Genomic DNA, 247,408 nt, shown 5'->3' with positions numbered 1-247,408 from the left:
AGAACATAAATATTATAAATCTAGATAGATACGCTATGCCCTGCAAAACTACGTTTAAAGAGTTATATATTATTTAAAGGTTAGGTTAAAAAGAATGTTAAGAAATTATTGCGTATACGAAATTACTAGGATAATAAATACGTGCAAATGATTATTGCATAATTTATATTAAACACAAATTTACTTCATATTATGTAATTATGATTGATGTCTAATTTATTATTTTAGGTAAAAGATTATATGAAATAAATGATAGGTTTATAGTTACTATAATATTTTAAAACAGATATAATTATATGTGTTATTATATTTGTGTGAAATTATTATAATTTTAAGGGAATTAATGACTTTCATGATATTCAGTGTCGTACTCAGTAGCCGTGGTGTTCGTTCGTAACCCTGCTCATTGTATATCCTGTTAGGACGTATATACTCACCTCTTGGTCAGGGCTGGCTCCACCCTCCAATTAATATCTTACCATGTTTATACTAAAAGAAAACAGGTAAGCTAAGGAATCTTTAGTGTAAGAGCGTCCTGCAAAAATGTATTTCATTTGATAGAGTTAAAGTTATAATAGATTAATGTTTATCTATCGTATTTGATCAGACGTGTCGGATCGGAGTTACGTGGGTTGTCAACAACGAATGTTAACAAATTTTAATAATTTAATCAATTATTCGGTTACTGACCGCTTAGAAACTGGATTTGGATGTCGTATTCTCTAGTTTTCATCCAATCATATATAATTATGTCTGTGTTGTACTCATAGCTGTAAATGCTTATAATTAACAACTGTCCAGTTTTTGAACGTATATTATATTGTATGTAAATGTTCGATGTTCATTTTCTTATAATTATAAATAATCAATTGTAACTATGACGTGAACTATTGACACAATGAATGTGTTAAATTTAATTCCATTTAAATTTTAATATTACTGAATATTTCTTGAGCCGTAGTTACTGAAACTATTTGTACCACATTTATTAATTCTCTGTGTTTCCTAGTCATCCCACGAACGTACTTATATATCTAAAGACCATTCGAAATTTAAATAAGACCTCTAAATAATTAACATCTATATAATGAATTGATAATAAAATTACTTTATTGTCATCACAAAATAACTTACGATTCGTCACATTTTCTCATCAGTTTAGATAAAGATTTGTTCGAGTTATAAAATTATGAAATTTCGGTGTGTAAATGTAGGAGTTTTTCAAAAGAGAGAATGTAATATCATAAATAGACGGTCATGTGTTTTATTCAGCATGAGACGGACCAGAGCATATGCGATGACTTCTTCACAGCGATGGGACCAATTCGCATACACGGATAATATAATCGCCCAATTTGCTCAGTTAACATAAAACGCTTTAAATAGAGTCGGATATCATCTGAAACGTAGCCAGCATAACGCGTTTTATATTAAATTAAATTTATCAAAAGTGAAACATGAAACAAATTCAATAACTCACAAATTAGAATCAAAAGCCCAGGCCGCGGACCGGACTAAGGCCCGCCCCCTCGAACTAATAGCGCGCGTGTTCGATAGCATATTTGTTATTTATGCAATCGTAATGTGAAATTATAGAGACGAAAAATGCTCCTGTAGAAATCAAAGTTGAACGAAATTAATTGGATATCTCAAGCGTTATCTTTCCGCCCCCGGAACCGCCCTTGCGGACTATTGACACACGTGCGCTTGCGGCCTGAACAAATACTTTACGCCGTATTCTTGGTTCGTTAAAGATACTATTCATCTTACGGTCGGTGAATTTAATCTCTATTATGAATAACTGTTTCTTTTGATCACGAATAAGTATGTATAAACATTGTTGTCTATTTTGCATGTAATTATGATAATTTTAGAACATGATTATAATCATGATATCATTACCTTTCATACATATCGACTTATTTATTATAATATTATTTAATTTTCTACTGTTTAAAGATAATTTTACAAGAGTGCGATACCGTCACTTCGAAAGGTTTATGAAATCTAAAATCACTCTAAACGAGTGAGTTGCGAAGTGCTATAATGCTCAACATACCAGTGCTTAATATCTGATATTTTACTTTAGTTCCGGTAGTGTTGTGTGTATCTTCGATTAGTATTGGCGGCTTCATTAAATTTGCTTTTATTAATTTAAAAAACAAGAAAAATAAATTTGATTTTGAATATAGAGGCATGTTTAAATTCGGTGTAGAATTAATTATATCAATTCCTACGGATGGTATAGCACGACGAAATGAGCCGAGACAAGAAAAACTGCTTGTGAAACTATCTTTTAATTTTAATTCTAAATAAAATTGTACATTTAGAGCATATTTATTTTAAGAAAAACATACATATTTATTGTACAATTAAAATAAATATTATATTCGAAAATGATTTTTAACACGAAAAGAATATAAATCATCATTTCATTGTTTACATATTGTCACTCTATAAATGAAATCAATTCTGTAGGTACATCATAATTAATCAAAGACTTTTAGGCAGAATGCCTTCTTTTTATGTAATTTTAAATGTTAAATAAATGTTGAATAACATATCAAAACATTGTTTTACTATTTATTTCCTTATTTTGATTTTTAATATTTTCTTATCAGGTAAATCTTTGGAGGGAAAATAAAAATAAGATATTTGACTAAATCTTTATTAGGTAAATACAATCATTACCCTAACAGCTAACATAGTGTATAAATCGCTATAATTATAATCAAAATCCTACATTTCACTTCATGTGCGTATTTTGTGTTTACAAAGACAAGATAAACGAGGGCCACTCCACAATGTCATCACAGTAATTTTATTTTATCAGTTATTTTGAAAAAACGAGTTAATACTTTATCAAATATATAAAGACCCTTTTTGAAACTGAGCCGTAATACTAAATATTAGACACTGAATAAATTGACCCTTGCTACGCGGACGGATATTAAAGCAATTTTACAAATCTTGCAGCATAATAAAAAAGGTTTACAGTATGTGTTGCCATTACACAAAATATGATAGTCAAATGAAATTCAAATTATACCTTTTTCTTAATGTCTTCATGACGTACATACATATGAAGACATTAAATTAAGTGCTATTTAACGTTATAATTTTATCTTTACTTATTTACTTAAGATACATAAAAACAACAGCTAAAATAACACCGAAAAACAATATCGGTAGTATATCGATTTTATCTGTAATTTAAAATTATTTATTCCTTGATATCTTGTTAAAATACTTTATGTAGATATTAAAAACGGCACACAGAAATTAAAACTACATACATTTAAAATTTTAAATAACTATTTAAAATACTTTAATTAAATTCCTTGCTTAGACAATTAATTTTGTAAAACATAACCCCGAGAAGGGACAATTATGAACGATACCCAAATATAAAGTATATGCTTCATCCCCGTTAAACAAATGAAATTCTTTTTAAGATCGATAAAGTTATAACTCACACTACTATCCACTTCAATTACTCTCACGAATTATATTGTTCTAATTTATTAATACAACCAGTAATGTATAATTTTATAACATAAAATAAAGGCGAATGAAAACCAATATTAAGTTTTACATTAATTTTATACAATTCATAATCACCTAACTCTCCGATAAAAACATTTCTATTTCATTACAGCTAGCAAGCATATTATTACAGTTATTAATTATGGGATATTAATCTTTTTTTCATCCGCTGGAGTTCGATATTTCGACATTATCTACGAATGTCTTGTTCACGTAACTGAAGTTTGCGAAGCGAGTATCGAGTGAACGAAAAATAAATATAAGTAATGACAATGGTAAGGGTGAAAGTGACAATAGTAGTGGTGACCGGTGTTTATGCAGCAAACGTACGAGAAAGAAGGTAGCCCGATACGGACACTTCAAATATTATCAACATCTACCCGCAAACTTCAGTCACGTGAACAAAACCATTCGTAGATAATGTCGAAATATTAAGCTCCAACGGATAAAAATAATAAAAAAAAGGGTAAATATCCCATGATTAATAATTGTAATAATAAAAGTAACCATGTTAATTTAAAATCTTATATAGCAAGTAAATTGTTAAATATTTAAGAAAATCAAGATATAAAATTATAAAAGATTGAGAAGTTCCCAAACCTGTCATTTAAACTACTCATACAAAAACGGCAATGAATAAAAAGAAAAAAAAAACAAGACATAGAAAGAGACATTTATTATTTTTGAAAAGTATCCAAGTTAAATCAAAACAAATAAAAATATATAAAAAAAATAACATTACAAAATAAATGATCAAAAAATAATATTTCATAAAAAAAAAACATCTTTAAAATCGAAATGTTCTAAAATATACTTCGCAGATAATATTAATAGTGTTTTTATGCAATTAATATAGCTAGCTAATATGTATTATAATCCTACGAATGAGAGAATCATTTTCCTTTTTATACTAGTATTATAATTGATCTCCTAACTAAATTCATATTATATTCATTCTGCAATGCTCAAGAGTAAGCGCAAACACAGGTGCAATCTCTATACGCTTCATCTCGTAACTTAAAATGAAGGCAATGCAATTCAAACTCGAAAGAGTTCAGAAGACAACTGGCACTGTCAACTTAGGACGGCTGCTTTGGCCTTAACCAACCGAGGTGCTAGTGCCTTGCTAATCATACAATACAACCAAAAAAATACAAAATATATATTAAAATATACTTATCATCTTTTACATCGTTTAAATTTCTATTGGACAATAAAAGTGATTAATAAAATAAAATTCTATACGAAAATAATCGATATATAAAAAAAAAATCTTTACCTAATTACTAATTAACTTATTCTAATCAATATGTCTTATTACGAAACGTGTTACAAAAATAATTTCATTTCCATTGAGTACAAATTATATAAACAAAATAAAAAAATATTGCTGTTTAAATTTAATCATCACGATAACATTTTGCTTGTAATAATAATAAGGTAATAATAAAAATATAATAATAATGTGTTTATATAAAAAAAGTAAACATAAGTCGGAACAGAAATAATTTCAGTACAAATTAAAGAGCCCTCATTATCTCTCGTGACAGACGACTTCGCTAAACGTGCGCCTTAAATACTTGAGACATAACATTCTACGTTTTAATGAGAGAAACGAATTCATCCGTATGTAACATATGGCACTGTCTTGATGACACAATAAAAACATATTATAAAATGTTTCTTATAATTGATACATCCACCAAATTGTATAGAAGGTGAAAATATTTTTACGAAGTTACATGTTTAAAAAGAAAAGAAAAACTCTTAGCAATAATTTTTTGTTACGAAAAGAGATTATTTATATAAAAAGATTGTATTTCCTTACCTTGCACTTTTCGAATTTCGGTAAATGTTATTGCTGATAAAAAAGGTGTGCATGAGTGTGCTTATTTTTTCTTCCTAATAATCATAAGAAAATTAAAATATATATAATTGTGTTACTTCCCTTTGTTAAATATGCTTCCGTGTACATTAAATCTGATGTATATATATATACCATAGAACAAAATAGGAACCGCAAATTCGAGATAGTGTTGTATATTTTTACAATTTTTGTCGTTACGCGATTATAACCTTTAATTCGTTTAGAATCTGTATTTGTTTTAAATCAGCGATTCATTGGAAACCAATATCATATATGTAGAAACTTTAGTCGCTTTATTGTAAATAATTTAAATATAAAAACATCGATTCCGCGACTACTGACAAGACATTAAATCGAGAGGACGGCTTTCAATACTTAGCAATAAAAATGCTAATAAAAAATTTAATTTTAAAATTAGAACAAGGAACTATTTTTACTTTTAAAAATGTCTTTTATATGCCATACTTATGAGGTAAGTAATTGGGAAAAACACTTTAACGATATATATACGAAATAATCGTATTAAAATATATATAATGTGGAACATGGTCTTCTGCTTTATCTTTGTCTTTTTTCAAATAAGTTTTTTTCAATTAATGCTTAATCAAAAAATAAGTTTTTTTCAATTAATGCTTAATCAAAATGTAACTATATCTAAGGTATATATGTATATTTTACTGTACATATGATTTGAAAACTAGAAATCTAGGTAAGAAGTTCACAAGTCATATGTATGTACAGTACGACTCAACTTAGATGTAGCATCGGCAAATTCAATAAAACCGATTGCTCCCGATTTATACAACCAATAGAAATAGCTCCCTATCGCGTCATTCGACGCTATTCCTCGCTATAGATTAATTACAAGTGCATGTAAATCGACGTGTCAAATTGACGAAAACATTATGTCACATGATAATACAAGTTATTACGTTTACGTAAAGGTCATATTCACATAAAAATAATTTGGGATACCGTACTTAATTCGCATGTGATCGGTTTTACGAATTATGTAGATGCTACATCTAAGTTGTGTCGTACTATATTTATTTTATAATAACTATCAATACTAATATAGCTTACGATCTTTATATCTCACTTTGGGAACCAATACATTTTGATTCCAATAAAGCTTTATTACAAGATATTTACGCAATAAAAAAAGAAGTGTAAAATAGCTGCAGTTTCATAACTCATATTACTATTTGAGTTTTAGTAAAACAATATCTTTCTCATATGGTTGCAATTTAACTGATAAACCTTAGGTGACTTAAACTTAGTAACTACTAAAAAAATAATGTTATGATTAAACGATTACTTAAAATAGTTACTTAAACTATAACAAAGTATTTCAAAAATTGTATCTCAATGCAGTATAATTGATACCTTATTTAATATATTACGTATTATTATAACATTACCTATTTAGCAAATGAGATTTCTTTAAGATTTTTATTAGAATAATTAGATCAATAACCTTAGACATATCTTATTACTAGCATTAGAATTATAATAAAAAAATATAACAAATAGTACATAAAATCCTTACACTAAACTGTATAAAAATCCTGACCAGAAGATTTTTAATATATTTCACCTTTTTAGTCTTATTTGAATGTTCTGTAACGGACATCAATCACAAATGCCTTATAACTTTAAAGCCTAACGAATAAACTTTAAAAAAGAGCTTAATATATCACTAAGACAAGTACAACATTTTACAGCAAGATTTGTATGTAAATTTCACTAATATTACTCCTTAAAGCAAATCAAACCATATTCCCTAGGTTATAGAGGTGAATATCTTTTGTACTTGTCACTTGTTTGTTACTCAAAACAGATTATATAAAATCAACAAGTTGATATTCTAGCTCCATGTTCCTCGTTTCGAAGGAAATTTACAAAATCACAGATAATTAATGAAACTTAGAATGGAATATATTTTTATCGAAATGGAAAACTTATAGAACGGTCTGATATTGAAAAACAATTTTTTTTTTAAACGTCTGTAAGTTAATAAATTGTAAGTGTTTCGAATATAGTAGATGATATGTTTTTCATTGCCTCTCCTCCTGTTTATGTTCTGACGAAGTCCCATTGATTCGTCAGCTGATTGTCGCAGATCACCAACAGAATGGGTTCGTTGCGATACGGGCGTTCCACACCAAGACACATCCCAGCCGCTGTATTGTAAATAGGACTCCCAGCCTGTAAATAATAACATTACATTTAAAGAAGATACTATTATCTATAAATAAAATAAAATTGGAGTGTCTGTTTGTAATATTAAAATATCCGATTTTTGCTAAATGCATATGTATACATACAAGGTACATATACAAAAATAACATTTTTAAAATTGTTGTCTGTCTGTCTGTTTGTTCCGGCTAATCCCTGGAACGGCTAGATCAATTTTGAGGAGACTTTCACTGGACAATAGCTGATGTAGTAAGGGCTAACTTAGGCTACTTTTATTTTAGAATCAATATTAATTTTATAAATGTGAAAATATCTCTCTGTCTGTCTGTTTGTCGTTCTTTCACGACCAAACCGCTAAACAGAATAAAAGATTATTTATCAATCGTAAAAAATAGTATTCTATAATAAATACGTTTGTTTTATTATGCAAAATCGCTTACCGTTCCCTTATGTTTCCATTCCTGTGAACCTCCAAGTTCATGACATTTACCAATAACGGGCGAAACATTGCTTACTGCGTCAAGACACAAAATGCGTCCGAGGATCAACTCGCTGCGATCTGTCTCGAACCAAATCTGTAAAAACACATAAAGTCAAGTAACAACCCTAATATTTATTAGAGTGACAACCCTACCAAATATTAGGGTTGCCACTCTGATTTCATTTTTATTTATTTTGTTATTTTTTTATAGATGTTTTGATGAAAAAACGTTATAAAGTTGTGTTGGTGTTTTTGAATATAAAATTATAACCTGGTTTAGAGTCCTTATACATTTAGCAAGTAATAATCCACTGCCTCTGCTTTTGATGTCCTTAGAGCTCTGTATGCACAGAGAAGTATTCTTTAGACGAATTTGAAAAGAGTCCGTATAATTACGTTTCCTGAAATGAAAAAACAAATGCAAAATACAATAGAATATTTGAAAATGCGAAAAATAAATTGTAAATTATTGTAATCAGTTTATATTATGAGTTTAAAAATGGTCATTTATTAACGAAAGTTGAAAATAATATTTAATTTATTCAAAAAACCCTAAATAAAAATGCAAATTTTCAGACGTTTGTCACGTGACACAAAGCGCTCCTGATTGGCCGGGCGTATGATGAAGTCACTTTCTTGTAAACTTTTCCTTTCTACTATATGTACCACAGATAAAAATACAGGAAAGTGAAGTCACCGACCCCATTGCAACGCCATACTGTCCAAGTAGCGTTTTTGAGGGGTATTAAATATGGAATTTTTAATATGATATTTTTCGGCAAATATGTACTAGAAATAAGAAACAAAACTTTTACTGGGTTCCTTAACTTCTACTAAATAATATAAAATGGATTTTAAAAACCAGTCAAATAGCCTATTCGACAAACAAGCAAGCAATTAATTTTCTGATTTATAATTATGTTGATCTTATTTTAATATTTATTACTACTTGTCGATATTGGCCTTGATGCAGATATCAATTGCAAATAAGGTCAATAAACGTAGCAATATTAATAAATTTACTGATTAAATATTATTATTTTTGAAAAGGGCGTTTATACAGAAATTCCTTTGTTGTTTGTAAATAATGATTACATTATTGCATGTGTCTAATTTCATAGAAATTCCGACACATGTGTATTCCACCAACCGGCACTGAAACAGCGTGGTGGAATATGTTTCAAAACCTTCTCCTCAAAAGTAGAGGAGGCCTTTGTTGTTGTTGTTGATGTACGTATGTATAGTACGACACAAATTAGATGTAACCTCGGAATGAAAATAAAACCGATTACTGCCGGTTTACACAACCAATAGAAATAGCTCCCTATCGCGCCATTCGACGCTATTCGTCGCTATAGATTCACGCGTCAGAGAAAGCAAGTGCATGTAAATCGACGCGTCAAATTGACAAATATATTAGGTCATATGATACTACAAGTTATTACGTTTGTACAAAGATCATATTAGCATGAGAAATAAATATTGATAATTGGGGATAGCGTACTCAATTCGGATGTGATCGGTTTTACGAATTTTGCCGATGCGACATCTAAGTTGTGTCGTACTATAGCTAGATTAATATGTTCTTAATATTTACCTAGAATGCCAGGGTTGGAATTTATTCTTCTCCGGGTCATTCAATGCGGCTATCTTCTTTCTAGAGGCTGTGTTTTCGCCGATCTCAAGTTCCGGATACACGTTGTCGAGATACCATTTGAAGGATTTGCAGCCGAGTTTCTTACGCAATGCAATCCGTTCGGATATATCGCCCACGGACACCTGGGCGGCTAGGGAATTCTGCTCAATTACTTTATTCTGAAAAGTAAAGTTATTATAAGTATTGTATTACTGTGTCCCCCGCGAAACTCCGCTTTTATTCAAAATACATATGACAGGTTTTGTTTTGATTTAATTTAGTTGTGAATTAAAAATCACTTATCTAAATTTGGTGCCAAAATTATGAGAGTTTTTTGAAAATTGATTACCAATTTTATTATTTTTAGTTCAGTTATAACTGAGTTTGTTGACGACAATTTACTCTTATTTTGTTTACGTTTTTCATTTTTTTTTCTATTACTACTATAGTACCCCTAGCTAGTAAGAACCCCTTTCCTCTCTCTAAAATCTTTTTAGTAAATTTCAATCAAGAAACTCACTGGGACAAAAATCGGTTTACGCTATTAATGTACAAAATACTGCAATATATAATTTGTACCAAATAAATCATATTTGGTAAAACATGGATGATCAGTCGTTGCGTCGGTGTCGACGAACAGCACCGACATTTAGTTTCAGTTCGAAACAGAAGACAATCTCAAAAGATATCACCCTGTATATTACGCAGTCCGGTACTAAAGGGCATATTTTTTAATATGAGACAACATCACATACATTACTCTGATCCCATAAGTAGCTGAAGCACTTGTGTTATGGAAATCAGAAGTAACGACGGTACCACAAACACCCAGACCCAAGACAACATAGAAAACTAATGGTAATCTACATCGAGTCGGCCGGGAATCGAACCCGGGACCTCAGAGTGGCGTACCCATGAAAACCGGTGTACACACCACTCGACCATGAAGGTCGTCAATTGTCATATTTAATTCCATAAATGCGTGCAAAGACACAAAAGCACGCTTACTATCTCCCATTATATGATGGGACAGATCGACCCTACCGGAAATGATTCAATAACTCACCACATAGTCATCCATCCAAACCCGAGCCATACGCATCGAGTTATACAGCATGAAGTCTTCCTTTTCGCTGTAGCTGTAAGGTCTCCGTTTGCGGAACACGTGGCCGACCCGACTACACGGTATTAATTCTAAGATACCACCGCACATCCATATCTAAAATCAAATTCAATCAATGAAAATATTACGGTATGTTTTGTTTTAAACGAAATAAGATATTAAAAACCTAATGAGTCTATAATCGGAGTCGAGATGACCCAGTGGTTAGAACGCGTGCATCTTAACCGATTGCGGGTTCAAACCCAGACAAGCACTGCTGATTCATGTGCTTAATTTGTCTTTATAATTCATCTCGTGTTTGCCGGTGAAGGAAAACATCATGAGGAAACCAAACGTGACAAATTTCATAGAAGGTCTGCCACATGTGTATTCCACCAACCCGCATTGGAACAGCGTGGTGGAATATGTCCTCAAAAGGAGAGGAGGCCTTTAGCCCAGCAGTGGGAATTTACAGGCTGTTGTTGAGTCTATAATATTATACGGATTATACTAATGAATAGTTTTTATCGGCTGTTTCATCCTCGTGTTAATTTTAGATTAGGTCGTAAGTTTTTGGTATAAAAAAAGTCTTTGTCCTTACTCATACGGTGGTACAGAATAAACATTGTCTTACTTACAGACAGTCGAACAAAGTTACTTTTATATTTATAACATTAATAAAGATTATTTGTAATGAAACTTCTCGATGTACAGAGATTGATAAAATGTCTAGTTCAACAATACAAGGACTTACATTATTTATTGCATTCAAAGTCGTTTAAGACTACAATCAACATATCAAACTGACCACAAATTGCGACCTCTTAAGCAATCAGCCACTGACCCCTATGTTGTTAGCAAAGAGTTTGTATATAAATAAGAAAATATACCTTAATACGTTACTACATACATTGCTCGAATATATAGTTTGAAAATAGAATCTGTTCCAAATAATGATATTCTATTTTCAAATGTTAACGTATTGCAAGACTATATATAACAGAATAAAGATATACATACACGAAAAGATATCTCTAAGTTTTCGCCTCCCCATATGTTCATGCCTGGGTCATATTTGCCGATGTAATTAAAATACTCTCTGTATATCGCGAACAGACCTCCTGCCATCGTTGGAGAACGTATTGGCTTCAAAAAGTCATCTTCATCTGAAAGGAAACGAATTCATATTTATAAAAATGTGACACTATTTTTATTATGGTATAGGTTGGCGGACGAGCATATGGACCACCTGATGGTAAGTGGTCACCATCGTCCATAGACAATGACTCTGTAAGAAATATTAACTATTCCTTACACCGTCAATGTGCCACCAACCTTGGGAACTAAGATGTTACGTCCCTTGTGCCTGTAGTTACACTGGCTCACTCACCCTTCAAACCGGAACACTACAATACTGAGTACTGTTATTTGGTGGTAGAATGACTGATGAATGGGTGGTACCTACCCAGACGGGCTTGTACAAAGCCCTACCACCAAGTAAATACTAGCTTGCATAATTATAAAAAACATACTCATGTTCTTGATATATCAACTTGTTTACATAATTATATTAATTTACAATATTTTTTTATGTATAATTATATATTGAGTTATTAAAAGTAATTAGTAATTGTCAATATCTCGTTCCTACAGCATTATTAATAATAAAAAATATCTTGAAGTACTTTATGTAATAAGGTTAAAACATTATGTTTGGTTTTTATCAAACATATGTACATATATAATAAAATTGTAGTGTCTTTTGTAATATTAAAATAGTCCTTTCTTATTCAATGCTTATGTTTGTATACACGGTACATACGCCAAAATAACATTTTTTACAATTTTTGTCGGTCTGTCTGTTTGTTCCGGCTAATGTCTGGAATGATTGGGCCGATTTTGGTAGGACTTTCACTGGCAGATAACTTATATAATAAGGAGTAACTTAGGCTACAATCATATTTTTTTTGTTAAATTCAAACACGTACCAGGTCGCGGGCACAGCTAGTTGTAAATTTGAGTAAATTATGTTTTGCATTATGTACTTAAATTTATAAGTATCAAATCAAATTATGTACACTTTTAATCATTCAAAAATTAATAAAATTGCATTTTACTATTCAAATTAAGGACTACTATCGATTCGGAAAAGAGTACACCAAACCAGAGAAAGACCAGCAAAAAACCTAAGATTTTTTTTGTTTGTGTAAATGAATTCAATAATTATTTAGTTCCTATGTTTGCGCGTATACCCTTTTTCTGCAACACAAATATCGTACAAATACTGGCTAGTCCAATGCGTATTACTAAAAAATAATATTATTACCGTGGGGTAATATATGGATATTAACATATTATTACCATAACATATTATACTATTAGTGTAACTGCAATAATCGCAGTACACTAAGCTTGCCGTATCAACATTGATAAATAGTCTTATTTTATTTAACCATAAATGTCACGTAGCTTGGTATACTCGCCAATCTTTTTTCATTACAATGTAACACCAACAGTAAGGTGAAGATCTATCAATAATTCAAATTATTCCTTCAATAAAGTCTTTTACATATTTCAATCAAATAAAAAATTGATTCTAATTTTATCATTAACTTAAGATAAATAAGATTGTTATCATTACTCATTAAATAATATATTTGAATATGATACTTACTCTTTAAAGTTCCTTTGGGTAAGTTATCCCATTTGAAATGCAGTCCCCAATTGAAACCTCCTCGGACTAAAGGACTCGAGGTGTATTCAAATGTTTCAGCGTTTATAATATCAATGACTGGGGTAACGGCCCGCGGTGAGTATCTTACATTAATACCATCAACCCCCTCCGATAACCTTGTTAGAAGCGGAGGTAGCCAGTCCACATTCACTTCTATATGTGAATCCAAGAATACTAAAACCTACAAACACATAAACACATTAATAACACACTCATAAATATTCTCATTGAATTCACACTAACCCAACTTTAAATTTGTTTAACAAAACACAATGATGTTCTAGTAAACAGATATGTCATTAAAGCGCAAAAACTGAAGACTAGAAAACGTCCTAATTGGGACGTTTGCCTTCAGTCGTTTTCATCATAATTATGCCAGTAATACGTTACAATACATCATAATTATGTAGTAATACGTTTTGCGTTCTTAAAACATCTAGTTATCTCTTTTACTTATTGTTTTTATCAAGCTATCCTTTTTTCTTGTAACAAAATGTAAAATACACAGTCCCCGGTGTGGCACACTCTTTTCTGTTGTTTAGTATGGGTATAACATATCTGTTTATTAGAATATCATTGACAAAACAATTTTAACTGATAAAGATTACCACATTTTTATTTTCTGTTAAATAGTACTTATATTGAAATTATATCTACATATATACTAACTTGCTTGAAGTCAATATAAATATTTTAATCATTAAATAAATTATTTAAGCATTATGTGATGAATCAGTTTTAATTAATATTTTGTTTGTTTAAAAATAGACTAAATAAATAATTTCAAATATATGTCGTAATCTTTTACAATTTTAATATAAATATAACATCCTATTATTTTGACACTAACAGATATTTAGTTAAGCCATTTTATAACATATATCCACAAAATATATCATCAAATACTTACATCCCCAATACTATTATCAGCACCATACAGTCTAGCTCGGATAAGACCTTCTCTTTTACTTGTTTTTAGTAATCTTATATTCAAGCCTTTTAACTTCTTATTTGAGTCTGTAGTTTTCTTCATATCCAATATATTATTATTATCATCATTGATATAATCCATAATGTTGTCTCCATCAAGGTTATTTGTATCCAACATTTCCTCTTCTTTCTTTACCTTACTATTTAGCTCATCTACTGCCTTTTTGACCTGTTCATGCAGACCAGTTATATTACTATAATCATTAACCAATATTATTTCCTTGAGGAGCTTTTGATCAGTGCGATCTAAGATGGAGTGGACTGATCTCAAAAGTGTTTCAAAATGTTCATTATGAAAGCATATAATTATAGATGCTTTAGGTAATTTTGGAGGAAATTTTTGCAGTCGGCATCTAAAAGAATAAGTAAAGTATTAGCATTCTTGACAATATTAATTTGTAAAAAATAAAGTGAACAATAAAATCTTACAATTTATTTCTCGTATCTGGTAATCCCCTATGATTTCCAATTCTTTGTGAGACGAGAGTGTTGAACGCATGCAAATTGTATCCTTGATCACGAATTTTAACATCCTCTGCATTATGTATCAAACCAAATTGATTTTCTAAAACAAAAAACAATATTGTTCAAATATCTGTGGTGATACATCACATTTAAGACATTTACATTAATCTATATAACAGTTGTATAACATAATGGAACAAAAGTTACAAGAACAGAGGTCAAGCCTTTATCAAACAATGACTAATGTCCTTACAACAGTGTACATTTTTTTGTAGACTATCCAATAAGTTTTATACATAGCTAGACTGTGTAAAATTATGTCAGAAACCTTGTAAAAAGTTCCAATACAACTATAGTACAAATTTTTATTGTCTGTCTGCAAATTATAACTTTTTGAATTGAAATTGAAATTAATTGAAAATTAGGGATGAAACTTGAACCTCGAAGAAGGTTTTTAGCTACTTTTTTAAAAATAGCACTGGGCAATAAGTAGTTACATTATATTTCAGATTTTCCTTTGTAAATGATTACATTCCACACAAATATTTTTACAAAGCAACAATTAACTCCATATAACATAAGATTTCTAATACTATTTACTCACGCAGGCAATTACAAACTATGTTGTATTAGCGATGCTATGTTTAGATAGTTTCAAGTTTAAATTTGAATTAACCTACACACACTGCCCTCCTATTTAAGATTACCGTAACTAACATTTTTATGAAAAATTAGTTAATAATGGATTCGGAATCAGCGTGTTGAAATCTACAATCTCTTCTTTGTGATGTTTTTGATAAAATTTACACAAACTGAGATAATGTAAGCGCTGTAATTACATATTTTTAAGTTTGCTGCTAAATTGTTAAAATAGCTACATATGTGCTCAGCCGTCGGTGTATCGCCTTAGATTTCGTAGGTTGTGCGTGCGTTATTTGAATGTGTGAGGCACAAGAAAACATAAGTTAATATTTAGTATCTAGTTTAATTTAGTTCTATGAATATTCAGCAGAGATTTTTTTTTGATTATTTTGTTGTATATTAAATGTAAATGCTTAATATGACTTATAAAATATTTTAGATCGCATGAAAGGTAAATAGGCATAGCCAAATTTGATTTGAAGTAGTGTGATAATAAGAATATAAGTACCTATTTTAAAGGAAGTCTTATATAAAATCCTCTATGTTTTGGTGTTATGCATATTATTAACATTTGTTACAAATGTCTAACTATTATAAAAATATTATATGTTTGCTGTTGTCAAATGGCCAAGACCGACAAACAAATTTTAGTGTAGAAAATATTTCCTCATTATGTTAACCTGATTTTAAAAGCAATGTTTAAAGTTCATGTTAAAATCATATTCACTTACATAATAAGGGCCCCCCTTGGAATATGAAATTTCCTACATTATAACATATTCCTAAAGCAGATGAAACAAGTAGTTCACATGATGAAAATAACAAGCTAAGAGATCAACATCATACATGAACGAAAAACATTAAGGAATTGTAGAACGAAGCAATGACAAAGACAAGAAAAACCGAAAATAATCCAGGAGACCAGGAAACATACAATAATAAAGATATTCAAAATGAAGATCATGGGACTAAATTGAGTAAACACAAAATCAAGACAAAGACGCTAGAATTGGAGAGGCACAGAATAAAAATCGTAATAGGTACCAAAAGTTAAAAGACAAATACAGATATAAAGGATCAAGTAATAGAGACTATGAAAGAAGAAACCAAAAATATGAGACTAACACCACCTTAAGAACTAAAATTTATGTTTATGTTTAGTTCTTTTTCCTTATAAAGAAAACTTGTGAAAGTTTTTTTTTACTACTGATTGGTAATTAAGAGTAAAATTACCGCTTATCAAAATTATTTGCTAATTAAAAAAAACAAATGATTATATCTCATTAAAATTAATACTACTTTAAAAGGGAATGGTCATTTCTATCCAATGAAATAAAAAAATATTGTTTTTTTCTTAAACTTTGGTAGTGAATCCAAATATTCGGTAAAAATCTTTAAGCGCCATTATCTTGAAATCATATTATGTGCAGTTACGGTTGTCTCAAATTCCTATTTGTCAGAATACAGGAGGGCCTGTGGCCAAGAATGGAATACTTACAATAGTGCTATTACTGTTATGGCATAAGTATTCAAATATTTATTTGTGGAACAAATCAAATTAAAGCAAAAATACATAAATCAGTATTATGGACCTATGCCGTAGCCTAATACATATTTATCGACTGCAACATTTATATATTTATAGGTTTACTTTGAGTATTCATTTTTAAAAATTCACCTATAATTACACAAACATGTATGTGCGTAATACATAATAACTTACCTAAGCTTTTATCCGGTAATGCCATATTTTTTATTCCAAGTTGTTTAGTGAACTTATCTCTCAACATTACCTTCCTTTTATAGTAATCAGACATTCCCTTCTGTTTCCACTTTTTATCCATATAATTGGCAACATTCTCTTTAGGGCTGTCGTATAATAGATTCTTGCCCTCTAAAGCTGCAATAGATTTATCATTGTTTTTTATACGATCCTTCTCTTCTCTGTTTACAAGTTGGTAGTGAAACATGTCCTTTTTAAGATTAACAACATTTTCACCTAAAACCATTAGGGATAGTAGAGATTAATCTTAATCTCAAATTGTGAGTTGTTTAATGTTTTAATATCAAATTTAATGTGATGCAAGTCAAGTAAAATATTAGTTGCTTTAGTAATTAGAAAATTAAGTACACATATTATTAATTAGATTTTTAATTTTATTTAATCTATTTATTATTAAATAAATAATTTTATAAATTCTTCACTGTTGTCATAAGATTTAAATACAGCGTAATTTATAACAAAATTACTTACCGCTTAAATTAAGCAACCAATATAAATATAAGGATACGCTCCATGTTGCTGATGCAAAAATGATCCCCCATAGAAACGAATTATTCAATTTACCCATTTTTTGCTGATTTATTTTCCTTGTATAAGTTATAAATTATGTTTTTACATAAAACTCAATACGAAAAATAGTTTATATCTATTCAATGTTACATTTTAGTGAATAAATCTTATTTATTTTTCTGAATTTTTGTGTACATATTGCACGTTATTATATTGTAATTACTGGACAAAACAACCAACAAGTGTTTCTTGTAGTGGTTTGGTTGTTGGCAAGCCGTTTTGCCTCTTTTGATATAATATGACAATTTGATTTTTGACTCTGACTTAATGACAGATGACGTTATAACTTTGTAAAATTTATAATCTATTTTAGTCGCACTATCAATAATTTTAAAATATAGTTAAAATTATTTAAATTAAATTAATGATAATTCAGTACAAATAATATTTTTAGAAATTTATATATGATATCTATACGCTTACACGTACACATGTAAAGCCGCAATATGTGTAATATGAGCGAATCGAATGGTTGACAATACGCTTTATGGTTTATTTATGATCAATTAATTAAGTACAGTCAGCGTCGTAATATTTAAAGTAACAGTTAAGATTATCAAAAACAGAAATATATGTAAGCCTACCTATTTATATATATAAAATAGATATATATTTTTAAAGGATCATTAGGTAAATTGTGTATAATATAAGCTAAATATTAAGTCATAATTATCTAATTATAGAGTGTTATTGTGTAAAATAACACTTATTATTAATTTAACTAATAAATATATTTAAAATAGCAACACTAGACAAATATACGAATTAATAAAAAGCAGATGATGGAATGTGGGTAGAAGCATCCAGAATGTTCTCGAAAAGTTATACGGACGCGTCGAAATTGTAGAGAGAGAAAATAAAATTGTAAAAGTGTAAACCAGTGTGTTTCAATTATTAAAAGTTCTAGCTAAACTGGAAAAGTGACTTCAACTTCATAAGTGGGATCGAAGGAAGATAATATCATTTTCCTTTCCACGCCACCGTGAAACTGTAAGTAACGTGGAGGTACATATAGTACATTATTTTTATTTTTTTAGAACTTTGTGTAGGTTTATAATTTTATAATTATTTTGATAATTGTTTTTCCTTTTCATCCAAAGAAACGTACTTTAAAGCTAAACTATAAGTCACTTACTGACCGTTAATATTTTAAATTTGATATCTAATTGCATAAAGATTTTTTTTTTTTCTCTTCTTCTACCTACATCTGAGTGTGATTAAAAATTAAAATTTATTTTATTATAAATAGAAGTAAGAAGTAATAATACTAAATCGATAAAATTATTGTGATTTATAATAACGAAGGCATAACTTAACACATTAGATTGAATAAAAGTAATAAATACAAATATTATGCGACAAAAGTGTACTACTAATTTTGTGTCGTAATGATTTTTCTTTCATTGACTAGTGATATATATACATATATTTTTTTTTTTATTTAATTATGATCACCTAATCGTTTTATTATTATAAAACGCTTAATCTTAGCATAATGACAAAGTGATGTGTTTTATGTTGACTAAGAAATAATACACGTGAACTTACAAACCTAGACTGGTTTCATAATATTAAAACAGGTTATTATGAAAGAGAATATTAATTGTTATCTAAAACTGAGATTTGTCAGTTTCAGCTTTTTGCTATGGATCAAGGCAATGATCGACGAAAAAGAGCAGCCTATGATAGGACTAGTGCAGACCCAGGTGTACCCAGGTTCGAGGGTCAGGGTCAGGACGCACTAGACCTAAGGCAACATACTAGTCGTGCAAGCTGGCCAGGAGAACCCAGGTATGAGGGTCAGGTCAGGAGAGCTGGACATTATAATTCCGAGCAACCCAGGGTATCGCGGGAGCGTGATACCGAGGGTGAGAGTATTCGCCGGCCTGACGGAGAGCGTCAGCAACTAAATGATTTTCGGGAGCAAAGAAATATGGAAAGATCTCTTCGCACGCCCTCAGTCGCACGGGATCGATCGCCTGGTGCCGGTTCTTCGAGACGTGTTATGCGAGAAAGAAGCAGGACTAGAATCGAAAGAGCGCACGATGATGATATAAATTCCTCATTCAGAGCCGGAAGTAAGAGGAATAGAAGTCCAAGTGATCCAGGTGAGCAACCATGTACCTCTAGGCGACGCCGACGTCGAGATAGTTCTAATGAGGATAATATAATAGATAAATTTTTGTCAATATTGCAGTCAGCCAAGAGTTCAGATAAGTCAAAGTTAACTTTTAATACTAACATTATCCCTGAGTTCGACCCTATGTCTAAAGAGCAAACAATTTTAACGTGGCTTACAAAAGTGGAAGAGTGTTCTGAAATATACGGTTGGGATGATAAGGAAATCATTCATTATGCCCTTCCAAAACTAACTGGTGTAGCCAAGTCGTGGTATCAAAGCTTACCTAGTATGAAATTTACATGGGTCGAGTGGAAAAATAAACTTATTGAATCATTTCCCGTTCGTGAAGATTACGCTGAACTCTTAACTGAAATGCTAGCTAAGCGCGTAAAATATGGAGAGTCTCTTGAGCAATATTATTACGCTAAAATTAATTTGTTAAATAGATGTAAGATATATGGACGCCAGGCTGTAGATTGTCTACTGTACGGGGTAGAAGATAGGGCCGTAAAAGTCGGTGCGCAAGCTGCGCAGTTCTCAGAACCGGAAAAGGTCTTAAAATATTTTAGGACTGTTAAAGTCGGACCAAGCCGCGAAAACCATGAATCGTATTCTAAATTTCGGAATGAGCGTAGAAATGCCGGAAATGAAAAATCAACTTCTAGATCAGGTGGTTCAAAACCTGATACAAAAATGGTTTGCTACAATTGTGATGAAGTAGGCCACCCAAGTTTTAGATGTAACAAACCTCATGCAAAATGTTCTACTTGCGAAAAATTAGGCCACCTGTCCATTCATTGTTTTAAAAATAAATTTAACAAAGATCGTGAGAAAGACTCTAATACTACCAACGATAAAACTGAAAAACGCGTAGCTTAATTAAGTCATACAGATGATCCAACTGCCAAATATATAATTACTATTAAAATAAACAATAACTTTGTTGATTGTCATTTAGATTTAGGAAGTCAATGCTCCCTTATTAGGCTTACTAAAGCTAAGGAACTTAATTTGGAAATAGTTGTACCAGATGATTTGCCTGTACTCAGGGGTATTGGTGCTAACCTTATCGCACCAGTAGGTATGACGATTGTCACCGTTGAAGTACAAAATATCAAAAAGGTCATAAATATGTATATTGTCGATGATTACGTAATAACCCAATCAACCTTACTAGGTCATTCTTTTACCGAGCAACCAGATATTATTATTACAAAGACTCCTACTGAAATTATATTCCAACAGACCCCCACTGTTAAGACGCGTTTAGTGGCAAGTAAAGATACGGAAATATTTCCCAATACGTTATGTGCTGTTCAGATCACAGCTGAACCAAGTCTTTGTAGTCAAGTTTTCGTGAATGGATCTATCAGGGGTCCAGAAGGTAAAGAATATTTTCTCCTTCCAGGTGAATATGAGGTTAGGAATGGTCAAGGCGCCCTATTAATATACAATGTTTCTACAGATACTTTTACAATAAAAAAGGGTTCACTTTTGTCACGTGTGACTCCTAAAGAGTCGAAATTATCAAACAACGTTTTAGATTCGTGTAATGTTACATTTTCAGAAAGTCAGAAAACCGAAAATTTAAACTGTAGTGATAAATTAAATAAGGACGAACAACATAAATTACAAAAATTAATACAAAGATATGGCAATTGTTTCTCAACCGGACTTCATGATTTAGGTTTCACAAACTTGACGGAAATGACGATCGAACTTGATGATGCAGAGCCAGTCGTCTATCGACCTTATCGAATGTCCTATGCTGATCGTACTTTAGTTAGAAATATGATTCAAGAAATGGTCGATCATGGCATTATTAGGGAATCAAACTCACCATATGCTAGTCCGATTTTACTAGTCCAAAAGAAAACTGGTGATAAGCGTCTATGCGTCGATTACCGAGCGTTAAATCGGAAAACTAAAAAAGAACATTACCCACTCCCTCGTATCGAGGATCAACTCGATCAATTAGCCGGCAACAAGGTTTTCACATCCCTAGACCTGGCCTCGGGTTACTATCAAATATCGATAGCGGAAGAGTCACGACACAAAACGGCTTTTGTGACGCCCGATGGCCAGTATGAATACAATCGGATGCCCTTTGGCTTGGTAAACGCACCCTCGGTTTTTCAACGTACCATAAATAAAATATTGCTCGAGGCAAAAATCAAGTACGCTATCGTCTATATGGACGATATTCTCATTCCTTCTAAAGACATAGAAGAAGGCCTTAAGCGATTAGAAGAGGTTCTGGTGTTACTCAAAAGGGGTGGTCTAACCTTAAAACTAAGTAAATGCCATTTCTTCCTTGAGACCATCGATTTCCTTGGTTATGAAGTGAAATCCGATGGAATTCGGCCAGGGCTGCGTAAAATTGAGGCTGTAGCTAATTTCCCTAAACCTGGAAATCAGCATGAGTTGAGACAGTTTTTGGGGCTGTCGGGATATTTTAGGAGATTTATTAGAAATTATGCGTCGTTGGGTGCTCCACTAACTGATCTTTTAAAAAAGATGTTAAATGGTGTTGGACCGGTAATCAAGATGAGGCATTCAATAAAATAAAAGATATGTTGGTAGACAGACCTTTACTAGCGCTTTATAATCCGAAAGCCGAAACTCAAGTTCATACGGATGCTAGTAAGGAAGGTTTAGCTGGTATCTTACTCCAGGCTAATTGTGACGGGGTTTTCCAGCCTGTTTCGTATTTTAGCAGAAAAACCAACCCAGAGGAGCGGAAACTACATTCGTATGATCTTGAGACATTGGCAGTGGTTGCATCCTTAAATCGGTTTAGAATCTATCTTATCGGTATCTCGTTTAAAATCTTTACAGACTGCAATGCATTGCGCGCAACTCTGGTTAAACGAGATTTAATACCACGAATTGCCCGATGGTGGATTCAACTTCAGGAATTTGATTGCACCATCGAATACAGGCCAGGATCACGTATGGCTCACGTGGACGCATTAAGCCGAAATCCAGTTGGAATTGCTGAGACAGAAACCCCAATTTTTCTCGACACATTCATGATCACTGAAAAGTCTGAAGAAGATTGGATCGCAACTGTACAATCTGGTGATGAGGAGATAAAAAAGATAAAAGAAATTCTGTCCACTTCTGATACAGAACAGATATTGGACATTCATAAGAATTATAAATTAAAGAATAACCGCGTATACAGAGTCGTAGGAGAGGAAATAAAGTGGCTTGTGCCAAAAGGAGTGCGTTGGCAAATACTTAAAATGAACCACGACGATGTTGGTCATTGCGGTTTCGACAAAACGTTGCAACGCATCCGTAAAAATTATTGGTTTTCAAAGATGCGGAAGTTTGTAAAAAAATACGTCTCCTCTTGCCTTGAATGCTTGCATCATAAGACACCAGGAGGAAAGCGTGAAGGAGAGCTTCATCCCATAGATAAACCCAGCGTGCCTTTTCATACGATTCACGTGGATCATCTTGGCCCCTTTGTAAAAAGCAAGAAAGGCAACTGTTACCTTTTAGTTCTGATTGATGGATTTACAAAATTTGCCAGTATAAGACCCGTTAAAGACACAAAGTCTGCAACTACGATTAGGGTTCTTAAAGATCATATCAGTAATTTTGGTGTTTCTACTCGTCTAATCACAGATAGAGGTACAAGCTTTACAAGCAGCGTCTTTAAGGACTTTACAAACAAATTTAGCATCAAACATATCATTAATGCAGTGGCAACTCCGCGAGCCAATGGTCAAGTGGAGAGGTTCAACAGAACCATTCTAAATGCCCTCTCCACTTTAAATCACGGCAAAGACGAAAGGTCGTGGGATGAGAATATTCTAGACATTCAGTTAGGACTAAATACTACAACACATAAAACGACTCAAAAAACACCATCGGAGTTACTTTTTGGTTTCAACATTAAATGTAGAAGCGAAGAGATACTAAGCGCTGTTTTAAATGACACTATTAATGTATCTTCTGAGGAGGAATTGGTACGAAATAGGGAGGAAGCAAGAGAAAAGATAATAGAAAAGCAAAGCAAGGACAAAGAAAAATATGATAGCCATAGAAAAGCTCCAAAACAATATTCCGAAGGTGATCTAGTTAGAGTAGAGCGACAGGTACCTCATGATGGCCAGTCGCAAAAATTGGTTGTTAAGTACCAAGGTCCGTACCGTATCATAAAAGTTCTTCCTAACGATAGGTATGTCATTGAGGACACTCCGTTATCGCGTAAAAATAATCGCCGCTATGAAGCGGTAATTTCAGTAGACAAAATACAGCCGTGGCTACATTTTACTAGAGATTTAGATAGTAGTTCCGACGAAAATGATTCTGATAATAATGAATAATTAAAATGATATAATTATAATAATTGTAAATAATAATAAAGATTGAAATAATAATAATTACCTTATAAAGTACTTTTAATAGACACTTATTTTACATGATTATTGATTGATGTTTTATTTATGGTAATAAGTATTATATAAAAATATTAATAGTACAATTTAATACATGTAATGTAATTTTTTTTTACATAATTCTAAGTATACGCATAAATAAATAGTTATTCAAATTTAATTTAAGTTCATAAGTTAATAATTTTAGTTAATAATTGGATAGTTGTAAAATAGTTAAATAATATAATATAATATTGTTATACGTTAATTGTAATTAATTGTAATATTAAGTTAATTCATTGTAATGAAATTAATTGATATATTCGTAAAAAGATAAAATGTAGTAAAACGAATATTTACATGTTAAAATAACTACATATTAGTACATTTTATGTAACAAAACGGAACAAAAAAAAAAAAAAAAAAAAAAAAAAAACATAATTTACCCCTCAACGCGAAGGGGCTCGCTAAGAACAGGAAGGCCGAGCTGTAAGCCTACCTATTTATATATATAAAATAGATATATATTTTTAAAGGATCATTAGGTAAATTGTGTATAATATAAGCTAAATATTAAGTCATAATTATCTAATTATAGAGTGTTATTGTGTAAAATAACACTTATTATTAATTTAACTAATAAATATATTTAAAATAGCAACACTAGACAAATATACGAATTAATAAAAAGCAGATGATGGAATGTGGGTAGAAGCATCCAGAATGTTCTCGAAAAGTTATACGGACGCGTCGAAATTGTAGAGAGAGAAAATAAAATTGTAAAAGTGTAAACCAGTGTGTTTCAATTATTAAAAGTTCTAGCTAAACTGGAAAAGTGACTTCATATATTATATCATTTGGTGCTTCACAAAGGGATGTTACATAAAAATAATAATGGCAGTTTTGTGAGAATAACTCATTTCCAAATCATACTACGATAAAAAATGTTATTTATTAAAATTCCTACAATTTATATAGTAACCTTTTTTTAATCTATAAAATTACCAATTTTCTAAACTCTCAGAAGACTTTCCAGTTAACAAGTAACCAAAAAACTAAACTAATGTTGATCAATAATATTCCTACATGTTAAAAATAATTAAAAAGCGACAGATGATAAGGTACGTTTTCATAGCGTGTTTCATAATTTTGGATACTTGTTTTCATTTTAAAGAGAATTTGAATGTATATGCATATATATCGACGATGGATTTTTTCAAGAAACATATGTATGTATAAATATTATTTACTTAAGATATTTCTGATTTTAGTAATCTGAACAGTTTCTTCATATATGAAGCTGACATTACCATTTAATACGAGTCTATACAAAAACATAACAATATGTAATAGTACAAGTTACGCGTTAAATTGCACCTAATTAAGCCTTTGATTGGCTCAATTCCTGCGCAAATTAAATCCAAGTTCAGGAATTTCAAGTTTAGGCGATCTTATTACCAAGAAAGGTGTGACAGGGCGATATTGTCGATGTTATATGTCCGAATTTGTTCACAAATAAATTTAGGAAAACTTCTTCAAAAGGCTAGACTGGATTTAGAGTCTATTTAAGCGGTAAATACGACTCACGTCTTCGATTTGCCAATGATATCATTAACTTTGCAGAGTCGCTTGTAGCGTGGTGCTGATTAAAATCAATATCGTCAGCAAATATGTGTGGTCCTGGTTTCAGTTGGGTCAAGTTATATAACTCAGTGGAAACAATTTTGAGAAGAAACTAGGTCTCAAAGCGATTCTAAATACGCCTATACAGCAGTAGGTGACGATTGATTACGACAACGCGTGTAAAATGACTAAGTTTCGGAACTTTTGAAATAAAATATAAGTACACTTATTTATTAACTTTAATGTTTATCGTACTTTCTACTAGGTCTACTTTTATGTTTTGTGTGTGTATATGCAATAATTAACTATAATTATAATATATTTATAAAGATGTTTTTCTACAATAATATCATGAGTAAAATAATAATAAATAATCACAAAATAAATAAATATTTCCAACCTAAAGATATGAACTTCCTGGACTTTTTATTAATTTCATATTTAACTATTATTTTTTAACTTAGCAACTACATAATTATGCCTTATATTGTTACTAACTGTTGCTACGTATTTTTCATAAAATTAAAAAATATATATATTCATACGCTTATATAATCATCTAACATCTCAATAATGAAGAATGTCATACCATAAAGACTATGGGACTGCTTGGTAGTAGTTCTACTAGTTTTTTTACCCTTAGTACTACGGACAGTAACTGGTAGTATAATTTCGTCATCATTATTTTTGTTACAAGCAACAAATGGACGTAGGATGACCAAATTATTTAATGCTGGTTAAATGCTGGATAAGTATATTCTATAGAATCGATAGAACATATTGGAATTAAAATTAATTTAAACGTAAATAACATTGGTGTAGTTCTTTTAGTTGGCTATGCTTTTAGTAAAACACATTGTGTGATTTTTCTCGAATTAAAATGCCATTTTTTAATGTGAACCGAAGTTAATATAAAAACTGTAATTCTAAAATAACAAAATGATTTTTTTAAGATAAATCATAAATACAAATTTAACTCTGGCATATAAGCATTTTATATATTTTTTCAAACTTAGTTTAAGTAACTAAGGCGATACAGGCCATTTGATACAAAAGTTTACATTGTGATTATTGATAAAATAACTAACCTACCAACACAACAGTTTCAGAAAGAAACTTATAAGGTGGCACTTCTAAATTAAGAGGAGCCGGCCCTTTTCGCGCTCTTCCAACGTTATCGTAATGGCTTCCATGGCAAGGACAATAAAATCCACCAGCCCAATCACCCGAATTAGGTACGGGAACGCAGCCCAAATGTGTACAAATTCCGATAACTATCAACCATTCAGGCTTAATGGTACGCTGTTCAGGAGTCTCTGGATCTTTTAATGCTGAAAAAGGTGTGTTCGCTTCTGCTGATATTTCACTCTCCGTTCTGTGCTTAACAAAAAGAGGTTTCCCGCGCCATTTATAGGAAGAACACATACCCGGAGCGATATTTTTAATGTCTAATTCTATTGTGGCCAACGCCAAGACATCGGCTGGTGCTGACATGCTTGCTAAAAAGTGTACTAATTCCGACTTTAATCCATACATTCCACAAAGTAATCCAAAAAAACCAGCAACGTAGGTGTATCCATGTTTTTCGTCACCAGAATGCCATGTTGTCTTGCTCAGATCCTTAAACTCTTCTTTTCTATATGCATCGAAACTGGGATACTGAATATCACGATGCAGTTTAGGGCAATCTTTTTGAAATCGAATTTGATTCCGAAACATTAAACTTGTAGGAAAATTCAACAAATATAATTGAAAATCTGTCCTTTGTAGAATTGGAGATGAGCATTTTAAAGTTCCTTGCTTTTTATAAGCAACAGTATTAAAGAAATACAAATGTTTGGATTGAGAGTCACCATTACGCAAATATTTCCAAGAAACTCTTCCATTTTTTGCTATGTGCAGCATACTGTTCAGAAAGTTCATTTTTTTCTGTGAACTGTATGCGTTATTATACTTAGTGTGTTATATTTAATTGAAATGCAATAGAGTTTAATTGTCATAACAAAACAATTCTTATCAATTCATTAATGTCACATTTTTTCCAAACTTCATTGTTATTGTATAATTGAAATAGGTTTCACTTAGTGACAGTAATCTTTTAAAAATCTTCTATGTACTATTTAAGTGTACCTAACTGAAATTTAAAAATAATTTATTATACTTATCATAAGTTTATAGTATCGTCAAATAAATATTTACATCGGAATTTTGATCTAACAGTGCTTGAATCTTGTAATAGGTAGAATAAGAATTTTATTTATTTATTCGTTTTTTGTTAACTCGATTGCAGCACAACCTAACAAACGAGAGCTGTTATCCATTCAACCATACACAAAAAAAATCATCAAAATCGGTACAGTCGTTTAAGAATTGACAAGTGACACACTCTTAGAGAAAGATTAGTATTTTTGTGTTTTTGGTGCTATTAAAATAATTTCAATAATATTCTACAAAATATATTATTTTAAAATAAATAATATTTAAAACTAGAATATGACACTTAGCTCAATCTAAATTAAATCTAAGTCGTTGGTCTAGACTCTAGAGTTTAAGACTGAATATTCCAAGTTACTGTATTAAAATTAAAGGTACTATATAATAATTAATAAATATACTGGCCATTTCGACGTCGTACAGGAAAAATCCATTCTTGAAATTTAAATTGACAAAAATCCTAAACTAAAAAAAACGTAGCTACTCAAGTATCTAATAGTTTCTTCAAGTAGGTATATAGGTTCTTTGATGTTTATTCAATACAGAAAAAAAAGCTATTTTAAATTAATTCACGATCTTGTACTTTATAATAATAAATAAAAAGGATAAATAATATATAAATCAGTTACAATAATTATGTTGTAGATTACGTTTAACAATAAGACATGTGAATGAATTTTTAACTAAATAGTTTCGTAACTAAGTTTAAGCCTATGTGCGACCCGACACACACTGCATTCGGCGGTGCCAAGGTTCTCTGACGTAACTCGTGAAAGTAGATGTCTTAACGGAGCTCGTCGTGTTTGTAGTAAGTGTCCTACAAGCAGCGGCAAGCAAGTGAGTGCTGAGCTATTATTTAATAACTGCACGTGCGATTTGTTTTGTATTTATTTTTCTCACTTATATATAATATATAATCTATTTTTAAAAAAAACCTTTTTTTATAAAATTGTGTATATGATGTGTAAATGATTAACAGTTTTAATTTAATTAAATTAATTAAAAGCGCGATTTATGTTACTGATTTTTCCAACGGTAATGTAATAAAAATAGTTCATATAAATGCAGAAAATACATATTAAATTCCCATGTCTGTTATTGAATATTTCGTGTATGTACTATAATTGTTTCAAATTAAATATATTTTTTTATAATATTTATAATGCAATTAAAAAAATATTAATAAGTGATATTTAAATCTGACCTTATTGCGTAGGTACAATTTTGTTGTTATCTAAATTGGAATAATCATTATTAATATATTTGTGCACTATGTATAAAATTACCAATATTTTAAAATAAAAATACTCGTATTTACCCGTGTTGCAATGCTGGTGACAAATTTCACAATCTTTGACTTTCGAAATTATCAGCAGTGATTTTAATTATCCTTTATAATATTTGTTTTCATACCTTGTAAAAATAATAAGATGTATTAAACGTGTACCGTTTTGCAAAAATCGTGTAAGTTAAGTCAGTTTGTCTGTTACACTTTCATGGATAAACCTCTGTACCGATTTTGAGTAAATTTAGTACAGGCTTTCTTATTTTAATAATATTATTGGATAGATTTGCAAGAGTGGTAAAAAGATATAAAATATAAAGATCTCTGCTAGATATCTAGTAAATTATATTCACTACAATAATAATAGGGGTTAATGGTTGTTAATAGGGCTGCGTATGGTTGGCTGTAGCTATTATGATAATAAACAAATGTACGGGTAAGCTCCTTTATATATAATAATCAAATGAATACAAAATAATCATGTAAATATTTTTTATTAGTAATACATTTCTTTGTATGTGTTACGCATAGACACTTCTGTGAATTTACATTATATAATATACATTCAAGAGATGACTGCATAAAATTGAAAGCACTTTATAGTTGTAATAAATAGTTATGGGCGACAACCAAAAAGTAAAGCCATATCTCGATAAATACAGTCAAAATAAGAGAACAAAAAACCATGGTAGCCGTTGATATTTTCTTTACTAGACATGCGGTTTTATAGAAGAAACATGATATAGGAGCGCTCATTGCCCCAAATAAAAGCATTAAACACATCGCTAATAAAGTATAGACTCCCACAGACAGAGCACCTCGGGACTGTGTAGTAGCACCCAGAAATAAAAGTGCATTCCCAACCGTCAATAGCAAAGATGACAAGCCAATCGTTAATAATACAGCCTTTTTTAAACTCTCATCCACGTTTGGTCCACGCCGTCCCAGTATGTACACTAATAATGCATTTTCGATAATACCGTAGAGTATTATTCCTGTTAAACCGACTCCTCCAGATCCTAGGCCAAATACGGCGATCAGATAAGTCGCATATTTTGGTGGAAAGGTACCGAAACATTTAGTCACTTCGGGCATATCCATGTTCGTCTGATTTCTATAAAAAATATATGTATAAAAAAATAATTTCAGGTTTAGGTTTCTTTAATATATTTTGACAGACGGGTAATTAAAAGACTAGCGTTTTTTTATAATAAATATTATTCCCACATATATTAACTGCTTGGATATTATAAATATTTTATTAAGGTACAACGGATTTTTTTATCTCTTATTATTTATAGGAAATTATATTATAACCGAATAATTATTAAAACATCGCCTAATGTCTAAAGTTTAATCAGATCAACTCACTGTAAATAATTGATCCTATAGGTATTATATATTACAATGTATGAGAACAAATTATATATTAAATTAAAATTTTATTAATTAAATGATGTTGCTTTAATTTTAGAATGACGAGAAGTCTGCTTTTTATACTCGGCCTAGCAGGGGTTATGTCGATTCCTGTAGATGAACCAATTCGAATCGACTTACCAGTTTACGATCAACCACAATCAGCTTCAAATATTCCATTAGCAGAACCTTTGGAACCAGAAAACCACCCACTTTTGAGTTCAAATAATGACAAATCATCCGCGGGAAATGCAAAGGGACCGGTGTTTAACATATTGGGTAACAAAATAAGCCCAGAGTATCCTGCCGTAAGTATTTACCTACTATTTATTGACCGAAATTTTTACTCCTATATTCAATGTGAACGCAATATTATAATTTATTTGGTGTTGCAATACCATAAATATTCATTACTTTTATTGTAATAACGATTTAATCCTATGAATGAGTTTCTAGCCTAAATATAATAAATAACATAATATTTATTTTTATTCTAGCACAAGAACATTTAAAAATAATTTATTTTTAAATGTGTATTTGATTTTAGTCTGGCGCTGTAAATGACGGGGGCTTTTTCTCTCCTCCTTATACAAAGCTGGAAGGCGCCTTGTTAGAAACGGAAGGTTATGGAAGCAAAACGTTATCAATTAAAGAAAATGCACAGAATATTGTAGCCGGCATTCTTCAGGTTTCTTTAAAAAATATATAATAGCGTGTATTATTACTGTAGAATATCTACCAAGCTAATTTATATTTATTTACAGCCTAAGCCCATAGTGGATACGATCAGAGAAGAAGACAAGTACGGGAACGATGGCGATAAATTTCGCAATGCCGGCCGAGCAATCGTTGGAGGCGCTGAAGGCATTTCGAATTTCCTCAATTCTATTCTGGAGGTAAGTTTACTTCAATATTTTTTGTTAACTTTAAAAGTACGATTTAAAATAAATAATTAATGCATAAAATTAATATTGCGTTATCTTCGTCTGCAGGTTCCTAGTAAAATAATAAAGAGCATCACACGAGCTGCTTCGGAGAAGTTAAACAATATAGGTGGTAAATTGATAGGTTTATAGGATAAGTGTTTAAGTTTTAGTACAAAGTGCACCTCGTTTTTTTATATGCCTATTATAATTCGAAATATATTAGCAAAATCCATATATATCTCATCGGCGTGAAGATCTAATACTTGAACTACTATTTCAAATATCTAATCAATGCCAATCAGCTGTATTTAATATGACGTTATTTTTTCCGAAAATTATAAGCAAGTAACAAGCAAACTAAGTTGATTATACTATAATCGAATATTAATGTAAGGGACCTGAATCATTACAATTTGTAATTTGTCATAAAAATGTATATGTTAATTTAATAAAATGTTATTTTTTTATAAATTACTTTTTTTTCTGAACTTACCTTATACTACTGGTAATAAGAAGTAGGTACATCATTGTGGTAAAAAATAAGCTTACTTTTTTATTTATTTGCTGTTCGTTCCCATAGACTATCAGTCAAGTCGTTTCACGCTCACCAATATATCTTTTAAGCACGAGCGTCACTAATTTTGTTTCATAAATATTAATTATAAGTTTCATGAATGATTTATACAATACCACATCCGTTCTCGAATCTTTCTTCTGTTTTATCTTCACGAGAAGTAATCTGATTGGCCCTACAGGGACCCCTCATTATTATACTAATTTTGAAAAAAAACCCTTGTAAAATTTATTTTGCACCCAATTATTAATTTTAAACCCATAATGAAAGGAATCTTAACGACCAAGTACTTTTACGACCAAACGCCTAAACTGAATATGATGACATTTTATATAAAGTAAGCTTGAACGGCAAAGAAAGGACATGTTCCACTATATACCTGACACCCTTAAATCACGTGCAAATCTGAGGGCGAAAACTAGTATTTCTGTCACCGAATGTGCGAGAGTTACCGAGAGGCGAGAGTTAATTATTATATTTTCCAAATGATTAGTAATTCATAAAAGATGCGCTTTACCGAAGAAACAATCCGCTAAGTTATATCGCTCCGTTTCGAAGCAATTACTAATGTCTAAGCCGACAAAAGTTTATGAATTGGGAAGCGGAGTACAAGGAGGACATAAAAATATTTACAAATATGTATGCTTTCAGGGATAATTTTATTTATTCACGATAAAACATATTTTAGTAACATTAAGAGTAACACAGAGATTTATTATCTAATTAAATTTAACTCTAAATAATATCGTAACCCTTTTTATACTAGAATTAATTATTAAATACGTAGATTTACAGTAAACATAAGGAAATTATATCGTTGTTATTATATATATATTTATAAATATTTTATATATAAATTTATACAAAAAATAAAAGTTATCTGGTTCGTGAAAATTAATAGCTTTGAACATTTTTTTTCAATTATCAATACAGAGTCTGTACTTACCCGTATTTTGTCTGTAAATTAAAGAATTTTAAAGTAAGTAGACACAGCATTGAAAAATAAAATGTAAATAAAAAAGATACTTTTATCTTTTTACATAAACATCAATGGATACACAACCTGTGTACATTATTCATTCCCCAAATAAATCAAATATTGAATAAGTAACTTGAGTGAATACAAGTAGAATGTATAGTATTTTATAATATCAAAATATATTATAATATATACAAGAAAAATACACACCTAATCAAAGGATGATGAGAAAATACATATTTAACATTATATAACTTTAAGCTGCCAATATATATATATACATATTATATCATTCGACCACTTACATTATTATATATATTTTATTATATATGTATATATAAATATGTGTATAGTAGTAACTTTATAGTCATTATATCAAGGCGCTTAATTAAATTATTATAAACAAAATTCACAAGACTATGAAATTATCTTAGTTATAAAGTGTCAAAAGTTCTCATAACTTGTAAACAATGTAAATTTGCACCATGTTTTATTTAAAGACGCCTTATCGAGGTCAAGATGACTTCTTTAATGTATGTGAAAAACATACATCATATTAATAATAATAATCATCGAATACAAATACAATACATATATGTTATAATAAATTAGTTTAAAATAACAGTGATTAAAATGCACATTAAACATTAGTTTACTTTAAAACTTGAAGTTACATGTTATATACATTAAATATGTACTTAACTTTCTATAAGCTGTTATAACATATAGAATAACTTATACTATCGTTATTTATACCTACTTTTACATTTTATATGAGAAAATGATAAAAATCGAATTTGTCAATTTCAATATTGTCGAAAATATATTATGATATTATTGGTAAATTATGAATCGGCTGACATTTATCTATAACTTAAAAATAAACGATAATCCATCAAAGTTTAAAACAGTAACACATCACACGTGTCATTAATGTAAAGGATTAAACATTCTAAGTCAATTAAAAATCGCCATTGTCTATTTCATTAACTTCTATTCTAAGGATACATACCTTATATCATAACATGAAGTGTCGCTGAAGAATAGATGATTATAATTTTGATTATTTCAATCAATAATTTAGAATGATTAAATGTAGAAGAGGCGACATATAGATCTGTTATATTAAGTTCTGATCGAATTTAAAAATTGTTAACCCACACATATTAACATCCTTATGGTATCGATATTACCATTTGTTTTTAATTAAAGCTATAAAGAAAAAAGACAATCCAAAACGTTTTATTTTGAATGTACAAAGTATAAATAATTTATACAGTGATTATTATATATTGAAAAAATTAAACTGCTCACAGTTCATGGGTAAATAACAGTGTATATATAATAATATATATAAATATACAGCCCTTGTCTGTAATTTTATTAAGTTGTGTGTTATAATAAATATTTACATATTTACAGATCTCATCTCATTGATGAATACATATCAAAATACAAGAAATCCTTTCTGTGAATAAAAAATTTTACAGTCAAAGATCGAATTTAAAATATTATATATCTATGGGTTTTCAAGATGGCTACTTATTGTAGAAATTTGTATCGACCATACATTTATATGTTTATGTATGTTAGCGCTTACAGAAATAAGGTAGATAATTTATGAATGTAATAATGAATTAAGTCTGTTATGAAAAAATAAATCAATGCAAAATATTTAGTTGACAAAACTTATTCCACGTTGAAGAAATAAAATATACTTCTGCTTGGGAATCGAAACTTAAAAACGCAGTTACTTCAATGAATTTAAAAGATTCAATGCAATAGTCGAAAACGAGATAGTCAACATTGTTAAAATATTACATATTAAGTAATAGTGCATAATTATGACACATGAATAAACATTACCTATTTAAGTTAATTTACAAATGTGAATATTCATATTTATTGTTGAAATATTTTTTTTAAACTCGTGTCATAATAACTGATTTTTAAATACATAAGCCATACTGCAGCTCATGCTGGATCTGAAGAGTTATCTCTCGTGGAAAGGAAACGAGTTCAATTTGTAGTAAGTGTAGATCAACAAAATTCATCGTCATTTCATAAAGTAATTCATTGTATCTTTTAATAAATACTCTATCGTAGTTAATTCCAGAATCAAAGTCAATCATAAAATATAATAAATCTTGAATGATTCGTAAGACATTGTCACAGTAACAGTACCAGCTTTGTAAATAATGTGCAAGCTAAATACTAAGCTTGTTGATATAAATAACAAAAAAATAATAATAACAGTAAATATATTTTAACTAAACTATATAGCATAGCTTTGATATTTTACGCAAAGTAATACGTCTAGTTAGTCTAAAGACCTTCGTCTTTATTCAGATTCTACATAGTCCAACACCGAGAAATCGATGAATTTGTCGGATCTTAACCGTCATGGACGCGTCAGACGGATCTTGCGCACAGTATCAACGTAGTGCTTGTTGTGCGCCATTACCAATTCCTGAAGTTTAGGCGGCAACTCTTCCAGCGAGGGAGCGGTACCCTCCTCGATATCAGTGCGCCTATAAAACAGTATGTAAGGCGTGCTCGATCGGTTAAGACCGTTCAAATGGGCCTCGTCAGCGAACGTCACTTCGTCGTCGTTGTACTTGTGCCACTGATCGTTATCCTTGGCGAGAGTGTAGTAATGACCGGAGTCGAGGGTTGTTCCTGCGTGGATCACGGCGGCGAATAAGTTGTATACGGAATGTACCGCCTGCGAACGTACCGTCGGCAGTGTTACCGAATGGTTATGATACATCGTATGCATCAGTTTCGTCTGCACTTGCAGCTTTGAATCGAACCTGTGGATTTATAAATATATAACACTGGAGTCGTTATCGAATAACGTCACGCTTGAAATACTAAGAAATAACTTACTTGAAGTTCTTGAGAACCAGAATGAGATATTTCGGCGTTGTCTCGATGAGAACGCTCCTCTCCGCGTCTTGGAGACCACCGCAATCGCGACATTCGTACTTGTTTTCGCCGGATAGACTTTCCTTGGAGCAATAGTACTCCAAAAGACTCTGGACGCTGTGTTGCCAGCCCTCTGGTTTTTCGGGGAAAGCCAGTTGGAGGTCTCGGAAAACGTCACGCGACAGAGACGACGCGTGACACACGGTACACTCGACTCGAGTCAGCAACACGCCTCCGAACATGCTGTCAATGAATGAGTCGCGGCGTAGAAACGTTGCATCGCTCATACGAAAACGTTTCTTCGGTGGAACCAACGTCTCTTGCTCGCCGGAGCTGCGCTTGTGGCCACTAGAACTAGATCCTGAGAACAAAGAAACATTACTGTATCCAAATTCATTCCCTCGAAACCGATATAACTGAATTATATTATTGCACTGGTAAAGGTAAATTAAACGGAAAAAAATATTTCCTTCAAATACATATGAACATACCAGCAGCGCTACTGCCGGGCCTCGGCGATACAGAACGTCGACTATGGCTCGATTCAGCAGGATCATCACTGAAATTAATAAAGTAATCTTCAATTCAGTACTCAGTTGAACCGAGATGGCGCAGTGATTAGAACGCGTGAACTTAACCGATGATTATTTAAACCTCCGCAAGCAACACTGAATATTCACTCAGTTGTCAGTACAATAAATTGTGATCTTTTTAATAAACCTTGACGAATATTTTTGAACAAACATAGGAGGTATAAATTAATGTTAAAGGTAAGTTTGTAAATAATTACTTTGATACATTTACCAAATCGGAGTTTTAACATTATAAAACCCTTAAAGGATATTCTAGTATCATTCGTATAATAATTAATTACTTCTCTTTATTATTCGCTGAAAACTAAATATCGCTATTATTCTTTTTTTAAATTTGTAAACGCAATAAAAATACCGTAAAATAATCTTACCTACTAAACCTAAGCCCATGTTTGAAACCATATCCGTGTAAACTTTTCTCTTGTAAACAGGCACGTTGCTTTGTAAAAACAATAGGCTTGCAAAACATTTATAACCTACCTTTATTTCAAACTTTAGAATTACAGTTAACTAACTTGAATCTTAAGATATAAATTTAGCTGACAATTAAAAAAAAATCGAAAAAGATTGTTTAATTTATTAATAATGTTTGATCCTTAACATTTTTTGTGGTTCTGACAGTCTCCTTTCCTCGGCAAGCTAACTTCATAATCGAATAAGAATCAAAAACTTTATTCTCTTTCTCTATTCTGTTTGTGTACAATCCGAAAATTGGAAATAATATAAACTAATCAATATGAATAGTGTATAGGCCTCTTGATTTTCTTTTATTCTATGTCGTAATATATTATCTATGTTCTTAAAAAAAATTGATCCCGCTGATTTCTTTCGCCGCTTCTTCTCAGGTCTAGGGTGTTAAATTCCGAACCAGTGGTAGATTTTTTTGACTATCAATAAGAAAATGTAATCAGTTCTATTTTGAATAAAGGATTTTGACTTTGAATTTGTTCATATCCTTTCGTGTGTCAACTGCTACAATGTGCCGACTTGGATTGCCAAATAAATCGCTGTTTACTTATTTAATCCTTACTTATTGTCGCCTAATCCTATTCCAACATTCCCTATGAATTTGTGAAAAAAGCCTGGACATAATACAATCAGAATACCCTTTATTATACACCAATAAATAAATTATTTAAACACGATTGAGAAAGATGCACAAGAGACAGCAACAAGGACAACAACAACAACAGCCTGTAAATTCCCACTGCTGGGCTAAAGGCCTTCTCTTCCTTTGAGGAGAAGGTGTGGAACATATTCCACCACGCTGTTCCAATGCGGGTTGGTGGAATACACATGTGGCAGAATTTCTATGAAATTTGTCACATGCAGGTTTCCTCGCGATGTTTTCCTTCACCGTTGAGCACGAGATGAATTATAAAGACCAATCAAGCACATGAATCAGCGGTGCTTGCCTAGGTTTGAACCCGCAATCATCGGTTAAGATGCACGCGTTCTAAACACTGGGCCATCTCGACTCTTATCGCTAAAATAGCGTAGTCTTCCACGCAACCTTAAGGTAGAGGAGAGAAACAGATATGGAAAGAGTATGGGGTGTACAATACAGATATAATCGTACTATCTAAAGGATATTTTTAATAGAATATTTACCCAGCGTGTGGGGATTGTTGCTGAACATGAGGATGAATCATGCGCAGGCGGCTGGCGCCGTTGAGCACGGGCGGACGGGTGTAGTCGAAGTTTCGATCCGAACAATGCTCGTAGGACTGTAGCAACTCGAACAGATATCTGTAAAGAAGATAAAGCTTATTTTTATATTTGTTTTTTTTTTTATTACATATTATTACTGAGTATATATATTCAGTATTTTTTATGAAAGTTAAGCAGCCGGTGTTTACGTAGCAAACGTACAAGAAAGGAGGTAGTTCGATACGGACACCTCTAACATTATCAGCATCTACCCGCACACTTCAGTCTCGTGAACAAGACATTCGTAAACAATGTCGAAATATCGAGCTCCACCGAACAAAAATAAAAAACATGGTAAATATCCCGAAATTAATAACTTTAACAATTAAGCAGAATTGTATACCATTAGAAACAATAATCCTCAAAACCTGAACATGTGGTATGTTATTTGTAATGTGGTAGATTTTTTTTTATGGAATTGGTTGGCGGACGTCATATGGGCCACCTGACGGTAAGTAGTCCCCATCACGCAAAGACAATGACGCTGTAAGAAATATTAACTATTCCTTACATCGTCAATGCACCACCAATCTTGGAAACCTAGATGCTATGTCCCTTGTGCCTGCAGTTACACTGGCTCACTCACCCTACTAACCGGAACACAAGAATACTGCGTATTGTTGTTTAGCGGTAAAATATCTCATGAGTGGGTAGAACCCACCCAGGCAGGCGCTTGCACAAAGCCCTAACACCAAGTTAAAAAATAACAAATAAATACAACATACGAAGTCTGCATTCTAGGCTATTTTAGTGTTAATCTCATCATCACATCTCATCATCATTCATCATCACTTGTTACCTAAAAACGATTCAAAAAGGCATGCGATATAAAGTTTCAGCTGTCGTGCTAGTAAATTTTGTTGAGGAGCAAAGCATATTATAGTATTGTTTATTGTTGAATCGATTTACTGAGCCCCGCACATAAATGTATATCGAATGTACGGCGAATGTAAAATAATGAAAATATGTTTTAGTAGATGTTAAAAACAATAATGGCCAATTATCACTCGTCGTGTTAAACGTTTATATGATAACGAAAGGTTTAATTATTACCATATTAAAATACGGAAAATAGTATAAAAGAAATATAGAAAATGAAGAGGCAGATGAAGCTGTAGAAAAGGTTGAAAATTAAATGAAATTACGAAGATCACCGGATAACTTTTAATTGCCATAAAAAAAGTAAAAAAATTCAACATGCAATCATTCAGAAGTTGCAACGGAAATAAAATAAATCAATAGCGACCTTTACGTAACGCAGTAAAGGTCGTTTATAATATGGGAATAATATATCGAAAATTACTTAAAATTTAATAAGGGCACGTAATAGACCTTTAGAATAGACACATTGGACAAAAACAATTCAATAAACAACGGCCGAAAGTCCCTTTGGAACACGAACATTTATTATGAGAGTTTAATGCTTGGGTATTAAAGTCTTTTTTCTGTACGTGTTTCCTACAAGTTTATTAAAAATTGCGAGTAGGCGGATAGTAAAACAAAAATATGACGTAAGTGAGTGTTAAAACGTCTGCATCTCGTTTTTCGAAACTATAGTGGCGGTTAACTAACGAACAATCCGCAAAATATGATTGAGGAGTTTATATGGATATAAGCTCATTTTAGAACATTGACATTGAGCCCGCAACACCAGGTGGAAAGAACCAAATCTTAATATTTGAAACACTTGTATCCAACCAATGACATTGATTCAAAAGGGTTCCAGTATATGTAGTTAGATAATATATATCCTAGTCGATGATACCATCCTAACTGTGCAACTTTTTATAATTAACTACGCAGTACATATTAAAGTGCATAAGTATGTTCCCTCTAACGCGGTGCACTCTATGATATTCTCGCTTTCATAATCAGATCAGACCCCAGTTTAAAACACAACGACTTTACTTGCATTTCGATTAATTGGAGATGAGATCGGATCGGATCGGATCGGATCGGATCGGATCGGATCGAATCGGATCGGGATTGTAAACACTTCCAACTTCTAGCCTCCAAATTGTTACTGGCAATTTATCGACAGAAATACCTAATTTTTCTTTATCGGCCTGACCTGGGACAGAATCAACCAAGTACCTCAAGATCTGCCTGTTTTTAGCCGTATATCTGCTTTAATAGTGCATTAACTCATTAATAAACATCTCAATGTTTTAATGTAGTATTTAGCAAATTATAAAATGGGATATTCGTATTTCTTTTAACCATTAATTAAATTACATCAAATTAAACAAACAATGCGTGACAACAAGAGTTAAAAATAAAAAGGTATTTTAATTCTTTTTTTTTTGGGAAATAAGATGTTTGCGAAACAAAAAGTTTTGCAATGAAAACATAAAAAAAAACATTCAAAATTATAAAGAATGGCCTGTATTTAAAGCAAATGAGATAATTTTGAAATGTGACTTATGTAAATGCTTAAAGTAATCTGTTTAATATTTTCCGGATAAACTTCGAAATTTTGACTAGTTTCAATATCAATTCATTTATAATTCAAATTCTATTATTTTTTTAAACAAAATTAACACCGTTTATTTTTCTTAATATTGCTGTATCTGTGACCGTGCTCGTCAAATATAGCAAACTATAGCACAATCATATATGAGTAAATGAAGATACAATGCCTATTTGGTTAATCATTTTCATTCTATACATTTTGTTCTTACTAATACCTATTGCGAGTGAGTTTTAAGTTATTTTGGAAGCACAATATACCAATATAAGGCTATAAAAATGTGATTTTCCAATGAAATACCTTTACAATACTAAAAGTGAATCGGAAATAATAAAATTAATAAAACATCGATTTATGATTGGAAAATCTATCAACGTTTGAATTTAGTGAACCTATTAAATATACGATATCTTTGACGCATTGTAATTCCAGATCAGATATTTTTTAGTGTAGGTGAATGGTCGAATTACTACTGCCCATAGACATTGGCGCGGTAAATTTTTTTTAACCATTCCTTACACCATAAAGGCCCTACCGACCTTGAGAACTTGAGAAGTCTTTTGTCCCTTGTACCCTTACGCTGGTTCACTCGTCCTTCTAAATGCAACACTGATTATTGCTGCTTAGGCGCAATATATGATGAGCGGATGGTACCTACCTAGGCGAGCTTGCTCTGAGTAATCATTCTACTATAGTTAAGAATAATTCAGCATTTCAATCCAATTAAGTCATCAACAGGTAGCTTAAGGGACTTTAAGTGAAACATGATGTATTAAAACTATGTCTTGTGTCTTACTTAAAAAAAGTGTTCAGACTATACCAAGAAAAGCCTAGCTCTACCCGGGCTTGACACCCGCGCATGTGCTATGATGCAATTATGCATTATCGATCGAGTATTGCCTCAGTGTTTTGAAGTCTATCATTTACTAATAAAACATTCATTAATTGAAAGGGCATAACGCAATTAGAGGGTCTTTTAAAGTACGAAAATTAATCTACAGTACGCGACCATGCGAGCGCAACCGATTATTAGTAGCATGATCGATTCACCTTCTGACTCATTCGCGCAATAGAAGAACAGAATAAAAAGTATTCTTCTCTTTTTTATACTTCACTTGGAACTTATACGAAAAATATTTTAAAATAAAAAAAAATAAAAACAAAAACTTTTCTACTTTTTTATTTCAATAGATATTATTAAATTCAAACCACCTGTGAAATGTAAGGATTCAAATTCACCATAAAATAAACCGCGCATTAAAACGATGAAATACGTTTTCTTTAGAAAATAAATTGTAGCATTTATCGCTCTTTGGTAATTCCATGATTAGTGGCTAACTTTAAATCGGCTTAGTAGTAGCATGTATGAATACAATTGTTCGTACACAAAACCCTTCGGTACATCAGACCATAGCCGGCATAGCGTAATTAGGTTATGTTCTAATTATTATTAAATTTACGAAATAAACTCGATTTAAATTAATATTTTATGAGCCATAAATTGGACGATTATGTAAAAGGAATCTGCTGCTAGCAGATGACTACGAATCATACAATGAGATGAAAACGACATTAAAATTGAGTATTATTTATATCGAAGAGCGGCACAAAGAAGTGATAGAGGGCAGGAAAGTAATTCTAAGAGCAAGGAGTTCCCAGAAACTTAGTGATTACTATCTAGACAAAGATGGTCGGAACAAAATGTACTTAATGGTATATATAGATAATATCATGTCAATAATAGTAAAATTTAGTTTGATATATTATTAAGTTCTTAATATTACTTATTAAAAAATCAATCGGTCTAACAGACCTTCCACGGGCATATCTTGTACATTATTTGAAGTGGCCATAGAAATGTTAATTAGCGTTTCACATGTCAAATCTAAGTGGCTATTAATGAATTATAAAAATTACGACAAAACCAATACGAAAAATTAGATTTTAGATGCATTTCTTTTAATATGCCTTATAAAATTATCAAATTCGCTCTATATGTTGGCTTATGAGATATATATAGTTATACATAGTATAGTCGGGGTAAGAAAAAGTTCGTCACCTTAAGATCTATTTTCTTGTACTCAGGATGAGCGATAATCTGCTTTACCGATCGAGAATGAAATATTGCGTTGAAATGATTTGATGTTTAGATTCAAAAGGTACTAAGAGTTTAAGACTTGATAAAGTAATTAATTTGAAAAATGAAGGTGTTCTTACTCCGAACATCTCTGTACATTTAACTAGCATTGACATTATAAACTGAAGCTGAAGACGAACACGATGTTCAATTTTTATTCATAAACGACTTTCTTATCAGGATATATTTGAACAGATCTAATAAGACGTCTAGGTGTATTTCTGCACAATATTATTTCGCATTATTTGTATTATGCTATTTCGCGAATGACAAAAATATTTCAATTTAAAACTGAAAAGCCTGAAAACGTTTAAAAGAATGTAACGTGTGAAACAACCAAGAGAAATATTTTCATTATATAAAGCGATATTAACATTTTTATACTCTACAATTTCCTAAACCAACTTTTAAATTAATAAACATTAAAAAAAAGAATGAATGGTACTTTCTGTCGCGTCCTTTATCATTCATCCGATTGAGTTGAATCTTTGTACAATTGTTGTTGATACTTGCGTAAAGGCTCTGTAGATCAACAGGTGGAGCGACCGCCTTAGCGGTATCAACAAAAAGGAATCAAAGAGGTATTGCAATGCAGTCTGTTTATAAATAAGTATATTATACTAATATTATAATTTATAATAAAAAAGCAATGACACGCTTATTGATAAAATGTATTGTAGATTTGAATTTTGAGAAATTTCGCATTTCTTAGAGTGAAAGATTAGTTTTTCCTAGTCATTAAATTGTTGTTTGTCTGCTTTCTTTAAAATCATTTAATAGACTTCATTGATAAAGCCGGCCTATGAAGCTCACACCGCGCGTGCTTTAATTTCATATTAAAAAAAAATAATAAATATTATTAAATAAATAAAAAAATAAAAGATACCGATAAACTAGATAATTTAGAACACACAAAGGGCATGGAGGGCGAGTAACATCGGCGAACGACGACAGATTTATTATGAACGCTGGTCTAAGAAATCGTACTTTTCCTTGCTTTCTAAGTAAGTTCTTACTTACTTAGGAAGTCTGCTTCAACGAGTTCGAAAAGTGACAATAAGAACAAAACACAAAGATAATGCGGCTGCTTGCCTATCCAGCATGCTCCAGCTAGAAAACGAATAGTTCAAAAGAGACTACGGGTAGTTGATTTGTAAAATAGTCACCGTAACTTTACACTTGTGAAAGAAGGATTTGTCTTGCAAATGCAAGACACCTGTCGCCTTTGAGGGGTTGTTTCAACCTCGCTTACATAGAAAAGGTATAGTACTTCAGATCATAGTAGTATCATCTTTTAATGTCGACTATCGTTGCAGCTAATTCTAAGCACATTGTGTCTTCCTTCGAGTTAGACTCAAAATGATGGATCAACAAAGTCACACTGCAAAGTATGGGTAGGATTTTTTTCAGACCGCTTAAAGGAGTGAGTAGTTTCGCTGTTACTTTTGATACAGTCTGATCATTTTCGGTACAGTACGACACTTACAAGGCGTCCGTGGCGCTGGTCTTCCTCAAATGCATGTCTCGAAAATTGTTTCAACCATGCTATTTGTTAATCATAATCTAATTAGGACAATGACATTCATGACAGACTTCCATTTCAATCATTATGTTAATTTTTCTACATTATTGCTTTTACAAATTGTCGAATCGATCGATATATTTGTTGAATGATTACTTGCAATCGAATGACGTTTCGTGGTTAAAACATGATCTTGACAGGATATCAAACGTATTCAAAAACCAAATTAAATCTGTCTATTCCTTAAAACAGACCTGCCCTCGTAAACTCGGAAGTCAAGTTAAACAAAGAAATCTACTTCCAGCGATATAAGAGACCTTAATATTGCGTAGAAGAATAGAAGCTCATGCTTCAAAGTTTTATTGATGACTAAATAAAAAGTATGCCCTAGTATGACAAGAATGCTGGCAATTTTCAAGTTAAAGAAGGAAGCTATGCGTTAGGGAAACTTTTACCTGCAGGAAAAATTTCAAATTTTATCTACTAAATGAAAACATGATAAGATTACTAAAAAGCAACGATTTATGTCACTCTTTTCAACACCAAATAGTAAGCTGTGAAATTGAATGGTATTTCGCGTCAGATACAATATCGGGTAACAGTTACATTTTCGAAAACATCAATCAGCTGTTATGGCATGTAGCTTTTACGTTTCACGTTAAAACCGTGGGTGGATATTGTATTGGAATGGAAACTTTCAGCATCTGTCATTTAAAAAAATGAATATCTGATATCGTGAAATTCAAATTTGAATAATTATCCGGTCTTTAAAATGAGAGGATTTTTTAAATAAATGTCGTCATATAATTTAACAGTATTTAATGCATGTTCTCTTTTTAATTACGTACTTAAAATGTTTCGGAAAATGTCTATGGTTTCAAGTGATTGCGAATAATTAGTATAAGTATAGTTATTTTGTTTGTAATACTTGTTGTCAGTTGGAACACAGTTCGTATTATTTTGTTTCTGTAAGCATCTTCGATATTTCAACATACATTTTCATACAATATTTTGTGTAAACTAGAATGTGACCGCCTGAAATGATCTGGTTCAATGAATTATTGTATTTCTAAGTATCAATTGTCTGGGTTATTTTAAAAACTATGGCCTGTCAATACTTCCATGGGAGCGTCACGTCTTCTCGTCCTATGGTCATGGTTTGATATAAATATATGTCGGTTTATCAAGACAATGCATCAATTGCATTTATGTAGGTATTGATTCTTAATTATTTATTTTTGTTGTAAAATTTAAACTCAATATAAGTCTGCGTTATAAATTACTACCTACCCGTTCTTGCTTCACACGGGTACAAAAATATACCAAGAATTTTTCCTACGTAGTATAGTTGAATTTTTCACCAATTTTCTACTACAATATGCATGTATTATAGAGTACATATACATATATTTCCTCAACACTTAGTTTAATGACGAAAATCGCATTAAAATCCGTTGCATAGGTCAAAAAAACTGGTCGCAGAGGTGTATCGGTGTCGGGCGGAGTAACGGCGAGCCGAGCTTCATTAACGCTATGCTCGGTAACGGTCTGAAATGCGCTCTTTCTGCGAAAACGTCATGTCGCAGAAGGAGGCAGCGCAATGGGCAGCGAAAGCGAAACTGGCGACCGCTGTAAAGTCGGAGTGGACACCGCTGGTTTTTAGTGAGTATTAGGGTGTACTAGGGCGCAGTCTTGGGCACCGGCGTTTCTACATACAACCCTCTCTCCTCCTCACGTGGGGAAACGCGTATTGCGTTTTTCCAGGGAGAGAAAATGTAAAAAAAAGACTTGTTTTATATTATGTACAGACATTATTTTACATTACTTTTGTTAACGTCAAAATATTCATATCGAGCGTATTGTAAATAGAACGATTTGATAAAGACACATGTATACGACAAGAAAGATATGATAAATTACCATGCTCCCCGGAACAGAGAATCTGTTATTAACGTTCAATTATTGAATATGTGAATACAAGAATTTTTTTCTAAAAATAATTAACCTACTTATTGTGAAAAAAAATGTATTAATAAAAAATTTATTTGAGTTATTCACTCGAATAATATTTCACAAATTTGTTATTGTTACGTTTTGCACCCTTAGAACTAGCGCGCACTGGTAACTTTTGTCACGGTGACTGTTTCGTCACTCTTGTCGAGTCCGTGAATATACAGACACAAATGTCATGTACAGATGCAGACACAAATGTCACGTCGTAACGTGCGTGCACCTCCAATATATACAAAAACCTTCCTCTCGAATCTCTCTATCTATTAAAACCCCGAGAAACACATAGTCTACTTTTTTGTCTAACTCATGAAAACCAATACCCACAAACAAGGGCAAAGCCGCGGGCGGCTACTAGTCTGAAATATGTTCGAAACTATTTTATCACATTTCTATTGCCTTCATTAGTGGTAGTCAAAACGCGAACCTCCTTTGGTCGTTCGCATGCCATTCTATAGTAATACGAGCCAGGCATCAACTATGAGAAATAAGGATAACGACATGAACAAAGTCCCAAAGGGAAAAATCTTTTAAGGATTACTGAGAAGCATGTCTGCTGCATATCATCGGAAAATAAGGCATCGGAACTAATGAGCAAAAAGACGAACACGTTTACTCGTGGTATTTCTGTAGCCCGTATACTTGAAGATGAAAAGCTTTACCCTTCTAATTGGTCCGTGCATTTTTCTCAATTTCTTTAACGCAGGGTTGTCAACTCAAGTAAAATTTCATTTAATTCTATAATACTAAATTTTGAAATGAATTACGAATTTAAACATTTTATTATATTAGTTTAACAATATTAACTTTCAAACTTACTTACTAAATAAACTTTACTCCTGTTCGTCACCCCTGCTCACGAACGCGCATTTAACGTTATGATTTGATGATACTTTTACATAGCGTACCTTTAAATTCGTTTCCTCTTTACAGCAATTATTCATTAATATGGAATACAAATCTTATCCATGATTTTATTAATTACTTACCAAATTATTTTGTAATATTTATAAATTAAAAAAAATTGAATATAGCCTCTTCAGCATCTTTCATCATTTATTGCGGTCACTTCCTATTTGATTGTGGTCGGCTGTATAACATTTCAGATAAACAATATGAGGGCACGCCATCTGCCCGAAGTCATACTGCTAAAAATCTTTGATGATATTGTGGTCTTTCTTTATACAAAATATGCCTCAGTCAGCTCTAACGATATTTTTAATAGAAACAGGATGACTCAATTCTATTATTCACGAAAGCAGACGTTATTCCTTCACTGGCCACCAACAGAAACGGCTATATTTTATTAAAAAAAAAATTCTTTTCCTTCAAATTTTGTAGCAATATAACAAATGCTTACCCTAAGAACTCCGAGCTGTCGTGTTGATTGTCCCTGGTGAAGAATGGTGGTTTCACGACACTGAAGAATTCAGACGGATTCAGCTTAGTCGATATGGAGTGCATCATCTCAGCAAAGAGAACGCTCATCTTCGCCCAGTATGGCACCGCCGTCATCTTTAGCACAACATGTGTACTAAACCTGATTGGAAAATGCATTCAATTACATTTGAGTTTAATTCATTTAGGTATTTGATGATCCACAATGCTGAAAAACATTTCAAGGCGTAATATTGGTTTCAGTTTACACATATGACGATGAGCAAATTCAATTGAAAAATTTCCATTCGCACTAAAATATATTTAAAGTAAATTCAAAGTAAATGGTGCAGATAAAGGACGAAACACAATTACAATCTTGTTTTTCGATCGCGAAGCGGTATACAAGTTTACATTCAGCCCACTTCCGCTATTCCTCGCGTTATTTACTCAAAATACTTTTGTTACGTCGAAGGCAGGCAATGTTTATATGTTCGTCGCCCACTACTCAACACACTGTTAAGCAGCTGGGTTGACTGTAAGACTTGTATGACAATTACATTAATATATTCAAAAGAAAGTAAATGATTGCAACGAACAATTATAAAATTAATCACACCTTCTATTGAGAAATAACATTATTAAATTTTTCAAACACTTATCGCTTGTAAAACGACATGAATAAAAAATAATTCAATTCAAACAGCAATTATAAAGAGAAAACGAACGTGTTAAGTGATCTGTAAGATTCGGGATTAAGTCCCAAGCATTTTAATTTGCGATTAATCTAGCGCTCGAGCCATCTGCAATGTACCTAATATTGAGACGAAACTACTTCGCAAGTAATTCTGAGATATATAAAATCTGCCAATACGCAGTGAAGCAGCGTAGTGAATAAGCCCCGACTAGTTTATGACAGGTGTCTCTGCCCAATGAAATATTTACGGGCTGTCTCTTTATAAATGTTATAATAATCATTTATGTCATTTTTTATGTCACTTAATTCCAAATTCAAAAACACACATAAAATAAAACTTCGCTAATTTAAAATGCATCTTAAATAAATAAATGAAAATCGCAGCGCAAAATACACTTATAGCGTTATAACATCACGAAGCAACATAGAATAGGTAACTGGCATAAAATAAATCGCATGCACGCACAAAATCCAAAAAAAAAAGAAAATAATAATTCGGGTGTCACTTTTAGTTTCACGGATGAAATAGGCCATAGAACAAGTCGCAAAGCAACTTTAGCAATTCATTCATCAGAAAGCATGCGAGTTCTACTCAGCGATCCTTTGAATGGCTTCGGAATATAATAAAATCGAGTGCTGTTGAGATAAAAATTTAAATGGGCATTTGAATAGATTACAGCTGTAGTTTGTGGACCGTAATATGTCAGATGACGTCATTTTAATTACAAATATATAGCTGTCTAATTATTGAAAATCATTTGAAGCAATTTTACAAAAATAGTAGATCATAGAATAAAATATGCGAATTCACTAATGAGATCACAAATTAAATAGCAGTTCGCTTTTGTATGCACAACAATTTCAGTAACAAGGTAACAATTTCGTTTATTATGACTGCACTAGTATTGATCCATCGGTCGATATATGTAACAGTGTATTTATTATTAAGACTATAGACGCTGTGCTCCAATTATATACATGCAATATAATTTCTGAATAAAAACAAAACGTTGCCTGCATTTTGACATAATAATTACGGAAATTCCACGTTTATTATTAATCTATATTAATATTATAAGTGAAAGTAACTCTGTCTGTCTGTCGTTCTTTTACGAGCAAACCGCTGAACCGATTTTGATTAAATTTGGTATGAAGTAAACATAAACCCTAAGAAAGGACATAGGCTAGTTTTGTTGCCTGACACATGACACCCAACACTATAAAACGCGAACAGCGCTACGAGCAACTAAAAGTACTAATATACACATATACGAAACTACTAATATGCTAAAGTTACTGTCTGTCACATTTTCACGGATGAACAAAAGCATCGAATTTGATAAAATTTTGTAATAAACGACTCTTGATCCCCCAAAAAAAGCCGTAGACTACATTACCACTTTTCCATAATATATATTATAGTATATATAATGACAATAATAAACAAAATTCTTGAAAGTTGCATCATTCAAAGGATATCGAGGAATATGCCTTGAGTACGCGGAATATGTCGTCGTTCAGTTTCCTGTAGCTACAAACATCTTTGTTATGTTATTTATAGAAATAGAACAATATTATATATAGAATTTCTATTTAATAATAACACAAATTTCGTGTTTTAAACACTAAATTTTTTTAAACTATTAGTGGTGGCGTTTATCCTACCGTTATCCTTGATATGGTGATGTGTAATGTAGCCGACATTTTATCGATATATTTATTATAAACCTGTCATCAATCAAAGATGGAATACAGAAAATGTTTCAAACAAACTATCGGTTTACGTATTCATTTCAATTTGCTAATACATCAGTTATGTTGAATACAACTAACATTTTTAATTAATATATTTTTATTTATAATAGAATAAATAATTTTCGCATATTCAGGATAAATATCATAAGTTAGCCCACGACCAATGACATCGCGTCAATTCGGTTTCAAATGTTCTTTACTTGGCCTCTTGTGGTTGGTATGGCGTAGCATTGATGACGTCATGAAGTGGTGATATTTCATGGAATATTTCAGTGTATATCTACTACATCATGGTGAGCCTCGGTCAATGAATGGAAGTAACTTTTCAGTATGGACTTTTAAGACTTTTAAGTATATTGGATAAAATAAGAAGACCTAGATGGAAGATAAGATACAGTGGAACTTAAGCCAAAACGTATAACGTATGTGGTAATTCTCTGTTTATGAATTTAATGATCCGATCATAAATGGTCACCACCGCCCATAGACATTGGTATATAATATGATTCCTCGTACTACCATTGTGATACTAACCTTGGGAACCGTGACGATATGTCCCTAGTGCTAGTTACACTGAATAAATACTAAATATTACTGTTTGGCGCTAAAATGTACAATAAGCATGTAACTGCTAAGACGGTCTTCCATAAAACTCTACCAGCAAGTTAAAGATTTATAGATTTCGAATATCTTTGTTTGTATGAGACATTTGAATTAAATGTGTTGAAATATAAAATCATTTCTGAAAGTGTCCATATTAGAAATTTCTCACGAGGCCTTCCCTATCTTGAATAGCCGCAAATGCGCTGTCATTTCGCACCGCAGTCGTACTTAAAATTTAAAATGTTTCATCGTATATGATCACCCTATGTACAATTCGACAATGTATTAAATTTAGGGTTTACTTGTAAATAGAGTTTAAATAAGAGTATATACATAAATCAAACTGTATCTTCTAGAATATAGCTGGTTAACACTCGGTTGCGAGGTTTCCTAAGACACAGTCTATGATCAAACAATCTACCAGTATAATACTGGAGCTTTGAAGCTTAATAAGTTACGCAGCGAATTTCCGAGAAACTAGATCGACGAGATACCCTCTTAGATGTTTTATATTTATTTTTCCCATTAATGATATAAATAAAGTATTTGTTTCATTAAAATGTTTTATAAAACCTCTCATAAGTATTATTCGCAATAAATGAAACAAACAATATAATAGAAGATAAGTTCTATTTGTATTGTTCATACTATATACTTTATAAATATAAACATATTTCTTTCGATAAAATGTTTTATGAATACGACCTATCAAACTTAATAAACACTATTTAACGAGTGGTCGAAATACGACCGACAACACACCAGAACGTTATAAATACGACCGAATACATTGTTAACAAAAATAAAATATAAAATGATTCAAAAGATAATACACCGATATACCGATACCTCGTCATTATTACAATTTAAATAAAAAAAAAAACAAGTTTATATAAAAAGTGTCATTATTTTTTTAACTTTGTCATGACGTTTGTGGTCTTTGGTTGGTAACGTAAACATACAATGTGATATTTAATTTATGTATAAAAAATATACAATTACATGAGTGTGTTAAACTTATAGTAGTGTGTGTAATATTTTATTTCATTGATTTAATATGTTTCAAAAGTAGACCAAATATAAAAAGGAATTACTCCTTCTCCATATGATCTTTAAATGGGCATTTCTTTTATCATCCGCGTATATTACTTTAAAAGACAACGCTTTTGCTTCACATATTAATATATAGATACGTACTATTTACATGTACTTTGTCTGATGACTGCCAAAATCAAACCAATCAATTAAATCACACGATACAATATGATAGTACATAAATGCTGGAATACATTCACCCGCGCTAGTTACTGAGCAAAATACTTTATATAATGGAACTAATTTTCATTCTAGCTCCAGGAGAGTTGTTAGTAGAGATGCACGCTGTATTGACATATCACAAAGGGCAATTGCAATTTCATTCATATTAATGAAACATTTATTTTATACGTGAATTAACAGATGAACACAGCAGAGCCTCAGGCATTTACGTCGAAAACATCCGAACGAAACATTGATTAAATTGATCACTAAAGCGTTTACACTGTTTTATTCGCTAAATCCGCTTGCACCTCAGAACGTCAAGCAATAATCACGTTATAATTTCGATGAAATAACTTTACCTCTATTTAACAAATATCAGAGAGAGAGAGAGAGAAAATAATATTGTAAAAAATTAAAATACAGTACCTACTGAATCGTGGATGCGGTTAAGTTTCTGACGGGCTTTTAATATCTTAGATAATTACCGTAGCTTTAAGCGAACAGAATTTCATAATGTAACAATATAAAATGTTATTGCGCTATTTTTAAAAGGCTTTAATCTGGCTTGGAAATAAATTGTCATCAACTTAATGTATTCGACAATCCCAAGATATTGTGATTTAATAAAAAAATATTATTGATGAAGAAGTAAAGAGAAATCAACTTGGCATAAAGTTAGCAAAAGTAATGGAAAATTCTTTTGTCGTGAGAATCATGGTATAATACGACACAACTTAGATGTAACATCAGCAAATTCAATAAAACCGATTACTGGCGATTTATGCAACCAATAAAAATAGCTCTCTATCGCGCCATTCGAGTCTATTCGTCGCTATAGATTCTTACGTCAGTTCAACCTGAGAAAGCAAGTGCATGGAAATTGACGTGTCAAATTGACGAATATATCGTATCTAATTTTTGAAGGTAAAAAGAACATTTAAATTGTATCATATACGTCAAATGTTTTGTATAAAGAACAATATGTTAGTGTTCTTGTTAAGAACACCTACATACACACACTGTATGAACACGAACCTGTGTCTATAGAGGAAAGATTTTATCAACGGACGCCGCTCCGGTGTAATCTCACTCGCAGAGAATTCGCATCTCCGATGCACTCTTAGTTCACAATCATGAATAAGTTGGAATTTAAATTTCTATTATAAGTTTAACTTAATTTTATATACGTATATACATCATATACCAAATTTAATTTAATTTTTCATTATTGTTATATCTTGTTTATTGGTAACTCAATTGATAACATGGCGTTGTGTTTGTAAATCAAGGAAGGAAATTTATACCTATAGAACATAAACCGTCACACCCAATTTTACCCTACCCTGTGACCTAGCGCGGGGCTCAAACTATCTCCACGGCTAGTTCAATCTAAAACGGTTTAGGGGTTTAAGCATGACGAGGTAAAAGACAGAATTACTAACGCATTTGTAGTATTAGTATAGATTTCATAAAACATTTTGAAAACAAAGTTTTTTCGGTAGTACTTCTGTACTTCCCGAAATAACACATTGTGACATAATTAACATATTTTATTAAATGTTCATATTTTAAAACGAGCACAAATAAATTTCGTTATGAAATTATCATGGAATTTACATAATTATTATATTAAGATAAAAATTTGCATCAATTGTTCCATTGTATTCTACATTATAATACATACATATATAAGACTATATATTGCTATTTAAGGCTAGGCTATACACACAACTAAAATCAAAATCAGAAGAAAACTGCACGGAAGCTTGAACAACTCTATCGTGTTATGTAAATAAGATTTTAAGGTAGATAAATATTTTACTTACTGCCTAGCAACAAGGAGAGCTTGCATCACGCTGTTCATGTAGCATGTGTTCCCAAGGTTCAGTAGACCAACCTTCCTCATCGGTACGTGAGGGTTTACAGCCGGGAGGCACACGTTACGAGTGCGCCATGGCGGTAGTTGCAAAAAGCCGCTCGCTCGAGACGCCATATGACGTTCCAAGCATAGAATCTACGGAAAACCAACCTGTTAATACCGCGAAACCTAGTTATTAAACAAAAAATTTCCACCATAGACTGAAAGCTAAGAACCGACCGGCATCGTCGACAAAAAACAAAACACGGATTATCAATTCGTCCGAATGCACGGCAATCACGTGATGGATTTAATGAAGATCGCTTTATTCTTACTCGATAATTAGATAAATCATCTCCATATCCGAAGCAACGATTGGAAATCGATTTAATCTTCTAAATGTATCGTTCGATGTAAATTTCATTGGAGAGCGCAATAAATGTATAGACATTGAGAACGGCTGATACTCGGCATGAGTGACAATGGAAGCACTAAAATGTCATCCGCTGTGAGAGTAATTACTCCCGATTTAATAAGCCCTCCGTCCACAAGCGAACCGGACCGTAGGAAACGTAGATCACTAACAGTGACGACGGCATCATTTAATTATATTAGTGCCTAATGCATTGGATTTTTAACGTGTGTTTCATCCGAAGGTCGCCTAAAGGATTCTTTTTCTCCGATAACATTTACAACAACACCACGAGTCCATCAACATGTTGTAGTTCGCGATTTTTCCAAGAGTATTTTATTTTTACCAAATTGGAAATTTCAAAATAAGAAAGAAAGAGAAACACTATTTTTATAATATACGTATCATACGAAGTTTCATTAAAAGATATTTTCATAGAGAATCAATTATTATGAGAATAATAACGAAGCTACGACGAAAATCCTCTTAGGAACAGCTTGACCTAATTTCCAAACCACCAGCTTGAAAATATTATTTTTATAATACGACTTAACCATACAAAGTTCGTAGTATTATTAATTCATTAGTTACCCGCATCGATAGCGCTCAGGTATTTAGGTTTATCTCAAAAAGGGTATTATTTTAATCGCTTATTTTATTTGACAAATAATAGCTAAAAAGGTTTATTGATCACTTGACCCAGCCATCCTACCTATAGCTGAATACACGCAATTTTTTTAAATCAATTACTTATTTTTTTCCTCTTGAGAAACGACTGCTTTTCATTAAAAAATGAATTAAAAAGTGAATAGCAATTTTGCACTAAAGATTTGCTTCCCTACGTTGAAATTATAAAAATATATATTTAATTTTTTTCATAATTCAATTCGAAAGCCTATCAATGCAATTACTTTAAAGAGTCTGTGCACATACATTTAATTCATTTTTAATAAAATAAATTTAAAAATAGTATAATTAAATTTATCATTTTTTGCTGTTTTTTTCGTTTAAGTCGTCTCATGCACACTATGACACCGTGTAAAAAAGTTCTTCACTATGAACGCCGATAATAGTTTTGCATAGAAGGGCGCGTCTTCGTGAATGACTAGATCACACTTATCATACTGATAATACCTATTTGAACCAGTAATAGGTAATAGGGAAAACACAAATATAGATAATTCAACCTTTGCATATTAGTAATGCTATATAATTCCGATTTCTACAAAATTTGTATGCAAGGTAAACAAGAATTTTTAAATTATAGGTTTTTTTAATTCAATATAGCTTTCGAACTATTAGAATGGGTACAATACAGTCACGATTAATGGTTATTTTAAATATAATATTTGACAAAACATACTCTCAATCTGTCAAGAAAAGGAGTAGAAGACTTTTGATACTGTACTACAAATTCCGTTTTGACAATACATACAAATCCTAGTTTTTTTTACGCTTACAAGACTAAATTGGGTATGCAGTGTATATGTCGTAAACTTTTTGAGACACTTCACTATACCATCGTAGTCGGAGGGAAAATTGAATCGTTCAGCTTTCGAAGAGAATGCTGCTCATACTATGACCTAATCACGAAAACTGTAAGACGATGTCAGTTATCATTTACATGTTAAAAATAGAGAAAAAATAACGACTACTTTAGTAAAATTAAAGTGCCACGTAATACAAATCTTTATCAATATAAATAATTTACAAAACAGTTTCATATGAATAAGTAATATCTTGCCTATTATATTGATCTTTCAAATTTTGTATTTGTAATCTTAGTAAATTAGTTTAAAATTTCTCACAAGAGTATTAAATGAACGCGGAGCAATGTTGTACAGTGTGTAAGCATCGTAAAGGCAAATAGAGGTTTTCTGTAAGAAAAAAAATCATCGTGATGATTTCGAGTGTCTGAGGTTCACAGAACATGAGCGTGAAATGTCAAATATATGTATCAAAATCGCGTACGTAAGTCGGCATGAGTGAGATATGGAGCAAATACTAACTGAATCGCACTGCGGTTGACGTAACTTTATATCTATTCGGCTGTGAAATAGCACGGGAAAATATTTCTTTTTTTTTTTGCGCTTGCTGAGTCGGTACGGGTAGCTTATATAATATAAATTTGAAACAAAATACAATAAAAATAAACTTACCACATCGGCGTACTTGTCGCGAAACAAATCCTGTGCATCACCCTTGAGAGATTCCAATATACCGTCGACCATAGCGGTCAGTATGTCGACCAAGTTTTGAAGGAGCTGTCGACTCCACTGACCGCTGTCCGCAGCGAGGTTAACGAGAACATCACCGACATGTGATGAAATCTATTGAGTAAAATGTAATGAAAATATTAATAATAATCTATAGCGATAGACACAATAGGTGGGTTGGTCGACGAGCAAGAAACTCTGGAGTGGTTAAACGCCCACATCTGTTATTCCAACTTCAAACATCGATACTTTGTATTGACGATCGCTTTAATAGTACTGTGAGGAATAGTTCATATGTTCCATTGGCAATGCCTACAGGCAGAGGTCGTCGCTTAGCATGAGGTCAGCCGTTTCCCTGCCCTCTTTCACTCAAGTTCGAGTTATCTATACCGTTTGTTCAGTTTAAGACCTAAGACGTATGAAATGTATTTATATCGCAGACAGAAATCTTTTCTAAAGCTCTCCGTGCCCGAGGTTTACGCAGATTGAGAACGGAACTACAGTACGCCGTAATCGTTTAAATCTTTTCCTTTCAATGCGTGTTACCAAACAGCTGTCCATAACAGCTTTGACATTCATTATTCTTGTATTTCAATAAATACAAGAGTTAAAGAATTTCATTTTATAATTTTGATAGTTTACATTTGATCAAACAAATACATTTTCCTTTAATATTCGAATTTCGTAGGAAAATACATTATTTTAAATAGCATAGACTCATATCAACAAAACGATAGGATTTTTTTTCTCGTTTTCTATTCAATTAAAAAAGTCTATGCATCATCCATCACGTGGAAGGTATATCACAAAACATAATATGTATAGCTCCGAATGTATCACACGCCAAGCTCAGTGTTTTCGTTCGCATTTGACCGAACATTGTTTAAGGTCCAATGTATACACTATTCGACAGATATAAGAGAACCAAGACCATAATGTCTATATAAGACACCTTCAATCCAATCTCAAGTCTTTTGCAGTACACTATGCATTAGCTTTGAATAGCCATTAAAGAATATATCATAGCGAGAAGCTATATGATAAGGGTTAAAACCGCTAATGATCTCTTCGACTATTCCGTTAATCTAATTCAGCTGTGAAAGAAAACGTGTCTCCACCGACACGTACTGACTGATTAGTGCAATAAACTATGATGACTGATTAGCATATTTATCAAAATGAAACAGTAACACAACTAATCATATAGTCCTTATAAAATACTGAGATCTATCGTCGAATATATAGAAAGAACTAAAAGCTCGGTTGGGTGCAAACAAAAGTAAAATGCTCTTCATATGCGCTTGCTTCATTAATTTCTTCAGTACCATACACACACAAAGGAATTAACCCTGTGAGTTTCTATGACCTTAAATGTAAAATGTCTGCTTGTTATTTATGTAACGTGTAGTGATGCGACTTAATTAAGACTTACCCTATCAAAAGCCTCCGTTGATTCGCGTAATGAAGCGAGGACGTGAAAAATAGCGTCTGCCGCCTTCTGCTGTAGTGGTGCAGGGTTCGCCATAGATGAAAACAGTTTAGCGACATTATCTACGCTCGTCTCTATGAGAACGTCGAATCGTTCATTCTCCTAAATAGGAAGATAAAATATTATAACATTAGTTCCCTTTGAAATATCTATGAATTGCACGTCTTAAACTCAACAGCATTTAAAATTATTAACAAAGAATTTTAATTTTTTTATTATTTTACGTTTGCATTATTAAAATACTCGGTATAAGAATCTCGAGTGCTTTACAAAGGAAAAATAATATTTGAACAATTTCAATGTCATGGAATAGTTGAAGCACTTTCTGCGAGAAGAAGCGTACAGCAACAAGGAGAAAAAACACATCGTTATAGCGAAGCAAACTAATACCTCCTACATATTTATCATTTTTTAAAGAAAATCTCGATACATAATATCAAATACTTATCAAACAAAATATCAAGATCAGTTACTCGTTATATAATTCGAGGCGATTCTAGCTAGGCTAATTCAATAACCTATTATATCTATAATAATCATTCCTCGCCATACTATTATATATTTGTATACGATACGAAAAAACCTAAATTTTTTTTTTTCTACTTAATTGTTAAGGGTTATTTATCCATCTGGCATGTCAAACCCATCATAACTTAAGCTATATACACATCAACTTATATTTAAGTTATTAATTTCCAGAATAAAATTATTGATGAATAGACAACATCTTGCATATTGCTCTAGCCACGTCAGACGTGTAAAATTCTAATTTTAAATTTAAATTTTGATTGTGATTCTATTATACACACATACCTCTAGGGCTTTAATGTAAGCGATCAGCCAATTTCCCAGAGCGGGTGTTCCATGCCATTCATATAGCCAACGATAGAGGCAAGATAATGCGGCCCGGAGACCGGCTCCAGCTGGACCATTCTCACGTTGCTGAACCAACCAACGAGCGGCGGACAGAGCTGATTCCTCATCAGACTCATCAATAACAATCAGAACAGCTGCAGTGGCTGGGCAAGCGTCCGATTCTAGGAGAAGAAAATCGTAGATATTATAATATTACAGCATGACACATACTTAACTATAAATTAAAGGAAGCTTGTTTTAAAAAAAAAAATTAAAGGAAAATTAAAGGAAGCTTGTTTTATAGGATTAATAACAATAATACAAATTGATGAATGCATGCACGATAGATCAGTTTGTAAAAATATACTATTTAAAGTCAGTTTTGTAGAAATATAATTAATGAAAAACTGTTTTTATTAAAATAATTTTATGTAAAAATACTTTTCGGTTCAAAGAAATTTTAATTTTATAACAACTAAGCCTTCTAGATATAACAGAATTTCATGATGGTAAACTATTAAATATAAAACACGACTACAACATTTCACCGGTTCTTCTTAGGTTTGAGTATTTCTTTTCCACGCCAATGATATACTCTTTAATTTGACTATCAATAAGTAAGAGTAATGCTTCCCCAAAAAAGGAAATGGAGTTTGACATTCTATGAGAGATTGTTATACATTTGAATTTAACGTTAGAAGCCAAACAAATACTCTCGTTTATACTTTGCGCTATCTAACTTAGCCGAGGAGGTATTAGTCTTGAGTTATAGATTCGTCTAAACTATTTTAATTCAAGTTGTAGTTGCCGAGCAAAAATTATTATGTCAGTATTAAATTAATTTGTCGATTTAAGATCACTGGGGATACTATCGATGAAACAAATTTATTATTTACAATTTATTATTTACAATTTATTATTTACAATCTAATTTATACGATCACTTTTAAAATAGCAAAGATATAAGAAATGCTTACTTAAAAAAAACGTCAAAAAGATAAGGAATAGGTTTCATAGAACATGAAATAGAATTATTTTCGGAATATTATAAAATTCATACACTGTATTTCACGGAACACCGGTTTAAAAGTTTTTACATATTCACTATACAAAATTTTAAAATAACAAGCGCATTCGTAAGAGGAAATGCTATCCGCGGTGGCTCGTTAATATTAGTACAAAATGATATAGTAGTTTTTAAATATCGAAAAGATGAAGAAGGTTCTCGCTATGGAACGTATCTTTGAACTATCCTGTGTGGAATTTCAGCAATGCATTACAGCATCCGAGTACCGAACGCCATTGAGAGATTTTTAGTTATTTGAGACGACTGCATATTTTTACAAATATACGTAATAGTAATAAATATATAATAATATTGTATGAATTTAATGTAAATAAAGAATATGAAGTTGAGTGTTCCGTTGGTCCCGTCAGTAAGTCATTTAATTTAACGTACATGTGAGTGAGTGGAGTTATTCGATTCGAATAACTAATGATACTTCTATTTGAATTCACTGTCTTTTTTTGTTGTGAAATACATAACCATCAATTTTAAAGAATTGAACTTCTCAACACTGTGGTCAAAAATTTCCCTTGGAAAAAAATATGCCTAGGTAACGACGGCTTAAATATATTGCGGCGCATAAATTATTTTATTTATTCTTATTAAGATGTCGTTACACAGTGTCTAGACAAACTTTGTAACTATTTTAATTTGAACGAAATATTAATTTCCGATGGTAAAATCAGTACAAGAGACGTTATTCATAGTTGTAATGAAAAGCTATACATGTAATCAGAATAAGAAGTTGGAAATTTAATTGATTCTAATATAATATCCCGCGAAAATAATGTTTTGAATTCAGTTTTTTTATAAAAAATAATTTTACTTTTCTTTGCATTGCAAACAAAATATTCTTAAAGCGCTGCTTAAATAAGACAAACAATTTTTAAACTTAGTAGACGCAGTTATTTTCTTAAACATATACTTAACTATTAAACATATACTTAAACATATACTTAATTACTTACTTAATAGATCGATTCAAATCAATAAAGAGTTATGTTTGGATAATATAAATGACGAAATAAAATTTACATATATGGGTCCGACTGAAAAAAAAACATATGTCGTTTGATAAACTAAGGACGAGTAACAAATCCATTAGATTTATAACCCTATTCCATTGCAAGGAGTAGTTCCATTGTAGAATAAAGGAGAATGCTCTTTAATACGCAGAAGATACGAAAATATGTGTAACATAGTAAAGGTAGACAGATCGCTTCGCTCGTTACCTAATTAATTAAAAAATGTTGTTTAAATTTATTTATTTATTGCTTTATTTTCCCCGTTTACACTTCGAACCGGTAACTTGTTTTTTTAATAACAGTAGTCCGAACAATATCGATTTTACGTAGTAATATTCCACCACTTGAATGTTCAAATAAAGAATACTTGAAATCAACGTTATCAATATTAATTTGATCCCGAAGCACCAATCTGTTTCGGAACTACAGATCCCCGGGTTTCTACTTTCAATAGGAGCGTTGTAATATCATACTGAAATTTACTATCTGGAAACGTAGGTCGTGTGAAATAAGAACGAGAAACGAAATTATAACTAACATATGACACAAAGTCGTACACTGGGTGACACACCGTACGAAATTATGGCAAAGTATTGTGGAATAGTGAAAGGCTATGTAAACTATTTACTAACCCCCTGACCAAATCTGATATAAAAGCGATGTTTTATGGGGAAATTATTGTTAAGGTAATGGTGTACCACGTAAATAATTTAGAAGGTGAAATCTTTTGTAGAGTCAAATCGGAATAAAATAATTATGAAAGTAAAATACATAAAAGCTTTAATTTAAATATTCTGAAAATGAGAAACCGAAGAATATCAAGCTGAAAATATAAATTCACATGATTGTGAAGTGTCGAAACATTGTGAACAGTACCATACAACTATACTTATAATTTAACGTATTATTTTCGTAGATTATAATCTCAGCTAAATTATAAAAAGTCTAATCTAACCTGACAGAAATATTATAAACTATCGCAATTGAATATGTTTCCTCATTAAGTTGAATACGCGTAAATGTATCTACCCTGTCTATACATACATATATGCATATATGTATGTCTCTACACGTCAATACATGTTATCTAATGAGAAAACGTCAATTGTCTGGTTTTTGATCATGAAGAAACTTCCGCTCATAGAGCTACACCTACCACAGATTATGCTATCATTAAGGTGTTAGAGCATCCTTCCTCATTTTGTAAACTGCAAATGAAAGACGCAGGCGAGGAAGCAATAGACATATTTACTTCCTTACATGAATTGATTTGTAAACAAAAGTAGAAGGAAGGATCATAAAAGACATATTGCTTATCTGTGGGATATCAACTGGGTTCCAGTTTGTTAATTGGTTAAATAGAAGCCGTTTGACATTTCTAATTAATTTTTTTTTTCATAGTATACGATATCTTTTTTAACGAGACATTTATTTTTGCGCACAAATGAAAACACTAAATGACAAGTTCAAATGCAGAGTGTAAACACTAATATTTATTTATTCCAAGGTGGGGTGAATTTATGTCATATAGTTAGGCTGGCTAACAAAACGCCATATATAGTAGTAATGGTGATGATAAGTGGTCACCGCAACCCACATTGGTACACACATTGGCGGATCTTATGAATTCCTTAGGTTACCAATGTCTGTGTTCTCAAGCATGGTTGTCCCTTAACAAATGAGATGCCCTTGTGCCTGTAAGTCTACAGGCAGAATCCCCACACAACGAGCACACAGCAATACTATTTCTGTTTAGGAGAGGGACTAGCGCAAATCTAATAATCAAAGTAATTTAACATTACACTATACAACAACAACAACAGCAATTAATAAGACAAATTAAACACATGAAACAGCGGTGCTTGCCTGGGTTTGAACCCGAAATCATCGGTTAAGATGCACGCGTTCTAACCACTGGGCCATCTCGACTCATATATACACTCTACAAGTAATAAGTTTTAGTTCATAAATTATACTTGAACATAACTTTGAAAATTGTGTAATTGTTATCATATTACGTTATTATACTGTACTTATTTTTTTAAATAGCTATAACATATTCTATTTTCATAACGTGATCAAAATCAAATTAAAAGTTTTATATTGCACCAAATATAAACAGAATGTACTCCGATAATTGAAAGTGGAAGGGCTCGCTTTCGTGAGCGAACAGATTAATACGCTGTGAGACATCACAGCTAAATAAAAAACTAATAACTTCTGAATCTGGTTATCATAAAAAAAGATCGTACTTTATTTGTCAGATAAAATTTCGTGTAATTATTATTTTCATGTTCTTAGGTTTGATATAATACATTATGTGTATTCATTATATGTATGTTTCGTAGCCGACTACTTTAATTAGTATTTTAATCAGAAGCCTCGATATTTATTTAGTGGTTAGAACATAAATATTAGGTTATAGAAAATGTTGTATATTGAAATTATATTTTTAGTACTCATATGTCTATTTTCAGGAAAGTCTAATGCATATTCTATGGTTGGAAGATGTATTCACTGAAAGTCATTCGGGTAGCTGATTGAACGTTCCCAACATCCCACGGACATTAAGCACAGTACGATATATTACTATTCCTTAGTCCATGACTAAATACGTCCATATGGGAGAAAAAATCCGCTTTCTTTAGTGTTTATAAATAAATAAATAAATATTGGACAACATAACATACATTACTCTGATCCCAACGTAAGTAGTTAAAGCACTTGTGTTATGGAAAATCAGGAGAACCGAAGGTACCACGAACACCCAGACCCAAGACAACAGAGAAAACTAATGAAATTTTTCTACATCGACTCGGCCGGGAATCGAACCCGGGACTTCGGAGTGACCCATGAAAACCTGGTACCCAATGTTCCACCACGGAGGTCGTCAACTAATTTTTATGTTTAACTCAATAAAAAACACAATAATACAAACAGTTGCTTATTGTGCATTAAAAGAACGTAGTGTACATTAAAACCTATATTTGGGACGCAAATATTCTACCTACGTCATCGGTCATCGCCTGTTATTTCATTTTTTCTATAGAGGCGAAATCTGATAGGTTATCATACATATGTGTCCAATTATGAAACTGAATAATTACTGCAAATATTACCATATTGTTTTTATTTTCCTTTTATGAAATGCGTCTCTTTTATTCATTTGGTACATTTAAAGCAGTATTAGTTATATTTGTGTGAGCTATTGTGTCGATGTTGTAATATTTATTTAAAACGTAATCAAAGCGTAAACATTCGGATTCAATTTCAAAATTCCTGTTGAATACTAATAAAATAGCTAGTTCAGGTATAAAATTATTACGTTACTTTTTATTAATAAATTGCTGTGTATTGATCGCACCCATGTTATATTCATGATAATGTACAGTTAACTTTTTTTTAAATATTTCCAATTAATTAATCTCTAGTTTTTGGTAGGTAAATACTAAATGTTTTTGTAGAAACAATATTTCTCCCTGAGAGCCAGTGATCGACGGACGTCGATCGAAGAGTCGAGATGGTCCAGTGGTTAGAAAGCGTGCATCTTAACCGATGATTGCGGGTTCAAACTCAGGCAAGCACCGCTGATTCATGTGCTTAATTTGACTTTATAATTCATCTCGTGCTCAGCGGTGAAGGAAAACATCGTGAGGAAACCTGCATGTGACAAATTTCATAGAAATTCTTCCACATGTGTGTTCCACCAACCCGCATTGGAACAACGTGGTGGAATATGTTCCAAACCTTCTCCTCAGAGGGAGAGGAGGCCTTTAAATTTACGGGCTGTTGTTATTGTTGTTTGTTGTTGTTGATCGATAGACTCACGTTACAGTAGCAAGTACCATATAACTGTCAGGTATACTGCTTCACCTGCTGTTGGTGAAATGGAGGTTCACTATTCCCAACGAGGGTTCCTTTGAGCGTGCCATGGACTCAAAAAGCATAGAAATCGACTTTCAAAACAGCATCAAGCAGTGATCGCAGCAAGTTTGCCCTTTTGATTACTCCAGTTCCTTCTTTACCTTCCATCTCTATACAGGGTTATTGGAAATTGGACGTATATCCGCTAGGAGGTTAATAATAATTCGAATCTATTTCTGTGTTTTTGGATATTTTATCCCTAAAGGGTTGAATGAGGATTGAAAGTTTGTATGAAAGTCCATCATTTTTAAAGTTAGAAACATGAAATATTATTTTTGGGATACTTATTAAAAATAATTCGATATCTATTTCTGTATTGTTGGATATTCTATCCCTAAAAGGGTAAAATATGAGTTTAAAGTTTGTAGGGTTGTCAGACACTTTTTTAAGTTAGGGACATGAAATTTTAGTTTTGGTTTACTGATAAAACATAAGTCGATACCTATTTCAGCGTTTTTGGATGTTCTATCCCTAAAGGGGTGAAATAAGGAGGAGAAGACTTCCGTTCTAACTTTCTACCCTTATTTCTCCTTCTTAGAGGTAGAATATTGCGTGGGACTCCCGGATAAACTGGATGCCGGGTGTGCCCAGGTACTCCGGAAAACCCTGTAACCTCACCGTCTTTTCAGTGGGCCCCACAGGATCGCTTTCGCATGCCACCGTGACGAGGGGAAACGCGTCTATGTTTATGAAAATGTATTAACTACTGCATATTATACGAGGTTTCTGGAAATAAAATTCTTATCTTAGGAAATAAGGAGTATTTTTTAGTAACTATGATTTCAGTTTCGTGTCAAAGCGAGTTTTATTTTGTTTTTTAGAAAATGATAAAGAAACCCTTCGTGCGCGAATCCTACTAGCATTTGTTCGTCTGTTTTTAATAATTAGTCAAAAAAGAATCATGATTGCCGATTTTGATCAAGGCGGCCAATCAAATAAGAACCACCCAACTACGCTAGACAGTGCACCGAAATGCACAAACACAGGTGTATTCTCAAAATCAATCCAACACGAACGGAAAGAGTTCAGGCAACAGGACCGTGCTCTCCGAGATTTTAGGTTGTCACTTAGAATTTTTCGACGGATCTGTAGCTTTATATCCACTAGACCAACGAATCAGTCAACAGTCAATCAGTAGTTCTATGTATTTAATTAAATAACCAACAAAATAGACATTAATACATGAACTCTGTATATATTGCGTGACAAGACTTTGTAGAGTCTAAGTGGTATCTAAATAAAAGGTTAATTAACTTATACAGAATAAGGTTATCCAGCTCAAATGTTCGCAGTACAATGGTTTTTCATTTCGAAGTGAGCTAGCCCATCATTATAACTTTAATTTACTTTATTAGACATATTTTAACCTAAACATGCCCATAAATTGTTTCTTGATGATCTCTAATTCTAAGATGTACATATAAGTCATAGATTCTATACATAGCTCCAAATCGTTTTGATCGAAATGATGACATAAGACCATAGTGGTTGAGGGATCTTTAAAATGCCTTGTTATGCCAGCCTACAGATATTATCAATATAGCAATGAAAGGTAAACACCTACGTCATCAAATTCAAAGCTTCTTCTAGAGCAATTTTTTTAATGAATTTAACGAGTCTGATTTTCATCTAGAAAACACCTACACAAAGTAAAAAGTGTCGATAATTAGGCGTGTGTCGTTTGTACCACACAGTACACACACGTGACAAGCCGATCACAATCGCTTTAAATCAAGTCTATATTGGTTTGAGCGCAACGAAATTTAAAATTAAACAAACAATAAGTGCCAATTTTGGTTTTGGAGTGCCCTTGTATAAACCTTAAATGAAAGAGACTCATAGTCTTTGACGAGCTTTTCTAGCGTTAAAGTAAATTTATCAGTACAATAACCGACCATAGATATATTGCTGAAATATTTATTTAGAAGTATTATGAAGCACTTTGTCAAATACCGTGGTAAAGTCAGTACAAATGACGACGACTTGTTATCGAGAGTCCACTGCAGAAGAAATTTTAGCAATAAAAATTAATAGATTCCTTGATGTAGATCATCCTGTTTTTCTGAAGGGCCGATTTAAAATTTAGTTACATACTTTTTATAATAAATGGTTATTTCGAATGTGGAATGTTTTAGGCTATTTGAAAATGTCAAAACCAATCTTTACCAAACCGATACTCTAATGAAATTTTTATACTAAATTATCGCATACGGGTATATGCGTAAAGCTACTTACACTATATACCACATGCGGACATCTATCTTGTTTTTAATATGAGAAATACTTCTCTCGTATTTGGCCAAAAAGTAAACATACAAACCAATAGTTTTGTATGAATTATATTCATATCTTTCTTTAGACTATTCAGCATCTAATACATGAAAATAAATAGTTTTTGTTGTTTAAGTATATTGATTTAATTAACTTAATTTAATTAATTTACTTGATAGTAGGGATTTGTGCAAGCCCGTCTGGGTAGGTACCACCCACTCATCACTTATTCTACCGCCACATAACAGTACTCAGTATTGTTGTGTTCCGGTTTGAAGGGTGAGTGAGCCAGTGTAACTACAGGCACAAGGGACATAACATTTTAGTTCCCAAGGTTTCTGGCACATTGACGATGTAAGGAATAGTTAATATTTCTTACAGCTTCATTGTCTGTGGGTGATGGTTACCACTAACCATCATGTGGCCCATTTGCTCGTCCGGCTACCTATAACATAAAAAAAAATAAACTACAGGAAAATAATACTCACGTGGATCAGAAATGTAGGAGTAAAATTTGTCAAGAATTGCGGTGAATATCTCATGACGAACATCACCATGCACCGTCGTCACTACTCGGAGTAAGAACTGCTCTACTGGTTGAAGCATTTGCCACAGTTGTTCCACAGTGCCCGTAGTGCGCGCTATTTGAAATATTATAATACATTAATCACCTAACTACACATCAAGATTTAGAACAACTATTATATAGAACAAAATTTTAAACCAGAGATTTATGTGTTGTATCATGGAATAACTGTATTCATGCAGCCCTGTGTAAACTATAATACCATGCTTAGCTGTTTGATTTATAGGTGAATTAGGGGTTATTTTGTATATAAATAATAATTACATTTCTGTAGCTTTGTAAAACAAAACATTATCATTTAGTTCGAAATCAATATAATCAATAACTTTGTTTGTCCTTAAAAGAAATATGCTTAACAATACTAATACTAAAAATATTCTACAAAAGTATACATTATATAAAACAACCAACATCTTCTCTGTGTTACCACTAATATTGGCCCTGTCAACAAAACCCACTCATGTAAACTCTTTATAAATAATGATTTTTTTTAATAATTAGAAACATTAAGTTATTTAAAACAAAATCTTTTTTGAAATGGTAACAAATTTTGTTACCATAATTAAAATATACCATCAATATGCCATCAGGTGAATTGCTGAATGAAATAAGCATAAATACCAATTAAATACAATAATTTGATTGCAGTTTCACAAAGAATGGTCATGAAAATTGTATAATAACTATTCTGAGCTTTTTATAGAAGATTGAATGATAATATAATCGCTTCAGTTTAGAAAAAAACAATTTCATCTTTTATAAAAATAAAGAAAACATAAATAGTTCTATCTCACTCTATCAATAATTAGCAAATGTGACTTTAGTTATTTATTATACTTTCACTACTTTACCATTTATCATGAAATTATGCATACAGATTATGATTATGAGCTACGGAAATGGTCATATGGTTACAAACACATGCAACTTGCTCTGATACAGTTAAATCAAAGTAGTAAAATATTTTAAACGAATTGCAGTCATTTTTCCAAAATAATCGAATGAAAAATAGATATTTCATGTGCAGCAATTTCAATTACTTTGTCTTATAATGATACTTTGTGAGTTCCCTAGATTAAAAAAAATACATATTATTGCAAGGCATATATCTATAATTATATTTATCTATAATTATAATATAAAAAAGAAATATACTTACACAGACATTTTACAATATCTTGACAATGTTTTACAAGTTCTTGCGGTGGAGGCAAATAATTGGGTTGATCATTCATCATTTGGAAGTATTGCGCCAGTGCGGCCAAGTCCGGTTGGTTTCGGTTGTCGGCAACCAACTCATGTTTTTTGACTGCCATTTTTTTTCTGTACAGAAATTTCAACCAATATAATAATAAAATTAAATATGGATGTACAGTTTCTCCTGATATAGTATCATGTAATGTTACATATTCCATAACTTTTATGAAATCAAGACATTTGTAAGCAGCTTTACTGTTCCTATTTAAAAAATTTAATATATCTACTAAACACTAAGATGTCTGCTAATAGTCAATATTTCGCATAATACTGTCAGACTAACTGGAAGCTATGTCATTAGTAAATTTATAAAAATGAACATTATAAAAAAAACCATAACTTCGAAAGAAATCTAATTTCAAAACTTCAGTTTTAATTACATGTATTTATATACAAAATGCAATTATATACAATAAAATATTGGGCATCTAAACATTTTAACCTAAAAATCTTAATAATAATGCATATTCAGATTTCATAAAAACAAACATATAGAAACTACTTATGTTAATATTATTTAAATAAATATGAATTCCACTTGTTTAATGAAAATAATAAGTGCACTTTCAGTTTATTTCAAATGAAATAATATTGTGTTGTAAACATACTTAACTTCACTAAGTAAAATCTACCTGTAACCTGCTCCTGATTTTGTATTTTTGTAGCGATGGTAGTGTAAAAAATTTGAAAAGAAATATACAATTTACTTCTATTTCTTATCTAGTACCATAAATATTCGAAGTTTTTAATAGTATTACACATATTATTAATAAAAATTAGAATGAAAATATGATTGTGACTACATCACAAATATTGTATGTTAAGAACATACTTGAAAGTTTAAAACATAACAATGTAATAAAAAATGCTTGAATAATATTGTTTTTGTTATGTAAAATACAATTACTCTTGGAATTAATATGACAATTTAATTATTAGACATCAGACAATTAGATTTCATTCACAAATATCAGAGTGTTCGTGAAAATAGTGCAATGATATTATACAAAAACTAAGATCAACTTTCTTAAGTGAAAACTGGATTCGGTCACTAATTTTACTTATAAATGGATGTAAATAGCATAAAGACAATTAAGTTCTACGAGATTAACATGAAATTCTTCACCAGCAACTGGTAGCGCAAAGTTAAAAAAAAATTACTACAAATAAGTAAGCAAACCTCCAGAAGTGAAAAATATTGTCATATAGTACAAATCATAGCACTTATTCTTTTCTGAAAAGATGGGAAAAACAAGTTATTGGAAATAGAACATTTTTTAAGACCATTTTTACTTATTCAAATGTAAAAATTTCATCAAATGTATTTAATAGTGATATTGAGGAACTCAATCTTTCTTAAAAAAATGTGCAGAGCTAAATAAAACTTTGAAACTACTTAAAAACTTACTTTAAGCGCTTTGCCCACACCATCTTACACTTTATTGTTAACAGATGTTATTAAATAACAAAAACTTTTAAACTAAACGAAACATTTTAATTTAACAATATTCCTTCATATCAAAAACTATCATTTAAAATAAGTAAACAAATAAGTCAAAATACAAACAGTCCTGCAGAGGAACAGAAAAGTAATGTGTACGCGATCGCATACAGGTAGCGACTGCACCGGGTCTTCATAACATGCGCATTTGCCATCTAGGTCGTTACTATTTATAACTATGTATATAATTCCAGATTCCATTACAGGACATAAAATGGCTACCTCAGAACATACACCTCGTAAAAACTATTAAATATTACAAAATATTGGTAAATACTCACCTTTTAGTGAACACTTCACAAGGAAAAAATAAAACAACTACGCACGTATCACATTCCAGTCAAAATAGAAAAAAAGTATTTCACTGTCTTTTTTCACCACTATCTTTTATATCTATGTCCCAAGGATAACATTTTACACTTATTTGAAGTAACCGACATGAATTAACCACTAAGTTACTTTTACAAAAACAAAACCTTCTATTTCGACAACAAAAGATCCGACTACTAACCACTTAATGACTTCGTTGTACTATATGTATAACAATGTAGATTAGTTACATATTATATGCGATTAAGAAGACAGATCAAGATTTTTATGTGAAAATAAGCTAGGTAATATTAACAACTTTAACTCTGAACTATGTAACACACGAGAGAAAATATATTTCAACGAAAAAAGTATCTTTAAAGAAAGTCTTAAAATCTTTCTTGGAAATAAGTGTCATAACTTCGTCTGACTTCGCACATAATTACACTTCGCTCTTTTGTTGTCTCTGGCACTTATTCCTTATTGGCTATGGTCAAGTATAAAAGGCAATATGAGAAAAAACTAACAGAACCCGATATTAGTTTTAATATAATTAAACATATTATAATACCAGTAACTCTTCAGATTATCTGTTTATTTTATACTTTTAGTTACAATTCAGTCTTTTTTAATTAAAATTACTAATATTTTATATAAATTACTCTGTACCCATTTTTTTTAATATTTTTTTAAATTGTATAATTAATATTATATTCGTGTCTAAAACCCTTCCGATGCACTAAAATGTTTTTGGTAGCTGTTGAATTCAAATTTTAATGAACAGATAATTGTCAATCCGAACCGATGGCTCTTAATGGAGTTCCTCTCGAAGTTGTTGTTGGTCAAAAGAACTTCAAGGATGAAGGTGCGTGGTACGAAGGCTGGCCATCATTTAGAAAACTTCGTCAAATCTTTTTATTATAAGTATCACAAAACTTAACAACAAAACGACACTTCTATGAGTGGGTCCTACCAGTTATGAACTATGGTGCCGATACATGGATATTGTGTTCGGATTTAAATTATCTCACTGAAATCTGGAGAGAGTTATGCTTCGAATTTCTCTAAAGGAATCTAAAATGTGCAGATTCAACAATGAACCAAATTTATTGTCATGACACACAAGATTAATAAACTGTATTGGTAGTGTGCTGGTCACATATACCATCAACCGCTGGAACAAATGTGTTCTGGAGTGCAGACTGTATGGCGTAACCACTATAATTCGTAGAGAGTAGAAATCGAGAGTTCACGATCAAGTTCATTGATGTGAAATTCGATAGACTTATTTCCAGCAGTAGACTGGAACGGGGTGATGAACAAACTTTAATTTCAGTGCTCTTATCATGTTTAGGATAACAGTTTTATAACATATACCTTATCAGGCTAATAGGAAAACACTGATAGATGAATAAAATTTTACTAAAGCAAACATTTTTAACATCAAACCATTTTTAGTAAGGTTGTGTAAAAACAATATCCTAAATTAATAAATATTACGGTTTAGTAAAGAGGTACTTAAATATAAAACCTTTTTTTAATATGAGTAAATATTGCCACAGCTTAAAATATACGAAAATAATACACTATGATAGTGTTTTTTAAGCTATGTTTATTAAGACAGCAGACGTAGACAATATAGATTAATGCAATAGAAAATAAAAACCTGACAGCAAAAAATTGAAAAATTATAGTATGGATCGAAACAATTTATTTAAAAAAAAATTAAAAGTTTTTTAAATACCGTGCCAATGTTAATTCCGTCTAAACTAGAAATTAACATGGTTAGATGTTCAAAAATATCAAGTTAATAGATAATGGATGATTCCGCATCCAAAAGAAGTAATGTCGATAAATTGTTTGATCTTTATTTAAAAATTGAAAGTCTTGCATTTCCTGTAACTCACAAAAATCAGAAAAAATCAGTTATTAAATACACCAGACTACCAGACGCCGCCAAAACTACTAACGGTAAGATTATTTGTAAATAATATTGTTTATGTTCTATTATAATAGAAAGCTCCAGAGGTTTCATATTAAAGATAGCTTATTGAAATGTAACACCTGTTTGACGTTAAACATGTTATTTTCTTCAATATTACATATAACAATGAACCCTACACACATTAAATTGTATATTGATCTTTATAAAAGGAAGTGAAATTTTTACATATACTTTACACTCAATTTCAAAACAAAGGAACTGACATATCATTTTAATTTGCTTAAACTTAATTTATAGCAAATTCAATGTCTTATTGCAGTATATTGATGATTAAATATGATACTTGGTGGTAGGGCTTTGTGCTAGCCCGCCTGATTAGGTACCACCCACTCATCAGTTATTCTTCCGCCAAATAAGTACTCAGTATTGTTGTGTTCCGGTTTGAAATGTGAGTGAGCCAGTGTAACTACAGGCACAAGGGACATAACATCTTAGTTCCCAAGGTTGGGGGCACATTGACGATGTAGAGAATAGTTAATATTTCTTACAGAGTCACCGTCTATGGGTGAGGGTGACCACTTACCATCAGGTGGCCCATATGCTCGTCTGCAAACCTATAACAAAAAAAAAAGAATAAATAAATAAATCCTAGGCATTTAAATATAAAGAATTATTAATGTAGAGTTAACAGCATTATTTTGCCTGTGTTATTAGTTTAAATAGGTGAGGTTTAATTTAAAGAAAAAAGATTTCAATGTAAACATTTGCTTTGCGAGGCTTTATTTTAGTGTTTCAAAATTTCTAATTGCTATTGACTGTTTTATTTAGGTTCATATGTGTTAAATATTGCTGTGCTATCTCTGTGATGTTGTGATGTTAGGTAGTCTGCAAGTGAGATCTCACATACAAATATTGTTTTTTCAGAATAACACAAGTCCCATATTAGTTCCCTCATTAGCTTGTTCAAACAAATAACCTATTCAGCTTTCCTTATAAATATATAGTAACTAATAGTTATCTCTAGACCTAACTAACTAGTTAGGTCTAGAGATAACTATTATTTATTATTGCCTTAATTTTCTTATTCATTTCATATTGGTTAAATATGTCTCTTACTCATGAGTTTGATTTGCTGGAGCTTATTTTTATGAACCAGTCCTAGCTCAGAAAAGGTTTAAGTACTCAAAACATCATTATTTATTATTCTACAATGTAAATGTATATTACTAATATATATATTATTGCAAAATGCTTTAGACCCTGAAACAAATGTTTTAATCTTTATCATGATTAACCATTTTTATTATGAAAATTCTCATATTTAGTCAAAATAGGTTATAAAATCAATTTTAAGGATAAAAATACAGACGAATTGATAACCTCCTCCTTTTGGAAGTCGGTTGAAAACATGTGAATTTTTAAAAAGAGTATACTGAATGCAATATTTTATAAGTAGTGCAACAATTTTTAAAACATGCATTTTAGGATAAAAATCTATCAAAACATGCCAAGGGGAGTAGAGTAGCTCCATTATTTACAGAAATCAGTTAAATAAAGTTACATTGAACTATAACTTAGGATACAATCTACACATTTACTCTAGGCATGTACCAGTTGTAATTTGATTGCAGAAGTAATGTTCTACCAATAAATCTGTATCACGTAAAGCAGGCAAAGTTGAAGAATGATCTTCAAGTCATAGTAGAGATCCCTGTATACTATTATGGTTGAATAATTGGGTAGAATAACAAAATGTAGTTGCTGAATCTTAATATATGATATGTTTGAGTCTGGAAAACATAATTTACACCAAAAGTTAATATTTTAAAACATATAATGCTGCTGCTGCTTATTTCATTTTTATTAAAAATATATAATATATTATAAAATATATTGGGGGTCACTGGCCTCAAAAATATCGGCACATGATTCTAATTTTGATAATATTGTCTTTACTTATGTTGTGAGACAAAGATAAGTTTTTACTAATATAAATTCGTCCATAATACTGCTATTAAAAGCATGCAGGTACCTGAAATCTGATGTATCACAAAAATGATATGAAAAGCAGTCATATAATAAACAAACTATTGTTATATTTTGTATGTATGTAGGTATACCATACCTAAAACCTTGAAAATAATGTCTTCATGCTGAAAGTAATAATATTGTTTGCAATGACCTATGTAAAAGCCCAGTTATGCGATACACCTGTTAAACTTGATTGCTTCAAATATTCATTAAATGCTACTCTGCTTTCCTATGCTCATGCGAAATTTCAGACTTTATATTTTTATGCATATGCACTCTATATACAAATCATACAATCATACAATCATATCCTTGGCTCACATGGATTCCCACATTATGAAATTAATTCAATGCTTATTAAAAGTATCAAAAACTGCTTGCCTTGAACTGACAAACAAACATGTATGTTATGACCAATCCTAAACTTTATGTTATTGACACTAAACTCTTGTGCGTAAATTTTTAGTTATTACATTCTACTTAATTAGAATTAATAACATAATTTCAAGGAAGATTATAACCTATACTGTTACCTGTTACTAATAAAAAAAACTTTTGTACTATTAATTATGCCTACAATCTGTATAGTAGGTAAATCTTTCTTTTGACTTATATGCCATTATTGGTATTTGAGATATTATGCATAAACACATTTAGTATACAGTCAGGTAATATTTTAAAAGCAATAACTATTTTTTTAAAATTGAAGTTTAGATTTGGATTAGAAGTCATACAGCAAGTGTTTATATTTGGATGGATTCAACATACTAATTATTTGAATAAAGAGCCTAAAATGTGTTATTTAATTTGATGGTGACCATATATTTCTATTTAGTAACATCCTCAAACAATAAACACTATTTGTAATGAGGTACAATAGTGTATGATGTAGATGTGTTGCAAAGCGAATGAATGTATATATATGACTTACCTGCTGCATTTCATCAACTGCTCATAATATTTAATATTTTTTATGTGCTCAACATATTTTTAAATTAACTTAGTTTAAATGAAAGATTAATTTTTGTAGTATCATGTTATCCGACACGTTACAATTCGGAACCGAGGTTTCGACGTATTATTACAATTGAGGAACCAAGGGTGGATACAAGGAGATCTTTAAGATCAGAAGTTGCTGTTGTTCCAAAGATGATGACATCTGATATGTGCAAACGAAAAATAATCACCATAGCAGAAGATGATGAAAATAGCCTTCACCCTAAATTTAGTATGTACTCTAAAATACAATATCTTATTTTTTTTGTAACTGTTTTTTCATGATTCTATATCTTTGCAGCTCAAGAATTAAGAAAATCTTTTAAAAACTATATACATAGAGCTGTTGAAACAGATGTTAAGGAAGAGAAACAGCTATCTCAGAGAAAAGTGTCAAGATTAACTCCAAGTACTAAAAGTATGAAAATAACTTTAGGTGCTGCTTAATTGCATTTGCGATATTGTTTCAAAGCTTAATATAACAAATGATAAAATAAAAGTATTTTATACATTCAACTTTTTTCCAGATCCTAAAGATAATAAATCTACAATGAAAAACAATATAGTGATCAATAAAAAAGGAACAGTGGACTCTAAATTGGGAAACAAATATAAATACTCAAAAGGAGATAGTGAAATACAAGATTATGTTAAGAATAAAAGTTATAATGGTAAAGTTGGAATTGTATTTTTTCATATTAATTATACATATAACAAGCATAAATTATATGTTCAGACATTATTTATTTTAAGAAAAATATGTTGTCCTATTGTAGACAGCTTTATAAAGCATATTAATTATTATATTAAAATAATTATATACACAATTTTTGTATATTACACAATGTGGTATCTATGACTCTTATTGATCAAAAAACTATTTATACACTTGTTCTCAGAATTGTGAATAACATGCTATCGGCATTATAAAAATTGTTTACATGATTTATGTCGCATTACTTTTTTATCTTAAATATTTATTTAAAACAATGCACCTTCACTACGTGTTGTATATAAGGTGTATTCACATAAATTATATTTATATTTACAGAAACGACACGAAATAACAAAAATGCCATTTTATCACCCAAATTAAGTTTAAGTAAAAAAATGGTAACCTCACACGAAAGCGAAAAGGAAGTGTCTGTTATGAAGAACAAATATAAAGATGATAATGTACACAAAGTACCGCCAAAAAAATCGGTTTCAGAAAGAACTAAATCAAGCAGATCCTCAACTAAATTATATCACAATAGGATTACAGTTTTAAATGATAAAAAAGGAAAAAATAAACCAGTCACAATAATTCAAGTGCCACTTGATGATGATACAATAATGAGGCGAGATGTCGCTTCTGAAATATCTCAAGACACGCTTACTAATACTGAAAAAACATTGAATCACGTAAATTGTGCTATTCAAGCACTAAACAATACTACATTCAAAGATATGGGCGTCGGAACCGATCTAGTGTCTAATAAGATAGACCGAGTCACTGAAACATATGAAGATTATTTAAACGAATGTTTCAATGAAAATAAAGCATTTGATAGTCTTGACATACCAAATGTTAATTTAACTTATAATAAAAACGATATACCCAAAAAAGAAATATATGACATGATTAATACAAATGCGTCTGAGGTATCCTTTATTAATGCGAATACGCATAAAAGTGAACAAAAAATTACAGATTCTTGCTTTCACAAAAGTACCTCATATATCATCAGTCGAGCAACTTTAACTTGTACAACAAGACAGAAAATAGATTTTCACGTCGTTGGGAATAATTCAGTATTACAATCACATCTGACTTCTAGTCCTTTTCCTCTGAATGTAGTCTCGGTATATAAAAACGAAATGAAAAACAAGGACCGAAGCGATAACTGCGAGGAACTTGGTCACAGCAGGACAGAGAATAAATCACGCGATGACGTAGAATATTCAAACGATATGACCTCAATTAATAGTTCATACATCTTTGACAACGATAAATTAGTGAAACCGTCCGACTTAATTAGTACAATAAAAGTTAATGATAGTTTATTACAAAGTGACTTTATTTGTGAACAGTTCCAACGGGAGCTCAATTTCATCGATTCATTTTTTGAGTCTTTACAGTATTTGGAGAGTTGTTCCCTTTCCGATAAATGCATTACCGACAAGGAAGTCGAAAATTGGATAAACACTAGCCATGAATTAAAAAACTTAGAGTATGGATCATTTCTAACAGAGTTTGAAAATGACGTTGACGATACCGAAACAATGGCATCAAGGAGTCTTTGTTTGGTAAGTGTTACTCTTTTTATCTGTAAACATTTATGGAATGACTATCATTTGTTATCAGCTAATGAGAATAATATTGTCTTACTTTCGAGACGAGTCAGTTTCTAGTTCTTGCTTAGTAACTGTTGTAGTGTAATTTAATAACTATTAACTAATTGTTACATTTTATTGTCGTAATTGATAAAAAATATTTATTTAAATTAAAAATATTTATATATTACAGCTCAATTTACTCATTCGGGATGAGCAAAGGCGAGCCAAAAATCTCTTGTCCGTTTTAAAGAAGCGAGAAGACGCTTTAAAAGACTTTACGAAATCTCAAATTATATGGTTGGAAAATAAGAAGAAGCACGATAATATAGATATATCGACATTGAAGAAGAAACAACGTGGTGCTCTACTAAAGTTGCAACATGAGTGTGGTGAAATGCAACGCATGCGCAAAGCTCTGCTGACACTATCAGAGAAACGCAAACTGGCACTTATGAAGACTAAAAAGAATATTAAGCTAAAATTGAGGAACAGTGTCGAAGTGGAACAAATAATATTGGGCAAGAGGAAATTAAAACGAAGCACCTCTGCCGATCGTAACCTAGCTCCGCTGAAATGTTTCGAGCTATCTAGCAGTGGATGTGACGACAGCACAACTTCTCGAACGAAGTCATATACACCAGTGATACTGTCGAACATGGCCACAAACACCACGAGCGTCGAGAAATGCGTCCAAACAGGGGAAATGGTACCATCACTGCTCCAAGTCGACCAGTCGGTTGACGCGGCAGATGAAAATTTTGTAATAGTCGATGGTAGCTACCTCAATATTCTCTTCCGTGATTTGCTCCCACAAATCTTCAGTAGCGGCAAACAGTACGAAGTTAATAAGGAAGCGTTAAAGAATGTGATACACACTAACAACATACCTCATCTCAATCTAAACGACGACAGCGTAATGGGTGATCTTATCGAGCAAATTAAAAATCACGATTTGGATAGGCCGTACACGCCTTCAACGGCTCGAAGTCTTGTAGAGGAATTCGATCAGATATATAAAGATCTCGCAGAGGACGACAGGTCGTTAGAAAACTGCTTGGATTGCAATTTCATTAGCGCTATTGAGGAGAACAAAGATGCGGTTGTAGAGACCAATTTATCTAAAACGGAGGAGAGCGAATCTGATGAGAAACCGAACCAATATCAAAGCGATGAAGTATTGGACACGTCGAGTAAAATCTCTTTGGTGGACGAGTCGTGCACATGCGAGCCTGTTATGGTGTCTGTTGGGACACAATCACCGAAGGAACGAGAGGAAGAAGTTAGTGTGAGTGTCTCAGGACCCTTGCCCGTACCAGCTGGAGCCGCCGATGTCAGCGATGACGTCACCCCTGAAGTTTCAACCTGGGTATCACAGAAGTCCTCGATGACGGCTACTATTTGTAATGGTATGTACCATTTCTTATGCTCAGTAGAATATTTTTACAAATATAGTATGTCATTTTTTAAATACCCTTTGAATACTACATAATATGTAGGGTTGCCTGTAAGAGATCGCTTTTAGTGATAAGGCCGCCCTTGCCTTCAATTCTCTGTAATTAACCATTTTATATGTACTGTTATTTCATAAGATTTGGAGTGCAATAAAGTTTTTATATATCTATCTATCTAATATGTATTACTTTTAAAGATGAGAGCAGTTTAAGCAGCCATTCTTTGAGTCCGACCATCTCTTCTCTCAATTCTCCCGTTCTATATGAAGCTGAAGAATTACGTCGGCAACAGTTGGCTATTGAAAGAGAGGTAATACCAATTAAATATTATAATAACATTTATAGTACGCGAGCATGTGTCGGTGACCTGAGTTAGTTAGTTATTTGTTAAGTCAAGTAGTGTTCCTTCAAAAAGGCACATTAGCGCGGGAAAGTAACATTCAGGACATTTGTGAAGATATATTAACACATATAATTTTTATAGAAACTCTTGTTGATTTGTCATATTTTTTGACGACGTTTTCAGCTTTGACGATTTAGTTTACTTATAAACTTGCACTCTAATGTTGTGAAAATGGCTTGTTTTTCCGAAATCTGCATCTCCAATTTTCTTTATTTTCTTCTACACATACTTCCATAAATGTTACATCCATGAAGTCAGAATTATTTCAAAAAACTTGTCTGTGATATGACGTTAGTTTTATATGTAACTCAGACAGGTGTATAATTATGTGATATCGTATAAAATAAAAAGTTAGGCTAATATTTACATAGACTGTATGTATAAACAAGAATGGTTAAATTCACCGTATTGAAATATATTGATAAGTTTATAAATGTGAGCCGGATTTGCTCAATAGTGAGGAGGTGAGGAAAAATATTACATCGGAACCTGGTTGGATCCAAATTGTAGTAAAATAAGCTCCTATCTTTTTTCTAAACTAATAAAGAGGTTTTAACCCAGATGTAATTTAGATTTTCAGAGTTTTATTTTCAAGGCCTATATTGTAAATTTGTAAAGGAAATTTATTAATGAATATTTATTTTTAGATAAAGGCGTTAGAACAACAACAATGCCAATTGCTCGCAGTGCGCGAGATACCCGACAAACCTCCCCCCCCGTACACGCCACCTACGGAACCCCGAGCACCGAAACACCCACGAAGGTTCGTCTTCGACGAGGAGACTGAGCATAAAGTAACCGAACTGGTAACAAATACCGAAAGCACAACGTTCGACTCGGATCCATATGATATATTTTTAAGAGACTACTGCCAAGAGTCAGTACAGCAACAGAAATTGGAAAAAAATGAAAAATATTGGGACACTACTAACTTTCTGTCTTCAAAACCTCAACCCGATACAGAGAAATTGGCTCAAAAGACAGCTCTGGATCTTAAAGAAGTGTTATCAAGTGTGGCACCGACTGTTGTATCAGGTAAATACTATGTACATTATTGTAGAAGTAAAACATATTTAAATGTCTCCTTAATATCAGATAATTGTGCCTCTTTATATGTTTCTGTATTATATATAAATATTATAACAGTTAGGTAAATGAAAAGTGAAGGATAATTCTAGTATATCTAATATTTAGTACTTTTTATATTTTGTTAAATTCTTAAACCTTGCTGTGATATTTGAATACTATTATAAATTCGAAAGCCTAAGCTATGAAATGCTAGGTTTCAATTCAATGATCAATGCCAGAAAGGTATAATAATAAACCTTGTCTCTCCTTTATGTATATGTTTAGATCATTTTGATGTTTTTTTATTCATAAAAGTCTTCAACAAGTGGTCAAAATTAATAATCGTTATTTAAAATAAGAAAAATAAGTACATGCCAGTTACAAATATTTTGTTTCATATTCTTATTTTAAATAGTTGTATTTTAATCAAATTTTTATTACCTACTGATCAAACTAAATATAATATGTTGACGGAAAACAAAGAATACCGAAATGTTTTGTCTTTTCCTTTATTTGTAGACAGATTATAAATCATTTCTGACTGTTTAAGAACTAGTTTTTTCTTTTAAATGTTACTAGAGCTTAGAGTGATTTCATACTTCATATGCTTGACTTAGGAGAATCTTCGACAACCTGCTTACCTGATTACAATGAAATATTTTGTATCATGCAATAAATAGTATTAATTAAATCAGAAGTATAATTAGTATTCTCATAAATGTGTTTTCTATAGAATAAATATAATTTTATAATATATTTTATTTTTTTGTAATTAGTTATGAATCTTATTTGAACAAAGTTATTTATAAAGGATTTCGTTATATTGAGGTTCATAAAAATATCAGTTTTGATTCGTGCTCTCAGATTTATCACAAAATAAACTGTTTAATTAAGAATTAGGTTTTTAATTCATTTAATCGTACATAAAGATTAAATTTTTACCGGCAGATATCAGCGAGTGTTTCATGTATAATTCTATAATTATCTGTAATTTTCTTTACCATATTTTACATGACATAAGTGAAGTTAATTTTTATTTTATTTACAGGTGTAGGTGCAAGGCGCTCGGATCATATCGATGATATACTATTCGCGGAGTGGAGGCGATGTGAGCCCGAGTGGACTTCGCTACACAACGACGAAGTAATCGTCAAGAATCAGGTGTTTGAAAGCATCTTCCAGAGAATCCTCACGGAAACGATCGACGAATACAAGAAGAACATAATTATAGCCAATACGGCCTCGAAATGAGAAACATTGTAAATTTATTCATCCGAAATATGATTGTTAACCAATCGCTGTGCTTTTTATAATAAGACAATAATACATCAGAAACAGCAGTCATCAATCAGACGATAAAACGACACATCAAAATACTAAATATTTATTTAGCAATAGTAATAGAAATGAAAAATATCACATAGCTCTTACATTTTATACTGACTAAATGTTTTATAAATATTAAACTTAATACAGCTCCTCATAACGAGGAATTTAATATTAAAGTTAGTCATACATTTAAATACATATAAGACAATATTATATTCGTTGTTGAATCTTCCAAATTTAGCATTAAAAATATATCGAAATATCGTAACACACAATGTCGAAATTTAAAATAGACACGTTAATAATAAAACAGTGTAACCAAATTCGATGCGATAAATTAATTATATATAATACCAAGTATTGAATGATAACGCTAATTACACAATTTAAAAGTAAAGCGCCCTAAAAGCACATCACTGCAGTGAAAGCAGAGCCAACATTAACATAATCACCTCTTGGAACAATACGAGTTGCAAGACTAATGAGACTAACATAGAATTGTATAATAAATTAATTTAATATTCATTTTAAAGTTCAGTCACTGACCAGGTTCCTTGATTTTCTGCACAAACTTTATATGCACTTCACTGGGTTTGTCGATAGCACAGACACACCCCGCGTTTGACAGTTACGCGAACTGAGAAACGCGATCAGAAAGAAACGAAGAGATATTCTTTTGTAGATATTCTTCTATCTAGTCGTCCGCTTTGAGAATCGATTCTAAAGGATTCGGTCCTTTCCTCCTCGGATTCGAAGGAACTTTCGTGGCTTCAGCTGAAAAACAAAAACAATATTTATTGCTATAGCTAATTCGTTGTTGTGCTATATTAAGTGTGTTTAATTTTAAGAGCTTCTGGTCTCAATAGGACTTGTATATATTACCAAACTGCTTACTCGTATGTCCGTGCGACACTTGATTAACTTCCAAACAGGCCATCCATTCGGTAATACTGATTTTCGAGTCGTGGTTCACGTCGCAGTATCGTGGTAGTTTCCGGCCGCACCTCCTCAGAGGTTCCACGTTCGATATGAGCTGATGGAACGCCTTCCACTCTCGCCTTTCCAACGCCTTGTTTTTGTCCTTATCTAACATGACGTAGGTCCATGTTGCCGCTTGTTCCTCTTTCGAAGCGCCCCACTTAACCATTTCTCTGTTAAAAATGAAACTTCAATATTTGAAACTGTCAAATATACACATATATACAGTAGGATTATGATGTATAGTACGACACAATTTAGATGTAGCATCGGAAAATGCAATGGAATGAAAATAAAACCGATTACTGCCGATTTACACAACCAATAGAAATAGCTCCCTCTCGCGCCATTCGACGCTATTCCTCGCTATAGATTCGCGCGTCAGACAAAGCAAGTGCATGTAAATCGACGCATCAAATTGACGGATAAATTAGGTCATATATAGATATTCGCATGAGAAAATAATTTTGATAATTTGGGATAGCGTACTTAATTCGGATGTGATCGGTTTCACGAATTTTGCCGATGCGACATCTAAGTTGTGTCGTACTATACTTTGTTATTAAAATTAATATTGATATGGTTTTTTTATATAACAAGCATTTATAGCATATTGTGTATTGGAAAATGACGTTGGATGTTGTGCAATATTTACTTAATGTTTTAGATACTAGGTAGTTAAATGTATTACTGGTATTTTTTTAATCTGTGACGGTATTGCATACTGCATATTCGTTATTCGAACACAACTCACCCCGGTCCAGTGCCGTTGATCGAAGTCGTCATTTTCGATGTGAAGAAACCCAGTAAGTCACGCAGGAAATTGGTTTTCATTGGTTCAGGACAACCTAAAACGACATATTTAATAAAATATATACAAATGTTGTACGTTGAATGTGAACAGTTGTTTATTTGTAGCTATAGAGATGTTGCAATTAGTAAATTATAGTAACATGTTTAATCGATACGTTTTAGGAAATTTGCCTTTTTTGTTTTGTACCGTTCGAACTGAATGAGGGAATATTTCAAAGCAATAAATAAAACAGGTTAATGATGATGATTTTCTAAGGTTTCCATTGCTTTAACAGCCATATTTCAGTACTTTACTTCTCAATAGGGAAATATAATAAATAAAAGTCTGATTTTATACAATATACTAGATAGTACATTTTTTATAGTGTAATTTGTTTCTTTAGTTAATCGTACATTTTGTATTTAGAAGTATTTATTATTCATTAGTATGATAAGCTAGATTCCTTTCATTGTAATAGTTTAAGTAGCTTTTGATGTTAGATAAAATCATTTAAACGTTAATAGTTGTCACGCTATGTAATCCTTTGTAGTTGGTATTTACGCGAATTTATCCATCAATTATGTAATTCGCGGTCTCAAGCGTTGATTGGCGGGTTTTTAGTTAAACATTGATTTAAAATTGTAACAAGAAACCATTGTTTTCTTATCACCCCTAATCAACATTTATTAAGAAGGCCGACATTGTTTTGAGAAAGAAAATGTTATCGCTTTAAATATATTGTAGATTAGTGCTAAACTTTGATTGGAATTCATAAAAAAATTGTTTTTTTTTTCTTTAGTATTAGTTTCATTTCACTCATCAGCACCTCTTTCCCAACACGGATTATTGGAGATTTGTTATGCTTGGCAGACCACAGCCAAATTAAAAACTTAAAAAAGATTTTTTACTTGTTACTTGCCAACCACCTGAGTTTTTGAGGAGAGAATGTTATCATCGCAATAAAAATACAATAAACATCTATTACATCACATATAATGGGTTTTACATACCTGAAATTGAGGTTGTCAAAAAACCTTCGTATCTGGAAGGAGGATAAGTCGTTACAAAGTTATATAAGTTATCATGGCGAACCTCTCATAGGACTGGCGTGTTGCGGGGCTGCATCGCAGTCGGGTTTCTTGTCCTTAACCGAGGAGCCCGGTATGGGCTTGCCGGTATCCTGATGCACGCACCAGCAGTAGCCGGTAGAGCGGTAGCATTGCGCCCTGGCATACCGTCCGTCGCCCATGCACTCCGGTACATAGAGCACCGCACTACCCGCTTTCTATACGAAATAAACACCAACTATGAACTGTCTGAGAGTTAACCTACAAAAAACACGATTATATGTTATCATTTATCATTAAAGTTTGATATCGATTCGCAACCATATTTTTTTTCAGATTTTGAATAACATTGCTGACATATCACAAGCTGTGCATCATTAAAGATGTACGTAAATTGGAGACAGTTTCAAATAAATATAATGAAATAGAACTAATAAAATACAAAGTGCTAGGAAAAAATGTGGAATCATAACATGTATTTATAAGGCGATGCAATTATCCGTATGTCAATATTAATAAAAAGCCGCGGCCACACATGTGACCGACTTATAAATGTATATTTAGAAAATCATAAAGTATAAGCAGCACAAGCCAGATTAAACATCGCTTTGGCTCATAAAATTATAATCGCAATTGCTTCAATAAATTATCGCTTAGCATTAAATTGTAATAATATAGTTCTGCAAATATGAGTGTCTTGCAATCTGCAACCTGTTAAAAACAAAAGTTATAAAAGAGTTCGTTCATTGATGAGGTTCGTTGCTTACCTGTTCATCTAGCACAGCCTGTCGGTCTGTGAGGCAGTCGTTCGCTTCGTCCTCTCTGGCGGCTGAGCCGTCCGGTGCAAACGAGTTCCTCATGATACCAGGTAACACTGTCGACATACCGGAAAGTATTTACGTGCATTGCTTCATTTAAAAACTGGTTTTTAGATCATCTTAGACGAAATGGCTGAGTCATTATGAAAGATGATCAAGAATCGCAAGATCAAATTCAGATACAGATTTTTCATAAGCTGTTCTTATATTTCTAACACTTGTATCATCAAACCCAAATGGCGTGGTGTTATAAATATAAGTTATTGGAGTTTATTAAGTGGCAAACAAAAGAAACGGTGACCGATTTTTACTCTACGATATAGTGCAAATCCTTTAAGCTTTATTAGTTGGACTGACTCATAATTCCAATGAAATCCATTTATGAGTAATATGTCTAAGAATTTTAATCATTGCTTTGTAAATTCAGTTCTCAACCTCATCGAATCGTCTTTTCAAGTGTTTATTTTATATAAATAATTATTCATGAAATGCGTGTTGCGTTTTTTCTTTATTTGTATATGTAGGTCGGCAAATCGATTTAAACTGCCGATCGCTTGATGTACCTAGTGTACTTCTACAAAATAGCTGGTTGAGATTACGGTAAAGGGGGCCGTTTATTAGATCTATTATACCAGTTTTATATTAATTTAATTTTTAGATCAATTTTTTTATCGGTTAAAAGTCACAATTACCAGAGCTCGGGTCCGGCGGCGGCTCCTCTTCGTTATAGTCTGGCTCCGGCTCTGGTCCGCTATCGTCGTCTGCATTCAACGACATGAAGAAACGGAGAGAGACTATATATTATTATTATGTTTGCGCACATATTCGCACGTATTCATGTAAACAAGGCATGTACAAAAAAATGGGCACACTGATAAAGCCAAAAATACTACTTACTAGCATTTTTAAATGAAATAAGTTGAATAAAGTTAATTTTCCTGGTTGATATATATGTGATGATAGTAGTCCATTGTCGGTTCATGGTTTCGTGTAAAGGAACTTACAGTCCGGTGCGGGTGGCTCGGGGTTGGCCAGCAGGCAGGCGGTCCACTCTGAGCGCGCTATCTCGCTGTCACCGTCCGCGTCACAGCCGCGAGTCCACGCACGAGCGCATCTTTTCGGCTTAACCACCTTACAATCAGAAGCAAATACATTACAATAGCCATCCACAGTACCTAGGACATCAAATAAATGTTAATTATTTCTCTACATATTCAATTCACGTATACACCCTTAATCATGAAGCCGGTTATGTTTAAAACCTAGACTCTTGTGCACACACAAAGATTTGATTAGATGCCATCGAAACCATGTATATTTCGAACATTGGTACCAAAACGATAAACAATAGCAAAATAACAATCCTTCATATTACCTTGCAGCAGTGGAGTTGCTAGAATGGCCAAGTATTAGAATAGAAGCTTCAAGACAACAGTATAACTCCTGTATCTCTGAGTTTACTATTCGCTTTCCATATTACATTTGTTTGGGATCGATGCAGTGCATCTGCCTGTCATTCTTTGTTTTTCGTTATTATACGGGTACTAAACATTCAAATACCTTTAAGAGACTCTATCAACAAAAAAATCCCTTATTTTTATCTTTAAAAACCTCTAGGTTAAGTATTTCACTCAGTTGTACCGCAGGGGCTTGGCAATATATTTCTAAATATATTAGGTATATTGATTAGACTAAAAACTCGGCAGTTACATTCATTACAATATTTAAATAAGTACTCGGTTTGATTGGTTTGGTAATATTTTAGTTCTCGTAGCTAGACAAGTTTATAACGTGTCTACCCTTCTAACAATGATTACAATTTTTATATCTTTATATTATTTTTTTGTATCTGTTTGTTTCCCAAATATTAAATAAATAAATAATAAGTAGGTATACTTAAATATATGTACGTTGCTAGAAATTGACTGATTTCACAAACACAACATATATTATCGATTTAATAAAACTGCCGTCGTGTATGTTAGACCTAAATATAATATTCGTATCTGCATTATAAATATAGCCCCACTCTTTTTCTCGTAACAAGTGTGCAATGAGTTTTGAACATAGAAATAGTTCGATGTTCAAAATTATATTAAGAACTTCAATGTGACCGTTTTCAATTACCCAAGTAAAATAAACAATATAAAAAAATGAGCAACTCTATCCCGTTCACTCAACTTCCCGCATCCTGCACTTTCCCCTCAAAGAAAATAGAGGGGGGCATCTATATGAATTGAACTAATTAATTATAAGAGGTAGGTGTTAATAAACAGCGCATACAATATTGTCTTGGACGAGTTTTTATCTCGAATCATTCATACGGTGGCGTGCTCTATTTAAGCATCGTTAATACAGTAGAGCACTTAAAACGTAATTACTAGACAGAAACAGTTTTCTTTATGAAACAACAAACAATAGAGGTCCTTGTTAACATCATTGCTTACACGCCTTTGTGATTATGCATATTAGCATCTGTTATTTCAATATATTTAGGCTAATTTCATCCATCAATGCATTGGTGCTCCTTCATGCGTATAGTACGAATTCTTTAGAAGAAATTATGATATACTTATCAATGGTTTTTGCATCAATTTAGGTGTCTAGTTACTTACTAAAACGTCGTAACGGTCGAAAATATATAATTTAGTGTTTATGAAAAAATCCAAAAAAGTAAATCGATCTGTCGAGTTGGAAGCTCATATTTAAAGAACGTGCGGACCGACTTCTTTCGTGTTGATTTTGGACGTCGAGACGTCGCTAAAATTTGGGTAAATATTTATTATGACAAGGATAATGCAATTCAGACTTAAAAGCCGTCTCTATTAGTTTTATTGAACAGACCGAAAGACCATCAATATACATACTTAAAAACTATTTCTTTCATTCTTATTAAAAGTTGTAAGTAGGTACCAAAGTTTAAGATTATCATGACATAATATAACATGACATAGATGCATATATGTGTATTTTAATATTTACCTTTTTAATGAGTCGTCGTAGCCCCCGATATTCGGACTTCTGTAGTGTGCCACCTCTATCCCGATCGAGTTCCTTGAATTTCCAGTCCGCAACAGTTCGGGGATCCGCGGCGGGCCCTTGATCAGACCGCGCCCGATCATATTCTCCACTGAATATTTTTATTAGATTCCCATTGAACTGAGCACGGTCAATTCTGGTGCAACCTAAAATACGTTTTTAATTTTAAGCGACTTAATCAAAAAAACTATCAAATAGTTAAATCATTATAAATCTAGCAATTTAGTTTGCCTTAATGTAAATTATAAAACTATGTAGATATGAATCTAAATATTATACACATTTTATTATTTATGTGATGTTTAGCCTCAAATGAACGTGAATAAAATCTTCCAAACGTTCAATAAAAAGAGAGATTAATTAACAATCAATCCTCTATCTTCGATAAAATAGGACCGGAAATAAAAATAATACTAAGAATCGACGAATGAGTAAAATTCTTTAGGTGTGAATTAAGGTTTTCAGAACATTAACGGTATCTACATATAAAATAACCATCTGCGCATTCTTGGCTACAGAAAACACTTCTCACTATACAATGTCTATTGTGCAATTGTTACTTTATTAAATACATATATAAGTATCTTAGTAGGAAGGTGATGTGGACCAAGCACGGTCCTGGCGTCGCTGGAGCATGACAAATAGAAGTACATTGCGTGCTCATCGTGCCATCGATATTTATAATATATGTGCATTTATAGCGGGATTCCTAAAAATGCGATGAAAGTAAATGCTAATTCTGCATTTCAAGATTCAACGTAATTTTTTGATGTTTAGAGATTTATTGTTACCTTCAATTATCTTTTTTAAATTATACAATATTATGATTTAGTCGTCATTCAAAACAAAAATGCAAGCAAACATTTTCCTTATATAAATGAGATGACAAAGACATATTCTATTGTGCTTATAATAGAACACGTTTACGCCCTAAATTTATCTAAGTGTGTTGGTAGCGCGTATGAACTTACTTCTTTTGTTACGTTGCCCCCGAACTGATGACCTTCGCTTTGTTTGAGATTTTCCTGTAAGAAAAAACATATTTATACCTAGTTACTGGTTATGACATTTACTTATGACGAGACTCGCAGACTTGACATTAGGTTTTAATGAGTGTCTCGGTAAAACATAGTAGGTAATTAATTGACATACAATTAAATACAATATTAACTTTTTCACTGTACAGTTAGCTTATTCTAGTTTGATTGTGATCGGATCAGTGGGTTAGTCGCGATGAAGTAACAAATAGATGGACAAAATTACTTATTTTTAATGTTTATCAGATTTTCAATCATTGCTAATGTGTTATCAACCACGTGATCGCTATCTCCCTCGTGCCTATAATTTCCCTTCCTCTTCAGCCCTTCGCATCGGAAAAAAATAACAATTGGTTTAACGGTAGAATAACTGTTGAGTAGGTGGTCTCCACCGCTCTTATCTCTACCGCTGTACATTATTCCCAATAGAAAGTTAGAATTAGTAGTAATCTCCTGTCTATTGTTCGCGACTGCGTTGATTTGATTCAATTCATCAACGTAGACGTAAAATAACTTGACAATCCAGAATTTAAAAGCCAAATAGGATGAGAGGAAATTTATATACATAATAACTTTTTTATTATTTAGTCGAATTTACAACGAGTAAATAAATTAAAATAACAAAAAAGCAATACCCAATTACTCGCAAAGGTTTCTCATTAATGTAAAAATATTAGCGTCAAAACTTTAAAAAGGATGCGAGTGTCGCACTACGTGACCTAAAATTGTCTTAAAATTGCCTCAAGATTAATCTTCGTTAGTGGGTGGCCCTTTTAAATTTTAAATTATTCCATCCTTATGGTGCAATTGAACCGACTTGGAACGCGCGAGTCGTAGCTACAGGAATTGGATAGTTGCTACTTTAGTTACTCAATTTATCGGAGACATTATTTTTTAAAATAACATTCAAGATTAGGCATGAGTAATTATTTACAAATCTATTTAAAAATCAGTATTTTAAATGAAAAAGACATAGTTAGTACGAGTGATGATGCCGTAAAAAGGCATTCGTTGTGGGAACTTTGATTTCGTGACTGACCGAAAATGGCGTGCATCAGCATCTAGCAACATGTGGCTCGCGTGTGGTATAGACTCTGTACCGATACTTGACGCAAGTGTGCGGTGTCCTGCAAGGGGCGGCGGGGGAACACCGTCTACACAACCGGTCCAAATGGCAGTGATGTACAGCATTAGTCAATACGAAAACCGGTAACGAACGAGCTCCCTGCGAATGCCTATGCTGTCTCCATAAATTTTTAATTGAACGATGGCCAAATAGCTTTATTTGTGTGTGCTTGCTGTAATTTTTGAATTAATAAAAGATAAGTAATATTTTTAAAGTCGCAACTTGTCTGTGTGTGGTATATTTTCTTTATGCGTTTAATCATCCTTATTGTTAGTTTTAGGTATATGTGTATAAATACATATATTATTGTCTAGTTCAACTACGTACATACACATACACATTGTTGAACTAGATAATGCTTTTAACGTGGTTGTAAAGTGTACGTTATTTCCTGTGATCTAAACACTTTAAGAGATCTCGTTAGTTCGTCGTTCGATCGTTTATTTGAACAGATTATAATTATATTAAAAATATTGCATTCTTATGCCGTCGATTAACAATTTTTGTAACAGTAAAAAAACGATGATTTAGATAATTATTGTTATTATTAATGAAAATATCTATATTTTATAACTAAATGTTAAAAGCAAATTGCAACTTAAAAGTGTCAAAAATATTGTGTTTTTTATTAAACTTTCTACTATCATTGAAAAAATTTTTTAACTTATCTGTTGAATCAACAAAAGGGATTGTGTTTAAATGTGAGCCGTGAGGTAAAAACTCCGAATAGTGTAATTCAGCTAACGGCCAGACATCCCGGCGGCATTGGGATTCCTTAATGCAAGTCAAAGGGAGCTTGCTCGAAACCCTTGTAATAAATATCTATTCTCTTCAAATATATTATTATTATCGATTACCTAAGCAAAGTTATTAATACATCTTTGAATTAAGATAATCATTCGGTTCCTAAAATTGTTGCCTTTCCTATACAAATATATATTTTTGTCGGGTACTATGCAACAGATATTATTACATAAAGCTAAAATGACATTTATTACTTACTACTTACATACAACATATACTGTAGTAATATGTTTACGTGTATTAAAACATAATTATTGCCACGGTCACAAAGTTATAAACATCTATTATCACGAGCTACGTTATGCGCTATCTGAATTAGTTAACGAAGGGCAGGTAGGTGACTTAGCTAAATATAAAACATCAAAGAAGCGCAAGATGACCGAACAAACCTATTAAACGATGTCTGGGTAGGTTTTTTCTTTAACCTTATGGAAGAGACACTTTGCCTTTACGGGAGCAAAAAACATGACTCCATTGTGATACGGCGTCGAGCTGTCTGACTCGAACCATCGTTTCTAAGAAACCTGCTCTCACACAGACGGACGTATAATGTATGTGTCAAATAGAATTTGAATCCCTATCTGGTTATGATATTAAGCCAAGTTTTATTCACTCCGTTGACTTGTGATTACATTTTAATTGGTTCTTGTGGATTTTAAAATGGACATGTTATTAATATGAGCTTTGTACAAAGGGGTTCGTAACAAAACGCATATAGATCGTTCGAAATATAAAGACTCTTTTTGTATTGAACATTATATACACATAGGTATATTATTTCTGGAAGGCACTGAAGCACATTAAATATACTTATTTATAATAATGTACTTTCTTCTTTCTGAATGGCTAGATCGCAGTTAAATAAGATTTTTTAAATGAAACTTTAGGGATGACTTTAATTATGATAACTTTCAATTCCATCGGAACAAGAAATATATTAGAATAATAAAACGAACGAAATAGCCATACACAAAATTATTAACTAAAAAAAAAAATAATACCTATCGTCTTTTATTTCTGAGTTTGATCTATTTTTATTTTTCGCCTTCATTAATTTAAAGAATACACATATCTACAAATCACTGACAATATTTCAAAAATACTTAGTATTTTAAATGTTGATGGCGTGTAAGGTTATCATCATTCATCAAATACAGCAAGCGTCTCTATAGAGCTGGATTTAACGAACATTTTTATATTACCAATTATATTATACTGGATCGTATATGAGACTCAAAGGATAAGGACGCGAGATTTATTGTGAAAACTGCAAACAGAACTAATACAAAAATATCTTACGAGGCACGACTGTAATCGAGGGGTTACCGAAACTTGCCGATGGTTATCAAGAACATCGATCTTATACATTGCGCACCCATTGTAACTGAGAATCATTTAATATTTCTTTAATCCACAAAAAACATATTTATGAACAATTGCTAGGTTGATCTGGGACAATATAGATCTCAGTGTATAATAACATAGACACACAATATATAAGGTACTGGTTATCCTATCTAGACTAATTCAATAACCTGTGTTAAGGAATATACTGACAACTCATAAGTCAGAGTATGGTATTACTTGGAAAAAATAGACCAGGAGGAGGAGGATTATTATAATGGATCCTTAAGGTAAAAGATGTGTAATAGTATGGGGAGGCATTTGCATAAGAGAACTGTCTAAATATCATAGAAAATAGATGATTACTCACAGTAACTAAAGATAGAACAGATTTTGATCTCTTGTCTTGTAAAAGAAAGCTTTCGTTTGCACGATAATGTTCCCAAAAAGCAACGATAGATTAGGAATACCTGCATATAGAGATGTTGAAATCGACATTTGGGAGTGGCCAGCGCGCGCCAAACCTTAAGCCGATAGCGCATATTTGCGACAACTCGGAAGACAAATTAAACATATAAATCTATGGAAGGTACTTTATAGGTTATTAGCTCAATTATGGTTATATTGATGACTTAATTAAAAGTATGTTCCGGTCGCTAAAGATAGTTTTCGCGGAAAGGCGATTAAACAAAATAGGATAAACCAAACGACAAAGTATATTCTCAAATTTTAAAAATATTGATATTTTTTCTTTAAAATATATATGCTCCCTACGGAAACGGTATTCAGACTTTTTTATCTCAAAGTTTTTTCTATGTTTGGTATTTACCAAAATTTATTAGATACATTTTTTTACACAATTCCTCATTGAGTGCGAAAAGTCTTCTGTTTTAGTGTATGTGGACCTTTTCTTCCCTCGATCCAAACGAGCATTGAAATCTGCCATAAAACTTATTTTTTAATATTATTTTTAAAGGTATAATATTCAAAATCTCATACCGCTGGAAAATAACTGTATAAATATACAATTTACTGACGTATCCATCCGATATAAATATTCACTTTATCGCCGTATAGAATGCTTTTATTTATAGAAAGGCTAAACTTCTAAAATCAGAATCTGCACATTCCGGTCGAATAAGTGCTAATCAACGTGTAATTGCTTATGTGAACAAGCGTCTGGCTCTAATGCGACTGGCCAGTAGGTATTAGAATGGGCGGCAAACGCGCCGACATATAACTGGTTCAAAAGTAAAATATAATTGTATATCGAAATACGACATACAATTATAAATATATTAATAATTTATATCCACTTTATATTCATATATAATGGTTATTTATTAGAAATAAACTTTATGAGTGTTGAAACAGACAGACATCAAGTAAATTGGTAATGCCTACCTATCACGATGTGATTAGCAAAAACTTTTTACGAAATCGCAGACTGAGACGTATAAGATTTAGTGCAGTTAATATTTATATGGAAAATTAAATTAATCCATACATTTAATAAAATTGCAGTGTCTGTTTGTAATATTAAAATAGGCCTTTTTTACTCAATGCGTGTCAATGTATGTATGCACTTAAAATAACATTTTTACAGTTTTTGTTTGTCTGTCTGTTTGTTCCGACTAATCTCTGGAACGGCTGGACCGATTTTGACGGGACTTTCACTGGCAGATAACTAATATAACTGATATAATAAGGAGTAACTCAGCCTACGTTAATATTTATTTTTGTTAAATTCAAACGCGTACAAGGTCGCAAGCACAGATAGTATAAAATAAAAACACACACACAAATGCAACATTAAGTGTCGTACTGTCAATGACAATATGCGTCATGCCAAAATTTAAAAATCAGTAACGCTTTTTAACTTTGCATTTTTTATCGTAGTAATGACAAGGTGTATTGCTGAACCTTAATTTTCTAATCTTATATTTTTGTTTGAATTAAATCACTGTCTAATTTAGATAAACGATCATTAGTATGTATATATTATACTATATAATATGAAGTAGGTAAATAAGCACAAACATTCATATTATGAAAGATTATATATAAGGACCGTCATAGACTATACAGATAATATAGAATGTTTGTGTGATGTAGATTTCGAATAGAAGAGCAAATTGTAGCGCATATTGCGTAAGCGACTGTTGCCAATCATAACAGATATACGAAGACTTTATGTATAAGATTTGTATATTTCCTCGATTTATAGAAGTCCATAAATCCATAACGATATACGTCTATCCTATATAGATAAAATAGAAAACATTTAATCTAAAGCTATATACGTAAAACCTACACGTACTAATGGGGACAGATCTTTTCGAAGTTCATTGGTACATAAACATTATAGTATAAACCTCTTCTGTTTATTAAAACCGTGTCATATCGGGATGTATTAACAAATGATAAGAGCAGAACCCTCGATTGAAGGTTAAAAGTGATTAATAAATAGATATTAGTTACTAAAAGGCAATCTAAAATTCAAGCCCCTTAATTTAATCAAAACAAAACTAGCACCTACCGGTATCATTTTTAATAAATTCTTTATTTGAATATATTTTTTCTGTACGATTTTCGTGTAACGGTTTTGCATCGTTAAATATCCAAAGTGTTTATATTTACACGAATTGCATTATGTAAATTAATCACATTTTATTGTTTCCTGTATAAATTAATTGTATACAAATTGGATATATTATATTACTTCATAAATATAAAAGAACTAGTTTCGTTATAATAAAATTTAAACGTTTCGATCGAAAATATAACTAATACAAAGCCTTAAACGGATCTTATGGAATAAAAATATTTATATACTAGCTGTGCACGCAAATTCGTGCGCGTTTGAATTGAAAACAAAACATATTTTTAACGCTTAAGTCACTTCTTATTACATCAGCTATCTGCCAGTTAAAGTCCCATCCAAATCAGTCTAGCCATTCCAGAGCTTAACCGGAATAAACAGACAGACCGGAATAAAAAGACGGACAAAACTTTGTAAAAATATCTCTAGGTTCAAATCGTCGTTTGACTTATTCTTGTGTTTAAGGGTTGTTTATGGATGCATCCTCTGAAGGACCGCCCAAAAAATATTATTCAAACAATTGTCAAAATTACGTGGTGGCTGTAAATAAAATTATTGTTATATTGCGACGTTAACAACGTTGAATCGCCCACCAATCAAAACAAGGTGTAACATCGATGCTCAGTGGATTATTATTAAGGTACCCGAAACTCGAAATAACATCGTGTGAAATATGCAACATGATTAATTGTAAAATTTAAAGGACATTTCAAAACAGTTTTCGATACTTAAGCATACGAGTGAGATGCGATGAGGTCTTAGGAAAGCACTGCTGTGATACAATTATTCTAATGACGAGTCCAATAAGGAGTAAGATTATTTTATTTACTTTAGCTAGTATTAGTGAAAAATGATCGTCTTCACCGAATACAATCAATACTTCACTTCACTTCACTATATATGATGAAAGCTTGACGAGCATTGATAGCATATTAAATAAATTCTTGCGAAAAACATTGTCCATAAAAGGAGTAACTACGAAATAGATAAGCTAGAAAAAAATATTAATATATAGTAAAGAAATACTAAATATTAATAAAAACCTAACCCTGAAGAGTGGGGACATACAGAAGTTCTGACTGTACTCACGTTATGAAAGCGATAAATTGTTCTATCTCGAATAGTAGTCCATAATAGAAAGAGTTTTGTTACACGATTTTAATTATAGGGATAACGAGTTTCAATTTACGGTTCGAAGTAGTTCAGATGGATAACAGGCTGACCTAAAAGCTAACATGGAACGTTATCCTTATTTGAAAACACTTTTCGTAACATACATCTAGTTCAAATAAAAGTTTTGTACTTAAGTTTTTTATAGACTCTAAGTATAGCTTTCAAATTCAAGATAAAACATAAAGAGAAAAAAAATTGATTGTCAGGTATAAAATTTAAAGTTTTTGAATTTTCATTACGATAATATGCTTGTCTCAAACTAGGTAAGTACTACGTGATTAGCTTCTTTTTTAAAGTTAAAAGACGAGCGTTTGCAATTTCTCTGTTTGGAATTGATTAATATTAAAAAAGGAAAAGATTAAGATTGTCCTTCCATCTAAAGCTTGGTCTATAAATGTATGTAAAGTAATCTTTTATTCGAAAATCGTAAATGACAATATCACGTAGCTACTGTTAAACTAGTATAAATTTAATATCGAGTACTCAGGCCAAATTGAAGATTAATTGAGAGAATAATTATTAACATCGCGAAAACTTATTTTATGCAAGCTTGATCTGCCTTACTAGTCATAGATTATTTCCAATTTTCTAATTTGTCTTATTGTTTCAGCTGTGCTTCATTAAGCCAGTCAGTCAAATCAATTCTATCAAAGCTTAACTCTATCTTAACTTTTCATTTGGCATTAAATTAATTTTGTTTAAAACTATCTGACCTCATTTAGATAACAAACTAAAAACAATCGTCTATCTTATAACGCTTATAAACGTACACTCTTATTGAGACGTATTTGTTTACTTGTAGGCAATTGCATGATCTAAATCGAAAACATATATAATACATGATATCTATCGATGCTTTGCTGTATTTATTTATCAAGTTGTTTCATATTCCTCGCTGTCAAGCTATTTATTACGGATGCGCTTCGATACCATCGCCCTCGTGCCGAGAATGCCAAACAACATAATGCTATTTAGTTATTTCTTGAGTGAGTTCAAACAATTTGTCAAGAATATGAGTAATAATATCGTGGTTTATTGAACTGATAGAAATATCACTATTGTTACACATGTAAGTATTTAATGTCGAATAAAAGAAATGTGCGGCACTACAATCTATATATTTTTTTTAATTATGAAGAAAGTTACATATAAATGTTTTTAGTGACGTGTATTTGGGCGAGACATTATGACATTTGATGGATTTATAAAGAGAAGATCAAGAATTTGTTAAAACCTCAATTTTAACATTTGGAGACAGTTTTCCCTTACATTGGGAAGATAAGAGGTTTTCTAATACAAGTTGTAAGTTGCAATCATTTTATAAGTTATAATCTCATTTAAGGCGAGTAAAATATAATATACATTTTTTTATCGTTTCCAGTTTTGATTAATTAAAACGAATTAAAATATAAATATAACAAACGGTTATTAACATTATAATATATAGATTAAAAACATTTTTTTTTTCAATATATGTACACAATACTACGTGCACAAGTGAGGGGAAAATAGGAAAAAAATATTTTATACCAAACTTGGCATTTCATCTTAGTGTCATAAAAAGAAGAATGAAAAAAATGTAATACAAGCTATCCATAGATAATTTTATTAAGGATAAAACATTCAAACGTATGAATTTCTCTAGTAGGCTTACTTATACGGACAAGTTGTAGATAAATATAAATTTACAATAAAAGTTGTTTCTCTTTTCTATAAGAAGACGCTTATTTACGAGATAATTTATTGCTTTTTTATGTCTCTATCAAAAGCAATAACATGATCACTTATCAGGACGTACACACAACATAAATATATTAAGGATACGGCCTACACAGGGCGTCGCGTCTTCTTCGGATCACCGTCCTAATCGCCAGCTTCCTCATACCCGCACCTTTTATTATGATCCGGTCAATTCGCACAATTTAAATTAAATAGTTCCAAGTTATTGTTTCCGTCTTTATAGATAACACATTCCGTGAATACGTTAGGATATTGTACAATAAAATGTCCGCTTAAAAGGCAATATAAATCTGAGGTTATCTTTTTAATGGTACATCCAAAAAGCTTAATTATTATTTAACACAAACTAACATTCCGTATTTCAAGATAAAAATCGTCGGAACTTCGCATAAAGTGATTCGAGTCTCATTTTATTTAACGTAGAGTATGAAAAAAAAACATTGTTTGTTATAAAAATAAACTCAGGTAAAAACTGGCGTGGGTCAATAAGTTGAGACCTGCGGCGATTTAAATTTGCACTCAATTCTATCAGAGAATTTTGATTAAGGATTATTCTTTTTGTACCGATAAATAATATCGTTTACAGAATTATTTGAGATTGACCATTTTGAAGAAGCCTCATTCCGTTGTTGCTTTGATCTTTATACGGCTACTTTTAACAAATATTTATAAAATATCATATTATTTTATTTAGTCTAAATGTTTTTTTTGAAGAATTAATTTATTGAAGGGCTTTTTACCGATTATTTATTATTAAAAACTAAAAAAAATCAGCTCGATGACATTATCTACCTGCCATGTTAAATTATATCTTATTGTCCCAAAACGATACTTAAATTGATAAGAAATGACGCATAAGTTTATTAACATTATTTATTTTACGCCTATTCATTATAAACTATATATCTTTTATTCACAATACATCAACTGTTGTAGTCACAACACAAGACGGTATTATTAAAATTATAAGAATATCATTGTTTAACAATCATAAAAATAATCAATTTGAGAACAACGCATGAGTTCTTTTCTATTTAGATTTATTGTGAACTCAAAGGGAACCGGTGCTATCGAAGTACTTAATTCAAGAGTTTTCTTATTTTATTAACATTGACAAGTGAGCTAGAAGATTGAATAATAGGCATTCATTCGATATGAGGCGACATCGTCGTTTGACTCGATAGTCGTTACATCGTTCTAGAACATCTCGCAAAAGTATCAATACTATTTAATCATAGGTCTAATGAGTTGGTTTCCATGACAAACAACAGTATTTACCCAGTTTTTTTTTTATATTGGCTAGAATCGCGAAGTCTTATCAAAACATATGAATCCATTATGCAATGATTTATCTGTTGTATGATGGTAATTCTGATAAATGATGATAGATAGTTTAAAATAATAGCAATTGACTTTAATACATAATGTACACGTGTTGGTGGCACCCACTCATCAATTATTCTACCGCCAAACATAAGTCCTGTGTATTGCTACGTTCCGGTTTGAAGGGAGAGTGGAGTCAATTAATTAAAGGGACATCGTGTAAAATCTTAAACCAAGCATGGGATGGTTGGTCGTGCATTGATTGTCTTAGAAATAGCTTATATTCTTTGCAGAACCGAAGGTCCAGTCTCTATGAGTAAAGGTGAATCTTCATCATGTGACAGTTTTGCTCATATCATATAAAAATAATACAAAATACGCCGTATAAGTTATTTTAAGAAATCGGAACATATGTATGTAAATTATAAAGGCAAAATAATTAGGTTTAAATATTTTTAATATTGATCAAGAACGAGATTTGTATACAGATGCTCTATTAAGAATATCAACTTATTATTTTTTATAACCTTAGTCCTTTATTCTGAAGATATATGTTGTTATATATATTCGAACATGAATCAGGTTAATGATGTATAAAATAATATAATTTAATGTTTATTGTATTTATTTGCTTTTAAAATGCGGCAGAAATAGAGGATGAAGGGATATCTAGTTCCATAAATTGATTTATTAAACGTATATAAAAATACAAAGCAATTACTTGATTACATTTTCCTCCTTTATTTATTTACATAACGAATGATTTGTAATACAAATTTTATATTTCGAAATATTAGTATAAATATATTTCAAGAATGAGGTTTAATTTCGACCACTGAGCGAACTAGTTATATATAATTGTATCAACTTAATAATATCGAACAAGATTATACGAGTATACAAATAAATGTGTGAATAATTTACCTATACGTTTTGCGAGTATGGAATTAATGCATTTGTGAATTAACGAGCTATTTCTAGATAATGTACATCAGAAATACGATCTGTTTCGTTTCAAATAGGATAAACAGGTAATACTTTTCAGTGGAAAGATACTAAGCAGAATTTTGGCGCTCTCGTCTATGAATGTTCGATAATAAACTAGAAGCAAACGAACGCATCACTAGATTATTTATTGGGTTAACGTCGTACATAATGCACATACATAATATATATAATTTTTTAAAACTTTATTGTTGCGTATAAAAACAAATATATCATATCATTAATAAGAGACGCACTGAACATTTTCGATTTTAGACGTTCAAAGGAAATGTTCTTTATAAAATAAACAATTGGCTTTCATCTGGAAAAATGTTTATAAACAATCTTGAGAACATTATTTATAATTTGTATTGAAGAGAACAGATGTTTTCAAACTTGGGAGGCATGATAGATTTTAGTTGCGTGGATAGGACTGATTTCTCGCCTTTTTACAAAAACAAGTAAGGATATTATTTTACATTACGAAACAAGCCTTATTGTATCAAATGATTGGTTATCTTTATTGTTTTGATTTTGAAAGTCACTCGTTGTTCCAGACTAGGTTTATATCTCGAGCTTTCTAACTTTGCAGATCTATTATACAAGAGTATTATACTACCAAGTTAAGAAGTTCACAGTGTAACATTCCAATACTTTAAAAGGCATGTAAAAACTGCCTGCGCCTCGACTCTCTCATATCGTGATGATTGGCGTCCCGTCGGAATACAAGAGTTATGTTAGTAATGAAGAGTGTCTTGTGCACAAGTGTGTTACACACTCATGTAAAACATTGCGCAGTTGGGTGGACACTAGACGTAGAAATCAATATAATTATTCACGTTACCTGATTAAATAGAATGTAAATTCAAGATAATGTAGATGTATACTTCTAAGAAGCATCAGAAAAAAACTCGGTAATAAATTGTTTTCATGAATTAAATTATATGCATGTACACGGAATAATCGATGAATATTAACTTTAATATATGCCTTATATTATAACAACAAAATTCTTATCGCTAAATTTAGGATAAGAAAATAAGTCTTGTAATATTGATATTGCTTTCTGTATTTACTATTGACTGTTATGAAATAGGTAGTGAAGTTTCAGGCAAACTATTTTTATTGACGTAAAGATTTGATCGAATCGAATTAATTCATACTTATTACGTATATATTATTCATATATATTTGTTGTTATGTATATGATGTCCTAATTTACCCTCTACTGCTATTTATTTTACAATCTGTTATAGAAAGTTTGATAAGCATTAGCCAGAAAAGCGCACAGGCTGGTGATTGTATTTCCTTTTACTTAATCGCGATCAACTATTTATTTCATTACTTACATATAAAATAACAACATATAAAATATTCTTTATTACAAACTAGCTTCACATAGGCACACTAAGGATCTACTTAAACATTTTTGATGTAAGGAATCCTTGTTTTCTTCTAAGGAATGATTAAATTCTCGGCTTCTACTATTATGGCAAGTCAAATAATTAAAGTTTCATCTTAAATCAGTGTGTTTTTTGATGATAACCGCATTAAAATCCTTTGCATAGTTTAAAAGATCGTACAGATGGAAGGAAGCGACGTTAATTTACAATATGTAGAGTAGCATATATTTTTGTATACCTACTATTTTCATTTTATACTTAAAAGTACCTAATACGACAATTTTGAATTGATAAAAAAATTTTGTCGAATACTTTTGAATTTTACTTATAACGATTATTCAAGCTTGTAACAATCGAAATAATCGGACGTATCAACGATTTACTTTAATTTATCCATTAAACCGTTTCATTTTATAACCAAAGCTTATCTTAACCTAAAAATAAAATAGCAGCTTATTCAATTAAAAGCAATAAAATAAATCATATGTCAATAATGACCGTAATTCCGAGAAAACTATTGTGTCCATAAGACGTTTTCCTAAAATTTCTCGGTATGAATTATTCTAAACTGAGCACTTAAAAAACAGTTCATATGCAAATATCCATTGTATTTGTCAGCGTATAGCAGAGACTTTTATTTAAGCTCACGGTTCTGGCAACGGTCGGAGTTTATCACGATAATACAATCAACGTCAATATATTCCGATACTTATTCCTGAACACCGAACAATTGAATCATTCGGATATCTTTATTCGCATTCAATCGTCATCAGTTAAGTCACCTAATCGCATCAAACAGGCGGGGTCTATTCTAAAGTACACGCGAGTAGCAATCACCCCTCGATCACGATTACTGCGGATGAGGTTACATTTATATGACGAATAAACGACTACAAATGTCGGCAGATTTACTGTTAAAGTGAATAAACATTAAAGTTTATGCGTATTATTAATAAGCATAGACTATTCGAACATGTCTGGAACGGTAGTAAATCGAAACTATTTTATATGACGTTTATAAGCGATTCCGTTTGGGTGAAAGTTTTAAGACTTATGTTTTTGTCTATTTGCTATTCATATTCGCTTCTTCGATTTTAATTAAAATTCATCCAGCGGTATATACCTATTCAATAAACGGTGTTTTGGTCTGCCGAAAAAAGTAATTTTTAAAAATGATTTCGTTTCTTTGTTTCCTTGGTCTATACAGTGTAGGCATATATTGGAGTAATATTATTGTTATATTATCTGGAACGTAAGGAGTTCTTTCGCTATCTGGTTCTGTAAACATTTTGAAATGAACTTACCAGTCCTGGTGCAATCCGGCCTGCCGTTTCTGACGGAGGTGTCCGGTAAGGGTTTGCCATCGGGAGTGACGCACCAGCAGCCGGCAGCGGCGCCGGCGGCAGCGCACTGCACCGCCGCGTACGTGCCGTCGGCGCGGCACCGCGGCACGAACGCCGCCCGACGTCCTCCTTGGGCGTTTAACGCGTACCGTAACACCGTTAAACACGAAGATTGTCCCTCTGCCAAGAAAACACTATATATTATTATTATAAACACAAAACATTTAAGTAATATAAAATGCCAATTCTTCTAGGTACAAACTACATTACGAAAAGCGTTACTTTTAATTTAAAATTGTATAAAACAATGACAAGCCTACTTATGTAGGTATGTTTTTATTACATTTTTTTAGCAAATGATGAGTAACATTTTCGGATAAGGTTAAAGCTGTTTACTTTTATATTAAACAGGAAACTCTTGCTTCTAGAATTTACTGTTTCGAAGTAGTCATGTTCCCGATATTTCCCTTGTCACTTGACATTTTTATTGTACACTGTAATTTGTGCTAACAATATGATAAATAAGTGTTATGCTACCGTCCATTCGGAGACGTCATCGACCTTTTCCTTGGTTTATTATTTAATTATTTGATTGAATAGGTCACACATAAGGTAAATTTATTAAATATGATACCAATTATTTTTTCTTCAACATCAGTCGAAGTTTCGAAACTTAAACAACCCATAATGAAGTCGTGTAGATAGAATGATATCTCATTTCTGGAACATACGTAATGAGGTGTTATTTATCACTTACCTGAACAAGGTCCTCTATGTGCTATTGTTACCGTGTCTCCATTACATTGAGCTTTCATAAGGTGACATTTAGAGGGGTAATTTCGGCCGTCCGTTCCACAGACGGGCCGATTATTGCCGGTGTTCGCTTCACATGCAGCAACTCTATGATAACAAGCTTCGCTGCTCTGGGTAATTGTCTATAAAATACATATTGCGTTACTTAACCTATATAAGATACATATTCGAATATTACATTGAATTCGATGCACATATCATTGTCATTCAGAAACCTATAGTCATTGGCTACAAAAAGTTTTTATAATAATAGGCCGTCGGACAGGTATTGTTCAAAGTGGTTTACAGTTACCAGGTAAGCGGGAGTTAGATAAAAACAATACTCGTGAAAGTGTTGCTCTAAATAGAACATTCGATAAGTGTAAAAATAAACAAGTAACGTTAACGTTCTAAAGATGTAAGTGATTTAATTATGTCTTGTTTTGCCTTTGAACGTTTGTGCAATGAAACATTTGTTTATTTATTTTTTTTCAAATTTAGGTAGGCTTAGGCCTATAATGTGGGAGTAAATCGTTAACTTTGATGAAACGTCTATAAAGTGGTAGATTATTTATTATTAAATGTGCTTTTAGCCTACTTTATTGATAATCTTACGAATGTAATTCGTCTTTAATCGGTCTCCAATAAAAGCACTTACTTTGCGTTGAAAAAGAAATATCTTCGCAATAGAGAAGCTTATTAATATGAGGATTATTGAATAGGTGATTATTTATTTTTCCTCTTAAATAAATAGCGGTTGTATTAAATGAACATTTATATTCAGTTCGCAACAAAAGCCCCTGAGTGAATGTATTCGCTAGCTGCCAATTTTGCCTGGCCGGTAATCGGATAAATTTTTATTGGAAATATTATATTCAATATCTAAGTTTTGTTCCTTACAAAGTTTTAAATTAATTGTCTTTTTTTTAAAAGCGTTATGTATATTTGAAAAAAAAAAAACACTTTAACTTTACTTTTAGATAGTTAAATAAGAATATAAAAACAAATATTTTAAATTAAGACGTAATACATAAATTTTACATTGATTCGCTTAAATCAAATCGCTGGTGGCGATACACATAGGTACTTGGCTATTTATCAAAGATTACTATTAATTTCAGTTATCATATAGTGTATTTTTTCGTTATTATAAAAAAATTATTGCAGAAGCAATGGCACTATTTGTAATTGTAAGTGTGTGAAACAAGAAGTATCTATTAAGTATTGAACCAGTATACAGTATTTATTCCTCGATTCTTCATTAGGAATTCAGCAAGCATTTATTTTATTGTAAGATATTTCCTAAGCGCCTGTATTGATTTTGTATTTCAGATTTTCAATTATTTATAGGTGTTTAAGCGAAGATTTATTAAAAACTTTTTTTAAGGCAAAATCTTTTTGAGACCAATTTCGAAGAAACATGATGAATGAACGATCTAATTCATAACTTCATGATTCTACATAATGTTTCTTAACCGAAATAAAACATTTTTACTTTCATTTTGAAACGTTTAGCAAATGTAACTCTAGGGAACATAACTCCAGTAATAAAAAAGAGATTTACACTTACGATTCGCGTTGAGTTTAATTATAATTTCTAGAACTTTAATTGTGCTGCCTAATTCGACCTATGTGTTTTCTGATCTGACCTTTACTAGTGCCACTTTTAGATTTATATAATAAAATATTAAATGTCAATTTTTTGAAGAGCCAATAAATTATGTTACACATATATTTATGCTGTAATTTATTATTTATATTACAACAATATTTTTGAATAATGAAAATAAAAACATTCTATCAATGTGCTTTTACACAACAGCGAAACCCAAATAGGATCAATATGTGAAGTGTACTAATTCATTTAAAAAAAAGTTATAGCATTTTATTTTTGAAATAGTCCGATGCAGTTTTGCCCTCTTACGTAACAGTTCTTATAAAAGATAGAACTACCGATTCAGTACAACATTGGTAGCTCATTCATATTTTATCAATTAAAATAATATGAATGATTAAATATATTCGTATACCTACGAATAAGTAGGTACAATAATTGTAGAGCAACCTGTCACATCAATCAATTGCACGTAGAGCAAGATCCAGCAGTTAAGTTTAAATTAACAATAATAAAGATAATGGTTCGTTGATTGTTTATGTTACACACTGCATGTCTTAAGTTTATTATAATTATATTTTATTATACCCAGTTATAATTTTATTTTATTTTAATGATATAAAAAATATTACCTTCTCCTCCGTGCCAGCGCCGGTAACATAATAAATATAATTAATACAAATTATATAAACAACTAAATCATTGATAATCATAATGCCAATTTAGTGATAAAATTATTAAATAGTTTTAAGTTATGGTCTTGCTTTAATGTTTATATACAGCACTCATTCACTAAACAATATTAAACTTTCAGTAATGAAATAAACTCTTAAAATCCTTTTTATTTTCATCTTGGCATAGTATTTTAATAAAACTACAAATATCTTACACCAAATGCTTAGGTAAAAAACTATCGCACAGGCGTTAGGTGAAAGAGAGAGTTACGAACGGAATAAAGTACAATAAGGATAAATCCCGGTGCCGGGTCGCTTAACCATGAGCAAAAAGCGCACACGCACCCCACCCAGCGTATATCTGAACAGTTTCGTTTACAAATTATCCTTTCGACTTAAATATTAACATTATGTTTAAAGTATATTTTTACATTAATATTTTTACAGATATCAAATATTGCTATTATCTTACAATGTCTTTCAAAAATAATGTACACTTTTATTTCACCTCTTAAATAAGATACGGACGTCAAAACAATAATTCTAAACGTTAAAAATTGACACTGTCAATGTCAAACTCATGAAGTAACTAGTTCTACTATATAGTTCTAGTATCTATACGATATAGATTTTTAACCTATCATATCAGTATTAATTAATACATGAGACTACTAAATGTGTTTTATTTTTACTTACTAGGTACTTAAATACCAAGCAGAGGTTAGTTTTAGCGATAAATGGAATGAACTCTAGTATATTTGGTTATACTTAAGTATTTATATACTGTTACAAAATAAAGTTATGAATGGTTTTCGATACTTAAAATAGTTAACACCTAAAAAATCCCCAGTTACATTTTTATTATTAATAAAACATTTATAGTTTGCAATAAAAATATGTAATGCATTCGTACCATAGTTACAAAGCTTAAGTTTTTTTATTTGAATATTTTATTTAATCATGACATGTAGAGAACATTTAAAGTTATTTGTTTTAGTTATCATTATTTATATACTACTAATCACATACATAAAATGTCATAGAAAGCCAAAACGTTATAAGTTCCTTACAACACAAAATCCAAATGAAAAAAAAATTTGCTTAAAATATGATCAAACTATAAAAGGTTAAATCAAGATGTCTTTATTTTTATTGCAGAAATACAAAGCATAACTTAAAATATAATGTTTTCTAGCTCGTCACAAAACATGTTTTCTTCGTCCTGATACAGGGCCTTGTAGAGCTGATATTCTGCAATGGTATTATGATGTACGTCAAGCAAAATGTTACCGTTTCTTTTGGGGGGGCTGTCAAGGTAACGGTAACAGATTTGACACCAAACTAGATTGTGAAAATTATTGCCATTTGAATAAAACAAATTCTCATGGTAAGTATTTCTAATTATTTGAAAAGTAATTGTACTATAAAGTGCGTTTAAGATTTTGAAAATTTTAAACAATTATATGATTTGTATGTTTCGATATTTTAGGTGAAATTCCACAATTTTGTTCATTAGCATTTGATTATGGAAGCTGTTTTGGATACTTTAATCGATGGGCTTGGGATTCCTTGACTAAGTAAGTCTGGACTTTGTATCAAGTACATATTACATCTAATCATATTAAAAATTACCAATACATCTCAATTTACTACAGTTAAATAATATTGTGAATAGATATTTTTGTAAATATTTACTAGAATTTAATGCATACATGTGGATAGTTAATAGTAATTCAACTGAATAGTTGAATTTATACCGTTTCAATCTTTAAAGATTGACATTTCTAAGAATGCATATGTTTATGCATACAAACATACATAAAACATACATACAACTACTGTACACAGAAATAGTACATGCTGGTTGCATAACATAGCAGAAACAACTGTATAATTACACTCATGGTTGTACTGTGTAATTAGCATATCAGAGTGTTCCTTGCAGGACTGTTGTAATTATCCTGTGAACGACACTACTACTGCTAACTTTCTAGGATTATAAACAATATTTTCATTTCATATATCTTCGCCCTTGGCTTCGGACAGTATGATGTTTTACCATAACCGGAGACATCATTTTACCATAGACAATTAATTTCTAAATTAATATATAAATTTGTTATATATTTTTGTAATTTATTTTTAAAGTATTTAAATGTCAGCCTTATGAAAGTAAAGAGATCATTTTAAAATTAATGTAATTATATGTGTATGTATTACTAAAATTAATTGTTATTTTTATGTATCACATACAGTGTATGATATATTATTTGCCTTTCTCTAGCAGTTGGCTTATAAAAATAGGAAATACTGGATCCCTTGATCCTAGCTTAAAATGCTGTATAGAACCAAAACAGTTATTACGTTTTACTGACAGAGAAATTTGTACCAACACTGGCAGTCAGTGGTGGTTCTTTTTAATATGGATGGAGTGGATCTTAAATATTTGTTATTGTTTTATTTGTCCCTCACAGAAATGTTGATTGTACCTTTCGTGCATCTTATCATTAATATGTACTTTTTGATTTAATTTTATTGTTACTGCATGTTTTTATTACCAGCCAGCATTGGAATTTAAGTTTAGGAATTAGTTGTTTCTTGTTCGCTATTTGGTTTTTTTTATGCAAAATAAAATAAGTGTTTGTCAAAGGCAGTAGTACATAAGAAGTTTTTATCATTCCATACATCTTAATGGTTCCTGAATATGTCTTGAAAGTTGTATTCTTTGTTTTTGTTCGTTTCGAACAATCTGTTAATTATCGGGCAATTTTTACCATTTTACGTCATTTTTGACACTTTCTTAGAGGAGGGTGGTTCGCTTACCGTCAGCGTCATTGGGCCTTGGCGAGGATGGAGTATTCCGGCTAACCATGACCAAATTACCAAACAGGTCTTCGGTTGTGTGTTATGATAGGATTGTTTCCTGTGGAGAGAAATATGATTCTTCCTAATTGACTTGTTTTATCACCGTTCGAGGTTATGATACCTTCACTGGTACTAAAGCTTACCATAAGTCTTTTCTGGTCTCTTTAATGACTGGGTGTCTTCCAATTCTTACCTTAGAAGCTCTAATTGTTGTATAGTATAAGAATTAAGGATGTTGCTACAAAGGAAAATGTTGTGGATTTGTAGTTTGAAATATTTCACATATTTTCGACAAAGGCGTTTGCTATGAGATCTATTGTTCTTGCTATATTTTTAAAACTTGATACCGAGCCTTGTCCCGTGTTTGCTTTGGTTCTCTTAGTTGTGTTTATTTGATAGCGCTTTCGCCATTCGGAAAGCAAGTATTTGGTGCTGCGACTAAACTCTCTCCGATTGTTTTGGTTCGCGATCCCATCGAATTATTGGATAGAAAATTGGCAAAGTGTATGTAATTTATCATGACGATCGGTTCAATAATTAAAACGTCAAAGGATAAGAAAAAAAGTAATGTCGCATTTATAATATTAGTTAAACAAAGTATGGGATGTCGATTGACTTTATTAAAATGGTTACAATGTTTTACAGAACCTGTAGAAGACGGATGTATTCAGGATGCGGAGGAAACCAAAACAACTTCCAGACTCGACTTGAATGTATTTCTACTTGTTTAAATCCTCCTAACAATACCTTCGGAAGAAGTCATATATTTACAACTTGTATTCCCATAGTTATTGATGAACTTCATTAAAAAATACAGTATTCGTTTATGGTAATAAAACGATAAAGAAGTGATTTCAAAATTTATTTTATTACATATTGGTTTGTGTCATATTCTTGCAGCAAGTGTTAAGTGTTTAGAGTTTAAAATTGAAAGATAATATAATTAGTACGCTTAGATTGCGATCTTCAAAGGATGTCATCTTTCGCAAATGTGCGTAACATTATAAAATAAGACAGCGATGTTCTTATTATCTGTGAAAATACAATTTAATTATATTTGACATAAACAGATTAATATTTAAGAATTGCATATACAAATTAAAAAGGAGCTATTTCATCTATTAAAGATAGACTTAAATAAAGAATTTTGTTTAATTTTTTGCTTTTTATTTTATGAATAGAATAAATATTATATTTAATAAGATTACGTACCAACGCCATAGTCTGTACTCCTACATCCACCATATCTACCGCTTTAATTGCAAGTGATCTTTGACTTTTTATAAGAATTATATAAACTTTCTGTCTATTCGGTTTGTCCATACACTCCCAAGGTACGGAGTACACCGCATCAATTAACTTGTCACTCTAAAATTATAATAGTGAACTCATTATGTCGAAAATTATATTAAGTTACTAAATAATAGCTGCCTCGTTTGTCTTATAGCTATTTTATAATAACAATAAATACTGTAATCCCGGTTTGGTCCAAAAAATTGGTATTAGGATTACGTGCTAAGAAGTTTTCGGCAGGAGCGCGGATTTAGAAATCGGCTGACTTTGCTCGGCTTATTGCCGTACGCCTCAAATACGTCCAATCGTGACGTAATACTGTCACCTCGGGTTTAGATAGTGATTCAATAGAGAATGAACTTGTGTTTGCGCCAATAATTGTGCATATTCCCTACTGCCTTTGATATTATGAGGCACCATCACCAAATTCGATCTAGAGGACATTATTATCCATTTACTTGTTTGTGTCTTAACATTTAGTTATAGCGCAGGAACCTTTGCTCCCAAAATAGGCTCTATCAAATTATTCCACAGATATTTTAATTTCTTGTTAGTATGAAGATTTTTACTAAGTACGACAAAATCATCATGTTTCACTTTGGTAAAAAATTATTTACGGTACTGATTTTTAAAATATTTCTTTGAACGTTTCGGAGTGTAAGGTACATTCTAAAAAAATTGTAAATAACTAAAGAAATGAATTCCTCACCGATATTCCAAGTAACTCAAATACAATTGAAATTTGTATTAATTGTTGAAATACCACGAATGTTAGTGTGCCATAACGAGCCAAAGCTTCCGCACTCTGAAAATAATATTCGTATATTATCACAATTTCATAATTTAATACGTGGTAAATAAACCACTGTGTAACTTACCATTTGAGAACATTCCAAGAGTAGTACACATCCATTTATAATATGAAACATATAGTAAAGGTATAATACGGGACCAAAAGTTTGGGACATTCTGTCTATAAATCTAAAAAAATAATTAATAATAATAAAGAAAATAGTCATATTTATAGTTTTTTTTTACATTAATACAATTGTTATATTTAAAAGCTTATAATTCAAATATCCTGAGATGGCATTAATATATTGAAGTATTTAGTCAAGAAATTCTCAGTAAAAACCCCTAGCTAAGTTCGTATGTAATGTATATAAGGTGCGAAGATCCTGTGCTTGGTCTCTTTCGGTAGTGGCAGATTGCCATCCCATCCCATGTAAATAAATAAATGATAAAATATGTCATTAAGTATTATTTCTTTGAAAGTCGAAATAGATCAACGCTTCATCATTCTTTTGTTACAAATAGTCTTTAGGCATTGTTTAGGGCATACCTACTCTTAAAATATATAACCGTTTCAACAACAGCACATACTTACTCTACTATCAGATTGTGATGTAAAATAATGTTTCGCAGATCACGGGAAACGAGTTTCATTTCTTCGTCCGAATACCATTCATATTCTATATTGTCAACCATGATCTTCATCGAAGGTCTCCGAAATTTTTTGAGGTTGTCAATCAGTATCAACAAATGTCCACAGATATGGAAAATCATTAGCGACATTAAAAGATCAAAGTTAGAAAAACAAGAGGAGCAAACAAATGACATGTACCAATCGAAAAAGAATATAACCAAGTAACCTTTAATATTATGCTTATAATCAAAAGGCAGCTCAAAGTATACAGAGTGTTCGAATGTCACATTTCCTGTTTTGTAATTACTAAATGCACCAGACGATATGTTTTTATAAATCGGCGTAGCGTTGAATAAGATAATACCAATGAATACCATAGTATTTAAGTACATTGTAAAAAAATGGGATACCTTGTGGACTTTGATGTAAGTCTGAAAAAAAGGGAGTTGAGTGGTATACAAATCCAAGTTAAAAATAGTTCCTGTAACACGTTATCTAAACTTACCGACATTGCGTATTCGGAAAGGTGTTTGTGGTTAAACAAGTGAATTTTTTTTATGAAATCACCCACGAGATTTTTGTAGCTTTTCATGAATATCAATAAAAGCCGTATCTTAAAAATAAATACAATTTCGTTCAATTATATCGAATGGAACAACAAATTAATCAGCTTGTATATTTATTATTACAATAAAGGTACAGACGGATAACTTACCAATGATGTTATATTAATAAAAACAGTTACATAAGTATGACCCAATTCAAGAAAGTCGATTACTCCAAAATACTTTTTTATGTAAAGCACGCCAGGAGGTAAACAAATAAGGTTAATTAAAAATATATAAATTTTCCCAATATAATTATACTTAGATTCACTTTCGCCCACTTCTTTACCAGGCCAGGCACTCAGAGTTTGTAGACAACGTCGTAATATTTGGATGTACCTTATGTCCAGGACACTTCGAACTCCGCTGAAATATGGATAATTCATATGAAGAGTATATGAACATACACCATGTACGAATAATTTTTATTCTATACATTGTGTTTTACTTTAATATATTTGGTCAGATTACAGCGTACGTAATGGAACCACTGGCTTTTAAGGTGGCTGTCAAATTTATGTAATTAAGCTTTATATACATAGGTAATGTATCAAAATGATGCTACATACTACATAGGACACGTCGCACGCATATAAAACTATTCTTGAATATGGTTATATTTCGAAAAGGAATAATGTTGGAAATAATGGAAATTTTTCCAAAAATATTTTAAATAATGGCGTCAGCCACATTGATGAAAAGTCAACATTACATTTTTTGTTATTAATGTGTCTTTTGGAAAAAAAATCATTATAAATAGTAAGTATTTTAATTCTATAGACTATAAGTATATTAAATATATGTGCTTTTCAAATAAGAGAATTAAGTTATCTTTATGTAAAATGAAAAGTGTTAAATATTTAACCAATAATAAGTAACTGCTTTAGAAGTTAATAACTTACATAAGATCTTTCTCATCGCTAAAATAAAATCCCATTTTAATAACTGCTGAGCCTGCCTGCCTTTAAAATGCCTTTTAAATCTACCGTGTCTGATTAAATAAGTTTGCTTCTTTAGATTTGGAGTGTTCACTGGTCGGTTCTCAGACAGCTTTTAACCCAACAGCCATATATATCCCTGTATATGAATAAATCGCAATAAATATGAGAAAGTAACTAGAAACAAAAGACTGTTCATAAATCATAAATGCAGTAGAATATTATAGTTTGTACTATAAAAGTTCTATTCTTGAACACATTATATACGACATATAACTTAATTAAACGGCTACATATTATATGGTGACTTTTAAAACTAGCAATAATAATTTATCTTATTTATTATTTTATTTTATAAAAAAATGTAAGCAGAGTCTTAAAGTAAAGATACTCTACCTACTTACCGTAAATATATAGTACAAGAGACGTTTTTATGTAATTATATTCAAAATTACTTTAGTTTATATTCTTTTGATAGAGTAATAACGGTAAATGGATATAAAGTATGTTATTTATATGACATGTGAAGTAACGTCGACTAAATTGCATTCGTGTGTCCTTAACTATCGTTAAGCTTTTAAATTATATTTCCTAAGGATTTACAAACTAAATTTATAATTTTTAACATTCAATTTAAATATCAAACATTAAAGTTTTATGTAAATTTGTCGTCAAACTAAATTTTGTTTTCGTAATCTACTACAGTAGGTTTTGGTACTGGAAAATAAATTTTTCAACAATTATACCAAAAAATGTTTTTTATTACATATTGACGGGACGATCAAATGGACCACCCGATGGTACCTAAGTGGTCACCAATGTCCACAGTCAAGAACGTGATAACTAAGACATTATGGCCCTTGTGCCTCAAGTTACACTGCCTCACAACCTTCAAACTAGAATACAACAATACAGAGAACTGCTGTTTCGCGGTAGAATATCCGATGGGTGGTACCCACCAGACGGATTTGCAAAAAGCCCTACTACGAAGTAAATTTTATTTTATTTGTAATAGTTGTAGGTATGTAGACAATAATATATGGTATATTTATCATTGATTGATTTCATTATCTTTGTTATTATTACATTGTTTTTTTTTTTTTTAAATAAGACGATTTTTGAGTTTTGAAGTCATGTGTTTTTTAAGATATATGACGAAGTTCCGTATTATATATAAGTATCTATATATATTTACAATTTATTAAAACTTGTTTATTATTTAATCAAAACATAATATCATTCAATTTTCGTTGATCAATTACGAAACTTATAAATTGTCGATAGCCCTGACAGTACAAAGGAAAACATTTTTCAATTATGCCATACGGATAAACATTTTTGCATATTCTATGTTAATCGTGTGAACTGTTTATAATAAACAGATGGATCATAAACGTACATATGTTTTTTTTTTCTTCTAAAAACATAGATAAGCAAGTAAAACTTAAACATGAGATTAACTATTAGATATTCATTTATTGAAATTAGTGTTAGTCGTTCAACTTCTATAACATCTATTGCCCTGTAGGAATAAAAAGAAATTCCTGAATAAATTATCAGTATACTCAAGCTTTAACGTGTATACTTGAAGCATTAATTAGTTGTAACTTTTTTAAATGATTCATTATAGAAGCGTTCCTTTTAATAACTAAGACACAATAATATACTTATACATCGTGCACGCTAAGTATTTTAATAACCCATACCAAATGAGTAATGTCCTCAAAATTCTTAATTATTATTGTTACGCAGTTATTCGTTTTATTCACGGTAGCATGGGTAAGCGATTCCGTGGTGTCCGCCGAAAGACGGAGAGGGTACCGCTGGTTTTTAGTGGGTAAACCCGGTGTGCTTAGGCGCACTCGGTGTTCAGGGCTCCGGGGAGTCCCACACCCCACCCCCCACTTTCATCACGTGGGGGAAACGCGTAATGCGTTTTTCCAGCGAGAAAAAAAGTTATTTGTTTTATACTTATGACGAATATAATATAAATCATATTCATATAGAATACTACTTTTAAGGTTTCATTTACATAGGTACACTTTAATATTTCTCCTCCAACTTTAATTTAAGCTAAACAAATTTAATTTCTTATATAAGGCATAATATGAGCTTTTCTTATGCGGTGATAGAATATAATCGATACTTTTATCGATTTTACTTTAGGGAGGGTTTTGATATTGTAAAAAAGTAATCGTTTTTTGCATATTTATTCTTTTTCAAGCTTCGTAGTCGTTCTTTATATAGAATAAATTATACGTTCCAGGATAAAGGATCTTGTGAATTATTTGCACTTCCTAATACATTATACGAGCCCTCGCAAGAAATCAGTACGCTATTTGTATCACAAAGCTAAACGATTGCTCAATCTTATTGAACAATGGTATATTTTATTACCAATGCAAAACATATTATTTGATATTTTATTACCAATAAAATAAAGCAGAAAACTTCGTGTGTAATATTTCAGCTTAAATTATTTTCATATTAGTTTTCAGTCCAGAATGCAGATATTTGGTCTATATTACTGGGGTCTTATCTTTTTAATATTTTGTTTCACCAATGCTGTAAGTATCAATCTTGAGATTAAATGTTCAAATATTTACAAATATTCACCTTTTTAAACATAATACGAATTCTTTCTTCATAGACTACATGCAAAGAAAATACACATTTTAAAAGTCAACATTCGAAAAAGATTGAGCCAGACATTTTAAAACAATTGAATGAGTTTAGGAAACTTTTTAAAGAATCACTTGACATATTTAAGAATGTAAACGAAAGAAAATGAAATATGTTTAAATGGAAAGCTAGTCGACGACTGTCTCTTCGTCGAAACTTATGTGATAGCGCATTCATTAACATACAGATTAGTTTAACTCTCCATTTCCTCGTTTTTGTAAACGAGACTTTTATGTCTATATTGAAAAAAAAAAAACATTGTTTACAGTGCTCTATATGCAATGCACGTGATATCGGAGAAGATGGTACAGGAAAATATGTTAAAGTTCCCATTCCTAGAAGAAAATATATCGTTCGACTTGTAAACAGCACATCCCCTTATTAATATTACTAAACAACATTGAAAATATTTCAATCCATGTAGTATTTAATTTTTGATAACATGTTCTTACTGATTGGGCGTCATTTTGAGTTTTTATCTAACAGGCTTATCGCAAGTTTTCACAAAATAAAATATCTGGAAAAGTTCAAAAGACATTACATATACAAAAGACGTCATTGGCCCCTCAGATAGAAGAAATCTTCCACCAAATCAACGACAGCCCAACTTATAACGAGGCTTACCGCGAAACAATTCTGCAACAATTAAAGCTGATCTTCCACACTTCTTCGACGCCCCGGTCTCATCGTTGCAGTAAAAATAAATACTAGTTCCTGAGAATAAATTTTATTAATTAATTATAAATAATCTTTAATTAATTTGAAGTGATGAATCCTGATTTCTGAGACGGTAAAATTTCAAGGTCATTTGGATGCAACTCCATATATAATAGCTATTTACTTTTTTTGCTCATGATTTATTTTGAGAGTTTTCACTCCACTGTAAGACAACAACTTTTACAACTGTTAAACATATTATTTGATAATTATTAAAATTGTTTTTTAAAAAAACATTCCACGAATATGGATTAAGTGAAACTTTTTGCGCCAAAAACGTTTACGTTAAAGTGTTTCGCTTCCGTCACGTGGACTAAGCATTCACGCGCTTTATTATAATGAAATAAATACTCTTATAATATAAAGTACATGAAAGGGAGGCATTGTTTTGAAATCAGGCTGAGAAAGAAGTGACACAACTTAGTACAATGAATTATAAAATAAAAAACAATTAAAAAAACAAATTTCTTAGTGAGAAAATTTTCATTTATAAAACTTTCTCATTGTTTTGTTTTGTTTACAAAAGCTAAATAATTAAAAGGGATCTTTATGATGTTTCTTTTGAATGAAGCTTAAGTATTTAATTTCATATTTTATTTAAGTGCCATAATTTATTTGCGTTGTCGTTTTCAATTTCAGTATAATAATTATTCGTATTCTATATATAAGTAGTCTTTGGTTTAGTACTTTATAAGTTCCTATATGTTATTTTGTAATTAGAGAGAATTTAGTATGCATTAAAGTTCTGTTATAGAATACTGTATTCAATAAAAGAACAAATAAACCCTTTGTAACACTAACATTTATTAATTTGAAATTAATATAATTATCAGTATTAAGTTACAACTTAAACAAGCATAATTAAATGTATGTAACATCATAGAATGTTTCAATTTTTAAGATGTAAATACAACCTCTTTTCTTTCAAAATATATGTTTCAAAAAGAAAAAAGTAGGTAAACTCATGATAATAATCATCATTTATGTCAGGTAATAAAATTTCAAATATATAGATATTAATGAAAAAAATTAAAAAAATCATAAATAATCCTCACAAACATGTATTCAAACGACTTTCGTCCTTATTACATTCTTATTAGGAAAGAAGAAGAAAAGGGAGACAGATTTGCTCGAATTAATATGGAAGTGAAACATCAAGCAATATCAGAGACGATTAATCCATTTACGAAGAAAACTGTTTACACTCAAACATATCCAACAAAGCTAATACCGGCCGCACCTAGAAGAGCCTGTTGTTACTATTGTACTTAATAATAGTTCCGGAATATCATGCAAAATCGCTCAGAAGATTCTCCGTCGAGAAAAACTAGACCGTTGGTACACTTACTTAGTACAATGCTTGCCAGATCCTTAGGAAATGTTCTAGGATCATCGATAAAATTAATGTTTTGCCACAAGATGTCTTCAAATTTGTACATTTTTTTATTACAAACTCTTATACATTTAACGGAATATCTAACGTATGGTTTTTCGGACCTAACAACTTTTATAATTCTACATAAGGATTCGAAAACATCTTTGGATCACACATCGGAGTATTGTAACTGAATAAACATGGATCGCATTTCGTTAGTTCTTTTATACAAGTAGATACAATATTGGTCGCAATTTACAACTGAATTTTTAGCGAGTTCTTTGCAACTGATTGAGTTGTAAATGTGTGCACATTTGTTTCTATTAGTACTCGAATCAATCTGAATGTACTAAATTTTATTCGTTTTTGTACATAGAATGTATTTAAATAAAAAATCTTAATTTATTATTTTTAATATTAAATTTTTTTTACTTAATTAAATAAATAAAAATATGTTATTACAAATCATCAGCAAGTTTTATTTTATAATTGCATTTTAAATAAAACGCGTCTAGTTCAAATAGTACTGAGTTTTATTGATATAAAAATACTAAAATATATCATTTCTATCTGTCTGAAAAACTAATTAAATAAGTACATTTTATTTCAAGAATTAAAAGTACTTAATTTTAAAAAATCAGAACTAGTTTCAAGGCTTCGAGTTATGGTGTTGCTAGTGTTATTATTATTTCTAATAAAAGGATTCGATAACATCAGATTTTCAACCCACAAGTAGATACCGATTCCTAATCAATAAATCATAAAATATCACTGTAAACAATCTGTGAAATTGTATAATACACTACTGGAAATTTTATGCCGTCCTGATAAGATTAATAAACAAAATGGAACATAGAAGATAGTACAATACGTTAACTAGTTTCAGTTCGAATTAAGAAGAAATTGCAAATGAATAATTTGCTCGCGTCACAAATTATAATTTAATAAAATCGCTGCAGGTTAAGTTTATTGATTAACGACGCAATTCGAACTTCGCATGGCAATGAAAACTGAATGACTTTAAGTGAACAACGCACTAGGTACTTATAATTTATTATTAGTTGCAGCTCTGAATAGACATACCTACGTGCTATTTTGCTTGAAAGAATTATTACGTTCCAGGCTATGTACACGAGAGGCGATATACTAATAGAGTTATCGTTAAAATTACGTCTTTATCTAACCTTACGCTAACTCATTGCAACACTTACTATGTCCTGATTTTAAAAGTGGTTTTCATTAACAGTTAATATGGAGTGTGATGATATCCTTCAATCACCTGAGTGCAGTCTGCTGAAACATGGAAAGAGAAAAAATGTATGTACCTATGGTTTTTATACATTTGCATTTTGTTAACACGTGTTCATGATGAAATTATAATTTTCTTACGAAGGAATTTTATGGAAACTGTTATACATATTGATATAATACTCAATCTGACACGTTTTGCATTTAAAGCATGAGTACGTCATAATAACCTCAAACACTTGAGCGCCATTTTTTTCATAAAATAAGCGTAAAATATACAAGAGTATAGTTTTTTACGATAGTAATGAAATATTTTTATACTTAACGATAAGTTTTATATACTAGCAGGTTTACCATTTTTACTTTTAATACAAACTTTTTTTTACTTTGAATTATTATTTTTTTATTTAAATTCAGTGAAATATCCTAAACGTTAAGTTTCAGTAACATTTCATTTAAAAAACTGGCTAGTCACATTTTCTTGGTAGATAACTCGACTACAGCTGTACTCTGGTTCATCTGTCTGTATGTTTATTCGTGTATCTCAGAACTGCCGAGACGATTTTAATTTTCTCTTTAAAATAGAATGAAAGTCCTCGAGAATCATGGTCAGGGCCGCGAGTAAAGATAGCAACTCGCTAGAACTACGCAAACAGTAAAGAGCGTATTTTCATCCGGAAACTGTATTGTATGGTGTGAAAGTTCTTTGGGTATTTGATTAGCAGTTTGTGTGCTATTTAAACCTCCAAATGAAAACACTTTCATTCACATATAGGTACGCTATTAGGTCAACTAGTTACTAACACGTTGAACATCTAATCGTAATCATATCAATCAACATTGTCAAATTGTTTACATTAAATTACTGTATCATACTATTTCAATAGTTTAATCACAATAATCCAAAACTAAACAATCTCGTGACGTTAAGAATACCTATCTATATATGAATACATTTAAATGGTTTATAACGAAGTCGCTTCCTTTCTGCTCCTGTCTTTACTTTTTTTATGTATTATTTATTAGATAGATCGAGCATAATCCACATAGCCAAAACTATTTTAATGTAGTTTAAAAGTTTGTTAGCGTGATAAAAAATCTTGATTGGAAAAACTTATTCTTATTATGTGCCTCACCTTGAGAAACTTACACCAAAATAGTTTTTACTCAAATTGTAACATTCAAATTAAAACTTAAAAGATGTAGATAATCATTTCCAAATTATGTACAATGAAAAAAAAGTTCGTTGCATAATGCGTGGGTAACTGGCAAAATTTGACCTATATTTTATACTAAAATGACTCTTCAAAACAATATTTAAAATATTCATATTTTTCATTTGTGACCTACAAAAAAGCTAGTAAGTAAACACGAAACGAATATTTAAATGCCTTAATAAATATTTATATTATTTAAAACAAACGAATGTTACAGTTTTTTTAACATTATTTTTGTCGTCTAATAAATTACAATCTATTATATAACAGAGGAATCGGTTCCGTATACATATAATGAAGAGGCAGTCTCTTGCACGCACACATATAAACTATCAACTTCTATGTATGTAAACCTTTTTGTTTAGGAACGAAATAAAAACGCTTATAATTTATTTTTAATTCAAAAACGAAGTCTGAACGCTGATTTATAAATATATTTCATCAATTTAAATACGTTTTTTTTTCAATAGATACAGTAATCAAAGTGGAAGGTTTATGTGTATAAATCAGGTAAAATATAGAAGATAAACATTGATAACTAAACCATCAACGACAGGTTATAAATGTATAAAATCTAAATTGTAGAGCGTGAATTAAGCAACAAAAAAGTTTCTTATCATAATTCTATAACAACGCTCAGCCTAGTTATTGCAAAAACGAAAATCAACCCCTCTTCAAAGATGGCGGCAAACACAGGAAAACGAGGTTGACAATTTCAAGTAAAGCTTTTCTAAGCTTTTCCTAAGACATATCCAAAAATCTGTTTTTTAGTTTTAATCTGATTTTTGTATAAAATGACCGGACTATTGTAGTTATTCATCTTTTGACGCGTTATGAAATAATATGACCGTGATTTTTTACATCATAAATTCACTAAGCCGCCAATTAAGAATCAAGTCGCTCGAAATAGATATCAGGTTTTAATGATTTTTTTATTACTGATTGAATCGATTTTCTTAATGACGATGAAGTGCATATTGTCACCTGCATTGCTTAGACATGTTGTCTTCGTTAAAATCTACAATGTAAACTGTCTTCTGTAACGTTTTAAATATTCTGTTTACCGCGTGTACCATATATTTAAACAGAAAAAGTGACCATTAATACCACATAACTTCATTATAAGTTCAAAAACAAGCTGAGATGGATGTAGATTATAAGTTAGATACATGTAAACGGTCGAAAATTAATTGAATTAATTTGGAAAACGCATTACGTGATTTGTAAATATTTCGTAATACCATATGATGTCGCCGACTATTTCCTTTTCAAAATATAACCAACTATAATATAATTATTGTTCTTATGTCAAATTTACAAGTAATAAAAACAGGCATGATCAGTTGGGTGAAAAGTGATATCTAAACAAGTTATGTTAGTTGTCACTTTTCATTATAAATAAAATATTACGCTTGTAAAATCGAATTTTCGGGCGTGGCAAAGTTGTAATAGTTTTCGGCATTGTTCTTAATACACTGTGTTTAATGCTGTATTTATTTTCGTACAACGTTTTAAACATATTTTATAAAAAAAAAAGGTCTTTACATCTTATGCGTTACGATGAAACGATTATGTGCAATTTAAAATTAAAAAAAAAACTGATAATATGATTAAAATATCTTTTAAATAATATGTCGGTACTTAATAAAGCGAAAATAAATACATAAATATATTACACTAGATTATATATAATTACATCATATTTTAGATATGTTATGAAAAGAAGTTGATCATGTAAAGGCCTGCTTACGAGTGCGTAATTAACGATTGATCAATTAGTTATAAAATCATCACCATCTGCATCATTATATTACGATTGTTTTCACTCTTAGAAAGGTACGTGATGGCGTTACATCTGTGCCTTAACTGTTTACGTTAATATAGGATTGCCAGCCCTTTTAAATTTGAGACTTATAGGATAATTATTGATTCACATTTAAGTAAAAAATGAAGATTATTTTTTACTCGGATGTAATTGCGTCAAAACATCCAATTGGGGAAACCCCAACATTATGATGTAATAAGAACAGCGCTGGATTGCTCGATTGTAAAATCCTTGGTCAAAATATGAGTATATCTTCCGACGCTATTAAAGAAAATCATGAATCATAATACGTAAGCCATCTTTTTCAAATGACCAACTTCAATGCGGAGTGCGATTGACACGCGATAATGATTATGGTAACCTGTCAGTTAGTTGTGTTCGCGACTACTATTCGCGCGCTCGTCTGCGCAGTCGCAGACGTTACGTTAAATAATATTTCGCGCCTGACAAACCGACATTAAAATTAAACGGTGAAAGGTTTTTTATTCCTATGAAATTTATTATAAGAAATAATGGCTGAGAAAACATCCGGGGTTGGTATATAATTTTATTAACTTTCGTTTTGTATACTCCATTGTAATGTTACGGTTGTAATAGAACATTAATGCATTTTCGAATGTTTGTATACTTATTATTTTTATGCATCGCAAACACAATTATGAAAATTCGTTGATTTATTAAATTAAGTTCTTAACTTGACTTTATTTTCGTTAATTACTGCTGTTCGAAAAAGTTAAATTGAAACAAAAATTAAACTATTAAGATGATAGCCAAAATTTTCAAATACTACATACTTTAATTTATTTGCACTGGCACTTGTAACTATTATTTGATGAAAATATATCACCATATCTTATTAAAAAGAAATATATGTCAGGTACAATTGATTTTGTAAAATAATAACGATATTTTTTATTATAACTCACGTTGAAATGTCAAACAACTTAAACATTTACTTAACGAAATTTGATAAACCAAGCTCAGGCGAAAGTATTTAATTACGTCCTTGTACGAATTTAATATTGCGTATGTCATTTATCTCTTAGGTACGAATAAACATAAATATCAAGTGTTTTTTAAAAATAAGTTCGTGAAAAAACTAATTATTTGTCATACAATTGTTATAAAACATAATTGATAGCTATTAATTTGTCTATGGTACGTGCTACTTATTTTTTTGATTTTATTGGTGCATGAAAATTTTTCTAGGTCAATCACTTCAGAATTCATTGCTTTGCGAAAAGTTTAAGCATTATGCGAAATACGTAAGCTTCAATTGACATTAACATTTAACATATTATTAATAAGTAATCGAATACTGGCACACGTATTTAATAATACGAATTAATGAATATAAATTTACCTATATTTGTAATACGTATATATTCATAAAATACCATTTGGAATCCAACATATAAATATGATAAGTAAAAACAATTTATAAGGAATACCTGGATTAAGATTTTTATTAAAGCCTAATAGCTCTCGTAATTTATTCCCGATTTCTGAAGTTAAGTTATGTAATAATTATTATATTAATATATAAATATAATATACTACTAAGCAGAAAAAAATACAATATTAATATTACTAGATTTTAGTCAACAACGACATCGTAACGTTTATTTTTCTGTACCACCCTTTAATATGTATTTTATATTTAATGTACTTAATAAAATAAATTTTTCTTATTAATAAATAAATAGATAATAAAGTTATGCGAGTAGTGTGTAGTGTTCTTCTTTAATTTGACACAATATTTTTAAGGCTAAGCTTTATAAAAAAATAAATAATGTTATGTATTCCTTACGTAACGTAATTTGGTCTAGATTTGAAGTGAATGTGACAATCAGTGCGCTCTCTCTTACCGTCACTTCAGCATTCAGAAATATTAAAAGTACATTTCTTAGATAATGCTAAACAAACTCAATACCTCAACTTGGTACGTGGAAATGGATCTTCTCTAGTTTGATTATTTATAAGTACTTAAATGAATTACCAATATCGATTTTGCGAAATAGCAACACAAAATGTCTAATGACAAATTATACTGACACTGGCATAGCGCAACATCCTATGTAAAGTATATAAATGCATAACAGTGTAAGAATCGTATCTGACCACAATCTATTTTTTTCTTTACAATTGATCATATTTCAGACAGAGAGACGTAAATGATAGATAATCTTAGCAAATCACAGACAAGTAAAAAGACCAACTTATAACGAATTATAGGTAGTTCTTGTTTTATAAGATATAACTCAATATTCTACAACTCGAAACAAAAAAAATCATCAGACACAAAAAATTCGTCACTCCTAAAGATTTCTTGGTAAACGATGAAATTATAAGATACATATATTTATTTATTATTTACTTGTTTTATATTCAAAATTGCACTCAGTAACATCCACTCAGAGCAAATTATGTAAAATTATCTATCACCATACATTACTCGTTATCGAAAACAAAATAAAAACTGTTAAATTTAAGGAAATTTATTAACAGACTGAAAACACAATAATGCGATGCACTTATCGCCGCGATGCAAGTAACGGTAAGATCAAAAATCAAGTTTCCTTTTATAAAAAGTTTGGATTTGTTTATATATTCATATAATAATTTCGTAAAAAAAATATACACACTGTTTATGCAAAAAAAAACTTAAAAGTCCAACAAATATAAATCAAATACATTTATTAAATACTTTATTTGTTTTTTTTCCGATTCACGTTGAAAATACATATCCGATTACTATTGAAGTTTTATATTCATTATGTATGTAGTTTCATATCATATTTCGGCCCTGTAATTAGAATACAAACAAACAAATATTTTTTAAAATACAGCTTAAAATGCTGACGTACTCGAAGAGAAAATCCAAGCACTTTCGAAGCGAACGGTAAAATAACACATACACAAATTTGTCATATGAAAGATTTGTTTGTCTCCAAAATGACGGAAAATTCAGAGAAAGCATATCTATATACGTATTTTCCATAAATACAGGGAAGTCTTTCTATGTTTAAAAAAGGTATATTATTTTCTTAATTTTTGTTTAAATAATAATGTTACTTTATAAATACCTAATAGTTCTACATTGTTGTAGGACAAACGGTTTTTTGAAATATAAACACGTTACAGTCTTTTGAAATAAAATATAAAGTTGTGTTAAAAAATATATACGTATTTAACAAGTACGACGTCGGAATGGGCTACTTTTAAATAGATTTTATCCATATAGTAAAAACAGAACATTTTTCAAAATATTACTTTTTTTTAAATATGTGCGAATCATAGCCGGAAATCACCGACACGTTTCCAAAATCAAATTTCCTTCAAATTAAAAATCGACGAGGCTATCGACATTTGGCTCCGAGCAACAAATTACTAGGCGGCCATTGGACCTTTCGTCAATTATATTATCTTACTGTATTGTAGTTTTTTGTATTAAGGTGTTCCTCCTAGTCGATCAACCTCGATCGTCATGTTCGATGTGGTTGTTGAGGCAAATCGATCGGATTGTTTAATGTAACAAAAAATACGTATCGATCACGACCGAGTTGCTATACAAAATATACTAGACGAGAAAGTACCATACATATCAACGTTTTACGTCATAATTACATGTATCTTAGGTTTAACCATAAAAATCTCTTCTGAAACTGAGGAAACAAACAAGTTATCGTCTACTCGTATTTGTTTATATTAAATTATTTATTAAAATTTATTTAAAATAATGCAATACTATTTATTAATGAATATTTTTTAAGTGACACGTATATTTCAGTAAAGACACGAAGGTATAAATACATAAATCCTACAAAATAAAATACATTGTCAAAGATTCTATGATAAGAAGAATTATCGTACTTATATCTACATCTTTCACTCCTAAGTATTACAAAATACTCTTATATCTTTATCTTTTTGTCTTTATCTGAGATAATGACAATCACAAGCAGTCAAATACTTTGTCATGTGTCATTAAAGTTAACAAAACTTCATTCCATATCAGAAAAAAATTGAGTATCTAACTCTTTAAAAATACAGGCTTGACAGAAATGATTTATTACGATAGGATGCCTTATGAAGAGCCCTGAAATAAATTATTGTAATCACTAATTACCATTAATGTAGACGATGCTTAATTACATGACTGTATATTATACCACAACTTAGATTATAAGTTCGTACAAACGCCGTCTTTGTAGTGGAGTTGATAACAAACTGCGAACTCCGTAATATCCTAAGACGTGGTTATAGATAATTGTTATAGACATGGTGATCTTAAATTATAAAAATGAATAACTGCTTTTGTTCATTTTTTATTGGTATACGTCGTTCATCCGATTGACTTGACACTTAAGGTAAGGTTTCCGGAATAAAACCATTAATTATCAAAACATATATTGCATTTGAGTCTTATGTAAAATTATTTAAAAAACAAATAAAGAAGCATTAGATCATATTTGTCACATTATATACCTACTGTCTTTTTTAATTTAATTACAAAATATTATAGTAGAATCTTTTAAATACCTCTGCAATTGAAATCTACTAAATACGAGTACTTACAAGATTGTGTAAAGATATCATAAATGTACTACGAATAGTACCTCTTAATTGGATTAAAGTTGTAGGTAATACTGGACTTCTTAAATTATGAATAATGAATAATTATTTAGCAACATAGAATTAAATATCATGATTTGTGAGGTAATTTCCTGCCAATGTTAGCCGATACGATTAAGACTTGTACTTGGTACTTTTAAACACGATTTGACTGCGATTTTTGAGCACTAAATGTGGTCAATTCTTGTATTATTACTTCTTGTTTTATAAAAATAGTCTCGTATTACTAATCTGTAGTAGCAATTTGGTTATATAAACTCTTACCTTTAAGGGGTAACAAACGAAAACGTCTTTTGGATTAATATTCTTTATTATAATCACGTAACATTTCCATAGGAATAATAAAAACAATATAAGTATGTTTTATTACGTTCCGTATTTAATACAGTGCGTTCTACAAGGTTCACGGTCTTATAGCAATAGTCTCCTCACAGTGCGGTCGTTAAAATTGACCATCATTCATTAAGTGTGTCCGCCCTAAGTGTGCGTCTTTAGTGACGGCGCACTGAGCACGCGAATCCGCCAGCATAATCCAATTGATCGTGTGCGGACAGGTTCAAACATTTCGAGCATTTGATACGTGCGCCGCGGATTCCGCGTGACTCGTTACCGACACTCAAGAGGCGACGCGTTTACCCAATAACATTTACTGACTGTTATTGATTATTACGATTTACGTATTACAATACTTATGTAATAAATACTCCTAAACGACTATTATAATCATAGAAAACCGTACAAATACTCCTTATTAGTAACTAATTTATCATCACCATTTCACAGGTAGTACCTGCGTCCTGCATGTGTTATAGATATAGAATATAGCCCTATCGTTGCGTCGATACGTGATATACTTATTCAAAGACTATCAACGGATTTTTGTACGATTTTTATTCATGGACGGATTGATTTATGAATACGTCTCAGTTGTATAATCAATTAAGATTTTGTGTAAATTTTCTGAAAAATCATGAGAATTATTCTCGTTGTACATTATGATATAAACAATATTTTTCTATTGATACAAAGCCGGTAGCCCAAGTTAAATATAAAATACAAACAAGGAAAATGTACAATAGTCAGCCTTGTCGCTAAGACAGCGATCTTTTCCAGGCAACCTTTAAGCAAAGCGAGGAAAATTATAAAAGGAGGGGTCTAATAATTTATATAGTACCTTATCACAATTAATTTAAAAATAATTAAACATTAAATACTTTAGAGATCTTTAGAGATATAGTCTATACTAGTAGAAATCTCGTATATTGATAAGGGCATAAGTGTTTAGTTGTCCAGTAGATATATTTTTGTACACTTTGTCTTGAAATTATGGGTAGAAACATGGAAGGTGAATATGTGTCCGTTATTGAAGTATAGCATACAGGAATTTTCGAGATACTTCATAGTAAATGTATATAAATAATTTTTAGAAAAGCGTTGATAATGTGATCTGTAGTGTCGTGTTTAAACATCAGTGAGATCTTAAATTAATAATACTTACTTTTATCTTAATTATAGATTTTTAAGACTGCTGTTCAAATGACTTAATTGGGCCTTTTTGAAGAAATTATGCTTTTTAATTAAAATACTTTCAGATATTTATAATTTCACAATTCTATTTGTTTATTGTACGATACTAAGAAAACACTAATGAATCGCAACGATCGTTACCCTGTTAAAGTAATTATAATTAAATTACACGTAATTGCTCTAAATTGATTGATTGTAAAATTAAATAACTCTGTACGAAATATAGAAATGAGGGCAATCTTTTACAAGAGGTTTCCGAAAAATCCTTCGGCTCGAGGCCAAGAGTACAATGACAGCTCTTGAAATGTTGTGATAATAATCGAGTTGCTATGTTTATCTCGAGTGTTCAACATTCAAAATATCAATAAAAGTAGATAGATATGAAGTAAAAATATTGTACTTATATTTAATATTATTTTTAATACTTTTATAGTAATTCATTATACATTACTTATTCCTTTTTAAATATAATTTAATAATTAATTATCTATACATAATGAACACGATCTTTTTACTTCTTTCTTTAACTAAAATATTTTGTAATTTTGAACGATAGCGTATACGATATATATCAAGATGTACCATTCGGATTTAAAGTAATACTGCTTGGGTACTAAAGTTAATTAAGATTTTAAGGAATATAGAATATATAATAACTTTCACACGACTAAATGTTAATATTTAAATGTTATGTTTTTGATCTTAATATTAGAATTCAAATTCCTACGATCACGTTTGTCGGATGCTCTCACCAGCCTATCGATTTTTCAACAGTGCGCCACAGATGGAATGCCATATTAAAGCAAAAGCAAAGCGAATACAAAATTGAAACACAGCACATTTTTCGTATCAACAAAAAGTCGTGCCGGTTATCACTCTCATGAGGTATAAAACTTACTTTAATTACAAGTAAACGTTTTAAATGAATATGTCATTCGATAAAGAATAATATATTGTGTCAAATAATATGAGTAACAGTAAAAAAAAGTAAAGTAAACGAAAGATGTGCGTTAATGAAAGCTGCATTTTCAATATACTTATGAAACTACTGAATCGATTTTACGATAAAAACATGTTTTGGCTCAAATCTCTAAAACCGTCACATTAAAATCGGCTGTCACGATATTGAAAAATAAAACAAAGTCCATGACCAGCGTACATTGATCACAGTCTAATAAACATGATTTATCCCAACTTTCTGTTTCTAAAACGGTAGATGTCTGTCATAGAAAACGTTATGGAACCACCAAAGGTTTTTGACTAATCGGTACAATTAATAAATGTATCATACGTATAATTTTGTTTTTGTAGTTGGCTAAAAATTTTAATTCAAGGAATTTTGATGAGTTATATAAGAGGTTTTTTAATGTGTATTATGAATACAATTAACTAAAAAAAACGTTCAGAGCTATGATTTTGCATATTTTTAATATTATTTCATACATTCATAAAACGCAAAAAATATTTTAATAGTCTGTTCTAGAAGTAAGTAGTAATTTGGTTTATAAATTTTAACTATGTATTCTATTTCTTGGTATGTACGTAAAATTTCCACTGAACAGTCGCTGCATACTATACAGATTTTTATCTGAGAATTAGATTAAAATATTTACCATAATTTTATATACATAAACATACATATATTTTAACATTTGAAAATGCTACTAGTATTGAATTAAGTGTTGAATTTAAAGTGAATATTTTATACAGCAACATTAAAATAATGCAACACCAACGCGGCTGTCATGCATAGCAAGCTGTATGTCTAACAGTGATCGCTCATTGCTGTGATTACCTTCATAGAATCTCATTTTGTACGAAACAGTTCGCCTTGACATACCTAGTCGGTCGAGACAGTGAAAACGACTTGATCGAATGGAACGTCATGAATGTTTTCCTTCTAACAGACGAAGCAGATCTGCATGCAGACTTGCCGAGGTTACAAGTTAGATTTTTGTTTTAGATTCATTGTAACAAAACGTATGTATGTACATGTGACGCTATCACAAGTGGTACAATAAATAACTCATTTATTAACATAAGATTTAAAAACATTAAATGCTTAAATATATACAAATATGAACTAAAACTAGTTACTGTATAAATTAGATCTTATTAAAAAACTGGTAAATACAAATAGTGATTACTGTTTACTACTTTACACATTATTTTATTGAAATAAACAAGTGTTCATTTTAATAAAAATGTCGTTATTTTACGCATTAGGAGTAATAAAAACATAAACATAATTTTAATGAAGTATGAATGTTGATAAGTAACTAAGTAAATATATTTCTTCTCAAATACTTAGATGTCGACATGATTCATATTTTATTTAAAAATTAATGGTACATATAATTTAAATTTGGTTTAATATTTTTGTTCTTCAAAACAGATGTAATAAAAACTACCCGCATATTATTTACCGAATAAGATTTTATAAAATATTCGTAATTAAAATTGACGCTAATAAATAACAAAACACAATAAAAATAAGATAATAAAAGAAAAAATAATACAGCTGAATAATTTTTGCATCATTAGCTTTATTACGAATGTTAAAAGGGTAAATATTTCGACATAGAAATAAAAATGCTAATTTACAAACGTATCAGCGCCAAGTTTGCACATTCAAGATGATAATATGACGAAACTGTCATTCAATTATTTAGAAATTGTAAGATTTTGGTAAAAGAACCATTTAAGGATAAGTTGTGCAATGGTCGATGTATCTGGGTCGAACATACAAAAACAACGTATTGCCACACTTACTATAAAAAAGTAGATATCGTATCATTAGCTATCGCTTTTTTCCGATGAGTTCAGTATTTAATTTTCCTTTTTTAGTTTCATATAAATACCATGTATAGCGATATTTAAAACGTCACAATACATAATAATGCTTTAATGATTTTCTGAAGTTAACAGAATGTCTTATTGTATATAAATATAATACGCATTCAATTTTCTGCGTAATTAATAGCGATAAGTGATATTACTTTAAGCTGTACTAATTCAGTTCAAGATATATTAAATGTTTTACCGCGTTGATTATTTAAATATTATCAAATCAACTTGAACATGAATTATGTATGAGGACCTCCTTCGAGTTGTTGTTGTTGATGTTATGTAATGTTTTTGGTAATATATGGTTACAACACATATATTTTAGCAATACCATGCTATTTTATAAGAAGATAAGGTTTTTGCATAAACATATTTGAACGTGAAGTATATTATGCTTAGGATTACTTTGTCTTTTTCCAAGTCACGTAGAACATGCTATTTACTAGATATCGGGGCATGACATTACATAATGTAATGCCAAATGATGATGCATTTTGTGATCTTCTTTTGTTTATATATATGTAGAAAAATACATATAATTTTCAGCTTGTATCTTCTTATTTTATTCAACCATAGTCGACGTGGAGTCGTGGACAGAATTTACGGACTTAACGCTTTCGGAGATAACGCTGCAATATACAAAGAATAATCATCGCCCAAAAAGAGTCCGTACCGATACTTTACTCTTGTAGTAGTCCGTTGCCATAAAATATGTATCTCACATAACATAGATAAATAGTAATAAGGCAATAACTTAGTGACAAGATATTTAAGTCGGAAATAAAGCAAACATTTTTAATCTGTGTTCAGATTTAATACAATATTAAGGAACGCCAAGACACGGCAATCAATGGCAGATGTATTAAATGACGTGTGACGTAACCGAAGATTCAAAGAATCCAGACCGAATTCGGTCACGTGAATCGATTAAAATCTTTCAATCGATCTCTATTGTGACCGAATTGTGTTGCGATTCAGACTTTTTTATTTAATCCTATTCCATACACGTTAATTTAAATCGCTTCTGATACCCACACTGTATGTTGATAAAAAAAATTATTAGTAAATTTTCTCACACTTACAAATAAACTTTAATGATATTTTAGTGAAATAGTACATTTCAATAAAATAAAAAAATAATTAAATAATATTTCGTATACCTATGTATTTTTTTAACATTTTACTAAAGTGCAACGCTTATTTTAGTGCTTAGATATAAATGGTCGCACATGCCAAGGCCCTACTTTTTTGAGGCCCTTTTTGAGGAGAGTGCATCTGTGTTTGCACACTATTACTTGTATGCTCTTCTCTCTTGAGATGGGCAGTCATGACCGAAGTCGGTCAGTGGGTCATCATCAACTTCAGAATAATTTTTAATTTTTATAATAAACTTGTCATTGGACACAAAACAAGTAGGTAGGTAATGATAAATTTATTTCGCAATGAACAAAATTGGTATGGTCTAAATCGAGATGATTAATCACAGTGAGATAAAAATAACTTATATCGAATACATGGCACATGGGACATATACTATGATCCAGTTCGAAGCGGTTAAAGACGTCGCTTGCATTAGTTAAGGAATTTGAGGCTTGGCCTATATATAACTCAATCATTGAAGTACTTACTTTAAATTGAACGTTATTATTTTGTCGTTAACGGCGGCTCCACAATTTTAAGGGTTCCTTAGCCGATTACGGAACTCGTTAAATTACGGTTCTACGTTATCCTTCTGTCACATACTGTTTTATATTAAAATAACACTTGCGAACAAATTAATTACCGGTAAAAGTAAACATGTAACATATTTACTTATTTTGGACGCTTGGAACATTGATATTGGAAGAATGTGACCGATAAAAGACAACTAGGAGTGAAATTTGTAGGCAAGTCTTCCTCAAGACAATGTAAATGGAATAATTTTTAATCTGAATTTTATAACAAGCAGCTAGCAAAACACGCGATTTTCAAATAACACCAAACACTTTTTCCGAGAGGTTGTAATTATTGCTAAACCAACGTAATATTTCATATGTCATTACATGTGACTTCTGTAAGGCTCATTCATTTCTTTTTTATTTATTTATTTTATTGCACACGTAGACGGAATGATAAATGGTGGGCCTGATGTTAAGTGGTTATGTTCTCGTAACCATTTGTGTGGTAATTTTAACCATTCCTTATATAGCCAAAACACAACCAACCTTGGGAACTGATGTGTCACGTGCCTTGTACACGGGCTCAATCATCCTTTAGATCAGGACATAATACTTAGTATTGGTCCTTGGCGGTAGAATATGTTATGAGTGGATGGTACTTTCCCAGACGGGCTAACACAAAGCCCTGTGAATTTTAAAAATGTCTTTGTAGTCTCCACCGATGCGTTGTCCGTGCGTAGTGTAAGTTTTATTTTGTTCGTTTTTTTTATATCCTAGTAATCAAAGTTTTAAGATTGTAGCTTATTTTGTTGCGTATATTACGATTTTAATTATCAAGTTTTTTTTTTAAATAATTGTTAATTGTATTCATTCATTATCTGAAAACTATTCAAAAAAGCAATGAGAATTGGGTTTTATAGGAGGGTGATACTACTTTTGTATCATCCTCATGTAAACATTTGGGATTTGGCCGAAAATGATTGCTATTTGGTTGAACGCCAAATAAAAATGCCCGAATAGGTTGAGTACCGAATAGGGACCTGAACGATTTATTTTATTGTTTTTAAATATATTATTTTATCTCTGAATTAGCTTAAATCGCTATGTAAATAATTGTTTTACTGGTGACTTCATCTCCATTGTCATAATGACTAATCATTGATACCCTTGATTGTTTGTTTGACTTGTTAGATTAAAATAAACTCATCTTGCTAAATACAACGATAAATCATAATGCGACGCGTTACGTATTGTTAGAAGTAAAATACTATTTTTATTATTTTTATGTCTGAACATATATTTGAAAATATACATATGTTGTTACTTACATAAAATTTGGTTGGTATAGTTGAATATTTTTTTTTTGTAAAATTTCATACTTCTATAATAGACATCGCTAAGCTTAGGTCGTAAAGAAAATGTAGGTATACTATTTATTTATTAAACCTATTTTAAAGTTTTAATTTTAGGTGAACATGTGAAGGTTTTTTTTATTAACCGTTTTATGTTTTAATAATAATAAGCGTTATAAATATCGATATAAAAAGTTAGGGGCATTTTAAAATTGTATACAACTTAACATTTACAGGTGCTTTATAAGTAATAACCTATTACTACAGCTGAAGAAGAATAGGTAATATATAATAAGAGGATAATAAATTGATATCTTACATTGACACACACTTGCATCGAACAGATAAAACTTAGCTTTTTAAAACGAACGGACGATCCGTTCTGTTTGCATCAACAAAATTGTTCAAAAATCTGGTAAAACAACTTGCAATTTAAATGCAACCAGTTTTTTTGTAGCCACAGCACTGTTATAAAAACGAAGAACCTTTCCGTGACATATAACTTATATATGTGTTCCCTGCGATTTTGCCAAATTAAAATCACGTAATTTATTTAGCTAACTAGCTTTTTGTCCTTTTGTCCATACTAAATGGACAACAAGGATTTTGTGGTTAGTTATATCTTTCTTGATATATATTTTATTGTAGCTCCCACTTTATTAAAATACCGTGTTACTGACAGCCAATAAACCTAAGGTAACCTAAACGATCGAGACTGATTATAATACCATTAAATAAATACATATGATTATAAAACAAAACAACCTGTAATTTTGTCCATATTTCCCTTAAGAATGGCTTAATATTTTTACACAAATTTACTCATTTTAATAAAATTCTTCGAAATTTAAAGTACATAATACAAAATATATCTATAATAGGCAAATAAATTAATGTATGTACTTTTTTCAATAGGCTTAATTACTTTGCTTAGATAATCAATTATGGTCTTATGGATTGCTTAATACGACTAAATTGATCAGAAGCATCGTATTAAGAGTTTCGACATCGCAGAGATATGGCAGATGTCATACGAGCAGTCTTAATTTCTCCTATATGTGTCAATTTATAATTAAAATTCTATGGATGAATTGATTAAAGAACTCGAACATGCGGCCGTGGGTAAAACGCAATGGAAAACTATATGTTATTTGAGAGCTTGAAGGGTTGATATCATAAGGCATAAGACATACTGTCGGTATACATATACGTAGTCGGTCATTAACACCCATTGTTGGTTCAAGTGTATGAAAAATATCGTTACAAGATACTAGGTTTATCCCTCAATATTGTAAATATAAAAGACATTTATTTGTTGACCAGACATTTAGTCCCCTGACAGCTAGAGTACACTTTTAATGGAACATTGGTATAATGTACATATATTGTACAGAGTTTGTGAAATCTAAACTTTTTAAAAGTAAATGTTGATCTTAATTTAAAAAAAAACCGACCAGTGCAAATCGGACTCACGTACGAAATCATCATAATATGTAGCCTATGCGTAAATCTGATGTATAACCCACATCGCTGTAAAATTTCATCCAAAGCCGTTAAGTAGTTTTTTCATTAAAGAGTTTCATGGTCATAAGAGATTATTGAATTTTATTGATGCAACATATAATAAGGTTACAAATGTTCTTATTTAAAATATTTAATTTATTACATAAATTAAAAACGCTTTAAAATATATATGGAAATTGTTACGTTGTGTGTTTATACGTTTTTTTTTTCAGAAACTTCCCTATCCCAAGGCTGTGGGGTTCATCGTTACAAATGAGTTTTGCGAGCGATTTTCTTACTATGGAATGCGAAGTAAGCAACTTTGTAATATAATTTTAAAAAGTATCGACATCAGAAATAATTATTTTTATTATAAATTCAAATTTAAAGTCTAAAATTATTCATATTTTAAATAGACTAATTCTAAAATTGATAAAAGAACTACTACTACCAACTAACTAGACTTTCCAAAACTTATTGTCATTTATAAGAAAAGATTAATTTTATGCCTATTTAAGCTGTGTTCCAGAGAGTTATAATTGTTCATAAATATGATCGAAGTTAATGGGAATGTTTTGCGAATTTAAAAGTAAGAAGTCTTATAAGATTTGTTCGTGGTTGTTATCGGTATAAATAACTTTCTTACAAAGGTAGTACGTGTTAGTAGACAATTAAATTGTTATCGTCTACACAAAAGCGTTGACAATGTTTGCTAAGCCATTCATCTACCATCTATATTGTAGACTGTATAAATACCTATATTTGTATTAAATTAAAAAATAATACTGAACAGGCTCTTAACAATACGCGATATAAAATATAATTAATATCACTATTATTTTTATTACGATATATAATTTATTGAGAACCTAAGCAACAAATTTTCATTCAGTAAAAGTAATATAATACTAAAAATAAACAGACGCATAATCTACATTATATAATGTTAAGTGAACAAACAACGAAAGAGGTTGGTACTTATTACGTTAAATTAAAGAAATAAACAAATATTGTTTTATTAAGAAGACAAAAAAGTGTTCTTTAAGACATGCTGTCTGTTTATACACATACGTAGTCGGTCAGTCACGTACGTTATTAGTTCAAGTGCAAATGAAATATCGTTACAAGATACTAGGTTAATTTATTCATTATCAAAGACATATTTTTAACTAGAAGACCCTCGCGTCTTCAATCGCATTTTAGCTTGTTGGTTGTCATGTGTTACACAAAAAAAAAATAGCCTATGTTCTTTCTTAGTGTTCAAATTTGTTTCATAACAAATTTCATCAAATTCTGTTCAGTGGTTTGGTCCTGAAAGAGCGACAAACAGACAGACATACAGACAAATTTACTTTCACATTTATTATATTAATATAGATTTGAGATAATGCGATCATTGTCGGGGATAGACAATATTACATAACATTTAATATAATAAGATAATTAAAATTCTTTGCTTTGAAATTTTTTTCATTTTAATCGGAACACACAGTAAGTATAACAACAAAGGTGATACTTAAACAATTTACAAGTATCTTTAAGAATACAATGAAATACATAATCATTCACTAAGACACATGCCACTCATTAAATAAACTACGTCTCATGCACTTCGTCCATAATCAAAGAAAATTGAAACGATGACGTTAACTCATTCTAATATTAATCTAAATACGTCCTTCTAATATTAATCTATAATTATTTGTTAATGAATCTTTAATCAAATTTCGAATTCGAATCCAATCAATCCCATTATGGTGGGGGTCATTGCCTGTTGCTTATCTTCTTTTTAAATAATTAAGATGAAATAAGTATGAAATATAGTTATTGATTCTAGTCTGTTTAAAAACTTATGACCCAAGGTTTATAAGACGATTGAACGAACTATGAACGCAATTTTACAGTAGTGACTAATTGACACTTTCCGGGTTTTTAAGATAACTATATGAAGCATACACAAAAACATTTTTTTTGTCATAGAACGACTGTACTCGGTAATCGTTGAGATAATATAACCACACACACATACATAAAAAACACACACAAAGACGTATTAAAATTACAGTGACGATGGTAAAACATGACTATTGCATTTTTAATTGACTACCATTTAATTTTACATCTTAATATTATAAATTTAAAATAAAGTAACTGCATTGTGATTCCGAAAAAATCAACTCGTATCTCACTCGTGAAATTTTGACAGCCCATATGTGTACGTCGATAGCTCATTTCGATACGTGTATCATTAAAAGTAATATTATATATTCATATTCTGACATTTCGTGCTCGTGTTCTACGGTAAGTATCGAGTTTATTCTTATAGAATAGCTCTGATGCTTATTAAAATACCACGTGAAATTGGTACAAACGAATGTGTTTATACGTTTGTTCTACACGTGGAGTAATAATATACCTACTCGTATACTCGTATGTTACCTGATAACTGCCTTGCCATCTATTTGTATTCTCAAATTCGAAATAGAATACAAAGCATTACTTTATCATTTTTTTGTCCTTGCACTTAACCTCATTGCGACGACTAGATCTTTTTAATCTGTGTTAAATAAAAACGAATATTCGAAATGAGGTCAAAGTGTACTCTTTCAAAAAATTACCAAATAAACTAACAATATATTATTTTTGCAGCAATTTTGTCCCTATACCTGCGTGACAAACTCGGATATGGAGATGACAGCGCTACGGTCATATACCATGTATTTACGATGTTTGCGTACTTTTTTCCTCTCATCGGTGCCATGATTGCTGACGGCTGGTTGGGAAGATTCAGGTAAGACATTAACTATGCTTTGAGGATTTCAATTTGTACTTATAGAGGCTATGTACGAATTGAGATCAAGATTAGCAACTGTACAAAACATGATCACGGTAAATACAGTCTTGTATAAACAAGCTAGCAAAGAGCAGCCTCTATTAAACAGCCTCTACTATTCTAGTGGTCAGAGATAATTAGGCAGGTTTTATGTTTATCTTCAATATAATATTTAATAGTTTAACTTGAAAACTTATTACGATGATATCGAATTGAGAAAGAAACTAGGTATGTCATTATTTTTGCTATTATCAGTTTTAAATATTTATGTGTATGTATAAATGTCGTTTATCTTGAATATGTTAATAGCCAGTTACAGTGTTGGTACAAGGCCCTGTTAAATTGCCAACAAACTTGTAATAACTAGGTTCATGTTTGACATTCTAAATATACCAATATCTTAATAACGAAATTCGATTATCTGTGAATTCATTTACAGAAATTAAATAACACGTCTGGCGTCTTCACCTGTAATACAAGTATTATTTTTTTTTAGGACAATATTATATCTATCTTTGGTATACGCGACGGGGAGCGTCCTTATATCAGTTGCAGCGATGCCGCCAGTAAATTTGCCGCAATTGTGAGTTATCCAGCACTGAAATTCGATCTATTTTAAATGGGAAAGAATAATTATAATACAAAAATTTAATCCTTTTAGGGAATTCACAATTGTAGCTCTTTTACTAATAGCCTTTGGCACGGGTGGTATCAAGCCTTGTGTATCGGCCTTCGGCGGAGATCAATTCAAACTGCCGGAACAAGAGAGATACTTGGGATATTTCTTCTCGCTATTCTACTTCTCTATCAATGCGGGAAGTTTGATATCCACCTTCCTCACACCGATACTAAGAGCAGATGTACACTGCTTCGGTGATAACGACTGTTATTCGTTGGCGTTCGGTGTTCCCGGTATTCTCATGATCATTTCTATAAGTAAGTGTATATATTTTAAGAATAATAATAAACATGTCATTATAAGTAATATAATAAACTTCACACACAACAACAACAACAGCCTATAAATTCCCACTGCTGGGCTTAAGGCCTCCTCTCCCTTGGAGAAGGTTTGGAACATATTCCACCACGCTGTTCCAATGCGGGTTGGTAGAATACACATGTGGCAGAATTTCTATGAAATTTTGGCACATGCAGGTTTCCTCACGCTGTTTTCTTTCACCGCCGAGTACGAGATGAATTATAAAGACAAATTAAGCACATGAATCAGCAGTGCTTGCCTGTGTTTGAACCAGCAATCATCGGTTAAGATGCACGCGTTCTAACCACTGGGCCATCTCAACTCTTGATATCTCATAATAAACTTAATATAACATTAATTATAAAATTGTAGGATTATATATAAAGAGACAGTATATTACGACGAGTAAATTGCGACAAGCGATAGAAAACAGCTAAGAAATCCTCTAAATATAATATAAGGCCTAATTCAAAGTTTTATTCTGAAAGACGTCTGTTTATCGTTTATAAACATTGAATCGCAACGATTTCATTGACACCATAAGGAAAAATTTGCTTTGGCAGCCTCTACAAAAATATGATTTATTGGTAAAATGCCAAATAAAACTCATATATGATTATCATTCAAGAGTATTCAATATATAGATTTATTTCATAATATTATTACAAAAAAAATGTTTTATATTTGTCTAATATTATATTATGTAGTTTGTATCTGTAGTATGCTCCGTTGATCACACTTTGTTTTAATTTTTGGGCTATTGTTTCGTTTAGAACGTTTGTGCCTGATTAGCAGTTTTCATAAGATCACTAAAGAAATATTAACCATCGTAAGGTATACAGTTATAATGAGTCTATTTTAATATTTTACATATATCTAATTAAAATTTATATTGTACAGGCGAAATTTTAATTAGAAGTAGTAAACTTAAGTTTGGAGTAGGATTAGCCAAGATTTTCACGTGTACCTAATACTTATAGAATAGGTACTTATTTAAAGCTTTATTATCCTTATCTTATGCTGTACAATTAGAAGAAGACGATTTATTCGAAACCAAAAACATGTTTCTTATTGAATTCATTCTTTATCAAAAATGCATGTTATAAAATAATGTTACGTTTGACCTATACATATTAATAAAATTTTTCAGTATTTTTCGTGGCCGGTAAAAGATTGTACATCATGAAAACTCCTACCGGAAACGTGTTTGCGAAGGTCTCGTCCTGCATCGGGGTAATAATTTGGAAAATTTTGTATTCTATATAAAATATATAAAACCTCTTTTATATACAATTAATCGTGCTAGATTCAATGACTCATGTCTTTATATTACTTATTTTTTATCTAAACATATCATAAGTAAATATTTATTTGTTAATTTTGCATGCAGATTTGTGTATCATTATAACGTTGTTGCTCTAGCATGCCGTGATAAAGTCCTACAAGAGCAAAGAGAAGCGGGAACACTGGCTGGACCACGCCGACGACAAATATGAATCAAGCCTCATCGAAGATATCAAATCACTTCTCCGAGTACTTGTGTTGTTTATTCCACTACCAGTATTTTGGGCTCTATTTGATCAACAAGTAAGCTGAAAAATTTTTATACAACGAAACAAAAGTATTAGATACGAGTTTATAATAATTGCATTAAAATAATCATGTCTTTTGTTATGTTTAAATCAATATGTACTTTTACATATTCCAATCTCATTGGTTACCCCAATGTCAGAGATAATAAGTGGCGCTGTCAGTAACATTCTTCTGCTGTTGTTACCATTAACCGCGCTCGACGTGAATATTCATTTTACAAAAACATCGAAAACAATTAAGCGCTTTATGAGACATATGTCAACGTTTCATACCGTATTAAACGTTTTGATTATCGAATTATGACATTAATTAACTTTCACCGAAATTAAGTACGATAATACGTTTGAATAATTAACTTTATTTTAATGAAGCGTAGCGAAGCAGCGTATGAAACTATAAGCTATAATTTGTGCAATATAAATAGTCGTAATATAGTACCGAACCTTTTATCTTTATGGCACTACGTGTTTAGGTCGGCGAATGTTACAAACAATCTGCATTTGACACTCTCAAAATTACTCTCAAATATTTACAGTCCACGGGGTGCTTTATCCATACAACCATATATATATACATACCACATCTAGTTTTAAAATGTGAACACATTATCATACCGTTTTAATTCGTATTCAGAATAATTTTATATCACATATCATGTTATCTTAATGAATAGACAGTGCTCGCAGCATTTAAAAAACTTTTGGAGTTGTCAACGTACACATATTCTATTAGAAGTACAAGTAGGTACAACATAGGTATTATGTCAGATTCGATACATTAAATCATAATTAAAATTTTTGCGGCTAATTGCAATCAAATTGTTATTGACACATGTGTAAAAAAAAAAGTTAGTCATGAAAGTAAAAATATTTTTGACTTTAGAATTTTTAAAAACTTTTTGTGTAATTTAGGGTTCGAGGTGGACTTTCCAAGCTGATAGAATGGAACAGGATATAGCCGGATGGACTTTGAAGGCTGATCAAATGCAAGTACTTAATCCTCTGCTGATCTTAATCTTCATCCCGCTTTTCGAAGTAGTAAGTATACTCTTTCATTGATCAACTAAACTTAATGTAATATTTAAACTTCAACACTGAATAATATTATTTAATAATTATTTGTTAATAATACAAATTGAGAAAAAAGATAAACATGTTTGTTAATTTTTAGGCAATATATCCCTTTTTAACGTGGTGTAAATTAGTGAGAAAACCATTACACAAGATGATTTGGGGAGGTGTTCTAGCTGCTTGTGCTTTCATTATATCTGGTGTTGTCGAGCTCAATCTACTGGTGAGTAAACGTTTATTTGTTTATGAAGTTCAATTATTGTGCACAGCTAAATTTCCACGCACAATTTATTATTTTTTCTAGCCTACTTATGGTACGCCGGTCTCAGAGGGTTTCGCACAACTAAGAGTATACAACGGATATAACTGTGAATTCGCATTAAACGTGACTGATGGCAATACATCGTACAATACTTCAATTGGACCTTTAGGATTGTATGAAAAATTAGACTTTGAAGCCGAAGGAATTATTCAACTTCCCTACACTCTCCGAGGAATGCCCTACAGTGAATGTGAAAATATATCATACAGTGAAACATTTTCTTTGAAGGAGAAAACGGCCAATTCCTTCTTTATAACTGATGAACTATACAACTTCACTGATAACAATAACAAAGCCATAGATGGTGTGAGTATAAGGTAAGGCATGAAATAAATTATTTAAAAAAAAAGAATTCATAACTATAATCAATATTAATAGGAATAAACTAACAGAATAATCTTACAGTTCATCTTTAAATGATTTGCATTTGTCTGATGCATAGTATTTGTCAAAAAGTTCATTCCAAAATTTATACATTTTTTGTTCCGGCTTAGAATCTGTTAGTCTGTTCACTTTTCCAAAGAGAAAAACATTATCGTCTTTCAACGACATCGGCAGCCACGTGTAATTAGAAAAACTGTTTAAAGGCGTTGGATCCCCTGTTTTTGCGAAATTTGCCCACATTTTAGAAATCTGTTTTATAAATTCTCTATTTCTATCAAAGCTGTCATTCTTCAGTTTGACATATGATTCCCACTGTGGGTCACACTTTAGGATGTAACAAATCTCATCTCCTTGCGCTGAACCTTTTATTTTAATGTTCGCTCCTGATAACGCAGTTGCCTTGGCGAGATTAAATTTTCCAACATAGTTGAATTTATAAACGTAAATCTTACTCCCGAAGTTTAATCTTGATTTTATAAATTTATATATCGGATATTTGTGGAGGTCGGACGAAAATTTTAAAAAGTCTTCAATAGAGTTTTCTGAAATGCCACGCCTGAAGTATTGATTTTTTATTGCGTTAGAAATTTCTCTGTACATTTTTGTCGAGTATTCGTACTTGCAACCAGTTGAAAATGGAACCATGTACTTAAAAAACGATTTAAATGATTTTAAATAATATGGATTTTGTATGAATGGTATCAATTCTGTCATACTTTCCTGACTCGTAAATCCAATAAGAATTGGGATTTTTAAATCTATATTTTCAATAGTTTTGTATAGTTCATTAGCATTATTAATTAGTAATGCTCTATTCGATTCTTTCTCTTTTGTAGGCAAAAAGGGAATAAGAGGCCTTTGATAATTTATTAATTCATTACTGCTATATATTCTTCTATAAGCTTGAATCATATTATTCGTTGGAACAGATTTTAAATTCTTAAACCCACCTTTCTTTATTTCTTTTTCTAATCGACTTCTTTCTAAAACCTGATTATTTTTGTATAAAGAAGGAGAGAATATTGAACCACTTTGTAAAATCATTTTAGAAAATAAGTTCCTGTATTTCGTTGTCAGCAATAACGACAGAAATGTACTCGCAGACCCACTTCCCATTACCGTTATATTCTTACTATTGCCACCGAATTGTTCAACATTTCTCTTGATCCATTTAAGTCCTATAACAATATCTTTAAGCCCCATGTTCGCATTAGAATCCGTTTCATTAATTTTCAAAAATCCGAATGCACCAATTCTGTGCGTTAAAGTAATGACCAATACGTCGTTTTCAATTAAGAAATCTGGTCCATGTAGGTGACTGAAACTAGAGGTGAATGCGTACCCATGGATCCAAACGATGACTGCCTTTAAAGGTTCCTTTTTATGTTTAGGTAAATTTGGTGTGTAAATATTCAGACGTAAACAATTCTCAAATCCGTACTGGCCTTTTGTATGTACGATGTGAGGTTGTGCACATGCTCCGCGATATTCTGTCGATGCGTCTAATGGTTTTGTCCATTTCTTAACTGGTTTTGGATCAACAAATCTTAATTTTCCAACTGGAGCTTGAGCGTAAGGCACACCATAGAACGCATAATAAAACTTTTCACCAAAAACAGTTATTTCCCTATTTCCTATTAAAGTGCCTTGCTTAACCTTTACTTTTATATTGAAAGTTCTTATTTCTATTAATAAAATTAAAAAAAAGAAACCCGTCAGCATTTTAATTAATTATAGTTTTAATTGAAAATCTTATCGCTTAGTAAATATAATGAAAAGCGATGTAAACATTTTTTGTTTATGAAATGCATCGCTCAAGCAGGAAATTTATCGCCGCAAGATTAATTGGAACACAAATTATTCTTTACAGATTTTTGTCAAACGTTAATTCACCCGTAACTATTAACGTTCAAAATAATAAGAAGAATAGAACATCATTACTTATAAATAGTGAAGACAGAACACAAAAATCGATAGAGAAAGGAACTTACGACGTTAGTGTAGATGGAGTTTCGGTGTTGCCAGACTTCAAATTTAAAGCAGGAGCTGTATACACGATTATTGTATATGAAGCACGAAATGGGTCTTATGTGAGTATTAAAGTTATAGAAAAAAGATATTCAATAAAAATTATATTGAATACATAATAAAATTTGCGTTATTAACAAAAAAAGTATCATTTTTTTAACTCTCTTAACTCTCTTTTATATTCAGGCAATATTAGTAGCTACTAAAACGCTTAAAGATAGATCATAACGCCCTCCTGACAGAATAATGACTATCATGATCATTTCCAAAACTGTGTTAATACATAATACATACTATATAAATAATATCTCCAGCTAGTCTTCGAGTGTGGGTTTAGATACACAAAATATACATATTTTATAAATAGCTTTAATGTCCACTTATATGCTAAAACATTGTTTTTGGACGAGTAACATACTTTTCTTAAAATACATATCAATTAAAATTATAAAATTTCATAGATTTGTCAGCTTGATTAGGTATATCGAACTCTTAATATTTAATATTACATAATAACTATAATATAAGGCTCAATGTTTATATTCCTATCTGAATCTTATAAGAAAATAAAAACAAAAGTAATTTAATTTAATTATTATTCACAGATGGCTGAAGCGGTATTGATCACTCCTCCGAATAGCGTACACATACTGTGGCTAGTTCCGCAGTACGTGGTTATGACGATGGGCGAGGTAATGTTCTCCGTGACCGGACTCCAGTTCTCCTTCACTCAAGCTCCAGCTAGTATGAAGTCCGTGCTACAGTCAGTCTGGCTACTTACGGTTGCCTTCGGTAATCTTATTGTAGTCCTCATCGTTGAAGGGAACTTTTTAAACGCACAGGTAAACATCTAAAACATTTAGTAATTTAATAAATTGAATGTATTGATTTTAATGATTATTTCCATATACATCTATTGTTTATTTTTCAGTGGAAGGAATTTTTCCTATTTGCGGGTCTCATGTTGCTTGATATGTTAATATTTATGACAATGGCATTCAAATACAAATACGTGGAATTGAAGTCAAGTACTGAAGACTTAGCCGTCGAAGAAATCAGACTACCCGACAAAACGATCAAAGAAAACTAGATGTAATATATTGTTAAATAAAAATTGTTTTAATTATGTAACTTATTAATATAATAAAATGAACAAACCATGTTTTTAAATAGATAAATTTACATTAAGATTCAATTATTTAATTCTAGAAGATTTGTTTTAATTTGTTTTTATTTTTATTTTAATAACATCAACTACGTACCTACACTTACCTACCTATAAATTACAAATTGTGAAGCTCAATCTGACTAAGAATGGAAAAATAAATTACTGGAAACTCGTAAGATTGATATGAGCGGCTCTTATGACCTAATTTAAACGACGACAAATAAACGGAACTCTAATTAAAAATACATTCAATTCAGACAAATTGGATTCTCGGACTTGTCAATGACATTTATAAACACGGAAGGGTTATAACTATTGCTTAAAGTAATTAATCTGTTTTAATTTCACATTTTCTCATATTTATGGGACTAGATAGGGTATGCGTGTTCACTTGCCGAATACATTTATAACATTAGACATTTAAATCAGTACATTCAGTTGCTTTGTATGATATCAGTTGCTCATAATACATTGTAGTATTATCTAAATATTCAAAATTATATTTATTAATTGTCTTTCTGGTATCATATCCACGTTAGCAGACCGTAAAATATTCTCCCAATGTTATGCCAAAAAGAGGTAACGCTTTCAATGATATTAAATAGTATCGAATTTGATTAGAAATTACGTAATACAGCAATAGATATCTAGAACAACTGTAACTGTAAATAATAAATAATAATGTAAAACCAACAACAACTAACTTTCAAATTATTTAAAAAGTAGTAGGGTAGTAACGTCAAAAGTAATTTCGTGCATACTGAATATCTATTTATGTATGTGCGCTTTGTAATGAGTTTGCTATTAGGGTCGCAGAATTGTCATTTCGATTTCGATAGGCAAATAATGAGCTATGTAACTGACTACACGACTAATTCACCGAGTGTTCGTGACAAGATCTCACAGTAAACAATGTCTATTATAGGCTAATCACATACATATATAATAATTACATAGTATTAAACAAAATCGCGCACCGCCTTCTGACCCTATGTATTCTTAGACCTTTAAAATTACAAAACGGATTTTTATGAGATATTTTTTAATAGATAGAGGAAGCTTTATATGTATGATACGTGGACAATATAATAGAGAAACCCTGATAATTTTAGAGGTTTCTAATGTGACGTCGCGTCATATCAAAATCAAAATAAACTTTATTCCAGTGGGCTTTTACAAGCACTTTTGAATCGTCATTTAACAAATAAGTGAAGCTACCACCGGTTCGGAAAGTAGATTCTACAGAGAAGAACCGGCAAGAATCTCAGTTACCAGGGTGGGTCGCTAGTATAATACGTACCCAATATTGTTTCCAATTAACTCAAGTTTTACTTATTTACGTAACTTATCAAAATTATACGTGCTTGTTTACGTTCACGAAAGTTAATCGTTCTATTGTTTCAGTAAGTATTTTCAACTCATATTCAATTTTATCTGTTTCGAAAATTAATATCAAGTGCTCATCAAGTTAATATAATTATTATAAACTTTTAAATCGATACTAAATAAACAATCTGTCATTGCCCATAATGTCCAATCTGTTTAGTTAAATGGCGTGAACATATTACACAATTAGTTTTGGATAATTTGTGTGTTATTCCCATAGGATCGCGTAGTAGGAGCTCTGTGGGGATGAGCCGTGTGACGTCGGTTAACCCTCCATGTTCCGCTTTATTTTCAATTGGACGCGAGCGCTTCCCAAACTTTACCAAATATATTTTTATTTGATTTTAGAGTTATTCAATTTTACTTAAATTTGCGATTATTAATGTATTTACATTATTTATACAGGTACACATATATTTCGTAAATAGTTTTATTATAAAACAAAATATATTGTACTATTTGTTTTGTCTTATAGTCATAATTTCATGATCTAGTAGGTATATTTTTAAATGGATAATGTGTGATTTCGCGTATTTAAAAAAAATAAGAATAAAGTTTTGGAAGCACTGGCCAGTGCCATCGTAGCGCACGAGTCTGCAGACGACTTGTTAATAATTGCGTATAATAAATGCTTAAATACAACAAACAGACAGACAAATACGGGTTGGGGTGTTTAAATAAAGGGGACTATTTGGTTTATGGGCTATTGACAATAATGGTTTTAAAGAACTAAACATATCGGGATCCGCAATCTGACAAAAACATCAAAAAGTGGAATCCTTTTTCTTAACAGTGATTGTTTATAAAAAAGATTATTTATATGTCTTAAACATAATTACGACAATATTTTTTATTTTTTAAGGAGTAATCCGCAATGCGCAAGGGATTGTAACGATGTTGATCTACTATTACATCGTTTCTACCTTTTAATTAAATATAATTTTCATTCTAAATATCTTGCTCACAGCTTTGCTCGTGCGGAAATCGATATACTCTTGAAATAGGATAAGATTACAGATATAACGATTTCCCAAATACAATGTAGGTATTTTCAAGAAGCGTGAATCTAATAAAAAATTTTAATCAGTTTTAATCTCGGTATTTTCTTATCATCGCAGTTAAAAAACTAAAGAGTCATAAATTTAATTTACAACTTCGACGCGAACCACACATATGTATAACACACATACACATCTATTAATCGACATTTCTGAATATGACATTCACAAACTTGTTGTGGAAATACTCGACACGGATTAATTAAGTGGAGCTTGGAACATTGTGGAGGAAGGCGTCAGTACATGTTCCGAGCACTTGGAGCGGCACGCGCGAGGTCGCGTGGCCTGGCCGTGCGCTGGGCGAGGCACAAAGCACAGCTGTACCACGTGCACGCACTCCCCGGATGATCTCCGCGAAGCGTACGCGGCCAAATAAATAAATTAACTGGAGCCGATATCCAAAGACGCATGACGCATTCCTTTTTAATCGTTGGATTAAAATTAATAGTCATGAGAAAATTAGATTTCTGGTTAAGCTCCGGATATAGCTATTCATTGGATTTATGGAGTCTATGGAGGTAAATCCCACTCAGGAGGCATTTTAATTATGACTTAGGTACATGTCTTCTACTATAATAATCTACTAACAGAAAAAGAAACTAACTGACAGTATTTCAGTATTCAATTAAGAAATAATACCTATTGATAGTGGTCGTATGTAAAAAATGCCTGATGTCCTTACATCTTATTAGTTAAAGTTTTTGTTATCATATTCATACTTTGCTATATGAATATAGAGGAGGTATTGCATTCACGTTACATTTTTCCACTTATTTAAGCACAAAGTTTTATTATAAAAGTAATACGAACAAATCACTCCTTCAATTATCTATGAATAAAAAATATTAAATTATTGAAGTTTCGAGTCCGACCCAAATTAAGCATATTCTAAGGTCTAAGTTAAAATCGATGGTCAATGGAAATTAGATAATATATGAGACTTCAATAGATTGATAAATATCCGATATTACAATATATAACCGAAAAAACTGAAAGCAATGGATATAGTCTATCTCTTCAGCGGTATTATTACTTGTATTTATGTAACTCATAAGACATTTAAGCACCTTTATTTAAACTCTGGATTACAAAAATTAGATATTGTACAAACTTTGATTTTAATTTTATATACTTTAACAATCTTATTCGTAAAATAGCTACTATTTTCTTATATTAATCATTTAAAAAGCATGTTTGCCTGCGTACACTCAATTAAAATTCTATACCAACTTGATTAAAACCTAGTGAGAAGCGAAAACAATAACAACTCGAAGTAGACGATATATTTTACGACCCGTTAAAATGAATGTTTCGGTTAGCTTAATAACAAAAGTTATGGAAGCTAGAGTCTGGAGGGTCGCGACGCTTCACGGATTGCGTTGGGCGTGGTCGGGTCGCATGGCGGTCGCGTGTCGCGCCACTGGCAGATCCAAAGCATCTACCCTCGCCGCGACAAATCAATTACAGGGTCGACTAGGGCACAACTTCCGAACGGGAATTAGCACCAAATTATAGTCGTTGTAAAAATTACTTGTTTGTACTCGAGGGATGCTAATTTATATATTCGAATGTTAACTGCTCGCCATGGGAACTCTTTTTTTGATATATTTTTAGATATGATTATAATAATTAAGATTGTTAATCTGTAAATCATTTTTTTATTTGTACAAAATAATTATATTCCGTATATATTTGAACATTTACTCTAATTCTAACACTAACTAAAACACTAATTAAAACACTAAGTATAACACGAATAATGAGATTAAAAAAAAACATATTTTACACAAAAAATGTTTAATTCTTATTTTTAATGCTCTTTTAAAATTAGAGTAAATGACTTTAATGAGTACAGATAATTCGAATTAATGTTCAACGTACGCCAGCAGCTCATCTTTTCACACTCTCGACGGCAATAGGTACCGATTTTCCTCTGTGAAATGCAGCTATTTTCACGAATAGCTTGCTCATTATTGAGAACAACAATTGAAAACTAGTGGATATTCTAAATTTGATCACAGATTGTTTTCTAGTGCCAGTCTTTAAAATACTAAAGTCATTTTTATGTTAAAAATTCCAGCTCAGAAGAGTAAAACAAGGTCGGCAGCTCACCTGCAAGCCTTTCGTTCTTGGAAGTGTCCCGGGGCGTAGGTACCTACTGTACGTCTATCACCTATACCATAATAGTGATAAATAGTAATATTATCACTATCATTTTTGATGTTTTTGAAGTCTCACTTTGATTTACCACCAAACTGTGTGATATAGTTGTTTTAAAAATTGTTAAATTGATTAAATACCTGATTGTTTATTATTTTATTTACATACTAAATGACTAATTTTACGTAAGCTTCCTAAAAATTTTCATTAAATAATTAAGAAAACGTTACTGACACATTTAGTTTTATTTATTTTAGTTTATTTTCCTTATTATAGGTAAATCTAAAAATTACTAAACATGTTTGGCGTGATATATATATGCTATAGAATAATATTCTAAGCACCAAGTACTCAACGAGAACCTATTCAATGTTGGGTTGGCGTTTTATGGTTTCTGTCAAGCACACTCTCCCTTCTCAGCCAATGAGAGAGATTGTGAAGGATCGACCCGTTCAGCTCCCAGCCGCGACTGTACGATAAAATAAAATAAGTAAAACACTCTCAAGTACTAAAGATGACTTCAATTTAATTTTTTTATAATTAATTTGGTATTTTAATACTTAAAATGTTTAGGGATTATGTCATCATACAAATTACTTATATAAATAAATAAAATATATGTACCGACCACAATAATTATAGAATTTAATCGCTTAAAATATGTACTGAAAAAAATCTTCAGGTAAAGGACTTTCATACAATTTAATTAAAAATAAAAATATTATAAGATAATATAAACACTTCACCCTCTTTTCCAAACTGCCGACAAGGACCAACCCCCTACCGCCCTAATACTCAAAAGCTCCGCCCCGTCGACAAAATTCTGTATCTGCAGAACACACATTTAAACCATAAAATGGACCTTATTCTCTCGTCTTTAGGGGTTGACATTTTGCGCGGACACACAACCCCGTCACACAAATACAGTTTTCGCAAAATGGCCACCCCTCGTAGTATAAAATTATGCGTCTTGCCCAGTATACGTTTAGTCTTCATTATAAGCGGATAAGGAAAAGTACAAAATAGAAAAACAAATTTTGCAAATCAACAAAAAAATATGTCAGGAACAAGAACTCAGGTTGCCGATTCTTCGACTTCACCGCCTTTAAGGTTACTTTTAGCTATTTTAGTATAAGCAATGAAAACAAATGTATTAAACATATTTCAAATGTTAATAAGATCGAGTCAGTTAAAAAATAATTTTGTTTTTAATATTGTAGTGAAAATAGGCGGTTGGGTTACTCGGGTCTTAAGTTCGCGTATGCCGACGGCTCCGATGACGAAGGTCCTTCTATAACCACGGAACTACCCTCGTGTGTGTATGCAGCTGCGAGGACTAGGCTGCAACTGCCTCTTGCTGCCTATGTCCATCAACATTCCAGGCAATTACATTCAGGTAAACTATTTCTTACATGATCATTGTTATTTAAAATATTTTATTAAGCTATTGTTGCCTTATGATGCTTTTTTTCAAATACCATTTGAAATTTTAGTAGATATATCAATAATAAAATTGCAGTCCATTTTGATGAGCTGTAAATTTATCTGTAGTTGACAGAATTAAGTGTATTTTTCTAGAAAGAATGATTAAATTGATGGTAATCGCGAATGTATTATTTTTAGCTGAACTGATTCAGATACATAAATGAATATTCTATGTTTTATGTATGGCGAAATAAGTACATGCTCTTTTAGCTAAAATTGTACACGAAAACTGTGCGAACTTCATTGCGATGTGTAGGTATTTGTGTAAAAAAAAAATAGATATTTATGGTGATTGTTTTGATTAGATGCGCTTTTGGAGTCATCGGTTGAGACGGACTACCAATGCGGTGGGTCCCCATACCGCGTGCAGCGAGCTGCCGCTAACGTTCGGGAGAGACGACGGATGCTGAGGTCCGGACCCAATGGGTACCACTTTCATTTGCATCTGTGTATAGAAAGTCTATTGGCACAGGATTAACTAGTAGAGGACCTAGATGAGCATTAACTAAATCAAAATTCTTGTGTAATTTTTTATTGTGTGAATCTTTTTTTTTTCAAATACAAACTAATTACATAACTCCTAAGATTCAACATTTTCTCTGCTCTTGTGAATATGTTTTAAGAATCATGCTCATCTACCTTCTACAGTTAAGCCTGTGCTAGGAACTTTTTTTTATACTTACGAGTAATTATTTTTAAGTAGATTAAAGCTTTATAATTATTTTAAGTAGGTAGTTATATTTTGCGTTCTTATTGAGTAATATATTTACTTTAACATATATTTATCATTATTTTTTAATTTTTCTTTTCTATTGAGCTATAGGGTCACGCTAGATTCTATTGAGCGAAGTGAAATTTTCGTCAAAGAATTACTAAGTTTGAATACAATATATCTTCAAATATTTAACTTAAGTATTTACATTTTCGTTATGCGAGGCGACTGTTATTTCTGATTACGTAGCAGTAACGAATGTTTTATATTACATCCATAGACATTGCATAACTATTTATCTGAATATATATTTAATAAAATTCTATTTACTCGCTATTAATTCATTAATTTTTAACGCCTATCGAACGATCCGATATTTTAATAATTATTTTTGTGTTTTTCTATTTACGGGTTCTATACAGCAGTAATAAGGTTCCGTCGCAATATTATTGGTTTTATATTAAGTTTTTATATGACGCGTCTATTCTTGCACAAAACGTTTCCAGTAAAATTATAAATTAATATAGATCATATATTCCATATCCTAGATGATTTTCTCTTCCAATCTCTAAGAAATAATAATGACTTTATAGTAATAAGTAACAAACAAGTAGCCGTAACAACTCTATTGGATTAAAGACTTAAAAATAACTTTATTGGAACTATTCGACTTAAAACGTAGTTTGCTTTAACTGTATAATCCTGTTTTTACGTTTACAAAATCGTTATAAATCCTACAAAGTTTAGTGATAGCTAAAACTACTCATTGCATTATCCTTATCATTATCATTATCATTTAACTTTGTATTAAGTACGCTAAAAAATACTTTAAAAATGTCTACAACATCATAATTTGTGTTTTTAGTATTCTAATAATTCATCGTAAAATATAGAAAATTAAAAAAAAAGCTATTCGCGAAATGACGGCTTAACTTCAATATATGTATGTTTTCGTAGTCACCCTTAACAACAGTGTAATTTTATAACAGATTTAACAACAATACATTTAGATACGTGTATACAGCATTACAATTAATTACTATAATTATTGGTGTCGATCTTGTTCTGTGACTTCAGAGTTTTTTCTTATAGAACGGCTGTTGCTATAGAACTATTAGAACACTATACTTATATTTTTTTAATAAAATTATATATTACAGCATAGTATCTAATATGAAAATTATGTTTATGCCATAAATTATATAGTAGACGAACTCTGATAACAAGTAAGGATTATAAGCAATTATAAACAAACTAACTTGTAACAACCGTGATCAAATATTTTCCGTGGAAATCAAAATAATAAGTTAATAATACAATGCAGATCTATAGTTAATAAAAGTTACCTAATTGTTTTAAGGATATTATAAGATCTACAATAATTAAATTAGAATTAAAGAATCAGAATTCAAATAAACTTTACATATCTTTCTTTAAATTAATACAAAATGAATTTCAAAATATATTTAAAATTAAAACATACCTATTATAAATATTTAAAATTGAAGTTAAAGATTCAGCTACTATTGGCATTCATCAATTATTAGAGGCAGTAGAATCTTGAATACCCACCATCAAAGTTATTAGGGTAATTTTTAAAATGCACTTTATATTATGAAGTTGATTGAGGTTAAGGAACCTAGTAAAAGTTGATTTTTTAAATTCTAGTATATATTTGCTGAAAAACATCTAATTAAAAATGCAATACTTAAATAAAAATATGGCGTTGCAATGGGTTCAGTGACGTCACTTGCCTATATTATAATATGTGGCACATATAATCCACATACAGTAGGCAAACGAAGTTAAGTGACGTCATCATAAGCCCGACAAAGTCCGATTACAATAATTTACACTTTATTTTTCGCATTGTCAAATAGCCTATTGTACAATGCCATGCGTTTTTCGAAATTTCTTTTTGAAAATCCTAGACTCAGATGATAAAATCAAAGCTATTTCGGATATAATTCACTGTGTAAACCTACGAAGAATGTTTTGCACATAGATTTAATCTTTTAATAAATATAATTTATCAGCTTCTGGTTCATTTTGGTAAAAACATATTTTATCGTTAATGTTCACTAACAATTTGGATTTAGCAGGGGTTGCTTAACAACTTGGGCACTACTTAGACATACACAGGGTTATTGGAAATTCGACGTATTCCCGTTAGGAGGTGATAGGGGTGACTATTTGTAATAATTTTTAACCCCATATGTATAGTGCAAAAATTAACCATTTTTGAGTTATCACATTTTTTAACTTTTTTCAAAATTTGACAAAAATGCAACTTCAAAAATGTATTAAAAAAAAAGTATCAATTAAAATATTTTTTTTCTTCTGGGTTATGAAAACAATTAAACACTGCTTATTTGTCAATGCTCAAATAATAATTATCTGTCCAAATTTAAGAATGCGAGACAAAAACGAATTTATTTAATTTTTTTTTTATTTTGTTTCCTTTAAACTGCCCTAAGAACAAACAAAATCAGTAACGAACTTGGTCTGAAGATTATTTTAAAAACATGTGAGTTTTCTAGGCTTTCTTTTCTTAAAATAACTAGACGTTGGTGGAAATTCGTATTCGAACATGAACGAATTCATACTAAAAGTAGCTCTTAAAATTTTCCACAAAATTAACTAAAAATAGTATCCAATGAAAAAACCTTACTTACTTAACTGTCTTAATTTATACAAATTTTAAATAGAATTTATAAACAGAAACAGTTCAATAGATAAGATATAACTAAGACATTTTGTAATATAGGCTAAATAAAGTACCTACTAATAAGAGAACCCGAGAAACTCTCTATAACGGAGCAGAGCACACACAGCATGTTCTACGATGAATGTTGTAGGATTCTATCCTTATCATTATCGTCACGAACAGGTCCCTAGATGATAACTCATTATGACGATGTAAATAATGCATTAACACTGATGTACAGATGGTTTGTTAAAAAGGATTATATTCTAAATAAACTAATAAAACAAGACGCATACTGTCTTACCGAATGTAAGAAGGAAAATTAATATCAATTAACTTTTAAACAATAGTAATTTGAATGTATATATAAAGGAATCACTTCGGACTCAAAACTTCAATAGAACCAGTGGCGGATTTACCAATAGGATAAATAGAAAGTAGGCTCGAGCCTAGGGCGGCAGATTTAGAGGTGCGACAAATTTAGCCCAAATTTGTTATTATCATAAATTAATATAAAAAAAAAACTTATAATTATATGTAAACACATTACGTCAGTATTCCGTATACTCGTCACTACATAGCGGGTTGGAAAAATAATCTAGTAACTGACAGAAATATCACCTGGTTTGAGTAGAACCTCATATATTGTCGCGGTTAGAAAAGAAGAAATTTAGACTAGTAACTGATGTTGATACTTTGATTACTTTCGCAGTATTGTCTTATGGCATTTTGCTTTGGGGTAACGCTACAGGTATTGAAATTGTTTTGATACTGCAATAGTACTGTCCGGTTCTATTTATAATCTTGGAGCTCATGGCTCACTTCGGATGTTTTTAATAAATTGGGGTATACTTACAGTTGCTTCACAATAATTATCTTTACAGTATATTTACAATACCTAATAAGAAAAGTGACAATAATTGCGACATACGAGGAGTAGAGATAACGTTCTCTTTCCGAATTTAATGCATGTTTACATGAATGAACTGAATTTACTCATATAAAATCAAATCATAGATTAGGTATTTTACGTTTTATCCGCTTTCAAAATTATGAACTTACAATTGGGAAAGAATACAACCAGTAACTAATTTCAATCTCTTTTTTTAATTTCCCATTTAACAACAACGAGTTGATCGTTTATCATTAGGTACACATTTCATATATACTGAAATTCAGAGCGTAAAAATACAACTGTATGGTAAATCATTATGCCGTATATTAATAATTGAAGCTGATTCCTACTACCCGACTAACCGACATTTCAAAAATAATTGTGCCCATCACGATCGCATTTAACTCCAAAATTACGCAAACGCAAATCTGTTGCAAACCGACTCGCATGATTTTTTAAATTTCTTTTATTCTTGGTACTTCAAGTTTTACAAGAAAGACCTACTACTCAATATAAGTATATAAAAACAATCTCATTACAAATACCATTTTTTCAACAACTAATATAAAGCAAAAATAGGTAGCTACAATTTGGATCTACAACTTTAACCGGTAGTAACTTTAAATTTAATAGTGAATTAGTCGTGGGAGTCGAGATGGCCCAGTGGTTAAAACACGTGCATCTTAACCGATGATTGCGGGTTCAAACCCAGGCAAGCACCGCTGTTTCATGTGCTTAATTAGTCTTTATAATTCATCTCAAAGAAGCAATAAAGTCATTATGTTTGTAGGAACTTACTATATTTGACGACATTACTAAAATGTGTGTGTGTTGTTCTGACTTTAGCAGTATAAACTCGGCGTTCGACGAATTGCGAGTGCACGTGCCGACTTTTCCTTATGAGAAACGTCTCAGCAAGATTGATACTCTCCGCCTTGCCATTGCCTACATAGCGCTCTTGAGAGAGGTAAGTGTTACAAGCCTACAGCTATTAATTGGTAAAACACATATTGTTAACGCTTAAGTTAAACTGTACGATGTGCAATTATTTAGACTTTTATTAAAGAGGCAAATATTGTGTTACTCCTCTTTGAAACGTATAACTATGCAAATAATTATAAGTATATTAACAATAGCTTAAAAGCTACATACCATGTCGTTTATTGTTAATAACTTTTGTATAAATATAAATATTCTAATTTCTATATTTGTTTATTGTTTACAAAAAACTTTTCATACATTTGGTCCTCACTTATACACAAATAAAAATTAAGAATAGTATCCTCTTATTGTCTTCACTGGCCCAGAGGAGTGGAAATGTAATATCGTATGATGCTACAAGCATTCTTGCCGCCATTCGACGCGTTCATGATTTACACAGTAACTAAACACGTATATTGTATATAGGTATGCAATATAATATAAGACTAACTCGCTTTAGTACAATGACTGTAATCTGATTGGGTGTATTGTATTTTCGTAACTATTCTTTTTCTTATATATTTTTCTCGAATCGAAATCGAACCGTCTTTTGGACAGCCCTCTCCAAAATGATCTCGATTAATTTGTTTTACTCAATAACTACTTAATTGTATAGATGATTATCACTAAATAAATAATATATAAGTAGGTCGTTTTATTACACTTAACTGCCTAACGTATATTTTAGTTTCCTGAGTGTATAATTTTAAAATCTTTATTTTACTACTCATTAGGTTTTGGACGCTGATTATGATCCATTGACATATGTTGAAAAATGTCTTCGCGGCGAAATCAAAGCAGATCGAGCCCACTGGAATACTAGTGGTAAGTTTACAACATCAATTAACCATTTAATATTCGATGTTCATTATTTATCTTTTCAAAATATTATACTTATAAGGATTATTTAATCTAAATTGACGTAATTATCACGATCAAAGAGATATTCTTTTGTTTGAATTTAATTTAAAGTGATATCAGTTGGTAATTTATAAGTTTTTTTGTACAGATTTAACAGCTAGACTATCGTGGATCAACTGGGAGAATCTCGGTGTAAATCCACAGCGGAGAAGCGTCCTAACTTCACTAGCGCTCAGTTCTGACAATCTTCAATATCCTCACAATTAAAGAACATTCACTCCCTTCCCTTTATACTTCAGGTATATTAAGATTACTTATAAAAGTGAAGCATTCGTACATTGTTATATTTTAATTATTAATATTCAAAAAAATATTCTAAAGTACTAATATTTATTAAACTAGTTTAGCTAGAACTTATAGTGAAATTGTATATCTCCATATTTATAATGATGTTTTATGAAACGAGATTAATAGTTTCGTTCCTTCTGGCCTCTTAAAGTTATAATATGTAATTTTGTAGCAATTAGAAATTACTAGTACGTATAGTACCTTACAATAGGTATAATTTTAAATATTATCAAATTTCAACAAAATATCTAATCGTTTTTGAAGTTATTCATAGAGTTTTAAAGCCTACTTAACAGAAAGTAAAAAATTCAATATGGTAGAAAAAAATATTATTCGAGGAAAGAAAATGAAATATTGCAAAACGAAAAGTCTTAATATTGATTAATCGGTTGGAATATACCTATATGACAGCCGAATTTCATTGATGACATTTTTTATCAGATGAGCGCTATCCGCCGTTTTGAAATTGCTTTTTTTGCCAAATGGTAAGTCGAACGATGAAGTAAAAGCATGGTAAACGGTGATTACCCATTTTTTCCTATTGCGACATTGGCCACCAATCAATGACCCTCCAGATTAAGGCCAATTAGATAATTTGGCGATCAGATCATCAATTAAGTGTTACACCTAACATATTCCAATTGAAAAAAAAAAAAAAACGAATTGATAACCTCCTCCTTTTTGAAGTCGGTTGAAAAGACTCTGTACCGCATTTTTGGTGCCTACTTTCCTCGGCTAAATATTTAAATTTCATAAATAATATTTACGTAGGTTTGAATACAACATAAACAAATTTAATGTTAGGCTCTTTCGCCTTATTAACATTTTAAAACGATAACATATTGGTTGAATATAGCGTATCAAATTTTGTTATTGTTTATTAAGTTTGTTACATAGATTCATACATTTAAAAATATATTTTTACAACACAATTAAGGTAGGTACTAACGGCCCTCGCGGTCTTATTTATACGGAATAAATAATCATTTAATATTCAGTACTCATTGTAGTAACTTTTACTGAAAAGCAATCAACAAAATGAAGTTCATGATTTTAGTGTGTAGGTACATATTTATTTCAAAACACTTTTGATATACTACCTGCCTACACTCAAGGAACAATATAAAATAACACGATCGATACGACGACTACAAGATTCTTTCACATTAATCATGAAGAAATAACAATTTATATAAGAATATATTTTTAAATACCTTAGTGAAGTAGTTATATTTTTTGTATTTTAAATATTGCAATGAAATAAATTGCTTTTTTTAAATATTTGTTTAAAATTTTGAAGCTCAGTATGTGTGTGTCGTTATTTATATTCACACATTAGTCTATGTCAAAAAAACAACCTAAAATATACCTGATCTGTAACAATATATAGGTAGGTACTTATCGTCTTTGATAAATGAATGTTGAAAATATTTAAGCTGCATATATATATATATATATATATATATATATATAATTAATACATAATAATATAGTCATAGCAACAATATCCAAGTGCCAACGTAAACTGAACAATAGATATCGTTATAAAACGTATTAATACAAAGTAGGTTAATTCACATCGCGTAGTTTTTTTATATAGTCAAAAGGTGCAATATAGTATTTAAGTGATGTAATACAAATTAGACAACAGCTAGAAAATTAGGTAAAATGTGTTTTTAATACCAATATATTATGTGATCATAATTATTATTGAATAAAAGCCACTCTATAATTTTTATTATGTGTTTTATTTCTATATTTCCTTTTAGTTGAAGACTAGTAAAAGTTATACCTATATTAGTTTTTAAAACATCATAAAAACTTTAATCTCCGAAACATACAGTAAGTCATGGGTACAACATGTTATCTACTGAAATATATATAATGTGAAAGAAGCAGGGCGTTCATCACATCTATTGATCGCCGCAACGCCCTGCGCATGTCCGGTTAGAAATCATTCTTGTGGCACTTATGACCGCCGCAAAACATTAGGATCGAGCATACCAACACGCTCGAGGCAAGTAGAAGCGATTGCGTTGCGGAATTACGTGTGAAATTGATACTTCACAATTGTTAGCAGGTCGAATCAATATAAAAATACGGGCTTTTGATTAAAAGTGAATCAATTGATTTATTGCAAAAAAAACTCATAAAGACTCGGTATTGCAGCATATCTAAAATATTTATTAAATACCTCTTGATATTAGTAAATCTCAAACAATTGAAGAAACGTCGCTGTTATTTAAGGTGTCTCCCGGTTTGTTTGTCGAAGTCAAAAGATGTAAGACGAATTAATTCCGACTCCAAGCTTAAAGAAAAAATATGTATGGTTATAGGGCATTCGTAAGCGGTATGAAAAATAGGTCTCCAGATAGTACGTGGTCACCAAAGCCTATAGAAATGAGTGCCAAAAAAATTAACCTCCTTTACAAGCGATACCATCCTTGAGAAATAAAAATGTATGTCCCCATTTAAACTGTAGTGTATGTAATTACACTGACACACTTACCCTTTAAACTGTAACACAAAAATATGAAATATAGCCTTTTGAAGGTAGAATATATTATGAGTAGGTGGCCAACTACCTAGACGGTCTGGCACAAAACCCTACCACCAAGTAAATATGTCATCATGGTCCTAAATTTATAATACATAAATATATAGTAACCACTAGACGGACGAACAGTAATAGTAATTAATTTAGGATCAACAATAACAAATGTTAGCCCTTAGCCCATTGGTTAGCCCATTGGTTAGCCCACTGGGCTAAGGTCTCCTCTCCTCTTGAGAAGGTTTGGAACATATTCCACCACGCTATTCCAATGCGGATTGAAATACACATGTGGGAGAATTTCTATGAAATTAAACACATGCAGGTTACCCCACGATATTTTCCTTCATCGCCGAGTTCGAGATGAATTACAAACAAATTAAGGACATGAAAATTCAGTGGTGCTTGCCTTGGTTTGAACCTGTAATCATCAGTTAAGCTGCACGCGTTTTAATCACTTGGCCATCTCGGCTTTTTAGGATCAATTGGGGATCGTTATAACATATTTAGTTGGTTGTAGGGTTTTTGTTGACTGATTAGTCACCATACCTTTTGACTAATTTTCTAAAATTATTCACTAATTTCAGCAACGTAACACGGTCACTGTAATTACCTGTAGAATTCACAAAGGTATTACAAAAGCAATTACTACCTTTAATTGCTAAAATAACAGTAAAATGAAGGTAGATTTATTCGTTGGGTAAAAACTTAATAAAAAACAGGTTATTTCATCACTTTTATTTGAGACTAGATGTTAGTGTTTATAGAATTAATATGCCGATTAGCTTATAATGAAAATAAATACATATATTATCTTATAGTATTTACGTATCTATGACAATAATAAATCTATATTATGAGTCAATAGTCTGAGAGACGACGTCTATTTCATACAGCTATATCATTAACAGCACGTAGATGAAGAAAACTCCATGGAATTGTCCCGTGGGTCTCGGAGTCAAGGTTTGAGGTGATGACGTGATTCAAAGAAAGCCGATACAGCTTCCTCATGTTTTCATATTCTGCAATTAATGGTATAATGCATCTAAATCTGAAATACCTATTTAATCTTCGATAACAGGGCTTTTGTAAATACACACAATATTTAGCTACATATGCTAACACTTATTATTCGACTGATCAAAAAACGTGTTCAAGAATGCATTCGTTTTGCATTATTTTACCCTAACTACTAATGCCTGATTAAACATCAACATTCACAACCACAACACTGGTTAAAATTAACTATTTAAAATGGTTGATTTCTTTTAATAACTTATATACAACATATTTCATATAAAACGCTAGAAATAGAACAAAATAATACATACAAATATTTATATTGTTGGAATGATATTGACACATCAAAGTAATTAAAATAGGTACTTTGACATAATAGGGTAAAAAAAGATTTACAAAAATAGCACAAACATATTTTTTATGGTAACTATACTTATATATATTTATTGCCAATTAACTTAGTTACATTAAACAAATTTTACCGACATAAATACAAAAAAAAACAAACATAATATGAGCGCACAAAATCTTAGTGTAAGTCTCGTTTTTTTTTTTAATCTTAATTATAAATATCATTCCTTTCAATCTCAAGTACACACAAAGTACTAAGTTGTCACAACAAGTAGTAGTAATGTGTCGATAATTATAACTATTATAAATATTTACGGCCAATCTTCAATTGCGTTGTGAATCGTGTGCCATGTGAGTCCATTGCCCGATGGAGGGTGTCGCGATGGGAACAAAACATTCCTGAAGAATGTCCTTCCCTGGGTCAAACCGAGGAATAATTTCCAATTTTTCTTCCTACCAAAGTTATATGGATTCCTAAATTGGTTTTTATCAATTTTTCTGAGTGACGCATTAATATGAGCCTCCACACTTGTTTCACCCCTGCTGATATTCTTCCCATGCATTACGATTAATGTTCCGAGAGCGAATAGTACTGATAGACATGTAACTGCCATGAAAACAACAGCTTTCCTTTTCCACGGATGAGCAGTTATTCGCTGCGCCTCAGTTATGACAGGTGTAGGGAGATTATGCTCTCGAGGTGAATTCTCCGAATCATACTCTGCGATAACTTGAACTGGTACAAGGACACCACTTTGGTTCATGCGAACCGGATGCCCTATAAGATCTGGATCATGTTCCTGTGTTAACCCACCTGAAATTTACAAAGGAGATTTTTATTAGGTTAACTTTTCCTTACATTATTTATATTCAGACAATAAAAAATAATATTAAAATATAATTACCTGTGTCATTAACCCAAAGGACTTGATAGCCCAAATCCAACCCAGCGATTATAACAAAAGCGACTCCAGCCACCATGTAAGCCATGTAGAGGTAAAAATAGCGGACATTGAAATAACCCACGCAGTTGTTTAACCAGGGACAATGATGGTCCATCGCAAGTACACATCTATCACATACAGAGCAATGGTGAGTGCGAGGTGGCTTTGGAGAAATACATTTCTTGCAAATACTTGCAGCTTCTGATATCATCGAACCCTGGAAATCAAAAGAAGATATCAGATTTTCAAGTGATTTCTAATAAAATGCACTCTGCATTGCCATTTACAATAATATTTGGTGCTAATAGTTATGATTATGGACCAAGTCTCTACATTGAAAGTTATTGCTCAATAGAAATTATTCTTGAAAATTTAGTTCTGAATTGGAGGATGGTTAATAAAATCAAATATCTTACGTGAGGTGGGTATCCTGGAGGAGTTGAAACACCCATGTAGTAATGAAATACAATATTCAGTAGAAGCCAGTTGCCAAAAACAACCAAAAATACTGTAATATACTGATTTTTTTGCCACCAATATGGCAATCCAACCCAGTAAGCGATAGTTACTACAGCTGTTGTTAAAACAGTTACACAGAACACAAACACCTAAAATAAATAATAAAATTTATTATCTATGCATGAAGAGTGAAGTAAATGTAAGACAAATAAACAACTATGACTTCAAATTCTTGTGAACCTCGAATAATACAGGACAGTTTAAATAAATAAGATCTTCAGTATGCAAGTAGTAAAAATGTAACCTATTTAATTATGTACATGCAAAGATACAAAGTTGCCTTGTAATTTTTAACATAACCTTACCCTTACAAGCCAAAAACATAACAATGTGATTTATTAATAGCTAACTATAGGAACTAATTCATTTTGATTTGTTTTATTTCCCTATAACTTTATTTGCAAATGTTTTATCTTTTTTTGAACTTTTATTCTTATTTTATCTAAAATACTATTGATTGAGAGAGGTCATATATAAATTCATTGAAAATACTTATATATTAACCATTTTGAAACTTAGTTCAAAATTAGTCAGTCGCTTGCAGACTAAAATTTGTCAATTTTACTAGTAAGATCATAATTTAATTGTTAAAGTCAGTCATCTGACCATCTGTTTAGATCATTGATTTTTTTGTTGCTCATAATTTGGTATTTGTGATAACAGTATTTATTAAAAATAAATCATGATGTAAATGATTATTTAAATTTATCACATTTTCAAGCTTACTAACATTTTTATCGGAGCAAATATTGAACTAGGAAAAATGGCTGCAACATAACCTATATTTTCACTCTATAAAAGATAAAGATAGTTATGAATGCACCTTATTAAATGATAGATATATTATCTCATGGGAGTTTCTGTAGGCTTTTTAATACCTACAATTTTATAACATTAACAATCTAAGTATAACAAAAGAGTATTTTAGATAATACATTCACAATAGTTCAACCATGACATAGACAATATTTACAAATGCTACAAACGATAAATATGAATTGAACTTGTTCAACTGCTCTTTCTATTAGTAATTACAATGCATTAAAATTCATTGAATTATCAAGAAGTTAGCCAGATGTCAGAGTCAACATTTTTTGAAATCTTTTACAATTAATTTTTATATACTATATTTACTATAGTTGAAGCACAGTTTAGTCTTCTATTTAAATAGTATTATTATTTTGAAGAATTCAGATGTAAACCACACAAGAAGTTTAATTTTATTAAATGGTTTTATCATATAACATGACACAAGCGACCAGGCCCGACACCGCATGGGTGCTATGCTATGACCTCCCAATGGAAACTTCTATAATTATCAGTGTTTCTTTACTAAATTTTGCATGTATTATATACAAAAATCTTCCTCTTTACACTCTATCTGATGAAAGAAACGCAAAACAAAATCTGTTGCGTAATTTCATAGATGCAAGCATACATAGGGACAGACAGTAATAAGCGACTTTGTTTTATACTATGTAATGATAATGATTAGATGCCCTATTGTTATTAAAATAAAACTATGTTGATTAATATATATCTCACTTACCAGATAGTATTACATCTTTGTATAAAGCAAAAGAATAAACTTGTTAATTTCAAATTATAAATAGTTAGGAATATATATACCTTTCCTAAGTTACCAGCAAAGTTATCGACAAACCAAAAAATTGGTTCTAAGAGGCAGTCAATTATATAACTCTGGTCCATGTGTGTGTTGAACGTAAGAGTGTAAAAAGTCAACACAACTTGGGAAATTTTCCATGTTATATATTCCCTAAAATAAAATGACAGTATATTTTTTTATTTACAAATTTGAATAATAAATAATGATCATTAAACTGGATTTATTTTGCGGTGTTTTATTCATACCTTTTTAACTATAACAAAATTAAATGTGATATTTATATCCATGAATTTCAAAATAAAAAGACAGATAAACTATACCAAAAATAAAAAAGATGGTATTTCAAAATAATAATAAATTTTCATTGAAATCTACAATAATTACAACAGACTATTTTAATAGTCCTATAATTCCTCCGGTGTTAAATTACGGTTGGATTTGATTCTAGGTTCTCTCGTAATTAAACAATGGATAATTATGATACAATTTTATCTTAGTCTATAATATGATTAATTAAAATGTATGAAAACAATGCCGCCTTACATCAATAAGATCAAGAATAATCAAAATCTACGCAAGATTCAAAACAACTCAACTATTACTTACTTTATTCTACCGTAGAGTCCTCTCCATTGAAACCGCCATTGAAATACTACCATTTTAATATATTATTTATATCTGACTACACATTTCTTATAAAATCTAGGTAAAACACATATCGTTTCCGACAAAATATGAAACTCATGCACTTATTAAACAAACATAATAATTATTTTGATTTATTTATTTATAAAATATGTATCCATGACATTGACGTTGACAAATGCGTCAAAAGCCTATAGACATAGAGTATTGACTACAGTATCGAATACAGACAGATTAGATCAGAAAATTAATTGACTATTTCAAAAATTAATTCGATGCAATACGAGTACCCCAAGTAAGAAAAACAAAAGTATGAGCCTTTTTATAAAATATGTAGATTCTCTCTCATATCCTTATCGCGTTGCCAACCTGTGGAACTACGATGCAATGTTCCATTGTGCCTATTATAGTTACATTCATCCTTTAAACCGAAACAGAGCCACACTAAGTATTGCTAAATAAATATTTTCAAATAAAAAATTAACTTAATTCATGGATTTTTTTTAAAAAGACTCTTGACAAATAATCTTATGAACATCAAATCTTTTTAATAATCTATCACACACTATCTAACGATTAAGATAGAAAAATACATTAATAGATAATGCGAGGCCAAATGAGTGGAATTCATATGTTTGAATAAGATAAAAATTAGTTTGTGACTCTGTGAACTCATGTCAAAGAAGTCAAAGAACCGTATTATTTGACAAATGTAAATTTTTTGGACCTCTGAAACATAAATACTATGTATTTAGTCTTCAACAAACATAAATGATATTGACAATCGTGCAATTTATGAAAAATAAAACGAATACTTCATGTTTTGTTAAATGTAGTCAAAAATTAAACCCGTGATTTTGTAATGCCATAAAATGGCTACAATGATTTTATCAAACAAAACTTAATTTTAAATATAATGTGATCAATTCTGTCAAGAAACATGGGTTTGACCCGCTTTGTTTGTTTGATTTTAATTGGTTATTCCAACTATGTGTTCGTATTAAGTCTCGATAGTGATACTAAGTGTAATGCAACATCTACAACAGGTGTACAATATGAGTTTACTACTGATATAGTTAACAGTGAACATATAATAACATTTAGAGGCTATTATTTCAAATACACAAGAGAAAATTACGTGAAATCTGCTTTAAAAAATGCTGGTGTAAGTATTACTTTCATAATTATTTAAGATCTGAATTAAATAAACCAGCCTTGTGTCATCATGATAAAAAAAAAATTATGTCTTTTCATCTATCTATTATTGTAAAATTTTTAGGTTCATTTGACAATTCCTAATTTATGCAAGAGGGTAAACATAAAACACGCAGAGTACTTAACATAAAACTACAACATATAAAAATATTAGAAGGTTCCTATAGGAAAGTCCATCGCATGTAGTACCATTATATGAATAAGAATTGAATGTATACATTCGATGTTCTTTTTTTTTATTGAGATAATAGTTTATATAAGGCAAGCTGTTATCTTAATGAAGCTTTTGAATCAGTAATATTTTAATTCATATCTTTGACTATATCTGTGGCATCAAAATTAGCATTCAACTATTGTGTAAAATTTCCAATAATTTATTATGACTAATGAAAATAAAAATTAATATTATTGTCCCTATATGATAAAACTGTTTTTTAAGTAAACTTTGTATGGGATATATTATTTTATAAATATACAGGGTTACAGGTTAAGTCGACCGAAATCCTTTAAGAGAGGATAGATTTCATCATTCCTAACCGATTTGACTATGGAACCCCATATCCTAAACCTAACCCTTCTCAAGTTATTGGCCTTTGAATTTATTTTATAAAAATGACAGATTTTTTGACGACTGCCTCTTTATTTTTGTTTTGTGTCCCAATTTTGTATTCTTTTTGCTATTTTTGAGTAGAAGATTAGTTGCTTTATTATTTTAAGCTACAAAACTGCCAGTAACTATACCAAATGAGTCGTAGTAGACAGTCAATTGTTAAAAAAAATAATTACATTTAAAAAATATATTTTTTATTTCTAAGATATCTTTAAAAAAGTCTATGTCAGATGTACTGCAGATATGCTAAAAAATATCTACGGCTCTTCAGCTTTCCGATATGGTATAATAACATAGAGTATTATTAGAATCCTTGGAAAAAATCTTTAAACAAAGACGCCCGAGTAACAAACGTTAAGCCGCTCGCAGCGCCTGTTGTCCTGCAATGAGTGCGAGCGGGACATTTTTCAATGTAAATAGGTACGAGAGGCATAGGTAAAAACTATTTTGTTGTTATTGTGTGTGCTTTTTGGTAATTCCTTAATTCCTTATTCAGTCTGCTTACGCGATTCGTCCGTGGTAGATGCGATACATAGTGCTCTTGGTTTTTTACTCGATTTGGCTTGTTTTCTGGACTGTTTCTTCCTATTCGTGACTGTGCTTGTTAATTGGACTTTGATTTGTATTTCTGATTTGGACCTGTTGAAAATGACGACCTTTACAAATGAAGAATATGCTGATATTCTGATTTGTTATGGGTACTGCAACTGTGTATCTTCACGAGCACGTGAAGAATGCATAGTACGTTATCCTGGCCGCCGTATACCGGATATTAGTGTCTTTGACGGAGTTTATCGGCAAATTAGAGAGACTGGCTCTGTTTCAAGATGACGAACAGACGTAGGCAGACCACGAATTCATGACGACGACGAAGAGCAAGATAATGAGATAATTCGACGATTTCGACAGGATCCCACTACGTCAACTAATGTTGTTGCTCGAGGACTTGGACTCTCACAGTGGAAAATGTGGTTTACAGTGCATACTGCTGGTCTCTACCCCTACCACTTCACGCCAGTACATATCATCGAAGAAGGAGATCCTGCGAGGAGACTAGACTTCTGTAGATTTATGCTCAACGCAGATTTAGAAGATCCGTTGTTATTTAGAAGAATCTTGTGGACTGATGAGTCAAAATTCGACCAAGACAGGATAACTAATTATCATAACACACAAGTTAACAAACGTCACGAATAGGAAGAAACAGTCCAGAAAATAAGCCAAATCGAGTAAAAAACCAAGAGCACTATGTATCGCATCTACCACGGACGAATCGCGTAAGCAGACTGAATAAGGAATTAAGGAATTACCAAAAAGCACACACAATAACAACAAAATAGTTTTTACCTATGCCTCTCGTACCTATTTACATTGAAAAATGTCCCGCTCGCACTCATTGCAGGACAACAGGCGCTGCGAGCGGCTTAACGTTTGTTACTCGGGCGTCTTTGTTTAAAGATTTTTTCCAAGGATTCTAATAATACTCTATGTTATTATACCATATCGGAAAGCTGAAGAGCCGTAGATATTTTTTAGCATATCTGCAGTACATCTGACATAGACTTTTTTAAAGATATCTTAGAAATAAAAAATATATTTTTTAAATGTAATTATTTTTTTTAACAATTGACTGTCTACTACGACTCATTTGGTATAGTTACTGGCAGTTTTGTAGCTTAAAATAATAAAGCAACTAATCTTCTACTCAAAAATAGCAAAAAGAATACAAAATTGGGACACAAAACAAAAATAAAGAGGCAGTCGTCAAAAAATCTGTCATTTTTATAAAATAAATTCAAAGGCCAATAACTTGAGAAGGGTTAGGTTTAGGATATGGGGTTCCATAGTCAAATCGGTTAGGAATGATGAAATCTATCCTCTCTTAAAGGATTTCGGTCGACTTAACCTGTAATCCTGTATATAGCATAAGTATTATGTCCACATAAATAAGATCTATTAATAAATTACTAAGGAGTAGATCATTATAATGTATATAACTTTGAACTAAGCCCTGAGTATTTGTATAAAAGTTTATTTTTTCTTATGAGTGTGTGAGGATAGCTTATTTAAACATAATAATAATTACTCTTTCTGCTCTCATAACAACTTACATAACAGATTTACTTTTTTACATGTATTTGCATCACTGAGACAATGAACAATGAGAGTGTGACAAAGTTACAATAGAGTTTTTGCTCCTCTTATACTGAGAACTGATGCAATATATGTAATATATAATTCTAATGCTTGTTTATACACCCAGTTGCTTATGGTGACCCATATTTGAATATAAGAAAGACCTACGCATGGCAGTTAACCAGTTGCAGACTGATTGTGATTTAATCTTAACATTATTTTCTTACAATATATTGTTAATTAGAATTTTAACCAAGGTCAGCAATGTAAATTTATAATTTAGTGGGATGGAAACAATCCTTGGAGTGTTAAGGGTATATAATATGATATTGCTACTTCATTTGTTGACTAAATGAAAAAAAATAGGTATTTGAGATATCTGTCCAATGTCCAATGTTGGATCTGATTACAGCCTCTTGCATTGTGATTAGGCCCAATGTTGGACACTATTTGTCTTCACCAAACTTAAAGATTCAGAAATTAATTTATCTTCATTAGTGATTGTTGTAACCTCGGATTATTCTGATATCTCTAATAAAAATAATTATTTAAAGCTTTGCAAGCTAATCAGTATAGTACTAATAGTGCAATGGGGTTGCTGTCTTGTGACTACAACATTATTGACAAACTAAAATGTTGCTCTCAGATTTCAAATTGGACAATACTTCAGCGGAATAATGCAGCTAAGGAATACCCAAGCGACTTCGACGTGATTGCCTTTGGAGATGACATGAAGGATGGCATTGAGGCTCTCCGGGATCATCCCGCGGTCCGTCGCGTCACAGCGCAGCGTCAAGTCCTACGAACTATTAAATTTGTGAAAGAGGTCCGACAAATTTGTATTTCATAAGACATGCCAGCCATTTTTTTTTTTAATTATGTATCTTTATAATCTGTGTCTGATAATAAGTACGTCATTAACATAATAAAGTTATATACAGGACGATTGCGGACCTGCCGGATGTCTCTATTCTGGATGGAGGAATCATAAACGTCGATCTCGTGCTCTACACTCGCTCAAAAAGCTCCGAGAGGTAGAGTTATTTTTATTCATTGCTTTCTATGTGACAGTTACTAATGGTTAAAATTAAATTTAAAATGTATGTTAATTTTTTCGTTTGTATGGCTAACCCTAAAACAAATTTGCTAACCTCAGTAAAATCTGTTAATATTTTATAATATCATCATAATCCTAATCCTCATCATCCTCCTGCCCTTATCCTAAGTTTATTTGGGGCCGGCGCATCATGTCTTCGCCTTCCATTCTTCTCTGTCGAAGCTCATCTCACAAGTAGGGCCGTATTTAGGGGAGCCCTTCCCTAAATACGGCCCTGGGGCAATAAACCGGGGCAACTGCCCTGGGGCCTCCACATTAGTGGGGCCACAGTTTTCAGCAAGTTAACAAATACCGAGATATAGTCAAATTATAATAATGTTATTATTTAATATTTTAAAAGTTATCGATACAAGAAAATAAATCATAGCTTACTGATTGAAATAAAAAAAGTAATTAATTCATGATAATATAATTATAAGGTTGTTCAAGGTTCTGTTTGTCTAGGGCCCCCACTGCTTTGTGACCCGGGGGCCTCCAGACCTTTAAATCCGGCTCTGCTCACAAGTAACATTCTTTCTAGCCATATCTTTTTTCACACAATCCATCCATCGTTTCTTTGGTCGTTATCTAGTTCTAGATCCATCCACATCCGTGCTCAAGACTATATAATATAGAATTCTATAGTATATAAATATAATCCATATAATTTAAAATTTTTGTAATAAAATATATGTTTCTTAAATATAAAGATTTTAAAGTCGTAAGAACATATACGTATTTATATAAATAAATATAGTACACCGTATGGGAAAATAACAATTCAATATGTATGTTACTAATATTTTGGGTCAATGTCTAAGCAGATTTGGTACGTGTTTGTTTACAGAACGATGGCTACTCGTCTAGGAAGTTACTAAGGACGGTTCCGCGGCAGATAACATCGGTTCTAAAGGCAGACCTGTTGTGGTCGCTGGGGGTAACGGGTCAGTTCTATCGTTGTAGTATGGATGCTTTGCTTTGCTATTTTTCCAAAGCCATTTATCATTTGTTACATCACTAATATTTAATTGTATACATACTATTTGCGTGACTATTCACTTAATTCATTGCTATTTTTTCAATATAATATGGATTCCGAACGTACGGTATAATTAGTTATATGGCGTGTTAAAATGGTTGTACGAGCCTTCATATTCCAATAATATTTTGATTGATTTCGATAAGAGATGAACTATATTGAACTATATATATCTATCTATATATCTAAGTAAATATTAAGAATCGTTTAAAATAAATATAGATATATTGTGAACTGTCGATAAATTGCAAACTCAGTAAGCAATCAAGAATACAAAGTCCTTATAAATCTTTTAACATATGTAATTAAACTCAGTACGTAATTTTCTGGTTGCAACGTACGTTAAATCTAAACGTATCTAAAAGTAGATACTGATCCTTTAACTTCTAAATAACGTTATTATATTTATACATAATTACGTTTAATGACAGTTATTAATACTGAGATTACACCTGAGATATTAAGGTGGAATCAGACGGTTCTTTTTGCGTCTAATTTTGCTCGTGTGAAAGCGCCAGATATCATCTTTAGATGTTATCGAATGAGAAATGTTTTTTGAGGAAGCAGTAAAATTATCAGAATACGAGTATCGTCATCTATATAATTCAACACCAAATATAATTTAGTTATCATCATTGTCATGTGACAATGTTTATTTAGTATTGATGATAAGCGTTTTAATTATACTGATTATTTAAGATGTCTTATTAACATGAAATGGAATGCTATTGTCTAACAGCTTTTTTATTTTGAATGTATATATTAACGATTTGTATTACACTAGCGACCCATTCGCTTCGCACGAGTGCAATAATGATGCTAAATTTACTACAGAATTTGTTTATTTACGACATCATATAAGAAATTCCTAAAATTGACAGTAATTCTTTACTATATTGTCCAAGTATATAACAAAAACCTTACTCTCGAATCACTCTATCTATTACAAAAAAAAAAACGCATCAAAATCCGTTGCGTAATATAAAAGATCTAAGTACACATAGACAGTTAGCGGAAAGCGACTTTGTGTTATACTATGTAGGGGTTGTAATGAATTAAACTTTTAATGTTAGGCGAGGGAATTAAAGTAGCGGTGTTCGATACGGGCCTGTCGCGTCACCATCCGCATTTCGGTCGGGTCCGGGAACGAACGGACTGGACCGGCGAGAACACCCTGGACGACGCTCTGGGCCATGGGACATTCGTGGCCGGAGTCATCGCCTCCAGGGCCGACTGTCTCGGCTTCGCGCCGGACGCAGATCTACACATATTCCGTGTGTTCACCGACAACCAGGTACGTGAAATATATGTATAAAACGTTACAATGTGTTATACTTTTCTTGAGTCGAGATGGCCCAATGGTTGGAACGCGTGAATCTTAACCGATGATAGCGGGTTCAAACCCAGGCTAGCACTGCTGTTTCATGTGCTTAATTTGTCTTTATAATTCATCTCCTTCTCAGCGGTGAAGGAAAACATCATGAGGAAACCTGCATGTATCAAATTTCATAGAAATTCTGCCACATGTGTATTCCACCAACCCGCATTGGAACAGCGTTGTGGAATATGTTCCAAACCTTCTCCTCAAAAGGAAGAGGAGGCCTTAAGCCCTATTTATAGGCTGTTGTTGTTGTTGTATACTTTTCTTTCCCATTAAAAATGATATTATTTGCGTAATTTGCTATCTTATCATATCATATAGTATACGAGCGGAATATGTGGCTTTACCCGCGAGACGTATAAAAAAAACAAACTTCCAACCTGCATTTAACTTCCTTGAAACTCACAAAGTTTCGTAAAACACTTATCAGATGTCTACACACTATAAGGTACCTACACGCTAAATAACGAGTGTCGGTGTTATAGATTCTGAGATTTCGTGATTAATCAGTCAATCGTATTTCGATTTTATATAATCGATTTTGGTGTTATGTATGAATTAATATTCTAGTTATCGGGCATACGTTATATTCATAAACCATACGCACATTATATTCACAGATTTTATTTTAATGATCTGTGACAAAAAGTGGATAGCTAAGCTTCCAAATTCAATTTCCCGACTTTATCATGTAACAAGTCCTTATACTTTCTGCTGAACGACAGCCAAAATTTGTCAAGCATTGTAATATTCAAAATAATATGTTTTTTCATATTTTAATGTTTCGATATAAATCGTAAGATATGGAACAAACCTCTGTTCTAAAAGGTCTAAAAAAATGTTTATTTTAATCAATATTCGCGATTAAAAATATTTAAAAATCTTTAGTAGCAAGCAATACGGTACCCTTAGTTAGTTCCAGCGATTTACTATAAGAGTTAGTCTAAAACATCCTTACAATTGTATTGCAGGTATCCTATACGTCTTGGTTCCTCGACGCCTTCAATTACGCAATACTGAAAAAAATTGATGTCCTCAACCTGAGTATCGGCGGACCAGACTTCATGGATCACCCATTCGTCGATAAAGTATGGGAGCTGAGTGCTAATAAGGTTAGTATTGAAATACGAGGCTTCCTTGCTACTCCAGAATCATTATTATAGAATAAGGCTCTACATAAATATTTTATACTAAAAAAATCAAAAGATATGTTTTCTTTTTGTTAATAATCATTTGCGTATCTACATCTCGCCAAAGTGTTATCACAAACAAATTAATTGTTAAAGAACAATCATCATTATTTTATTTATTTATGTAACTACAGGCACAAGGGACATAATATCTTAGTTCCCAAGGTTGGTGGCGCATTGACGATTTAAGGAATACTTAATATTTCTTACACCGTCATTGTCTATGGGTAATGGTGACCACTTACCATCAGGTGGCCCATATGCTCGTCCGTCAACCTATACCATAAAAAAAAATATATGTATTTCTCTTATTTATCTCATACGTCATTCTAAACCTCTTAATCTTGAGGAATAACCCTGTACAAACACTAGCCACAAGTGACACGTGTCCCACGGAATATGGAAATAGTCGTTCGTGAAACAAAGATTTTTTTATATTTTTACACAGATAAAGTCGTGAACAAAAAAAAGACGTAAATAGACCTAGTCTCCTCAGAAATAGGAAAGGAGATGGGAGGATAAAGAAGTCTCCATTGAATGTTATTAGACAGAACACTTGACATAATAACGATATCCTATTTATGATAAATCTTCATCCATCACTTGCGTAATATATAAATATAGAGATATCATTAAGGCATATTTTAATATCAACAGGTAATCATGGTATCAGCGATAGGCAACGACGGGCCGCTGTACGGAACCCTGAACAACCCAGCGGACCAAATGGACGTCATCGGCGTCGGTGGTATCGGGTTCGATGATCGCATCGCGAAGTTTTCCTCGAGAGGGATGACGACGTGGGAACTACCGGATGTGAGTCATAATTACAGCATAATTTTACCCTATTCCAACCCCAATAAGACGAAAGCCAATTGAACTACATTTGACATCGTAATGACGCCATACTGTTCGAGAAATTGGATATTATATTCATTGCAAAGAAATGGCGATTGAACTTTGACGACACTTTCTACTTTTAACCGTTTAAGCCATTTTAATCGGTAGTTACACCAATCTGTAGATAAATTTCTGGTTAAAAACAGTAGAGAAAATACAATATTCCGAAATCAAGCCAATAAAGATTCGTTCCTAGAAAAAAGTTAAATTTTTTTTTTTTTTTTTAATAATTATATAGTGATATTCATAATTATCATCATATTGACAGTGAAATTATTCACTTCATTATATTCCTTAAATTTAATTCTTTTAAATACCTGTTATATTTGCGACTTAAAAAATTTTATATACTGTAACATAATTTCAACGCTACGCTCATACCTTCGATAGCTCAGTTGGTAGAGCGGTGGACTGTAGTGTAACTGATGTAGTGATCCATAGGTCGCTGGTTCAAATCCGGCTCGAAGGAGTTCTTTTATATTGTAAAAGGATATTTTCTGAATATATATTATTATTATTCCTTTTATTTATAATTTATTTATTTAATAATAATCAATATTTTAATATTAGAGGCTCGTTTGATACTAAAGTGAAGCTAACGTATTATTTTAGTACTAAATGGTTTAAATTAAAAAAAAAAAAGAATAGAGATTAATATTTTTAATAACTGAGCATATGTTTTATAATATCAACACATTCTGAAATATACATACTTATCAATTGATTATATATAATATCTAATTATCGACATCTGAAACAATTCAGTCAGAAAACTGTTTACTTATAAATAATAAATATCGTTAAAAAAATTTTAATTAGCCGATGTCAAACATAAACTTTAATTATGAAACACTTGTTATAAGATTAAAAAGTAGTAAACTTTATTTGTGTGTCTGTGTTGTTTTAATTTATCAAGTTTCACGGAACAAATTTGATTCAATCGATCTGGAAACAACAATTATTATTATTTATAGTTTCAAAGTGGAAAAAAGCTTTCAATTACTAATTAACATGTTTTATGATATAAAGCTTAATGTAATACTCGAAAAGAAATTCGTCAGTCCAGGTCTCAGATACTAAAGCAATTGAACCACCAATTGGAAGAAGGGATTAAACGCCACTTTTCGAGATATTTACTTTTATACAGTCTTACATACTTTAGACGTAGGGCTAAATATTATACATTTAAGGCAGGTCTGTGGGTAAATAAATCAGGATTGATATTTTCTTAATAATCATTGATGTCCTATAAATTTATAAGTTATGAATCTTTTTTATTATCTCCGTTCCTATTTTTTGGATTTATTTCCTTCTTCCAATTGGTGGTTCAATTCTAGGCTCTGGTAATTACATTATTGTGGTACTTTCTGAACCAGTAGTAAGCGTAATAATGATCTCAGATTTTTTTTCTCATAGGGATATGGTCGTATGAAACCTGACATTGTGACATATGGAAGCGGCGTGCGGGGCTCGAGTGTGAATGGTGGTTGTAAATCGCTCAGTGGTTCGTATATATTAAATATAAAACTAGCTGCCGTTCCTGGCTTTGTCCGAGTGAAATTAAAAAAAAAAGTTCCCGATAGCAGTTAACTTCCGGAGTCCAATCCAAACCAAACAAAAAGCTTTCAATATATACACGTTCAAAAAATTTTTTTTTATGGTATAGTTTGGCGGACGTGCATATGGGCCACCTGATGGTAAGTGGTCACCATCGCCCATAAAAGGAATAGTTAATATTTCTTACATCGCCCATAGACAATGACGCTGTAAGAAATATCAACTATTCCTTACATAGTCAATGCGCCACCAACCTTGGGAACTAAGATGTTATGTCCCTTGTGCCTGTAGTTACACTGTCTCACTCACCCTTCAGACCGGAACACAACAATACTGAGTACTGTTATTTGGCGGTAAAATAACTGATGAGTGGTTGGTACCTACCCAGACGGGCTTGCACAGAGTCCTACCACCAAGTAAATTCATTGGTCGTAACGAAACAGTACGATGTTTACATTTCATATCATATTGTTTTACAAAATCAACAATTAACAATTGAATCGTATATGTGTTATGACAAGTCAATTTTATTATGCTATCCATATGTCAATATCGTATCTCATAATGAATCTAACAATATTCAATTATAAAATCCAGGCTGTTTCAAATAACAAGAATATGTTTATTATTGTATATTGTAAATTGACATAAAAAAGAAAAAAAAAATAGATCCCGCTGAGTTTCTTTCGCCGGTTCTTCTCAGGTCTGAGGTATTAAATTCCGTACCGGTGGTAGATTTTCGACAGTCAATAAGAAAGTGTAAACACTTCCATTTTGAATAAAGGTTTTTGACTTTGACTTTGAAATCTGTTCATGATGAAGCAAAGAAAAAAAAATAGTAATTTCCATAGTTAATAGATGAAAATTTATGAAAGCTAATTATTAAAAAGTTATTTTATTTTACAGGAACATCAGTAGCGTCTCCAGTGGTCGCTGGAGCGATAGCTTTGCTCGCGAGCGGCGTGCCCCGTCAGAACCTCTCGCCAGCCTCAGTGAAACAGGCGCTTTGTATAACTGCCAGGAGACTGCCCGGGCCAAACATGTTCGAACAGGGTCATGGGAAACTCGATCTCATAAGTGCTTATCAGGTATTTACTTTCTCACTTTGGTTATGGCTTTTAATTTTAAGGGTCCAATCCGGGTTGAGTCATATAACATGGTTTTCTTTACCACGAGATAAATTATGACGATTCAAGAGTTAAATTACGTGTCTCTCACATAATGAAATTTGAGTATCTGTGAGATTAAAATAATCGCTTTTTAGTAAATACTTATTCATATATACGCTAAACATATATCAAAATATCAACAACAACAAAACAACAACAACAGCCTGTAAATTCCCACTGCTGGGCTAAAGGCCTCCTCTCCCTTTGAGGAGAAGGTTTTGGAACATATTCCACCACGCTGTTCCAATGCGGGTTGGTGGAATACACATGTGGCAGAATTTCTATGAAATTTGTCACATGCAGGTTTCCTCACGATGTTTTCCTTCACCGCCGAGCACGAGATGAATTATAAAGACAAATTAAGCACATGAATCAGCGGTGCTTGCCTGGGTTTGAACCCGCATTCATCGGTTAAGATGCAAGCGTTCTAACCAATGGGCCATCTCTGCCCATAAAAATATCTATTTTTACTATTTTTGTCTCTCTTTCTGTCTGTTTGTTCCGGCTAATCACATCGAATTAATCATTTATAGTATAAGCTGCGAATTGCACAATAACTTTTTTGTAAAATTTAAACATTTTGCACAACTATTTTAGAATAATAATATTATAAAAGTACCGATTTCATTTCTTACATAATGCATAAATATTGTTTTAGTTCCTCCGCGAATACGAACCCCAAGCCAGCCTGAGTCCCCCGTACATAGATCTGACGGAGTGCCAGTACATGTGGCCGTACTGCACCCAGCCGCTGTATTACAGCGCCCAACCCACGATAGCGAATGTCACCGTCATCAACGGACTCGGCGTGGCGGGCAAAGTGGTGAGTTACCCATCAATCACATATCTGTTAATTAATATGTTTGGTTTTATGAGATGTTCTACAATTGCTATGTGATTTAGTTATATATCTATATGTAACTGTATTACTATAATATCTTTTGATGTTATCATGATTGTACTTGTGCGTCAGCCGATGCGATTGTTTTAAAATTTCTTTATGTATGATTAAATTTGTACCCTGTATGAGAATGTGTTATCAAAGAATCTTCGCTAGCGTATTGTGTAAAATATGATTTTTTATCTGGTTTGCGTGCTTTGGGACATGACCTTTTGAAATTTTGGTATGCTATTTTGATTATGTCTAGTTTTATTCTTAGCAATTGTGGAAATATGCATACAAAAATAACGTGTCGTTTATGGAACAATTTCCTTTTAAATATTTAAAATTATAAAGATCGTTTATCGTATTTACTTAAAAACTGTGAAATGTCATTAAAATAAAGTTTACTCTTGCCGGGTTGTAACACTCATTATGGACAAAATGCAAAGACATTCATATCTCCATAAAATTGTACTTATCTTACAATTCAATTCCAAAAGGTTATATCCTAATAAAACTTTGATCGAATAATAGACGTTTTATTTTTGTTATAGACAAAAGTAGGTTGGCATCCCCATCTACCGCATGGAGTAATATTGTCAGTGTCGGTGGATTTCATCGACATACTCTGGCCGTGGTCTGGTTGGTTAGCTATTAGCTTCTCGGTCCTCGAGAGTGGTGCTAACTTTGACGGCATCGTTGAAGTAAGTTGAATCGAAACTACTACTAACTAAATCGATTGTTACTACACAAAAAGATAACCTTGTCCAATCCAATGGAAGGACTATAAACAAAACTTAGATTTAAATACATTGTTATTCTCAAGTAATAATTATTGATTAGTAACAGCCTGTAAAATTCCACTGCTGAGAAAATAGTAATAGGCCTCTTCTTCCATTAAGGAGAGGGTTCGGAACGTAATCCACCACGCTGTTCCAATGCGGGTTAGTGGAATGCACATGTGGCAGAATTACGATGAAATTAGACACATGCAGGTTTCCTCACGATGTTTAAACACAATTAAGCACATACATATAGTGGTGCTTGCCTGGGTTTGAACCCGTAATCATCGGTTAAGATGTACGCGTTCACCACTGGCCTAGCCAGATTATTGACTAATAAGTCTTTATTTATAATATATAAGCCCAATCCTAATTATAATACAAATCATGGTCTCTTTAATTTTCCGACCGATGGTATCGCGTCAATTATATATCCAAGTTTATTTTTCTTTACTTGTATTATTCTTGAAAAAAACTATTCATACTAATTATATTTTTTGTTAATAACAGGGTCACGTTAACATCACTATCGAGAGCTTTGATGTGGTCTACGATTTCGTCATGAAAAATACGACACTAATGTTACCTATTCGGTAAATATATTTTGTACAACAGTTATTATTAATTAACTACGTGTATATTATTAAGAAAAATGATTTTCTTTTATAAACAACGTGTCATATTTAGAAACAGGTTATAATCGAAGTCAGCGTTCTAGAAAAGAACATTGTCATAAACAAGCAAGACACTTTTTGTTTTGGTCATTTTCATAACGAATCCTTTTGCCAAGATGATCATTATTTTCTAGCAAAGCTCAGACGACCCGTTTTTATTTTTTAGCCGAGAATGCTCCTATGTAATTTTAATAACCAGTTGAAACAACGCAACCGTTTTTAAACAACCAAATATAAAATAACCTGCCTAAATTATTGTATATTGTTTTTCTTTTCTTATAATATTAGTCAGATATATTTTAAATAGAAAAAATATACAAACTAGCTCAATGATCTATATGATGATATTTGACAGCGCCCGTGTCATTCCCGTCCCGGTCCGCGGCCGTCGTCTCCTCTGGGACCAGTTCCACAGCCTCCGGTATCCGGGGGGCTACTTCCCTCGCGACGACTTGCGTGCCAAACACGACCCGCTCGACTGGCACGCCGATCACGTTCACACAAACTTCCGCGACATGTACCGCCGACTACGAGAACATGGGTTCTATTTGGAAGTCATGGGTAAGATTCACATAACTGTCAGCTGTTAATTGCAAATTACAAATTAAGTTTTGAAATGGGTCACTATTGCAATCGCCTTTAAACTACATTGCCAAGCCGTTGCCAACAATGGCAAATAATTTGTTACATATTTTGTGCCACGTTCGCCCTTTGGAATTAATTAAAGATGTTTTTTTAATGATATTATAAATGCTTCAAATTATCACTGCTGCAATCGCCTATAAACTACTTTGCCAAACCGCTGCCAATAATGGCAAATAATTTGTTACAGATTTTGTGCCATGTTAGCCCTTTGGCAATAATTAATAATGTTTTTTTAATGAAACTATAAATGCCCCAAATTATCATGCTGCAATCGCCTATAAATACATTGCCAAACCGTTGCCAATAATGGCAAATAATGTGTTACATATTTTGTGCCATGTTCGCCTATCGAAATTAATTAATGACGTATTTTTATTCTTTTTAAAGAATACTAGCAATGCCCCAAGATTATTAAGACTTTACAAATACTCCCATTTACCCCTCTTTTTAAGCTTATCACGTGTTGTTAGGAGTGGCTTTTACATCGCTAGGCGACCCGTAAAATGCAATGGGCATTATTGACGCGTTAATATTTGACGACCTCCATGGTCGAGTGGTGTGTACACCGGTTTTCATGGGTACGCCACTCTGAGGTCCCGGGTTCGATTCCCGGCCGAGTCGATGTAGATTACCATTAGTTTTCTATGTTGTCTTGGGTCTGGGTGTTTGTGGTACCGTCGTTACTTCTGATTTCCATAACACAAGTGCTTCAGCTACTTACATTGGGATCAGAGTAATGTATGTGATGTTGTCTCATAAAAAAAAAAAAAATATATGTGTTCCAGGAAGTCCATTAACCTGTATCGACACCTCGCTGTACGGCGCCCTCCTCCTCGTGGATCCAGAGGACGAATATTTCCCCGAAGAAATGGCGGCCCTCAAAAAAGCCGTGGACTCTGGCCTCTCGCTCATTGTGTTCGCTGATTGGTACAACGCATCATTACTGCGTCACGTTAAATTCTACGACGAAAATACGAGACAGTGGTAATGTTATCTATTTATTTAATCTGTGATTTAAATGTACCTATGTATAAATACTAGCGACGAACCCTAGCTTCTTATGGGTACTTGATGTGTATCCCTATATTATGAGAAAATTACTTAAAATCATTATAAATTGTTAATCTATGTGGTATTGTGATCAGTGGCGTAGCTAGGTGAGGAAGGGCCCTAGGGCATAGAAAAAGCATCGGGCCCTCATCCCCTCTTTTTCATCCCTCTTTAACTAATAATTACCCTTTAAAATTATAGATACCAAATAAGAAATCTTGTGCGCAGGGTCGTGATTTTCTAGCTACAGAAGCTTAAGGATTAGTTTAGAGGGCCCCCTGAACTCCGGGGCCCTGGTGCACTGCACCTCCTGGCCCTACGATAGCTACGCCACTGATTGTGATATATATCCTATATTACTGTATCAACAATACAACTGTAACAAACAAACATACATACATACATCGATCCTCAAAATCTTTTGCAATTATAACATTAGTAGGATATTAGGATTTTTTAACATTTTTGTCGTATGTAGGTGGATACCGGAAACGGGCGGCGCTAATGTACCGGCATTGAACGATCTCCTCAGCATGTTCCAGGTATTTCACCTTTGATTTTGTAGTGGAGTTTAACTGTAGGCTTATTTGACTGGTTTTTAAAATCCATTTTATATTATTTAGTAGAGTATAGGAACCCAGTAAAAGTTTAAATAAAACTAGTTTTAACGGATTTTTATCGCGTATATTAATTATTTTGTACATCCCGACGTTTCGAGCACTTTACAGCGTTCGTGGTCACGGGTAGAAAATAATTAATATACGCGATAAAAATCCGTTATAACTAGTTTTATTTAAATGTGTAATAATCGCGAAAATTTAAGACAACACCAGTAAAAGTTGTTTTTTTTTTATTTCTAGTACATATTTGCCGAAAAATATTAAATAAAAATTCTATATTTAAATAACGCGCGAAAACGCTGCAATGGGGTCGGTTACGTCACTTGCCTGTATTGTAATCTGTCGTACATATAATCCACATACAGTATGCAAACGAGGTTAACAAGCAAGTGACGTTACCATAAACCTGACCAATCAGGAGCGTTATGTGTCACGTGTCATGTTTTATGGTTTTTTTTTTAAATAATTTTTCTTTTCAACTTTCGTTAATAAATAACCATTTTTAAACTCATAGATTACAATAACTGATACTTAAATAGTTTCAGCAGTGCTCAAAGTTCGTTTGTGATCTATAGGTGGCTCTAGGCGATCGAGTGTTCGAAGGCGCGTACAAGCTAGCCGGTCACCCCATGTACTACGCAAGCGGGACACACATACACAGCTTCCCCGAACACGGTGTCTTAGTAACGGCCAAACTGTCGGATCAAGGTCAACAAGTAAGAATAATTCTCCTTTTAATTAATTAATTTGAGAGTCGAGATGGCCCAGTGGTTAGAACGCGTGCATCTTAACCGATGATTGCGGGTTCAAACCCAGGCAGGCACCGCTGATTCATGTGCTTAATTTGTCTTTATAATTTATCTCGTGCTCAGCGCTCAAGGAAAACATCGTGAGGAAACCTGCATGTGACAAATTTCATAAAAATTCTGCCATATGTGTATTTCACCAACCCGCATTGGAACAGCGTGGTGGAATATATTCCAAACCTTCGCCTCAAATGGAGAGGAGGCCTGTAGCCCAGCAGTGGGAATTTACAGGCTGTTTTTGTTGTAATTAATTTGTTTCCTATTGCTAGAAATATTTCGTTATGTAGATATATTTATATTATAATTATTAATTATATATATAATGACCACATATTGTTAGTGAATCTGATTTAATAAAAGTGTAATCGATTTTAGAAAGTCATTCGTTTGTTTTCTTTTAAAAAAATAATATAAGATGATTTCCCGCGCATACGAATTATTAAAAAAAAAAAACAAAAGAGAATCGCGCGGGGAACGAAAATAATATTTTATAAAAATAAAACAAATAAATATTCTGTATACCGTTGTATTCATTACTATTTAACGGGAATTTCAAAAATATATTAATAATACAGATTTTTATATAAGTTTACGTCACAGTCGTTTGTTTTTACAGATTATGTCAGGAGAAAAGGCTAATGGGGCGGGCGACTCGTCTGGAGGCGGGAAAAAGATTGACGTCCCGATACTGGGGCTGTTGCAGACGGAGAGCGAGTCACGTGACTACACCAACGACACCAATACCAAGTTACCTAAGGTATGGTTTAATGTCATTAATAGGCTCACATATATTATGTATAGTACGACACAAATTGGAATGAAAATAAAACCGATTACTGCCGATTTACACAACCAATAGAAATAGCTCCCTATCGCGCCGTTCGACGCTATTCGTCACTATAGATTCACGCGTCAGAGAAAGCAAGTGCACGTCAAATTGACGAATATATTAGGTCGTACGATATTACAAGTCGTTACGTTTGTGCAAAGATCATATTCGCATGAGAAATAAATATTGATAATTTGGGATAGCGTACTCAATTCGGATGTGATCGGTTTTACGAATTTTGCCGATGCGACATCTAAGTTGTGTCGTACTATACGTAAGGTACCCAATATATTTTGTATAGAATTAATATCTCTATAAAAAATAAATAAATAAATACAAATACAATTTTCTATCTATTCATATAATAAAATTGCAGTGTCTGTTTGTAATATTAAAATAACTACTTTTTAAAAAAAGCTTTTGTATATATTATAAATGGTACATAAACCAATTAATTTTTTTATAATTTTTGTTTGTCTGTTCGTTCCGGCTAATCTTTGAAATGACTGGACTGATTTTGACGGGACTTTCACTGGCAGATAGCTGATGAAATAATGAGTAAATTAGTTTACTCTTATTTAAGAATTATATAAATAATGAAAAAGTCACATTGCAATGTCCAAATACTGTCAAGTACCGCACGCAGCCCTTGCGCATATAACCACTCCGCCACAATAAAATCTACAAATCATTTTTTTTTTAATTGAAAAATGAAATATTTTTACGAAAGCACCGGTTTACAAACAATAGGAATACATGAATAGGAATATTTAAGTAAATTAAAATTCTCCCCTCCAGGCTGGCAGGCTAGTGGTCTACGGGGACTCGTCGTGCTTGGAGGGTGGAGCAGTTCGGCCGTGCCATTGGCTCCTGCTAGCTGCTTTACAGTACGCGTTAGTGGGTCACGTGCCCACCTCTCTCAGAGAAGCAGCCGCTACCAGCCATCACCGCGATGTACATATCATACCATCGGGTAAGAACAGTAAAAAGTAGTAAAGTAACAGCCTGTAAATTCCCACTGCTGGGCTAAAGGCCTCCTCTCCCTTTGAAGGTTTGGAACATATTCCACTACGCTGTTCCAATGCGGGTTGGTGGAATACACATGTGGCAGAATTTCTATGAAAATTGTCACATGCAGGTTTCCTCACGATGTTTTCCTTCATCGCTGAGCACGAGATGAATTATAAAGACAAATTAAGCACATGAATCAGCGGTGCTTGCCTGGGTTTGAACCTGCAATCATCGGTTAAGATGCACGCGTTCTAACCACTTGGCCATCTCGATTCACTGTAAGAACAGTGAATATAATTATTTTACAAAATTGAAAAGAGTTTTTAAGTACCATTTGTATGAATTCTTTAAGCGGACACAAAATTGTTACCAATTATTATAATTGATTTTTAGTATTCGAATTACGTCATCTTGTAAAAAAAATTACCTGTTGCCTGTAAAGTCGGTATACGGGCGAAAGTTTTACGTGACAACGACTTTGAGTGGTAAAATAATTCTAATTGTCTGTCTCTCTCGCTCTCAGGCGGGCTAACCATGCCCGAGTGGAAGGCACGCGTGCCTCTCACTCGCTCTCGTTGTGAGCGCATAACGTGAGCGGAGCGTAACGCAGTTTCTTGAAGTGTCACCCGGCAAACCAATTTATAAGACGTTGTCACGTCAAAATAATATGAACGATTCCAAATATTAAAATGAAGATTATATTTATATCCAAACGCCTCCTTAGAAGTAAGTTATACTTTATTTTCATATAGAACTACCGAAACGTGCGGAGGGTGGTCGGTTGCACGCATATTCAAGAGTCCTGTCACCCGACGGCAGTGGGCCTCGGCCCGTGCCCGATTGCGTTTCTCTTCCACTGATGGACCCTCAGCCTGTCCATGCACCACCTTCATCTAGGACATTGGCGCCCAGGCATCAACCCACTGATCCAAAGAGCATAGGTATTTATACATATAAGCTTTCTTGTTTCTGATTTGTTTAATTGCGTTAAAAAGTAACTTGACAGGCTTATTAAGTAACTATATCTCGTGGAATGAAACGTTTACCATTTTGACGTGAGTTAGTTATATTATGTATCTGTATTTAATATATGAACTTATCTCGTCAACAACATTTATTACCACTTAAAGTTTACTAGTTAAATGCCTCGTTTGCTTTATATAGACCACAGATCGCTTTATATAGAACCCAGAACACTTCAAAACCCAGGTCGCACCGATAAAAAATATTAGGTTATCTCTTCCAAAAAATTATCACTTACAGGGCGTAAGCATGGAAGTTGAGAGTATTCCTCTAAAACACGTTAAGCCTTGTGTCCTGCGCCTGAACTCTTACCGTACCTCCCGGATTTGCCGTTCCATCAGATTATGAGCGGGAAATGATAGACAGTGTAATAGTTTTTGGTAATTATTTATACCCAAAAATGTTTCCTGCGCTGTCTCATCTGATCATCCACGAGATAAGCCGTTCCATATATGATTTCAGCAATAGTGACTTAACGAGAAACCGTTGACTTTCTCAGGCGCTCCAGACATGGAAGGCACGGAAGCAGCGCCTCGGGCTTGGCGCGGAGCTGGAGCGGCTCCATCGCGCTCCCACGCCGACGAAATCGACGACGTCCACTCAATCTTCGCCGGGCGAATGTTAACACTTTGCTCCATAGTCGTCATCGTATACTGTCTACATGCCTTCTGGAAACGATGCGGACGAAAAATTCGACGGCGGAAACTGATATCGCTGGCCACCTAGCATAAGGCCTCCCCCAAGCCAAGGCGCGATTTCACGGACTCGCTCCGAGATGTGAAACGCGGATAGAGAAGGCGAAACGCTCGAATAGGCGTAACGCGTAACTAGACGCGAATAGACTAGACTAGATTAGACTAGACTCTAAATACGCGTCACGCCTACAAAGGCGTGTTATATGCAGATACGACGGTGAACAAGTATCGCCTGATTTGTGGGCACAACAAAGACTGAACGCTTTACGGCATTATCATTACAATACTGTTAAAGTGATGTAACTTACACACACATAAAACATTTCATGCAGTGCATATATCAACGATTTTATGTAATTATGCTATGTATGTATTGTAAATGATTTGTGGGTAATGTTGTTTTTAAATTTAAGTTATATGTAATTAAAAACAGTGGTTATCTATTGAATTCGACTAAATTTATATTTATCAAATGTATAGTAGTATAAGTAGTAAATGTTATATTATTTTATTAAAGTTTAAAAATATCTTATTTGTCTTATTAATTATAATTTTAATAGCGTTATATGTCATAAAACACAAAAAAGTCAATTCTATTCGGAGTCCTATGACTGTGTCAATAAATTGTGACAGAAGAAGACTAATCCTAAAATTGAGGACTTCAATACATAAAAGGAAAACTATTACGATAATAATCGTTAAAAGATCGTGTCGCTCAAGGTCTGAGAACATAAAATGTATGAACAGTTTTTCAATTTTCATCCTTTAAATTAGACTATTGATGTGACAAAGGTGTATTTAATGATCATTACTTTGGTTTTAACTGATTCGGATACTCGGACAGTTATTTAGTAATTTTTCTGTTCCTTAAACAAACATCGCTAACCAAGCAATAATAAATTAAAATGGCATAATATTTGTAATTATTTTATGTATTATATAATGTTTATACATTGTTGTGTAATTGTTAGTTTATGAAGAGTAGTAAGCAATTGCATAAGCGGATACAGCCAACGATTTCAGGTTAGCAACGTAATCATTGTTATATTATTTTATTCGCTATTATATTTTAAATGTTAGAGATAATTTCTTGCTTAATTGACAGCCAAAGTCTCAAAAACCTAATAGGAGAAAATATTAGGATATCTGTTACGAAATTCTCGGTAGCAGCTTAGAATTATCGTATGAAAAAAAAATCTAAAGCGATACTAATGAAGTAACTGAAAAGTACTTTTCTTGGAGTGTGAGGTCGCTTCTTTTTTAAGAGACATTAATAAGCTCGGATTCGAGTGCTTACAAAATCAAAATACAGCTCTTAATAAGGATATTATAATAAACAAACTACTAGTTTTAAGGTAACGTGTTCCAATAGTTCACGAAATGGTTACTCAAAATTAATAACTATTCTAATTTATTTTAAATGCAAATTGTGAATATTCAATTCTAGACCAAGGGTAAATACCGACAATCTTAAATACTACTGATAATAATTGATTTATTTTCACAGAATCCTCATTAGCTTGCTTTGAACCCAGGACTTCGGGATTTGAATCAACAGCCACAAAACGATCATCGAGATAATTATTTATATATGAATAAAATGTTATTGTAATAAAACACTGCTTGTTTTCAAGCGCATTTTATTCCCTCATAACAATTACCTTCTATTTAACGTTATCTCTATTCTATAGATGTATTAAAATATATTTCACGTACGGAATAGTGCTGCACATCTCTCTGTGTAATTCCTATTAATATAATTATTAAACATGATCATATATTATTATGGCACCATTATATAAATAAATTACTTAGATTTAATACATATGAAGATGCGATTACTTTATTTTTTTAAATAAAATATAATTTTAGCACCTACTCTTAGACTCGGTATGTGCATAAAATACTATTGTATTTGGATTTATATCAGTCTCTTTACATAGTTGTCTAATTCCTATTAATATTTTAAATATATGAATTTATATACACTTTTTCAAGTCAATTGTACAATAATGTGGTTAATTATAATAATTAGACGTACTTTCAAATTCATGCAAGACTTGCACGTGTCTTTCACGCATGCGTCACTAATACATAATACTATAGATCGCGGTTTTTGCACAAGTACTGAGTACTGACAGTGAGATCTGTCAAAACTAAAACGTCAAGTTAGCTACACCGTTCCCTTTACTAGTCAGTAACCGCGCGGACAGCGTCTTGGTAAGACAAGTACAATTTACTGCGCGACTTTTTAGCGCAATCTGCTAATATGTCGCGCGTTTACCGACCATCTGACTATGTTGTCGAAAAATCGCGTTTGCCCACTTTCGAGAAGTACAAAGAGATGCACAAAAAATCTATAGAAGACCCAGAAGGATTTTGGACCGAAATAGCTAATGAATTCCATTGGCAGACCCCTTTTCAGCCCGGAAATTTCCTTTCGTACAACTTCGATCTCAGCAAAGGGGACATTTTTGTTAAATGGTTGGAAGGGGCTGTAACCAATGTTTGCTTTAACCTTTTAGATCGAAACGTAAGGAATGGTCATGGGGACAAGATCGCTTATTACTGGTAAGTATTTCTGCAATTGCCATTGAATAATCAATAGTCAGCTGAGCGAATGCATCGCACTGAGACGGCGCGCGAACGTATTGATTTTTCTTTTTTGGTACGATTTTCCTATTTGTTTTATTTGCGACCATTACGTAATATTATTATTTTATACATTATTCCCTATTATTTAAGAGTAATTAGTTTGCGCTTACGTTTATTTTAATAGAAATTTTAGCGAAATTGTTGACGATTTATTTTATTGTTTTAATTCTCGTTATAAAACCTATTGTTACATTACATTATACACCAGTATGAACCGTTTAAAATATATATTTAAACAATATTTAAGACATTCATTAATTTAGTAACATATAATATGTTGATTCATTTTATTATGTGTTTCATCGATTGATACAAATATATGATTCCATTTCGAAATGTTTTATCGATTAAGACTTCTTTATAAATAGCTTTTTTTCTTTTAGTTTCTGTTTTATATATGTATAATATATACCTACTTATTTAGGTACTATTCGGTAATTATGTCATACGAAATTACTAAGCAGCATGTGGCCCAATTAGCATTATTTTATTTTATAAGTACGTATTTTATATAGGATACTTGAATTTTATAATTTACGAAAATCACAATTATTGGTTATTAGAAAGGAATCATAAGGAACCGAAAAAGGTCGGAAATGAAGTCTAGAACCTGTAAGATTGTTTCAGATAACATAACGCTGCGCAATCTACAGACTTTGAGAACATCTCGAGGGTCTAGATTCCGCATTGCAGTTGATTCTTTAACGACTAATTTTAAGTATGAAATAATTATGCAATCATTTTTCAATTAAGGATTTAACTCATATAATTTTCTATTTTATTATATAAATTAATACTTTTTTTATATTTCAGTATTAAAAAAAGAATCAGACAAATAAAAATCCAAAAATTTTTTGCCACGAAGTGTACAACTTAAAGAATCCAGACATATTTAATTTAACGAAGTTTTACTCGCTTGAGTCTCTAGTTATTGTTTCGATGATTTTTATATTAATTATCTCGATATACATATATTTTTAAAAAAATATTTGCCCAAATACTAAGAATGCATGTTAAAGTGTTCTTGATTGAGTATGAAACCATCATATATACATACATATACATATCAAATAATAACCATTATGTGTTAAACGATGACAAAGATGGCGCGAGAGTGCATCACAAAGGGCAGATTCTTGTCAGAATTATCTCCATTTTTATGCTGCAGCAAAGCTCGACGATCGAAAGATAACCTAAATAGGCTAAAACATATTTTTACATATACTATATATTTTAAATATATTATTGAACTCCCTTGATTAATAATAACCCTTATACATAACAAATACTACATGAAAAACGAAAAATAATTTTACAAATTTTATAGAACAAGATTTTTCCGTAGCTGAGGGAAACACCTCAATTTTATAATATCACAAGAGGTCAGGTTAGGGTCACATGAGTGCTAGCACTGCATATATGCATTTAATTATATAAGTTGCAATAGACTTTACAAAATGCAGATGACTATTGATAACAATAGTTATATGAGATATAAAGATAACATACGATTGTTAGAGTTGATTACGTCATACTGAAACTAATTAAAATGATTGATTTGCAAACACCTAAGTACTGATACGACTGAAATATCTTCTAATTCTTATACATATATTAATAGTACTAAACTTGTTACAATTGTACCACTAGAAAAGAAAAAAGTGTGCACAACAATCAAATAATTAGGATAGCCGTGTGAACGTATTGTTCCTTTTTTATGGTATAGGTTGGCAGACGAGCTGATGGGCCACCCTGATGGTAAGTGGTCACCATCACCCATTGACAATGACGCTGTAAGAAATATTAACTATTCCTTACATCGTCAATGTGCCACCAACCTTGGGAACTAAGATGTTATGTCCTTTGTGCCTGTAGTTACACTGGTTTACTCACCCTTTAAACCGGAACACAACAATACTGAGTACTGTTATTTGGCTGTAGAATAACTGATGAGTGGGTGGTAGCTACCCAGACGGGCTTGCACAAAGCCCTACCACCAAGTAATGTGCCTTTAAAAATAAAAATGCTTCAATTATTGCCAATATCTTCTTAATCCAAGATAATCGACATTTGATTTTTACCTTCTACTGATGCTGCATGTTGTACTACAAACGACTTAAGTTAATTATAACTGAATACTCACGTAACAAATACATTAAGTACATACACGTCAATGTATTTACGGTAATTTCAATATCCTTGCATAGCCTCCTTTACATTGACCTACTTAATGATGATTATCTTAGAAAGACAATTCGTAAATTAAATTTAATGTTATTTGTATGTATTTTATGAGCTCTTTATAACATAATTGTATTTTTCCTTTATTGCTTTTTACTCAATTTTTTTTAACATCGATCTCGCGAAATCTATTACAATGTATGTACTCTATCGTCTCTACTCAAGTAATCTTATTAGAAGCACTTTTGAATGCTTAAGAAAGTTAATGACTTTCGTAACTGACATCTTATAATTATGTACTTATTATAAGAAAATTAGTAGGTAATAAAAACTTAACAACACTATCAAAATTTTGTCACAGATTAAAAAAAGATTTCGTATTATGTAACTAATTAAAAAGATTAACTGGATAAATCTCTAGAGCCAGTTGCTGATATTATGTACTAAAATTACAGCAAATATTCTTTCTAGACTTAGCGAGATTGATGAACTGATGAACATGTGAATAATAGGGGGAAGATTCAAACCCAGACTAGCCCCCTGTATTTCATGTGCCTAATGTCACGTTTCTTACTTGCCTTTAACTATCTCTATAACATTCGTATGTTTTATTAAAAGCGTATTAGTTAGTCTCATTAATCCCTCCTAAACAACAAAGTCAATAAAGGCGTTCGTTTCTATAATCTCTATTCATCTTCTAGGGAAGGAAATCACCCCGACGACTACAGCCGCATTACGTACAAAAAACTGATGGACCTAGTTTGTCAGTTTGCAAATGCTTTGCGGGAAAACGGTATAAGAAAGGGCGACAGGATTTCGATATACATGCCCATGATCTTGGAGACTGTTGTATGCATGTTGGCTTGCGCCAGGATCGGCGCTATACATTCCGTAGTGGTAAGGCAATCATTATTATATAGCATAAATATATTTTTTAATTACCTTATTTGTTGGATTACAAATCTGCCTATCCGTAGCTCTATTATCATCATCATGTGGAGGTAGATCTCGAGGTTCCAAACCCGATTATATTCTGTCAGGGAATGCTCAGTGGCAACTCGAAGTTATGTAATTCGCAGCGTTAATACTCCCGTGTCAAGAAACCACGTACATCCGTAAAGTTTATTCGGCGCCTGAAATCTCTCCGATCGTCTCATGTTGCGAACCTATCGTAGGGTCCTACAGTTGACTTTATTTTTCGCAATAGTCGAGTACTATAATTCTTCCAGCGTCGAACGCTACTCTCCGTCGAGAATGACCGCCGTCACCTAATTCTGATAGAAAGTCGTCATTGTTTAGGCTATTTAACTCGCTCATATTTAAATATGATATATTTTGAGTTTTGAAATTTTTATTAGATATTTAAATCACATAAGTAAATGCTATTTCCTTACTGTTATTTCAAATAATGATCTCTTTAATAGTTTGCCGGTTTCTCGCCGGACTCTCTGGCGGAGCGTATGTCCGATTGCAAGGCTAAGATGCTTGTGACAACGGATGGCGCATGGCGAGGAGAAAAGCTATTGGTCCTGAAGAAGACATGTGACGAAGCATTGGAAAAGGCCAAGAAGAAATTCAACCATACAGTGAACAAGTGCATCGTTGTATCTCATTTAAATAGAGTGACGCCTTGTGGAAAAATGCCTGACTCAAAATCCTTGGTAAGTTAATTTATTTTAATATCGCGTTAGTGTATATGTAATTGTAATTGAATTATATTCAAGTAAACTCCAAAGTCCCAACAAAGTTAGGGTTTTTATAACAGTAGTTGATATTTACAGTATGATTGGAACGACGACGTCGATGTCTGGTGGCATGATCTAATGGAGGGTCAGTCGACCATCTGCCCTCCAGAATGGATGGACGCTGAGGACCCCCTATTCATGCTGTATACGAGGTACGTTACACCTCAATTCTAAAAAATATTGTCAACGCAACTATTTCAAAACATTCTGCGCTTACGAAAAATTCTATCAATTCATTCAGGTGTTTAAATATTTATGAGTTTTTTGTATATCTGTTTTACAAATGAATTATGTACAAATTCATTTGAAAAAAGAACAAATTCTATGACGTTGTATCGAAATTAGGTAATATGTATTATTAAGACCAATTTTACAGGTTATTAATATTTAAAATAAATTTTATTTTATTTACTAATTGTGAAACTCTATTTTAAAAACAAAAGAAATAGATCATTTACAGACTTAAAAATGTTTTTATGCTGAAAAGAAAATGCACCTTAATTTCTTATCGTTTGCTTAGTTTAGGCTGAATTTATTTGCGCCGTTAAACCTGAGATCCACCATAACGTAGTAATTACATTGAGCAAGTGTTGTTACGTTTTCGATTGCAATATAATAACCTTTTATTGTTATCTAAATAGGCCTATGTAGGGATATAGTTTGAAAAAAAATAAATGACATAAGGAACCTCTGAGTTCTACCTAGGTGAGGTGATATCTAAATTTTATCTAACCTAAATTTTTATAATAACAAACTTATTTCATTAAAGCTACTTATTTAGAAAAGACTTATTGGTTTACAATTCCTATATTTTCCATATAATGTAGAGCGCAATCGTCTTCTCCAGAACCTAGTTTACGAATGACTCTTACTCAGATTAAATAAAAATTTCTGTCAGTCTCTATCCGACTGTGTGTCCGACTGAAGGTCCATTTTCGAAGCGGAATCGGTTTACACTAAGAAATTCAGTTCAAGTTTGTTTAAAAGTTAATATTCGTTTTATAGTATTTGGTAGACATATAAACAACTTAAAAGAAGATTAAAGTCATAGTACAACTTGTCAAAAATAAAATCAAAAACTACCAAACCCTTTGTCCACTGTGGTGGAAGCCGAATATTCGATCCTAATCAAAACACACCCACCAAGGATATACTTCTGGATCATAAAAACCTCTTTAAACAAGTATAAAATGATCTAAAGCAGATAATTAGACAACAATTGGGTGTTGTAATATTTCTTAAAATTTCGTATAGGTACGTATATTTGAAGTTAATTATTTGCTGAATTTTTAAGCCGTGTTTAGGTTTAGAATTGTTCGGGAAATTCTTTAACAACTCATCCAAATATGTCAATGCCTATATACTAAAAAATTTCGAGGTAAAAATATTTTCCACACTAATACAAATATTATAGATACTATTCAACTTAAGTGAAATGTCAATAGAATTTTTAACTAGAAGTAACAAGCAGTATTACAAAGTCAATACGAACAAGGTCTCGAGTCATATTAATAGCTCTATGTCATTCTGACTTAATGCCATGAACTTCGATATTGCAACCTTATAATCGGAATTATGACCCAGCTTTACAATTAGAGGTTGAATATTTTTTTAACAAACAAGTACTCGAAATTGACGGCGAAATTACGAACTTTTATTCTATCCCTTTGAACATTAAGTGGATGGGAAGATAGTCTAGGGTCAGAATCTTATCGGCGAAGATCTATAGTTATAATTAAAATTAATTATTGGAGTCGAGATGGCCCAGTGGTTAGAACACGTGCATCTTAACCGATGATTTCGGGTTCAAACCCAGGCAAGAACCACTATATATATGTGCTTAATTTGTGTTTATAATTCATCTCGTTCTCGGCGGTGAAGGAAAACATCGTGAGGAAACCTGTATTTGTCTAATTTCATTGAAATTCTGCCACATGTGCATTTCACCAACCTATAAGTGGAATATGTTCCAAGCACTCTCCTTAATGTGTGAGGAGGCCATTAGCCCAGCAGTGGAAAATTTACAGGCTCTTACATTACATTTTTTTTGGGGTATGTTCCAATAGCGGGTCTACGGGTAAGCCGAAGGGCGTCTTGCATACGACAGCTGGCTACATGCTGTACGCCACAGCGACCTTCCGCTACGTTTTCGACTACCGCGAGAAGGACATTTACTGGTGTACCGCTGACGTCGGCTGGATTACCGGACATACGTATGTCGTGTACGCGCCACTAGCCAACGCCGCCACTTCCGTCATGGTAAGACCTATATGTTATAAGACGATTTTATCTTATTAAAGCTATGTGTTTGCCTCTAGATTTTGTTGGTTTTTAGTACTATTAATTCACTTAAAGTGTTATTCTGTAAGAAATCAATTCGCCTGACGGTCATAGGTTATTTTGAAGTGTATCGTTTTCATGTTTTAATACAATAGTTGATGTATCAGATCGTTCTGAAATTTTACGATCGTGCGATGAGTTTCAAGATTATTTTTACACAAAAGCCCTAAACACCTAACATAAATACCTCAGACATGTGATTTGAAATTAAGTTCGAAAATTTTATGCAACACAATTCATAATTTAGCAGAGCGAAGTGAGCCCTTTCGAAATGAAACTACTCTTGAAGTTTCAGCTTCATATGAATCATTAAAACAGAAACGGTATACTGTAGATTATCAGGTAGGATATGCATACCAATATTGTAAATGTCTTAATAAATCTTAATAAAAATAACAAATTCTATTCAATTACACATTACGCAACACTAGGATATGTAAATTACGTGAATAAAAGTGAACTACGTATTCAGGTCATAAACATTATACTATAAGTTACAACTGATTATATTATGTAAATTATTACATTCTTACGTTAATATAAAACTTTAATATCGTGAATGAAGTTTGTTTCGTCGATGTTAAGAAGACAAAATTGGCACTTGTGAGTATTAAAAACTCACGCGTAATGCCCACTTGAACTGCATAGACGTTATGAAATTAACACAAAACTGTGGGCCTGTTATAAGAGTACGGAAACGTAATTATTACTCAAATAAACCCGCGATACAGTTTTACAGCAGCGTCGCCGAGTGTACAAAGCCTTACAAGTGCTCAATGACTCGGCTATTTCAACTTTATTAATAGTACTTTGTTTACATAATAATTGTAACTTTTTACATACGAATTTGTAACAATTTTTAATAATATTTGTAACATAACCTTACCTGATACATAACAACACCTTTAATGACGTCATGTTGAAAGTTTTGTTTTATTTTGTCATTTCGTAATAGCTTCAGGATTTTTTTTTTAAACCCAAAAACAAAATAAAATTTCGTCCCATTTAGAAAAAGCGTCATTATGATATTAAACATAAACTGTCTAGTAGTGACTTAACTTTCGCATTATTTATCATTAAGTAATTGAAACAAACCTGTGTTTATCAGTTTGCAAGCTAATTATCAAATCATAGAAAGAGGTTAGCAGGCATTTCTTATCTTTCAAGTTCAACCGATTTTATCAGAAGCAGCATCCAAATGATAATATATACCGTTAAGATAAAATACAATTACTACAAATTATTATAACGATATATCATTATTATTTTATAATTACAGAACCATTTCACTTTCATATTGGTATACGCTAATAATATCAGTCTTACCTTATGTAATAAAATAAAAATAATTATAATGATAATCAAACCTAACCTAAGTCTATATTTCTTTAGAACATACAGAGTGATCAATTTTGTAAATATGAAAGCGGTCTTTCTCTACGTATTTAGTACGTACTTAGTTTTTTTTTAATTGCTACTATTTTTATCATATCTATTTATTTTATTCATCGCAGCGGTATTGAGTTAGAATGTTATAACTTTCGTAAATAATCAACGGGAAATTGTTATTGTTATTCCGACTTCTTAACGATGAATTTCAATAATAATTCTTCTAGTCTTTCTATTTTCCTCTGCTATCTCTATCTCTCTTAAAGTTGATACTCAGCGTAACACTAAATAAATTAATAACAGATTAAAATTCTAGGTTAAAATTAATGTACATTGTACAAAATGTAATTGATGATATTTATCGAATTAATTGAATACGATTGGATTGTTATTCAACTACCATTGACTTTTTTGCTAATTAATTATTGAGCGGGCCATGAACTAATTGCCTCACGAGATACGTATAATTGTCGAATTGCTTAGCAACGTAACATACATTGTATATTAAGTTAACGAAATCGACTACGATGATCGTATGCGACTTATCAAACAATAAATGAATGTAGACATTGTTATGACTAAAATTAAATGATTACTTATTTCCAGTTAATCAGCAGCCGTCAACAATTCGCGATAAATACAATACAATTCTTAGAAGTCAAAATTGAGTAATATTATAAGGTGTATCTCGAGAAACAGAGAATATTTAAGAAAGTTGTGCGTAACTGTAACATGGCATGATTCATGAAATAATGAAAAAATAAGTCTCGAATTAAATTAATCATACCGTTACAAAATTAATTTTAAGAACAAAAATAGCTCATGTGAAAGTATATAACATAATATCTTCTATTACAGATTAGATGAATCATTATTATATAATCGCCGTCATTCCACATAATATATGAAACGTTTTCTTACAACATTGAATAAATAAGCCAAAATTGTAATGCAGTTTCTTACTTTCTTTTTCAGTTTGAGGGCACTCCATTTTATCCGGACAACGACCGCTACTGGTCCCTGGTTGAGAAGTACAAAGTGTCACAATTCTACACCGCGCCCACCGCTATAAGGTCGCTCATGAAATTTGGCGACGAAATTGTCAGACAGTAAGTGCTAAATACATTTATTAAGTGTAAAGATAACGACTCCATCTCTACCTCGACTCGGTTTTAATTATACTTGAACGTGTTATCAAGAAAACTATATTAACAATATGTTCAAACTAGTTTAGTAGTACAGTCAGTATAGTCCTTATAGATTAGCGATGGGAACTGAATTAGCAATGTATAATATAATGATAAGAGATTTTAAAAACCGTGTTAAAACAATTAATTTAAAAAAGTATATTGTTTATAGTACGTCTATTGCAGTACATCGTTTGATTTGGTTAGTGACTTCCGTTAGGCACGAGTCGGAGACGCTATGGCATGATATGAATTGCAATTCAATAAAAAACTTACAACGTCCGATATTCGACGTCACACCGCCTAAATATATGATACAGCTAAAATTAAATATGAATTGCACAAACAATGAACATGAAAGGCGAACTAAGAAACGCTTATAACATTGACTTTCTCCAAATTGAAGCGGAGTCACCAGAGCGGCAACGGTACCGCTCAACTCAAGGTGTAACCGAGCTTAGACATGGCATTGACATCGAGGAAGTGTTTTCTGTGTTGCTCGGTAAGCGTTCGACATGGCCGCTAGTCGCTTGTCACTACGGGCTCGCTTACATGAGCGAGGACAATCGGACATACTGATAAAAGCATTGGTCACTTAAGATTTATTGTCATCAGTATTATTACTCGATATTAATTCCTTTGCTCACAACCGAATCTCAAACTAGTTCAAACTAATGTTTTGTTAACGTGAGTCGATCGAAATTTTGTTCACATTCAAAGTCTCATTTTTTTTTTAATAGAATGAGGTGGTAGGAAACTTCAAGTGGTTCGAACGCGTGCATCTTAAGCGATGATTGCGGGTTCAAACTTAGGGAAGCACCACTGCATATTCATGTGCTTAATTTGTGTTTATAATTCATCTCGTGCTCGACGGTGGAGAAAACATCCCGAGGAAACCAGCTTGTGTCTAATTTCATAGAAATTCTGCCACATGTGTCATCCACCATCCCGCATTGGAACAGCGTAGTGCAATATGTTCCGAGCCTTCTCCTCAAAGGGAGAGAAGGACTCAGCCCAAAAGTGGGAAATTAACAGGCTGTTGTTGTTGTAGGAAAATTGAAAACTTAGTTAAAAAGTTGCATGGTCCAATCGTTCTTGCGTGTTAGCTTAACACACACACTTTCGCTTTTTATAATTAATATCAGCAAGTAAAAAGTTAACTTACGTAATTAAGATTAATATTTCTTAGGCGTATTACAAACATAAAATAAACTGAAAATTGTTAAAATTACACATGAAAAATCTTCCCCTATAATCTATTTCTTTTAGAAGTATTATAATATTCCGAGAAAAAACTCTATCGACCAACAATATAATAAGAATGTTGGATTTATTTCTCAATATATCCACGTTACAAGTAATTATTATCATCAAGTATCATCCTTAAAAGCTAACGTTTAAAACAATATTTAGTGATGTTGTTTTGTGATTATTATTTGCCAATGCTACTATAGGCTGACGGCTTGTGTCTATAACATCTTAAACCCAAGGTTGGTGGCGTATTGACGATCGTCTGTCAACACCAATGTCCGCACAGTTACCGTCATGTAACTCACTTGATATACTGCTTACGTATTTAAAAATAAATACAATTTTAGAGATCATCATTATCATCATTACATAGTATAAAACTAAGACGCTTTCCGCTGTCTGTCCCTTTATATGCTTAGATCTTTAAAATTACGCAAGGGATTTTGATGCTGCTTTTTTAATAGATAGATAGATTCGAGAGGAAATTTTTTGTATATAATATATAGATAATATGGTAAAGAAAAATTGATGATTTTTAAGTTTCTAATGTGATAAATAAACAAATTCTGTAGTAAATATACTATCAGTATTGCATCAGTGCGAAGCCGGGGCGGGTCGCTAGTAATTTACAAACAACAGATTATATTAGGCCATTTGAATTCAACATTGCTTGTGAAAAGTATTAGATTTTTACATTTTAAAGACTTAAATGACTAATCAACCACACCATAAAACCTTGTTGATCTTAAGCACTCCACTTGGTATACTTGTAACTACGCTGATAACATGCAGGTTCAATTCTAAGAAGGTATTAATCGATGATGATTATATTATAGTTGTGGTATTATATTATATGATTTATTTCAAAGTAGTATGTTGAAATATAAAATTTACACCATTTTATTTGAGAGAATAAATGTCTTTAGTAGAGTTTTTTTAATTGAATTGGCCGATCAATTGTATGTTAAACTATAAGCAAAAAACCTTTATTGACATTGAGTCCATAAATATATATTCAAATATGAATTAAAAAATAGTTACTGTACCTATAAATTATGTCTGTGTGGTGGCAGCATTTTCCAGTTGAATCGCAATTACGAACCTCGGCATAGAACGAACCAGCCCTCCTTTCACCGGTGATGGCAATTAAGCGAGGTTTTAGCATAAAACCTCTCTGCACCAAGTCCAAAACCCAAGTTTTTCAACAGCAAATAGTACAATAAATATTATTAAACAAATTCTATAGTAAACAAACTCGACGTAAAACTTGATCAGAAAATATTAAGCGCGATATTTTAACAGTCTGTATATATCCCACTGATGGAATACCTATGGATTCCTTCATTTATCCATACCTTACAATACTCTGAACATTTTCTTAAGTCGGATTGGAGAATACATGTGGCAGAACTTCATTCTAAACAATGGGCCATCTCGACATTATACGATTGCAATATATAATAATCGAAATGTAAAGAGCAAACGCATAATATTAACGTATTAGATTAATTCGCATTTAGTTTAAGCATTTACTTTTAATAAAATATCTTGGTGCTAGTTTTATTAAAGTCAGGAATTTATTTTATTGATAGCGACGTGATCTTGGTGTTCAGTGGAAAAATTAAACGACTCTTCAAATGAATATTGATTATTGGTCTTTATTGGTACTTCTCTCCATAGTATAAAACAAATTCTTTCTGACGTCTGTACGCTTAGATCTTATGAACAACGTAACAGATTTAGTCAAGAAGAAGTAAATATCTATGTATAATTGATGCATATTATAGTAGAGAAAATGCGAAAAATCATCTTACCTAGAAAAAAGTATTTTTCTTTTTAGAACCTTATAGTACCCGTGTAATGCTGGGTCGGATAGTTAGTATAGTTATTATAATATAATAATGCTTCATAGACAATATTGTAAACAATTTACAATAAATTTTAAACGATAACTTTATTTCTCTTTCATCAACTATTTGATTAATTATTTAAATGAGATTACATATTACATAATCATATTGAATCATTGTTAATCACTGGCCTTTCCCCTTTTCTAATACATGATATCGATTTTAATAATATTTAATAAGCAAATCACTGATATTATAATGTTTTAGTAAACATATCTACTTATTATGCAATCCCTTCAATGGAGGTCAACAAGAAATTAACGTCATATTTTCAGCGTTCAAGAGTAAACGACAAACAACGACCTGCCTTATTTTGAAAAACAATAAATTTCGCCTTGTACCTCAAAATATGTTTATGTACAATGCATGAATGGGAAACTAAATTAAATTGGTGTTATTATTTTTTGCAATTTGAATTGTTCTTATTTTATTACGAGTTGTTAGCTACCCATTCCTAATGAAATTAAACGGCGACCATTTCTCAAAATAATGGTCACTTAAAAATAATACCACTTAAAAAACAAAAATCATGTTATTGCTATTAAGAATTATTATAATATGACATGAAGCAAAGATGAATTACCTGATTATCAAAGCAATTAAGGGCGTCGTGTTTAATACAGAAGTGCAAAAGTGAAGTGGTTCTATGGCCTACAAAGGCATAAATTTGGGTAATTGACATAGTTTGAAAGCTTTCAAGATTGGGAAACCGGAAATGAACACAAAATGGTTTATCAGAACAACAATGTAGATACATAAAATTCTGAAAACGAAGCTTTTTAAATAAATCAATTGTTAGTTAAAATAATTAATATCTGTCGCTACCTTGGAAATCGTTTGCTTCTTCGAAATAAGAATTGCGTGACTCGATCCATTTTTGGCAATTTCCACACAACTCTCGCTGTTTCCTAGTAATGTATACATATTTACTAACAGATTATTATTATTAGATTATGATATAAACGCTAAATAGCACATTTCCTAGAGTGTAAAATAAGTGTAGGACTATTTTATACTATCGGTCTTATGAACCTACAAAAAATAAATTTCAGATCGTCGTTATATTATTCTTTATTGATTATAAATTAACTTATACAAGAGTTATACAAACTCTTTGCTTCCGTCAAAATGTAGTTAACTCTTAGAATAAAAAAAATTCTAATACATGACACAATTCTTAAAAATAAATTAACTATTTTTTTAATGATAATGTGTTTGTACATTTCTTACTTTGCTTTTATGCGAACGGCCGTACTTGACCTTGCGTTCGATTGTGTTAGGTACGATGATATAATACGTACTTACTTAGTTTAAGTATACTAAATTGCGTTTGCGCATAACTAGTCCCTTATTCTGTAATGTAGTTACGAAGTAATTCTTATACAATTTCAAAAGTACAATAATATATTTTGTATACTCTACTAAAAAATTGATATTCCACAGGGATTGTTTTAGGTCAGCATCTATTTTTGTCATAATAAAGGAGATGCCATTTTATGTATGTTAATAGTATGTATTATATTATATTATTCTATTACGTTATTCTACTTTATGTTGACAGGAAAAACACTATTAAGAACGACGTAAACAACATCATTATCACTGACTCATAATTAGTTTTTTCAGCATATACAAAAAACATTTTCGTCGTCTATGCCTAAAAAATAAATATATTTACTCTGCCTGAAGTAAAGTAATGATCTATGGGATTGACATATTTTGTATAAATAAATATTCCTAACTTAAATAAAGAAAAAAAGTATTAGACACAAGATTTCCATGTATAAATTACTTATAACTTGAGAATTTTGAAGAATTACTTCAGAATCAAATTTAACGTAAATTATCATATAGGTCGGCTCAGCTGAGCGGTATCAACATTCATGAAAGTTAAATAACTAACAGTGTCACTGCTTGATGAATATAATTTAATTATTTTTATGGCGTCATATCTTACGGTTTTATTACTTTGGATAACGCTTCAGGCAAAGAGATAATTACTTTTTCCTTTAAATATAATACGAATGTGTTTTTTTTTTTATCATTTGACACTGTTAAGATTTATTGATGTTAGCCGTTTTGACTGCTTGTATTCCCGAGAATACTTCCATAATAGATAAAACGAGCTCTAATCTAGTCTAGGTGCGAACCTTACTGAGGTAGTCTCTACAAGATATATATGACAAACCAAAGGTACTTTCGTAAGTGTCACAATAAATTTACAACAATATCGTTCTTGACGACGGAATTAGTGATTTTTCAATTTTAATTTGAGCAGTTATTATGTAATTCTTTTAATTTACTTCTTAATTTGTCCCTAATCTTAGTAACAACGTAAGGTTATTAGATTATTATATTAATATCAGTATATAGATAATATCTAGAAATAGAAAACATTAAAGAAATGTTTGTATTTGATACCATGCAAATATAATGTGTATAAAAAGTAAACAAATTATTGTTTTTGTTTTAGACACAACTTGTCATCACTTCGAGTTTTGGGAAGCGTAGGAGAACCTATCAACCCTGAAGCTTGGCTTTGGTATTACAACGTGATCGGCAGCGGCAGATGTTCCATCGTTGATACTTTCTGGCAGACTGAAACTGGCGGTCACGTCCTCACCAGCCTCCCTGGCGCTACTCCGATGAAACCTGGGGCTGCTGTAAGATATCATCTTTATCATTTATGAATAGCAATATAGTATTATCGTATTCAATCTTACATTTATTGTAGACTAAGTCGATTTTACCATCGAATATTTTTTAATTATTTTTATTGAATTCGTATCAATAGTACTTTGATTGTAAATTTTATACGTATAATTAAAGGGTTTCCCATTCTTCGGAGTCGAGCCAAGTCTCATCGATGAGAACGGAAAATTGATTGAGGGCGTCGGTGAGGGATATCTGGTCTTCTCCAAGCCTTGGCCTGGGACCATGAGGACCTTATTTGGAGACCATGGGCGATACGAAAAGGTCTATTTCTCCAAATTCAATGGATATTATTGCACTGGAGACGGTTTGTATATTTGTTATTTATTGAGCTTTAACATAATGTTTTTATAGGCATTAAATATAATAAATTCCAATAATAATCGGTTTCTAATTTAAAGTGTTTCTAATATAAATATAGGAATAAAAAATAATGTTATTGAGTTATTTTTATTACGTAGATACTTTTGCAAGTTTTGCTATTTTGTATTCTTTTAAACATACTATTAGTACCTAATCGTTTGACACAAAAAAAAGAAAAAAAAGGCCCCATGTAATTTTGCGTTTCTTTTGAAATAGGCGCCAGGCGTGACGAAGACGGCTTCTTATGGGTGACCGGACGTATTGACGACATGCTTAACGTATCCGGACACTTGATGTCGACGGCGGAAGTAGAAGGCGTGCTTACCGAAGAGCCCCAAGTCTCTGAAGCGGCTGTAGTATCCAAACCTCACCCTGTGAAAGGAGAGTCACTGTACTGCTTCGTCATACTCAACGAGGGCGCTAAATTCGACGCTGACTTAGTCACTGCTTTAAAGAAACGCGTTAGGAATAGAATCGGTGCGTTCGCAGCCCCAGACGTCATCCAGTACGCGCCCGGGCTGCCTAAGACGAGATCCGGTAAAATTATGAGGAGGATACTCAGGAAGATTGCTCTCGGGGATAAAGATGTGGGCGATACTTCGACGCTGGCCGATCCTTCAATCGTCGAAGAACTGATGAACAACAGGCCCCAAGTTTAGATAGAACTGGCTTCTCTTTGCGTTCCTATATAATTTTCTAGATCCCCTTGTCGTCATCGACGTACGCCGCATAGATTATATTGATAGTTGAATGTTGATTAAAATGCACAATATTTGTTACAACGCGTTTGAGCATGGCCTCGTTGTTTGTTTGAAAATAATTACAAAAATCTATATCGATATATTGTTATTGTAATATTAATAAGAAACTTTTATTAAAATAATAAGTCATATAATTAGTACTGCTTTGTTTCCGCGGGTTGTTTCGCTGAGAAATATTTTGAACCGTGACTTTACAAAGGATCACAAACAGGTTTACAGTTATATCGTTACAAAACATACAATTGGTATAAAAGTTACGATATTGAGCATTTTAAATTAAGTCCGAATTAAAATCATTCCATAGAATCCACCCGTAGTAATTAGTAGACATAAAAGCTTACAATATTTCATAAAGTAACTGTTCAAAAATTTATTTAATACTATAAAATATATTTCGTGAAATCATAATATCTATGAAGGTACATGTACCTTTTGTCCGAGCCGTATAATATAACATCTCAGTCAAAACGCTACGCGTATAATCTATCACCGAATATTAAAGTACGATGTTGCATGATTATATTTGTAATTTAAGAGTATATGCAATATTTTTAATAATTAAAATCAATTTTGAAATATCTACCAATATACCAAACAGGTGTTGGGAAAACTGCACTTTTAGCAATATTGTGTGCCTAGCCTTTAAATTAATGTGTTAGTTTTAGATAACTTACTGTGAATCTGTAACTATCATATTAGTTATATTTATTTATTATTCGTAAATATAATTATAATTTAGGATGCTATTAAGAGTTTGTTTTAAATGGTTACAACGTAATGTCACAAATAATTATGATTTTAACAGGGATTTCTTTAGCATAACAATAAATTGTATATTTAGTTAGGGATTCTATTCAATTGTACTAATTCTGTTAATTATTTAACGGTTGAAATTGTCCAAACATATCTAACTCCGTTGCCATTTGAAAACGAATATTAACATCATTTTATATATTTAATACGAAATTGTATACAATGAGTTTATTTTAAAGTAAAGTTCCTATTGTTTTGATATTGCAGGCGATATTAGCTGTAAGGAACTTTAGCGATGTTTATGTAATTTAAATGTTTAGTTCTATATACCTTGGAATATTTACGCACACGGATTGATATTTATATAATTGTGGCCACGTATTAGAATAATTAGGTTCATGTAATCTATGTGTAGATGTAATTACAGTCGACAGATCCGACTGCACCTATTTGTGAAGCACAATTTGTTTATGCGTAAGGTAGGAGATATTTGTGAATTTATTATTATTGTAAGTAGTATAGGAAGGCCATGTTATAGCTTAATCGCTTTCTAACTTACGATCTATTGTTCGCGAATTTACTTACTTTTTTTTTATTTTATTGTAATAAATTTATCTTCGGTAATCTCAAAGCGCAATTATTTTCAACACAAAACGTTATCTTCGACAGTGACAAATTCAAATACCTAAGTATTTACACTGAACATCCCTTAGCTCATTGATTTATTAATTATTATGTAAAGATATTAAAAATGTTTACAATTATTTATATTTTTCAGAATGTATTATGGAGGTAATATAAATTTTATGGCAACACCTTATTAGTTATTGTATAAGATGTGCTTCGCAACGATTTTGTTATACGTATGTTATACGATTTATTTAATATATTTTTAAAAAAGCTATTAAAGCAAGTATGTTGAACACAGCGTGTTTAAATTTAAAAAAAATACACTTTAATGTTTCAAAATTTCATTATGCCATTGTGAATTATTAAAAAAAAAAAGTTATACAAAACTCATGACCATTATATGTATTGGCAAAGGCCGTACTGTCAGATTCCATTAAAATGTTATAAAAATAGAGTACGCGAATAATAGATTTATATTCACTTTATTGATTAGTAAAGCTGGTGTTGTAGATTTGATGGGTATTAAATATTATCAGTAGATTGAAGACATAAATTTTGTCCCAAAAAAATTTAAATAGGTGTGTAATCTAATAAAATTAGATTTAAGAATGGAATTGTGATTGTATGTCGAAACAAACATATCATTAAAAGTGATATATTACTCCAATTGGTTGTCAATTATTTATACATTCAAGATCAGTGTCTATCAGTTCTTGTACACAAACTTCCAAGACCAACTACACTTAGTACCTATTCTATTACTTACATACAATCACATTACTTTCACATTTCAAGCTAAAATAACCTTAAACTAATAATCCTTTTATCGAAATATCTAAAATATACAGAATTTTAAACAAGTATTTAACTATTTATATATAAGAATATAATGCGAATGACAGAGGAAAAGGTTTTTTTTTAATTTGTTATCTCATTTCAATTAAGTTTAAGAACGCAGAATGTTTTTATCGATACAAACACCCTGCCAAGTTTATATAAACAGGAAATAATTAATATTTTTTATGGTATAGGCAGGCGGTTACCACCTTATAGTTTGGTCACCACTGACCATAGATATTGGCGCTTTATGACAAAATAACCATTACTCACTACGCCAATGCATCACCAACCTTGGGAATTAAGATGTTATGTACCTAGTGTCTATTTTTACTGGCTCACTCACTCTGCAAACCGGAACATAACATTATGAATTGTTAAGCGGTAGAATGTTTGATAATTATAATACGGGACAGAGAACTATGTATTCTTAATGTATATACATATGTGTATTTACAGCTTTTTTACGTTCAACGAGCAGGAGGCTGATGGAAAGTGATTACCACCGCCAATTTATACTTGCAACACCGTGGGACTTACAGTTGCGTTGCCGGCTTTTATGTATAAGGATAACTTCACGCCAACATTCCCCCTTTTTTAACTTTTACGACAATTAAAATAAAATGATCTTAGTAAAAGTAGTAAAAATTTTCTATAATTATGCTTTACGTTTACCTATGATCATCCAAAACTTTAATTGGCTTTTTCTCATTACATCAGTTTCGCTACTTAGCTGATTTTCCCAGAATAGGTACCTTCGATCTTTATAATATTAATGAAGATATTTTTTTATTTAATCAATCCCCTTTTTAACCAAATAATAAAATACTTTCTACGTATGAATCTTCTCTGGCTTGTATGCAAACATGTTTGTTAAATGTTGTGGCAACTTCATTCGCAAAAATAATCACTTAAAACTGAATTTCTTATCAGAATATCATTTCACATCGGCGGTAGCCTACCGCTGGGCTAATTGAACCTTTATTAGTCGCATAGACAAATCGTTAACAATTTCAAAACTGGCTATATTTTTATGACTAGTTCATAATAGCATTGCTTTACGTCAGCTGTTTGGCAGCCTAAAGGATGGGTTGGCTTCTTTAACCCCAGTACTATTACTATCTTAAAGTAATATTTCGTTCGTGAAACATTGGCAAAGTCACTCGCATTTTAGGGTGTTGTTTGTTAGGTAAAAAAATAGCTTATGTCTTTTGTTGGATTGCAAATTAGCTTCATACCAAATTTCATCAAATTTGGTTCAGCGGTTTGGTCGTGAAAGAGCGACAGATGGACAGTTACTTTCTTAATTATAATATTAATATAAATTATACAGATTGTGTTGTATACCGATAATTTCAAAACTGAACGCCGTTCGGAGGTTTCTTAGACTGCAAGTGTAAAATACGATTTGGAGAGCTGTAGGAGTTAATTTCATTGCATTATTGATATTTTTGATGGGAAGCATATTTATTTAATAGAAAATTATATGAGTTTACTCATACACTTATCAACGTAACACGAATGAAAACACGTAAAACCAAAAATTACTTCGCAAATAATTACTCCGAAATATCTTCAAATCTAACAAAAAACAGCTTCATATAAAAAAATATGTTAAAAAGGGCTTGGAAGTTTATAACATCTGGGCTGTATAAAATAATATTTTTTTTGTATTAAGTTCTACGTCACAATTTACAAGAAAAAAAAAGACGTCTTACGATTCAACGAGATTTATTATTGCATTATTTAAAAAAATATATTATACATATTTTATTTCGAGTAAATAAAATATAAAATCAATAACAGTATTCTGTTAACAGAATAAAATAAAACAACACATAAATAAAGTGATAAATAGAATGAAGTGATAATTATCTGTACTTTTCCCTATTTTGTTTTCATTTTTTTAGACGCAGGCGTGGCTGTCGTTTGTGTTGTCTTGAAATAAATCGCGTAAAACACACCCGACGCCATTATGAGTATAGTTGACAGCACAGTTATATATTCAACTCGGTTTCTGGAAAGAAAATAATAATGTTACTAAATTTGAATACTAGTTATTAAATATTGTTTTGTTAATTACATTTAGAAAAAGGTTACAGCTTGTATCATACTAATGGCACCCTCTTTTGTTTATAAGGGTAGGAACTAATTTCGTTCTAAGGTTAAGGAACATGAAAACACAGAACTACTTGCCTAGGCCACATGCGTAAGTTCTAACTACTAAGACATCTCGGCTGATAAGTTTTGATAACATATAAAATATATAGTATATAAAAACTGTTACAAAATGCACTAGTACCTATTAGAATTTTATTGGTCAGACTGAAGTTTAAGACATTACCATAATCATTCACAGACATAATTATGGAGATTTCGATTGTGTACCTATATTCTGTGATTTTTTTATTCGAAGACTTTATTTTACATCATCTCAAATAAAGTAATATTGCTCTGAGTTAAGTAAATACAAGATACTTACAATCAATGGTAATTAATAACATACTACAAATTATATACATTCAATATATATACTCACTCAAATGGTGTACCACAGATGGTGTACCAGGTGGCGCCATTTGGTGGTAGTTTACCGCCAAGACAATGGAAGTCAAAATAATCCTCATTATAATCTTGAATACAGAAATATTTCCGCTTGTACAGAGTCTGTAATGAAAGGTAGCATTCATCACGTTATTATAAAGTAAAGTAAAGCTAGAAAATAAAGTTTAAACAAAGCAGAATCATCAGCAGCTTATAAATTACATTAAATTTAAAATCCTCGAAATTATTATGCGTAGCATAAGCAAAAAAATAAAGTAAAAATATCAATGATATTCTAATAAACAGATATGTTATATCCATACTAAATAGCAGAAAAAAGTGTGCTGCGCGGGGACCGTTTATTTTACATTTCGTTACAAGTAAAAAGGATAGCTTGATAAAAACAATAAGTAAAAGGGATAACTAGATGTTTTAATTACGCAAAACGTATTACTACGTAAAACGACTAAAGGCAAACGTCCCAATTGGGACGTTTTCTAGTCTTCACTTTTTGCGCGTTAATAACATATCTGTTTACTAAAATATCATTGACAAATATTTACTTTTTTCTAATAATTAATCAAATCTACCTGTCCAAAAGGCGACGTTAAAGAAGCCACTTCATTACAAGGGCCGATTTGCTCGTGTAAGCCCGTAGACCATTCCCGCTCAGGGTTGAAAAACACCACGAACACCCAATAAGTCAAATAGTGAATGGCAAGTTGTAATATCAACACGTAATCGATCTTTGTGAGTCTGAAAATATATGTAGGTGTATAATGATAGTATACCTAGAGAACAAAGTAAAAAAAAGGTTGAATCCAGTAATCAAGAACCAATCACATGTATAAAATCAAACAACCAGTAAATTTTCTCAAAATAGTTGATATCAGAACGACAGGCATAAATGGGCCGAATACTATCTTAAACAAAAGAGGTTTCTTATTCAGAACAAAAAATGATGCCGGATGTGACTGGCTAGTATTTTTATGTTGGTAATTAGTATTGCTGATAGTATTAACGTCAAGCATCTCTAAAACATTAATATTGAAATCTTATAATATAACCATTCAAACAACACGATTTTTTAAAAAGCCATATCTATGTTAAAGCTTTATTTGGTATTACTCTCCGTTATGTTTTTAGCCGTTCGAAAAATAATTTAGGTTTATAATCATCTACACGGTCCTAGATAAATTTATAATAGCATATTTATCACATGCATTCTAATAAATAGTTCTCATAATTTCAGCTAACCCTTTTATCTTAACATATTTTGTGAAAAGTAATAATTAAAAATGTAATCCATTAGTTCATACATTCAGATTATGTCAAAAATATCGTGTATTGTTTGATCAGGTTCGGTTAGGTTCACGGTTTGAACAGCTGAGGCAATTCGAAAATAACTATTGAATTGTTTTAATGTCACCTACTTTATAAACACGTAATTATATATTTGGGGAACAATCTGTTATATCAGGATTATAATTATATCTGTGTAGTATGGTACTTACTTGTCTTTATTCTTCTCACGGTCACTAAGGAGGCCTAACAAAACGATGACGAAATAAATAGAAAACAGCAGAAAGAAAGTAACTTCAGAGTGTAATTTGTAAACGTCATGGAGTGGATGATAAATGGGAACGAACAATAGAACACCACCGGGCATGCCCAATAGTGTCGCTATCAGCAAAGACTTCCATTCGACTCCTTTCCTGTAATTCATAAACATCAAAAATAAATTTAAAGATCCATTGAAATAATGGTTAGACGCATACATTTTGTTTAGGCCGTAATCACTTACGTAGCGGATGACCATTGCGCCACGCGAGGCGCCAGCCACCTTCTACTAAAGTCGAAGAAGAAGTAGAAACTAGATGCAAACGTGCAATGGAAATAATACGAGTTCCAAGGCACCCAGTAGTGACGATCGTAGATATTCGGGTCCGTATCATGCCACGTCCAATGCACGAATTTAACAGCAACTATGTCATAGGGAATGTCGATTAACACTGTTATCAGACCCACAGCGAACGGTTGCGCATACCTTGGCAAATTCAATTTATGCACCGCATATGCAGCATGATAAATGAATGCTGGATCTGTAAAAAAAATTACCGATGTTGATTTGATAACAATTTTTTAATAATTTTACGTAAATGTTAGATAAAAAAATATATTACATAATAGAATGATGTGTAAGGGCAGACGTGCTCCGAGGAACACGACAGGCGTCTGCGAATGCCAGAAGTTGTCATATTCGGGGAGAACAAAATGCCAGAAATTATCCGCATAAATTCCATGCAGTACGGTTCCCAGCCAAAAGTAAGGCCACCGCCCACCTTTTCGGAAAGCTGAAATACGAAAAAAATATGAAGCAAAGTATATCTACACATCGCGTTCTTAATTTTATTTTAAATAATTGTAAACCGACAAATATTATTATAAAGAATATTAACATGTGTGGTTATTTCATCTTATGGAAAAATAACCTAAAACGATGTATAGCTCAAGTAATTTACCATGTATTAAAGTGATTACACCCGCAAGGACGTAAACCGCCTGTGAGATCAAGTAAGTCGGTTGAGCTGCCCATAATTGTTTCACATCATTCGTAGTTACAAGCCATTGCAACCACTGGAACAATAAATAAGTATATTCAATAATTTCCTTTAAACTGATCATGTACTGTACCATATGTAATTTTTATAATAAATATAATATATATTTATTTTTCAAAAATAAATTAACTTAATTTTTTTGTGGACGTGGCGGTAAAAAATTCGATAAGATGTTAGATATTTGTATGACATACTCAAATTGATTGAGAATATTAATAGCCCTATAATAATTAATGTATTTTCTTAGATTGTCCATGCAAGACTAATTCCTCATTGAAATAATTGGTCGGCTTTTGATTGATCATTTTGACATTTTTATAATTAATCAGTGCGTCGTAAAAGTAGTAAGTAAGCTCGGCTTAAATTAGAGTATATTATATAAAATTGAACATCTAATTTATGTAACAATTAAATTTACTTAAATTACATTAAAAACCTTTACATACAAGTGAAAAGTAAAAATACTTTCTGTGTACTGCAATAATGGCACAGATGTTAGCATTTCCCCTTTGAAACTAATCCCCTTAGCAATTGAGAAAAAAGTAGTGATTTCATATGTAGGTTAGAAAGCACGAGGTTCGCAAATTGCTACTGCAGTTCTTTCAACATGCAAAATATAATATATAATAATGCCATTTAGTTTTTGGTAGATTAGTGCTGGCTGAAGTTGTATCTTATAAAACTTAATGTGATGTGTTAGTATTAATAACTCTTCTTTTTTTAATACTGACAAATAAACGACCAAACAATATATAATGCGTTCCATTTACGTCCATAAAGTATACAAATATTAATTTCAATGAACGTAAAACTTTTTAAACGACATTATCTTTGGAATTAAGGAAATACAAAACTTTCCTTCATTAAACTTGAAACGCGAATAGGTTAGCTAAGCGGATTAACTCATCTTAAATTTTCGATTAAACATTTACACGTAGTCAAAGGTCGCGCCAATGGAACCTATAGTTAGGCCCGAACATACCTTATTTTCAAATTTTTAATCAAACTACGGCGACCAAATTTATTGGCTGTAAATAATTATAACACGTCAGCTCGAAAAATAAATAAGAAAGATTCATTTTTTTATAAACTGAATCTGATGTGACTTTTATAGATGTGTGTAACCTTTTCTAATTTTCTTCCAAATAAATGTTTGAACTGATTTAGTTCCAGATTAAAAAGTAATCTACTCAATCCGTAAAAGTGGTTAGTCGAAGAATTATTCAACGTTACGTACGTACTATAATTATCATGGAATTTGGAATCTTCAGATATTAGTACTACGTGTTAGTTTTTGTACTGGAATCAAATCAGATTTAATTATAGAATTAACATACAGCGCCAGCGAACAAAACTTCAACCAACAATATGTTGATCGAAGTTCTCGAGCGAAAAAGAAAAATCGACTTTTGAAAATATAATATTATGAACTTGCCAATAAAGACAGCTTACAAAGGTCTTAAAATAAATGAAATGCAATATTTATGATTATAATTTACAATAGTCTAATCATTTACATTTAATTAGTAATTTATTTGCTTTATCCAAAGACACACATGTATTCAAAATTAAATATCCTCGTTTAATTTTAAATTCAACTTCATACACACTTTCATAAATTATAATAAACTCATTTACAATAAAAATAAAAAAAATGTAACTAAAATAAGCCAAAAAAAATTTATTATCAGTAAATCCAGCAATAATTAACCTTTGGTGCCGATAACTATCTAACATTATTTAATAATAAATTAAAACGATACGTTTTATTCCAATTAACATATTTAAATAAACTACTAACATTATTAAAATTAAAGAATGACTTTATTAAAAGAAAAACTAATTTAATATAAAAAATAAAATACTCACAGTCGGATTAGGACTAACCGCCATTGTTGCATGTATCGATATGACAAAAAATACTGTTGAATGGATATCTTATCTTTAAAACTGGCAGTGTTCATCGAAAAATCAAATATTGATACACTTCTCACTTAACGTAACACATTTCATTAAACGAAATATAAACACGTAATATAGATACTACTTACCTACATATGAAAAAAATGAAGAGGTAGACTGTTAATACGTTTTTATCTATTAGCTTTAAAATAATACTCTTTAATTTTTATGCATAGTGCTATGTAATTTTAACTTGCTATAATGATATTAATAATGTTTCTTTTTGTGCCTAACACTTAATTATTATTTTCAATCGACTTCAAAAAGGAGGAGGTTATCAATTCGTCTGTATTTTTATCTAACGATACATTATATAGAAACCGAACAATTGTTCCCGAGCCGTAGCCTTAATTTTATATAAGTAGCTCTAAGGGTGTAAATAGGAATAAAACATTCATTCGCTATAATAATAAATAACACAAAATAAAGGTCGACTAAAAGCAAGGACATTATATAAGTTAACTTGTAGAGATATAAATATAGCAATAAAAAATGTCGTGATTAACTTACACTAGTCACTTTACCAATTTCGACTATACAGGTGAAAAATATTTCGAATTATGCGTTTATTTAACCCTATAGTTCTAAAGAGTAAAAGAACCATTTTTTCTGTAATCAACAATACAATTAAGAGTATCTTGATTCTGAATTTAGTCTTCAATATATTACTTGGTAATCAATACAATATATTAGTTGGTAATCAAAAAATTTACAAAGTTTACACGTTATTTAAAAAATGATCTTTCTCTTATCTGTTGTTCCCGCAGTATACTATTTTATTTTTAAATATATATGTTGACTACGATTTAATTAAATACTAAAAAGTTTTAGAGAGACTTTTTATCTCGTAAGTTTATCGCTTACTCAAAATCTATACTTCCGCTACCGCCTACCACGAGTACACCTAAAGTTGGTGACGCACACGCGACATATATTATTTATTCAAATAAATAATAACAGCAATAACTATGATGTTAAGTATAAATCTAATACTTTTTTAAAAGTAGCATAGTTTTGTGTCTATTTAAATAAATGAATTATTCAAAGAACATGTCTTTTAAATATCAATGCGGACATTTGTTTAAAACAAAAAAAATATGAAAATGATGAGTACAGAATAGAAATAAATGGTCGGACGTACATCTTTTTTTGTTTATAATACATGGCCTTTAATCAATAAGGCTGATGTAAGCTTACGTAATGTTACTTAGTGCCAACTGTATGCCAACACTGCAGTTTAGTCTATAATGTAAAACTTAATACTTCAGTAAAAAATATATTATTACTATTTTGACTAAATTATTATTTTCATTAATCGGATAAATGTGCAGTTGCCGTAGTTAGTCAAAATACTAAAGACAACACTAATTATAAGTGTAGTGAGCCAAATTTACTTATTAACAATTTAGTTTATTCTAAATAATCTAGTATACAAAAAATAATTTAAGAATAACGATGTTTTATCTGTTACAACCAATTGAACATTTTACTGTATAGACCTATATGTCATCTGTGACTCCATCTAGTGTCACCTGTGATTGACATTTCGTTACAAAACGGATATTAGCTGAACTCTGAAACTGAAATAAAGATTTGTGAATTCACAGAAGAGGTATCAATTTTTTAAAATGTCAATATTAAGAGGTATACCTAGAATATGTAAACTATATAGTCTTTTAGACCATAACAGTTCTAAAAATGTTGTCATAAATATTATAAGAACCAACAAAACCTTTGCACATTCAATTCGAGTGAAAAAACCAAAAACTCAGGATCCAGGAGAATTAATAAAATGGGTATTATTGGTAAGGATATGTTTCCTTTTATGCATGCATTTTAAAAACTTTATTATTAGTCATTCATAATTGTTTTGAACAATGTTCATACCATTTGGTTGTTGTTTTTTTTATATGTCAGATGGTTTTGTAATGTAAGGCTGGGAAGAATCTTATACATATATAGTAAAATTAAACATTATTGTATTACACGATAATAACAAACCCATTATCCACACAATTATTTTAAAATTATAATTACATATGATGAGACTTAAAAATCAAATTTCTGTGTTAAAGATGATACCTGTAACCTCATTTGGCTTGGGCTGTTGGCAAGTGTATAGACTACAGTGGAAGCTGGAGCTAATAGATATGCTCCATGCAAAATCGAATTCAACACCAGTTGCCATGCCGCATGAGTATGATATTCATTTTCCTATAATCATTTTTTGTTCATTATAAAGAATAATTATATGTCACTGAACGAACCCTGGGTGATAATAGCATTTCATTAGTTTGATTATTTTAATATAAAAAAATGTACCAGCTCTATTACCTTGCTTTGCGAATGTTACCAAAATACACAAGGATATTCTTATCAATAAAACTAATACTGTTAAGAAAGTCTTCTGTTCAATGCTAAAAGTACAGTGTTGGATTGTTATATTGAAAAACAATAATTATTTACAATAATATGTGCTTCAGAAGTTTTAACAATATTGTGGGCAATTTTAATAAAAAGAACTACATCATTTTTTTAAATATTATTTATGTTTTAGTTTCGAAGAACTTGAAAAGATGGAATACAGACCTGTGAAAGTAAAGGGAGAGTTTCTTCATGACAAGGAAATTCTCATAGGACCTCGTGCTCTCATTGAAAATGATGTTATTATGCAAAGAGCTGGATCCCTTATATCAGATCCTAAAAAGAATCAAGGATGGCTACTTATCACTCCATTTAAACTATCGGACAGTGGGTAAGACTTGTAAATGAATTAAAGTATTTGATAAACAACAATCATGACTAATATGTACTCTGTCTCTTTATATATGGATATGATTAGGATAATAGCAGACTTCATTTTTAAACCAACTTTAAAATAAAACAAGATAAACATTTGTTGATCCACCTGAACTCAAACCTCACTTCTTCACTTTTTGCTAATTGTATAACAGTAGATTTGGGGCTGCAAATGGTATATTATTTGTATATTATGGTATATGTGATCGATCGATAGATCTGTTCTGTTGCAATCTTTTCTGCAGTCACATTGGTCATTAATAAATGTATCATGCAAACATCCTGTATGTTACAGCTTTGATAGATTTGTCTTAAAAAAATCAACTGTTTGTTAGCTCATTAATTTTTATGGCTTTCAGAGAAGTTATCTTAATTAATCGTGGTTGGATACCTCAAAGTTTACGCCCTAAAGAAAAACGACAGGCGTCTATGGTAAAGGGTGAAGTGGAACTTACTGGAGTAGTAAGACTTACTGAAAATCGAAGTCCTTTCATGCCCAAAAATAATCCCGAAAAAAATTCATGGCTATACAGGTAAAAATATATCATTTCATAAAAATCTAATGAAGTAATAAATACTTGTATTTTCATATTAATATATAAAAAGTATACAGCCATCTGAATAAAATTATTTCATTAAAACCAATTTATAATAAAGTTACACCTTTATTCACGATTTGTGAGTTTTAATTATGTTCTTTTTTTTCAGGGACTTATCCCAAATGAGTGCTTACTTTAATTGCGCTCCTGTTTGGCTAGACGCCAAGGGTATCCCAGATCCGCCAGAAGGTTGGCCTCTTCCGAATCAAACCAGAATAACCATGAGGAATGAGCATTTCTCGTATCTCGTGACATGGTATATGCTGTCAGCGTTTACAGCAGTAATGTGGCATCGTTACTTTATAAGGAAACTTCCGTTATTATAAAATAATAGTTTTATGTATATAAGAATCAATAGCTAAAAAATAAAGTATATTTAATCAGTATTCTCGATTTTTAATTTCATACACATATTTATTCTTAAGCATTTAGTTTGATAAATGTGTATTAATACATATGTATTATATTCTACTAGAAATGATATGTGCAGAATATTTACAATTTTTTTCAATGGTACAAAAACCAAAATAAGGGGTAATATGAAAAGTAGGTACCAAAATTTTATCTAAGTCGATTTAGCAGATTAAGCTTGGAGAGGTAACAGCTCCTTAATGACTTTAACATTTATAATATTAATATTGATGAGGAGGTAAGGACGAATGTAAAAAAAAAATCTATTAAGATCAAATAAAAACGCATTAGAAGGGTACTTTGAGATCTATAATTTCATTTCATAAATAAATTATACAATACGCAAATTTATTTAGAAGATAGTAAAATTATCGTAATAAAAATATAAAACTAATGATAAAACATGATGTCATATAAGGAAATGATCACAAAACATTCATTGTATAACTAACCTAAGAAATACAATCAACACGTGATTATAAAATTCAGGTAATTATTAAAATAATCCTTTAAATATAGTCATTAAAAATTACAATTAAATATAAACTGTACCATTTTTTTTAATCCATAATTTGAAGTTTTTATTAAAACAATTATCATTAGAGCCATAAATCTAAATTATTTAAAATAAGAATAAAAAACGACTTTATATACACATTTGAAATTAAAAGTTTAAAATAAATTGTACCTTTATACCTAATCTAATTAAAATCAATTATAAATGTGTTTATCACATTAGAAAATGGCTAGTGCGCCAAAAATTACCTGATGCTTTATCAGATGCGTAATGGGAAATTATAAGTAAATTATATCCGAATTCCGGTAGCGATTGATTCTGCTTTGATTCTTAATATTTAGTAGATGGTATTATTTATTCTTAAGTCCAGAATCAGCCTACACCGGAAATCGGGGCGCAGGAGAATCCTTAGAAAGGGTCGACGACGGTCGAAAAATTTAGAAACGTTATAATCCAATTTCGTAGCTCCGCTTGAGTCGTATTACCAATCGATGTTATAAAAGTGTTAAGAGATCGTTAGAATGACAAAACTTAGAGTTATGCCGGCACAATAATTGTGCTAGCCTTACATAAACACAGGCAATATGAACTTAAAATTCAAGCGGGCAAGTCAAAATTTGACACGTGAATTTGTGGTACATGCGTGGGGTCGATTTTAGGCGTTGTTTTGTAATCGCACAGACCATGTTCTTTCAACTTCCATTCCCATCCCATCATTTGTACCGCATGCAATGTTTCTGCTTCAGTGTGTTGACGTCGAAGCATTCCTTCCTGTAATCAAACAAAACTAAATTTGTAAACGATACTGATAATGCCTTTAAATTTTTGTACCAAACTTTAACATTAAATATATTTAATTTTCTACGAAAGGATGTTAGGACGAAGACATTTCACATTTTTATTTGAAGGAGTCATCACCTTGATCTTCTCCCACTTATCATCGACCTCCTGCAGCCACGAGTTGATCTGCCGTCCATTACAACGGGAGCGCTGCGCGTTGCGTTTCTCTTCCTGATCCGGCGCCAAAATGTTGTAAACTTCTTTGTCGCGCAGTATTGTGCACACCGAAAAAGGAAGAGCCTGCAAATTTGAAACAATTAGCAAACATATCAAACAAAAATATTCTTACAATCTACATAAGACAAATATATATAGTATGACACAAATTAGATGTAGCATCGGAAAATGCAATGGAATGAAAATAAAACCGATTACTGCCGATTTACACAACCAATAGAAATAGCTCCCTATCGCGCCATTCGACGCTATTCGTCGCTATAGATTCTCGCGTCAGAGAAAGCAAGTGCATGTAAATCTACGTGTCAAATTGACGAATATATTAAGTCTTATGATATTACAAGTTATTACGTTTGTGCAAAGATCATATTCGCATGAGAAATAAATATTGATAATTTGGGATAGCGTACTCAATTCGGATGTGATCGGTTTTACGAATTTTGCCGATGCGACATCTAAGTTGTGTCGTACTATACGTATTTTAAGTCTCATAAAATATTAAGGTAATATATATTACTTGATTAGCCACAGCGCGTTCGGCGCGCCCGTGAACTCTCAGTATCTCTTGTTCGACGGCCAGAACAAGTTTTTCTTTCTCAACTAAATGCTGAATACGCAAACGTGTCCTGTGTTAAAAAAAAAAGTATTATATTATTATTAAAAATATACTATTTATTTCATGTTATTTCACAATTGCTAGAATTTTTTTTTCTGTATATTACCTCTCTTTTTCCTGAGCCAAAAATTCGTTTACCATTTGCGAAGGTAAATTGATTGGTATTTCGACTTGTGGCTCAGGATTTACGTTGTTCTGTAGGGTGTATGTGCAGCGATTCATTAGATATTTGTTGAAATCTTTGGGTGGTTTTGGTTTTACTGGAAACAAGCCTTTCTGACGCCGCTCAATCTAAAAAATAAATTTGAAATTATTTATATTGAACATATTGAGCAAACTTATTTTCATTTATAATTCAGTTGTTTTTTAAATTACCTGTTTACGTATGTGTATGTACATCTGGTACGGGTTCGAATGGGTAATGTTGTGAGTGAGGGTAGTGCTGTCAGGCACCTGTTCGTTCTTCGACTCCCGTGAGTGGCTGTCCTTAGAAGACTTGATCTTACGCTTCCTCGGATGCAACTCCACAGAAGGCCCTGGAGCTATTAGAGACACATGATTAGTTTATGATCTTGCTTATCTTCATTATTTTCATCCTCTTACCATTTCGCTCCAATTTTACAGAGACAGCATGCAGAAAAATCAAGGATTTGTAATGTATTATCATAATTAATCAAATAAATTTATTATTTCATGAGCATTAACAAAGTTATATGAAAGTCAATATCATATTTATAACATACGACGTTATGAAATTATGGATTTAGTAATAAGTTTAGGTTTTTTTTTGTATATTGTCACTTCACCTGATTCAGATCTCCCACCCGAACCAGATGAAGTAGACGTTGCGTGCTCACCGTCATGTCCCTGCAATAAAACAACGAAATTAAAACGTAAGGCAATCGCAGAGTGTAAAACACCGAGACAGATATTATCTAAAACATCTAAGGTCTCTACCGTGATTATGGCAAGAGTACTTACAGAGGGCGGCGGACTTTTGTTGGAATTCAAAGCCTGACTGTGTCCTGAGCGATTGTCCGACCCTGTCGGAGAACTCCTCCCCTTATCTTTATCACCGTCATTCGTTCTGTGGGAGCGAAGTACTCTTTGCCCTGCCTATAAGACAAGTATTTAATATTTTTTGGATCTAGTTACTTCTACTTGTAATGTCTTATTAATTAAAGACATACTTCTAGATCATTTTTTGTCGGTGCTAGGCCGTGATTTACAATATCGACAACGAGTAATCTTCGCGATCATTGCTTTATAATAACACACTCTCAAAGGCGGACATAGCTGACGTCGTTGAAGACCACTTAACAATTTGTATACTGTCAGGCAAATACTTAATATATTCATCATACGACGAACGCTTTAAGCAATACATTTAAAACACAAGTTAACGGTCTAGTTTATTTTCATTGTTTTGCATAACACGGTTCCGAATAGCAATGAATGATCTTCAGTTGTTTCTGAGTATTTAGTAATTTGTCAAACACAGTAATCCCATAGCAGTTCCTCATTGTGCTGACTGGGTTATGTTCTATCATCGATCCAAACGTCTAAGCTAAAATGTGACAACTAACAATACACAAATAATGTTGCTTTCCTCGCTTTCCCTTTAACGGAAACTCGTACATCGTGAGCCGCTCTAATTTACGTGTAATCTCTGAAACTGTCAAATCGGTATTTTTTAGGCAAGTCATACTTCAAACAATCCCTTTTAATTTGACGAGACGTTTTAAATAAAAAACGAAAATTATCGCATTGCATGGTACATGTTATCCTAAAACATTTGTGCCGAAATAATATTATACACTTACTTAAATATGTTTTCAGTAACTTTGAACATAACTTTAGCTAAAAAAGTGTACAACTGTCGAGTAACTGTCATAATCAAATCTTAAAAAAAGACAAAATTATCCTTTATAAAACATATAGTGTACAGCGCTACAATACTCCCCAAACAAAAAATCCAGAAAAGAGTAAAACACCACTGAAAAAAAGCAATAAGAACCTGTCACCTCAGTCAGACTTTAACTTCATAGATCAGTTCTGTACAAATTCTTGGTGAACTAGAACTTGCCTACGAGTGCTAATTTTGTTTCACAACTCGTTTTAAAAAAGTGTAATTTTTTAATAAATAGACAAATTATAACATTGAATAAAGGAATAATAGCAAAAAAATGTAAGTAAAACACTATAATCTTACAGGTAGATGGCTAGAGACCTTGTGATTAACGGGAATATTTATGGTGATAAAATAAAATACCAAGAAATAAATTTGGGCCGAGTATTACTTCTAAGGCTGTATAAATAATTACCCTTATCATCCTGAACAGACCACGCCTCCTCGATTGCAATAGTTTAAAAAAATCTTAAACTTGTACTCTGTCACAAACTTATAATCTCAAAATAAAAAAAAATGACGTAGATATTACTTACCTTGCTGCTTTCTCCGGTTCTCTTCTCTTCACAGACGCCATCAGAGCTGTCAGATGTCTGGCCTGTGTCAGTACTAGTGCACGGTATCACATAGGGCAGCGTTGAAGCACCGCCCCTACCCTTACCGCTGCCTCTCTGACCAGTACCACCTGTTTAATAAAACAAGCAAAATATAACAAGCATTATACATTTATTATACCGTACTAGACATATTAGAAGTGTATAATTTCCGACGATACCTTCTCCCTCTTGCTCGTTACGGCTACCAGATCCACTTGCTCCACCAGGTATAACTATTTTGAGAGGTGGAACTTTTGGTGCAGAAGACTCCTGACTCTTTGTCTCTTCATTATCACAGTCATTATCTTTACCCTGATTCGGCTTTGGACTTGCTACTGGACTTTTTCTATCTTGTTTGCTTGCTTGTGAACTTGACGCTCCTTTCGCTGCTGATTTACCCTGATATTTCAAAGTGACCAAATTAAACTAGGAAGAAACTGTTTTATCTTTTTCTCTTATTAAAGGTATAGCTAGTCTAGTTTAAAAATCTTGAACAATGTTAATCAAATCACTTCTGTAGTTTTTTGAAACTTAGTCTCATTACTTAAAACAAACAGATCTGGTGTTTGTTGTTCATTCCTTATGAACATAATTCAATAAACATGATGATTAATTCATTAAATTGTTTTTATGTGTATAAACAATGTCGTTCTATACACAAAAGCACGCTAATATAACTTATGAAAAAATATTGACTAACAGCCTTTTTAATATTAATCAATATTACAGTAGTATTCAAATATTACCTGATGTGTACTTTGCGCATTAGCTTTCGTAGTGCCGCCTCCCTTGCCCTGCGCCTGCGCACCTTTCCCCGTAGAACCACCGGCTCCTTTATTCTGTGCTGCTCCACCTTTGCCCAATGGCACCGCTCCAGTTTTACTTGCGGGTCCCGGTGGTTTGCTACCAGTTAGTATTCTGTTAAATCATTTTCAAAACCACCTTATAAGTAATTTTATTTTTGAAACATCCCTTTTCCATCACCTTTGAAGATAATATTTAATACACAAAATTTATGAATTATATAAATAAAAATTTGTTGTTTACCGTCCAGTGCCACCTCTTGCTACAGGAGCCGGTTTCGCCATTGGTTCCTTTTCTTCATTATCTTTTCGTTTTTTCCGTTTCGATATCTCATCTTCAGTTGCTTCTGCCTCTTGACCTTCTTCTGCATATGACCTTTTCAAACCTGAACCAACTTCGTCTTGTGTTGATGATACTACTCCACTACTCAGCTGTGCTCCATCTAGAATAACCATAGGTATGTGAAACCGAAAAAAACTCTATCATTAAAATAATGGCAGCATTAGAGAAAAGCAGTTTATATTGTAGTTTCTAATAACAGAAACATGTTTAAGTCACAATCTTTTTATTATGTTTCACATCTTAAACTGTTACAAAACAAGAATGTTATAAAGTTAACTATTCTTTATAACTTCAAATGCCTCCAGTCTGATCATTAAAGGAGTATGTTTTACCATCTTTATTTTCAACATTATTGCCTTTTTCTTGAGAGGTGGCTTCCTTGCTCTCAAAATTTTCGCCCTGCGCTAGGCTCTCCATGTTGCTTCGCTTGTTAGAGTGGCTGTTTGAACTTGCATTGCAACCTTTTTTGTTGCTGTCATCCCTTGATCGACCAGTGTGTGCAGCTCTCGCGTTATCTGTATTTAAAAATTATTGTTTTAATATTGAAAGAATAAAAACAATAACAATATTAGAGAACTTTTTTAATCAAGTTAATATGACATGTTATGTGGTTACACTCATTACATGACTTCATAGAAACCCTAAATAGTCTAGAATAGATATTTTAAGATGAGTGTTAATTACTGTCTCAATTAATATAATAAAAAATATAGCATCTAGAATTACAACAAAATGGGAAACCTTAAAAAAATATTATTTTATTTATTTTTACTTTATAAAATTATGCAATTCACGATTAAACTCAAATCATAGTAACTCTAAAGTCTATGATATTAGTCATATGAAACAAATAATCTATATTGCAATGCAAACAATATTTTTTTTAACTTCATCCTTATTATATTGATTGTGAAGAATATCTTTTCCCAATGGACATTCACTAAGTGCACATTTACATTTTTACCAAACAACTTTTCCATTCCCCATATGATATGGCTTTATACTAATTTGTATATTACCGTAAAAGTATTAAATGAGAATCTACCGACCACAATTTCTCATGTTTATTCATTTGATTTACATAGCTTCCAAGTGTATAGGTATATGTTACTTTGTTAAAGGTTATATAAATTTAAGTTACAATGTACAAATTAATGTTCGCAGATAGCGGTTAATACAAGATCATCTTACAATATAAATACGTAAATGTGACATCAATAGCTTTTAAAAATGTGCATAATTAAAATACTGAACGCAATTACCCAGTACTTGTTTCCAATGTTAGTGAAGCTACTAACACGATATATTGTCATAATACGTTGAAAATTTACCTAAAACGAATAATTTCGGTGTCTAAACTAATTAGCTAGTCACGTCAGAGAGGTCATTAAGTGTTTCACAAAAGGGTCACAGCATCTTATCGTGATTTAAATACAGCGTGCAATATACACTACGCGAATATGAAAAGCAAATCGAACAATATCAACTCCCCTTTGTTCTGCGCGAGCGCTCTTCTTTGCATTTCACGATGCCCGACAAGTTAGAATATTATCAGTCCCCGTGAAAAAGGTTTCTTTTTTAAACGAAACTATAAATTTTACTTCGAAAATTCAACATCACGACGTTGACGTTACGAAGCGGCCATCGCGATGTTTTAAGCAACACGCCCCTACACGTTCCTTTACACGCATGTGTGCTTATAAATATAATATAAAGTGATATATTTATAAATTGTCTCAAATCACATTAAATCTATTTTTTTCGAGACGTAATCATATTAATAGTAATAAATAATACACATTAAGTAAAACGTTAACAGCGTATCCTATTTTATCATAGACAAATAACATACGCGCTACACTTGTATTATTATAACTCTTAAAATTGTTTGAAAAAAAGTTACCACTTAACTTTTTTTGTTAAGATAATTATAGTTTATCTTTGGGCCACAAAGTAAGAATGGCCATTGGCCATGTCAATTAAATTTGTTTATTTCGGGAGCGTCGATTATTAAATGGCAACACTGTTTTTTAAGTACCGTAAACTATTTTACGCCGAATAAAAAGTGATCGACATTTATAAAAAAAGAAAGTTTAGAGTTTACTATACTTCTTTAACGCGGTTTTGTGGATAGCTCGTAATATACATATTTAAAATAGTAGGTATTCAACTTGTTTTAAAAAAAATGGGTTACGTAATTAATGTTGCTAAAAAACTTATACTTTGTTAGAAGATTCCACTAAGTGATTACGCATTCAGTACACGTTATGACGTAACTTTAAAAATATTCAATAGAAAGTATATTAAAGTCACAGTAAGATTTTTACAACCGGTTATTTTGATAGAATTATTTTTCTTGTTTATATCCTTATTTTGAATGAAGTGATTTGAATCCAAAATAAAATACATAGTCAAAAATCAGGAATATCAAAAAACTGAAACACATTGTAAACATAAAATTGTTTCTTAAAGTATTCTTCTAAACTTAAATGTTTATTTTTATCTAAGCTCACTAAATGTATGTTTTTGTGCTAAACAGTAGTTTAATAACATATTTAAATATTTCGTACGAGGGAATTGTAAAACTGTAATGTGGCAGCACTTATGTGTTGTCATACTTAGATAGCAAAGTTGCTTTAAACTTGGCTAACCTAAACTGAAATACATAACGTTAACCAACACTAAGGCTGGTTTTCTGTTTTGACTTCTTATTACAAAACGTATGAAGTATAATATACTGATAATGCTTATGAGCCCTTATTTCTTTTCCTAGTCGATTTCGGCAGTAGCGATCATTCTAATGAGAGATTAATGTGCACTTCCTATTCCTTTACTCCCATATTTTGAACAGCCAACCCGAAGGAGGTCGGATGCGCTCTCAATTCCCAGATACCGGTAATATAACGATAGAAAATCTATTTTATCGACAACGACATTTTATTGACCCGACAATATAGAGAGAATATAATAGGTCATAAATATATCCAAAAATAATAATAAATGAGTAGCATTTTCGACATAAATATGATGGGTATCTTAAACCCATTTAAAAGTGTTCATATGACAATTTTATAAATTACTTTTGGTACACTAGTATTTATACAACAAACAAATGTTTATATATATTCATGATTTAGCGTGCACGCAGTTTTCCTTAAAAATCATGTCTTAATTAAAAGTAGCATTAGTGGTGTGACGTCACAAATCGTAAAAGTTAAAAGGGAAAGGCAGGTGTTAGAGAGAATCCGATTTGATAGACCTCATTTCCTTCGTCACGAATTGGGAGACCACTATAGGGGACACTTCTTCTTCCTTATAGTCAGTCAGGGGACAGTATTGTCCCCATTAATTTATCTTACAGCTGAGGTTACCAAGGCCCCTGCTGTTCCTCAAAGAAGCTTAATAGACAATCTATGTGTCTACCTTTTAATACACGAAAGAAGTTTCGATGTCGTTGAATTTTAGTTTACTGACGACAAATCGAATACTAAAAGTAAACTTTATTTTAAATGGAATTCTACCCCCGAATAAATAAATAAACAAATAGACATCTTTATATTCATACAATTGACGAATTGAGTGTTATTCTATTTAACAATCGAAGTTATAAAAATATACATAATAAATTTTACTTGGTGGTAAGATTTTGTGAAAGCCTGTCTAACTAGGTACTACCCACTCAACGTATATTTTACTCTGAAGCATGTGGCGCGTTAGTGATTCAAGAAATATAAAGTGTTTCTTAAAGCACTAATGCTTAGTGGCAGGAGTGGTTAGTTACCATCAGGTGACCTATTTGCCTGTCGTCAAAGTATATCCTAAGCAATACTTTTTGAGGTCATGCTGCATTGTAAAATGTCATAAAATGACTTTAGTTCGTTTATACTACGTAAATATAGTCATTTAAGTTTACTGATTTCAAAATGATGCACAAATTCAAAGTTTAATTTTGACACCATTTATGCAAGGATATATAAATTACATAGATTGGTTTTCAGCTATTAAGAATAAAAAAGTAGTCTATGTCTTTTCTTGTATTTCAAGCTTTCTTCAAACCAAATTTCATCACATTAAGTTTAGCGGTTTGGCTGTGAAAGAGCAACTTACAGACAATGAGACACAGTTGCTTTTTATTTTTATGTTAGTATTTTTAGCCTTCAATTTAATTGTAGTTTAGTTTATTTCATTGGTAGTTGTGGCTTTGTTTATTTTAAACAACAAAAATATTGATAATTTTAATTATGTAGTGCAATAATGCATACAGCAAAGGTTTTTTTTAAATACTCCTTTTGCATATACAGTGTAAACTCTTTATAACATTATCCTTTATAACGATAAACTCTTTATAAAGTAGAAGTGAGCAAGACTTGGTTGGTTTGCGTTAAAACTCACATATTGATACACTCTTTATAACGATACAGCCATCCTGTATTTTGAAGAAATGTGTTCATAATTTTAGATAGTAATTATTTATTATCCTGCTCACCCAATCATATCTGCCAATACAAACAGTATTTTTTTAATTAAGATGAAGAAGATGATCAAGTGGACGAAACCATATCAACACCGATTGTTGCTAAGTTGGAAGATTTTTTTTATTGTTTATTCAAGACGATTCCACCACATATCTGGATATGAATAGAATACATAAAAAGTTCTGGTATAGCAAAAAACGACACACAAAGTTATCGGACTATATGTGAAAACAATAATTTCACGTATAATCCGATCAATTTGGTTGTTTTTTTTTTTTGTTCACTCCATATAATGATAACTGTCTATAACGACAATAAATGATCAGTCCCTTGAGTTTCGTTATAACAAGTTTACACTGTAGATCCTTTCTATCAATTATTATAAATTTAATTTATTTATTATAAATAGTGGGATAGTTGTATCTGTTTACTAAATTTAGTGTTTAATACAATTGGAGAATAATTATTATTATATAAATATATACTATAAATGTATGTTCTAATTTAATAACCAAGTTTAAAATAATTAATAAATGGTATTCCTGAATACTCTTAAAACAATATTCAAATTGGTTACCACTAAAGCTCTAATATTATTACTTATCACCTCAATCTACCAGTATCTTTACAATACTTAAATGACTGGGTAGTTATAATAATGTTTCTTACCTTTTAATGTTTGTAGATATTCAAATATATGTGGAGCTGCATAGTCAGATGGCATTTTGCCTTTTGCATTCTTAACAAATGGATCAGCTCCCTGTTCAATAAGAAATTTCACCATTTTTAGATTGCCTGAAGTGGTGGCATCATGAAGTGGCGTATCATCATCCAAGCCTTTTGCGTTGACGTTAGCACCACCATCAACTAGCACCGTTACTACATCCAGCCAACCATAGCTACATGCTTCATGAAGTGCTGTCCAACCTGTTAATATAAATTAAATTTAAGAAAAAAAAAAACAAACGCAAATATTAATTCCTACAATATTCTATAATGATGCAGAAACCTAAAAAAGAAAATAATAACTTGTTATTCTAGCATAAACTAAGCTTTGTCTACAAAATAAATAGTAATCAAACATAATTTTGCTGTTAAATTTGGGAAGTGTCATGAATTTACAATTCAACTAGGAACTTATATATTAGTAAAGGAGATTATTATTAGAAAATTTATCTATCCTTATATATAGCATATTATAAGTATGCAAAAATGAATACAGAAAATTGCAAAGGACAAATTAAATGTAAAGTTTACACTTGTTTTGTTTAGAAAATTTGTTTACACTATAATAATAATTTAAACACTTGTCACAAATTTTCACATTTATAACAATATCTTTATATAATTTACTTACACAAGCAGCTGTTCTAACTTATATTACCATAATATCAATTTACCTAGTCTCAGAGTTCAGAAAACATTTTTTAATATAAAGTTTACTACTTTATTGCATACTTTGTTTCAATAAGTTTGGCTCTATATACAACTAATCAATTTTCTATTGCACTAATACTTATCTAAGTGCTGGGTGCCTAAGGGATTCTTAAGTAAATGTTTGAAGCAAACATAAAAAGTATTAATTCTCCTTTTTATACACAGAACATTTTACTGATTTCTTTACAGATACAAGCTTTTATCAAAAGCTTTACTAAACTTTATTGAACAACAAAGGAGCCGCTATATGTATAATATATTTCATAGTTACAAGCAAATGCCTTGATAAATAGCCATATGATTCGAAATTGTTAATAATGAGTATGTTAATAAGGAGAGTAGACGATAAATTATAATTAAGGAATTCTCAAATTACTAATTATATATACTACAAATACTAACGAACAAAGATATAGTTCAAATTTAATAATGATATATAGTATGATCAATTTTGTACAGCAATGAAGCAATTGATTGCAATTCCAAAAAAATAAAAATAGAATAAAATATATAAATTACTTTATAAAATACACATAAATATAAAGAATTTACTTACCCCATACATAACAAAATGGTATCCAATATAAATTGGTTAGTTTTATGATTGCATTATGGTACCGCACTTATATACATGCCTAAATTTAATGCTTATTGCACCATTTTTTACCTCAATACAGTAAAGTCATAGATTGGAAATGGATAGTTTATTTATTATGACACTATTATGTTGTAGCATTGGAGCAATGACAAAACAGAAAAATAAATTGGGTTACAGTAAATGATTAAAAAATTATTTAGATTATAATTCATAATAAAAGCCACTGTTCATACTTAGAAAATAATCTTGGTATTAGTAAGTTCATATATACAGTATTATTAAGCCACTTACATAAAATATGCTTTTACAAGCAAATTAACATTTGAGCCCAGCAAGATATTTTTCTATAAATATTTTTAAATATATAAATATATATTAATAAACATATATATTATTTTAAGAAGCTTATATTGTTAATTAATTTAAACATCTGCTATAGCGAGTAATATTACTGTGTAAATTTTAGAAAATACCACAATTTCTGAAATAATAAACAACAACTTCCGAACAAATAGTTCAACAAAAAGTAATGGAATTTTGTAGTCACCCTAATTAATGAAACTTCATTTTAAAGTTCAAGATGAAATAGTTAAAGTATATTATTGCAATACCTGCAAAATCAGGTACGTCTGGATCTTGACCCTGTCCGAGGAGCTTTTTAACAAGTTCATGGTCTCCTCTGATGGATGCTACATGTAAAGGGGTTTCTCCTCGTTCATTCCGTTGTTGCCTGGATCGTTTTCTTTCTTCAGCTGGTGTCGGAGCGGCTGAATATAAAAATGGCGGGAAGTTACATTTGACCTACATATTCCAAACTGTTTCAGCTGACACTATTATTGTTTACCTGGAGGGGCATCCTGGGATGAAATTTGCATCACCAGAGCCAACTGCTGCCGCTCCGACATGGGCGCTAAGACTTGAATCCGTGGCGCGCCGTCAGGCCCGCGCCCTGAGCCCCGCGACCGCGACGTCGAAGGCATGCTTCGAGCATAACCACGCTTCTACACATATAATAAACCCATTGCACAGTGTGAAATAAAAGTACTTTAAAAGTCTGGATTATTAACGCGCCAACAGCTAAAACACAACGCGAGTCAATTGTTTTTGCAGTACCCACCTTTCTTTTTACCCCAACCAGAATTACGCTTTATTAATACAATATATTCAAAATTACGACATTAATTTAAAAAAAAAACAAAACCAAAATTAAACATCTTCAGATTAACTTTAATGTTTCAATCAGACATCGCGACGGACGACCATAGATAATACAAGTTTTAGATTTAGTGAGTAAGAGACAAAAGGGATAACCATAAACATTAAACACAAAATACGATGTTTCGAATTGAAATCGAGTTTCAGTTTATTTTATAAGTTATAAATGCCTGTCAATACTATCGCAGTAAAAAGGATTGCATCGTCTAAAATTGACAAATATTATATTTTTTTTTAAATATAATATGCAATTGCAATTATTCAAATAATTCTTCATTAACAAAGTATTTATATCAAAATAACTCTATTGGTCCATTTTTGTACATAATTATGCTTTTATAAATGTGAAATAATTTGTAGAAATCTTATATACGTTCTTAAATATGTTTCTATGTTTACATTGCAATATTTTTTTATGGTCTGAATTCCCACGAGCTCTAAAGCGCAATATTTAAATATATGTTGTTGAACGTAAATAATAAGGGAGCTTTCCAGTGTGAAATTTTCAAAAAATCGATTTTTTTTTTTTTGCTTTATCGGATAGTATACACTCTTCCGAGTATTCCCTAAAATTTTCATGCCGAAATTCAGATTATTCCGGTTACTGTACAGCATTTCTTGGAAGCAGGCAACGGAGCGCGTCGAACAGCTGGCGCGTCGGGCGTCGGCCCGTGCGACCGTTGTTTCTATTGTCTCGTTTCTACCTGCTCGTGTCCCTTCCAACGTGTTCCAACGTGAGTCCGGTTAGTCACTCAGTTTAGTTTCGACATTCAAAATGGATAGACCAACGAAAAAGCAATGTGCGTGGCAGGATAGAAAAGGCTCGAGGAGCGGACATCCGCGAAATGAAAGAAAAAGATCCGCGGGCTTCAAGGGAACAAATCGACATGATATCGAAACAGATATAACGTTTGCGAGCACTTCGGCAGCAAAAATCTCGAAAAAGAGTCCAGAGTTTGAAGTCCGAATCGATCAAACGTTTAGCTACGTGATTTTGGAGTTCTTTTTGGTTTTTGGCGCTCTTCAGGAACTGTTGAAGTGCAAAAAGTGTAATAGCGACGTGAAGTTTTTTAAAAAATCGATTCGCGGATTGGGTTTTAAAATTTGTGTTCAGTGTTCGTGTCCAGATCCGGCCGAGATAAATTCTTGTCCTTTGATAAAAAACGCGTATGAAATCAATCGTCGTTTCTGCTTTGTCATGCGAATGGTCGGCATCGGCATAAATGGCATTAGAAATTTTATCGCCTTGATGGATTTAACTGCAAACTTCAACAATAACACCTATTATGGAATCGTGAAAATCCTGCAGATTGCAGTAAAATCAATATACGAGGCCGTCGTGAAAAAAGCAGGTACCGAAGAGAAGGAAAAAACTTTGGAAGCAGAAAATCGGGGCGATATTCTGACGGTGTCCGGTGATGGATCGTGGTCGAAACGCGGTTTCACGTCGCGCATGGGTATCGTGTCCGTGATTGGAAAATATACCAACAAAGTTTTGGATATTGCTGTCAAATCAAGCTTCTGCAAGGCTTGTGCATTCTGGAAAGGACAAGAGGGAACACCCGAGTACGATGCGTGGTTCGAGACGCATGAATCCGATTGCAACGTCAATCACGAAGGCAGCGCGGGAAAAATGGAAGTCGACGGTATAATCGAAATATTCAAGAGATCAGAAGAATTGCACAACGCGAAATACGGTTTCTATATAGGAGACGGCGATACAAAAACATTCAAGATGTTATTAGAAGCCAAGCCGTACGGTGACGATTTGACGGTAAAAAAAAAGGAATGCGTTTTGCACGTGAAAAAGCGCGTATATAAAAGGGGAAACGAAGCAAGAAAAAGGTTAGTTCAACTAAAAAAAGCCAAAAAACAAATCGAAGACAAAGCAATGGAGAGTGAACCGAAAAAAAAAGGATCTCGTTCGAGTACTCCGAAAACTACAAAAAATCAAACAAAAAAAACTGCTGTTGAACCGAAAAGAGCGCAATTGACGTTAAAATTATTGACAAATCTCTCCGAATATTATGGCTTGGCAGTTCGTCGAAACTCCAATTCCGTGGAAAATATGAGGAAAGCCATATGGGCTACATTTTATCACAAAAGCTCTACTGACGAAAATCCTCAGCATGAGTATTGCCCTCCGGGAGAAGATTCGTGGTGCGAATGGCGCAAGGCCGAGGCCAGAGGAGAGGAGTACATCCATCCACCAGCACTCGACGAAGATGTGCAGCAAGTTTTGAAGCCGATTTACGACGATCTAACATCAGACGATCTCTTAGAACGATGTACGGGCGCGAACACACAAAACAATAACGAGAGTTTTAATCACTGTGTGTGGCAACTAGCCCCGAAGCACGTATTCTGCGGCAAGCAGGTCGTAGAAATCGCTGCACAGTGTGCTGTGTGCACCTTCAATGAAGGTTACGATACCATTTTAAAAATTTTGGAGACGATGGGATGCACGATAGGGCCGAGCGCCGCAGATTTCGCCGCGAAGTACAAAGATGCGCGGATCACGCAAGCGAACCGCCGGGCGTCCTTGGATAGTAAAGAAGCGAGGACAGCTCGTCGCAGTGAACAATCAATGCAGCACGATCTTTTCGAAGAAGCAGAAGGGATACTTTATGGACCTGGCATCGCTGATTGACCGTAAGTAAACAATTTACCTAAAATTTTCTCAATTCAAACTTTAAACGCGTTTTTCTCGAAACAGCATTTTTCAAAACGGTGTCCAACTTGGAGGGCAGAGTTTTAAAGCTATCGAGTTGAATTTTTCACACAATATTCTTAACGTCATTGTTTATCGTGCTATGGAAGCTTTTTTTTTTTTTTTGACATCTTCCTATTTTTTTGTAAAAAAAACTGCCCAAAAAAAATGCTAAAATCGATACTTTTTGTTCAAACCGGCGCCATTTTTGCAAAAAAAAAACAAAAAAAAAAAGCCTCCATAGCACGAAAGCCAATTATATACCGATCAATAATCTTTTTGTTTTTTTTGTTTCAGACCAAAATTGTGACCCCCATCGTGGACACCGCATCGAAGTGCATTTTCTGCAACAATTTTTCCATAATTTTTATAGATATTAATAAATAATTAAATCGATCTTTAAAAAATTGTTTTGTGTTCTTTAATAACCAATTAATATACAAAAAAAAAACCAGACCGATTAGATTATTTTTTCTTTAAAAAAAAAAATCGCGAAAAACAGCGATTTTTCGGGCCGTCACACTGGAAAGCTCCCATAAATATTCTAATCTTTCGCGCAAGCGTTTAACATAATGTAGATAAAAACTATTCTGTTCAAATGGTATCTGCGTATTTTTTAGATAATAGACAATTCTTTATTATATTACGGTGTTTGGTTATTAACATAAATTTAAATAAAAATAAGATAAAATCAAGGTGATTCTTATTTTTGAACTTTAGCTTACAATTGTCTTCGTTGCGCTGCATTTTATAATAAAATATTGCGTCTTTTCGAACATAATCTTTAAGTATTACTCAGTGGGTTCCTCATGCTGTTACAATAATATAGTGTAAGGTATATTTTCGCGTAATAAGAAAGAACTAGCCTGTTTTTCGTCTAAAAGTCATAGACTCTTGGAAATTAAATGACTTATTGTCCTCAGGATAATATTAAAACCGAGGTTGGTAACGAAAGAAAAACTTTTAAGATCTATGATTATAAAAGTGCAATCTTTTCACCAGATGATAACGGTTGCTATCAAGCGTATTTTTAAGGGAAAAAAAGATACTACAAATAACTGCAACTCGAGGTTGCCTAATTATTATTATGATTTCGAAGTATCTACCTATCTTTGTTTGCAATTTACAATTTTATATATTTTACATTGTATCATGAGAGTACATTATCAAATTCTATCAACACTATTAAATGTCAAAACTCAAAATTGAATATTGAGAAGTGTCAATACTGTCAAGTGTAATTTTAATAAATTATATTAAAAATCAGCTTTTAATGCATATGAAATAATACTAAAATGTGGCGACCTACAATCTTACGCAGAGTTGTGTTATCTTCTATTAAAGAAAATATTGCATTATCTAAATTTCTGTACTCTACTAAGAGCCGAACTCCCCGGTCGACCGCTAAGCTAACCCTCATTAGTGCTAGTGTCGGTATTTTAGTAGGAGCTGGGTATGGTGGTTATACACATTATAAAATAAACACAAAGAAATTGTCTGGATCATCAGATGAAGAGTTTGCTTTTTTGAAAGACGCACCAGAATATAAGTCTCACTATAAAGTAAGATTTTCATAAACAATACAATTATGTAAGGCTTATGTGTTATATACAATCTAGAATCCATGTGTTTTTAAAATATTTTTTAACAATATATTATATTATAATAATTATGATATTCATATAATTATAATTATATTGATTATCATTCTATAGATCAATAATATACTTGACAACTGAGATTACATATTTGCTGGCAACTATTGCATTTGCTGTTATAGTTATGAGTAATAAAAAAAACGGGATTGCATTAGAAATTCGCATCCCGAATTTAAGGTTGGGGAAGGGGTGGGGGGTAAGGGGGGGTGGTGTAGTACCTACACCACCACTCCCCCCGCGCGGAAATCATTAGTTTTTTTTTTTTCAATTTTTAAATTTCAATACTAAAATCATCAAAATTCGTACTGTTAGTTAAATTTTGGAAGGGGAGAGATATAAAATTCCAATTATTGGTATACAATGTGATTTCTGGCGCTGCGCCGGCCGCTACCGCGGCACGCTCGCCTCGCTCGCTCGGCTTGCGCAGCGTTTGGTCATAAAATCTAACCTAACCTAACCTATCCTTAGCTACTATAACTATATACTATTTTTGTTGCCGGAGTGGCTTCGCCACTCCTGTGCCCCTCACAGCTGTTAATTTTGGGTGAAAAATAGAAACAACAATAGGTATATTTTAGAAATTTATAAGAACCATTTATCTGTATATATACTTGACTAAATTTAATAATGCGATAAATGGATCTTTTTTATATTTTATGTTATATTGTATTCTATTATCATGTTCGTAAAATCTTCTGGGTGATTATTATTTTCTTTACAAAAGAATCGCTTCACTACAAAATTAAATTAAACTTTTACACGTTTTTTTTACTATAAATTAATATAGTATTTGTTAAAATATAATACAGAAAAAAGCTAATAAACATAAAAATAATGATTTAAGGTTAATTATAATGTAAAATATCGATCCGTTACACGTAACTTTAAACGCACATTAAAAAAAAACTATGGGTTTCCGCGGGTTGGGAGTGGTAAATTTCGAGAGAGGGGAACAACCCCTTTAAGAAACAACCCCTACTATCATCAAATTCGGGATGCGAATTTCTAATGCCGACCCAAAAAAACTAATAACAATAAGAAATTAATGACTTAATAAAAAAATATTGCTACACTGGATGGACAATTAGTTACATATTATAATATAGTTTTATTTGTGGGCAAAATATGTGAACAACAAAATTTATTGAATGTTTATATTTCTTTTATATATATTTTGACAAATTGTATTTTCATTTATATTTAAAAAGTATATGTATAATAAATGTATATTTAAATATTAATCTTAATAATTCTATATATAACCATTCTCTAAAATTGAAGAATTAAATATAAGAGTAAGATTATTGAACATAATATTTATATTTTAAAACTTATGATTTTAGGTTATTAATGAAGCTGACTCCAGTAACTTACAACTAGTATTATTCCAATATCAGACTTGCCCATTTTGCTGCAAAGTTCGGGCCTACTTAGATGCTCGTGGTATTAGTTATGAGATAGTTGAAGTTGATGCTGTTCTTCGCCAAGCTATTAAATGGTCTGGTTATAAAAAAGTACCAATATTACTTGCTAAAGTTGATGGAGGGTATCAGGTACTTATTGTAGTTTTAATTAAAAAGTCTTTTATATATTAATATTTTTATTGTATATTAATATATTTTTAATTTTCAGCAACTTTTAGATAGCACAGCAATTTTATCTATTTTGGAAACACATATAAGAGACAAGTCCTATTCGTTGCGTGATATTGTAAAGTTTTACCCTGTCTCTAAATTTGAAAATGACGCAGGAAAACCTACTACAGATGTAACAAATAAATATTTTATTATGCACAATAGTGCTGTACCAGATGAGAAACAGCGCAATGCTGAGATGTACGTTATAAAATAATTTTGTTAAAAATTAACAATAATAATTGCTTGAAATCACATATTAATTTGTTAATTTTTTAGTGAAGAACGTGAATGGCGACAGTGGGCAGATCGAGTGCTTGTCCATACTTTATCACCAAATGTGTACAGGACAGCTAGTGAATCATTAGAGACATTTAAATGGTTTGAAGAAGCAGGTGGATGGAGAAACAACTTCCCTGGATGGGAATGTGCAGTGATGGTGTATGTTGGTGCCGCAGCTATGTGGATGATCGCCAAAAGATTAAAGGCCAGGTCATTTTATAAGTCTTTTTTTCACATATAATTTTTTTACAACATGATAATATGATTTTTTTTATCTATAATATCTATATAATTTTAGGCACAATATACAAGACGATGTCCGCCAATCTCTATACAGTGCAGTTAATGATTGGATGAGTGTCATTAACAAAAAAGGTACACCATTCCTTGGAGGTAAAAAACCTAACCTCGCCGATATATCAGTGTATGGTATACTGAGCAGCATTGAAGGTTGTAGAGCTTTTCAAGATTTAAAGGAAAACACAGATGTCGGTAAATGGTTTGATAATATGAAGAATAACATGAGGGAGACTCGGGGAAGAATGATAACAGTCTAACAGTAAGATGACCACTGTTAATATAATATATGAAACTGCAGATGCGACTTGGTTTATAGTGCCCATAGTTCATGCTAAGTGATATTAAAGTTTTAGTTTCCTCTCTTCATTAAAAATTATAATTTTGTTTTGATGTTCTTATTTATATACTTATTGAAGTTATTGAGCAGGCCAATATTATAACATAAATATCTGGTAGATAAATGTGTAATTATCTTTATTATCAAAAGTTTATCAACAGTCATTGTATTTATGAAATATTTGTAAAAAACGCAATTTTTTTATAGTGAAACAATTCTCCTAACTAAATTAGACAAAGACTACTGTAAAGTTTTGCAAAATCAATGTGATTGTATTTCGATTGTAGAAACCTATGGAGATTATATAAGTTTTATTTCAGCCAAGTGTTTGAAAGAGAATTCCATTTTCTTTTTCACATTTTCAACGGTAATTTTTTATAGTTTTTTATTTCAAGCACCATTTTCGATACTAAAATATAAATCTAATTTCCTTCTGTAACTAAATTTATGCACGAGAATTGCTTGGCGTAGTGTTGCTTTGATCGATCGTATTATGATACAAATTTGAATACGGATGCAGTACTAACATGAAACGTAAAATCCAAATTTAATGTTGCTTGCGAGTTGCGACTTTGTTGTATTATTCGGTTAAAAATAAACATGTTCAGTGTGTATTTGCGAATTTTTATTGATTTACTATATTCAATAGTTTTTTTTTTTTCTATAAAAATGGTTTGGTATGGATCTTAATGGTCGTTTATTAAAAAAAAAAATACTTGTGCAAGTACCAATGATTTGCATACATATCAAGTGGTTTCTTACGTATTTATTTCATAAATAAAAAATGATTGTTGATGAATTTTTGTTCTTTATTTATATGCTAGATTAATCCTCGCTAGTGCGTATTTGTATTAGCAGTAGAAAACTGTCATAAGAAATATGTATTGTAGGTATATTATTCTTTGATTAATAAAACGCTCTTATATATGAATCTTTTATTCTAAATTCAAACAACTTATCATTAGTTACATTAACGGTCAAAAAGAAAACAATAATGTAAAACTTAACTAAAAATTGTCACATCGAAGTTATCTTTTCAAATCGTATTTAATTTGACATTTAAAAATATATATCTAATCTAATGATATCTAATAAACAGATATGTTATATCCATACTAAACAACAGAAAATGTGTGGCGCGCCGGGGACCGTTTATTTTAGTTTATTTTTACATTTCGTTTAAAGTAAAAAGGATAGCTTGATAAAAACAATAAGTAAAAGGGATAAATAGGTGTTTTAATTACGCAAAACGTATTACTACGTAATTATGATGTATTATAACGTACGTAAAACAACTAAAGGCAAACGTCCCAATTAGGACGTTTTCTAGTCTTCACTTTTTGCGCGTTAATAACATATCTGTTTACTACAACATCATTGATCTAATCTATATTAAATATTTTATTTATCGATTTATTATACAAATTTGTTACTTAAGTTTAATAATTTATTTATATTATGGCATATTAAAGTGACGATTATATTCTAACACGCTATTTGAGTGTAGGCGAGAGAGAATCCTCTGTTGGCAATATCCGGCGGGGTAGTGGCGGTAGCCCCTTCATTGGCGTCCGTCACCACGTATAGGACGAACGGCTTGGCTCCCGCTGCAAATATATTTGTTTTTAAAAATTTGTTGAAATTGATATTTGATTCTTTTTCCATGACTAATTATTTTGTATATGGTTCGCGTCGTTTCAGGAATTATACGTTGCTAGTACAAGTTGAATTATAAATACGAAATAATTTGCGACTTATTAACGCTTGCACTTTTTTGGGAAACCATTTATATATACAAATATATATCTTCAACATGATCTTCATAGTCACCCAACACCTTTATATTGGATATTTTTTGTTACACCGGTAATAATGCATCTTACATACATTTTATTGATTTCGCAATATGATTTCCATGTTCCATATTATGGTACTCAAAATAACAACAAACATATTAATAAATACTTTCGCTCGCATTTTAAGGGTTGGTCGTCAGTGGTTACACGTAAAAAAGTTGCCAAAATCTTTTCTTGCGGTTCAAGCTATGAAAGCGTAACATACAAACAGACATACAGACTTTCGCATTTTTATAATATATAATGATTTAAGTTAAATGTGTTGCTTACATTGTACGGGAACGAATCCTAATCCGCAAAACCGATCGGTCCCCGCGCCCAAGTTGGTGCCCACAACTATGGGGTTGGGTATGACCACGAAGTCGGTGGTGCACGCCGCGCCGTTGACTGCTCCTATCGGAGTACCCAAGACGGTGTTGTCAGCTCCCTCCACGTCGCCCGTGACGGTAAACGAGAACACGTCGTTTGCAGTCTAAAAAACAATATACCATTAGTTTAATATTCTTATAACTCCGACTCCGATGGAAAGTTCCTTACGTCACTAGATCCCTTTGATGCTTTCGTTAAACATAAGTTAAAAAGTCAAATAATTAATATTTTATTTTAAGGCATGTGACTTTGGTAAAATATATTTTTATTATTTTGCGTGCTATCATCATGCACATAAATAAATGTTTAATATGAATGTAGAACTAAGTAAAGAAATACGCGTTTTTTTTCGAATGACTTCAAAAATACCTGTGCATATTGTATCGCACAGTATCCCGCCTCCATTCTAATACATATTCCATAATTCAAGTTAGCCAGCTGTCTCGTTCCCGTCACCAAAGACGCACTCAGGGCCGTGTTTGCAGCAGTTCCATAATTGAAACTTGTAATTGTTCCCGTTATTCCCGTGTAATATTGCAAACAGCCGTTAGGAGCTAAAACAGTTCAATATATTGTTAAAATTGCCTATAAAACGCACGGATGAATTAGTATGTTTTAAATATATGAATAATTACCTAGGCCCGGACAGTCGCATCCTAGTTGAGTCAACCTAATGTTCCATCGTCTCGTAAATGTTGTGGCAAGGGTAGCTGTGACACTGATTGTAATGGCTGCGTTACCATTAAAGTCTACGAACAGCGTTTGTCCAGTATTGTCACCACAAAGAATTGGAACAATGGTGTTACCACCTGTGATAGTAAGAGCGTCGGTTGCACACACACCGTCACCGTTCGGTTGAGCGAGTACCATATCTAGAAGATCTATACGGAGCTGAAATTTATATTAAGATTTATATGTCAGGTATAATAAAATTGATCTTTTAAAGTGTAATTTGAAGCTTAGTCCTTTTTACCTGACATATGTTGTCATTGCAACGATTTACAATGATTGAGCATGCCTGTCCACCTGCGTAAGCTGCCGGGTAACCCGGGCTGGTGAAGTACGTGTTGTTCACGTTTGTCGCAGTACCGCAAGATCGTGAAACTAAAAGCATTATCTTAAGTTTTAAGTAAATCCTCTTTTTTCTATTGAAGTACTTCTATGACGAAGTACACGAAGCCTTAGCAATACAACATACCGATACAGCATCTTCCTCTTCTGGCAGCGCAACTTCCAGTAATTGTTCCATTAAGGTTATTGCACTCTCGTCGAGCCAAGCATGTGCCATTCATCGTGTTCGTACTGGCACAATCCACGTTTGCAAAACGAACTATACTGACGAAAGGAAACACTAAAAGAAAAATATAATTATTTCTAGATAACGTTTTTTAATTATTACTTATGCACAAGATTAATTGAAAAAAAAAAACTGTATACTAACAGATTTTTCCTTGTCTTTCCCCGTTATTATTGTCGTCGTCAACATCGAAGGTATCGTCATCGAAATTGTCTTCGTAAACTGTAAAAGAAGCAACGGCCACTAAAAAAGTCGCTATAAAAATCCAAAAAAGTTTTTCAGTCATTTTGATTTTCTGTCACTTAAACTTGTTTTTCGTTTGAGAATATATCACATCGGTTTAAATATTTTTTTAACTTAAAACGTATCAAAAATGGGTCATTGTATAAATGTTTAAAGTTTGAAAAGTTTCCAACTATAATGTCGTTCACATAATGAGAATAGTCGTGTCAATCATGAAACTTATATAAAGTGGGTGATAACGGTTGTTTATTTGAGGAAACTGTTAGGGATGTTACCGTTCTCCAATTAGCGCTTGTAGGTGGCACAGCGCTATTTCTCCATTGTAACCTACAACGTAATAGATAAGAAAAGTCTCCTACTATTCTATCTTCTTAAAATTCCATTATTTAAACTACCACTGCTAGCAGGTTGCATTTTTTTAATCGTATAATATGGTAATAATTGTATTAAAACTCTTTTTTATTTTGTTATATAGTTATATGTCGTTTCATCTCTTCAGTTTTTACTCGATAATATTATTCCGATACCAAAAATTAAACTTAACAAATTAATAAAGAGGTTACATAGGCTTTTTAATTTAAAATGAAAATATTTATGAATAATATGATTAACTATACAATAATAGCAGCATAGCGTAAGCTTGGCATACGAAGACGGATCCCGTCACTAGCTCTTATGTTTAAAAAGGTCAAATGTAAATAGAATTCGAATGACCGACGAATTTTAAAATTGTTTCTACAGAAAATAGTAACTGTCAACTTAAGATTGAACTCACTTTTTATTCTTTTGACCTACTTGTTACAAAATGTTTATTATTACACTTTTAAGCAACTTTCAGCTTAGTCTGGTATGTACATATAACATTATCTCACAATTATAGGTATGGTAGTTTATAACAAGATAATATAAATGTAAGAAACTATCCAAATATAATAAATTGTTGTCATGTATGTGATGCAAATAAGTAGGTAAATAAATAGTATCCATCTCATAATCAGTATTTGCAAAAAAAAAAAACATTAAGAAATATATACATATATTAATTTACTCCGGTTACACGGGAAGAATTGGTCCTCGCCCATCGGAAAAATACTGCTAGAATTAACGTAACAATTCCCCAGTATCTTTAAATCTTATGTGCTTCATTCGTTTCAACTCTTACAACGTCGTGAAGAAAATTATCTCTAGTAAAACACCATTAATTCACATTTGTAACCAACTAACTGCATTTTGGAAGAGTAGAAGATTAAGTTTAATAGCTTCACCTTGAGAGAAGAGTACTTTGTTCCCGTTGAATTAGAACGTTTTTGTTGAAATCTCGACTAAAAATATCCCAATTATTATCCTCTTCAAACTCTACTCGCCTGCTTTTAACAGCACAATTACAATTAAATAAAAATAAGAGATGTTTTATTTTTCTGTATATATTTACAAAAATAGATAAAAATATAATCTATAAGCATTTAACACAAGAGCTTATTCCATTCATTCATTAACTACAACGTAACTAAGTGCGGTTTGCTACTATCTGAGAGTGCGACTTTATATTCCGTCTTTTTTATATACATTATTTAAGATGCGAGGATAAAAAACCATCTAGGGCACCTAAATTAAGGATATCCTTTTTTAAATAAAGTGTGTATATATTCTGGTGTTATTAAGTAATACTCTTTGCGAGTCAAGATGACCCAGTGGTTAGAATGCGTGAATCTTAACCGATGATTGCGGGTTCAAACCCACCCCAAGGCAAGCACCACTGAATTTTCATGTGCTTAATTTGTGTTTATATATCATCTCGTGCTCGGCGGTGAACGAAAACATCGTGAGGAAACCCACGTGTGTCTTTTTTCAACGAAATTCTGTCACATAGGTATCCACTAACCCGTGGCGCGTGGTGGCATATGCTACAGACCTTCTCCTCAAAGGGCTCAGCAGTGGGAAATTTACAGGCTGTTACTGTACTGTACTTTTTGAAAAATTTATAAGACTTGGTTCGTTATCTTAGGACAGGTAATAGATATAGGATAAAGAGTCTCGGGTCTCATATTGTGTTTGGAATATTTTCTAAATTATATAATTACTTTAAAAAAAGATTAATTTTATGGATTAAGAATATTTGCATGGCAGTAAAAGAAAAACAATTTCAAAGTGACTATATTTAATTTGTTTGAAGTGTGAATATTGTAGCAAAATATTTTACAAAATTGTATCAGATATTTAATAGAAATGAACAAAAAGAGTATACTAATTTTTAATTTTAATTTACTGCTGTATGTTTGTACCATTATAGACAAAGAAATATGATTTTATATACTTTTTTTG

General features: G+C 31.6%; 19 protein-coding genes, 1 long non-coding RNA gene and 1 other non-coding gene across 32 annotated transcripts; 11 read left to right on the top strand and 10 right to left on the bottom strand.

Annotated features, from left to right (window-relative positions):
• Positions 1–6,036: 6,036 nt before the first annotated feature.
• On the bottom strand, positions 6,037–18,268 carry LOC124543053 (polypeptide N-acetylgalactosaminyltransferase 35A). 2 transcript variants are annotated; one of them, XM_047121072.1, is made up of 11 exons: positions 17,917–18,268; positions 17,386–17,562; positions 14,985–15,120; positions 14,476–14,908; positions 13,506–13,746; positions 11,852–11,997; positions 10,796–10,948; positions 9,691–9,908; positions 8,365–8,494; positions 8,053–8,187; positions 6,037–7,621 (listed from the first exon to the last, which is right to left on the bottom strand). In XM_047121072.1, the coding sequence occupies exons 1-11, from the start codon at positions 18,011–18,013 to the stop codon at positions 7,490–7,492; spliced, it is 1,998 nt and encodes a 665-aa protein (XP_046977028.1). In that variant the 5' UTR covers positions 18,014–18,268; the 3' UTR covers positions 6,037–7,489. The 2 variants fall into 2 exon arrangements, with proteins under 2 accessions (XP_046977028.1, XP_046977027.1); XM_047121071.1 differs by having other exon boundaries at positions 17,386–17,661; positions 17,917–18,267.
• Positions 18,269–27,218: 8,950 nt separating this feature from the next.
• LOC124543424 (cytochrome b-c1 complex subunit Rieske, mitochondrial-like) lies at positions 27,219–28,099 on the bottom strand. Its single transcript, XM_047121646.1, has one exon. It carries the CDS (start codon positions 28,072–28,074, stop codon positions 27,235–27,237), a length of 840 nt encoding a protein of 279 aa, XP_046977602.1. The 5' UTR covers positions 28,075–28,099; the 3' UTR covers positions 27,219–27,234.
• A 989-nt stretch (positions 28,100–29,088) lies between these two features.
• LOC124543425 lies at positions 29,089–32,174 on the top strand. The gene is made up of 5 exons (XM_047121647.1): positions 29,089–29,202; positions 31,125–31,374; positions 31,614–31,754; positions 31,831–31,962; positions 32,059–32,174. Exons 2-5 carry the CDS (start codon positions 31,126–31,128, stop codon positions 32,140–32,142), a joined length of 606 nt encoding a protein of 201 aa, XP_046977603.1. The 5' UTR covers positions 29,089–29,202; position 31,125; the 3' UTR covers positions 32,143–32,174.
• On the bottom strand, positions 30,129–30,948 carry LOC124543426. The gene has a single exon (XM_047121649.1). It carries the CDS (start codon positions 30,749–30,751, stop codon positions 30,248–30,250), a length of 504 nt encoding a protein of 167 aa, XP_046977605.1. The 5' UTR covers positions 30,752–30,948; the 3' UTR covers positions 30,129–30,247.
• Positions 32,175–34,700: 2,526 nt separating the features above from the next.
• Positions 34,701–71,829, bottom strand: LOC124542930 (ubiquitin carboxyl-terminal hydrolase 35). Its single transcript, XM_047120875.1, has 12 exons — positions 71,349–71,829; positions 69,469–69,632; positions 68,212–68,364; positions 59,396–59,619; positions 58,526–58,684; positions 57,037–57,207; positions 54,434–54,621; positions 48,276–48,455; positions 38,678–38,815; positions 36,965–37,032; positions 36,435–36,834; positions 34,701–36,358 (listed from the first exon to the last, which is right to left on the bottom strand). Exons 2-12 carry the CDS (start codon positions 69,623–69,625, stop codon positions 35,947–35,949), a joined length of 2,250 nt encoding a protein of 749 aa, XP_046976831.1. The 5' UTR covers positions 69,626–69,632; positions 71,349–71,829; the 3' UTR covers positions 34,701–35,946.
• A 1,190-nt stretch (positions 71,830–73,019) lies between these two features.
• Positions 73,020–82,918, top strand: LOC124543312. Of its 2 annotated transcripts, none has more exons than XM_047121494.1 (9): positions 73,020–73,347; positions 76,383–76,580; positions 76,650–76,766; positions 76,876–77,019; positions 77,400–78,637; positions 78,858–80,073; positions 80,316–80,428; positions 81,169–81,556; positions 82,638–82,918. In XM_047121494.1, exons 1-9 carry the CDS (start codon positions 73,194–73,196, stop codon positions 82,838–82,840), a joined length of 3,771 nt encoding a protein of 1,256 aa, XP_046977450.1. In that variant the 5' UTR covers positions 73,020–73,193; the 3' UTR covers positions 82,841–82,918. The 2 variants fall into 2 exon arrangements, with proteins under 2 accessions (XP_046977450.1, XP_046977448.1); XM_047121492.1 differs by having other exon boundaries at positions 76,650–76,784.
• Positions 82,481–107,912, bottom strand: LOC124543313 (SPARC-related modular calcium-binding protein 1). Of its 2 annotated transcripts, none has more exons than XM_047121495.1 (12): positions 107,532–107,912; positions 105,250–105,427; positions 104,454–104,672; positions 90,585–90,638; positions 89,557–89,759; positions 87,579–87,705; positions 87,267–87,368; positions 86,524–86,630; positions 85,782–85,974; positions 84,651–84,744; positions 83,813–84,069; positions 82,481–83,692 (listed from the first exon to the last, which is right to left on the bottom strand). In XM_047121495.1, exons 1-12 carry the CDS (start codon positions 107,610–107,612, stop codon positions 83,613–83,615), a joined length of 1,695 nt encoding a protein of 564 aa, XP_046977451.1. In that variant the 5' UTR covers positions 107,613–107,912; the 3' UTR covers positions 82,481–83,612. The 2 variants fall into 2 exon arrangements, with proteins under 2 accessions (XP_046977451.1, XP_046977452.1); XM_047121496.1 differs by having other exon boundaries at positions 87,267–87,335; positions 107,532–107,911.
• Positions 107,913–108,514: 602 nt separating this feature from the next.
• LOC124543315 (BPTI/Kunitz domain-containing protein-like) lies at positions 108,515–111,594 on the top strand. The gene is made up of 4 exons (XM_047121499.1): positions 108,515–108,699; positions 108,769–108,960; positions 109,063–109,150; positions 111,084–111,594. The coding sequence occupies exons 1-4, from the start codon at positions 108,534–108,536 to the stop codon at positions 111,244–111,246; spliced, it is 609 nt and encodes a 202-aa protein (XP_046977455.1). The 5' UTR covers positions 108,515–108,533; the 3' UTR covers positions 111,247–111,594.
• Positions 111,405–114,796, bottom strand: LOC124543314. The gene is made up of 8 exons (XM_047121497.1): positions 114,665–114,796; positions 113,873–114,128; positions 113,663–113,770; positions 113,119–113,588; positions 112,610–112,712; positions 112,441–112,536; positions 111,651–111,806; positions 111,405–111,470 (listed from the first exon to the last, which is right to left on the bottom strand). Exons 1-8 carry the CDS (start codon positions 114,697–114,699, stop codon positions 111,405–111,407), a joined length of 1,290 nt encoding a protein of 429 aa, XP_046977453.1. The 5' UTR covers positions 114,700–114,796.
• A 2,350-nt stretch (positions 114,797–117,146) lies between these two features.
• On the top strand, positions 117,147–118,127 carry LOC124543412. Its single transcript, XR_006967459.1, has 2 exons — positions 117,147–117,267; positions 117,651–118,127. It is a non-coding gene; the product is annotated as an uncharacterized LOC124543412 (long non-coding RNA).
• A 2,498-nt stretch (positions 118,128–120,625) lies between these two features.
• LOC124543114 (peptide transporter family 1-like) lies at positions 120,626–147,665 on the top strand. Of its 2 annotated transcripts, none has more exons than XM_047121171.1 (13): positions 120,626–120,791; positions 137,520–137,598; positions 139,936–140,077; positions 140,616–140,702; positions 140,781–141,055; positions 142,249–142,331; positions 142,521–142,685; positions 143,603–143,728; positions 143,862–143,984; positions 144,066–144,400; positions 146,338–146,557; positions 147,101–147,337; positions 147,427–147,665. In XM_047121171.1, the coding sequence occupies exons 1-13, from the start codon at positions 120,726–120,728 to the stop codon at positions 147,583–147,585; spliced, it is 2,097 nt and encodes a 698-aa protein (XP_046977127.1). In that variant the 5' UTR covers positions 120,626–120,725; the 3' UTR covers positions 147,586–147,665. The 2 variants fall into 2 exon arrangements, with proteins under 2 accessions (XP_046977127.1, XP_046977128.1); XM_047121172.1 differs by lacking the exon at positions 120,626–120,791 and adding an exon at positions 124,124–124,297.
• A 5,598-nt stretch (positions 147,666–153,263) lies between these two features.
• On the top strand, positions 153,264–160,898 carry LOC124543265 (T-cell acute lymphocytic leukemia protein 1 homolog). Its single transcript, XM_047121423.1, has 6 exons — positions 153,264–153,377; positions 153,488–153,663; positions 154,058–154,178; positions 158,913–159,033; positions 159,782–159,872; positions 160,057–160,898. Exons 1-6 carry the CDS (start codon positions 153,325–153,327, stop codon positions 160,173–160,175), a joined length of 681 nt encoding a protein of 226 aa, XP_046977379.1. The 5' UTR covers positions 153,264–153,324; the 3' UTR covers positions 160,176–160,898.
• A 2,638-nt stretch (positions 160,899–163,536) lies between these two features.
• LOC124543172 (palmitoyltransferase ZDHHC16) lies at positions 163,537–168,089 on the bottom strand. Its single transcript, XM_047121249.1, has 5 exons — positions 167,875–168,089; positions 167,271–167,418; positions 165,539–165,730; positions 165,084–165,339; positions 163,537–164,992 (listed from the first exon to the last, which is right to left on the bottom strand). The coding sequence occupies exons 1-5, from the start codon at positions 167,925–167,927 to the stop codon at positions 164,490–164,492; spliced, it is 1,152 nt and encodes a 383-aa protein (XP_046977205.1). The 5' UTR covers positions 167,928–168,089; the 3' UTR covers positions 163,537–164,489.
• Positions 168,090–168,568: 479 nt separating this feature from the next.
• LOC124543048 (membrane-bound transcription factor site-1 protease) lies at positions 168,569–189,753 on the top strand. Its single transcript, XM_047121064.1, has 20 exons — positions 168,569–169,078; positions 172,521–172,700; positions 172,816–172,908; positions 173,818–173,914; positions 175,083–175,303; positions 176,362–176,502; positions 177,238–177,396; positions 178,897–178,984; positions 179,944–180,125; positions 180,865–181,029; positions 181,644–181,793; positions 182,382–182,464; positions 182,901–183,106; positions 183,976–184,174; positions 184,719–184,782; positions 185,436–185,576; positions 186,283–186,423; positions 187,294–187,468; positions 188,259–188,447; positions 189,029–189,753. Exons 1-20 carry the CDS (start codon positions 168,854–168,856, stop codon positions 189,253–189,255), a joined length of 3,126 nt encoding a protein of 1,041 aa, XP_046977020.1. The 5' UTR covers positions 168,569–168,853; the 3' UTR covers positions 189,256–189,753.
• On the top strand, positions 177,861–177,949 carry Trnay-gua. The gene is given in 2 exon segments: positions 177,861–177,897; positions 177,914–177,949. It is a non-coding gene; the product is annotated as a tRNA-Tyr (tRNA).
• A 1,655-nt stretch (positions 189,754–191,408) lies between the features above and the next one.
• On the top strand, positions 191,409–209,411 carry LOC124543099 (acetyl-coenzyme A synthetase). Its single transcript, XM_047121143.1, has 9 exons — positions 191,409–191,795; positions 194,762–194,957; positions 195,485–195,721; positions 195,842–195,957; positions 197,872–198,064; positions 200,510–200,643; positions 206,356–206,545; positions 206,712–206,901; positions 207,174–209,411. The coding sequence occupies exons 1-9, from the start codon at positions 191,494–191,496 to the stop codon at positions 207,614–207,616; spliced, it is 2,001 nt and encodes a 666-aa protein (XP_046977099.1). The 5' UTR covers positions 191,409–191,493; the 3' UTR covers positions 207,617–209,411.
• Positions 209,412–211,652: 2,241 nt separating this feature from the next.
• LOC124543163 lies at positions 211,653–217,141 on the bottom strand. The gene is made up of 8 exons (XM_047121235.1): positions 216,973–217,141; positions 215,005–215,119; positions 214,666–214,836; positions 214,287–214,584; positions 213,997–214,197; positions 213,073–213,238; positions 212,478–212,605; positions 211,653–211,955 (listed from the first exon to the last, which is right to left on the bottom strand). The coding sequence occupies exons 1-8, from the start codon at positions 216,994–216,996 to the stop codon at positions 211,826–211,828; spliced, it is 1,233 nt and encodes a 410-aa protein (XP_046977191.1). The 5' UTR covers positions 216,997–217,141; the 3' UTR covers positions 211,653–211,825.
• A 1,437-nt stretch (positions 217,142–218,578) lies between these two features.
• On the top strand, positions 218,579–220,849 carry LOC124542994 (surfeit locus protein 1). The gene is made up of 5 exons (XM_047120972.1): positions 218,579–218,870; positions 219,141–219,262; positions 219,623–219,820; positions 220,224–220,397; positions 220,573–220,849. The coding sequence occupies exons 1-5, from the start codon at positions 218,694–218,696 to the stop codon at positions 220,787–220,789; spliced, it is 888 nt and encodes a 295-aa protein (XP_046976928.1). The 5' UTR covers positions 218,579–218,693; the 3' UTR covers positions 220,790–220,849.
• Positions 220,850–221,165: 316 nt separating this feature from the next.
• On the bottom strand, positions 221,166–234,463 carry LOC124542905 (ankyrin repeat domain-containing protein 11-like). 8 transcript variants are annotated; one of them, XM_047120822.1, is made up of 16 exons: positions 234,303–234,463; positions 234,030–234,186; positions 233,797–233,952; positions 231,820–232,077; positions 227,008–227,190; positions 226,577–226,775; positions 226,276–226,432; positions 225,709–225,928; positions 225,470–225,618; positions 224,006–224,140; positions 223,831–223,891; positions 223,400–223,566; positions 223,131–223,315; positions 222,926–223,034; positions 222,310–222,471; positions 221,166–222,162 (listed from the first exon to the last, which is right to left on the bottom strand). In XM_047120822.1, the coding sequence occupies exons 2-16, from the start codon at positions 234,163–234,165 to the stop codon at positions 221,989–221,991; spliced, it is 2,451 nt and encodes an 816-aa protein (XP_046976778.1). In that variant the 5' UTR covers positions 234,166–234,186; positions 234,303–234,463; the 3' UTR covers positions 221,166–221,988. The 8 variants fall into 8 exon arrangements, with proteins under 8 accessions (XP_046976778.1, XP_046976777.1, XP_046976779.1 ...); XM_047120821.1 differs by having other exon boundaries at positions 226,276–226,447; positions 234,303–234,462; XM_047120823.1 differs by having other exon boundaries at positions 223,882–223,891; positions 226,276–226,447; positions 234,303–234,462.
• A 3,845-nt stretch (positions 234,464–238,308) lies between these two features.
• Positions 238,309–241,810, top strand: LOC124543207 (prostaglandin E synthase 2). The gene is made up of 5 exons (XM_047121323.1): positions 238,309–238,672; positions 240,112–240,321; positions 240,401–240,603; positions 240,682–240,894; positions 240,983–241,810. The coding sequence occupies exons 1-5, from the start codon at positions 238,406–238,408 to the stop codon at positions 241,239–241,241; spliced, it is 1,152 nt and encodes a 383-aa protein (XP_046977279.1). The 5' UTR covers positions 238,309–238,405; the 3' UTR covers positions 241,242–241,810.
• Positions 241,811–242,683: 873 nt separating this feature from the next.
• LOC124543148 lies at positions 242,684–245,471 on the bottom strand. Its single transcript, XM_047121218.1, has 7 exons — positions 244,988–245,471; positions 244,745–244,897; positions 244,520–244,650; positions 244,182–244,437; positions 243,916–244,100; positions 243,448–243,649; positions 242,684–242,928 (listed from the first exon to the last, which is right to left on the bottom strand). Exons 1-7 carry the CDS (start codon positions 245,127–245,129, stop codon positions 242,807–242,809), a joined length of 1,191 nt encoding a protein of 396 aa, XP_046977174.1. The 5' UTR covers positions 245,130–245,471; the 3' UTR covers positions 242,684–242,806.
• Between the last annotated feature and the right edge of the window lie 1,937 nt (positions 245,472–247,408).

This window comes from Vanessa cardui, chromosome Z, assembly GCF_905220365.1.
Source record: "Vanessa cardui chromosome Z, ilVanCard2.1, whole genome shotgun sequence".
Taxonomy (NCBI): domain Eukaryota; kingdom Metazoa; phylum Arthropoda; class Insecta; order Lepidoptera; family Nymphalidae; genus Vanessa; species Vanessa cardui.
Note: the sequence above shows the minus strand (reverse complement) of the source record. Positions and strands in the feature narration are given on the sequence as shown.

Coding starts and splice junctions, on each gene's coding strand:
- LOC124542994 (XM_047120972.1), top strand. CDS start 218,694: ATGTCAATATTAAGAGGTATACCTAGAATATGTAAACTATATAGTCTT. Junction 219,263..219,622: donor CCAGTTGCCATGCCGCATGA/GTATGATATTCA, acceptor TTTATGTTTTAG/TTTCGAAGAACTTGAAAAGA. Junction 219,821..220,223: donor TTTAAACTATCGGACAGTGG/GTAAGACTTGTA, acceptor TATGGCTTTCAG/AGAAGTTATCTTAATTAATC.
- LOC124543172 (XM_047121249.1), bottom strand. CDS start 167,927: ATGGTAGTATTTCAATGGCGGTTTCAATGGAGAGGACTCTACGGTAGA. Junction 165,340..165,538: donor CTCCAGGATACCCACCTCAC/GTAAGATATTTG, acceptor TTTGATTTCCAG/GGTTCGATGATATCAGAAGC. Junction 164,993..165,083: donor CCTTTGGGTTAATGACACAG/GTAATTATATTT, acceptor TGTAAATTTCAG/GTGGGTTAACACAGGAACAT.
- LOC124543114 (XM_047121171.1), top strand. CDS start 120,726: ATGGAGTGTGATGATATCCTTCAATCACCTGAGTGCAGTCTGCTGAAA. Junction 120,792..137,519: donor AACATGGAAAGAGAAAAAAT/GTATGTACCTAT, acceptor TTTTTTTTTCAG/AAACTTCCCTATCCCAAGGC. Junction 141,056..142,248: donor TCTCATGATCATTTCTATAA/GTAAGTGTATAT, acceptor AAAATTTTTCAG/TATTTTTCGTGGCCGGTAAA.
- LOC124543315 (XM_047121499.1), top strand. CDS start 108,534: ATGACATGTAGAGAACATTTAAAGTTATTTGTTTTAGTTATCATTATT. Junction 108,700..108,768: donor ATATGATCAAACTATAAAAG/GTTAAATCAAGA, acceptor AATGTTTTCTAG/CTCGTCACAAAACATGTTTT. Junction 108,961..109,062: donor GAATAAAACAAATTCTCATG/GTAAGTATTTCT, acceptor TCGATATTTTAG/GTGAAATTCCACAATTTTGT.
- LOC124543265 (XM_047121423.1), top strand. CDS start 153,325: ATGTCAGGAACAAGAACTCAGGTTGCCGATTCTTCGACTTCACCGCCT. Junction 153,378..153,487: donor TCGACTTCACCGCCTTTAAG/GTTACTTTTAGC, acceptor TTAATATTGTAG/TGAAAATAGGCGGTTGGGTT. Junction 154,179..158,912: donor CTGAGGTCCGGACCCAATGG/GTACCACTTTCA, acceptor TTCTGACTTTAG/CAGTATAAACTCGGCGTTCG.
- LOC124543053 (XM_047121071.1), bottom strand. CDS start 18,013: ATGGGTAAATTGAATAATTCGTTTCTATGGGGGATCATTTTTGCATCA. Junction 14,909..14,984: donor CCAGATACGAGAAATAAATT/GTAAGATTTTAT, acceptor TTATTCTTTTAG/ATGCCGACTGCAAAAATTTC. Junction 9,909..10,795: donor TTTGGATGGATGACTATGTG/GTGAGTTATTGA, acceptor TTTACTTTTCAG/AATAAAGTAATTGAGCAGAA.
- LOC124543099 (XM_047121143.1), top strand. CDS start 191,494: ATGTCGCGCGTTTACCGACCATCTGACTATGTTGTCGAAAAATCGCGT. Junction 194,958..195,484: donor GCGCTATACATTCCGTAGTG/GTAAGGCAATCA, acceptor TCTCTTTAATAG/TTTGCCGGTTTCTCGCCGGA. Junction 206,546..206,711: donor CGATGAAACCTGGGGCTGCT/GTAAGATATCAT, acceptor GTATAATTAAAG/GGTTTCCCATTCTTCGGAGT.
- LOC124543313 (XM_047121495.1), bottom strand. CDS start 107,612: ATGATTATCAATGATTTAGTTGTTTATATAATTTGTATTAATTATATT. Junction 105,428..107,531: donor GCGCTGGCACGGAGGAGAAG/GTAATATTTTTT, acceptor TGTATTTTATAG/ACAATTACCCAGAGCAGCGA. Junction 86,631..87,266: donor GCCGCCGGACCCGAGCTCTG/GTAATTGTGACT, acceptor GTATGTCGACAG/TGTTACCTGGTATCATGAGG.
- LOC124543048 (XM_047121064.1), top strand. CDS start 168,854: ATGGGTTTGACCCGCTTTGTTTGTTTGATTTTAATTGGTTATTCCAAC. Junction 172,909..173,817: donor CGCTCAAAAAGCTCCGAGAG/GTAGAGTTATTT, acceptor GTTTGTTTACAG/AACGATGGCTACTCGTCTAG. Junction 185,577..186,282: donor TGTCGGATCAAGGTCAACAA/GTAAGAATAATT, acceptor TTGTTTTTACAG/ATTATGTCAGGAGAAAAGGC.
- LOC124542930 (XM_047120875.1), bottom strand. CDS start 69,625: ATGGCAGTCAAAAAACATGAGTTGGTTGCCGACAACCGAAACCAACCG. Junction 54,622..57,036: donor GCGACAAGTACGCCGATGTG/GTAAGTTTATTT, acceptor GGTTTTCCGTAG/ATTCTATGCTTGGAACGTCA. Junction 36,835..36,964: donor GCCCGGCAGTAGCGCTGCTG/GTATGTTCATAT, acceptor CTTTGTTCTCAG/GATCTAGTTCTAGTGGCCAC.
- LOC124543426 (XM_047121649.1), bottom strand. CDS start 30,751: ATGGATATGCCCGAAGTGACTAAATGTTTCGGTACCTTTCCACCAAAA.
- LOC124543163 (XM_047121235.1), bottom strand. CDS start 216,996: ATGGCGGTTAGTCCTAATCCGACT. Junction 215,120..216,972: donor CGGTTAGTCCTAATCCGACT/GTGAGTATTTTA, acceptor TTATTGTTCCAG/TGGTTGCAATGGCTTGTAAC. Junction 214,585..214,665: donor CTTACACATCATTCTATTAT/GTAATATATTTT, acceptor TTTTTTTTACAG/ATCCAGCATTCATTTATCAT.
- LOC124542905 (XM_047120821.1), bottom strand. CDS start 234,165: ATGCCTTCGACGTCGCGGTCGCGGGGCTCAGGGCGCGGGCCTGACGGC. Junction 233,953..234,029: donor ATCCCAGGATGCCCCTCCAG/GTAAACAATAAT, acceptor TTTTATATTCAG/CCGCTCCGACACCAGCTGAA. Junction 222,472..222,925: donor AACGCGCTGTGGCTAATCAA/GTAATATATATT, acceptor TCAAATTTGCAG/GCTCTTCCTTTTTCGGTGTG.
- LOC124543312 (XM_047121492.1), top strand. CDS start 73,194: ATGGATGATTCCGCATCCAAAAGAAGTAATGTCGATAAATTGTTTGAT. Junction 76,785..76,875: donor AAGTATGAAAATAACTTTAG/GTGCTGCTTAAT, acceptor ACTTTTTTCCAG/ATCCTAAAGATAATAAATCT. Junction 77,020..77,399: donor TAAGAATAAAAGTTATAATG/GTAAAGTTGGAA, acceptor TTATATTTACAG/AAACGACACGAAATAACAAA.
- LOC124543148 (XM_047121218.1), bottom strand. CDS start 245,129: ATGACTGAAAAACTTTTTTGGATTTTTATAGCGACTTTTTTAGTGGCC. Junction 244,651..244,744: donor AAGAGGAAGATGCTGTATCG/GTATGTTGTATT, acceptor TAATGCTTTTAG/TTTCACGATCTTGCGGTACT. Junction 244,101..244,181: donor ATGCGACTGTCCGGGCCTAG/GTAATTATTCAT, acceptor GAACTGTTTTAG/CTCCTAACGGCTGTTTGCAA.
- LOC124543425 (XM_047121647.1), top strand. CDS start 31,126: ATGACGAGAAGTCTGCTTTTTATACTCGGCCTAGCAGGGGTTATGTCG. Junction 31,375..31,613: donor TAAGCCCAGAGTATCCTGCC/GTAAGTATTTAC, acceptor ATTTGATTTTAG/TCTGGCGCTGTAAATGACGG. Junction 31,755..31,830: donor TTGTAGCCGGCATTCTTCAG/GTTTCTTTAAAA, acceptor ATTTATTTACAG/CCTAAGCCCATAGTGGATAC.
- LOC124543207 (XM_047121323.1), top strand. CDS start 238,406: ATGTGGCGACCTACAATCTTACGCAGAGTTGTGTTATCTTCTATTAAA. Junction 240,322..240,400: donor AAGTTGATGGAGGGTATCAG/GTACTTATTGTA, acceptor TTTAATTTTCAG/CAACTTTTAGATAGCACAGC. Junction 240,604..240,681: donor AAACAGCGCAATGCTGAGAT/GTACGTTATAAA, acceptor TTAATTTTTTAG/TGAAGAACGTGAATGGCGAC.
- LOC124543424 (XM_047121646.1), bottom strand. CDS start 28,074: ATGAACTTTCTGAACAGTATGCTGCACATAGCAAAAAATGGAAGAGTT.
- LOC124543314 (XM_047121497.1), bottom strand. CDS start 114,699: ATGGGATTTTATTTTAGCGATGAGAAAGATCTTAT. Junction 113,589..113,662: donor TTTCCGAATACGCAATGTCG/GTAAGTTTAGAT, acceptor CCTTTTTTTCAG/ACTTACATCAAAGTCCACAA. Junction 112,713..113,118: donor CATCACAATCTGATAGTAGA/GTAAGTATGTGC, acceptor TTATTTTTTTAG/ATTTATAGACAGAATGTCCC.